General features: G+C 45.3%; 4 protein-coding genes across 11 annotated transcripts in view; 2 read left to right on the top strand and 2 right to left on the bottom strand.

Moving 5' to 3' along the window:
* Positions 1 to 14,935: 14,935 nt before the first annotated feature.
* ST3GAL1 (ST3 beta-galactoside alpha-2,3-sialyltransferase 1) lies at positions 14,936 to 59,870 on the top strand. Its single transcript, XM_081204985.1, has 7 exons — positions 14,936 to 15,129; positions 33,193 to 34,103; positions 37,921 to 38,117; positions 41,559 to 41,738; positions 48,285 to 48,330; positions 52,533 to 52,652; positions 54,694 to 59,870. Exons 2-7 carry the CDS (start codon positions 33,789 to 33,791, stop codon positions 54,865 to 54,867), a joined length of 1,032 nt encoding a protein of 343 aa, XP_081061111.1. The 5' UTR covers positions 14,936 to 15,129; positions 33,193 to 33,788; the 3' UTR covers positions 54,868 to 59,870.
* A 51,416-nt stretch (positions 59,871 to 111,286) lies between these two features.
* On the top strand, positions 111,287 to 198,194 carry NDRG1 (N-myc downstream regulated 1). Of its 7 annotated transcripts, none has more exons than XM_081204872.1 (16): positions 111,287 to 111,385; positions 170,783 to 170,861; positions 173,213 to 173,248; positions 181,885 to 181,990; positions 182,689 to 182,809; positions 184,576 to 184,638; positions 186,467 to 186,527; positions 187,083 to 187,169; positions 187,794 to 187,850; positions 188,455 to 188,558; positions 189,249 to 189,305; positions 190,586 to 190,637; positions 191,450 to 191,497; positions 194,474 to 194,509; positions 195,076 to 195,127; positions 196,543 to 198,194. In XM_081204872.1, the coding sequence occupies exons 1-16, from the start codon at positions 111,363 to 111,365 to the stop codon at positions 196,806 to 196,808; spliced, it is 1,248 nt and encodes a 415-aa protein (XP_081060998.1). In that variant the 5' UTR covers positions 111,287 to 111,362; the 3' UTR covers positions 196,809 to 198,194. The 7 variants fall into 7 exon arrangements, with proteins under 7 accessions (XP_081060998.1, XP_081060999.1, XP_081060996.1 ...); XM_081204873.1 differs by lacking the exon at positions 111,287 to 111,385 and adding an exon at positions 152,680 to 152,909; XM_081204870.1 differs by lacking the exon at positions 111,287 to 111,385 and adding an exon at positions 154,340 to 154,404.
* A 10,109-nt stretch (positions 198,195 to 208,303) lies between these two features.
* Positions 208,304 to 242,721, bottom strand: CCN4 (cellular communication network factor 4). 2 transcript variants are annotated; one of them, XM_081204934.1, is made up of 5 exons: positions 242,473 to 242,721; positions 219,559 to 219,853; positions 213,188 to 213,445; positions 210,213 to 210,406; positions 208,304 to 208,629 (listed from the first exon to the last, which is right to left on the bottom strand). In XM_081204934.1, the coding sequence occupies exons 1-5, from the start codon at positions 242,518 to 242,520 to the stop codon at positions 208,330 to 208,332; spliced, it is 1,095 nt and encodes a 364-aa protein (XP_081061060.1). In that variant the 5' UTR covers positions 242,521 to 242,721; the 3' UTR covers positions 208,304 to 208,329. The 2 variants fall into 2 exon arrangements, with proteins under 2 accessions (XP_081061060.1, XP_081061059.1); XM_081204933.1 differs by having other exon boundaries at positions 219,559 to 219,865; positions 242,473 to 242,716.
* Positions 242,722 to 272,463: 29,742 nt separating this feature from the next.
* Positions 272,464 to 274,440, bottom strand: part of TG (thyroglobulin) — a 178,058-nt gene continuing 176,081 nt past the window's right edge. Inside the window, exon 48 of the mRNA XM_081206080.1 lies at positions 272,464 to 272,832. Coding sequence (XP_081062206.1) covers positions 272,732 to 272,832 — 101 coding nt within the window. The 3' untranslated portion in view covers positions 272,464 to 272,731. The remainder of the gene's footprint in view (positions 272,833 to 274,440) is intronic.

Below are 274,440 nucleotides of genomic sequence, written 5' to 3'. Positions count from 1 at the left end.
TTTCACCACTGCCCACATTGGGTATTGTTTTTGCTTGCTACTATGTTATGTGTTTTTATATCCTGAACCGCCCAGTAAACTTAAAAATGAAACTAAAAAATAAATAAAACGTGCACATACTTGATCAGATGAAAGTAAACATAAATATCACTAGCAAAGCTGGGAAGAAAGTCTCAGCCTAGCCTTTTTGCTAATACACTAATTATCTGCATGCCGGGAGTTTGAAGTCCATATCGTGATATTGGTTTCATAATTTTTGACCTGGCGATATATCTTGAGTCATTGTGTGTGCGTGAGTTCACACTATGCAACAATCACAATGTGGGGAAAACAGTGCCTCTACATAGCTCCACTGTTATTTCAGACATTGTGATATATCATGACATTTAGCTGGTGATATACAGTGGTACCTCTTGTTGCAGACACGATCTGTTCCGGGGTGCAAACAGCACCCCGAAAAATCCGCAACTAGAGCAGTGCTTCTGCACAGAGTGCGATAGAGCGCTTCTGCACATGTGTGAAGCACGCAGAATGCTTCGGCTGAACCCGAAAGTATACAGTTCCGGGTTTGCTGCGTCCGCAGGCCGAAAAGACGCAACATGAACCTAACGCAACACGAGGTATGACTGTATTGTGATGTCTTAAGCTTACTCCCCTTGAATTTATATAAACCCCGTTTAAAGCCCACCTAAGTGACCATGTCTTTTGTAAGCGAATGCCTTTGCTTAATGCCTGATTCTGCCAGTTGTGCAAACAAAATAACCTTTTGAGTTGCGCTGTCTCTTTTTGCTCTGTTCCACTTGGTTCCTGTCCTTACTGTTCCCTCCCCCTTTTTTTGCATTATGCTTTCGCTTGCTGTTTTGATGTCATCGGCAGTTGGGACTGGAAACCTCATACCGGCCTGTACTTAAATAGGATACAGTGCTTAATTAATACCCTGATTAATTTTTGATGATTAATTGTTCTCTAGTCTTCTGCTGGGCTTATTCTTTCCACACACTCTCACTCCGAGCCGAGGTGATGGATCATCTTGTCAAGGTTGAGGTAGCGCCGAATTGATTAAAATCTATTTCACTGTGCATCTCTTTAGCGAGGGCAGAATTTTCCTGCCTGTTGTTTTTTTTTAAAGCGAAACCCAGCTTTTTGTAATGAGGCCGGGTGTTGTCATTTTTAAGCGACTCTGGCAGAGCCTACATCCCTCAGGGATGGTGCATGAAGAGGCAGAAACTGCTGAGCAAGGAAAATGATAAAGAATTGTAGAGTTGGAAGGGAACTCCAAGGGTCATCTATTCCAGCTCCCTGCAATGCAGACACCTCAACTAAAGTATCCAACATCTGCATCAGACCACAGGAAAGATCTCTCTGATTGCAACATTCCATCACGCTCTAGTGCAGGGGTCTGCAACCTTTAAGACAAAAAGAGCCACTTGGACCCGTTTCCGAAGGGGGAAAAAAAACCTGGGAGCCGCAAAACCATTGTGACATTTAAAGCATGCGTGCCGCTGCCCTCTGATCTGACAGCGGGTGGGAAGGTGACGTTGGGACAGTGCGTGACTAACGCACGCACCGCCCCCATGCAACATCACAGCCAGTACAGCGCCCGCCACAGTGGGGAGTGTCGGGGCGCACAATGCGCCTCCTCCCCTCGCTAGTATCCGCCCCGGAGCCGCGGCAAAGGTGTAAAAGAGCCGCATGTGGCTCCGGAGCCGCGGGTTGCAGACCCCTGCTCTAGTGTGACCAACAAGATGCTAAGACATCAGGCACATGCTCCACAGTAACTGGGAGTAGGACTGCCCTTGTTCTGTGTTGAGATGTGTCAGGCACTCTGCACTTTCCGGAAACAAAGACCTTTTCGTTTTGACATGCTTTTTCCAGCTGGATGAAAACATGTTTGTCTTCGGTATTAATTTTGCATTGTTTTCAAACCCATCTTTTACTTGCTTTTCTCGTACTGCCTCAACAACTATTTCCCCTTGCATTTATGGCGCACTTGGAGGGCCACCGTGAGAAATAAGTAAAAAGCTATGCATTCACTGATGATGGTTGATATATTAGGTAAAGGTAAAGGGACCCCTGACCGTTAGGTCCAGTTGTGGTCGACTCTGGGGTTGCGGCGCTCATCTCATTTTATTGGCCAAGGGAGGTCATGTGACCAGCATGACTAAGCCGCTTCTGGCGAACTAGAGCAGCACACAGAAACGCTGTTTACCTTCCCGCCAGAGCGGTACCTATTTATCTACTTGCACTTTGACGTGCTTTCGAACTGCTAGGTTGGCAGGAGCAGGGACCGAGCAACGGGAGCTCACCCCACCGCGGGGATCCAAACCACTGACCTTCTGATCAGCAAGTCCTAGGCTCTGTGGTTTAACCCACAGCGCCACCTGCATCCCTTCTGGTTGATATATTAGCCAGTTTTAATTCTGAATGGTTGGTGTTCACCACCCCGGTTCACCCCTTCACTTCCTTCCTTTAAAGTGGATCCTTGTCACTATGGGTAAAAATGAAACACCAGTTTTCGGTGACATTCCCTGACCTTAAACGTGCTGAACCTCACTAACAAGATCTTAGCATCTAAAGAGGAACTGCGAGGTACATTAGAAGGCATTCATACTACCTGGTTTCAGGTAGCTCAGGTTCGTTCTTTTGCACTTCATTTGGAGTGCGGGGGAGATGGCCTACTCTCACCTACCTTGTTTGAACGCTTATGCAGCAGGTCAGCATATGACCTGAAGGGTGCTGCTTCTCTAATATACAGGAATCTATTAGATCATGAAGCGGGGTGGGTGGGTGAGCTCTAGAGGCCTTTGGATTGTACCAGAATCAGATGTAGCCTCCCAATTGAAGATAACAGATGGGAGGGTATCTGGACCCCACTCAAAACTATATCTGCTCACTTACAGGAGGCCTTCGATCAAGGTCATCCTCCAATGGCACTGGATGCTAGTCAGGCTGGCAAAAATTAATCCCTCCTTTATCCCTTTATGTGGGAAGGGCTAGGGAAAGCTTGGTTCATTTATTCATGTTTGGTGGGAATGCTCTTGCCTTAAAAACGTTTGGAATAGAGCATTCTCAATTATACCCGCAATTCTCCCCCTTTCTCCAAATCCTGCCTTAGCCCTGCTATCTTCGGACATGGACAAGCTCAACCCTGCACCCCAGCAAACTAGTAGGCTTCTTACTGACTGCATCACAATTAGCCATAGCTCAGTGATGGAAGACCGAGGCTGAAATACCCCTGAATATATGGGGAAATAATATATGGGATACAGCAATATCCAGGCATCTCACCAGGCACAAGAGGGCAATTAAAGACATAACAAATAGAGACACCTTCCAAGAAACATGGATCCCTTTCTTTAACTATGTTCATGGCCAAAATCAAAACCACCTTATACCAACCGCTCAATATTCTCAGTCGAGAGGTTACGTTAAGTAATATGTTTGAATGTTGAATGTGTAAGTGTCTGTCTAGAGACAATGGATAAACAAGCACCATTAGATGTACTGCTGGAGAAGTGTTTAAAGGTTATTGTATTTGTATTTGTTTAAAAACCAATGGCTTTTTATTTTTTTAAAATAAATATATTAGCAATATGCAACCCTTTGCTCTGCACACTATCCATCTATCATGGCAAATGTTCTGCCAGTGAAAGTGATAAGTATGGTGTGTGTTTATACATGCACTTTATTCAGTCCTTACCTGTCAGGGAACTGACATCGGAGCGAGAGGCGAAGGGGAGGCTCCCAGATGATGCTGGCGAAGGACCCAGCAGCAGGGGGAGAAACATCTCAGTAGAGGGGGAAGCCAATCAGCGCAACACCAGGGATAAAGGGAGGCAGACGGGGGAAGTGGAGAGAGGGCTCCAGGACTCTTCACTGGACATCAGTGAGGAGAGCCCAGGTCCTCCGCTACCCACGCCTTCCCTGCGCAGAAGACTCCCGCGCAGTGAGAGGAGGAGGAGACTGGGTGTCAAACAACTTTTATGTTGGAAGAGGTTCAAGAAACGCCCACTGACGGATTCTGCCAGTGACTGAGGCAGCCACCATGAGAAGGGGCTGTGCAGTGAGAAAGTTTTAACAAGGCAAATTAACCAAGAAAGGCACCAGTTTACGCACGAGTAACTCATACCCATTACATTACCCTCAGCATGTATAAATACGCCATCAGAAATTAAAAGAGCACTGTGCCTTAGGTGACAGAAAAGTTTTGTCTCAGGTCTGAGCCTTGGGAGACTTTGGGGCTACGAGACCTGCTTCACATTTGTATAAGACGTATGAAGAGTATGTTGGTGCTGCAGAAATTAAACCCAATAAACCCAATAAACCCTGCTGCAAGAGCCCACAAGGCAATCTGGTCATGTGGTTCTTGGCCAGTGGGCCTTCTCCCCGCTAGATGCATAGCTGTCAACCTCCCCTTTTTTTGCGGGAAATTCCCTTATTCTAGCACCGTTTCCCACTGTTTCTCGCTGCTATCCCAGATTGTTAGATATCCTGTAGACTGTCCCCGGGACAGCTGAGGCTGCCGATCCCTTATTTTTCAAGGCTCCCCGGAACAGGTGAGGCTGCTGATCCCTTATTTTCAAATCTGACAGCTATGGCTAGATGCTTTGCAGATGTTATGTGTAGCACTTGGAGGTGAGGGTTGGATATGGGACGAGCACCCAGTGAGTGAAATGACAATGACCCCACTGCTTCTTTTAGGATGCCTGCCAGTCCTGTTATTGGACCACAACTCCCATCATGTGGAAAGGATCTAGGGGTCATAGTGGAACACAAGCTTAACATTGAGCCAACAGTGTGATGCAGCAGCAACAAAAAGCTAATGCTATTCTAGGCTGCACCAACAGAAGTGCAGTCTCCCATTTGTTTGCTGGCTTTTCTAGGCAGAGTGGAAGAAATTGCATTTTTCTTCCTCCTTGGAAATGCAATCAATTACGGACTCTGTGGCATTCAGACATTTGATTGATTGATTGATTGATTGAGTGGGAAATATGGTGGGATAAAAGCCCAGCTGCCACATCTCCTTTTCTGGGGAAAATCTAAAGTGATAATGATGGCTGCCGATTTGGATGGCTTTAAAAGAGGATTAGACAAAGTCATGGAGGAGAGCGCTGTCAGTGGCTGCTAGCCACAATGGCTGTATTCCACCTCCACTATGAGAACAGGACGGTGGTCTAGATGGGTCTTTGTCCTGATTTGGCACGACTTTTTAATGCTCTTACAATAACAGCTTAGACAGGTTGATGTATTTTGGGATTTTTCCCTTTCTGGGTGGTTGAAAGAGGCAGGAAAGGGGATATGAGGTCATCCCATGTTTTTCAAACTCCACTCAGAGATAAGAACCAGCAGAATTTCCCGGACTTGTGTTTCACCACAGCTGCCATTTGATGTGAAGATGAAATTGAGCAAGGAAGAGAGTCGAGAAGCATTTGAAACTCACATTTCCCTTGATTGGCATTATCAAACACTTGCTTCCAGCTTTTAAGAATGTTGACTCAGCTTTTAATTGGGCTCCCGTTCCAAGATCTGAACCAAGCAATGTTGAAGCAGTGAAGAAGTACCCTTACATTACTGGCCACTTAACACATGCCTTGCTTGTGTAATCCTGGCAAAATGCTAATAATTATGATAAATGTGTGTGTGGAGGAAGAGCTTGTCTATTGCAGTGATGTGTCTCAGTCAGAGCAAGGGTGGACCTAGACACAGGAGAAAAAACCCGCTTATCAATTAGTCAGCAATTAGATGGTTATATCAAAAGAAAAAAATCTCTATGGAAAACAGTGTTTTTAAATTTCCTGCTCTCTTGCGCCATCTACTTGCCATTCAGATCGCTGTTTCTTTACTAACGTAGCTGAGTTCCAATACTCTCTTTCCTGAATTGCAAAGAAAGCTGATTCCAGACTTGAGCCTGACCCTACCTGATGTGATTTATTCGACTTGTATGTCGTTTTATACTACATGCAATTTACAATGTGTATAATGCAGTAAAACAACTAGGGATTGCCAATATCTGCTTTCCAACATTGTAATATATTGCCAGCTAAACTTCGTGATATTACAATGTCAGAATTTAGACGGAGAGGAAGAAGCTGCCAGTTAGGGGAAATTTAAAGAATAAACAATAATGATAACAATAATAAACCTCATACGCAAACCGTGCTTTAAAACAAACAGTAGATGGATAGATTTTTTTTCTGTTTCTGGTTCCACCAAAAGCTTTCTGACTCCATCACCAAACCTCTTCTTTCCTCCGCTCCCCGGGCCCTGCCCAGATCCATGTATTTTCGATTTCTAGAGCTGACAAGTCAACCTGGCAAAGAGCCTTGGAAAACACTGCCTGAGAAAACACGGGTGCTTCCGCTTAAACCAGAGCAGGTGGCTCAGTCGTATGCAACTAAAAACACAGCCCAGTGTCGTCAGTTTATAAAGGCTGGAGAGTTTGTTTTTCTGCTAAGTAATTGTTTGCTTTATTGCTACTTACACATTCATTTTAATAGGCCATAAACGACAAACTGCAGTACCCACACTTTCTGGGCCTCTGACATGCATCAAGTTGACAACCTCTCTGGTTTAAGCATTGGCGTACAAGACAGGGCTGTAAATCCAGACTATTATTATAGCCAATCTAAGATTTATTTATAATTAATGCCGGGGACCTTCCATCGTAATGCCAATTACTGATTTTCTTTAAAGGCGACGGAGAGATGGTTTGTTTGTTTGTTTGTTTGTTTGTTTTTGCAGTGATTTCCCCAACAGCACAAAGCCAATTCAAGTGCTGTTAAAAAACTGGAGAGAAAGAAAGAGAGGAGTTTGTTTGTTAAGGACCAATTGGCATTTGCAACAGGAGAAAAGAGGGATCTCCAGTTGCTGCCCAGTAACATTGCTAACAATATCCAATTGCTGCCCAATAATATTGCTAAGGCCGGTGTTGGTTTCTGTTTCGGGGGCGCCTGCTATCAGTAAGCTATTTCTGTGACTTAAGTTGCACACTGAATGTGTGCTAAAGCATTTCATGGACATGCTCTGCTCTGCTAGCTGGCGTAAGCACGATGCTCCAAACAGCTGAAGCCTATCTCGGATGGGTAATTTCTGGATATATTTTGGGTGCTTCCAGACTGCTGCTAGAGAAGCACCCATACAAAGTGCCTTTTCCAGATCTACATCCCCACCGGCATTCGAAATCTGCCAGGTGCAAAATGCAGTCGGCCACGTGTGAATAAGTGAAGATGCCCGGGCGCCAGGATGGCACCTGATGTCATCTGGAGGTGCATGCCTGGAGATCCTTGGATCTGGACTGTGTTCACACACTAGCAACACATCCTGTAGAATTCTTACCCTGTTACATTTTATCTGCACAATCAGAATGAATTTTAGGTACAGTGATGCCCCGCAAGACGAATGCCCCGCAAGATGGAAAACTCGCTAGACGAAAGTGTTTTCCGTTTTGGAGGTGCTTCGCAAGACAAATTTCCTATGGGCTTGCTTCGCAAGACAACAATGTCTTGCGAGTTCCTGCTGGTTTTTCCCCCTCCCCCCTTTTTCTAAGCCGCTAAGCCGCTTATCAGCTGATCCGATCAGCAGATAAGCCGCTAATAGCGCTAATCCGCTAATCCGTCAATGGGCTTGCTTCGCAAGACGAAAAAACCGCTAGACGAAGAGAATCACAGAACGGATTCTTTTCGTCTTGTGAGGCACCACTGTACCCCCAAAGTCATGCTGAAAAATATGACTTTCAAGCCGCCTGGCTCAAAAATGGCAACCAGGCATTCTGATTTGGTGACTGTAACCCTGGTTTAAGGAGCCATTTGGCGCCTAGGTTATATATCTGAGTTTCTAACACTGATCACCAGCACCTGAGGCTCCTATCCTATAGTGGGGTGTGTGGAGAATTACAGTGATATCTCGGGTTACAGACGCTTCAGGTTACAGACTCCGCTAACCCAGAAACAGTACCTCGGGTTAAGAACTTTGCTTCAGGATGAGAACAGAAATCGTGCAGTGGCGATGCGGCGGCAGCGGGAGGCCCCATTAGCTAAAGTGGTGCTTCAGGTTAAGAACAGTTTCAGATTAAGAACAGATCTCCGGAATGAATTAAGTTCTTAACCCGAGGTACCACTGTACAAGCAAACCATTGTCTCTGTAACATGAGCCCTGTAAGACGTGGCCCTTGCTTCTACCTAGCTCATTTCCACGTGGCCTGGGAGGCGGGGCCCTGAATTACTCTGTCTACAAAAGCTGCTCCTGTGTCACCCAGCTTAGTGTGCATGCATGTGTGTGTTGGCATCTTGCTTTCAGGGAAACTTTAGAGAAAGAGGAGTTTCTGCGATGCCCAAGGTGGGAGCAAAGAGGCAAGCTTGTCCACGCGAAAGGCAGCCTGCTTAGCCATTGTTTGTGAGTGTCTGCAAGCTTCATGAGTGGCTCTGCGGATTGAAAATGTGAGCATGTTTTCTGCTGCTCTTAGGCTGATTGAGATCAATAAGCCTCCAGCTCTTTCCGCTGCCTTACTGTAATGCTGCTGCTTTGATAGACTGAATTGTTTGGATCAAACGGTTGCATCTTCCTATCTGTATGTATCTCCCGCTGCTGATACCTTTGCAAGTTAGGGTGGATTTGTGTGTGTGCATGATTGGGACACATGAAGCTGTTTTCTATCTTTGGTTCATCTCACTCAGTGTTGTCTACACTGACTGGCAGAAGCTCCGCTGGGCTTCAGAAGGATGTCGGGGATTGAAACAGGGACTTTCTCTATGCAACACAGATGCTTCACCACTGAGCTACCCTACGGCATTCCTTTCATCACAGTTAGGGATATTTTATAATAATAATAATAATAATTTATTATTTATACCCCGCCCATCTGGCTGGGTTTCCCCAGCCACTCTGGGCGGCTTCCAACAAATTATTAAAATACAACAGTCTACTAAACATTAAAAGCTTCCCTAAACAGGGATGCCTTCAGATGTCTTCTAAAAGTCTGGTAGTTGTTCTTCTCTTTGACATCTGGTGGGAGGGCGTTCCACAGGGAGGGCGCCACTACCCTTGCTTGCAATGTTTTGTCAGCTTGCAAATTCTGTATTGTGTAGTGATAGTTATAGGCATATGTTGTCATTTCCTTTGTATCTCTACGCTGATTATTTGTTTGCTGTTCTTGTGATCCCCTTTCAGCATAATTTGGAAAAGTGGCATGAAAATCGAGTTGGTGATGCTGGTGACACTGGGATGAGAAAGGCTGGTCTAACTTACAAGAACGTTGGGTTGTATTCAATGAAATCTTTCCACAAACACAATGGAACTTTCTCTTCCTCCTCCTTTCCCTGCCACCGCCTAAAAATCCTCTCCAGAGGGTCAGGGGATCCCCCAGAGTGGATTTAGCAGGGCGCAGAAGGAAGCCAAAGCTCCCTTGCACCCGGCAGAAGTCAATCTGTCTGTGTAGTAATTTAGTTGCATGCAACCCATTGTGAAGATAGCTGCGGTAATGACTCTGGAGTCTAAAAATAAGTGCAATGAAATTATATAGGTTCCCATTGACCTGTGTGCCAGTAGAACGAAGTAATGCATACAGAACCTGATCCGAGCTGGCCCCTCTCCTATTTTGCCAACCATCTTGTTCATCGAGTGCCTGGACAATCGTCTATTCAGATCTCGCCACCGCGCTTGCTTTTTAGCAGGTCTCTCCTGCCTGCTTTCATGCCATGCCTGGCGACGGTGCCAAAGGAGACACAAGAGACTTGGCAAAAGGGCAACTCGGCAGCCTTCCCTCCCCCCGTTGCCAGACAAACATCCCACCAACCGCACATGCTGGGGATTCTGTTCCTCTGGCTGCCGAGGCTCAAAACATAAGAGCCTTCCAGCAGTAAATAAAGGAGGGAAGAGAAGCGGCTTATGCATGGGAGACATCTGAGAATGCCATGTTAACGTCTTTGGAAGAAATTGCTGCTGCTGCTGCTGCTTTTTAAATCCCCCAGAGGGGTTGTGAAGGGGAATGATTTTAAGCAGGACCAAAAGGGAGGGGATCAAAAGAGCAAGTCAGATGGGATGGATGGATGGTGTGTGTGTGTGTGTTTCTCTCTGATTAGGAACTGGAGATGGAGCAGCAGGTCAGGGCCACTCAATTATTCCCTAAAGCAATTGCGCGCGCGCACACACACACACACACACACACACACAGTCTCATACCTCATGTTACATTTGCTTCAGGTTGCGCGTTTTCAGGTTGCGTCCCGCGGCGACCCAGAAGTAATGGAACGGGTTACTTCCAGGTTTCGCCACTCGTGCATGTGGAGTCGCGCAAAAGGCTGTCGTGCGCATGTGCAGAAGCGGCGAATCGTGACCCACGCATGCGCAGTCACGGGTTGCGTTCTGTTCAGGTTGTGAACGGGCCTCCGGAATGGATCCAATTCGCAACCAGAAGTACCACTGTATATGTATATATACACAGTATCTATATGTATATGTATATATGTTTGAATTGTATATGTATGTGTGTGTGTGTGTGTAGATAGATAGATATAATCTCCAATACGGATACTGACTGATACACAAATCTCCACTTAAGAAGGCTTCTTTAAAGAGTAATGTCTTCAGCAGATGCTGAAAATACAATGAAGATGGTGTCTATCTGATGGGGAAAGCATACATTTCCTGTAGGGGTGTTTTACTCTGAATACATGAATTTCTGTTTCCTTAAACTCCAGTTCTTTGCATGTCACTGCTGTGTGAGGCAGCCAGTGTGGTGTAGTGGTTAAGAGCTGTAGATTCGTAATCTGGGGAACTGGGTTTGCATTTCCGCTCCTCCACATGCAGCTGCTGGGTGACCTTGGGCCAGTCACACTTCTCTAAAATCTCTCAGCCCCACTCACCTCCCAGAGTGTTTTTTGTGGGGGAGGAAGGGAAAGGAGAATGTTAGCTGCTTTGAGACTCCTTCGGGTAGTGATAAAGCGGGATATCAAATCCAAACTCTTCTTCTTCTTTTAATTAATGATGGCCATTATTATTATTATTATTATTATTATTATTATTATTATTATTATTATTATTATATTTTATTGGTACCCCACCCATCTGACTGGGTTGCCTCAGCCACCCTGAGCACCTCCCCCAGAAATATTAAAAACAAAATAAAACTTAAACCAATAGAAAAACGTCCCTGTACATTGCTGCCTGCAGATGTCTTCTAAAAGTGTGTAGCTATTTATATACTTGACCTCTATTGTGAGTGTTTTTTTTATAAAAAAAGATATTTATTAAAGTTTCCATTTTTTACAAACAAAAATATTAAAAACACATAAATTTCATAACTTATTTTCTCATAACTTATTTCCCCGACCTCCTCATACCTCCCCTTCTTGTATACCCAGTTTAAATTGTTTATACAGCAAATCCTTATCTCAACATCTTAAATAGTTATTGCTTTAAATTCTTGCTTAGAAAAAGAAAGTCATTTTATCATAATTACAGCTTGAAACCACTTAATTTCAATCCAACATCATTCAACATTCCTTAATTTTGCAATATTTTTGTAAGTAGTCCTTAAATTTTTTCCAGTCTTCTTCTGCTGACTCTTCTCTCTGGTCCCGGATTCTGCCAGTCCCATACAGTCAATCAGTTTCATCTGCCATTCTTTATTGTGAGGGTGTTCCACAGGGAGAGCGCCACTACCAAGAAGGCCCTCTGCCTTATTTATTTATTTATCACAGTTGCTTTATCTTCTAAGGATCTCAAGGTAGTGTACACGGCATCCTCCCCATGTCATCCTCCCAACAACCCTGGGAGGTAGGTTAGGCTAAGAGATGCTGACTGGCTCAAGGTCACCCAGAGAGCTCCATGGCTGAGTTGAGAGGGATTCGAACTCTGCTCTCCCTGGCCTTAGTCCAGCACTCCAAGCCATTACGCCACACTTTACGAATTCATGTCCTGCTGGACTTGATGGGCCATTAACCTCATCCATCAGGCTCACCTTATGTTCTTACAGCACTCAGTCATGTCCATTAGTTTCAGTGGGTCTACTCTAAGCAGAATTAGCTTTGGATTCAACCCATTGCCACAGGATGGGCAGTCGGAGGTGATAACCAGGTTAGACAGCATTGTCAAAAAATTAAAAACAGGGCTATTTAAACTTTTTATATGGCTTTTTATGGTACAGTTTTATATTGCAAACTGCTCTCTTTTTCCAAATGCATATCGGTATAATAGAGAACACATTGTGAGTCATGACACCAAGTGGAATGTCTGTGTTCTGCCTTGTTTAGCCTTGCTGGTTAGCCCAGTTGGTTAGAGCATGGTGCTGATAACGCCAAGCTTCACGGGTTTGATCCCCATATGGGTACAAATTCCTGCAGGTGGGACGCGGGTGGAGCTGTGGTCTAAACCACAGAGCCTAGGACTTGTCGATCAGAAGGTCGGCGGTTCGAATCCTGAGACAGGGTGAGCTCCCATTGCTCTGCCCCAGCCCCTCCAACCTAGCAATTCGAAAGCACGCCAGTGTAAGTAGATAAATAGGTACCGCTGCAGCGGGAAGATAAATGGCATTTCTGTGCGCTCTGCTTTCCGTCACGGTGTCCCATTGTGCCTGAAGTGGTTTAGTCCAGCTCCCTCGGCCTGAAAGCGAGATGAGCACCGCAGGCCCATAGTCACCTTTGACTGGACTTCACCTTTACCGTTTTTACCTTGCACATTCCTGCATCGCAGGGGGTTGGACTAGATCAGGGGTGTCCAACTCCCAATAGACTGTGATCTACTCACAGTATAAAAAAAACTGGCAGTGATCTACCCAAAGTTGTGGAGCTCTTTTTTAGGAAGCCAAAGTTGGGGGTTTTTTTTTGCTATTTTGTAAGGAGATTACTGAAGGGCCAGAGATCAACCAGGTGTCGATATGCAGAGGGCCGGGAGGCCAGCTGGCAAGCCCCAGCTGGGCCATTCCCTTCCAGCCATCCCACTGCAAAGACCATCAGCCTCTGCTCTGACGTAAATCAGCAACCCGGGCTTCAGAGCCAGGGCACACTATCAGCAGAGCGAACTGTGCACACAGAATAGGCGTGAGGCTTGTGGAAGCATACTACAACTACAGATTTATTAATCATAAATCAGGACAAATAAACATGTCTCCTGTCTCGTCTTCTCAGAGAGAACGGGAAAAGCAAAAGCTATACACAACGGAAGTTCCCAGCAAACTGTGCAGGAATGTAAACAGACATGTGACACGCAACAGTTCCGCACGTCTGCTCCTTAAGGTGCAGTGGAAATCTCAACACCAGGATCTACCAGGAACACCCCACGATCTACCAGTAGATCGCAATCTACCTGTTGGACATGCCTGGACTAGGTGACCCATGGGGTCCCTTCCAACTGTAGGATTCTATCATTCTAAATGAGAGGGGCAGTGTACCTTAGGATACGAGGTGATGGAGATGAGAACCAGGAGAGAGCTATTGCCTTCTGTGCCCTTCCGCTTGTGGGTCTCCTCAACGTGTTTGGTTCTGCCACTTTGTGAATCAGGATGGTGGGCTAGAGATAAATCTTCAGTCTGCTCTGGGCCTTGTTTGGGTTGGCAGCGCTGTGCCAGCCTCCAGAGATCAGAGTGGAGGCTGTGCCTTTCCCCTCCTCTGGCTTCACGACATAGCAATTGTTACACAACTCAGCTGCACCATCTTGGCTGCAGGCGGAGGGGGGAGTGTGTAGTATTAGGATCAGGTTGCATTGGCGGGCTAGCAGTTGTGACCATCAACCACTGTCAAAACCCCTGAGACAAGTCCCATCGCCTGCCAAGGTTATAAGGTAGCTGGAACTAAGCCAATTCCTTATTAAGGTGCAAGGGAAAGTCCCCAAAACCTGAGCTCTGAAATTCGAGCACCAGGACTGTGAGCAGGCCACGATTCTGTGGCAGCACAGAAAATACATGTACGAGTCTGTGTGCCAAACAGCAGTGCCAAATTCTTTTCCCGATGAAAGATGACCCGTCTAAGTTCTGCTAAACGTGCATGCTAGGGTTTTAACTTCTTGACTTTTTAAAAAATGTTTTCCTGAATCATAAATGGATGAACCTTTGCTTAGAAACACTGAAAAAAAGGAACTAATTCTTCTCAGTTGTGTAAAAGGTCACCCCGAAATGAAAAGTTGCAATCACTGCATATGTGATGCTACTCTTCATGAGTATTAGCACTTTAAAAAACTTTATGGTACTTTTAAGAATTTTTATAGTGCCTGGAGCATCCTAAAGCTGTTTAGAACGTTCTAGTAGAATCCAAAAATTTGTCTATGTAGAAAGCCTTGTGGGCACGCAGCTAAACTTCTTAATTTTTAATACTTCTTTCAGTGGCAATATACAATATTGCACAAGAACCTCAATTTATTCTAAGCAATAAGAAGTGATGTACAATGTTTTGTACATTGTACAAGTATCAGAAAATTTGCAAGCTCCATTTTTCGTGTACATGCTATGCATACTACCAGTGTTTTTGCCAAGGGGTACTCATAGGTACTCAGTACCGGCATCTCTTTTATGGTTTTTAAAAAAATGCGTGGCACTCACTGCAACAACTTCATGGTGAGTACCAGCACCTATTTTTCTAGAAAAAAAGCACTGCATATTACATAATACATTATACAGTTACATATACAAAAATAGATTTATTGATTTCGGGGTGACCTATTTTCAAGTTCATTTCTTTGGTTTTTTTTGGCAAAAGTTCATCTAACTAAGCTACAGGAACATAAGGTTGTAAAAAAGGTGCACACAACCTGTGAATTTACTTTGCTGCTTCTCTCCATAGGAAATCTTATTTAGATCTCCCTTCTACAGGTGCCTTCTGAAATTTCACCAGGCCTATAGATTTCGAAGCTTATTTTCATAGTCAACAGAGACTAGATACTTGCTCCTGATACATGTTTTGATCTTTGCATGCAGTGCTAAATTCCCTACTCTCCACCCCTGCAGATCTACGAAAACCCCCAGTCTGTGCCCACACCACCTGTCTGCTGCAGAACCGCATATTCACCGGAGAATAGAGCAAAATTGGAGAGCGGCTTTGGCAAAAACAAGGGGAAGAAGCGGTGACCTGCCGTGGCAGGAGAAAATCCATCAACAGTGCGGCCAGTGTTCGGAAAAGCAGCCAAGTGAAAGAGGCTGGCAAGGTAAATAGGACCCTTTGTGTTCTCACAATGCCGAGTTGCATGCAGGTTCAGCAAGCGAGCCTCCGTCCTGGAATCTGCCATGTGGAAAGGGAGGGAGGGGCGAAGAGCTCTTGAACGTTAAAGGAGCAGTCCTTCCCCGGGCAGAGATTGCAAAAGGCCAAAAGGAAAGTAGCAAAGAAGAAGCGTTTAGCTTTAGCAAAAGAACCTCTCCAAATCCAGTCCACTTCTGCCGCTTCTACCTCCAGAGCTCAGTCCGCCCCCTTCCTAGGACCCACGGCTTTAAAATTCGGGGCTGGAAGGGGGAACTGATTTGAGGAGGATTCACCATTGATCTACTCAAGTGGTGCCTGCAACAAAATGTTGCAGCATGGAGTCATCCTCCTATTCAGGATTCTAGCTAGCCACGTTGCCCTTTCCCAGAGCCAACAATCTCATTTTTTTTGTCCACACACAAACACAAGTCAGTATCCTGTGACCACTCCAGGCCCCCTGGAGGCCTCTGTAGGGGGAGACAGGATGGTAGACCAGCCTGCTAGCTGGGGCTGGTGGGAGCTGGAGGGCACCAGGTTGGGGAAGCCTGAGCCAGATGGGCCTTTGGGGGCTAAATCCAATGCTAGTTGCACTTAGCATTGAAAGAAGTGGCCATGATTAACTTGGGACCCATTAGTTTGAATGGGTCTACTCGTGAGTAGAACTTAGTTGGATGCAGCCTTTGGTTTGATCCAACAGGGCTCTCCTTACTTTCTTAGATTTCCCTGTAGCCACTAGCATAGTTCCCTATCCCAAGGATCCTTATCTTAAGTCATTTTTCTTCAACATAATACAGTGTGTCTGCTGTCAACTGGCTCCCATATAGGAAGAATTTTCTGTGGCGGCTCCCCGATTGTGGAATGCCCTCCCCAGAGAAGTTCTCCTGGCACCGTCACTGCATTTCTTTAAGTGCCAGGCAAAAGCATTCCTCTTTACCCAGGCCTATAGCTATGAAATAATCTATGGCCTGTGTAAGGACTGTTAGGATGAAGATTTTGCTATTAGGCTGTGTGTCATTATGTTTTTTATTATGTTTTTATCACTGATGTTCTGTAATGTGTTTTTATAATGTTGTACATCACCTTGGGATCTTTTGAGAAAGGTTGGAATACATTTTTTAATTTATTATTATTATTATTATTATTATTATTATTATTATTTATTAATTAATATTAATACACAATGAGACATATAAAATTTAGTACCCAACGAGATTTCCCTTTCTGCTGTGGACATCTCTCACTTGGACTTCAGCTTCCCATTTGGGGGAATGGTATTCCATGCTAGCCCTACTCAGAGCAGAACCATTGAAGTTAATGGACACAGCTAACTTACGGTCATTCATTTTGGCCAGTCTCCTCATGAGTAGGACTCAGTTGCAGGCAGCTTTTTCTCCAGTGCTCCTGCAAACATTCATCAACACATTTTTTTAAATAAAAAAATCCTTGTGTGTGGCATTTCAATTAAAGTCTTTCTCTGCTAATCTGTGCCTGTATGAATACAAGGTCTTTGGAAATCTTTAACTGGGCTGGTGTGTGTGTTTGTCGGGGACTTTTCCTGTCAAAACAGAGATGGCACACTTTACCTTCACGCTTTGAAAGAAAACAAAAATTGGCATCTATCACAGCAGGCAAAAGGACCCATTTTTTATATATTCCTTTTATTTTAATGTCCACACATTTTCCCTTCCCTGAGATCCCTCACCAACAACAAAGTTATCACCATCTACCTAATTCAGCATTAACATTTTTAATATGCTTTGGGATTCGCAGCCAGGAAGCCACACTGTGGGCTTTGTGATGTGCAAATCCCCTTTGAATGTGACTCTCAAATGTATTTCCTCATTTCCGATAATGCCATGCCTACTGCTTCTCTAATGTATGCTAATCTGGTTTCTTTAGAATACCTCCCACGTGGTGAGCAAAAATCGTAGTAGCAGAGGGATCGACAAGTGGTGGCCTTAGGGAAATAATCTTCCCACCCACCCAATAAAATCTTTGCAGAATTAAATCATGAGAGAGCCCCTCCTTCCTATGGTATCCCAAATACACACACCAAATATGTGTGCATACCAAAATGTTATTTATATATATATATATTGATTCAATTATGTGTGCAGTGCAGAAATGGGACAGAGGGTCTTTTGTTCTCCCTCATTCAAAATGCTGAAATTTGGGGCCATTCAAATATCATGTTTCCGTGCGCTGCTCTGGTTCTCCAGAAGCGGCTTAGTCATGCTGGCAACATTACCCGGAAGCTGTCTGCGGACAAACGGGGTTTCCCTTGGCCTATAGAGCGAGATGAGCGCCACAACCCCAGAGTCGTCCGCGACTGGACCTAATGTTCAGGGGTAAAAGTAAAGGGACCCCTGACCATTAGGTCCAGTCGTGGCCGACTCTGGGGTTGTGGCGCTCATCTCGCTCTATAGGCTGAGGGAGCCAGCGTACAGCTTCCAAGTCATGTGGCCAGCATGACTAAGCCGCTTCTGGCGAACCAGAGCAGCACACGGAAACACCGTTTACCTTCCCGCTGGAGCGGTACCTATTTATCTACTTGCACTTTCACGTGCTTTCGAACTGCTAGGTTGGCAGGAGCAGGGATCGAGCAACGGGAGCTCACCCCGTCGCTGGGATTCAAACCACCAACCTTCTGATTGGCAAGTCGTAGGCTCTGTGGTTTAGACCATAGTGCCACCCACGTCTCTAACGGTCAGGGGTACTTTTACCTAAATATCATTGATAGGCTGTCGGTCCAGAACAGGACATCATAATATGTGGTGGGAATAATTTAGAGCTGGTGTGGAGAACCTGTGACGCTTTGGGAGTTGGCAAATGACAACTCGCACCACCATCTCTGGCCAGCCAATGTAGGCATAGCTGAGCTAGATCTTGGGTAGGCAAACTAAGGTCCGTGGGCCGGATCCGGCCCAATCGCCTTCTAAATCCAGCCCGCGGATGGTCTGGGAATCAGTGTGTTTTGACATGAGTAGAATCTGTGCTTTTATTTAAAATGCATCCCTGAGTTATTTGTGGGGCATAGGAATTCGTTCATTCCCCCCCCCCCAAAAAAATATAGTCCGGCACCCCACAAGGTCTGTGGGATAATGGACCGCCCCCCTGCTGAAAAAGTTTGCTGACCCCTGAGCTAGATTGACCAATAAGTGTGATTCAGTATATGGCAGCTTGCTATGTTCCTGTTTTCCGGGGTATTTCGTTTATTGCTTCCCCGCCCCCTCCTAAGGATTAGGTTGTAACTCTTGTCCCAGTTTAGCAGCATAATATTTCGGTTTCCAAGTAGCGAGCTGTTGGAGAGCTTTTCAGTGGAACTTTAGAGCACAAGAGGGCAAGGAAAGGGTAAGAGAACCCAATAAATACGAGGAGAGATCAGATAAGAGTCTCTTGTAACAAAAGGGGAGATGGAGAGGAGTAAAACAAGCTCGCTGGAAGCTTAGATAAGCACTTTCTGTCTCTGATGTTCTGCTTACATAACATCCAGCGCTTCCTTGAGTCTTTGGCCTCTGCTGCACTCAGTTATCTGTCCCGTAACTGATGGGCAACTTGAGTTTGGAAGTTAATAACAAGCTCACTTGGAAGTAGCATGTGTGTCCCTAGATTTGGCCTGCAGAGGTACAGCTCGGGGGATTAAGTACAGCATATCTGGAAAGGGCAGGTTGGAGATGTGGGTTCGGATTGTGACATCTTCTGCACTGCGGTGGTACGTGGGACTGTTTACGAAGAAGGATAGGGGGAAGTGCCTGGTTCTCATGCACAACTTTCCGAGGTCAGTCCCCAGCATCTCCATTTAAAACTGTATTTTTTATTATTCTTAAAAGCAATTTTATTGAAGGTTTTTAACATATTAAGTCCTAAAATCCAAACACGTTTATAAAAAGCAATATATCATGAAAGAATAATAATAAAGGAAAAGAAAATATAAAATAGAATACAGTGGTACCTCGGGTCACATACGCTTCAGGTTACAGATGCTTCAGGTTACAGACTCTGCTAACCCAGAAATAGTACCTCTGGTTAAGAACTTTGCTTCAGGATGAGAACAGAAATTGCGCAGAAGCAGTGGGAGGCCCCATTAGCTAAAGTGGTGTCTCAGGTTTAGAACAGTTTCAGGTTAAGAACGGACCTCCGGAACGAATTAAGTACTTAACCCGAGGTACCACTGTACTGCAAAACACAATTATATATATAAAAAGAAAAAGTATAGATAAGAAATAACTAAAAGAAAAAGAAACCCTTTATCTCATTTACATCATATACAGTGGTACCTTGGTTCTCAAACTTAATCCGTTCCGGAAGTCCGTTCCAAAACCAAAGCATTCCAAAACGAAGGCGCACTTTCCCATAGAAAGTAATGCAAAATGGATTAATCCATTCCAGACTTTTAAAAACAACCCCTAAAACAGCAAATTAACATGATTTTTACTGTCTTACGAGACCATTCATCCATGAAATGAAAGCAATTAACAATGTACTGCAGTCACACAGTCAATCAATCAGTAGCTGAACTGGGTTCTACACAGTCACACAAAAAAGAGTCACAAAAACGCAAAATAAATAGGAAAAAGAGACAGACCTCAGCGTAGCACTCAAAACGGAAGCATAACACTCAAAACGGAGCACGTTTGGCTTCTGAAAAAAGTTCGCAAACCAGAACACTTCCTGATTTGCAGTGTTGGGGTTCCAAGTTGTTTGAGTACCAAGGCGTTTGAGAACCAAGGTACCACTGTAATATAAAAGAATAGAAAAATAGCTGAACATTCTCTGTAATAGCAATTATTCAAGATGTTTAACACACTCCAGAGTAGTTTCTACCCCTCTGCAGGATGTAACTTTCCCCGAATTTCCCTCCAAACCCAACCTTTAATTTTTTGTCAGTCGGAAAGCTGAGTTTTCAAGTAGCAAGGAAATGTCTCTGCCCGGACCTTTGGGAAGGACGGTAGCTCAGTGGTCGAGCATCTCTTGCCTTGAAAGCAGAAGCTCCTGAGTTCAGTCCTCAGCATCTCCCTGCAAGAAATCCTGGAGAGCTTCTGCCGGTCAGTGTAGGCAGCACTAAGCTCAATAAGCAAGTGGTCTGATTATATATAAGGCAGTTTCCTGTGATCCTACGTTTGACCTCCAACAGCCATTCCTGCTGCCAGGCCTAAGCAGACCAGCTTAGTAAGGTGTACATGGCACACACTGAACCAGATTAGTCTCTTTCCCCCCTGCTGTTCCGAATGTGAGAGCATCCAAAGTCCTTTGGCTGCCAAGGCGCCGTGCCCGCCGAATGGGTGTATGCAGCAGGCTGCAAATTTGAGATGCTTCTCCCAGGGGCTTGTGCTAATGCGTTGGCTTTGTCCTTTTATCTCATGGGTGCAAGGGAGACGGAGGAACAGATGACACACAGCATTAGGGCTGGCTTAGTAGATATTGGCAGCCTGGCGTGCAGATGGCCTTCCGTCAAAGTTGGGCCAACACGCCCTGCAGGAAAGTGGTGTTTAAAAAAACAACATTAATGCCCCAAATCGGAGCAAAGACTCAGCTGGCGAGGTTTGCTCTGGAGGTCTTTGGTTAATTGCCAGGTGTTAGTGGGTTTTCTCTCGTGCCAACCCAGGCTGGCACTGCATGAAAATGGAAGTGAAGAGCTGGAAAGGATAAAGGAGTCAAGGTGGGTGACGCCCTGTTCATGGATCAAACAGATGCCAAAGTCACTTCTGCGTGGCTTTTTCGCCCTCTCAGCATAATTGGCTGGTTTCCCGAGGGCTGCTTACAACGAGATTTCCCCCATTGTGTGTTAGGAAGGAGGCGTGTTATTGTGAAAAATACTTGAAGCTGGTGAAAAGAGGCATCATTTAGATATATGAACCAGGATCAGGCCAAAGGCCCATCTGGTCTTGGAGCCTGGTCTCACACTGGCCAGCCGGAAGCCTTTGGGAACCCCATAGGCAAAACCCAGAGTACAGCAACTGTCTCTCCATTTGCGATTCCCAGCACAATACGAGGGCACAATTCCTCCAACACTGAGGTCAAACATAGCCACTGGCATGGAGCCATTTCCCCTGTGTTAAATGCCACATGTGTTTATGTCTCTTGGAAGCCTTAACCTCCAGCCATCTCCATCAAGTGACAGTAGCAGTGTTCGAAATTGGCCAGGAGCCAGGCACATTTTACACCTGGCTGTTGGCTACTCACGGCCAAATGAAGATGCCATCTGGAGGTGCGTGCCTGGGGATCGTTGGATCTTGACTATTTTCACACACTGATACCATATCCTGTAGAATTCTCTCCGTTACATTTTATTTGCACAATCGGATTGAATTTCAGGAACCAAAATGCTCTTTCTATGCAGCTTGATCAGGAGCGGTGAACAACATTATAGTTAATTGATTTAGCTTGTCTTCATTTGCCCTACCCAGCTGCCCTGCTCACAGTCGTGAAGAATATTCCTAAGTTATGAATGGCCCGTGTCACCATTAAGCAAAAGAGGTCGGAATAGGCCATTATATATGTGGACAGACCCTGGATTAAGTGATGTTTCTTCCTGAAGTTTTCAAAGCTCTTCACCTAGCTCAAGGTTGTCCTCTGAACTAGCCAGATGTTTAACTGAGGATCAATCACAGTCAGTCCATCATCTGAAAAATGAGAATTTAGAGCCGTCTTGCCCCAAATGGCAACTAGACATTCCGTTTTGGCAACTGTAACCTTGGTTTAAGGAGCCATTCAGTACCCAGCTTATATATCTAAGTTTATAACTCTGAACTGTAGCCCCAAACATTGAAATGGGCCTGTGGGGGAGGGATATGTCAAACCCTTTCCTTGCAGTTAACGCAAGAAGATGAGGAAGATTCTTCTGGATCAGGCCAAAGGCCCATCTATTCAAGGATCCTGACCAGATGTTCCTAGGAAGATCTCAAGCAGAACCTGAGCACAACAGCCTTCCCGCCGCCTACAATTCCTAGCAGAGTGGAAGTTGAACCTAGGCACCTTGGTTGGTGGTATTGGTGGACTTATCATCCAAGAATGTGTCTAATTCCCCTCTAAAGACATTCCTGGTTGGCAGCCACCACTACTTCCTGAGGAAAGTGAATTCCATAGATACGTGAAGCTGCTTGAGAAAGAGTCGGACAACTGGTCCATTTCGCCTGGTATTGCCTAGATGCCCTGATTGGCAACCCAGAATATAGACAGGCTGAACAGGCTCATGCAGAGTGGCAGATGTTGCTGTATGTATAGGGGGCCCCAAGCCTCGATTCCCCGCTGCAAACTGGTTTCATTTACAGATAAAACTGCGAAAGAGAAGGGGGCGGTTTTGTTGCTGTGTCCTGAGGGTGCAGAATGTCTGCTTTCCATTTAAATTTATCCAGAATCCTTCTCGGAGCGTTAGAGTGAAGAGAGGGTGGCCATTTATTTCATCTGACAGCAACAGACCCACTGAGCTCATGAAGAATAAGGGCATGCCAGCTCTCCCATGTTCGGCTTAAATTACCGGCGGGAAAAGAGCCTTTTATCCAGCTAGCTGGTCTAAGCCTGTTACGAGGAGCCTGTACACTGATAAGATGCGATAACCATTGATTTACTCAAACGGTTAACAACTCGGATGCTCGGCGCATAATTCTAAAAGCCTTTCAAACCTCTTCATTGTGATGAATGAGGCTCTGCCAGTTCCTGGCCCTGATACGTTGTTCCAGGTCAAAACCAACAGCAGAAAAGACTTGCCAGGGAATTTATTTTTATTCTGGAGCAGGAGAAGCAAAACAGAGTTGGCTCTGAGGTACCGCTTTGCACGGCTGTTTTTCACGTTGTTTACCAGGAGACATTGGGGGGGTCCCCTCCATCTGGCAGGCAGCAAACATATAAGTGATAAATCAGTTAGATACACCTGTAAAAAATATTTGGATATATTATTGTTATTATACCACCTTTCATCATAGGGCAGTTTACAGTATAAAAGTACATACAGTGGTGCCTTGCAAGACGAAATTAATTCGTTCCGCGAGTCTCTTCGTCTAGCGGTTTTTTTCATCTTGCGAAGCAACCCTATTAGTGGATTAGCGCTATTAGTGGTTTAGCGGCTATTAAAGGCTTAGCGGCTATTAAAGGATTAGCGGATTAGCGGCTAAAAGGCTATTAGCGGCTTAGAAAAAGGGGGGGGGAGCGGAAAAAAATCGGAACACTTGCAAGACGTTTTCATCTTGCAAAGCAAGCCCATAGGGAAAATTGTCTTGCGAAGCAGCTCAAAAACGGAAAACCCTTTTGTCTAGTGGGTTTTCCGTCTTGCGAGGCATTCGTCTTGCGGGGCACCACTGTAATGTAATATCAAACAAAACAAGAGCTCATCCATCCTACGCACAGTTTAAAAGGCCTTAGATCAGGGGTCTGCAACCTTTAAGACAAAAAGAGCCACTTGGACCTGTTTCCGAAGGAAAAAAAAATGGGAGCCGCAAAACCATTGCGACATTTAAAACAAATATAACTTCATATATTGTTTCTTACCTTAATGTCCGATCTGACAGCGGACGGGAAGGTGACGTCGGGGCGGTGTGTGACTTAACGCATGCACCGCCCCCATGCGACGTCACAGCCAGTACAGCGCCCGCCACAGTGGGGAGTGTTGGGGCGCACAATGCGCTTCCTCCCCTCGCTAGTATCCGCCCCGGAGCCACGGCAAAGGTGTAAAAGAGCCACATGCGGCTCCGGAGCCGCGGGTTGCAGACCCCTGCCTTAGATTGTTTCAACAGCCAAAGGTTTAGGAGAAGAGGAACTTTCTTTTGCTGGCGCATAAAGATATGCAATGAAGGTGCCCGAGAATCTTCTCTGGGGAGAGCATTCCACAAACGTGGAGGCCCGTTCTTGTGCTGTCCCCCTCTGGACCTCTCGTAGAGAAGGCACATGAAGAAGGGCCTAAGATGATGATCCTTGAGGTACTGTGGGGTGTCCTTGATTTTAAAAATCATTTCCTGCCATTTACAGCCCAGCTTTCTTCCAGCAGGGCAGAGTACATGTAGTTCCCAAGTGGTCATGCATCCAGGCTTTGACCAGGCCAAGATGTGCTAAGCCACATTGGGGGGGGGGGAGGTTGCCCACATGTGTCTTAAGAGCATAATCTAGGGCCACAGAAGCTAGTGAATCCCTAGTCTCGTTGTTGTTGTTTAGTCGTTTAGTCGTGTCCGACTCTTCGTGACCCCCTGGACCAGAGCACGCCAGGCACTCCTGTCTTCCACTGCCTCCCGCAGTTGGGTCAAACTCACGCTGGTAGCTTCAAGAACACTGTCCAACCATCTCGTCCTCTGTCGTCCCCTTCTCCTTGCGCTCTCCATCTATCCCAACATCAGGGTCTTTTCCAGGGAGTCTTCCCTTCTCATGAGGTGGCCAAAGTATTGGAGCCTCACCTTCAGGATCTGTCCTTCCAGTGAGCACCCTAGTCTCTTACTGCAGCCTAATTAAAGGAAGGAGTTTCTGAACCAAAGGACAAAAGCGTCCGGTCGGATTTTGTTTTAATAGGAATGAACTTATGGAATGGGATTCATGCCTTGATATGAATCGGCAGTGTTGTGTGTGGCTCCTTTCACGTCAGCGGAAGACCCCTGTGCATCTTACGACACTTAGGTAAGGTGCCACCTGCACCAAACCTTCCAGCCACCAAATCTGGCAAAATTATGGGACTTTTAAAAAGTAGCAGGTTAGACCTCTGGAAGATGATCTGGACCATGCATGGCAATGGGAGAATGGAAGAGATAGGAGAGGAAGCAGACTTACTCCAAGCGCCTTTTCTGCAGGGAGAAAACAAAGGCTGGACCACACAATTGCAGCTGTGTTTTTTAATTGGGGCGATGGGTCTGCCTCTTGTCTTCTCTCCTGTCAAAGGAAAGACTTGGGAGGAAGCAGAGTATCCGGGAGGGGCCAAGGACTCAGCTGTTGCAAACAAAATTCTTCATTGGTTTTAATTAAGCTGTCAACTTGAAAATAACTGCGTTGCCAAGCAACATGGTGACCATTGTCTTCCGTTGAAGCAAAGGCACAGAAAATGAACTGCAGGCGCAGCGTTAAGACTGCGTACTGACAACCCTTTGAGGAAGACACCAAGTTTCGTAACCTGCACACGACTTTTCGTTATTATCTAGGAAATCTTTGAAGCAGGGCCTCAAGATGAACGAAATGTTACTGTTAGGGTCAGATGCCAAAGTTTCTTTCCCCCCTCCTTCTGTTCAATTTTAGATTTTCTTTTTGCAAATATATCTTAAAAATAAAAAAAACCCGCAACCTTAAGACCCTTGCCTAGAGCAGGCCAGAGTTTCATCAAGTCCAGAATCCTGTTCCCACAGCTGCCAGACTAGCTCAGATAGCTGCGCTGGTTATACTGTGGTGCTCACAATGCCAAGGTTGCAGGTTCGATCCCGATAAGAGACAGCTGCATGTTCCTCCATTGCAGGGGGTTGGAGTAGATGATCCTCAGGGTCCCTTCCAACTCCATGTTTCTGTGAGATCCCTATGGGAAGCCTGAAAAACCAGGACCCGAGTGCCGCATCAGCACTCTCCATGCTTGCAATTCCAGAAACTGATATTCAGAGTTATACTGCCTCCAACATAGGCCTGGTAGCCATTGGGAGTTTTATCATCCATGAATCTGTTTCACCCTCTTTCAAAGCCTTTCATGTAGGTGGCAACTATGACCTCTTGTGGGAGCAAATTCCCTCATTTAACTATGCAGTGTGTAACTAAGTACTTTCTTTTTGTCTGTCTTGGATCTTCAAAACTGTTATGTACTGAAGTTCTCACCCTGGGCCATCAGGGGGATACTGTAGATAGTTTTCATTCAGGTCCACATATGCAAATAAGGAACTGAAAGTGACATTCAGTGATTGGATAGTTGCAGAAAGTTGTTACTGTTGCGTTGTAGTTGAGCTCTATATAAGCAGGTTGGCTGAACCCTTCAGCTCAGTTCTGTTCTGGCCTGTGAATAAACAAGAGCTGTCTGAAGAATCGCTGTGTCGTCTGATATGTTCACCCACAACTTAACAAAAATGGTGTTCGAAATTAGCCAGGGATCAAGCACAGTTTGCATCTGACTATTGGCTGCTTGTGACCAAGTGAAGATGCCTAGGCACCAAGATGGCTCCTGACATCTCCACCATCTGGAGATACGTGCCTGGGGATCATTGCATCTTGACTGTTTGTATACACTAATACCACATCCTGTGGAATTCTATCCATTTTATTCTATCTCAGGCAATTATCTTGGCGCATAGGGCTAATTTCGAACACCGTTTTGAAGGTTCAAGGCAGACAAAAGAACGTACTTAGTCACACATTGCCTAGTTAAACAATGGGATTTGCTCTCACAAGAGGTTGTAGTTGCCACCTACACAAAAGGCTCTGAAAGAGGATTGAACAGATTCATGGATATTTGCATGCCTGAGCAGGAGAATGGAACAACGTTCTAGTTCATTGTTGTTGCTTGTCTTCATTTACCCCACCCAGCTGCTCTGCTCACAGTTGTGAAGAATATCCCTACATTATATGTCACCGTTAAGAAAAAGAGATCAGAATAGGCCATTATAAATGTGGACAGTCCCTGGATCAAGTTCTCAAAGTTCATAACCGAGCTCAAGGTTGTCATCTGAACTAGCCAGATGTTTAACTGATAGTCAATCACAGACAGTCAGTCAGTTGATAAATAAGAATTTAGAGCTGTCTAAGGGACGCGGGTGGCACTGTGGGTTAAACCTCAGCGCCTAGGACTTGCCAATCAGAAGGTCGGCGGTTCGAATCCCCACGACAGGGTGAGCTCCCGTTGCTCGGTCCCTGCTCCTGCCAACCTGGCAGTTCGAAAGCACGTCAAAGTGCAAGTAGATAAATAGGTACCACTCCGGCGGGAAGGTAAACGGCGTTTCCGTGATCTGCTCTGGTTCGCCAGAAGCGGCTTAGTCATGCTGGCCACATGACCCGGAAGCTGTACGCTGGCTCCCTCGGCCAATAAAGCGAGATGAGCGTCGCAACCCCAGAATCGGACACGACTAGACCTAATGGTCAGGGGTCTCTTTACCTTTACCTTAACCCCCGAATAGTAACTAGGCATTCTTGTTTTGGCAACTGTAACCTTGGTTTAGGGAGCTATTTGGTGCCTAGCTTATATATCTGAGGTTCTAACACTGCTTCAGACCTTCCACTTCATTGGGTGGCCCCAGGTCCCGGTGGGAAAACTTCCTCTGTGTTCCCCAAAGATGCCTCTAAAATCATTTTTGTAGTACGCAAAAGCATTTGAATTTAGCTGTCTTAAGAATGAATTGATGGGTGAGATGGCATGTTTTTAATTGGCTGGAGGGGGCAGGGACCTTCACGCAAGAAGCTTTTGCACAACTGGTCCAGACAAGGGCACCAGCATTAATACATTCTTAAGAAATGTTGTCCCGATCTTCAGTCAATGGAGTCTCCTGGTCAAGTCCCAAAGCCTGTCACAACCCAAAGACAGATAGGTAGCCGTGTTGGTCTGCCATAGTCAAAATAAAAAAATTCCTTCCAGTAGCACCCTAAAGACCAACTAAGTTAGTTCTCGGTATGAGCTTTTGTGTGCATGTATCTGAAGAAGTGTGCATGCACACGAAAGCTCATACCAAGAACTAACTTAGTTGGTCTTTAAGGTGCTACTGGAAGGAATTTTTTTATTTTGACAACCCAAAGAAGCAGTGGATATCACATCTGATCTTGCAGGACTGCCATTCAGCATTAGCAGGTCTATCAGATGTCCTGTATTTATTTATTTTTTCAGCCTTTGGAGTGACAGCTCACAGCCAAGCTTGCTGGCAGCACTGCCCTGTTACATTTGCCCACAACATGCCTGCTTTAGCTATTAATAATGCTGCGTTGCCTCGCTTTATGCCGTGGGCTGGTTCTTACTCAGATGCTGGGCAGGCGCAGGGCAGTGTTAGAACATGCCTCAGAGACCAGGTTTGGGCATGTTGCATCCCATAAAATGTACACCCTGTACATCTGCCACACACAAAGGTGTGAGCATGCTAGTTGTGGGTCAGTTGGAGCTGACCTTTTGTCTTGCACTGGACCGATCTCCCAGTGTCAATCATAGGTAAAGGTAAAGGGGCCCCTGACCATTAGGTCCAGTCGTGGGCGACTCTGGGGTTGCGGCGCTCATCTCGCTTCACTGGACGAGGGAGCTGGCGTACAGCTTCCGGGTCATGTGGCCAGCATGACTAAGCCGTTTCTGGTGAACCAGAGCAGCGCACGGAAATGCCGTTTACCTCCCCACCGGAGTGGTACCTATTTATCTACTTGTACTTTGACGTGCTTTCGAACTGCTAGGTGGGCAGGAGCTGGGACCGAGCAACGGGAGCTCACCCCGTCGCGGGGATTCGAACTGCCGACCTGATCAGCAGGTCCTAGGCTCTGTGGTTTAACCCACAGCACCACCTGCGTCCAATCATAGACCATGGCAAATTTGGCACAGATGCATCATGCCAGTCTAGGCCAACCCAATGCACTCTAAATGCACGGCTATGTTGCCTGGAGTTAATGGGAGTTGTAGTCCCAAATACCTGCAGTGTGCCAGGTTGGGGAATGCTCATATTCCTTAGAATTATAGAGTTGGAAGGGACCCTGAGATCATCTAGTCCAACCCCCTGAAATGCAGGAATCTCAGCTAAAGCATTTATGTCCATCCAACCAATGCAGCAGCTGACAGCATTGCATGTGGAATTTAGGCAGGAGCAACAGGAAGCTGCTTTCCCCCCCTTCTTTTGCTGTTTCCTCAGTGCTGGCCTCATCTGATATCAGAATGTGCCACAAAACTTTGGGGATAAGGATGCAAAGAGTGTGTGTGTGTGTGTGTGTGTGTGTGCGCGTGCGTGCGCGCAAAGTTTGATTCACGGGACAAGGCAGTGAGGGGCTGTCACCCCAGATAACCAAGCAAAGCCTGTTTGCCAGCCTTTGGTGGCGAAGAAAGGAACATAGCAGAGAATGCAGCTTAAAGGCAAGAGCAATTAATTTGCCTGTTTTAAAATACTCTCTTAAGTTGAAATCACATGCTTGTGACTCACCAAGTCACAATACAGGCAACAATAGTCTTCATGTAAGGAAGTTAAGTTTAGACAGGTCTCATGATACGTAATCTCTTAGGCGGCTTGTGGGCGCAAAATACCGCCGGCATGCAACGCCTTGTTAGTGGGATTTGCGCCGGCACCCAATCTGCGACTGGGCCAAGTTCAAGGTTACGGTACTAATACATAAGGCCTTCTGCAGCTCAGGAGCAGGTTACTTGAGATACGGCCTTATTCACTTCTGTGGGAGAAAGTTAAGCAAAGAAGATGCAATCAGGAATGCCATTGGAGAGGTGTTTCAAATTGCTACTTCCCCCCTCGTGGTCCTCAGTTATCACAGCTATTGAGAATCAACCCTAGGCTGGGCTGCACAGTTCTACCAGTTTTAACCTGCATAGCCCTGCCCTGCTTCTTGGTCACACTCGAGTGTAACGGAATGTTTGCTTACAACAGTCAAGCTTGCATTTTGCAGAGCTTTCCCAGGAAGAAAACCCTGCAGGCAGCCGTCTCCCTCCTTTTCCATGGGAGAGCAATCGGCAGCGTCTGTGTTTCACCTGAGCAAATGTCAAGGGCTGACATTCTTGATTTGGAAGCCCTTTCTTTACCCGGCTGAATGGATTCCAGGGAATTCTGAGCCAAACCCAATTGTGCAGGTTTCAGCTCTGCGTGGAGTAAGAAGAAAAGTGTGGGGAGGGAGAGAAAGACTGGCAGGGCTCTGGCGAGTGTGTGACAGAGGAGAGGGGGGGCGGCGATTTATGGGGTTTTGCGCCACACGCAAATCAGAAGTCTGAGCAGTCAGAGATGGACATGAGGGCACAGAAAGGATGGGAAGCAGAGGAAGGGGCTATGCAGGCAAGGGGCAGGCCAGTCGAACCCTCGGCATCCCCAGCCTCACTGTCTCCAAGAACTAGGAGGGGCAACTTCCATGCAGGAGAAGTCTCAGGTGGTATAGTCATACTTCATCAGATGAGTGTACAGTGGTACCTCGGGTGAAGTACTTAATTCGTTCCGGAGGTCCGTTCTTAACCTGAAACTGTTCTGAAGCACCACTTTAGCTAATGGGGCCTCCCGCTGCTGCCACGCCGCCACTGTGCGATTTCTGTTCTCATCCTGAAGCAAAGTTCTTAACCCGAGGTACTATTTCTGGGTTAGCGGAGTCTGTAACCTGCAGCATATGTAACCTGAAACGTATGTAACCCGAGGTACCACTGTACAGTGGTACCTTGGGTTAAGAACTTAATTCATTCTGGAGGTCCGTTCTTAACCTAAAACTGTTCTTAACCTGAAGCACCACTTTAGCTAATGGGGCCTCCCTCTGCCGCCACACCGCTGGCTGGAGCACAATTTCTGTTCTCATCCTGAAGCAAAGTTCTTAACCCGAGGTACTATTTCTGGGTTAGCGGAGTCTGTAACCTGAAGCGTCTGTAACCCGAGGTATATAAGTCCCACAGATTTATTGACGGCTGTGCTGGGCATGAAACTGGAAAGCAGCCATGTAGATGCCAGAAACCCTGGATAGCTCAGTTGCTAGAGCTTGAGAGACTTGGGTTAAAGTCCCACTTTGGGCAAAAGATTCTTGCATTTCAGGAGGTTAGACTAGATGAGCCCCGCGGTCCCTTCCAACTCTGTTTACAATTCTGTGATTCTGTGTGTGTTCATCTGGTGTACCTTAGGAGCTGCTGTTAAGTGTGTGATTTTGGCAATAAAGAATTAACTGCTGTTTGCCTTCCTTGGCTGGGCATGCGCAGGACCAGGGTGGGGTGGGATTGGGCAGGCAGAACAGGCTGTGCACCTGTGATTTATGGACTGTGGCCACCTCTGGCCCTCTCTCACAAAACACAGTGACACACAGACTCAGAGGAGTGGCCTTCCCACATCTTCCAGATGTTATTTGGCTTGGCCTGGTGAAATTCCTTTCGCAGCCACATTCTTCAAGTTTAGGCTCAAGCCCAGTGGTGATTTGTCTTGCGAGAGCCATTTAAAAGGGATGGGGGTGGGGGAGAGAAAAAAATCTTTGCACACCTGGATTAAATCAAGCTCTTTCTAGCATGTCTGCGAGTTACTAAGGAAATTGGAGAAATGGAAAGTTGCATGGTTTCCAACAGTGCTGCCTGGGAATAGCTTTAGGCACCAGCCTTGGTCATAGAATATGAGTGAAGTTGTGAATTGGGGGAGAAGCATGATTGGACTTGCTGTGCCCCACTGGTCCACATTTTCATCCAAAGTTGTGAGCGGAATCGACTTTGAGAGAGGGCAGAGGGCCGCTGGGCAATATCCAAGTCCCGTATGTGTTGCAGGAACAGGGGAACTGTGGGCAAAGTTTTGACTTCCCCCACCTTACCTGCTGTTGCTGATGGCAGCAGCTGCTGTGTACATCTCTCATTTCAGGTATGGTGAGCGAATGTTGGTTCTTACCGAGTGAAGTGACTTCTCTGTAGGCAGAATTGGGATCCTTGATGTGGCTCAGAGATTGGTGGACTCTCTTGGGATCCAGAATGGCCCTCCATTTTCCTGATTTTTTGGGGACCATAAAGAGAATAGAGTAGCAGCCAAAGCCTTGCTGTGGTTGTGGCACAGGCTCTATTGCGCTGATCTCCAGCTGGATTGATTGAAGCATCAGGTGGTGTTTCTTGAGGTCTCTAGCATTGGATGAGCCCCTGTAGGGACAAAAGGAAGAATAGTTTTCCTTTCTCTGTAATAATAATAATAATAATTCATTATTTATACCCTGCCCATCTGGGCTTCCAACAAAGTATTAAAATACAGTAGTCTGTTAAACATTAAAAGCTTCCTTAAAGAGGGCTGCCTTCAGATGTCTTCTAAAAGTTTGGTAGTTGCTCTTCTCTTTGACATCTGGTGAGAGGGCGTTCCACAGAGCGGGTGCCACCACCGAGAAGGCCCTCTGCCTTGTTCCCTGTATCATGGCTTTTCGCAGTGAGGGAACCACCAGAAGGCCCTTGGTGCTGGTCCTCAGTGTCCGGGCAGAACGATGGGGGTGGAGACGCTCCATCAGGTATCCTGGGCTGAGGCTGTTTAGGGCTTTAAAGGTCAGCACCAACACTTTGAATTGTGCTCGGAAACGTACTGGGAGCCAATGTAGGACTGGTGTTATATGGTCTTGGCGGCCGCTCCCAGTCACCAGTCTAGCTGCCGCATTCTTGATTAGTTGTAGTTTCCGGGTCACCTTCTAAGGTAGCCCCACGTAGAGCTCATTGCAGTGCCTTCTTTTTGTCCCTGGTCTCTTCCAGTGCATCTTCCAAGCCCTCCCTAAACAGCTTGCCCCCCTTGAAGGGGTCGCTGGCAAGGCTGGTCTTGGCTTTGGCTTCCGACTGCCACTGTTTAAGCCAGAGCTGTCTGCGAACTCCTACATCCGCTGCCAGGGCCCTTGCTGCAAGTTGCAAAGCGTCCGATGAGGCCTCAGCCACATGAATCAACCCCCTGCGATGCAGGACTCTTTTGCAGAATGTGGGGCTCAAACCCACAGCCCTGACATTATCATGCTCTACCTACTGAGCTATCCCAGTAGACAGCACAGCCTGAGCTAGATGAACAAACTGCAGCCTCGTATGTCCATCTGTTTTCGTGCGGGAGCCTTGCTGCGGCTACTCCCCTCCATTTATTCCAGACTTCCACTTCTGCTTGTTATGAATACTCTTCTGTTGGTAAGTGCTACCAATTGTGCCTTAATGTAACGGGTAGATTTCACAAAATGCTAGCAAACTATAATTTCAAAAACACAGATTATATCCTGAATATGTTGCAGAACAGCCAGCCGACCGGTGGCTCAGTCTGCAAGAGAGCGCAGGCTTTATTATATTGAAAAGGCCTCTTTGGAAATTTCTCAACACATGAATCCTATGTTGGGAGCAGCAGAAACGTTTAATTTCCATTGATTTGAAGCTGTGGGGGGTTGGGAAATGAAACCCGCGCCCTCCCATTAAATGGAAAGATCCCTGAAACTCACTGTCGAAGTTTCTCCTTGTGTTTTCCAGGTAGAAAAAAAGGAGTTTCAGCATCATAACGTGGACGAGGCTTTTGACTGCCAGCTGCCTGGAACGACAACCTTTGAATGAGCTAATCAGCGGCCCTAATGAAATAATTTCCAGAGGAAAAGTGATTTTTTTTCGCCCTTACTTAAAGCCTTTTTTTCATTTAAGGTCTCTCTTCCCACACAGCAAAGAGGTGGGTGGGGGAGTGTTCCTTGACATTGTTAATAATTTCCTCCCTCAAACTGCCGGGGTGGCAAAAAAAGAAACAGAAAATTGCAGTTGTTTGCTTTCATTAAACCTTTGGAGGAATTAGCAGCTGCTGGAGGAGAGCCGAAGCAAAAAAGAGTTGTGAAGGTGGATGGAGCCTTTTATTTTTCTCATAAAAGGAGATAAGAGATGATCAGGGATTCAGTCCTGTTTCAGTCGCTCCAGGACACAGTAATGTGGGCTGTTCCTTTTGGACAATAAAGGCAATTAAGCTACTGTTTGCAGCCTAAACAGAGCCCTGGAAGGAAACCTCTGCTTCTGCTTGCCTCAGCCGCTGGCGTTTCGCTCAAGCATCCGGGCTAAGGAGGAGGAGGAGGCGGCAGCGGGTCAAGATGCTGGCCATCAGGAAGAGGGGCTTCAAGATGTTTACTCTTGCCTTATTGTTTGTCATTACCATCACGTCGTTCTTGCTGAACTACAGCCACAACACGGTCATGGTCGCCTGGGACCCCAAACAGCTCGTCTACCAGTTTTCGGAGCAGTTTCGGAGACTGATGAAATATTCCCGGAGGCCTTGCAGCTGCCGCACGTGCATTTCTGAAGAGGGGGTCTCGCTGTGGTTCGACGACAGGTTCAACCAAACTATGCAACCCTTCCTGACCACACAGAATGCCTTCATGCCCGAAGACAGCTACAAGTGGTGGCTGGTGAGTAGCTAGCTGTGGAGGAGAGAGACCTGTTTGCCTTGGGGTCTCCCCACTTTCTTGTGTTGTTCCCCCCCCCCAGCCTTCAGTCATCCAAATTGTCCCTAGCCATTTTTAATTGGTGTGTATGTGTGAACCAAGGGATGTGGGTGGCGCTGTGGGTTAAACCACAGAGCCTAGGACTTACTGATCAGAAGGTTGGTGGTTCGAATCCCCGCGACAGGGTGAGCTCCCGTTGCTCGGTCCCTGCTCCTGCCAACCTAGCAGTTCGGAAGCACCCCTAAGTGCAAGTAGATAAATAGGTACCACTCCAGCGGGAAGGTACACGGCGTTCCGTGTGCTGCTCTGGTTCGCCAGAAGTGGCTTAGTCATGCTGGCCACATGACCCAGAAGCTGTGCGCTAGCTCCCTCGGCCAATAAAGCGAGATGAGCGCCGCAGCCCCATAGTCGGCCACGACTGGACCTAATGGTCAGGGGTCCCTTCACCTTTACCTTTACATAGCGGGAGAACTGAGCTGCAAAATTCAGAGAAGCGTGGAGTTCATCCAAATTGTCCCTAGCCATTTTTAATTGGTGTGTATGTGTGAACCAAGGGATGTGGGTGGCGCTGTGGGTTAAACCACAGAGCCTAGGACTTACTGATCAGAAGGTTGGTGGTTCGAATCCCCGCGACAGGGTGAGCTCCCGTTGTTCGGTGCCAGCTCCTGATAACCTAGCAGTTCAAAAGCACGTCAAGTGCAAGTAGATAAATAGGTACCGCTCTGGCGGGAAGGTAAACGGCGTTTTTGTGTGCTGCTCTGGTTCGCCAGAAGCGGCTTAGTCATGATGGCCACATGACCCGGAAGCTGTCTGTGGACAAACGCCGGCTCCCTCGGCCTATAGAGCGAGATGAGCGCCACAACTCCAGAGTCGTCCGCGACTGGACCTAATGGTCAGGGGTACCTTTACCTTTACCTATGTGTGAACCATCATTTTAGTGCAGGATTCTCCACAAACAGGCACATTTCTGTATGTACTTTTGACCAAGACGAAACACCTTTGCAAGCAATTTCCTCCTAATGCAATGTAAGTCTTCTGGTGATGTTTTTCACAAACGTGGGGCATTTTCCTTTCCCCTCGTATGTGCATTGTTGTGCACCTTGGTTGGTTGGAGCCTTGCGTGGCTAAATTTGGAAGGATCGTAAAATCATAGAAAGAGTTTAATTCAAAATTCCCAGCTCTTGGCAAATTGAATCAAAGGATCTTAGAGCTGCATCTAGTCCAACCCTTCAGTGCAGGAATTTCAGCTAAAGCGTCCTTGACAGATAGGCAAACAAACCTCTGCTTAAAAATCTCCAAGGAAGGAAAGCCCACCACCTCCTGAGGGAGACCATTCCACTGTCAAACAGCTTTTACTGCCAGAAAGTTTGTTCGACTATTTAATCTTCCTCTGGTGAGGCTTCCCTAGGGGGTTCTCTGGCTGGAGGCTCCCACGTTTCCGAGCACAATTTAAAGTGTTGGTGCTGACCTTTAAAGCCCTAAACGGCCTCAGTCCAGTATACCTGAAGGAGCGTCTCCACCCCCATTGTTCTGCCCAGACACTGAGGTCCAGCGCCGAGGGCCTTCTGGGGGATCCCTCACTGCGAGAAGCCAAGTTACAGGGAACCAGGCAGAGGGCCTTCTCGGTTGTGGCACCTGCCCTGTGGAACGCCCTCCCACCAGATGTCAAAGAGAAAAACAACTATCAGATTTTTAGAAGACATCTGAAGGCAGCCCTGTTTAGGGAAGCTTTTAATGTTTAATAGGTTATTGTATTTTAATATTCCATTGGAAGCCGCCCAGAGTGCCTGGAGAAACCCAGCCAGATGGGCAGGGTATAAAAATTATGATGATGATAATGATGCCAGTCCCTGACAAGAGAGGAGAAATCTGTGGCCCTCCAGATGTGGTTGGGACTGCAGATCACATCATCCCTGAGCATTGGCCATCAGGGCAGGGCCCGATAGATCCTTGCAAACATCTGGAGGGCCACACTAGATCCTTGAAACATCTGGAGGGCATTGAACATTTGTGTTATTCGTTCATCCCCTCAATGTGTTTCCCAGCCATTTTCGTAACTTATCATTTTGATTGCTTGTTACATTTATATCCCACCCGTTTCTCCAGAGAACTCAAAAGTGACTTGCATGGCTGTCCCTTTCCTCCACATTATCCTCAGAGCAACTCTGCAAGGTAGCCTTGAGAGCAAGTGACTGGCTCAAGGTCAACCAGCGAGCTTCCTGGCTCAGGTGGGGATTCGAACCCTGATCTCTCCCAGGTCCTAGTCCAACACTCTAACCACCAAACCACCGCTGGCTCTCAACAAATCAGCAAAGAAGTTGCCTTTTGTAAGAACACTGCAGTTGCACAAACCTAAATTTCCAGCATGCTCTTGGATCCCTCCTGCAAATGACTGACAGCCTGGAGGCAGCATTAGTGACCAATCTGAGAAACGGTTTGTTCTGCATGGTATCTGGTTTCTGTGGCAAGCTGTCCGTCAGAGGTTTCTGTCGTGGGTGGCTTTCCCGATGTCTGAGAGGCCCGTTAAAACTGTGCTGACAGCAAGGGGGGGGGCACCTGCCAATCCTCCCCAAAATCAATATCATTAGAGGCAATGACCGGATTTCTGTTGCCTCTGGTCTCACCAGCTGGCTCATTTCTTACTTCACATTATAATTGGGTTTGGGCAGGGGTAGGAAACAGCTGTGGAATAGATGTTCACATTTGCTCGTAAGGAAATGAAAGCACCATATTATGGACATTGCAAGTCTAGGTAGGGATACACATGTGGTGTAGTGGTTAGAGTGTTGGACTAGGACCTGGGAGGCCAGGGTTTGAATCCCCATTCTGCCACGAAGCTCACCGGCTGACCTTGGGCCTCTCAGCCTAACCTACCTCAAAGGGTTGTTATGAGGATAAAATAGGGTGCATGGGAATGCAGGGATCTTTTCCCCCCGGTGGGGGACACACACATTCTCCTTCTGGGGTAGTTTGTTCACCTTTGGTCCCCAGCCTGCACTCAGATCTCACTTGTGGCTCTTAGAAGCAGTCAGCATGCAACAACAGCCACACCCTGGGAATGGCTTTAACTGACTGGCTAAACCACTTGAGGGTAGCTGATTGTCTCAAACCCTTGGTGAATTAGGGATTTTCCCTGCATGTGAAGACAGGCTCAGCAGATTGAGAGGAAAGACCATTAGTGGGTCCGACGCTCAAGAAAGCGGTTTCTCCAAGAGCTTTAATCAAGGAAACGAATGTGATATCTACCATGTTTGAATGCCTCTTGTGTCACCTAACCTGCTCCAGCCTATTGATTCCCAAGCCAAGACACTATTGTAACAACAACAACAATTTATTACTTATACTGGGCCCATCTGGCTGGGCGTCCCCAGCCACTCTGGGCAGCTACCAACAAAATATTAAACACATGATAAAACATCAACATAAAAAACTTTCCTAAACAGGGCTGCCTTCAGATGTCTTCTAAAAGTCAGATAGTATTTTTATTTCTTAGACATCTGATGGGAGGGCATTCCACAGGGTGGGTGCCACTACCGAGAAGGCCCTCTGCCTGGTTCCCTGTAACCTCACTTCTTGCAAGGAGGGAACCACCAGAAGGCCCTCGGAGCTGGACCTCAGTGTCCAGACTGAACAATGGGGGTGGAGAAGCTCCTTTGGGTACACTGGACTGAGGCCATTTAGGGGTTCAAAGGTCAGCACCAGCACTTTGAATTGTGCCTGGAATCCTTTTTCCACAGCCCCTCCGAAAGCCGCGCAGTGACTCGTGTGTTCTTCTTTGCAGAAGCTGCAAGGGGAAAAGAACCCCAAGGGGTTAAACGAGACCATCCAGGAGCTGTTTGAGCTCATCCCTGGAGATGCGGACCAGCTCCTGGAGAGAAGCGGTTCGCGATGCAGGCGGTGCGCCGTGGTGGGGAACTCGGGTAACCTCAAGCAGTCGCAGTACGGCCAGGAGATCGACAACCATGACTTTGTGTTCAGGTGAGTCCCTGCTGCAAGGCTTGGCGGTCTTAGCCTGATCGCTCTCTGCCACTGCAAGTAACGAAAAGAAAAGAAAGAAGCCATTGTCTTCATGGTGAGGCTTAAATAGGTGACGTCTGCAGCTGAGCCTCACCACAGATCCCATTTACCAATTTCCAGCCCATTGCTGCTGCAGAATCGTGATTCGCATACACCTCCCCCTCACCTGATAAGTCGATATTTGCAACCAAATGGGGGAACTGACTCCATAGGGGAAAGGATGCAGCTCAGCAGTAGAACACCTAGTTTTTGTGCAGAACGCCGCAACTTCAGTCCCCAGCATCTCCACGTAAGGCTGGGAGCAGTGGTGTAGCATGGGTTGCCAGAACCACATGGAGGGACGTTTGAAACGGACAAAATATGTGTGCACATTCAACTGCCTCACGGCATCCACGTCGCCCAGGAGATTGCAGCCATCGAGATAAGAAAAGGGAAGTCATTCCATTGTCCGGAGAGGTCGCTTCCTGGTTCGCATGGAGAAGCCGTTTCCAACCGGAGCCCAGCGACGGAAGCTGTATTGAGGCATCACCGGGCCAACCGCCCCTGTGCCCCCCTTAAAAAAGCTACACCACTGGCTGATGGGGGAGAGAGAGAGATCGGTCTGAAATGCTGAACAGCAGCTGCTGCTCAGTGCAGACAATACTGACCTTGGTCTGAATATGCACAAGGCAGCTTACTATAAAAGGTAAAGGGACCCCTGACCATTAGGTCCAGTCGCGGATGACTCTGGGGTTGCAGCGCTCATCTCGCTTTACTGGCCGAAGGAGCCGGCGTACAGCTTCCAGGTCATGTGGCCAGCATGACTAAGCCGCTTCTGGCAAACCAGAGCAGTGCACGGAAATGCCGTTTACCTTCCCATCGGAGCGGTACCTATTTATCTACTTGCACTTTGACGTGCTTTCGAACTGCTCGGTTGGCAGAAGCAGGGACTGAGCAACAGGAACTCACCCCATTGCGGGGATTCGAACCACCGACCTTCTGATCGGCAAGCCCTAGGCTTTGGTTTAGACTATTTGGTTTTACTATATTTCTGTACAATAATTGATTCTAGCTCTTGCCAGGTCTTTCACTCTGCCTCTTGTGAATGCTTTGGCTGTTCCACTTAAATTAAAAAAAATTCTCTCATATATATATATATATATATATATATATATATATATATATATATATATGCAGGTTTTGGTGTCTTCGGGTGTCTTCCCGTGTAAGAGTTGGGGTGTCTAGGCGACGTTTCGACGAGGTCTCACTCGTCATCTTCAGGCTGGTGCTTTCGGCTTCTTGTTACTAGAACAGAGCAGGATCTCAGTGTTTGAGTTCCTATAAATACTGTTGAGGGGGTGTGGTGTATATCCTCCAACGTTACACCACACCCCCTCAACAGTATTTATAGGAACTCAAACACTGAGATCCTGCTCTGTTCTAGTAACAAGAAGCCGAAAGCACCAGCCTGAAGATGACGAGTGAGACCTCGTCGAAACGTCGCCTAGACACCCCAACTCTTACACGGGAAGACACCCGAAGACACCAAAACCTGCATTCCTGTACCCGTGAAAATCTACGAAAGCAAATATATATATATATATATATATATATATATATATATATATATATACACACACACACACACACACACACACACATATACACACACACACACTGTTTTCAATATGCTGTCCTTTAAACAAGCAAATAAAATAAAACCCATGGTGATTTATGTTGAAGCAAACAGGCAGATCGTATTGGGAGGTTTTTCATTCCGTTACTGCCCGTCTGCCTGTTCACCTGTAGGGAGCACCCTCTTTTAGCAGCTCTGCTCATCTTCAGAGGCCTCAGGGTGCCATAGCCTTTACCCGAATTCAAGCAACCTTGAGTGAACTCTTTATGGCAGAGTTCCACATGATCCAGGGAACAGTTTAGTTAAATACACGCACACACCCTAACCACAAGAACTGGCAAATATTTTATAGAGGATGAAAGGTCGTGTCAACCACGAACATGGTCCAGCCACTTGCGGGCATCATGGCTTTCTTACCAGCGTGTTATTTAGGTGGCATTCATGCACAGACACCCATATCAGTCTCAGGACCAGGGGAGGCTGCCTTACATAGTGTCAGGCCGCTGGGCCACCCAGCCCAGTGTTGACAGCACTGGCAACAGCTGTCCAGGATTTCACACCTTTCCAGCTGTTCTTGGAGTTGCTAGAGATTGAATCTGGGACCCTCTGTTTTCCAAAAAAGTGGGGGCTCTACTTCTGTGGCCTTTCTCTTTCGCGTACACGATGGTTTGGATTGCCAAATTGTGCCTGTTGGCGTAGCCGCAAGGGTGTTTCTGGCACCCACGAGGCCCCTCTCCTCCCCCTGCTGAATTTAGTTATTTACGTACGATTGTTTCATACAATTTAAATGCTGCTTAACTGTAAAAAGACACAAAAAAGCACCTCAGAGGGCAGGGGGTTGACAAAGCTAATAGTATTATCAGTAAGAAAGAAAAAAACCAGCTCTTTAAAACGTTCAAAAAAATAAAATCTGCAACAAACTAAAAACAGATTAAAACATACTTCGACCTTCTCCAAGTCTGGTTAGACTTTACTAAAGGATAAATGTTTTTAGTAGGCGCCAAAATTGAGTACAGCAAAGGTATCAGTAGGCAGGGAGTTCCAAAGTGTTCTGCCACACTAAAAGATTGATTTCTCATAAATATAGAACAGGTGTTGTATGGAGCCTATAACAGTCCCAGTTCCGCAGATTGAAGCAGTCGAGTGGGGTGGTATTCTTAATTAATTAATTTTGTATACTGCCCTGCATACCGTATACTGTAATTTTTGTATACTGTATACAGGATTCAGGGCAGTTCACAACATCTTGCAGGGAAACTGGTCCCAGGTTGTTAATGGCTTTGTATACTAACAATAATGCCTTGAACTTGACCTGGCAGCAGATCAGAAACCAGCACAGATCTCTGGGCAAGTGTTCTATACTGACAAGGTCTCGCTCCTGTCAGTAACCGTGTTTTAGCGTTTTGCACTAACCTCAGCTTCCTGGTCAAGTACAAGGGAAGCCCCACAAAGGGCACATTGCAGTAATCTAGCCAATGCATGAACTACCATGGTCAGTCTTTCCCAATCCAGGAATGGTTGCAGCTGTTGAACCAATTGCACTTCTGCGCTTGAGAGGAACCCTTCCTTAGCCAACAGAAGAATTTTCTTAAGTCCATTCACAGTGTGGGGGCTGGCTGTGAGACTTACGAGGTGGGAAGGGGAGAGTTTATCCAGCCTGCAAATGCGCCCATCAATAGTGGTCGTTGCCACCTGTGGCAAGATGATGCCAATTCCTACCTGCCCCTTGTACCTCCTCCTGGCGTCGCCTGCTTTTTCCCTCACCCCTCTTCTCTTGGACCACACAGAATGAACAAAGCCCCCACAGCCGGCTATGAGTCTGACGTCGGCAGCAAGACCACCCACCACTTTGTCTACCCCGAGAGCTACAAGGAGCTGGGCGAGAATGTCAGCATGATAGTCATCCCGTTCAAGACCCTGGACCTTCGCTGGGTCGTCAGCGCTCTCACCACAGGGACCATCAACCAGTAAGTGGCCGTGTCTGCTCTGTTCTAGGAGGCCATGAGAAGTTGGGCGAGTTCTATTGGATAAGATCTAGGAGTCTTTGTAGACCACTCATGTTGGTTCATGGGGGACGCGGGTGGCGCTGTGGGTTAAACCACAGAGCCTAGGACTTGCCGATCAGAAGGTTGGCGGTTCGAATCCCCGCGACAGAGTGAGCTCCCGTTGCTCGGTCCCTGCTCCTGCCAACCTAGCAGTTCGAAAGCACGTGAAAGTGCAAGTAGATAAATAGGTACCACTCTGGCGGGAAGGTAAACGGTGTTTCTGTGCACTGCTCTGGTTCGCCAGAAGCGGCTTAGTCATGCTGGCCACATGACCTGGAAGCTGTACACCGGCTCCCTCGGCCAATAAAGCAAGATGAGCGCCACAACCCCAGAGTCGTCTGCGACTGGACCTAATGGTCAGGGGTCCCTTTACCTTTACAATGTTGGGTCAACAGTGTGATGCAGCAGCAAAAAAAGCAAATGCTGTTCTAGGCTGTACCAACAGAAGTATAGTATCTAGATCAAGGGACGTAATAGTGAGCCCACATCTTGATCCAGCAGATCTCTTCATATGATCTCACAGAATAGAAGAACCACAGAACTGTAGTTGGAGGGGACTCCAAGAGTCATCTAGTCTAACCCTGCCCAATGCAGGAATCTCAACTAAAGCACCCATGACAGATAACCGTCCAACCTTTACTTACAAACCTGCAAGGAGAGTCCATCACCTGAGGGAGTCCATTTTACTGTTGAGCAGCTCTTACTTTCAGAAACTTCTTCCTGGTGTTTAGTCTTGTCACTTGAAGCCATGGGTTCGAGTCCTACCCTCCAGAGCAGGAGAAAATAAGCTTGCTTCATCTTCCATGCGACAGCCCTTGAGATATAATAATAATAATAATAATAATAATAATAATAATAATAATAATAATAATAATAATAAATTTATTGATGCCAGAGCCGGGCTCAGGGCGGCTAACACCAATAATATAAAATCACAGTAAAAACATAATAGTGGGGAAAGAGAGGGAGAAAAACAAAACAAAACCCAATTTAAAATACAGGTTAAAATGCAATTTAAAATGCAGCCTCATTTTAAAATAGCTGATAAATCAAGACCATAAGGGGAGAGAAACATAAGGGTCAGACCGAGTCCAAACCAAAGGCCAGGCGGAACAGCTGTCAAGATGTCAAGTACCGCTGGGCCCTTGTGACAGAGCGTTCCACCACGTCGGGGCCAGTGTTGAAAAGGCCCTGGCTGAAACCAATCTAACCTCCTTGAGGCTCGGGACCTCCAAAGTGTTGTTATTTGTGGACCTTAAGGTCCTCCGCGGGGCATACCAGGAGAGGCGGTCCCGTAGGTACGTGGGTGCTAGGCCGCATAGGGCTTTAAAGGTCAAAACCAGCACCTTAAACCTGACCCTGTACTCCACCGGGAGCCAGTGCAGTTGGTAAAGCACTGGATGAATGTGATCCCGCTGTTGTATCTCCTCTCAGTCTCCTGAGGTTTGGTTTGCAGACCCTTGATCCTCTTGGTTGCCCTCATCTGCACACGTTCCAGCTTGTCAACATCCTAAATTGTGGTGCTGAGAACTGGACTCCAGGTGTGGTCTGACCAAGGCAGAATAAGAGTGGGACCATTACTTCCCTTGATCTGAAAACTAGACTTCTGTCGATCCAGCCTAAAGTAGCATTAGCTGTTTTTGCTGCTGCATCACAACGTTGGCTTATGTTAAGCTTGTGGTCAGAGATTCTTCCGTTGCGATTCCTGCATTGCAGCAGGTTGGGCTAACCAACTCTTCAGTTCTTCCCAACTCTACAGTTCTATGATTCTATACCTGGCTGATGCAGGCTATTAGAAGGTGTTCAATCTTGCCCTCCAACACCCACCTGACATTTATTCTTACGTGCCTCCTTCCTGTTCCATTTATTGCGTCTGGAAGTTGCCGCCGATCAGATCAGGCAGGTTCCTGAAGTTAGTGTCTGGATGATGGTTATTATTATAAGCCACGGCAGCCCACCGAGTTCCTGCCAGGAAATTAAAAACACAAGGAGCACACAATGTAGAGAGCAGGCCTTTGGCAAGCAGGAAGAAGATGGGCTCTTGATTAATGGACAGGGACTTTTTTATGAAGTGAGAGCACTTTTTCCCTGCAATGGGCCATAGAGAGCCAAAGCAGGCGCAGCTCAATTTTGAGCCTCAACTGAGACCGACAATATATGGGGGAAGCAAGCGGTCATGACCCCATAGGAAACTGGCTGGCTGTTGGGAGAACGGATTGAATGCGGAATCAGACGGGCCTTTGGCCTCATCCAGCCATTGTCGTTGGCAGTAAGAACGTTTATTTTTATTTATTGCGTTTATATCTCGCCTTTTTCTCCAAAGAGCTCAATGTTGGCATACTGTGTGATCCTCCCCCCATCTCATTTAATCCACACAACAACCCTGCGAGGCAGTGACTGGCTCAAGGTCACCCACGGGGCATCATTACCTGAGTGGGGATTTGAGACCTGTCCCACTGAACATAAGGAGAGCATGCTGGATCAGGCCAATGTCCCATCTTGTCCAGCATCCTGCTCTCACAGTGGCCAGCCAGATCATAGAATCCTAGAGTTGGAAGAGACCACAAGGGCCATCGAGTCCAACCCCCTGCCAAGCAGGAAACACCATCAGAGCACTCCTGACATATGGTTGTCAAGCCTCTGCTTAAAGACCTCCAAAGTAGGAGACTCCACCACACTCCTTGGCAGCAAATTCCACTGTCGAACAGCTCTTACTGTCAGGAAGTTCTTCCTAATGTTTAGGTGGAATCTTCTTTCTTGTAGTTTGGATCCATTGCTCCGTGTCCGCTTCTCTGGAGCAGCAGAAAACAACCTTTCTCCCTCCTCTATGTGACATCCTTTTATATATTTGAACATGGCTATCATATCACCCCTTAACCTCCTCTTCTCCAGGCTAAACATGCCCAGCTCCCTTAGCCGTTCCTCATAAGGCATCATTTCCAGGCCTTTGACCATTTTGGTTGCCCTCCTCTGGACACGTTTCAGTTTGTCAGTGTCCTTCTTGAATTGTGGTGCCTGTTGTCAGGTGTGTGTGCAGGAGCCAGGCCCTGTGACCAATAGGACTTTGCAGGACTGGGGCCTTCCTAAGTTTGTTCTGAAGAGGCAAGGCACGGCCACACAAGTGAGGCCAGTTGGTAACTCACAGCACCTGGTGGCAAGAGCTAGGAAGGGTTATAAGATCAGCATTTCCCTTCAGCTCTTTGCCACAGCAACATGCTTCATGCCTTGCTGCGTTTGGCTTCTTTCTTCCTGATCCTTGAACCTTGGCTTCTTGACTCCCTGCTTCTTGATCCTCGGACCCTTGACTTCGTGACTCCTTGCTTCCTGACCCTTGGACCCTTGGCTTCCTGAATCCTGGCTTCTGGGCCCCCGTTCCTGCTCCCATCCCGCCATCTTGCCCCCGGTCCTGACGTCCCCTGCCGGGACTTTGATTGCCCGTGAACCGGACCGTGACACCTGTGGAAAACCAGTAAGCAGGACCAGAAATGCAGCAGCAAAAAAAGCTTATGCTCTTCTGGAATCTCAGCTAAAGCATCCATGACAGATGGCCACCCAACCTCTGCTTAAAAACCTCCAAGGAAGTAGATTCCACCACCTCTCGTTGGGGTCTATTCCACTGTCGAACTGCCCTTAACTGTCAGAAAGCATTTCTGTGTGTTTAGATGGAATCTCCTTGAAGCCATTGGTTCACGCCCTACCCTCCAGAGCAGGAGAAAACAAGCATGCTCCCTCTTCCACGTGACAGCCCTTGAGATATTTGAAGATGGCTATCATATCTCCACTAACATGAGTTTGACCAAACTGCAGGAGACAGTGGAAGACAGGAGTGCCTGGTGTGCTCTGGTCCATGGGGTCACAAAGAGTCGGACACGACTAAATGACTAAACAACAACAACAACAAATCATAACTCCTCTAAGTCTCCTCTTTTCCAGGTTAAACATACCCAGCTCCTTAAACCGTTCCTCATAAGGCTTGGTTTCCAGACCCTTGATCATCTTGGTCACCCTCCTCTGCACACGTTCCAGCTTGTCAACATCCTTCTTAAATTGTGGCACCCAGAACTGGACAGTTCTGCAGGTGTGGTGTGACCAAGGAAGAATAGAGTGGGACTATCCTTTCCCTACCAGGGACGCGGGTGGCGCTGTGGGTTAAACCACAGAGCCTAGGACTTGCCGATCAGAAGGTCAGCGGTTCGAATCCCCGTGACGGGGTGAGCTCCCGTTGCTCGGTCCCTGCTCCTGCCAACCTAGCAGTTTGAAAGCTCATCGAAGTGCAAGTAGATAAATAGGGACCGCTCTGGCGGGAAGGTAAATGGCATTTCCGTGTGCTGCTCTGGTTTGCCAGAAGCGGCTTAGTCATGCTGGCCACATGACCCGGAAGCTGTACCCCAGCTCCCTCGGCCAGTAAAGCGAAATGAGTGCCGCAACCCCAGAGTCGTCTGCGACTGGACCTAATGGTCAGGGGTCCCTTTACCTTTACTTTATCCTTTCCCTTGATCTGGACGCTAGACTTCTGTTGATACAGCCTAGAATAGCATTCACCTTTTTTTGATGCTGTATCACACTGTTGACTCCTGTTAAACATGTGGTCCACCAAGACCCCTAGATCCTGTTCACATGTACCATTAGTAAGTCGTCCATAGCCTACTAGCCAGGATAAGAATAACGTATCTGATCCCCCTTGCAATATAGATGTTCTCTTTCAATACACACAGATTTCATCATAGTAACGGTGCCTCTTTTTGCTAAACAGAACTAGGAAATGAGAGAGGAAAATCGTTAAATAGAAACGGATATGCAAAGTTGTGGCTTTGCATACTGAGATACAATGTGCTGCGTGGCACTTCCTCTATTTTTCCCTCCCCCTCTCTATTGTGCCTTATTTATTTTTGGGGGGGTGGAGGAGAAGGGGTCAGGGTTCCTTTGATCTCGCTGTCCGTGAAAAGCAAGCAGCAGGAAGCAAGGCAACGTGAATGTCTGCTGTAGTGCGATGGTGCAAAGGCTAAAGAAATTTAGGCAGCTTACAGTGTAACAGAATCAAAGCAAACTTCCTGGACAGGATAAGCACAAACCGAAGCGTTCATCAAAGGTTTCACGTTCCAGGGTTTTATTTGGGAATTGACAAAAGCCTCTGTTCTTATTAGCCGAGTTTAAGGGAATGGATTAGTCTCCCTTTGGTAAAGAAATGGATTTTAGCAACGGCTTCATCCAAACCAGAATGCCACATATATGGCAGGGAATTCTTTTCTGTAAAAACAAAATAAAAAATATGTATGTGTCTTTAAAAAAAAAGTGGGTTTCACAGCAGCTATTTACTTTTTCTGAGGATGAAAGAGCTTTTTCCTTGATCCACAGCAAACCTGAGTGTTCTGTCGTGCAGACGGGACAGACAGAACATTGGTTGGGGAAAGGGAGAGCATTCTGTTGACTGACAGCTGTGAGGAGTAGAGGGAGTGAGTGAACATTCCATGACATCACAGTAGCTTAGCCATTCAGGAACAGGGCATGTGGAGAGACATGGAGCTGCCAGTCTTTGCTCGCCTAAGGTTTAATGCCCTTTCTGTGTTTAACTTTTGGCAAATTGACTATGGGCTGGAGGGAAATAAAACAGTTATGCTAGCAGAAGTCCTGCTAGCACAAGTGGGGCTTTTTCTTGTGTACTGCACCCATGTGCCCCAGATCAGCTCTGGTGGGCAAGGGGTCAAGAGAACCCCAGGACAGCACATGGGGGAGTAGGGTGTGCCGTTTTAGGGAATTAAACTTAACTTTTGCAAATTTATTCAGTGAGGAGTTTTTAAATTTGTGTGTTTTTTGGTGTGAGGAATTCAAATCTGTAATTATTTTTGTGATTGGACAACATTTAGCTTGGTAAGTCTGCATTTGATGAAGAAGCACTGCTTTAGGAAAACCAAAGAATTTTAATTTTGCCTTCTGAAAATGTCAGGTAATGCTAAATAATAATAATAATAATAATAATAATAATAATAATAATAATAATAATAAATATAATAATAAATATAATATTGATATATAATGTAACTACAGGTACTTGGAAATAATTTTTAATGATTTCTATGCCATTTTACACACATTTTACTTACCAGGCCAAACTAAATCATATTAATTGAACCAAAATATCTTTTGAATTCCCAAGTCACACTTTTTAGCATCCCCTCATTTTTTGGAATTTGAAAGTTGACAAATTCAACAGGCCCTAATGGGAGTTTGCTCCATCTTCCAAGCAGAAATGCACTGTGGCGGAATAGCGATCTGAATTCTTCCCTATATTTTGCAAACCTACAACCTTGGCATTTTAATTTAGTGTGTCATTCATAAATGACATAGATGCCAAGACTTTGGATTTAGAAGTAAGGGTGGATGTTTTACTATTTTTTAATTTTTTTTTACTGCGTGCTGCACAGGGTGTACCTTGCTTTTACTGACTCACGTATATCTTTTCTTTGACAGCACATATATTCCAGTGCCACGCAAAATCAAAGTCAACAAAGGCAAGGTGAGTTATTGCTCTGATCTGGCCACAAAGTTCTTCCGTACGTAAGCATGGGCTACATTCAGATGATCCTTCAAACCGTAGAATTGTAGAATCAGAAAAGACCGGCCCTTCAATGCAGGAATTTTTGCCCAGCGTAGGACTCGAACCCACAACCGTGAGATTAAGAGTCTTGTGCTCTACCAGCTGAGCTGTCCAGCTGGCTAACCATAGATGGAACTTCTCTAAGATTTGCAGTGCTCACTTACAAAGTTAGCTCTATTTTGTGTACACTTGAAAATGTTGGCAGCATTAAGATAAATTCAGCAGTATAAATAAGTTTTGATGGATGCAGTAATGGAATGCTGAAGGGTTTGGTTTATATAAAATAGGCAGGGATTTACGTCATGCAAAATGAACCATGGAAGGAGAGGAAGGGAAGTCATTGATATTTTGAGGTTGTTTAAATGAATATTCTAAATTGTAACACAACACAACAAAACACAAAGTTAATTCCATTTATGCATCACTTCCAGGGAAACACCTTGAAGCAACTGAGCAATAAAAGTATCAGCAGTAGAAAACTTATATAGAATAATTTCTTATATCAAAATGATTTCAAATCCAGTATGGATACAAAGTGGGATTAAAAGCCCCGGTTTAAAGGCTTGTTAAAAAAGGAAGCTTTTCAGTAGTGGTGGTGCTTATTTGATATGCAGCAGGAAGAAATTCCACAAGACAGATGACATCCCACCAAAGGTCCGATTTCTACACCACAAAGAACTCATAATCCACCTGCTTTCAGCAGCCAGAAGCATCATAGCCAGACACTGGAGAGAACTGCCAGGAGTAAGCACAGACCAGTAGTACAAAATATTATGGGAAACAGCCTTACTAGAAAAATTAACCAGTAAACTGAAACTGACATGGGGACAAATAGAAGAAGATGCCTTCACCGCCGGTATGGCTCCCTTTTATCACACACACAGCCCCACAAGACAACGACAAAAATCCACCAACGGCATACAAATCAATATGGCTGACCTGATCCAAAACACCCACCCACCCCCACTCAAACATTAAAACAAAGACCACCACAGCCAACCACAAATGAACAACCACACCCTAGGCCAACCCCAACCTCTCTCACCACCAAAGGAACACAAGTGAACAGCACAGAACCTGCACAAGCAACGCTGACACCAAACCCTACATATATTAAGTAAAATAGAAACATCGTCACCCGACCCCACCCTCACCCATCTTCTTCCCCTCTCCACCTCTTTCCCCCTTTTCTTCCTAATGTCTCAACAAATCAAACTGATTTGTAAAAATGTTACATGGGGGGAAACTAGAGAGAAAGACATTGCACACACTTTTGTAAATCAAGAAAATCTTTAATATATAAAAAAAGAAGGAAGATGGGAGCAGATGGTACCTGCAGTGATCAGTAGGGTATACAAGGGGTCAGACGATCTTTTAGGTATCTTATACCCAAAGGCACCCAGAAAATGTGTGTTTTAGTATAAAGTTGATCTGGAAGTGTGTTGCTGGCATCTGTCTGTCTCCCTGGAATGCAGACCTGGTCTCCTCATTCAGCCCTGACACTGAGGTTCAGCTCCAAGGGCCTTCTGGCAGTTCCCTCATTGCGAGAAGTGAGGTTACAGGGAACCAGGCAGAGGGCCTTCTCAGTAGTGGCACCTGCCCTGTGGAACGCCCTCCAAGCAGATGTCAAGGAAATGAACAACTATCTGACTTTTAGAAGACACCTGAAGGCAGCCCTGTTTGCGGAAGTTTTGATGTTTTATCATGTTTTAAATATTCTGTTGGGAGCCGCCCAGAGTGGCTGGGGAAACCCAGCCAGATGGGCAGAGTATAAATAACAAATTATTATTATGGAGGTCCTGGGTTGCTCAGGCGACAAGACACCCCCCCCCCCCGGCAGCATTGCTGATATGGTCCAAAGAAAAGCAGAGCAAGACTTTTGGCAGCAGCTTGGCTGCAGGACTTGCAAGAAGGAGGCATACAAGGTGCCATCCAGCCATCTTAGGGACTCCATTCTGGATTTATGTATGGTTTACCCTAGAGCTTTTTCTTTTTTCCCCCTTTTTTAATAATATTTTATTGAGTTTTAACAAGAGAAAAGATTACAAAAGACATAACAACAAACAATAAAAAATATACACCAGAAAAACCCCAAAACCAAAAATTCCGCATAAAAGCAGAAACAAAAAAGAAAAAGAAGAAAAAATACAGGTAAAAATCCCTCCCTTCAATTTCTATCATTCTTTTACTTATTTTCCTGACTTCCTCTCACCTCCCTCTTTGTATTCCATTCAAAAATTTATTCAGCAAATTCGTACCCTCATATCTTACCCTTAATTATATGTCCTCATATAATATTACTTCATATTTTCATTTATAATCAAACCATTCTTCCAGATTCTAATTTCTCCTTATTACCCTAGAGCTTTCTCTTCTCCCGAAGGCAGCACAGGTTTAGGAGCTTTCCTTCTCCTGGATGGGCTACCTTCCCAGGTGGATGAACCCCACCTGCCCCTCACTTCTCTCTACAGCACATGCAGGAAACCCCTTCTTGACCATTGGACCCACTATTGGTCTCGTCCTCTGTATCCACTGAAGCCTGTCTTCACATGCAGGGGAAGTCCTTAACTCACCGAGGGTTTGAGACCCATCAGGTGCACTCACTGGGTTTAGCCAGTCAGTCAAGTCCATTACCAGGGGTCTGAACATTGACATAAAATACATATTTTGCAATCGCATGTTTAGTTGCCTTATACTGAGTCGAGACTATAATAATAATTTATACCCTGCCCATCTGGCTGGGCTTCCTCAGCCACTCTGGACGGCTTCCAACAAAATATTAAAATACTGTAATACATCAAGCATGGAAAGCTTCCCTAAACAGGGCTGCCTTCAGATGTTTTCTGAAAGTCTGGTAGTGGTTGTTCTCTTTGACATCTGAAGGGAGGGCATTCCACAGGGCGGGCGCCACTACCGAGAAGGCCCTCTGCCTGGTTCCCTGTAACCTCACTTTTTGCAGTGGGGGAACCGCCAGAAGGCCCTCAGCGCTGGACCTCAGTGTCCAGGTGGAACGATGGGAGTGGAGACGCTCCTCCTGGACCGAGGCTGTTTAGGGCTTTAAAGGTCAGCACCAACACTTTGAATTGTAATTGGAAACGTACTGGGAGCCATCTAGCTTAGTATTGTCTACACTGACTGGCAGCTGCTCTCTGTGTTTTTGTTTTGTGTTTCCTTAAAAGGGACATTCCCTGCTCTACGTAGGGATGCTGAGAATTGAGCTCTGGGCATTCTTCAAACAAAGCAGATGCCGTCCTACTGAGCCCCAGCCCCGGTACCTACTTTGCAATGAAACATTTAACAAAATGCATTTTAAAGGAGGATTTTTGCACAGGATTTTTTTTTTTAATATCTCAGGCGACTGTAGAAATTTGGTGAAATTGATTTATGAATGAACACATGTAAAAGGGAGGGAAAAACATAGAACAAAAATTTACAGATCCCTCCATCCTTACTACAAACCCCATATCATGTCAGGGGGAATGAGCCAAAGTTTCAAAGGCGGCTTGCAAAGTGATGTGGCTCACCTGTAACTGTAAGAAGCAGCAGGAACCAAGCTAGCAGTTCAGTGGCGTCGCTGCATCTCCACTTACTGGTGGTGATGGGAACTGCACATCTAGCATTTCCTTGAACTGTTCGTTTATTGCAGAGCTTTCCAAACTGTGTCGTGACACGTTAGTGTGTCGGCTGCAGTGTGTAGGTGTGTCGCACGAACGTTCGTGGAAGGGGGTCAGTTGAACCTCTGGTTTGCTAGTAAAACTGAATTCCTGTGTCACGAAATGATGCATGTCTAAAAAGTGTGTCCCCCAACATGAAAAGTTTGGAAAGCTCTGGTTTATTGCCTGGGGCAAATAGGAGTTGGAGGCAAAGACCAATAGCATTTGGAGGACTGCAGGGGCCACTCATGTTCTAAATGTTCTGACCCATCCTGGTTTTTACAAGATAAGGCAGGTGAATAAATACACAAATTCTGATTTTGAAATCCCACCTTTTACTGCAATTTTGCACTTGGATTCAGCGACTTCTAACCTTATCCAATTTCATATCTGTTCTTAGCGACCTTTTTTGCATCCGTGTTGTATCTGCAACCAAACTAACAAGGCCTGTTGATTCATTCTGTGCAGATTCTGATTTATCACCCCTTCTTCATAAAATACGTTTATGATAACTGGCTACATCATCATGGGAGATACCCCTCAACAGGCTTCCTGTCGGTTATATTTGCTCTTCACATCTGCGATGAGGTACGTGCAATGCTAGGGCTCCCTGTAGACATCATGGGAAACTGTGGTTTGCCACTATGCCTGGTCAAGAGGGAGAACGAAAGCTTCCACTTTCTAAACCAACTACAGATCCCTGGAGAGCTTGTGAGCATTGCAGACACCATAGAAACACCGCTTCTAATAGGGCCACTTTATTCTGCACATAATTCACATCCTCAGTGAGGTGTGAATATGGGCTAATTCTCCAAGTTCAGATGTAACCAAGTTCAGGTAACTGAGCAAAAATGAAAGCGTCTAGCCTCCTCCTCACAGAACAGATGGGAGTGAACAAGGCTCACTAACTTCATTTAAACAAACCACAGTTGCCGGATTCAGAGGTCACAAGGAACTGTGGTTAGTTTTAAATCAAAAGCAGAGGCTTTCAAACTCCTCTTTTGGCATGGAAAAGAAAATGAGAGAGAGGAGGGACCGTATTTTTCCAAATAATAAACTACCGGAGCAGACCTGTCCCTCACAACCCCTGCGGTGAGGGTAAAAATAGATGCTGAGTGTCAGTTCTGGGTTATTCAGGTACACGGGTGGCGCTGTGGTGTAAACCACTGAGCCTCTTGGGCTTGCCGATCAGAAGGTCGGTGGTTCAAATCCCTGCGACGGGGTGAGCTCCCATTGCTCCGTCGCAGCTCCTGCCAACCCATCAGTTTGAAAGCACGCCAGTGCAAGTAGATAAATAGGTACTGCTGTGGTGGGAAGGTAAACGGCATTTCCATGTACTCTGGTTTCCATCACGGTGTCCCGTTGCACCAGAAGCGGTTTAGTCATGCTGGCCACATGACCCGGAAAGCTGTCTGTGGACAAACGCTGGCTCCCTCGGCCGGAAAGCGAGATGAGCGCCGCAACCCCATAATTGCCTTTGACTGGACTTAACCATCCAGGGGTCCTTTAACTTGTTCAGGCACAGTGGTACTTCGGGTTAAGACCTTAATTCGTTCTGGACATCCGTTCTTAACCGGAAACTGTTCTTAACCTGAGGTCCCACTTTAGCTAATGGGGCCTCCTGCTGTCGCCACTGCACGATTTCTGTTCTCATCCTGAAGCAAAGTTCTTAACCCGAGGTACTATTTCTGGGTTAGCAGAGTCTGTAACCTGAAGTGTCTGTAACCCAAGGTACCACTTTACATGACTTCAACCCAATTCATTCATTCTTCTCCCACACGCACAATTATTATTGTGTGGTGAGCAGATTGGAGATATGTTGGGAAGCTCAACCTCTGCAGATGGGCTCCTTCTCTGCTTGGGGAAGGTGATGAAGCTGGGGTTTAGAAGGAGATGGAAGAAGGGTCAAGAATTTCGTTCCTGCTCTCCCCACATCACATGAGCTTGCAGAGGGCTTCCATCTATGGAAATTGGGAAAGAGGTTAAATACTATATAAGATACAGGTGGTCACCAACTTGGATGGCTTGATAAGAGGACAAATTTGTGGAGGACAAAGCTATCAATACCTCTGAAAATTAGTTTCTGGGAAGTGGGGAGGGGCTCCTGTGCTCAGTTCAGCTTGCGAGCTTCCCTTAGACTCAACTGGTAGAACACTTTGAGAACAGGATGCTGGACGTAGATGGGCCTCTGGCCTGAAAATAATAATAATTTATTATTTATACCCCGCCCATCTGGCTGGGTCTCCCCAGCCACCCTGGGTGGCTTCCAAGAAAGTATTAAAATACAGTGGTCTGTTAAACATTAAAAGCTTCCCTGAACAGGGCTGCCTTCAGATGTCTTCTAAAAGTCTAGTAGTTCTTCTCTTTGACATCTGGTGGGAGAGTGTTCCACAGGGCGGGTGCCACCACCGAGAAGGCCCTCTGCCTGGTTCCCTGTAGCTTTGCTTCTCACAGTGAGGGAACCGCCAGAAGGCCCTCAGCACTGGACCTCAGTGTCTGGGCAGAACGATTGGGGTGGAGACGTTCCTTTAGGTATACTGGGCCGAGGCCGTTTAGAGCTTTAAAGCAGCGCACTTGCTACATTGAAGGCCGAGACTTCTTCAGAGCTCTTTTCTCTTTTCCCCCACAGGTGGACCTTTATGGCTTCGGAGCCGACAGCAAAGGGAACTGGCACCACTACTGGGAAAACAACCCATCAGCCGGGGCTTTCCGCCAGACGGGCGTCCACGATGGGGATTTTGAATCCAACGTAACGTTGACTCTTGCCTCGGTCGACAAAGTACGCTTTTTCAAGGGCAGATGACCCCGGTCACGGGGAGCGCTGTGATTTCTGACTTACGGGGAATACAGAGACTTTTGCCGAAATGAAAGGGGTCTCAGAGTTGACTGTATCTCACGCCTTAGCCGAAAAAGCCAGGAACGACCGCCGGGTTGCAGTTTGCAAGTGGCATTGCTGGGTTCCTGAATTTTCTTTACCAATATTTGAAGGATGTGGGAGTATTCCTCTTCCTGCTTCACCACTCTCCCGTTCGTGAGACATTTCCACTCTGTAAATCTTGCCTTGTGCAAGTTAAAGGAAGCAAAAGTTAGATCCCAACCCCTAACCCCTTTTCGTCTTTCTGAGAATGCATATCTTGAGCTTTCATTTTCTCTGGGACCGAAAACACAGCGAAAGAGATGCTGGATTTCATTCCTGACAACAGTGGATGTGAAACAACCTCTCTGTTCACAAATTACCTCAAAAAGGAGCTAATTCTGTTTTTTATCTTCTCCCAAGAGCAGCGTCCTTGCAAGACCTCCGAGCTCCCATACTGCATTATGATCAAGTGTGCATTTGTCACCAGCTGGCAAAAATTGGCACCAGCTTCAGCTGAGATTCCTGCATTTCAGGGGGTTGGACTAGATGGCCCTTGTGGGTCCCTTTCAACTCTAAAATATTATGATTATATTATTCCATTTGCCAAGAGCTGGGAATTTTGAATGAAACACTTTCCAGTTATTACTGTGGATTCCCCCCCCCCCCTGTGTGAAATGTATTTGCTCTTCTTCATAGCCATAATTAAGGAGGGAAAAGATTGGGGGGGGGGTTGAAAATGAAGATATAAGAAGCTGGAGTAAACTAGTCACGATTGTTTACCTTTTAAAAATGTCTTTCTCGCCGCTTCTGAGCTTTCGACTCTGCTACGAATCAGAGAAATGAAGTTATTTTTATATCTATATAAATTTTTGTCATTGACATGTGCCTTTCTGAAATATCAAGAATATAAAAGGGAGAGTCGTTTTGTCTTGTTTGGCTCTCACCGAGACTGAAATCCCTCGATTAAACCTTTTTTACATATATATATAGGGAAATCTGACCAAAGTTCAACGCTACTTACCGTCATCGGTTTTTTTAATCGACAACTTTCTTCAGTCTACTTGAAAGGTTCGCGAGCAACAGTCAGGTTTCAGTTTTGTTTTTGAGAGAGAGAAACGTTTTTGCCTTATTTTAAAAGAATGTGTGTTTTTTTATTTAAAAAAGAAGATTTTTTTTGGCTTCTATTTTTTACTGCTGTGGTAGGCGGCTCCTGTGTGAAATTGTCCTGAAGTGGAAGGAAATTGTCTCCACCTCAGGAGGATATTGTTCAAGGGCTACATCGGAGGAGTGAGCAGAATCAAGATGTGAGATCCATGGCCAGGGAATGAGATTACTTGGGAGTAAGGCCCCAGCGAACTCCATACAGCTTACTTCTGAGCAGGCAAGCCTAGGATCGCACCGTCAGGGACCTTATAAACAATGAAAAGAGGAAGGGATGATCTCCACAGTTAACAAGGCCCTTAAGCGAAGGTGACGGGAAGAGATTAGGCTGGAACGTTGTGGAAAGCATCCTCTTCGGGAGAATGAAGAGAGGGGAAGCCGTCCTTAACGAAGCATTTGGCACAGGAACTAATTGTGAGACTGTTAGGAAGACGGCTGTGTGGCGGTTTCAAGAAAACGGTGGTGGGCAGATCCACGTTAAAGTCGCCTCGTGCCGCTGGTCGTGGGACCTCTTGAGGGGACGTTGGGGGGGTCAGAGTGATTCTTTGTGCTGAAAATCCAGCTGGATATGCTACCTTCTTATTTCCTTTTTTAAAAAATAAAAATAGTGCGTATCTATTTTAATTGTCGCTATAAAAAGGAGAGAGACACCCTTTCTGAAAACCTCTCCGAAAGATCTCGTGCAAGGCTTTTTAGTTCTCACGGGCAACCGACACCTGAGGATAAACACAGTTATTATTTTTAAATAAATAAGAATGCATAAACCAGCTGTATTTCAGCAGGAAGGGGACGACGTGGGGATCAGGATGGTTGCTTTTCCCTCAAAATGAAAGCGGCCAGATTTAAGGATGCCTTTTGAAAACTCGCCATTTGACCCTTAGCCCCAGTGGGTTGCGGTAATTAATTTCGCGGCGCAGGTGTAGTTTGAAACCTGTTCGAAATGAGTGCCGCAGCAAGGATATTATTGTCTGCCCCAGAATTGTTTAGATTCCCTGGTAGGGTTGCCAGTTCCTTTTGCCCACCTCTGCGCCTGTGCCTTTCACAGCAACATGATCCGCAAGCGGCTAATTCTTACCTCCACATTGTGGGAAACGTCGCCTGCAGATCAGGGTCGCTGCTCAAAATGCACAAGAGCAGGCCAGACTGCCCCAATTAATTGGCAACCCATAGACTGGAAATAATGTTGTTTTTTTAACATCGTACTCTGAGCTTATAGGGTCGGAACAACATCTGAATAAATCAATTTGTAGTTAGCACCCAAGGAGGACTGAGCACAGAGGCACTTGATATGCATGTGAAAGATTCTAGTTTCAGTCCCTGGTGTCCCGTCCCACCCACCCCCCTTTAAAAGGAACTCTGGTTCATCATTGCATGAGATCTGGAAAAACCACCTTCCCTGTGAGGACAGAAAGAACTGAGACACATGGCTTGGCTTTGGGTGGTGCACTTACCCTGAGCACAATCTGGGACTGGGTCAGAATTGTGAAATTGGCTTAATTTATTCCGGGTGGTGCTGTGGGTTAAACCACAGAGCCTAGGACTTGCCAATCAGAAGGTCGGCGGTTCGAATCCCCGCAACAGAGCTCCCGTTGCTCGGTCCCTGCTCCTGCCAACCTAGCAGTTCGAAAGCACGTCAAAGTGCAAGTAGATAAATAGGTACCGCTCCGGCAGGAAGGTAAACGGCGTTTCCGTGCGCTGCTCTGGTTCACCAGAAGCGGCTTAGTCCTGCTGGCCACATGACCTGGAAGCTGTACGCCAGCTCCCTCGGCCACTAAAGCGAGATGAGCGCCGCAACCCCAGTGTCGATCACGACTGGACCTAATGGTCAGGGTTCCTTTACCTTTACCTTATTCCTTGTTCCAGTATTTTGAGGGGGGGTTTTCAATCAAGTATGTGAATATATGTATTGCGTTTCTTAAAAAGTAAAGATAAAAAATTCTAGGTTGGTAGGGAGAATGAAAACATATGGAGCAGCGATGGAAGGCAGTTATGAAGGAAGGATAGAAAGTGGAAGTTCGTAGGAAGGAGATTATCTGCTTTGAGCACACAGGTGTCCCAACCACAGAATGTCCCTGTAAATGTCTGAGCAGGCAGAAATGCTTATGGGTTTTCTCACTTAGCCATGAGGGCTGCAGGTTGTGTGTTTGTGTGTGTTAGCAACCCCTGCTCTCTAGACAGGGGCAGAGACTGCGCTGTCCTCAGTCTCGATGAGAGCTCAGATTGATGCCTTTGTTTCCCACAAGCCACGGAGACGTCCAACTGGGAAAGCTTTCCCTAAGCTCCCAGATGATATGAGAAACAGCTTCCCCGATTGGATTTCTGCCTGTCCTAGTATAAGATTCCCTGCCGGAAGAGGGAGACAAACTGGCACCCTTAGCCCAGTCAAACTATTCACCAGCCCATCTCAGCAGAGCTTGGAGCGTAAGAACATAAAGAAAACGTTCTCAAAAGAGCTGCTTATTTGGTTATCCTTCATAATGTTTTCTTCTTCCAGAACCTGTGGTATTATTTTTTTAAGGAAAGAAATCACTCTTAAGAAACTTGTCAGCTTATCATTTTTAAATCAAGGTGTGTTTGTTGGGTGGGTGTAATTTCTCTCCCTTCCCTATTGGGTCGTGTCGCTGCTTTTTGCAGAATTCTCTTCTGCGTTCTGCTTATACTTCTGGTGTCTGATTTGGCAAGGCTGCAAGTTCCCAAGCAACTTAGACACACGTACCCAAAAATCCCTTGCTTCAATATTTGAGCCTTTAAAAAGCAGGCAGGGCTTTGGGCATTGTTTGGAAATGGACTCCCAGTCAAAGACCAGCCCTGCTTTAATGGGTGAGATTCTATGTCCAGTAGCTTTTGTGAGCATTCAGAAAGTTCATCTTCTCCCCTTTGCTGAGAAGGAGGAGACTGTGTCTCTGTTTACCTCTAGGCGGCAAAGCCAGCATTTCTCACTTTTCTGATACCAGGTGATCAGTGATTTATTGATTAAAAATGGAAGCTAACATGACAGTCAAAATGACAAGGGTTTTTTCATTTTCCAGCAAAACTCTAGTAACCAGTAACACTCTATAGCTGTCTTCCTGCTGTGATCACAGCGAGGGTTACCAGCTATACACACACACACACACACACACACACACACACACACACACACACATCAACTTGTGCTGTTGTGCCTTTAACAACAACTTAAACTGGAGGCAATGGGCAGACGCTTTGAACTCAACTGCCTAATTTAAATCCATTTCAACAGGGTCTGCCTGAGTTTTTGGCTGCAACTTTCCATTCTGCGCAGAAGCTTTTACCCACCAATTACTTTGAAGGTGGAGTGGGTGTTAAAGGCGGAGGAGCAGGCCTAGATAGGTTTCCTGATCAGTTGGCGACCTTAATCACAGAAATGTCGGTGGGGGCAAGGGTCAAGTGCCAGCCCCTGCAAGCTCCCCTTTTGAGGAAAGAACTGTAGCTCAAAAGTAGAGCTTTGCATACAGAAATACCTGGTTCAGTTGCTGGTGTTGGCCAATAGGGCTGGAATGTCCCTGCTAAATTATCTTTTAAAAGTATTTATTTGTAGGTGTGGGTGTTTTGAGCAAAGCCAAATTTCTTTGACACTTGTCTCCAGGGTTGTCGTCAAAGTCTTCTTTCTTTCTATCTATCTTTCTTTCTTATACTACTCTTTATATGATCACTTTTCTCTCTGCAAATGAAGGATCACTTTGTTTTATTTGGCGACATCTTATTTATTGTTGACATTTTCAATACGATGCAAATGACTTCGAATAAATTTTTGTATTGTAATCACCCGTTCCTGTCGAAGTCCTCTTTATTAGACTCGGCGTCTGATTAAAGAAATTGTGCTCGCTGACCGCAGGAGCTTGCGGTCAGTTAATTGGTTAAATTGTTCGTTGAGTGTGTGGCAGCTGTGAAGAATCAGATTCCGTGCTATGGGTCGTTAGGAAAGGAATTGAAAATAGAACTGCCCATATAGTGATGCCGTTATACAAATCTACGGTACGACTGTATTTGGGGATTGTGGTGGGGCGATGAACAGGGTTTAGTGAGCTGGGGGTGTATGTGGCAGAGAGAAATCAGAAGCAGGCTGGAGAGGAGGGGGTGTCAAGAGGCAGAGATAAGACAGGCTGCTGCAGAAGCCAGGGGGTCTTCCCATCCTGCAACCAGTTCCCCTCCCTGCTGGTCTCCCAGGACCAGAAGCGGTCTGAAGAGCAAGGAGCAGAAACAGACAAGACTACAAAGTCTCAGATTGCTGGAGAAGGACACAGGGAAGGAGGAGACTTAGAGAATGACCGCTCACCACATTAAATGGGGGGCGCCCTTTGCGTGGACGCGCGCAGCCCCTGGACCCTGTGTGGCTTCATCAGCATAGGCTTGGCTTCGCCTTCCCCCAGGTGGGATACCTGGAGGCCTCCGCCTACCTCAGTTGTCCAATCCCGCCCGGGGAAGCGTTGCCAAGGAGGCCAGGCCAGGTAGGGGAGGGACTACCTGACCACACAATAGAGGGAGGATCTTACCTGGGAATCTTCAGTTGGCTCCAGAGCTTCCCCTTCATTGGCAGCTTTTGCCTTTCCCGTAGCAAAGCGTCACAACTTTGGCAGTATCAGGCCTTGGCCAGAATCCTTTAGTCTATCTTCCTGAATGGGGGGGGGGTGCGGTGACCCACGCCTCCTTCCCCTTTGCGGCGGCGATACCAGGGTTCCCCGTTAAAGGGGTTTTCTGAGGGGAGGCTTTGACCGTATGCCGAGAGGTCGGCATTGCTCTCCCCTGCGACGGCGGCGTAACGGGGGCGGCTATCTCTGCTTGAACATATGTTCTCCAGAGCCAGCCCATTCCCCCCCCCCACTGGATAACCTTGATGTTCCCTAGATCCCCGGCTGGGGACTGGGAGGGATAAACGCCCAATGCCTGAACCAAGGTCTACCCACATCTGAAATACAATAAAGTTGTGGCCAATTTAATCCCATAGCACATTGTCTTGAGTTGTTATTCCACATGGGGGAGGGGCTGCCCAGGGTTTGGGGGACTCCGCCTGTCCACACAATAGGGGCAAGATCCACCAGGACGAGTTGCTGTACCTTCCAGAGCCATCCCTGTTTCCTTGAATAAAAAGTTACCTTCACTGGCACTGTGTGATTTATTGCTAACCTGCTCCTCACAGTTCTATATAGTTCTTAAACGTGCCAGACATTTGCATATACAGATGGCACAAATTGACTATGTGCCTCAATACCTGTGAAAGAAATAAAATCATGCCGTATGTTGTTTTTTAAACTGATTTCTCCCTCAAAGACGCAAGGGGAGAGAGGAAAGAAAAAGGATACTTTGTACCATACATCTCCTCTGAATGGTACAGTTGTATTATCATGGTTTGGATAGGTCTAATCTCCTTTGAGTTTGTCTAATCTTTGCTTAAAGGAGTCTAAACTGGCGTGGAAGAAAATTCCATAAACTAGGAACACATCTTTCTGATTTACTTACATATAAACGGTGCTTTTGATTAATAACAATACACCTAGGCAGTGTGACACACAATGCAACAGAAATGTGGGTTAAAAACGGCAATAGCATATCCATAAAGGTGGTGTTTAAAAATAAAAGCAAATTAAAGAGAAGGCAGCATGTGGTAAACACACACACACGTGTGTATGTGTGTGTGGACACTGGTGGCACTGTGGTCTAAACCACCGAGCCTCAGGCTTGCCGATCAGAAGGTCAGCGGTTCAAATCCCCGTGACGGGGTGCGCTCCCATTGCTCTGTCGCAGCTCCTGCCAACCTAGCAGTTTGAAAGCATGCCAGTGCAAGTAGATAAATAGGTACTGCTGCGGCGGGACGGTAAACAGTGTTTCCATGCACTCTGGTTTCCGTCACTGTCCCGTTGCACCAGAAGCGGTTTAGTCATGCTGGCCACATGACCTGGATAGCTAGCTGTGGACAAACACCGGCTCCCTTGGCCTGAAAGCAAGATGAGCGCCACAACCCCAGCCTTTGACTGGACTCAACCGTCCAGGGGTCCTTTACCTTTACATATATACATGTGTTTGTGTGTGTGTGTGTGTGTGTGTGTGTGTGTGTGTGTGTGTGTGTGTGAGACACACACACCACACACCAAGTAGGTACAATAAAAATTGGCTGAGTGATTTTAAGCATAGGATAAAATGAAGCCCATTACTGTTTTGGGTGAGATGAATATTAAAATAATACTGTTTCTTATTGAATTAACCAAATCCTCGGTAGCGGCGCCCACCCTGTGGAACGCCCTCCCATCAGATGTCAAAGAGATAAACAACTACCTAACATTTAGAAGACATCTGAAGGCAGCCCTGTTCAGGGAAGTTTTTAATGTGTGACATTTTAATGTATTTTTAATCTTTGTTGGAAGCCGCCCAGAGTGGCTGGAGAAACCCAGCCACATGGGTGGGGTACAAATAAATTATTATTATTATTATTATTATTATTATTATTATTATTATTGATAAGGCGGAGGGAGAGGACAAACCAAGTTTTTCCTTATTGACGTCTATTGATTCTGGCTCGAGTGCCGGCCTGTGGAAAAGGCAGGATAGAAATAGACATAATGATGTACTAAAATCAAACTGGTTTGTAAAAACACACTTTCCAAAGGCCTTTCTGAACTGTACAGTTTTTTTTAAAAAAAAGAAGGCAGGAGTGACTCCTACCCAAAATCTGTTGGCACCAAGAATCGTCAGTTTCTTGCTTTATATGAAGAAGGTCCCAAATTCAATCCCCTGTTTCTCTAGGTAGGGCTGAAAACATCCCCTAACTCAAATCCTGAAGGAGCTGCTGTCAGTCAATGCAGATAATAAATGAACAGTATGACTCCATATAAAGCAGCGAACTATATTCCTATGTTCAAAACGCAGAGCATGTTACAGTAACTGTGACTTCATAGAGAAGCTGCTGAATTCATAGAGAATTCATAGAGAAGCTGCTGAATTCATAGAGAAGCTGCTGAATTGCAACTCATTACCAAACTTAAAACCATGGAGAGACCTGGTTTGAACAAAGACATTGGATTCTTATCTCATTATACATGACTTAGCCATTTCTCACCTTCTCACCCCCTGCCTTTTCCTGTAAGACCTATTGCAGTCGTTAAGAGTCGTCAACAGGCTCATCTCAGCTATCTGCCAATCTCCCATTCCCACCACCCTTCTGAGTAATACCCCTCCCCACCTTCTCACTATATAGAAGGATCTGGCAACTTCTGTTTCAGTGTATCTGAAGAAGTGTGCATGCACACGAAAGCTCATACCAAGAACTAACTTATTTGGTCTTTAAGGTGCTACTGGAAGGAATTTTTTTATTGTGACTTCATAGAATGATAGAACGGGAAGGAACTCTTATGAGGGTCATCTTGTCCAAATCCCTGCAGTGCAGGATTCTGCACACGCCGTTGTCACCCATCCAATTTGAAACCATACTGGACCCTGCTTAGCTTTGCAAAGGTGCTAGCAGTTTTATTGCCGCAAACTCCTGGCCTGACTTTCGCAAAGGTTCACAGCTGTTGGTTGAGTTCTTCTTCCCCTTCCTGCTCACAAAGAAACACCCGCACAGCATATGGCCAGATCAAATGCACTAGCCAGGATCAGTTGATAACCACCTTAATGGCTTGCAATTAATTAAGCAAACACTTCACAGCGAGAGTTGTTTTAGGAATGTCGATCCGGTCCAATGCAGAAGTGAGGAGGAAGCCCAAAACAGCTCAACGAGGGCTGAGCATGTTCAAAGGACATGAATTCTGCCTGATGTTTATTTACAGTGGTGCCTCGCAAGATGAAATTAATTCATTCCGCAAGTTTTTTCTTCTTGCGAGTTTTTCGTCTGGCGAAGCACGGTTTCCCATAAGAATGCATTGAAAATCAATCAATGCATTCCTATGGAGACCGTCTGGGGACAGAGGGGAAACGCCGCTCTGTCCCCTCTTTTGAAGCAAGGGGCGGAGAGGAGAAGATTGCTTCTCCCCCTTGCCGCCCCTTGGTTCAAAAGGGGTCCGGGGAGAGAGGGGAAGGCACGCAGGGGATTGCGGGGCTGGCAACGGGGAGAAGCGATCTTCTCCGCGCCGCCCCTTGCTTCAAAAGAGGTCCGGGGACAGCGGGAAGCGCAGCGCTTCTCCCCGCCGCCCCTTGCTTCAAAAGAGGTCCGGGGACAGCGGGGAAGACGCGCTGCGCTTCCCGCTGTCCCCGGAGCTTGCGGGGCCATAGGGAAATTTCTTCTTGCGAAGCAACTCGAAAATGAAAAAACCTTTCGTTTTGCGAGTTTTTCGCCTTGCGAGGCGTTCGTCTTGCGGGGCACCACTGTAGTTTAAGGAATATATATATAAAGGAGTTCAACCAACTTGAGGAACTTGGTCGAGTGATACCAGCTTTCTGAAGTCTTGAGAGTCATTTGCACCCATGGCTGCCCCATACCTCTTACTCCTCACCCCCCCCCCATAAATCCATTTCTTCCCCAGGGGGCAGTACTGTCCACTCTAAATGACAGCTAGTTGTCATATTTTGCTGTGTCCACTAGAGTGCGCTGTGCTCCTTTGATGATGGCTGACTCCTGCCTTGAAAGAAAAGCTGCAAAACTGATGGATGGATTGATTGATTTGTTATGGAAGGGCATTCGCCCATTGGAGTCCTCTTCCGACACACACACACACACACACACACACACACACACACACACACACACTACATTTCTGAAGTGGAGACCCAGGATTTTCACCTGCTTCACTGTTTGTGAGAACTAAACCTAGGATACACCAAACGATTTAACCAATTGCAATCTATTTCTGTCAGAGTTATTGAACTGCACCCAATTCCCTCCCTCCCTCCTCACCCTCACCACCGCTGTCCAACACACACACCCTCAAAAAAAAGTTTATGATCTGAAACATGTTCAAAAACGAGACTGGGGATCTTTCCTTTTCAACCAGAGCTTTGCAAAGAAGACTTCAGGTCACATTTGTGCCTTGCAGTATGATAGCACTTTAAACACCCAAAGAATTCTGGGGGCTGCAGCTTGTTTAGGGTGCTGCGAGATGTTAGGAGAGGCCTATTCCCCTTGCAGAACTACAGTTCCCAGAGTCCCCCCAGTGAAGATGGATGGACTGATAAACCTCTAAAAGGTAAAGGGACTCCTGACCATTAGGTCCAGTTGCGAACGACTCTGGGGTTGCGGAGCTCATCTCACTTTAATGGGCGAGGGATCTGGCATACACCTTCTGGGTCATGTGGCCAGCATGACTAAACCACTTCTGGCGAACCAGAGCAGTGCACAGAAATGCCGTTTACCTTCCCACCAGAGTGGTCCCTATTTATCTACTTGCACTTGACGTGTTTTCGAACTGCTAGGTGGGCAAGAGCTGGGACTTAGCAACGGGAGCTCACCCCGTCGCGGGGATTCGAACCGTCGACCTTCCGATCGGCAAGCCCTAGGCTCAGTGGTTTAGACCACAGCACTACCCACATCCTGATAAACCTCTAGGGGTCTCCTAATGCCTCTTAGCAGATGTCAAGGCAATAAGCAACTACCTTACTTTTAAAAGACATCTGAAGGCAGCGCTGTTTAGGGAAGTTTAAAATGTTTAATGCTGTATTGTGTTTTTAATATTTGGTTGGGAGCCACCCAAAGTGGCTGGGGAAACCCAGCCAGATGGGCAGGGTATAAATAATAAGTTGTTGTTGCTGCTGTTGTTTGGCCTTTCCTCATCCCAGGGAAGAGATCTGGTCTCCCAAACTGCTCAGCGGTGGGATCGGCTGGGAAACTGTTGCCTCTCCTCCTGTAGTTGTCTTTGAGCAGAGGCCACCTGTCAGGAACACTTTAACAGCAAATTTCCTGCTTTGGTTGGGGAAAATCTTTAGGTTAATCTCTTGAGTGAGGAACATTTGTATCTGTTTGCACAACAAGATGAGCATCGCCGTTCATGTAGATGTCCAACTCATGAGAAGAACTGAATCGCTTCTTTCCGACACACCTGCAACAACAGGATGGATTCCAGGACATGCAAATATTTTTCCCTCTCTTCTCTTTCCTGTTTTTGCCTTGATGTCACCGACAATGATGCCAATTAATCACAGGACCTTATTGTAACAGAAGCCCGAGAAGGTCATCCGGGGGGGGAATTGTGGCAGGGTATGTGCGAGTCTTTGCATTCAAATCAATCTTGCCTGCTCATCCGCCAGTTATGAACCATATCAACCAACTTGCATGATGATGATCATGATAATAAGCATTTATAGAACATTTTAAAAAGTGTTTGACGTAGTCCATATACATTTTCTCAGTAACCCTTTTCATTTATTGTTTATTTAAAGCTGGGAATTAGGCAAGGGGCTTTCTCAGGAGTGGTACCCACCCTGTGAATTTCCCCATACTAAGAGATCCTATACCGATATTTGTTGGAACTCAAACTCTGCCAAGAATGTAAGGGCTGACAAATTCCTCCTTTGCCTCTCTTGACAATTTCATTTTCCAAATGGTGGAAGAAACAAGAAGGGGACTGTCTAACACGGACCTGATTCTCAACAACAGGGACGTACTAATCAATGAAGAGGAAGTACTTGAAAACTTGGGAAGTATTGATTGTGTCCTCCTGGGTTTCACAATACAGAGGCAAGGGAAAGCTGAGTGTTGGTGCTGACCTTTAAAGCCCTAAACAGCCTCGGTCCTGTATACCTGAAGGAGCGTCTCCAGCCCATCATTCAACCCAGACACTGAGGTCCAGCACTGAAGGCCTTCTGGCAGATCCCTTGCAAAAAGTGAGGTTACAGGGAACCAGGCAGAGGGCCTTCTCAGTAGTGGTGCCTGCCCTGTGGAACGCCCTCCCAGCAGATGTCAAGGCAATAAACAACTATTTTACTTTTAAAAGACAACTGAAGGCGGCCCTGTTTAGGGACGTTTTTAATGTCTGATGCTGTATTGTTTTTAATATTCAGTTGGAAGCCACCTAGAGTGGCTGGGGAAACCCAGCCAGATGGGCGGGGTATTTTTTATGATGATGATGATGATGTCGTCAGACATGCACTCTGGACTTTAAGAAGGCCAATTTCAAAAATCCAAAGGTGAGATCCCAAGGTCAGAAATACTTGAAGAGAAGGGAGTCCCAAATGGGTGAAAGTTTCTTAAGGGGGAAATATTGAAGGTCCAAATGCAGACAGTTCCAACAAGGAAGAAGAGTGGGAGGCATCTAAGGAAACTGGTGTAGCTGCATTAGGAGCTTACAGAAGATCTGAGCGTTAAGAAGGGCATGTATAAGAAATGGAAGAAAGGGGGAATCACAAAGGAGGATTACAAAAGCATAAAGGACCCTCTGGATGGTTAAGTCCAGTCAAAGGCAATTATGGGGTAGCAGCGCTCATCTCGCTTTCAGGCCAAGGGAGCCTGTGTTTATCCACAATAGCTTTCCAGGTCACGTGGCCAGCAGGACTAAACCACGTCTGGCACAACAGGACACTGTGACAGAAACCAGAGCGCACCGAAACGCTGTTTACCTTCCCGCCACAGCAGTACCTATTTATCTACTTACGCAGGTGTGCTTTCAACTGCTAGGTTGGCAGGAGCTGGGACCGAGCAACATGGGGATTTGAACTGCCAACCTTCTGATTGGCAAGCCCAAGAGGTTGAGTGGTTTAGACCACAGCGCCACCCGCTCCCGACAGGAGCCAACAGTTGCCGGGTGAAGTCCAGGCAGGTTAAAGCTCAGACTTGCAAGGGGGTCCATTCCAACTCGACAATGTGAGCTCTGCCCATCCCATGCCAGAAGGGCGGATCAACTGGCAGCTGTTCTTGGGGCAGATTTCTCACCACGTGCCTGATTTTTACCACTCCACCACATCAGGGTTGAGGAACCCCAGGTTCTCCAGATGTTCCTGGACTCCCTGTTCCATTATCCCTGGCCATTGGCCATACTGGCAGCAATGGGTGGGAGCTGAAGTCCAGGAAGGACTTGGAGAGCTACAGGTCTTTCATCCCTGCTCAAAATATGCTGCCCAACCCTCAGCTCTGCGGTAGCAAATATTAGCCACTGCGAATTTTTGCCCATGGAGGGCAGTGGTGCTGTTCACTTCAATAAGCTACAGTGCTGCACCCTCTGAAGAATCTATGAAACATAACATTGTCTTGTAAACTTTTGAACTCTTTTGGCACAGCCTGATGTTTTGGTCTCCATTTCACATTAATCATCTTAGAGTTTCAGGATCTCGCAAACGAGTTAATCGGTAACTCAGATGCTTATCAGCCTCTCTTGGCCGTTTAGTCCTATCTTGCAGAGCTGGGCAGTTTTTTCTTTATCTTTTTTTAATAAGTAACCACCACCCTAAGAGAATAAATACACCTGTTGTTGCAAAGAACAAGTAACCCTCCATTTTTCATTTGCTGAATCTATTCCGCAGGCAATGAGCTCGTTTTCTCCCAGGTCAGAGGCCCAGATGCTCCAGCTTAGCAAACTCTTTGATTTCCAATCAAATGATTCCACACACAAAAACTGAAGACTTTTAGGCCGCATTGTGTACCACTTCATACTAGAGGCAGAGACTCACATGATGCTCTTCCATACTCCAAAATAAATGAATAAATACCGTATTTTTCGCTCTATAGGACACACTTTTCCCTCTCCAAAAATGAAGGGGAAATGTGTGTGCATCCTATGGAGAGAATGCAGGCTTTCGCTGAAGCCTGAAGAGCGAGAGGGGTCGGTGCGCACTGACCCCTCTCGCTCTCCAGGCTTCAGACAGCTATCCGCAAGCCTTCTGAGTGCGGTGGGAGTTCCCGCCGGGCTCCAAAGGCTTGCGGATAGCAGCCTGAAGCCCAGGGAGCACAGCGCCAACTCCCGCTGCGCTCCCCGGGCTTCAGGCAGCTATCCGCAAGCCTTCGGGCTCTGAAGGCTTGCGGATAGCAGCCTGTTCTGGGGGCTGGGGTCGGGGGAAGCTCAGGCTTCCCCCGCCCCAGCCCCGCGGCTGGGGGGAAAAATAACTCCCCCCCTTTATTTCCTCCCCTAAAAACTATGGTCTGGTGCGCCCTATGGAGCAGAAAATACGGTAAATAACGGAACCCTTAACTAAGAAAATTAGCATGTCAGGGAGAGGATTATACCTAATCCTATCTCCTTGACAGGCTAGCTTTCTACATGCAGTGATTTTTATTTTCCCATATAGAGGGGGACAGTCGGTCCCATGAACCCCACTTGCAGTCTGACGCGCTTCAGCTCAAACACAAGTTTATTGTCTCAGATGTGTGCATTAGTAAAAGGATGGAGAACCCACAACCTTCCAGATGTTATAGGGCTACAAATCCCATCATTCTCGACCACTAGCCAGGCTGGCAGGGGCTGATGGGAGTTCACAAAACTGGAAGAGCACAGTTTGCCCATCCCTGCCTTAGGAAAATACCTTCTGCAGACTGGGAGACTCAGCGCGTACCTGAGCTGAAGGATGCAGATAAAGAACAAAGGAGGTTAAAAAGGCCTTGTAAGGAGCCCAGAGGAACCCTGTTAAGTTGGGGATAACATTCAAGAGGAATCGCTCCATGTAGCTTGTTCTTTTCCTTGGCTTCCTGTCCATTGGCTTGTCAGTGTCTTCAGTTGTCCCTGCTTTGTTGTCACTTTTGTGATGAAGACGGACTGGCATAGAGATCCATATCGCCTGCCTTTCCATCTCCTTTAGAATGAGACTGAGAGGTGGACGCGGGTGGTGCTGTGGGTTAAACCACAGATCCTAGGACTTGCCGATCAGAATGTCGGCGGTTCGAATCCCCGCCACGGGGTGAGCTCCCGTTGCTCGGTCCCTGCTCCTGCCAACCTAGCACTTCGAAAGCACGTCAAAGTGCAAGTAGATAAATAGGTACCACTCCGGTGGGAAGGTAAACGGCGTTTCCGTGCGCTGCTCTGGTTTGCCAGAAGTGGCTTAGTCATGCTGGCCACATGACCCGGAAGCTGTACGCCGGCTCCCTCGGCCAATAAAGCAAGATGAGCGCCGCAACCCCAGAGTCGGCCACGACTGGACCTAATGGTCAGGGGTCCCTTTACCTTTACCTTAATGTTTTCATCTGCTTACAGTGGCCTCCTAAATAAATTATAATTTTTCCCATTCTTTCTTAAAGTTTTTGTTTTCTTGGTTCCTGAGCTTTCTGGTCAGCTTTGCCATGTCAGTGTAGTCCAATAGCTTGGTTTGCCCTTCCTCTCTGGCAGGGACTTTGCCTACTTTCCCCCTTAGTTTACTTCTGCAAATTTTAAGATTCCCCTAAAGCTGTGGAGGGTGCTATTTGGACTGGGCTAGATGACCCTCAGCATCCCTTCTAACTCGGCAATCTCGTGTGTGTGTGTGTAATTTCCATTATTAACATTTCCAAAATCACATTCACTTTCAATATACATTTCCACCCTTAATGTTTTATTGTACTTCCAATTGTTTTATTGTGCTTTTAATATTCTGTTGGGAGCCACCCAGAGTGGCTGGGGAAACCCAGCCAGATGGGCTGGGTATAAATATTATTATTATTATTATTATTATTATTATTATTATTATATCTTTCTTTTAATAAAAACATGCAACGACTTCCCTTATCACCCTTCACTGGTTCTTTTAATTTCTCCACCATTCCTGCATATACCTTATATGTCCATTTAGATCACTTTCTCCCCTTATTCTCCTTTTATGATATATTATACAGTTGAATTCACCTTAATGCTGCTAGCTTTTTTACTTGTTTACAGTTATTTTCCAGATACTCCACCACAAATTTTCCCCCACTCTTCTTTATATTCTTGGTCTTCTTGCTCTCTTATTTTTACTTGTTAGACCTGCTAACTCTGCATATCCTGTCATTCTCCTTTTTAGGGAACCTCACTCACTCGACAATTCTGTGATTCAGTGAGTTGGCTAATATTCCCCGCTGGAGGAAGCGAGGGCCAAATGAGTTCGTGCTGAAAATGCCTCAGACATATTTCTGAGTCAACAGGGTTCGGCAAACCAACATGTGATGGTTTGCAAAAGGAGGGCATTAACAAGAAGGTCCAGAGGGGAGATGAGCTGTAGAAACACACCCACAAACGTACACAGCTGCGTGGGGATCATATGCAATTAAAAGGATTCACTGAAGGTTAAAACTTGTACAAGCAGGAAGAGAGCCGCTGTTTCTGCAGATTGCATCAGATTGCAGAATGATCTTAAGGCATGTGTCATAGGGTCACAGGAGCACGACCCCATCCTTGGCGTCTTACCTGGTGCGCATGCCTCCATGTGCAAGAATACAACACGGGAACGAAAGGTTGTAACCTGGCCTAGGGAGCTGCATCAGCCAGGCATTGGAAAACGGGGCGTTTAAAGGATCAGCTAGATGAGGGGGGCAGGAGGTGGGAGGTGAAAAACACCCGGAAGAGTGTTGGGTATTTTCCTCATATCACACCTATCACATCTCCCTTTTAAACCATCCAATGTCCTTTGGCATGGGGTGGGGGTAGACCGAATGAACCTTTGGTCTGAGCCAGCAGGGTTCCCTTATGTAAAGAGACAGTGTGAGGGAGAGAGGGATTCCCCTCACACCATCCTCATCACAAAGACACCACGGGATGCTGTGCCTTCGTCATTAAGCCAAATCCGAGTAAGGGCAAAAGTGGGATACGTTTAAGAAATATTTAATGAAATACAATAGTGGTGGGGTGTCTAAGACAGCGTTTGAATGATTTCTGTATATATGACAGATACAGTGGTGCCTCGCAAGACGAAAAGAATCCGTTCTGTGATTCTCTTCGTCTAGCGGTTTTTTCGTCTTGCAAAGCAAGCCCATTGACGGATTAGCGGATTAGCGCTTTTAGCGCTTTTAGCGGCTTTTAGCGGCTTATCTGCTGATCGGATCAGCTGATAAGCGGCTTAGCGGCTTAGAAAAAGGGGGGGAGGGGAAAAAACCCGCAGGAACTTGCAAGACATTGTCGTCTTGCGAAGCAAGCCCATAGGAAATTTGTTTTGCGAAGCACCTCCAAAACGGAAAACTCTTTCGTCTAGCGAGTTTTCCGTCTTGCGAGGCATTCGTCTTGCGGGGCACCACTGTATAACTAAAGCAAAAGGTTTCATAAGCAGTAATAAATTTTAAGATTACATAATTAGTTTAAAGTAACAGCCATGTATAAAGGTAAAGGGACCCCTGATCATTAGGTTCAGTCGTGAACGACTCTGGGGTTGTGGCGCTCATCTCGCTTTTTTGGCCGAGGGAGCCGGCATACAGCTTCCGGGTCATGTGGCCAGCCTGATTAAGCCGCTTCTGGCAAACCAGAGCAGCGCACGGAAATGCCGTTTACCTTCCCGCCGGAGCGGTACCTATTTATCTACTTGCACTTTGACGTGCTTTCGAACTGCTAGGTTGGCAGGAGCAGGGACCGAGCAACGGGAGCTCACCCCGTCGCGGGGATTTAAACCGCCGACCTTCTGATTGGCAAGTCCTAGGCTCTGTGTTTAACCCACAGCGCCACCCACATCCCTAACAGCCATGTATACAATTGGAAAATAGAAAAGGTAAATACATTGGGGGTGGCAGGAAGTCTTACGTACATACGAAAGAATGGACGGTGAATTGTATTATATTGAATTATCTTTGATTTGCATTCTTTTTCTTTTCTCATAATACCATATATAACAATGTAATGTTGTCAAGCAAACTTAATAAAATGAATTAAAAATTAAATTAAATTAAAAATGTGACAGATTATTCCATTTTACCACTCTGCTCCATGCACCATTCTTCCTTGTGCCTTATCTAGAACATCCTGCTCCTCTGAGCCAGAGGCTGATAAGAAGCAAAGGTACAGAGTTTCCCAATCAATTGCATTTTTAACCTCAAAATCCTCAGAGGTCATCCAAGGAAGGCTTCTTTTGATGCTGTGGGTGAACCAAGAAGAGGCTATTTACAAATCTCCCATAAAGTGCAATGACTTCAAGCAGGGATGAGCAGGCTTCAGGCAATGGTGGCTGGTGACCTTTGGGCCGGGGCAGGGGGCAGAAGGCAGTGTCACAGACTGGTTGGATGCAGGTTGAAACAGTGTTTGGTGAGCAGGGAAAGTCTGTGGCAGAGAGCAGTCCAGAATCGGAGGCAGAATGAAATATACTCAGAGTCGCAAAGTGATTTCATGCTCTTTATTCAGCTCATAGTGGTGAGGAGGAATGAATGAAAGTCCCCTCACAGTATCTGCTTTATATACATTATTTACACAATGGGCTGCACATGATTGGCTAATTCCGGAATTCTATTGTAAGCCAATCAGGTTGTGGATTCACTTCTATCTGGAGCAGGATTGGGTGGTTCCTGCCAACCAATCATACTGCTGCATTGTTCTAGGACCAATCAGACTGCTGCATTCTGAATCCTATTGTTCTAGGACCAATCAGACTGCTGCCTTTTGGATCCTATTCAACTCAGTACATAACACAGAAGCTGAAGCAGGAGAGGCCAAGAGGCAGAGATGAGTCCGGCTGGTGAAGAGGCAAGGGTGTCTCTCCCTCCTGTTGCAGCAGGTTCCCCTCTCCTCTGGTCTCCCGGAACCAGGAGAGGCATGAAGAGAGCAGTTAGCTTCACTCAGGCGCAGTCTCTGATTGCTTAGGGGAAACCCTGGAGAGGGTTTTTTTAATGCTTCTTGCTGCTGCCAGATTGTCAGTGGCCTCCCATTGGAAGTCCAAATCTACTCCTTCCCGGGAGCGGTGGCTTTCATTGCACTGTCAGAACATCTGACTCATAAATGGAGAGTCTTTAATAGTGAAGACCTCACTTGGAAAAACAATATAACTCAGGTGGTTAGGAAGGCCCAAGAGAGACACTGTTTCCACAGGGTCTCACGAAAGAACAATGTTCAACAACAATTGATGACCTCCTTCTACCGGTCCACAATAGAAAGTGTCCTCTCATATTGTATCACAGTGTGGTACGTTGGCTTGACAGCCATGGACAGAAAGTCTTTACAGAGGGTGGTGAACACAGCGCATGATATCATGGGCTGTCCCCTGAGCCTGCTAGATGACATCGCAAGGGATCGATGCCTTATGAGAGCAGTAAAAATTCTCAGGGACGATTCACACCCCGGCCAGCACCTCTTTAATCTTCTACCCTCAGGCAGGAGATACAGAAGTATAATCAGTTGTACCAACAGGCTAAAAAACAGTTTCTAACAGCTGTTAGGCTGCTGAACGGAAAATAATATAGTACAACTGAATTTGGGGGTTGGTGTGTTGTGCGACAAGCACACAGAGTGCAACGAGATTGAGTGTTTGCGGGAGGGAGGCTCGGTTAATTTCATTGTACACAGGTTGTACATTGACAATAAAGGTATTATTATTATTATTATTATTATTATTATTATTATTATTATTCATTAAACCCTATTTCATAGAATCATAGAATCATAGAATCATAGAATCATAGAATCATAGAGTTGGAAGAGACCACAAGGGCCATCGAGTCCAACCCCCTGCCAAGCAGGAAACACCATCAGAGCACTCCTGACAGATGGTTGTCAAGCCTCTGCTTAAAGACCTCCAAAGTAGGAGACTCCACCACACTCCTTGGCAGCAAATTCCACTGTCGAACAGCTCTTACTGTCAGGAAGTTCTTCCTAATGTTTAGGTGGAATCTTCTTTCTTGTAGTTTGGATCCATTGCTCCGTGTCCTCTGGAGCAGCAGAAAACAACCTTTCTCCCTCCTCTATGTGACATCCTTTTATATATTTGAACATGGCTATCATATCACCCCTTAACCTCCTCTTCTCCAGGCTAAACATGCCCAGCTCCCTTAGCCGTTCCTCATAAGGCATCGTTTCCAGGCCTTTGACCATTTTGGTTGCCCTCCTCTGGACACGTTCCAGTTTGTCAGTGTCCTTCTTGAACTGTGGTGCCCAGAACTGGACACAGTACTCCAGGTGAGGTCTGACCAGAGCAGAATACAGTGGCACTATTACTTCATTTGAGATGGTATAAGTTTTTCTCCCGTTTTAACGTGATCAAACAACCCACTAAACTCCATGTTCTGCAGATAAGCACGCCAAGACGTTTTATTGAGAACTAAATTGACTCACCCCTCCCCCTATATATATATATATATATATATATATATATATATATATATATATCATAGAATTGCAGAGTTGGAAGGGACCACGAGGGTCATCTAGTCCAACCCCCTGGATTTCAGGAACATGGGACTTGAACCCACAACCCTGAGATTAATAGTCTCATGCTCTACCAACTGAGCTACCAAGGCAGGTAATTGAATGTTGTATTGCATTTTTAGTTGCTTTTTGGTTTTCCTCCCCAAGGGTATCTTTGTTTTAATTTTTCTGTTTCTGCATGCATTTGTCTTGGTTGTACATATTACTTTTACTGTATTTTGTGTGTGTTTAGATCCATAATTTTTTATGGAAAAGAAATGTATTTGACTCATAAACCAATAACTTTTTTAATCGGGGCAGGTGGGGGGTAGTAGCCTGAGTGTTTCTTTTTTTAAAAAAAATATTATTTGATTTTTCAACTTAAACTTTTACAGAGATATATCAAACATAAATCATAAAAACAAGATTCCAAGGAATCTCCTGGATTTCCATCCTCCCCTTTGTGGCTCCTATTATTAATCAGTTCCTCTCACAGCTTTTATGAAAATCCAAACCCTTTACTTCTTCCATTATGTCCAGAATCAACCTTAAACTGCAAGTCACATTCCAATCCTACTAACGATTTTCACTATTTACAGTGGTCTTTAAGATAAGTTATAATTCCCCCCCCCCCATTCCTTATTAAAATTTTGGTCTTCCTGATTTCTGACTCTTCCTGTCATTTTAGCCTTTTCAGCATAGTCCAGGCACCCCCAAACTCGGCCCTCCAGCTGTTTTGGGACTACAAGTCCCATCATCCCTGACCACTGGTCCTATTAGGTAGGGATGATGGGAGTTGTAGTCCCAAAACATCTGGAGGGTCCAAGTTTGGGGATGCCTGGCATAGTCCACCAACTTGATCTGCCATTCTTCTCTTTTTTTTAATAAATTTTTTTATTGATTTTCCACAGTTTTTATAGACACAAACAAAACACACTACAAACAAACAAATACACAAACAAACATGTATAATTTCATATCCCTTTTTTCTTAAACCTTACTTCGCCGACTTCCCCATACCTCCCCTTTCTACATCCCAATTTCCAAACTTGTTTCAGCAAATTCTAGCTTTAAATTTTATCAAATTTTTCCCTTATTCTTTCTTTTTACTTAATCGTTTACAGCTGTAAACCCCTTTTCCTAGAACCTCGACATTTTAGCTTTCATTAATTTTACAATGCTTCTTTAGATAGATTTTAAATTTCTTCCAATCTTCTTCTGCCATCTCTTTCCCCTGGTCACGGATTCTGCCCGTCATTTCAGCCAGTCCCATATAGTCTATCACCTTCATCTGCCATTCTTCCATAGTGGGTAGATCTTGAGTCTTCCAATGCTTTGCGATGAGTATTCTTGCTGCTGTGGTAGCATACATAAAAAAAATCTATCTTTCTTTGACACCAATTGGCCGACAATGCCCAAGAGAAAGGCCTCTGGTTTCTTAGGGAAAGTACATTTAAGCACCTTTTTCATTTCATTAATCTGCCATTCTTCTCTGGTAGGGACTTAATCTTCTTTCCGTCTCTGGGCCAGTAACATCCGTGCTGCCGTGGTCTCACACATAAATAGTATTTTCTGCTCCTTTGGGATTTCGGCACCTGGAATTCCTAAAAGGAAGGCTTCACAAACTGAGTGTCTCTTTGCCCTGCGTCCCCATTAAGACCTCTTTTCGAGTCTCATTTGGTAGCAGCAGCTAGACAAGTGGGCTGATGTGCCAAACGGAAGAAGGGGTGGTTTCAAATGTGGCAGATCTGTGGGCTCTTTAAAGGAATATATACAGATCTTTCCCAATCATTTCCGCAGAAAAAAACAGCAACACGCCCCGCAACAACTCTGCAACAAAGCAGATTCAAATCGCCCCGAAGGATAACAAACGCTTGTGTGCTTCTCTGCCTTCACTTGACTTCTATCAAAAGAGGCATTCAAACCACCAGGCAAATGAGCCAAGCTTGTGACTTGGTTTTGCCCACACACACTCCCCAGACCCAACAATAGGTATTGTGTCCTGTTAAAAATAACATGGAGGGAAGTAAAACTTCCTTTTAGCTGAGGCTGGCCTTGCTTTCTCTCTCCCTTCATCCATCACAGGCATCCCCAAACTCGGCCCTCCAGCTGTTTTGGGACTACAAGTCCCATCATCCCTGACCACTGGTCCTGTTAGATAGGGGTGATGGGAGTTGTAGTCCCAAAACAGTTGGAGGGCCGAGTTTGGGGATGCCTGCTTTAGAAAACTCCCACCGCAAGGCATTTCAGAGGGATTTCTAATTACAATTTGTCTGCAGCTACAGAGCTCACGAAGAAAATGAGCACCATTGTTAGGTTATGTTGGGAAAAAAGAAGAAGGCAAACAATGCCCAAATGAACTGGAAAACTGGTCTGGAATTCAAAAGGTTTGGAAGCAGCAGAAGCGCAGTCTGGGCTTGTTTTCTGCTGTCTGAAAGAACGTAAACAGAGCCTCATGGTCACAGTTTCCTTTGGAAAAACATTCTTGGATAATTTGCTTCCGAAGGACAATTGTCTGGAGATATAATGCTGGTTTTGGCACACTTCCGTTCCTTCCTCCCTGATTCCTTTTTCTTCCATGCGTGGAACTCTTCTCTTCTTTACTGTTGTTATGATTGCTTATTGTGATTCAGAAAACGAAAATAAAAGCAATCATGGAAAAGGAGAGCTTTGCTGATCGGGCCAAGGATCCGTCTCATAGAATCATAGAATCATAGAGTTGGAAGAGACCACAAGGGCCATTGAGTCCAACCCCCTGCCAAGCAGGAAACACCATCAGAGCACTCCTGACATATGGTTGTCAAGCCTCTGCTTAAAGACCTCCAAAGTAGGAGACTCCACCACACTCCTTGGCAGCAAATTCCACTGTCGAACAGCTCTTACTGTCAGGAAGTTCTTCCTAATGTTTAGGTGGAATCTTCTTTCTTGTAGTTTGGATCCATTGCTCCGTGTCCGCTTCTCTGGAGCAGCAGAAAACAACCTTTCTCCCTCCTCTATGTGACATCCTTTTATATATTTGAACATGGCTATCATATCACCCCTTAACCTCCTCTTCTCCATTGGTCTAGTAGTTCGGCATCTTGTTTCCGCTCTGGCTAACCAGAGGCCTCTGCAAACAGAGTCAGAGCTCAAGAGCACTCTCCATACTTCTGATTCATAACATCTGGCAGTCAGACTGTCTCTTTTTTATAAAAAAAAATTAAGTTTTTTATTTTTATTGTTATTTTATTGTTTTATTTGTTTTATTTTATTGTTAAAATAATTCAACATTAATACACATATATTACAAATATACAAGCATACAAACATACATTTCATACAACATACCTACACTCAATCCCACAGATAATTCCTTTTAACACCACCATCCACCACCCCTCACCCCACCTTTGTGTTAGACTTCCAATCTACTCAATTGCAATTTCTTTCCACCTCTATTGCTTTCTTTCACACACCTTTAACCTAATTTCATAATTCTTTTTCTATCACACATTGTTATCCATCTTATTTAGAATTTCAGTATTTGAAACGAAACTTGTTTATTCTAATAGGAGTTCTGATTTTCCGATGAATACTGTCTCTGATACTGGAGGCACAACCAGGGCTGTCTTAAGCATATGTGGCACTGGGGTGCAAAGATCCACCCCGCGGCCACCCCCCCGGTTGCCCAGTCCCAGGTGTGCAGGAGGGCAGAGCCGGCTGGTTGCCTCAGCGTCTCGCTGGCTCGGTCACCCCCGAACTCACGGCACAGAAGAGCTTGCCACAGCGCTCCGACCAATGGGCAGGCTCTTCGCCAGACTCAACTCTCGGGTCCCAGATTCTTGGCCTGATGCCCCTGGGAGCGCAGCGCCCAGGTGCCCCGCGCCCCTAGCGCCTATTGGTAAGACGGCCCTGGGCAGAGTGCTCTGATGGTGTTTCCTGCTTGGCAGGGGGTTGGACTCGATGGTCCTTGTGGTCTCTTCCAACTCTAGGATTCTATGATTCTATGATTCTAACCCTTGTGCCCTGTGGAGGAACTGGGGCTGCTTCCAGCCAACTTGTTTATTGAGCATCGCTTCTGATTCGTTTGCCCAAAGCTTGCAGGGAGCTTAGACAGTGTTTTTTATTGAGCATTTGTTCCAGCTCATTTGTGGGGAGGTTAGATGAGCAAACTTTTATTCCACACTTTCCGGTGCATTTCCCCTTTGCATGTGAGGTCAAGCAGCGTGTCGTGTGGGACCTGATAGCATACCCTCTGACGTTTCTCAGATGAAAATAAGGACACTCTATTCTACATCAGCTTCTCCCGCATTTGATCTCACCACACACATAGATGTCATACACACACCAACATCCGGTTACCTTGAGCCAGTTGCAACCTCTCCACCGAACCTACCTCACAGTATTGTTGTAAAGAAAAACATGTACAAACCTTCCACAGATAAATGGAATGAAATACAATTTTAGCTGTAAGCTGCCTTAAGTCCCTGTGGAAAAGACAGGAAATTAATAACAATAATAATGATGATGATGAAATCTGTGAGAATGATCAGTCCTTAAATTCTATTGAACTCAGTGGGACTTACCTCTGAGTAAAAAGGCTTAGAATTGCAGTGTAGGGCTGCACACTCTTTACCCAGTTACCTGGAAGTAGGCTCCATTGAATACAATGGGACTTACTTCTGAGTAGACATGCAAAGGCTTGCAGTGAAAGGCTCAGTTTACAAGAAAGGAATATACCCTCCATGCGTGTCTTAAAAAATTGTTGGCTGCTGAAGCATTGCAATGAAAGAATTTAAAGTGAATTCAAAATTATAGGAAGGGTTTTGTACGTCGGCGTCACCATTTCCTTCATTTGGTGCAGATATTTTATTTTCAGTATAAACAGGTTTTTGCAGCTACACAAACACACAGCAAAGGCTGCTATTTCCAAAAAGCATGGGAGGTTTCTGATCTGATCTCTTCGCCACTTTTAATAGTTTTCTGAGATGTGGAGAGGAGGGAAAAGGAAGACCTGGACATTCCGGGATCAAATCCGAAACAGGAATGGCTTCTGTGTATCTGAAGAAGTGTGCATGCACACGAAAGCTCATACCAAGAACTAACTTAGTTGGTCTTTAAGGTGCTACTGGAAGGAATTTTTTTATTTTGAGGAATGGCTTCTGTAATTCTGGGACCATCCCTGGAAAATCAGGACAGTTGGAGGATATGTGACAGCTCCAGTGTGCTTTGCAATCAAGCCCTAGTCGTTGGCTATAGTTTAATGTTCACCTTTTTCCTAATTCCACCACAGGCTCTTTTGATTAATGAACAAACTAGCATGCGCCTAAAAGAGAATTTAATACTAAAAAGAGGGGGAAATCAAATCTCAGATGGCCACATTTGCCCAACCATATCGTTTCCTCAAGATTCTTCCGATTACAAAATGGGTAGAGAAAACGTTGCCATGCTGAGCACCCTCCCCCCCCCTCTCTCTCTCTCGGTTAGTCATTCGTTGCAAGAATATAATCAGCAATTGGCTTCCCCTTTGCTGCCACCTGAACCTGGGATTGCTCTTTGGTCAGGCTTATGACCAGAATGAAGAGAAAGAAAGGCATGTGACCTGAATCGAAGTGTTGTGCTTGATTTACACACTCAGAAGGATGGAAGGAACAATATTTGGACTTGCAGTGGATCTCTGCACAAGCAGAGCAAAGGAAATGCACACCGTTAGCTGTGTCAGTGATGTACAGCAGAGCAGTTTGGCGACCAACCTAGTCACCCAGCTCTCCAGAAATATGACACATGAACAGGGCAATAAGCTAGCCATAATTCCATGGCAGCAGGGAATGCATAACCACCAACATCTCTCCGGTGAACATAGGGACGCCCTATTCCATACCCCCCAACATTTCTCTGATGAAAATAGGGATATCCTAAGGAAAAGCGGGACATTCTGAGATCAAATCAGAAACCAGGATAGCTTCTGTAAATCTGGGGCTATCCCTGGAAAATAGGGACACTTGGATGATCTGGGAATCTGGAAATTCATATACAGCTTGTCTTCTTTTGGCACCAGATGAACGTTTTGACGTTCATCCAGGCCTTTATATTATTTAGGTAATCTGGACCTTCCTCACATTTTATTGGAAACATACAGATTGTTGTTGTTGTTTTCATTTATTGTTGTTACATTTTGGAGGTGTGGTGAGTTCTGCTTTGCTGAATTTGTGTAAGTTACATACAGGAAAACACTTTATGCCATTTTCCCAATGTTTCCTGGCCTGATATTTTCCATGCTTTACGGGGGGGAAAGCTACCTTTGGATCTAGCAGAAGTTTAGCATTCCGTTCTGTGTTAATTAATTCCGGGGTGGTATGTCTGATCCATTTGCAACCCTTTTAACTTGAAAAATTGCAGGATGAAAATCGAAGTGGCATCCCAGCACACCTATTTATTATATCTGGTGGCATGTCTTCTGAATTACTTACGGTAAACTGTTAATTTTGATCGTATTGTTTATATTCCTTAATTTTGATCCTATTGTTTATATTGTTTTAGATTGTACGCCCGCCCCCCTCCACCAGGTAGAATTTCCTATTTTAATTCTGTACAGAGCCATGTACATAAATGGCACTCTATAAATGAATGAATGGATGAATAATACAGTTAATTGCTGCTGCTTTCATGGGGAAAACATGGAGGAACAGAAGCCCAATGCATGTCAAGGGCAAGGCCGGTTGGCAAGATGTTCAATTATATCCACACCATACCCATTGATGTGCATGAAATTTAATGCAACATGGCAGTAAATCAATCCAAAAGCCATGTTTCCACAATGCAACAGGTAATGTAATGCAAAAGGAATGTTAAAAAATCAGGACAGAAGCTCTTGCTCTATAACCAGGGAAACTAATGCAATCATTCCCGTGTCTGAATGCACTCATCTTCATATTTTTGTCCTGTATATTTTAGATCCAGGACCTTTGCCTGCTATTTTGGACTCGTGTCTTGCAGATAATCTGCTATTTTCGTCCTGTGGATGATAGATCAGGGATGAAGGTTGTTTGACATTGCAGTCGATGCCAGAGTGCCCTCCAGCCCAATCCTGAACATCTGGCAACCCTCGGCCAGCAATTCATTCAGCTCCCAGTCAAACAATCACTCCTTTGCTCGCTATATTAAGATCATCTGGCTCAGCACCAAAGCATTACCTTGCGGGGGATTACGGAGCATTATCCAAGTGTTATTAGTACACGATTGCAGTGTTTATGTTCCGGCGCACATTTGCTCTCTCTGAATACTGGAGGCTGAAGCAGCCCAGTTATTTTAACCTTGAGTTGTGAGCAAAAAGGGGCTCTTTCCTAACCACAGAAGAGCAAAACAATGTGTTTCAGGAATAGAAACAGGCTGCCCCAAACGATAATGTCCCAGAGAAACATCCTGCGCAATGCATGCTCCTTTTAATGTGATTCATGCACTGGTTGACCTTGCGCCTAGACTACCACAGTGCACTCAGCAGGGGGCTTCCCTCAAGACTGAAAACTGCCGCTTGTTGGTGAATGTAGGACATCTCCCGCCATCATGTTGCTGCTTGAAACAGGCCACTGCCGCCTGCTGAATGGGAAGGCCAGCTTTGGCTATCATGCCTTGTGCACCTTGAGATTTTCGAAGCAGCTGACATAGTTCCATCACATCAAAACCTTTCACTTATTGCAGAGAAAGGGCTCCGAGGAGCCACCTATTTAGTTGAACATTCATCTTGATTTGCTTACACAGAGATTAAACTATGGGTGGACCTAGACCAGTGCTGGATTTATGTACAGTGGTGCCCCGCAAGACGAACGCCCCGCAAGACGGAAAACCCGCTAGACGAAAGGGTTTTCCGTTTTGGAGGCGCTTCGCAAAACGAATTTCCCTATGGGCTTCCTTCGCAAGACGAAAGCCCATAGGGAAATCTCCGGGACAGCGGGGAAGCGCAGCGCTTCTTCCCCACTGTCCTCGGACCTCCTCTGAAGGCTGGCGGTGGGGCGGAAAGCCCTTCTCCCCGCGCCAGCCTTCGGAAGGCTGTCCTGAAGACTTGCGTTGGGAGGAGGGTTTTCCTTCCCACCGCCAACATTCAGAATGCTGTTCTGAATGTTGGCGGTGGGGAGGAAAAATCCTCCTCCCACCGCAAGCCCCGGGAACAGAGGAGAAGCGCTGCGCCCCTTCCCCTCTGTTCCCGTACCTGTCCTGAAGGCTTGCGGTGGGGAGAAAAGCCCTTCTCCGCACCGCCAGCCTGGCTAGCGGTTTCCATAGGAACGCATTAATTGATTTTCAATGCATTCCTATGGGAAACCGTGCTTCGCAAGACGAAAAACTCGCAAGAAGAAAAAACTTGCGGAACGAATTAATTTCGTCTTGCGAGGCACCACTGTATAAGCTAAACAAGCTAAAGCTTAGGGCCCTCCCAAAAAAATTAAATGGAAAAAACTGGATGCACATTTCCAAAATATAAGACAAAAACAAATAAAATAAAACCTACATACGGGTATCTGAAGAAGTGTGCATGCACACGAAAGCTTACACCAAGAACAAACTTAGTTGGTCTCTAAGGTGCTACTGGTAATGTTGGTTACCCCTGTGCTCGGACAACAAAGCGCTTTCATCCCCTTTAATTGTGTAAACCGAAATTTTCCATATGCACTTGTTATGCTGCCATTTCTACGGGGATATACGCACGGTATAAAAAACAGAGACATCACCTTGCCAACAAAGGTCCGTATAGTTCAAGCTATGGTTTTCCCAGTAGTGATGTATGGAAGTGAGAGCTGGACTATCAAGAAGGTTGATCGCCAAAGAATTGATGCTTTTGAATTATGGTGCTGGAGGAGACTCTTGAGAGTCCCATGGACTGCAAGAAGATCAAACCTCTCCATTCTGAAGGAAATCAGCCCTGAGTGCTCACTGGAAGGACAGATCCTGAAGCTGAGGCTCCAAGACTTTGGCCACCTCATGAGAAGAGAAGACTCCCTGGAAAAGACCCTGATGTTGGGAAAGATGGAGGGCACAAGGAGAAGGGGATGACAGAGGACGAGATGGTTGGACAGTGTTCTCGAAGCTACCAGCATGAGTTTGACCAAACTGCAGGAGGCAGTGGAAGACAGGAGTGCCTGGCGTGCTCTGGTCCAGGGGGTCACGAAGAGTCGGACACGACTAAACGACTAAACAACAGCATTTATCACTCCTGTTATACAAAATCTCCAAATGGGTCCGAACTTCAATGTCTAAAACTCCTGGTAGAGAACAAGGATCTAGAGATCACACTAAGGGTGGCCAAATTCTGTGCGACTGCCATAAAACTTAGGGAACAAGCTGTAAGCACCTGAATCCCTCCTACAAAATAGTGACAGTCTGGATCAAGCAGCCTGCGTCTTTATATACAGCCTTCAACTTGAAACACAAAAGTGTTGGGGAGGAGCAGGATTTTTGGGGTTATTACAGACAGGTACCTTACAAAGAAGGATAGTCTTTGAGCTCGGAGCAGTGTATACGAAATCAAAGTTCATTTCACTTTGATGTTTTTCAGAGCAAGCACTCTATGATTCCATTTTTTTTCTTTATTTAGGGCACAAGGAGTTTACTAAATGGTACAATGGAAAAAACCTCTCTGCATGCAGTGGAACAAGAGGCCTGTCATTTTCATAAAAATGAATCGCCTCTTCTATCTGTTCTTGTAAGGTTGAACTTAAAACCTACGCTGGCAGGAGCCAAGAATATTCTGACACCCTTAAAGAAAAGGAGGAGAAAAGACTTGAGTTGAGCTGATACCTCGGGTCTTTTTAATCTCCCAGCGAAATGGCGTCTTTATTCTTCGGAAGGAAAATGCTCCACCAATCCTCTCAGCATCGAGGATTTCCGCCTTGGCAGATTCTGTAGCTTTCCCCGCTGTCTTCCTTGATCCTAATATCAAAACAATGCAGAAGGAGAGGGATTGCAAAGGGCAGCTGACTAGGATCGAAATAGGATGGGCATGCCAATTTCAGCTTCTCATTCTACCACGCCTGAGCTCAGTTCTCCACATCAGTTTGCAATTTTATTTTATTTATTTTTTTAAGTCTCCATGAAAATTCACCAGCATTTTAGCGCCAGCTTCCAGATCACCTGTTTATCAAGCATTCCTTCTGGCTCGGTTTGCAAGGAGGTTCGATGGCTTTGGCTATTTATTGAACACCACGTCCCATTGGTTTGTGGGGAGGTTACACAATTCTGCATCAAAAGGATGCTTATTCCTCATTTCCCAATGTTTATTTATTTATTTTTTTATTAAAAAAAATTATTGGTTTTTCACAGTTTTTATAAACACAAACAATACACAATACAAACAAACAAACAAACACACAAACAAGCATGTATAATTTCATATCCTTTTTTCTTAAACCTTACTTCACCGACTTCCCCATACCTCCCCTTTCTACATCCCAATTTCCAAACTTATTTCAGCAAATCCTAACCCATGGTTTTATCAAATTTTTCCCTTAATCATTTCTTTTACTTAATCTTTTACAGCTGTAATCCCCTCATTTCCCAATGTTTATCCCATTTCTCCTGACTGTTACCTTGTTGCAAAAAGTCTTTGGGGGGGGAAAAGTTTTTAAAAGTACTTTTCAAGTTTATACATTTCATTAGTTTTACAATCAATTAACGTTTCAAAATTTGACTTCCTTCCCCCTCTATCTGCGGTTCCTTAAATTATTTTTTTAAATATCTTCTGCATATTCAAATTGATTTAATTTGCTTATTTAATTATCTGCTTCAAATATATACTCTTATGAAACTGCAGGTTGTTACAATAATCCTGCTAATGTTTTTATCTGTTTGCAATTTATCTGTCAATATTCAATAAACTGTTTCCTTTCTTTTATAAAAAGTTTGTTATCTTGATTTCTTATTCTTCCGGTAAGTTTTGCCATTTCTGCATGTTCCATAAGTTTTTGGATCCATTCTACCTATGCTGGGACTTCTGCTTCTTTCCACTTTGGGGCAAATAGCATTCCTGCTGCTGTAGTAGCGTACATAAATTTCTATACAATTTAAGTAGTTCTGCCCATATAATTCCCAAAAGAAAAGCTTCTGGTGTGTGTGTTTTTTTATAAAAAATATTTTGTGCAAAAAGTCTGATTCAGGGAGGAAGCAGGTTTGTTGCGCCAGAACACCAAATCCCCTTCAATTGCACAACCAGAATTTAACAGTATTTTAGATAGACCTTGGGATGTGGGTGGCGCTGTGGGTTAAACCACAGAGCCTAGGGCTTGCCGATCAGAAGGTTGATGGTTCGAATCCCCGCGACGGGGTGAGCTCCCGTTGCTCGGTCCCTGCTCCTGCCAACCTAGCACTTCGAAAGCACATCAAAGTGCAAGTAGATAAATAGGTACCACTCTGGTGGGAAGGTAAATGGCGTTTCCGTGTGGTGCTCTGGTTCGCCAGAAGCGGCTTAGTCATGCTGGCCACATGACCCGGAAGCTGGACGCCGGCTCCTTCGGCCAATAAAGCGAGATGAGTGCCGCAACCCCAGAGTCGGTCACAACTGGACCTAATGGTCAGGGGTCCCTTTACCTTTACCTTTAACTAGACCTCAGAGCTTTACCTTTAACTAGACCTCAGAGCTGGACCATAAAGAAGGCTGATCGCCGAAGAATTGATGCTTTTGAATTCTGGTGCTGGAGGAGACTCTTGAGAGTCCCATGGACAGCAAGAAGATCAAACATATCCATTCTGAAGGAAATCAACCCTGAGTGCTCACTGGAAGGACAGATCGTGAAGCTGAGGCTCCAATACTTTGGCCACCTCATGAGAAGAGAAGACTCCCTGGAAAAGACCCTGATGTTGGGAAAGATGGAGGGCACAAGGAGAAGGGGACGACAGAGGACGAGATGGTTGGACAGTGTTCTCGAAGCTACAAACATGAGTCTGACCAAACTGCGGGAGGCAGTGGAAGACAGGAGTGCCTGGAGTGATCTGGTCCATGGGGTCACGAAGAGTCGGACACGACTAAACAACAACAACAACAGACCTCACCAGAAAATATCTTCACAGTCCGAGGCAGAGTGTTTCTGAATACTTCTTCCTGGAAACCTCGGGAGTTAGGTCCTGCTAGCCGACTTCCTAACCTGGTTGACATCTCTAAAAACAAGGTGCCACTGAGTGAGCCACTGGTCTGATCCAGTAGGTCTTTTTATGATATTTGGTGTCCTGGGATTAGTCTATTTCTCATTCCTACTTTGCCTTTTCTGTTTCTCCTGACTGGCACTCTCGATAAATTACAACAGATAAGTTCCAGGTCTCCCTTTTCTCCCTCTCTACTTCAAAGCAAGCACTTACAGGCCCTCTAAGGGTTCCTATTTTCCAGGGACAGGCCCTGACTTACAAAAGCCATCCCGGTTTCCAATTTGATCCCGGAATGCCCCACTTTTCCCTAGGACATCCTTATTTTCATCAGAGAGATGTTGGAGGGTATGGAGTTGTATGACCCCCCTGAACCAAGGAGATCTTTAGAAGACATCTGAAGGCAGCCCTGTAGAGGGAAGTTTTTAAAAATGTTTTGTTATGTTTTTATATATGTTGGAAGCTGCCCAGAGTGGCAGAGTGGCAACCCAGACAGATTGGTGTTGTATATATAATAAAATTATTATTATTATTATTATTATTATTATTATTATTATTATTATTATTATTATTATTATTGTCATGGAATAGGATGTCCCTATTTTCATCAGAGAAGTGTTGGAGGGTATTCACTTAGGCACACACACAATTGCCAACAGAAGCCTACTGTTTCCATTTCCTGACTGGCAGTGTTGTGCATGCTTTTTCTCTTTTCCTCCTTAAAAACAAAGCAAAACATATTTATTTATTTTTTTTAAAAAAACTTCACTCAGTTCTAAATGGGGAAGAGATTTTTTTTTTTTTTTTTTTGGGAACCATAAAAGGTGCAAACTGCTTCAAGCTGGCAAATTTTGATCTTCCCTGTGATCTACGCAAAGGCCTTTCTAGTGCGTTGCAATCTCCTGTGTGTCTACTTAAGCTTAAGAGCAGGCCGTGCATTTAGAGAGGAGGGTAAACATTTGGGTTCTGTGTATATTACCATCTCGCTTTGGATTTTTCATGGGCTGACAGATGTACCGTACAGTAAAGCCTCTGTGATAAGGAAGCCAAATGCCGCCACACACACACACACACACACACACACACACACACACCCTCCTTCCCCAACATTCACTCGGAAAGTTTCTTGGACGTGCAAAGCAGCCTGAGATGTTTAAACTTCTTCCAGAGCAGGCATTTCAAACTCTCTAGTTTTAAAGGAGTTTTTCTACGCTGACTTGAGGGACTCCTGCATGCCTGCCCCCAAACCTGGCAGTATCTATCATCTATCATCTATCATCTATCATCTATCATCTATCATCTATCATCTATCATCTATCATCTATCATCTATCATCTATCATCATCTATCATCTATCTATCATCTATCTATCTATCTGTCTGTCTATCTGTCTATCTGTCTATCTGTCTGTCTATCTGTTTGACTATCTATCATCTATCAATCAATCAATCAATCAATCAATCTCTATCTATCTATCCATCTAGTGCTTTTTTCTATTAAAAAAAAAGTTTAGGGGTACTCTCATTTTCCTACTCATATTGAAATACTGCCCCTCAATGAGGCCAAACTTAGATTCACAAAATGTTTAGGAGTATGCATACCCCTGCATCCCCCCAGAAAAAAGCACTCTATCATCTATCTATCTATCTATCTATCTATCTATCTATCTATCTATCATCTATCTATCATCATCATCTACCTATATCTATCTATCATCTATCTATCTATCTATCTATCTATCTATCTATCTATCTATCTATCTATATCTATCTATTATCTATCATCTATCCATCTATCATCTATCATCTCTCTCTCTCTCTCTTATCTATCATCTATCTATCTATCATCTATCATCTCTCTCTCTTTCTCATCTATCGATATCTATCTATCTATATCTATCATCTATCTATCATCTATCTATCTCTATCATCTATTTATCATCTATCTATCTATCTATCTATCTATCATCTATATCTATCTATCATCTATCTATCTATCTATCTATCTATCTATCTATCTATCTATCTATCTATCTATCATCTATCTATCTATCTATCTATCTATCATCTATCTATCTATCATCTATCTCTATCTATATCTATCTATTATCTATCTATCTATCTATCATCTCTATCATCTATCATCTATCTATCATCTATCTATCTATCTATCTATCTATCTATCTATCTATCTATCATCTATCTTCTATCATCTATCTGTCTATCTATCTATCTATCATCTATCTATCTATCTATCTATCTATCTATCATCTATCTCTATCTATCTATCATCTATCTATCTATCTATCTATCTATCTATCATCTATCTATCTATCTATCTATCTATCATCTATCTATCTATCTATCTATCTAATCTATCTATCTATCTCTATCATCTATCTATCTATATCTATCTATCTATCTATCTATCTATCTATCTATCATCTATCATCTATCATCTATATCTATCTATCTATCTATCTATCTATCTATCAATCATCTATCTATCTATCATCTATCTATCTATCTATCATCTATCTATCTATCTATCTATCTATCATCTATCTATCTATCTATCTATCTCTATCATCTATCTATCATCTATCTATCATCTATCTAACTATCATCTATCATCTATCTATCTATCTATCTATCTATCTATCTATCTATCTATCTATCATCTATCTATCTATCTATCTATCTATCTATCTATCTATCTATCATCTATCTATCTATCATCTATCTATCTATCATCTATCTATCTATCTATCATCTATCTATCTATCTATCTATCTATCTATCTATCTATCTATCTATCTATCTATATCTATCATCTATCTATCATCATCTATCTAGTGAGGGGCAGATGGGGTTCATCAACCTGAGAAGGTAGCCCATCTAGCAGAAGGAAAACTCTGTTCCTAAACCTCTGCTGCCTTGCAGAATATCTTTGGGAAAAGAAAAGGCTAAGGAGCAAAGATTGCACAAATCCAGAGTGGAGTCCCTAAGACAGTTGGATGGTGCCTTGTACACCTCCTTCCTGCAACTCCTGCATCCAAGCTGGTGCCAAATGCTTTCTTTTGGCCCACATCTGGGCAGCCCTGGACTGACTCTTCTCCAGCCCATGTTGTTCTGCCATGTGATTCTCAGTACTGGAAATGTTGCTAGCCTGTGATATAGAAAAATAGGGGTGTTTGGCTTTTGCTGCCCGACTCCTCAAGGGACTGAGTCCCCTAAGTCCATGACTGGTCAGAGATGAACGGATGGTGGCAGGAGGCAGTGAAAGCAAGGCAGATCTTTATTTTTCTGGTTACAGGTAGGTAGCCATGTTGGTCTGTCATAGTCGAAACAAAATAAAAAAATTCCTTCTAGTAGCACCTTAGAGACCAACTAAGTTTGTTACAGGTATGAGCTTTCGTGTGCATGCACACTTCTTCAGATACACTGAAAGAGAGTTCCCTTCCCTCCTAGCAAGGAGGCACGAGAAACCCGGAACCAAGAAGATACATCTCTTTTAAGGGTTTTCATTTTGACATGGAGAAGAAGGACATCCCCTCTACAAACAGTCAGAAATTACATCACACTTAAGGTGGGGTGACTGTGGCTCAGGTAGGCCAAGGTGGGATATTCCTGAGAATTTAGCAAGTTTTACATAGTCCCCCCGTCAGATTTCCCTTAAGGCAGAGCATCTGGGCAAACAGTGACAAATAATTACAAAGTAGGTTCATAGGAAGGACGCGGGTGGCGCTGTGGGTTAAACCACAGAGCCTAGGACTTGCTGATCAGAAAGTCGGCGGTTCGAATCCCCGCGATGGGGTGAGCTCCCGTTGCTCGGTCCCTGCTCCTGCCAACCAAGCAATTCGAAAGCACATCAAATTGCAAGTAGATAAATACCATATTTTTCGCCCTGTAGGATGCACTTTTCCCCCACCAAAAATGAAGGGGAAATGTGTGTGCATCCTATGGGGCGAATACAGGCTTCAGAAAGCTCTGCACAGCCTTAGGGAGCCCGGCGCGAAGCCGCGCCGGGCTCCCGAAGGTTGCGCAGAGATGCCTGTGCTCCCGGGCTTTGTCCAGCTCCGCGCAACCCTCCGGAGCCTGGCATGAAGCCGTGCCAGGCTCCCGTAGGTTGCGCAAGTTCTGGGGGCTGGGGTTAGGGGAAGTTCGCGCCTGGGTGGGTGGGGAGAATAATTTTTCCCCCTTTATTCCTCCCCCCCCCCAATCTAGGTGCGTCCTATGGGCCGGTGTGTCCTATAGGGCGAAAAATACGGTAGGTGCCACTCCGGCGGGAAGGTAAACGGCATTTCCGTGCGCTGCTATGGTTTGACAGAAGCGGCTTAGTCATGCTGGCCACATGACCTGGAAGCTGTACGCCGGCTCCCTCGGCCAATAAAGCGAGATGAGTGCCGCAACCCCAGAGTCGGTCACGACTGGACCTAATGGTCAGGGGTCCCTTTACCTTCCTAGGTTCATAGATATAGGAGAGGAATCCCTTCAGGAATTGTGTTCTCTGGCAAGGGGGATTAAGGGGGCAGAGGAAATATTTAGAGCCTTTAGGAGAGCCAAGATGGCTTTTGCATTGCTCTTCTGTACTATTTGAGACATGTGGTTTATATACTTATGTACGTGTGTTTACCTTGTGCAATTATCAACATTCATTCTATATTTGGGACCTTACAATTGTTATACTATACTTGGCACCACTAAGCAGCAAGAAAGGGTGGAAATCCAACCTTCCTTATGTGTTTTGCAAGCTCTTTCTAGAAAGGCTTTTTTCCCTCCCTGACTCCATAAATGGTGAATGCACACCCACTCTCGGATGCCACTGTTGGCTCCTGCAGAAGGCATCACATGCTGTGCGGGTGTGTACATTCCTAACTCTTTTTATTGACCTGGAGAGCAGAGCTGCGAATGTGATGGTGAGGTTTGTTTACTAGGAAGATTAATATGTGACACGAAAGCTTTAAAGATAGGGAAACGAGGTCTTTAATCCACAGATTTTTTTTTCTTTTGCATGCTCATGGCGAATTCAGCATCTGCTGTTTTGGTTTCTGAAGTATCTGCACATGATTTCAGGGCTGTGCTTTGTGGTCCCACCTCTCTGAGGCCATCTCCAGACTGGTGGCTTATGGTGTTCATTTTTAAGGGTGTGCTCTGCAAAATGGCATTGACACAAGGATACATTCCCACAGCCGTTTGTTCCATTTCCCTGACATTTCCATTACTTAGAAGAGTAATGAAAGGAATGTCAGAGCTGAAGAAAGATGGATAGCAAGGGATGGCGCCGCTCAGGTGTTGTGAAACGTAGTTCTGGATATATGGGGTAGCAAGGGCGAGAAGGTGAGGGCTCAGAAGAGCTATAGCTGAGAGGTAGAGTATCTGCTTAGCATGCAGAATGTCAAAGGTTTGATTCCTGGTGTTATGTACTGAAGTTCTCACCCTGGACCAGCAGGGGGATACTGTAGATAGTTTTCACTCAGGTCCACATATGCAAATAAGGGACTGAAAGTGACGTTCAGTGATTGGATAGTTACAGAAAGTGGTTGCTGTTGCGTTGTAGTGGAGCTTTATATAAGCAGGTTGGCTGAACCCTTCAGTTCAGTTCTGTTCTGGCCTGTGAATAAACAAGAGCTCTTTGAAGAATCGCTGTGTTGTCTGATATGTTCACCCACAACTTAACACCTAGCACCTGTGGGTGGAGCTCCCTTGCCTGAAATCTCGGAGAGCTTCTGCCACTCAATGTAGACCAGCAATTCCCAAACTCCCACCCTCTCCCCAGACCACTTGAAAAACACTGAGTGTATCGTAGCATCATAGAATAGACCTTGTGGGTCATCTCTTCCAACCCTTTGCAATGCAGGCATCTCAACCACAGCATCCATGATGACTGGCCATTCAGCCTCTGTTAGAAAACCTCCAACCAAGAAGAGTTGACCACCACAGACTTACTTCCTGGTTTTCTTGCTTGTAGTAACTTCAATGCACCATGCTAGATGCTGTGTGGTTTTTAATTGTATTTTTACTGCCACTTCAATTCACTGTGTCTTATTCTTATTCACAGAATTCAGATTGTAGGTGTTCTTCACAGACATGCCATGGACCACCTGCGTGAAGCTCACAGGCCACAGGTTCTCCACAAGCAGCCATTGGGGAACTCCTTGTGGAGACAGTACTGATCCACGTGGACCTGAGGCTGTGTAAGACAGCCTCCTGTCTCCTTATCTCTGAAGGAGAGAGGAGAACCTTTGGATGGTGGATGGTGGAGATGACAGGGGATGGTATCAGGGCATAAAAGCAAGGAGATATGAAGGAAAGGGCATGGAGGACAAGGAACTCGTGCTGGATCTGGCAGCAGAGTGAAGACAGTGTACGCATTCAAGACATTACATGCCATAAAAGGAATCTTCTGGCACAAGTAGATGCCTTTTTTTCTTATGGTTTCTTATCTTGGAATTCACTGGGGGGTGGGAACCGTTGCCTTGAGATCTTGGACAGCTGCCACCAAGACACTGGCCAAGATCTAGCACAGCAGAAGACACACAGCTGGCAGCACAATGTCTTGAGCTGGCCCTGAAACACAGGGTGATTGCTCAAATCCAAGGGGCCCAACATGGTGCCCGTGGGCACCGCAGTGGCCTTCAATCAGTTTATTATTACGGTCATAGACCAGCCATTTAAGAATAGCTAAAATGCAAAATTATGAAAGCCTTAGATGCTCTCCCTGGCAACAGCCAAGATGATTTTAAATTAAGGTATGGGGAGTTGGTTGGTTGGTGGGAATGCCTGCATTTGGAGGGTGCTTCCTACTTTTTTGGGGGAGGGCATTGTTGGTGTTTCCCCTGCTCACATGTGGGTTTCTGAACACTGCCAGTTTTTCTTCTGTGAAACAGGGATTTTGTGGTGCTGTGGGTTAAACCACAGAGCCTAGGACTTGCTGATCAGAAGGTCGGTGGTTCGAATCCCCACGACGGAGTGAACTAAACATTAGGAAGAACTTCCTGACAGTAAGAGCTGTTCGACAGTGGAATTTGCTGCCAAGGAGTGTGGTGGAGTCTCCTTCTTTGGAGGTCTTTAAGCAGAGGCTTGACAACCATATGTCAGGAGTGCTCTGATGGTGTTTCCTGCTTGGCAGGGGGTTGGACTCGATGGCCCTTGTGGTCTCTTCCAACTCTATGATTCTATGATTCTATGATTCTATGATTCTAACTCCCGTTGTTTGGTCGCTGCTCCTGCCAACCTAGAAGTTTGAAAGCACGCCAAAGTGCAAGTAGATAAATAGGTACCGCTCCAGCGGGAAGGTAAACGGTGTTTCCATGCGCCGCTCTGGTTTGCCAGAAGCAACTTAGTCATGTTGGCCACATGACCCGGAAGCTGTACGCTGGCTCCCTCGGCCAATAAAGCGAGATGAGTGTCGCAACCCCAGAGTCGGCCACGACTAGACCTAATGGTCAGGGGTCCCTTTACCTTTAGCTTTAGAGCCATTTCTTAGATTTTCAAATACATCCTTTCTCCCAAAATGGTTGAGCCTGTTTAATCTGAGTCAAGAAGCTTTATATATCACAGTTGTACATCCTTGCTCTGCCATCAATCCCGGCAATAATTACAAAATTCTCTATGAGAGAAAGCTCTGGGGCGTTTTAGTGGCTTTTTGTAATCCTTGGCTCGTTTACAAGTATACCTGTTGAGCGGATGGAAAACAAGCGCTTACAGAGCTATAGAATCATAGAGTTGGAAGGTCCAACCCCTGCAATTCAGGAATCTTCTTGTCAGACATAGAACTCGAAGCCACGACCCTGGATTAAGAGACTCATGCTTTACCAACTGAGCTATCCCACAGCTTTGATTAGTTCGAATGAGTTGTTTCTGCCAGGCGACAAGGAATACTCAGCAACCTTCTCCACCAAAACTCCAGTCTGTTTCTTGGCCTACATTAAGGCCTGTGCACAACGACTTTTCCTGTTCTTCTGTGCTTCAAAGGGGCCTATTTTGGTTAAAATTAGCCCACTATAATGGCTGCACCATATTGATAGAGGTGATTTGAGACCGGGTGGTTAACAACAAGGCTGTTGTGCTCCCCACCCCCCAAGGAACACGGGACAAAAACATCCTCCTCTTCGGCTGTTAATTATTTCCAAGCTAACTAAGAAGGCCATTGAGTGGAAAGTCCAACAGCTGTTTCAAAACAAGCCCTTGGAAACCCTTATTTGTTCTGGGTCAAGACCTCATTCCCTCTCTCTTCGAGAAAAGACCATGTGGGCTCGCTTAGGGTGGCCACAGTGTGGGATGTAAACTTCTATTTTTTGCTTAAGGCTGCATGTCAGTTATATGTAAAAATGCACACGCCAAGCCATCAGGGCGTAATGAGATGTAATAGCTTGTTCCTGCAAAAGCTTGTTTTCCCACTGCTGGAAAGAGGAGAGGGAGCTGGGAGGATATCCTCTAGCTGCCCATCAACTGCAGCTGGAAGTGGAAGCGCTGGGTTTTGTGCTCACAGATCTCCCCCGCAAGCACATTCTTCCCGACTCATCTCTAGGGATGGGTAAATTTGTCAATTTTTGTTTTTTTCATTTTTAACCACCTAAAGCTTAGTTTTAATCATTTCCTCATCCGTCTGCAAATTTCTTTATTTAAAACAGCCTCCTGAAAATTCAGCTGCAAATCTCTCCTAATATGCATATGTTTGTATGCCATTTTCCATGAAACACACAGTTTTGCAAAGCAATTTTTTCCTAATAGACCACATTTTTAATATTATTTTCACATATAGGTGCATTTTGACCCACAGTTTACCCTGGTATATACATTTTCGAACTCATTACCTGGCTTGAGAGCTGCATTGCAAAATTCAGAGAATGCCTGTCTTGTGTTTTAGGGCAGTGTTTCCCAACCGGTGTTCCGCGGCACACTAGTGTGCCGCGAGACGTTGCCTGGTGTGCCATGGGAGGGAGGCGGGCGAGGCGGGCGGCGAGAGGCGGGGCGGCGGCGGCGAGGAGAGGCTGCCCAGCGCGGGGCTCTCGCCGTCTGCCTGCCTGGCTGCCTGCGTGGCGCTGACATCACGGGGCTGTAACGTGCCCCACATAGGCACACGCGGGGCGGCGAGCGAGCTCCCTCCCACATCCCATCGCCGCTCGCTTCGGCCGGCCTACTGGGCTGTCGCAGGCGGAAGGCCTGCGCATGCGTGAGGTTTTCGCGCCTTCGGGATTCCCTTCACGCCTTCCTCCTCCCGGGTCCTTGAGAGCGCGGGAAGCGGCAGCGCGAGACCAGCGTTGAGCCTGGTAGGTATTGCGCTTGCCAAGGCAGTCATTTGGGAAATGAAAACTTGCAAAGCAAGCAACCATTTCAATCTGAAGTACGTGTATGCTTAATATCCTGTATCTGAAACCTCTTCTGCCCCCTCCCCCACACTTGGTGCCATTTTCATCTACACATGCAGCAGAGTAAGTTGACCCAGAATAGTACCAATTCAGATGGCAGATGGGAGAATGACAGTGCTGAATGCTTTCCCATGTAGAACAGTCCCTGCAAATAAAAACCTAGCATATTTGGAAGAGGGATGCTAGCCTAACCATTACCTTCTATGCTGTTACTATTTTTTTATATTTTTTTTACATAAGTAAAAAGTGACCTTTCCCCATCTGGCATGGTGGTGTGCCTCGAGACTTTTTTTCATGAAACAAGTGTGCCTTTGCCCAAAAAAGGTTGGGAAACACTGGTTTAGGGTATTGTTTTGGAAAGTACAAATTTGGGAGGTTAGCCTTTAAATGAGAAGTGAATCAAATATCTCACCTGCTCATCCCATTTTATGCATACCTGCACTCCCGTGCATGCGCAAACACCAGAGATCCTTTACTGCAGAGGTCGTCAACTGGCCCAGACCCAAGTCCCATCTCTGACTCCCAAGCCACAATACAGAACCCATTCACATTTTTGCTTCTGATCTATATTTCCTTTTTAGTCTTGTAATGTTGGAGGAGAAAGGCACGGGCAAGCTATGGTTAGTCCCTTGCCTCTGAGCCACAGATTGCAAACCCATGCTTGGTTCAAAGATGGGGGGGGGGGAGCTCTCCCAATATTGGACCCCAACTCCCTTCAGCACAACATCTAGAGGCCTTCCCGTCTTTCAGCTAAGCATAGTTTGTCCCTTTGCATGCTGTGCTTAAAGAATACCCCTCAACTGTCTGGGGAAAACCAGGACATGCCGTTTCTTTTCATGCAAGACCACGGCAGCCATTTTGGGTACCGCAATCTTGCCCGCCAAGTGCTTTTTTTCAGGGCTGCGATCTTGTGTGCATCATGTGACATGTGTCCCGGTTTTTGGCCTGAACGTGTTGGAGGGCATGGTTTCATATGGTTAGACAGGGCCGTCTTAAGCATATGCAGGGCCGGGATGCAAAAATCCACCCAGCGCCCCTAGGTTGCTCGGAGTTGTCAAACTTTTTCTAAGGAAATAGTTGTTTACCTTTGGAACGGTTGCAGGACGCAGGGACTCACAGCGCCAACCAACGGGGGTGCCAGCACCCTTCGCTCAGGGGTGTATGAAGGTGGGTGTGGGTTCCATGCTGGGGTGGGACAAAATGTCAGGCGGCACAGTCGCCATGCTGTCCACCCACTGCCCCCCCCCCCGCTGCATGGCGGCTAACTGTTTCGGCTGCGCGCGCGGTTCCCAGAGCACCGTGTAATGTTGTGGGTGCTGTGCAATGCATCCTGTTGCATGTGCCACGCTGTGGGTTGCTTTGCTGGCTTTTCCTCTGTCGGTGCATGCACCCAGCACCACCCAATGTGGGGTGTCAGCGCAGAACAATGGGGAACACAAGCGGCAGTGGAGGAAACATCTATGGACGGGATGCGGCGCATGCCGACAATGCCGACGGCAGCAACAAAACCCGACGAATAGGCGCGCACGGATCCCACCTGGAGATCTTTCCTCCACTGCCGCTTGCATTCCCCATCATTCTGCACTGACACCCCACGCTGGGCAGCGCTGGGAGCATGCGCCGACAGCTGAAGAGCCAGCAAAGGTACCCGCAGCTCGGTGTATGCAACAGGATGCATCACACAGCACCCACAACATTATACAGCGCTCCAGGTGTGGTGCCAAAACAGTTAGCTGCCATGCAGCTGAGGCAAGAGCCGACAGCCGAGCGGAGCAGAGCCCATTGGAGCAGCACAGGCTCTTCTGCTGCGGGCAGCTTGGCACAAGTTCAGGGGCAAGCGTTGGAGCCCAGGGACAGGAAAAGAGCCCACGGCACTCTGATGGGCTCTGCTTCACGCGGCTGCCAGCGGCTCTTCCCCGGACTTCAACGCTCGGCCCTGGGTTCTCAGCCTGGTGCCCCTGAGAGCCCGGCGCCTGGCTGCCATGCACCCCAGTGCCAATGGTTAAGATGGCCCTGTGGTTAAGAGAAAAGGAGGAGAGAAGGGAAGGGAAGAGGGAGCTTGTGAGTCCACAGCAATACCCTGAAAATATCTGAGCCGTCATTTAGAGATCGGGAAAAGCAGGGCTGGTCCTGCAGTGCAGCAGAGTGAATGGGGTGTGCATTTGGGCTATGCTTCAAGCAGAAGAAAGGTCTTGGCACAAGGCAAATGCAGAATCAGACTTGAGCCAAAGCCTCTGTCCAAATTCAAACTGTAAACATGCACATCCCAAACATCCCTCTAGCTTTCTTTGTCCCTCTCCCAATCTCTGACGGGTGTCACATTCCAAAGGCTGGAGCCGTTAAAAATGGCTCGTCCCTTTTGTTAGGCCCCTGAGTTTGCCAGCCAAACCCACAGCGACAGGCCCATTCCTTCTGACCAAGGCAGGCAAACACATGCCCATCTCCAGCGCAGAAACAGAACCCTGTGTGGTCTTGATAGATGAAGGGCCTACGATGGCTCTCCTCTCCTTCCAAAATCTTCAGAGGCGCCTGCCAAAGCTTTCTTGGAGGAAAGAATTATGAGTTTGGTGGAAGTCTGAAGGCTGACTCAGCCTGGCAGAATTTTGTGTTTTCGTCTTGCTGGTGAGTCTGTTTCAGCTGCTTATGGGAATGGATAGCGAAGGGGTTTCGCTGGCTGCCATAAACAGGAAAGCATAGCTGTGCTGGATCAAACCAAGGTCCTATTTAACCCAGAAACCTGTTCCCCACAATGGCCTATAAGGAAGCCTTCAGAGAAAACAGGAGGGCAATAATAATAATAATAATAATAATAATAATAATAATAATAATAATTTATTATTTGTACCCTGAACATCTGGCTGGGCCTCCCCAGCCACTCTGGGTGGCTTCTAACAAAGACCAAAAATACACTAAGATGTCACACATTAAAAACTTCACTGAACAGGGCTGCCTTCAGATGTCTTCTGAATGTCAGGTAGGTGTTTATCTCTTTGACATCTGATGGGAGGGCATTCCACAGGGTGGGCGCCACTACCGAGAAGGCCCTCTGCCTGGTTTCCTGTAGTTTGCTTCTTGCATTGACGGAACCGCCAGAAGGCCCTCTGCGCTGGACCTCAGTATCCGGGTAGAATGATGGGGTGGAGACGCTCCTTCAGGTATTCTGAGCCGAGGCCATTTAGGGCTTTAAAGGTCAACACCAACACATTGAATTGTGCTCGGAAACGTACTGGGAGCCAGTGTAGGTCTTTCTGTGCTTTTAACAGACTGGAATTGTGCAGAGAGGGCTTTTCCAGTCCCACATTTCCAAAACAGGGAAAGTGCATCTCACTTAACTTCAGGAGCAGGGCCACTAAAAAAAGTTGGCAACCTTACAAGTCACATGTATTTATTTTTTTTAAAGCTGTGTCCGAAGATCTATGCATCCTGATGGAGACACAGCCCTCCCTGACTCTGGATTTCACATTCCTTCTGCATCATAAGATCTGTAATTTATTACACTCTCCAGGACAGAGTTCCCGTCTGCAAAGTGACTTCGAGAAATAAAGCTGATATGTTGGCAGGAAAGCAGCTTCTTTCACAATAGCAGTTCTGCTGCCTCTGCTTCCTTAAAATCCCTTTTCATTCCATTGGCCATACATATTTCTAACTGCCACAGACATCTATTAAATGAACAGGAGGCTACAGGTGACGCTTTGTCTCTTGGGCAAAGGGTTGGGGGAAAGCCGACAATTTTGGATCCTCCAAGTTTCTCGCATTTATTTATTGCACCACCCCTTTCCTCTAAGGAGCTCCAAGTGAGGTACATGGTCCGCCCCTCATCCATTTTGTCCTCAAAAGAACCCTGTGATGTAGGTTAGGCTGAGAGGCAATGACTGGCCCAAGGTCACCCTGTGGGTATGACCATAGCTGTCAACCGTCCCTTATTTGGAGGGAAAGTCCCTTATCCCAGCTCTGCGTCCCACTGCTGTCCCTTATTGATGATGTCCCTTAAATTTCCCGGGTTTCAAAGGAAGCAGCTCCTTTCCCTCCCTCCCTGCCGGCCAGGGAGGAGAGAGGCTCCCACTGTGTTGCTTGGCTGCGTTGCTCACCCAATAAGGAGTCTAAGAACGACTAGGGGGTGGAGCTTGCATGTCTTGTGCCGATCAAATCGGCTGCATTGCCTGGGGACTTGTCTTTGCTCAGTGCTTCCCAGCAGAGAAGTGACGGTGGTTTTCCTTGCTGCATCCCCTTTGCTGGGTTGCTGCGCTGTGGGAACCACTGCTTGAGGCTTTGTTTGGCTGCTGGCCCGGGCTTTCTGCCTTTGGCTTGGAGGCACTCAGAAGTTGAACATACCTGTGCTCAGAAAATCCCTTATTTTGGCTGCTGATCCCTTATTTTCAAGGCTGCTGGTCCCTTATTTTCAAATCTGTAAGTTGACAGCTATGAATATGACTCAAGTGGGATTCAAACCCTGGTCTCCCAGGTCATAGTCCTACACTCTAACCACTTCTCCACACTGGCTCTCTCCAATTGTAAGCTCAATTCTTTGCCTTTCCACATAACGTTTGCAATTAAAAATAAATAAATCCTCAGGATAATTAATTGTATTTTAGTGCTAATTTCTCCTAAGATACAATATGTTTGCATTCAATTTTGCCAAATGTACACTTTTTTTTTTGCTAAAGAATAATAATAATCCCCAAATATAATACAGTTGTGTATGGTCTTTTCCTCAATATATACCTGTGTAACCTGATATGTGCATTTTTATACATGCTACATAGCTGGAAAAGGGATGTGGGTGGCGCTGTGGGTTAAACCACAGAGCCTAGGAGTTGCCGATCAGAAGGTCAGCGGTTCGAATCCCCACGACGGGGTGAGCTCCCGTTGCTCGGTCCCTGCTCCTGCCAACCTAGCAGTTCAGAAGCACCCCTAAGTGCAAGTAGATAAATAGGTACCACTCCAGCGGGAAGGTACACGGCGTTCCGTGTGCTGCTCTGGTTCGCCAGAAGTGGCTTAGTCATGCTGGCCACATGACCCAGAAGCTGTGCGCTAGCTCCCTCGGCCAATAAAGCGAGATGAGCGCCGCAGCCCCATAGTCGGCCACGACTGGACCTAATGGTCAGGGGTCCCTTCACCTTTACCTTTACATAGCGGGAGAACTGAGCTGCAAAATTCAGAGAAGCGTGGAGTTCAAAGGATGGCTGTGTTTCATTCTGCATACTATTTTGGACAGTGAGACTTGAGAAGGGTCTCTTTTAAATACAAGTGAATTTTAAAAAATAAAATCATAGCTCCTGCGGTGTCGGACAGTGGAGATCTATGACAGGCTGAAATTCAACAGGGAAAGCTTTCTCTGTGACAATATCTGAGGCAGGAGTGACTTCTTTAAAGGCACAGGCACTTGTGCTGGAAAACCCTAAAATTAAACAGGCAATTTTTTTTTCCTTCTGTGACTGTAACTCTGTAACAGGGAAATCTTCAGCTGTTGAGTTTCAGTGACGTTAAAGGCACAGGTGCTTCGGCAGGAGAAAATGTGGCAGCCCTATCAATAACTATCTTGTGTTCTTATATTCATTCATTATCTCCAGACCAGCAGGGAAGGGCAAATGGATAAATAAGCCGCTCCCATTTTCCATAGCCAGTCTGCGTGGTTTTCCCCCAGCCTCCCCCTCAGGAAGGCAAATCAACAAATCCCAAAAGGTGAGTTTTAAGGTGGGGGGTGGGCACATTTGGGGCAAGAGATATCTCCAACTAGCTGAATGCCAAGATTGGCATTATTTGCCTCCTATGAGCAGAATGCTGAAAACCATTTCCCTGGAATTATCCAGTGAGCATTTTCCTCCCACATTCTTTTGTCGTCGTTTTTGTAGCACGGTGGTCAAAATGCACTCGAAACCTGGAGAGACAAAGAGTTAGAGTGGCTGTGTGTGCCCCATTTTACAGAGGGCAGCCCTCTTTTTGAAAGAGCCCTCTATTTTGCAGCCCAGAAACCCAACCCAAGTCTGGTTTCGAGATAACAAAACTCCGGAAAGGGGGATAATGAGGAGCCTTGAAGTTGACCCTCTGCAGTTAACACCAGGATTGAGCAGCCACAAAAGTCATTTGGTCACAGTCTTCCCCACTGTGGTGAGATGTTTTGCATTTCTATTTCCAGAAGAGTCATTATTTTTAAATCTGCACCTCGCCAGAGTGGTGCATGCTCTGGTTATCTCTCGCTTGGATTACTGCAATGCGCTCTACATGGGGATACCTTTAAAGGTGACCCAGAAACTACAACCAATCCAGAATGTGGCAGCTAGACTGGTGACTGGGAGCGGCCGCCAAGACCATATAACACCGGTCTGGAAAGACCTACATTGGCTCCCAGTACGTTTCCGAGCACAATTCAAAGTGTTGGTGCTCACCTTTAAAGCCCTAAACGGCCTCGGTCCAGTATATCTGAAGGAGCGTCTCCACCCCCATCGTTCTGCCCGGACACTGAGGTCCAGCTCCGAGGGCCTTCTGGCGGTTCCCTTGCTGCGAAAAGCCAAGTTACAGGGAACCAGGCAGAGGGCCTTCTCGGTAGTGGCGCCCGCCCTGTGGAACACCCTCCCACCAGATGTCAAAGAGAACAACTACCAGACTTTTAGAAGGCATCTGAAGGCAGCCCTGTTTAGGGAAGCTTTTAATGTTTGATGCATTACGGTATTTTAATATTTTGTTGGAAGCTGCCCAGAGTGGCTGGGGAAGACCAGCCAGATGGGTGGGGTATTAATAATAATAATAATAATAATAATAATAATAATAATAATAATAATAATAACAACAACAACAACATATAAATTGGCACATGTGAATTTTATGCAAATGCCCGCACTTAGTTTTTACGGTGTTTCATTTCCTCTTGGGTGGTGGTGAGAAGAGAAGAGATAGGAAAGCCATCCTCAAAGATCTCAAGAGCTGTGGCAAGGAAGAGGGAATAAGCTGGAACTTGTGAAGAGAAGGGCAACCAAGATGATCAAGAGTCTGGAAACCAAGCCTGATGAGGAACAGTTGAAGGAGCTGGGTAAGAAAGGAGATTCCGACTTAACACCAGGAAGAACTATCCAATGGTAAGAGCTGTTTGACAGTGGAATGGACTCCCACAAGATCTGATGGACTCTCCTTGGAGGTTTGTAAGCAAAGGCTGGATGGCCCTCTGTCATGGATGCTTTAGCTGAGATTCCTGCCTTGAACGGGGTTGGACTAGATGACTCTTGGGATCCCTTCCAACTCTACAGTTCTATGATTTGACTATTCTGTGAGATCATACGAAGAGATCTGCTGAATCAAGATAAGGACTCACCTTGTCCAGCATCCCGTTCTCATAGCGGTAGTGGTACTATTACTTCCCTTGATCTGGATACAGTGGTACCTTGGGTTACAGATGCTTCAGGTTACAGACTCCTCTAGCCCAGAAATATTACCTCGGGTTAAGAACTTTGCTTCAGGATGAGAACAGAAATCATGCAGTGGCAGCGCGGTGGCAGCAGGAGGCCCCATTAGCTAAAGTGGTGCTTCAGGTTAAGAAGAGTTTCAGGTTAAGAACGGACCTCCGGAATGAATTAAGTTCTTAACCCGAGGCCTCTGGATGTGAACGGGATCCATTCCAGAGCCCCATTCGCATCCTAAAGCAAACACAACCCGCGCCTGTGCATCTGCGTATGCCCGGGCCGCGACTCGCCGCTTCCGCGCATGCGCAAGATGTCATTTTGAGCATCTGCAGGAGCGGCAAAACCCGGAAGTAACACGCTCTGTTACTTCCGGGTCACCACGGAGCGCAACCTGAAAATGGGGTTAGACTAGATGACTCTCAGAGTCTCTTCCAACTCTGCAATTCTACGATTCTATGAACCAATAATAATAATAATAATATTTTTTATTTATACCCCGCCCTTCCTTGTTCAAAAACCGGGCTCAGGGCAGCTAACAACAGATTTAAAACACTTAATTATAAAAGCAGCATAAAATACAGTATAAAAACATGAATAACAATAAAAAACAAAAATCAATTTAGGGGAAATAAGCATTAGATAATCCCCAGGGCTAGCTGGCTGAATTGGTCCTACTTGGGCCAGCGAGGAGGCCAGGGGAGAATTAGCTGTGAGGTCTCAGAGCGGCTGATCTTCATAAAAGGGGAGGGGGAGGGAAGAGAAGGGAAATAAAAGATCAGGCTGAATTCAAATTAAAGGCCAGGCGGAATAGCTCTGTCTTACAGGCCCAGCTAAAGGAGGTTAAATCCTGCACTGCCCTGGTCTGCCCAACGGAAGGAAGAGCCCTAGTCTCATGGGACAGAACATTCCACCAGGTCGGAGCCATCACTGAGAAGACCCTGGCCCTGGTGGAGGACAGTCTGACTTCCTTAGGGCCCGGGACCTCTAAACTATGGTTATTCATGGGACTTAAGGTCCTCTGCGTTCCTCTTCCATCATCCCTGACTTTTGCCCCTGCTGGTTGTGTGTTATGTACTAAGTCAAATAGGATCCAGAAGGCAGCAGTCTGATTGGTCCTAGAACAATAGGATTCAGAATGCAGCAGTCTGATTGGTTCTAGAACTATGGGATTCAGAATGCAGCAGTCTGATTGGTCCACAAGAGCCACCCAATCCAGCTCCAGGTGGAAGTGAATCCGCAACCTGATTGGCCTATAGGTGAATCCCGGAATTAGCCAATCACGTGGGGCCCATTGTGTAAATAATGTATATAAAGCAGACATTCTGGGGGAACTTCCATATCTCCTCACTACTATGAGCTGAATAAAGAGCATGAAATCCACTCTCGACTCCGAGTATATTTCATTGTGTCTGATCCCAAACATCTGGCAGCCACCACCTTGCCTACCCCTGAAAATGGAAACATTTTGTATCCGGATGGGATGAGGGAAGGCGCTCTTTGTTTGTTTTTTATAGCTATATTCTGTTGACCACCAATGTGGCCTTTTCATGGCCTCTGAGCAAACGGTAAGCTACTCCACCTTTGCCCTCCCTCATTCCAACCTCCCCTTCTGCTTTGCAACCGCCACAAAGATTCGGTTCCTTCTGTTTGCTTTCTGTATCTTCCCTTTTAAAAGGAAATGCAAACATGAGTCACGGCCCTGCGGTGACTGGGAAGACTGGCTTTTGGGGTGTGTGAGTGTGCGCGCACATAAAATGCTTTGTGTGACCCTCTGCACGTTTCTTGGCAGCCAGGAAAAAGCTCTCCCCCAAAAAACAGCTCACATGCCTTTACTGGCTAATTTTGGCAATTGCATCACAGGCTTAATAATGACTGTTCTCTTCCAACCAAAAGTTCTAACCAAAGCCTGCAGGCTGCTGCCTATCTCCCTCCTCGTCTTGTGCAAAGATGATTGCCACCTCTCTTTCCCAGCCCAGTTGCTGGGTCCAACGTGCTGAAGTTCAACAGGTGAAGCTGTTTCCTCTGCAGAAATGTGAAACTCTCCGCTCAAATGAATTTCTTTGCGCCAGACTGCTTCTTAAAGAAAGACAGAGGAACTGGGCCAGAAGAAGGCAGGTGGCAACCCTAAATGCCGGGGGGAAACCTTTTGAATTGGGTCCAATTGATAGTTGCAATATCCGGGCCAATTCAGAATCAAATGTTCATGTTATATTCTGTAATGGTAAGGGAGATCCTTTGCTTTCTGTCTGCATTGTGTTCCTCTTGCAAAAGCAAAGTTGACGAGGTGCGATGGAATGGCCACAAACACTCCAACCTCTCAGGGTATGAATCAATAATATGCTGATGGGACACCTTCTGTAGAACTAACTAGAAGTAAGTACGTATTGTGTGTATGTTTTAGTCTTTCTGGCTTTCAAGTTATGTTAGTGCTTGTTGTGTTTTTAGTGTTGGTTGGGTCTGTCTTATTTGTATTTTATTTTTTATTGTAGAGCCCACAGGGTTTTATTAAAGGGCAGTATAAAAAGCTCTTGAATGACTGATACAGGCTGGTATTTTGATGCCAACCATGTTGTGTGAGTGCTGCAAAAAAAATATATATGCGTATGTGGAACAGCCACCCCCAAATATACACCTGTCAGATGGTACCTGACTGAGTAAGTTAGCAAAGATGTGCAAATCCAAATCTGGTATACAATGGTACCTCGGATTAAGTACTTAATTCATTCCAGTGGTCCGTTCTTAACCCAAAACTGTTCTTAACCTGAAGCACCACTTTAGCTAATGGGGCCTCCTGCTCAGGGACGCGGACTTATAAAAAATATTGGGGGGGCCCGGGAAAGCTCATGAATAATAAATAAGCTCATGAATATGCAAATAAAGTGGCGCCGCCTCCTCGTGAGCGAATAGGGAAAAATGAAGGAGACGCAGTCTACCCGCTCTACTGCTCCCCGCCGCAATCCTCTCCAATTTATAGCTCTCTTCTTTGCTAGTTTGTCGCTGGTAGTGTTTCCGCAAAGGAAGCGGAGAGCTGAGGATGCGAAATTAGCGGCGGGGCAGAAGGCCATCCTTACAAGTTCGTGCGGCATCGCCACCCACGGGAAGGTGCGCAGAGCGAGCGAGAGGAATCCTCTGCGACAGGGAAGGGAGCTGCGCCCTCAGCCTTGCAAAGGAAGGCGCGCTCCAGGGAGGGAGGAGAGTGGTGTAAATAAACGCAATAAATCCAGGGGAAACCGGAAAAAAACCAGGAGCATTTAGCTGAACTATTCATTGCTGGGGGAAAAGAAGGAATGCGGGAGAAATGTGTGGAGAAAGCAAGAACATAAAACTCCCACTCGATCCTAAGCGCTTTACCTAAACCTCCCTGAGCAGGCGCGGCGCTTACTTCCGAGTAAACGTAGCTAGGCCGGTGGTGCTGCGAAGCAGCGAGGCAAGAGCCCCCGCCCCCGGGGATTCCCTAATCTCGCGGGGGACGGCTGGGGCTCTCCGACTAGGGCGCGCGGCTGGCTGGCTGGCTGGCGAGGGAGCAGGTGGGGAGGAGGCGGGGGACGGCGGCGGCGCTCTGCTGGAAGGGCGCCCGAGATTATTGGGGGGGCTGAGCCCCCCCAAAAAATTTTTTGAGGGGGCTCGAGCCCCCTCAGGCCCCATGGAGTCGGCGCCTATGCTCCTGCTGCTGCCACGCCGCCAGAGCACGATTTCTGTTCTCATCCTGAAGCAAAGTTCTTAACCTGAAGCACTATTTCTGGGTTAGTGGAGTCTGTAACCTGAAGCGTATGTAACCTGAAGCTTATGTAACCCGAGGTACCACTGTATGTTGGAAATGCAGAGAAGTAGAAGGACTGTGGGATATAGCTATTAATGATCAATTAGCATGTGCTATTAAGGTAAGACCGGGAATACGCAGGACAAATGATTTTGAGGCGATATGGGAGGTATTTGTAGAATTTGTGCTGTTAAAACGGAAAGGGGTCAAACCATCGCAAGAGGCGTTGAAATTTTGGGAGGTTGGATAGTTATGATGGAATGGTCTCAGGCAGGCAAAGGCAAACTCGGCCCTCCAGATGTTTTGGGACTGCAATTCCCATCATCCCTGACCACTGGTCCTGTTAGCTAGGGATGATGGGAGTTGTAGTCCCAAAACATCTGGACGGCCGAGTTTGCCTATGCTTGTTCTTGGGGGTGGAGTGCACATTTATTTATTTATTTATTTATTTATTTATTTATTTATTTATTTATTTATTTATTCTTTGTTTAAAAAAATTTAAAATGAAATAAAAAAGAAGGAACGTGTTACTGTATGTGGTAGACATGCAAAGGATTGTTGAGAGATGATTTATAATGAGATGGGGGGGAATTATTTAAAAGAACATTCACCTCCCCCCCCCCAAAAAAAAAATCTGTGGGGGAATTCCTCCAAGGAATAGTGGAGACAGAGGTTCCCAAGGGTCAGAAGTACTTATTTATGTATGCCACTACAGCAGCTCGGATTTTGTTTGCTCAAAAATGGAGAGTGGGAAGTGGTCCAAAGAAGGAAGAATGGGAGCTTAAGATGATGGAGGATGCAGAGTTAGCAGGTCTAATCATCAGAATAAGAGAACAAGGAGGCAGAGTTTATTTTTATATTTTCTGCTATGTAAATAGATTTTTATTGGTCCCCCCCCACAATTAATTTCCATAATTAACTACAAAAAACAAATCCCTCCCCATCCCCATTCACAAAAACATTTCAAAACCTTATCTTTGAGGTTCATTAAACCTCATGACTTCTCTCCATTCCCTCTTGTGGTTCCTTATATTAACAAAATTCTTCTGCATTTCCATACACATCCTTCATCAATTCTTCTTCTTCTAATTTTATCCATATTTTGCTGATTGCAAATGTGCGGTCAAAGCAAAATAGGCAGAGTTTATAAAGAAGAATGGAAAATGTTTGTAGAGTATTTGGGGGGAAAATGTAAACAAATGAAAACAGTAGCAGGATTAGTGTAAATTCAACAGTATAATTTAAGTTGAGGTGATATTGAAAAGGAAGGAGGATTAGATGGTTTGATTAGAATATGCAGTAGTAACTTGTGCTTTCTGCAGTGAACAGCTTACCTTGGTGAGTTTTAAATGCAACAATTGTAGACGCTTTCTCATGAACAGTGGAGAAGGAATATTTGTTGTTGTTGTTGTTTAGTCGTTTAGTCGTGTCCGACTCTTCGTGACCCCCTGGACCAGAGCACGCCAGGCACTCCTGTCTTCCACTGCCTCCCATAGTTTGGTCAAACTCATGCTGGTAGCTTCGAGAACACTGTCCAACCATCTCGTCCTCTGTTGTCCCCTTCTCCTTGTGCCCTCCATCTTTCCCAACATCAGGGTCTTTTCCAGGGGGTCTTCTCTTCTCATGAGGTGGCCAAAGTATTGGAGCCTCAGCTTCAGGATCTGTCCTTCCAGTGAGCACTCAGGGCTGATTTCCCTAAGAATGGAGAGGTTTGATCTTCTTGCAGTCCATGGGACTCACAAGAGTCTCCTCCAGCACCAGAAATCAAAAGCATCAATTCTTCGGCGATCAGACTTCTTTATGGTCCAGTTCTCACTTCCATACTGTGTATCTGAAGAAGTGTGCATGCACACGAAAGCTCATACCAAGAACTAACTTAGTTGGTCTTTAAGGTGCTACTGGAAGGAATTTTTTTATTTTGACTATGGCAGACCAACACGGCTACCTATCTACTCACTTCCATACAGTTACCTAAAGACATAAAGACAAAACAAAACAAATCTGTTTATGTGTGCCACAACAGAGACCAGGGTAGTTTATGCACGGAGATGGAAAGAAGATTCTATACCCACCAAGGAGGAGTGGCAGAATGTGGACTGTGCCAAAATGGCAAAACTAACGGGAGCAATAAGGAACCAAGAGGCGAAAAGCTTTACAAGAAACTTGGAAAAAATTGTGGATTATTTGAAATGTGACTGGGCACATATAAATTCATTGCAGGGCTGTCTTACACATAGGTGCTAGGGGTGTGGGGCACCCGGGCTCCGGGCTCTCAGGGATACCAGGCCGAAAGTTGAGTCTAGTGAAGAGCCTACCCATCAGTCAGAGCGCCGCAAGTTTGGGGGCATGCCTGGGACTGGCAACCAGGGGGGCACCGGGCAGATCTTTGCACCCTGGCGCCTCATATGCTTAAGACAGCCCTGGTTCATTGGCAGGATTAACTTAAACCAAAAAGTTAAAATAGAACTTAAAAGGAAACCAAGGAGTAATGAACAATTGGAATAATGAAGAAAATGCAGTGTTACAAATTAAAATAAAAATTAGAAACCGCAAAAGGGGTGGGAGTCAAGATATGTTTGTTTATTGTAATATCAGATTTGTATTGTTGTCAAAATACTTTTTTAAAAAAACTGAAAAAATGAAATATATTAAAAGAAAGTAAATTCAAATGGCCAAAGCCAAATCTCATGGGATCTTTCCCTGTCAACATTGGAAGGGCGGGGTGAGGTTTCAGAAAGCAGCTATGTCTTTGCAACAGTGAGGACTAGTAGAATCATAGAATCATAGAATCGTAGAGTTGGAAGAGACCACAAGGGCCATCGAGTCCAACCCCCTGCCAAGCAGGAAACACCATCAGAGCACTCCTGACATATGGTTGTCAAGCCATTGTACATGACTGTTTTTTTTTTTATGCAGCCTCTGAATTCTGTGCCCAGCGCAATGTTAGGCAGGTGTTTTTCTGCGCTCCTTCAGAATTATGTGCACAATGTGAATGAGTAGGAAAGGGGGGAATGGTGGAAAGAGAGACAGGGCCTTTGGCCTTGATGTGTCTTACGCACACTTCTCAGAAGCAACTCCGGCCCTCGTGAGGAACGCATCCGTCTTCCCCTGCCGTCGCTTCGCTTCTGTGCGGCGATTTAATTCCCTCCCCAGCGGCTCCCGCCCTGACCCAAATGTCCGCCATTGAACAGATGTTGTCTTGTAAGCCTTTCCTAAGCAGCTCCATTTTCCAATCAGAATTGTGACGGGAATTATGTCCAGGAGATAATTACAGTGTTTATAAAAAGGAAGTCTTGTTGGCTCGGGTGGGGAAAATGGCCTTGGAGCTGGGCGAAATTCAGGTCAGCCTCTGAGCTGCTACAAATGCCTCGACTTGTATGATTTGACTCCCCCCCCCCCCCGAAAAGGGAGCTGTGCTCGATTCGGCTCTCAGGGACTACATGCCATTTTTAACTGAAAACCAAGGACGGAAAGGCAGGATCCTGGTTGGTCCCCAACTTGAGTGAGCGAGCAACACATCAATGCATGCGGTATCGACTACCAGGTAAAAATCCATCTATTAAAGAGCTATTGGAGCTTTGCGGCAAGTTGCTAGAATTGATTTTCTTGCAATTTCCCCTTCCCCTCCTCCCGCCCCAAGCTGTATCTGAACTGAACTGTAAGGTGCTTGGGGCAGAGGACTCGCTTCCTTCTGTCGCTGCATTTAGGAGGTTGGACTAGATTGCACTTTCAACTTTCTTGGCTACTTCTAAGGAAAGCCGCTCTTCCTTCCTCTCTGGCGAGGCTCTTTTCAAAGCTGCACAACAGGCAGAAATCCTACAGCTGCAGCTTTTCCGACAGCATGCCTTGGTGGGGAAGAGCATCACCTGTTGAATTTCTGCCTGCAGCCATACAGTTTGTTTTTAAATTCTACAAGCTTAAAGGTGCTGAGACTAAATATTTAACATGGATTTGAAGTGCGTAAGCCGTCTAGAACTCTAGAGCACTGCTGTCCTTGAGGCAGGTGAAAAACTCAGTTTTGTCCTATGTGCGTTGCATGTCTCCCAAGTCTTGTAATGGAGGGGGTATTTTCTCCTAAAAGTGCAGTCTTAAACACACCTACTTGAGCGTAAGTCACACTGAATGCTTTGGGGATTTGCTTGTGGGTAAGGATGCAAATTCCTGGTGAAATGTGTGAGCCCCTCTCCTCTCGTTCAGCAAAAGAGTCAAACTTCATGTGCTGAAGAAAAGCCGCAATCTGCTTTCCTGATGCCTTAAGAAAAAGCTGGGAAGCAGCTGGACGGATTTGGATTGGAGCTTCATCGATGGAGAAGCGAATGGCTAAGCTCATTTCCTTGCAGAGTTCCCCCAATCAAAACACCCCAGCGGTGCTAATAGCAGCTTCAAAGAGGCTGGAGGGGTTGGGGAGACATTTCAAGAAGGTAAAAGAGTATTTGTTTATTTGTTTGTTTGTTTGAGTGATTGATTGATTTCATTAAATTGATACACCACTTGGGTGTTTAAAAAAACAACCCTCATAGTGGTTTACAAAAATATAAGACTATACAATCAGGAAAAATTCAATAGCCCTACTTTAAAACGTACAGTGGTACCTCAGGTTAAGAACTTAATTCGTTCTGGAGGTCTGTTCTTAACCTGAAACTGTTCTTAACCTGAGGTACCACTTTAGCTAATGGGGCCTCCTGCTGCTCATGTACTGCAGCCATGCAATTTCTGTTCTCATCCTGAAGCAAAGTTCTTAACCCGAGGTACTATTTCTGGGTTAGTAGAGTCTGTAACCTGAAGCGTCTGTAACCTGAAGCGTCTGCAACCCGAGGTAAGGGACCCCTGACCATTAGATCCAGTTGTGGCTGACTCTGGGGTTGCGGCGCTCATCTCGCTTTATTGGCCAAGGGAGCCGGCGTACAGCTTCTGGGTCATGTGGCCAGCATGATTAAGCCGCTTCTGTCGAACCAGAGCAGTGCATGGAAACGCCGTTTACCGTCCTGCCGGAGCGGTACCTATTTATCTACTTGCACTTTGACGTGCTTTCAAACTGCTAGGTTGGCAGGAGCAGGGACCGAGCAATGGGAGCTCACCCTGTTATGGCGATTTGAACCACCGACTTTCTGATCGGCAAGTCCTAGGCTCTGTGGTTTAACCCACAGTGCCACCCGCATCCCGCAACCCGAGGTACCACTGTACAAAAGTTAAAAAACTAAAACAGATTAAAATCACGTCGACTACCAAAGCGTCTGGGTAGCATTGTCAAAATGAGAATCTCTTTGGCAGGTGCCAAAGAGAGTAAAGTGAAGATTTCTGCTTGATTTCAATAGGCGGGGAGTTCCAAAGTATAACTGGGACCCCACACCAAACGGTTCCTACAGTCGCAAAGGGAACAGGTATAGGAAGAAGAAAGTTTTAAAGCAGAGGTTGGATGGTCATCTGTCATGGATGCTTTAGCTGAGAATCCTTCATTGCAGAGGGTTGGACTAGATGGCCCCGGGGTCCCTTCCAACTCTACATTTGTAAGAGTTAAACACCCTGCTCTCCGGCAATGCAGGGCCCTAAGTGAGAAGGTGGTGGGGCAGACACAGGTGGAAGTTTGGAAAGGAAGGCTGAGCTGTTCTAGAAAAGCTGAAGAAAGACTCAGGATGACTGCCTCTTAGGGGCTGTGCATTTCCCACCTGGAATAATAATAATAATAATAATAATAATAATAATAATAATAATAATAATAATAATTTTATACCCCGCCCTCCCCGGCCAGAGCTGGGCTCAGGGCGGCTAACACCAGTAAAATTACAGTAAAAACATGTGTATCTGAAGAAGTGTGCATGCACACGAAAGCTCATACCAAGAACTAACTTAGTTGGTCTTTAAGGTGCTACTGGAAGGAATTTTTTTATTTTTATAGTAAAAACATAATAGGGGGTGGGGTGGGGAAACCAATTTAAAATACAGGTTAAAATGCAATTTAAAATTCAACCTCATTTTAATAGTAGCCCATAGATCAAGACCATAAGGGGAGGGAAACATAAGGGTCAGACTGAGTCCAAACCAAAAGCCAGGAGGAACAGCTCTGTCTTGCATGCCCTGCGGAAAGATGTCAAGTCCCACAGGGCCCTAGTCTCTTGTGACAGAGCGTTCCACCAAGTTGGGGCCAGTACTGAAAAGGCCCTGGCCCTAGTTGAGACCAATCTAACCACCTTGTGGCTTGGGACCTCCAAAATGTTGTCATCTGTGGACTTTAAGGTCCTCCGCGGGGCATACCAGGAGAGGCCGTCTCATAGGTAAGTGGGACCTAGGCTTGGCTATTATTCTTTAAGACCTTTGAGATGGTCCCTTTTTATTTGTTTTAATTTTATATTGCGAGTCTATCCCAGCTCCACTCCATTTGCGCAAGGTGAAGTATGCAGGGTTCTCCCCTTCCCCCAAACTATTCTCACAACAACTTGTGAGGTAGGCTGCAGACTTAACATGAAATTAACAAGAGATGCAACTCTCTTTTTCTGGCCCAAGTAAAAGGGGAAAGTTTCACTGGCCGAATGCATGCGACTTGCAGCAACTGTTAAAGAGCAGAAAACCTGAATTTGGCAACCTTACTCAGAGCCTAGGGCAAGCAGAACTTACTGTGCCCTTTACAATCCTTTTCACTCTCAACATGGTTTCCTTAGGATTTATTTTTTTGTCGAGATCTAAGTTCATTGATGCCCAGCAAGAGCTTCGACCAGAGAGCTCTGCTGCTCTGGCTGAGCAATCATTTCCAATTAACTCCTAATTAGTCCATTAATTAGCTCCTTCCACAGCAAACGATGCAGTCGTCTAGACTGAATTCATTCTGCTCTGTTTGCAAATTTAATCTGCCTTAAGAATGGCTAGGAGTGCCAAGTTTTTCAGGCAGCTGTACATCCTTGCGGCAGGCAGAAATTCGGCAGGTTTTCGGTGTTTTCTTTCGGGGAATCCTCCCCGGTTGAATTTCTGCCTCAACCGTGCAGCGACTGAAAGGCACGAGATCCCTAAAAAGGAGGGAGGAAATGTGGTAACTGTGAGCATAGCCAAACAGCGCGTGGTATTTCTCTCTCCATAAGACGCACCTGACCATAAGACGCACCAATTTTTAGAGGAGGAAAACAAGAAAAAAAATATTCTGAACGAAACAGTGGATGTATGATTTTTGTGGTTCATGCTGTGGCCACAGACATGTGATTTGACGGTGAGTTTGGGGTAGCCCAATGCAAAAATCCTAGAATCCATGTGGATCCGTGCTTTGTAACTACGTTTTTGTGCCATTGCGCCCCACGCAACAGTGTTTGTGTGGGTGTGGTTTTTTGGGTGCAGGCTGTAGCCATGGACATGCTGTGTGATCTGATGGTGAATCTGGGGGTGACCCAATGCAAAAATCCTGAGGATCCATGGGCTTTTACCTCCCCCCTCCCAGGCAGCCTCCTTCATCGCTAGCGTCCCTTATCTCCCTCCTGATCACTTACCGATCAGCTGCTTCCTTTCAACACTCCCTTCCCTCTTGTTTGCCTTAGTGTCTTTTCCTTAGCTGGAGCAGTTTTTTGCTCCTCCTTTTCTTCTAATTTCTCTCCTTATTGCTTTAGCCTTCCTGTCTCCTCTCCTTGCAAATTCACTGTCTTTACCTCCCCCCTCCCAGGCAGCCTCCTTTATCTCTAGCATCCCTTATCCTCCCTCCCAATCGCTTGCCGATCAGCGGCTTTGTTTCAACACCCACTTCCCTCTTTAAAAAAAAAAAAAAAAGCATGATCTGGCTTTCGCCCCTGGGCAATTCAGCTCCAGGGATCATGCATTCACTCCATAAGACGCACAGACATTTCCCCTTACTTTTTAGGAAGAAAAAAGTGCATCTTACGGAGCGAGAAATACGGTAATTCTTCTCAACAGGTAGAGCATGAAGCTCTTAATCTCAGGCTTGTGGGTTCGATCCCCACATTGGGCAACAGATTCCTGCATTTCAGGGGGTTGGACTAGATGACCCTAATGGTCCCTTCCAACGCTACAATTCTATGACTATATGATTCTCTTAGCTCAGATTTCTAGCCACTCTTTCTTACTAGCTTTGCTCCTCTCTCTGCACCAGATGAGTAAAAATTCAACCCAAGAGGCATTATGTGGCAGCTCATTTGGAAGGAACTTTGCAAGAAAAAAAGCAAGCAATAAGCAATTCCGTGTCTTGCTATCTTCCAAATCCCGTTTGAAGATACATCTTGGTTTAATCATTCCTGTTTTTACTATTTATTTTATGCTTCCCACGTGATCCGCTTCTGTAGCAATCTTGCAGACGTTTCTGTCATAAGTGCTTGAGCAAATAACTTTTGTTGGATACAGTCACTGCCGGCCCAAGGTCTTCTGCAAGGCTGAGAACAGTGTGGCAATTTTCACCGGGCTCAGTGCCTTGGGGAGGGTAAAGATTTGCAACTGACCTCTTAGATAGAGGCTTTGAGTTTAGATGTTGTGACGGTGAAAGTTCATCTTTTCCTTACTATGAAAATGAAACACGCATGACACAAAACAGACATTGACACCAAGTGAGATCTTAATGATATTTGTCGTGCCTGATCAAAGGCAGGCACCAATACAAAAGGAGGAGGAGATAAGGAAGAAAAACAAGTAACCCAATAAAGGCCAAATGACTTTGATAAGCTACAAAACATGTTAGGCAAACTATCACTAGGGATATTTTATTTTATTTTTTGGAATAGATATAGAATGTGTTGCGGAAATGCAAAGGAAACGCATAAGGGAAACATTGAGCAGTTTTCACGTTACAAAATTAGTTCAAATGAGGATTCAGTCATGTGCCTATGTAATTGGACTTTGCACAAACTGTGAAATTGCAGGATGAGGAGAGATGCCAAGAGCGGTTCACTCTGCAAGGGCTCGAGTATCACAGTGTTTTTATTATTGCAAATCACGACGAGGATACAAATATTGCTAATGGTCCTTTGGTTCTTTTCATTAAACTGTTTTAATGCTTTGTCTGCTAATATTATTATTATTATTATTATTATTATTATTATTATTATTATTATTATTATTATTAATTTATTTATTTATACCCCACCCATCTGGCTGGGTTTTCCCAGCCACTCTGGGCGGCTCCCAACAGAATATTAATAATGACAATAAAAAAGCAATAAAATATCAAACATTCAAAACTTCCCTAGACTTGCCTTACTCTTATTGATAACCTTGTTTTCGGTCACATTGTACTGTGTGTTTTGATTTTTGAAAAGTGCCTTTGCGTTCCTTTGGAGAGAAGAATGTAGCAAAACAATAACAAGTTGGAAATTAATATATGAGACTCAGGACAGATTTCTCCTGAAATTTGACTTCTACGTATAGCTGTGTGATTTAAACCGTTTACTTAAATGCAAGATACTTTACACCAGGGGCTCCAATTTGCCCCCCCACACACACACACAATGAGGGGGGTGTTGTCATGTGACCCATAGGGGTCAGTACTTGCCCAGGGGCAGTGGGGGATGGAGGCCCCCTCAAAATTTGGGGGGGGGGGCTTGGCATCCAGTCCAGGAATATTGAGGGGGCTGAAGCCCCTTCTGCCCCCTATAGTTGGTACCCCTGATTTATGCAAATTGCTAAAGATTTTGATCCAGAAGGCTTTAATCCTGTTGTTGTTGTTTAGTCGTTTAGTCGTGTCCGACTCTTCGTGACCCCATGGACCAGAGCACGCCAGGCACTCCTGTCTTCCACTGCCTCCCGCAGTTTGGTCAGGCTCATGTTTGTAGCTTCGAGAACACTCTTCACCCATCTCGTCCTCTGTCCTCCCCTTCTTCTTGTGCCCTCCATCTTTCCCAACATCAGGGTCTTTTCCAGGGAGTCTTCTCTTCTCATGAGGTGGCCAAAGTCTTGGAGCCTCAGCTTCAGGATCTGTCCTTCAGTGAGCACTCAGGGCTGATTTCCTTCAGAATGGATAGGTTTGATCTTCTTGCAATCCATGGGACTCTCAAGAGTCTCCTCCAGCACCATAATTCAAAAGCATCAATTCTTCGGCGATCAGCCTTCTTGATGGTCCAGCTCTCACTTCCATACATCAGTACTGGGAAAACCATAGCTTTAACTGTACGGACCTTTGTTGGCAAGGTGATGTCTCTACTTTTTAAGATGCTGTCTAGGTTTGCCATCGCCTTTCTCCCAAGGAGCAGGTGTCTTTTAATTTTGTGACTGCTGTCACCATCTAGAGTGATCAGGGAGCCCAAGAAAGTAAAATCTCTCACTGCCTCCATTTATTCCCCTTCTATTTGCCAGGAGGTGATGGGACCAGTGGCCATGATCTTCGTTTTTTTGATGTTGAGTTTCAGACCATATTTTGCGCTCTCCTCTTTCACCCTCATTAAAAGGTTCTTTAATTCCTCCTCACTTTCTGCCATCAAGGTTGTGTCATCTGCATATCTGAGGTTGTGGATATTTCTTCCGGCGATCTTAATTCTGGCTTGGGATTCATCCAATCTGGCCTTTCGCATGATGAATTCTGCATACAAGTTAAATAACCAAGGAGACAATATACAGCCTTGCCGTACTCCTTTCCCAATTTTGAACCAATCAGTTGTTCCATATCCAGTTCTAACTGTAGCTTCTTGTCCCACATAGAGATTTCTCAGGAGACAGATGAGATGATCAGGCACTCCCATTTCTTTAAGAACTTGCCATAGTTTGCTGTGGTTGACACAGTCAAAGGCTTTTGCATAGTCAATGAAGCAGAAGTAGATGTCTTTCTGGAACTTTCTAGCTTTCTCCATAATCCAGCGCATGTTTGCAATTTGGTCTCTGGTTCCTCTGCCTCTTCGAAATCCAGCTTGCACTTCTGGGAGTTCTCGGTCCACATACTGCTTAAGCCTGCCTTGTAGAATTTTAAGCATAAACTTGCTAGCGTGTGAAATGAGTGCAATTGTGCGGTAGTTGGAGCATTCTTTGGCACTGCCCTTCTTTGGGATTGGGATGTAGACTGATCTTCTCCAATCCTCTGGCCACTGCTGAGTTTTCCAAATTTGCTGGCATATTGAGTGTAGCACCTTGACAGCATCATCGTTTAAAATTTTAAATAGTTCAGCTGGAATATCATCACTTCCACTGGCCTTGTTATTAGCAGTGCTTTCTAAGGCCCATTTGACTTCACTCTCCAGGATGTCTGGCTCAAGATCAGCAACCACACTACCTGGGGTGTACGAGACATCCATTTCTTTCTGGTATAATTCCTCTGTGTATTCTTGCCACCTCTTCTTGATGTCTTCTGCTTCTGTTAGGTCCTTTCCACTTTTGTCTTTTATTATGGTAATCTTTGTACGAATCCTGTACCCCTTTGCTATTCTCTCAATTCAAATTAAATCAAATCAAACTCAAATCAGCTCCGCAATTTTCACAGGGAAAAAGCTCCCATTTAATGGATGGTAGTCCCCCCCCCCTTTGGAAATTGCTTGTAATGCTGCGTGTTTGCGATCAAATCATAGCCATAGCGGGAGGCAAAGGATTAGGCCTTCTGAACCCCCACACTAGGCCTCCAATGCGGCAATTTTTGTAGATATCACCAACAGCATCCCGGTGTCCTGAGGACACAGAGACAAAACTAATACATCTCCTAGTTTGGGTTCTGAAATATACTCTGAGTCGAGTGTGAATTTCATGCTCTTTATTCAGCTCCTAGTAGCAATGAATGAAATTTTCCCCCAAACATCTAGCTAAAGGTAAAGGGACCCCTGGACCATCAGGTCCAGTTGTGGCCGACTCTGGGGTTGCGGCGCTCATCTCGCTTTATTGGACGAGGAAGCTGGCATACAGCTTCCGGGTCATGTGGCCGGGATGACTAAGCCGCTTCTGATGAACCAGAGCAGCGCACGGAAACGCCGTTTACCTTCCCGCCAGAAGGTACCTATTTATCTACTTGCACTTTGATGTGCTTTCGAACTGCTAGGTTGGCAGGAGCAGGGACCGAGCAACGGGAGCTCACTCTGTCGCAAGGATTCGAACCACTGACCTTCTGATCGGCAAGCCCTTGGCTCTGTGGTTTTATCCACAGCGCCAGCCGCGTCCCAAATGTCTAGCTACATATACATTATTTACACAATGGGCCCCGCGTGATTGGCTAATTCCGGGCTGCTCCTGTAGGCCAATCAGGTCACCGATTCACTTCCACCTGGAGCTGGATTGGGTGGCTCCAGCAGACCAATCAGTCTGCTGTATTCTGGATCCTATTGTTCCAAGATTCAGCTCAGTACATAACAGGTTCAAGTTTCGCTGCCTTCAATGGGGCTTTGCTAAGATGCTGTAGGGCTGGAGCCAAATTTCCCTTTTTGCCCATCGAAACTGGTGCCACTCCTAGCTGGAGAGGTCACATAAATCAGGTGTGCAATTGTACAAAACCTCCTTTTGTGGGTTTCCAAATGGGCAAGTCATTTGAACCTCATAATTAATCTTTGGCACCCATAAACAACAGAGTCGTGTTTGGCTGCCATGATGCTCTGGAACGGCAGCAGCTGAGGTCCTTGACCTTTTCAGACAAACGCCTTTCTTGGGGCAGGAGACAATTCCTTTGGTAAAAACTAAAGGACAGGGAGGGAGGGAGAGAGCTGAGAGGTGCCCTTTAGGACGTCATGCCCATCTTGAGTCCTCACATCCATCTCAGGCCCTGTTCAGGCCAAGCCAGGGGAAGGTTTTGTTTGAACTGTCTCATGGGCAACTCAGTGGGTTCGCCAAGACACAGAGCGCCTGGTGCAACATTAACAGCAAGGCCTGCACAATGTTGCCTGCTGAACTTCATCCATGTTGCAGTCTAATACATCTTCCTCCTGTTGTAAACAAAATCTGCCCTTTTTCCCTTATGGGGTATCCAAGAGCCTGTGTAGAGTCCTTAAGTGGGTTCTCTATCGGTAGGAGAAAATAACAGAGGCCAACCAGAGAATACTGAGAAGCAAAGCAGCTAGTAAGCCTGATCTTTATTAAACTGTTGCAACAGGGTGCTCCCCTCACACGCAGGAAAGGAGGAGGACCTCAAACAATGGCACGCAAGGCCTTATATAGACATTTTAAATTCTCTGCCCTGGAGCTCAAGACCACCCCTCCGTACATCATACATACATCACAGAAGGAGTGTAACCCAAGACCACCTCCCACAAACATCATACCTAATTCACAGAAAAGGCGGTCTACAACAGAAATTTGAGTGTTGTTGTTTTTCATGTCTGGCAGGTTTTGTGATAATGCCTTATCTGATTGCCTTTCCTGGTGGTCTGCCCAGTCCTTTGAAATGGTAATTACTTAAATCCTATAACAAGGAAGGTTTTTTCCACCTCCTCCTCCCTCCTTGCAGAGAAAACATTTGGTCAGTTTGGCAGTCAAAATGGTTTCAAGGAGTCAAAATGGTTTCAGGAAGGTCTTCCTGTGTTGCTCCAGACATTGGTACATTTATGAACATTTATTATATATATAATAAATTTTTATTACAATGACAACCACAAATAAAGACGGTCAATATTTGTGGCTCCAGGATTATTATTATTTTTCAGTTAATCTATTGCATTCACATCCCACCTTTTTCTCCAAGGAGCTCCAAGTGGCGTCCATGGTTCTCCTCATTTAATCCAACAACCAGTGCTGGATTTACGTATAAGCTAAACAAGCTATAGTTTAGGGCCCCACTATCTTGGGGGCACCCCGAAAATATACTTCTCCTTAATTGTATTTCAGTTCAACAATTACTTTGATAAAATACATATTTTGTAATGTGCAAATGGTTTTAGATATCTATTAGGTCCATAAATTACCACATAGCATATATTTAACAGAAAAAAACAGCGACAATTTGTTGTTGACAAAGGACTGCTGGACATATAAAGGGCCCCATTACCTTCAGTAGCTTAGGGCCTCATCCGTTCTAAATCTGGCCCTGCCCACAACCCTGTGAGGTTGGCTAGGCTGATATGAAGGACTGGCTCTAGGTCACCCAGATTCCTGGCCCAGTGGGGATTCGAACCCTGGTCTCCCAGGTCCTAGTCTGACACTCTAAACACCGGTGAGAAGATTTTATTTGTGCTTCGAGCCTAAAGGCACAATGCGCCGTTGGTGTTTGTGTGTGCTGCAGGATCAAGATAATACTTCTTATTCTAAGGCGTCAGCTACCTATCTGCAACTTGGCTTTTCTCAATCTGTGTCCAGCAGTCCTTTGAGGAATGGGGTTGTTAATGGAGAAATCTGAGGGCTCCCTTGGACAAAAAACAAGGACACCAGCCAGGAATACCAGAGCAAAACAGCAGCCAGCAGGCTTGGTCTTTATTGAAGACTGTTGCGACAGGACTCCCACTTGCCACAAGGTGGAACAAGATGGAAGCCCCAAACAAAAGAGCCCCCAAACTTTTATTAGCTGTGAATCCCCATGTTACACCCCCCCAAACTACATCACTAATACATCATGGTTACATCATGAAAGGGGAGGTCTGGTGGCAGTAATCTGAGCATCCTAGACCCTGCCCCATGGTTCTCCTTGCCCTCCACCAAACACCCATCAAGTATAACAAAAGAGATATTTACATTTCCCTGTTTCCCAGCCAAGTTAACCACACCCTTTTGTCTTCATCTGGGTTTGTTATTTCTGGAATGGCTACCTGTCTGGCACTCAGGTATCAGGATGCCAGGGATTATCACTCAGGCAGAGGGGCTGCTGAGTAGCTGAGCTCACATGTCTATATGAATTTCTTAAGTTTTCCCAGTGAGCCAGTACATAGATACATTGATCAGTGAATTGTTACATTTGGTATCGTGCAGCAAAGGTCCTTTGAATAGATAGGAAGAAACTGTGATGAAGTGTTTTGTGGGGACAAATCACAAAAGTGATTGTGCCGATTTTGGTAGTGGGCTGCATGTGCATGATACCTGCTAGAGGGGCAACCCCCCCCAACCTATACATAAATTCCTGCAACAGGGTCTTCATTAGAGGAAAGGAGCCACATGGGCCAAACCAGAGCAGCGTTGGAGCATTTAGGGTTTTAGATGGAGGTTTGGGTGCCCATGTTGGGTAGATCCAACGCCAACTGCCTGCGCTGATAGGAGAGCTGCCATGTGGGGTCCCTTGGCACTTTTGAAGTGGATGGATCACACACACACACACACACACACACACACACACACGTGCAGTCCAAAGTTTTCAGTCTTAACTGATGGATCATGTGGCTTGTTTTCCTACTGAAGCTCGAAGGTTTGGCAGCCCTCGCAGGCTGACCCTACAATCATGCAAGCTTGCAAGTCCTGGGGGTGAGTTTTTGACCCACCGGAATCAATAACCCAACTAAGGTTGACTTAAAGAGGGTCAGAATTCCACCTCCGCCATGAAAGTAGTTGAAATCTTTACCAGATAAGCCTGAGACAAAGTAAACAAGCTCGGCAAATGATTAGCTCGCTCCGACCCATTCCCCCACTGCCACCCCGCTACAACAATGTCTTATTTGGAAACGTTTCAAACGCCCATGAACATTCGAGTGTGTGACTGCAATTAACGTTTATGGTGGGGCACTTTGATCTCTGCTGCCTCCCCTTTCGTCGTCCTCCTTTTTTTTCTTCCAATTTAATGAAAAGGGTGGTTATAAAATGTAGTCGCTGTTTAAACTTTTCGACTTCGTTCTGCTGCCAGGCAAGTTGCGCTCAGAGGGCGCAAACCAGGATATGGGTGAGTTGTTTGTTGCACATGAAGGACATGATCCAGCCAGTGATAAGCACTGTTAAAAGTCCTATTTATAGGAGAGAGGGTTTCACATTTATTTATTTAGCAGATGGTTTTTGGACTTCAGCAAACTTAAATAGACTGGTCTTCCTGGAGAGGAGAGGAGGTTAAATTAGGATTTTGTTTTTGTAGGTTTTTTCTTTAATTTTCTTTTTCTTTTGTAATTGTTGTTATATAATGGAAATCAATAACACCATATTTACAAGAAGAAGAAGAAGAGTTTGGATTTGATATCCCGCTTTATCACTACCCTAAGGAGTCTCAAAGCGGCTAACAATCTCCTCTCCCTTCCTCCCCCACAACAAACACTCTGTGAGGTGAGTGAGGATAAAAAGGCACACTTGTAACGCACCTATTCTCAGCAGCCAGAAACTTCTTGACCAGACACTGGAGAGACCTGTCAGGAGTAAGCATGGACCAATGGTACCAAACATAATTCTGCGTAGTCCATTAATTTCATTTGCCACTCTTCTTTCGTCGGTAGTTCTTCTTGCTTCCATTTCTGTGCCAATAATATTCTTGCTGCCATTGTTGCATATAAAAACAATTTGCTATCCTATCTATTAATATCCTGCCTTGTTCCAAGTCAGGCAACTGGTCCATCCACCTCAGTATTGTCTGCACTGACTGGAAGAAGCTCTATTCCTCAGCCCTAACTGGAGATCCCAGTGATTGAATTTGAGATCTTCTGCATGCAAAGCGGATGCTCTACAGCTGAGCCATGGCCCTCCTAAAGTTTGTGTTTCAGCAACATAAAAATCACCAGTCATCCATCATGCTTAGGAGCATCATCATAATCATCATCCAGACTTTTAGTACTTCCAATATTTCCTAATATGGCTGCACATTGCCTTGTGTTTTACTATTCCATAATATAATAAAACATATTCCATCTTCCCACTAAACAGTTGCCTGTCTGCCTTCTTGTAATCCATTCAGGGCTCACTAAGTGGATCATCAATGTCATGTCCCATACTGTTAACAGCCACTCTGATATTGTAGCAGGACGGAACAGGACACTTCCCTCTAAAAGCAGTTGCCAGCTGCTGCTGTTGTTCAGGGATCGACCGTCATCTCCGGCCCATAACTCCCAGTAAGACTTTGGATTTCAGATTGCGACTCACAGGTTCTAACGGCAATGTAAGGGATACAAGGAGCGGCTCTGCTTCCATCAGTGAAATACTGGAAGCAGTGGAGACTGGTCCATTAGGATGAGTGGGCCGCTGCCCTACCAACTTTACTCTGAGCTCAGCAAGCCTCCACCTTCCCGCCTTCTTTCTTACAACCAGGAGGCGGGATAGCTTTGCCCATCATGGGCTCTAGCGCCACCTACTGTTGGCCTCCCTGCCTTCCACCCTACCAGACTCAATGAGCGCCAGCGATGACTTACGTGAGGCTTTGTGTTGTGGGTGTGTTCAGAGCTGTTTTCAGTTATCATGTGTGCTTAAAAGTCCTGGGAGCCAGTGTGGTGTAGTGGTTAAGAGCGGTGGACTCGTAATCTGGGGAGCCGGGTTCACGTCTCCGCTCCTCCACCTGCAGCTGCTGGGTGACCTTGGGCTAGTCACACTTCTTTGAAGTCTCTCAGCCCCACTCACCTCACAGAGTGTTTGTTGTGGAGGAGGAAGGGAAAGGAGAATGTTAGCCGCTTTGAAACTCCTTCGGGTAGTGATAAAGCGGGATATCAAATCCAAACTCTTCCTCTTCTTACAGTTTTTCTGACCTGGCTTCTACCCATCGGAAATGCCTATCCTATGAAGATATTTGGGTTTCTTAAGGAGCGCTGCTATCTCAAAAGCTTTGTTCCAGCTACATTTCCTGTTCTTCCTGTCCTGCAGAACTTGAAGCCTTGCTCCATACGCTAGTGCAAATAACACATGCCTTTGTCAAATGGAATATATGCCTCCTTAACTGCTTTTTTATTTATTTTTAGCAATATTAGGCACAAAAGGAAAACGCATTGACACATTTGAATTGAGGAGTTCTTTGATGGAATTTCTGATTTACAAAAAAGCTTATGCCAGAAAAACTTTGTTAGTCTTCCGGATACCACATGACTCTTCCTCTTTCCTTCAATATTTTGTGAGCCTGCAGTCACAACAAGGAAAGAGGCAGGGCTGTGGTGATAACAAAATGAAACATTTCCATTTTTTATAGGCTGATTAGCACCTGAGACTTCTGTGCAATGTTCATATATATTGCCATTTACAAATTTATTTCCCCGTACATCATGACTTCTAGTCTAATTTCAGGGGTAGGCAATGTGGGTCCTGCCAGATGTTTGGGACTGCAACTCCTATTAGCCACAGCATGCAAATGTCAGGGATGATGGAAGTTCATAGAATTGTAGAGTTGGAAAGGACTTCGAGGGTCATCTAGTCGAACCCTTCAGAAATCTGAGCTGAAGCATCCCTGACAGATGGACATCCAACCTCTGCTTAAAAACCTCCAAGGAAGGAGAGTCCACAATCTCGCAAGGGAGTCTGTTCCACTGTTGGACAGCTCTTATGGCCAGGAAGTTATTCCTAATATTTAGACTATTCACTCTCATCCACTGCATCCAGACTCTAGTCAAGGGTCTACATCAGGGGTCAGCAAGGTTAATCTTGCCTGGGCCGGATCGGTCCCATGAAGATCCCTTCGTGGGCTGGTGCCATGGAAGTGAGTCCCCACGCCGTGCTGCGCCGCTTTAGCGCAGTGCGCGAGCGGGCAACTCAGTTTGTGGGCGGGTCATGGGCCAGTCCAACGACCTCCGCAGGCTGCTTCCAGCCCCTGGACCTTAGGTTGCTGACCCCTGGTCTACATGATCTCACCTGATTCAGATGTTGTGGAGAAATAGAGCTGAGTGTCATCTCACATCTATGGACCACTCCCTTTATAGAGATCTTGAATAGCACTGGGGATAAAACCCTTCAGCAACCCATAGAATTAATACCAGGGGAACAAATACCAAAAAAATAATAATCGCAACCTTCCCTAATGCTGACAAAGCCACCCCTTTTTAAAGGTTTAATGCTTCCCCGAATATATATAATTTGTGGAATTGTGGACGAAGCCTTAAATAAGTATTGTTGGACTCTAAAGTAAGCACCGTTGGTTAACCTTTCGAAAAGGCTATTTCCCCTCACCCCACTTCAAAGGCAAATCAAGACTTTTATCTTTGCAAGGAATGAGCCTAGAAGAGAACTACTAGATGTTTGAGCCAAAGTCTGTTCCAAAGCTCAGAACTGGCCAGAACAAACTCCACCACCGCTACTCTTGAAAGAACCAGATCATTTCTGCAAAGCCGGGAATTTGCTGACATGTTTGGTCCAAGTCAAGCAAGACATTGTCGAAAGAAAGAAAGAAAGAAAGGAAGGAAGAAAGAAAGAAAGAAAGAAAGAAAGAAAGAAAGAAAGAAAGAAAGAAAGAAAGAAAGAAAGAAAGAAAGAAAGAAAGATGCCATTGTAGCGTTTTCCTCCTGCATGTGCAGGGTCCACTCGCTCATAGGTTAGTAAGAACTCTCATAACATTTATTCTGAATCATTGGGCAAGCAGCCTTTTAAGTGTATCAGCAAAGGAGCATTTGAGAGGTGAGCCTCCGTAGCACTGCAAAGGAACGGGATGCATCTCTTGGTGCATACAGCAGAACTCCTGGGTGACGCAACATGCCATTAAAAGGTAAAGGACCCCTGGATGATTAAGTCCAATCAAAGGCGACTATGGGGTTGCAGTGCTCATCCCACTTTCAGCCAGTGTTTGTCCACAGACAGTTTTCTGGGTCTTGTGGCCAACATGACTAAACTGCTTCTGGTACAAGGGAACACCATGACAAACCAGTGTGCACGGAAATGCTGTTTACCTTCCCGCCCTAGCGGTACCTATTTATCTACTTGCACTGGCGTGCTTTCGAACTGATAGGTTGGCAGGAGCTGAGACAGAGCAACGGGAGCTCACCCTGTCACGGTGATTTGAACAGCTGACCTTCTGACCAGCAAGCCCAAGAGGCTCAGTGATTTAGACCACAGCGCCACCCGTGTCCAATCTTCATTAAGTGGTGAACACATGACCCTGGATTCTTGTTTTGTAATATTTCACCCACTGTTGTAAAGTGTAGCAATAGTAACTGGGTGGGTTCATAATTGTAGAAACAGCATCTGTCTTCCAGATGGCAGAGAACCCATTGATGGTGCTACTCTTAACATGGTTGCCGATAGTTAGAGGCTCTGGGCCTCAATTGTCTTTTATACTAAACAAGTAAACAGCCGTAAGTCATTTGTGGAATGGATTCCCTTAGAAGTTGGTAATAATAATAATAATAATAATAATAATAATAATAATAATAATAATAATTTGATTTTGAATTGATTTTAGAATACTGATTTTAGAATGCTGTGTTACTTTTATTGCTGTTAGCCGCTCTGAGCCTGGCTTCAGCTGGGGAGGGCGGGATATAAATAAATTATTATTATTATTATTATTATTATTATTATTATTATTATTACCTTTATTGTTAATGTACAACCTGTGTACAATGAAATTAAACGAGTCTCCGCCCCCCCAAACACTCAATCTCATTGCACTCTGTGTGCTTGTCGCGCAACACACCAACCCCAAAAGTCAGTTGCACTATATTATTTTTCGTTCAGCAGCCTAACAGCCCACGGATAGAAACTGTTTTTTAGCCTGTTGGTAGAACTAATTATACTTCTATATCTCCTGCCCAAGGGTAGAAGATTAAAGAGGTGCTGGCCGGGGTGTGAATCATCCCTGAGAATTTTTCTCGCTCTCATAAGGCAACGATCCCTTGCGACATCATCTAGAAGGCTCAGGGGACAGCCCATGATATCATGCGCTGTGTTCACCACCCTCTGTAGAGACTTTCCCTCCTTGGAGGTTTTTAAACAGAGGTCGGGTGGCCATCTTTCATGGATGCTCTGTGAGTGAGTGTTTCCTGTGTCACAGAAACAGGCCAGTGGGTTGCACTCCCTCTGGAAGGACCAGGTACAGCTAGGGTCAACTCCGGGATCCATCCTTAGAGGAGAGCCAGTGTGGTGTAGTGGTTAAGAGCGGTAGACTCGTAATCTGGTGAACCGGGTTCGCTTCCCCGCTCCTCCACATGCAGCTGTTGGGTGACCTTGGGCCAGTCACACTTCTTTGAAGTCTCTCAGCCCCACTCACCTCACAGAGTGTTTGTTGTGGGGGAGGAAGGGAAAGGAGAATGTTAGCCGCTTTGAGACTCCTTAAGGCAGTGTTTCCCAACCTTTTTTGGGCAAAGGCACACTTGTTTCATGAAAAAAATCTCGAGGCACACCACCATTACAGCCCCGTGACGTCAGCGCACAGCGTCACGCCGGGAGGGACATGAATTGCTAGCAAATTACATAATCACATCCTTGAGGGCTGGCTCATCTTCTCCGAAGGCAGAACCCCATTAATTAACAGCACAGACTCACACCATAGCCAAGACGAGGGGGGAAAACCTCAGTCATGCACAGTCATGCACATGTGGGGGCTAAATGAGGACGAAGACCGGGCAGAGAGCAGGGTTCAAATCACCCCACCTGGCCAGGACAATCCCTGGGTGCTCCCTTGGGCCACTCGCCTGACCCACCTCGCAGGGCTGTTGTTGCGAGGATAACACGGGGAGAACCACGCGCCCCCCCGGGAGCTCCTTGGAGGAGAAAGCAGGCGATGAATGCAATGCACGAAATATATGTGAGGCGACCAGGTTTTGCAGGTGAGGGGCCCCTGCCAGCCTCCGCTTCCAACACCCGGCGCAACGACGCCGAAGTTTCCCCCCCCGGGCTCGGCTCGGGGAGCAGCGCTGCTCCCCCCCCGGCTCCCCTTCGCCCTCCCGGCTCTCTCTGCTGCCCACTGGGGACCCCCCTCACCTGCCAAGTCCGGAGCGCCGGTGGAAGTTGCATGCATGCATGCAGGGCGCCGCGTTGCCATTGCATTGCACTGCACTCCATGCAACGCCTGCACGCATGCATTGCCTTGCACGCCCGCCAAGGGGTCTCCCCGCGGTCCGATGCGTCCCCTCCGGCGCGGATGCAGCATTGCAAAAATAAACACACACACCCCGACGCAGCCCTACCTGGGGGGCAGCCTCCGCCTCCGCCGCTCCGCCTCCGCGGGGATCCCCGGGCTCCATCCTGCCGCCCGATCTCCGCGGGGGCGCAGGCAGGCTGCGCGGGGTCTGCGCGGAAGAGCCCCTGCCCGCCCGGCCGCCGCCGCTGCGCTCATTCCATGGCCGGGAGAAGAGCGCTTCAAACAAAACGCCCGGCCCGCCAGGCCACGCTGGGAAACGTAGTTTGCGCACCCCGCGCGGGTGCGGAGCCCAAGGGCGAGGGGACTACGGATCCCGGCAGCCCCCGCGCCGGGGACAGAGGGGGAGAGGCCGGGTGCAGGGATGGAGGGACGGGTGGGCGAGCGAGTGAGTGAGTGGCAGCCGCCAAGCCTTGGCCAAGAGCCAGGAAGGGCCTCCCCGGAGGAGGAGGAGGGAGGCGCAGAGCGGGAGGGAGGGAGGGAACCCCAGGGGTCATCTAGTGACGGCCCCCCAATCAAAAATTTGACTTTAAAAAAAATATCGAATTTTTTAATTTTTCCCGCGGCACACCAGGCAACATCTCGCGGCACACTAGTGTGCCGCGGAACAGTGGTTGGGAAACACTGCCTTAAGGGAAGTGATAAAGCAGGATATCAAATCCAAACTCTTCTTCACCTTCTTACCAGCTTCGGATGCTGCAACCACTTTCACTGGGCAGCTGGTCCAGACACTGGATGACTGCAAGGCATTCATGTGTGGGGCTTCCCCCTGGTTGTTCTGCGATCTGCAGCTAGCGCTGAATGCTGCAGCACAATTGCTGACAGGTGTGAGATCCTGCTTGCTTCTTACGCCTCTGCTCAATGTTCTGCACTGGTTTCCAATCCCCCCCCCCCCCGGCAAGTTCAAAATGTCACACTTAAGAGGCTGAGGACTTGTTTACTTAAGGGATCAACTTGCCCCACTCTGTGCCTATTTGATCTCATCAAACTGCAGCACTTTCACCAGGCCATATAATGCCAGTTCCACCTTTGCAAGGAGCTGTTCCCTTATCACCTGAGCTCTGAAACACCCTTTTGACACCAGGGACGCGGTTGGCGCTGTGGGTTAAACCACAGAGCCTAGGACTTCCAATCAGAAGGTTGGCGGTTCGAATCCCCGCGACGGGGTGAGCTCCCTTTACTCGGTCCCTGCTCCTGCCAACTTAGCAGTTCAAAAGCACATCAAAGTGCAAGTAGATAAATAGGTACCACTCTGGCGGGAAGGTAAACGGCATTTCCACATGACCCGGAAGCTGTACGCCGGCTCCCTCGGCCAATAAAGTGAGATGAGCGCTGCAACCCCAGAGTCGGCCACGACTGGGCCTTGTCGTGGTGCTATTTGAGAGACTTAATTTAAAAAATAAATGTAAACAGGTTACATATGTCTGTTCCTTTCACATGAATAGTGGCTTTCAATTTATTTATGCCCGCTGCTAAGGGCATGGATTATTATAGATTTTTTCTAAGTGAAACAAAAATGAAAGGGTTAGGAAGACATCAACACAAACAAATGACAGAGAGAATGTTATTGCCAACCCAAGAAACAATGCTCCCATTTAGAAAACTCCAGCGAATAGGGAAAATGCTATAGTTGCTTTTTTTGAAACAAACCCGACAAGGAGCTGATGTGCAGTGTTCACTAGTCTATAGGCTTGCTGCACAGAGGGAGGATGTGTTTTCTGGTGCAGAATACTTCCACCCATCCAAACCTTTATTTATGTTTTAACTCTACAGACTGATGGGTTGAGAATATGGAGGCAGTATCTGGCTACAGCTCATTCCAGGTTTTGTTTTGTTTTGTGTATGTCATGCTCTATTAATACCCATTCCACTTGCCTTTATACCCTACCCTTTCTGCAAGGAGCTCAAAGTGTTGTGACTGGTTCTCCGCTTCCTCATTCCATCCCAACTACAACCCTTTGAGGTAGGTTAGGCTGAGAGTTGGTGGCTGGCTCAAGGCCGCCCAGTGAGTTTCATGGAGTTGTAGGGATTTGAACCCTGGTCTCTCAGGTCCTAGGGACGTGGGTGGTGCTGTGGGTTAAGCCACAGAGACTAGGACTTGCCAAACAGAAGGTCGGCGGTTCGAATCCCTGCGACGGGGTGAGCTCCCATTGTTCCGTCCCTGCTCCTGCCAACCTGAAGCCTTATTTACCTAGGGATCCATTAGCCACGCCATCCCCTGGACCTCGGAGGGAACAAAAGTACCAGGAAAGCAAAATCTTCTTTGGAGAAAAAGAGTTTATTAAGATCTGAGCACAGAGTCAAGGTCTGTACTCAGAGACAGCCAACTCGATAGTTCCTAAAAATGTACTGGCTGTAAAGCAAGACATTTCAGCAGACTTTCTTATACCCGCAGACTTGCTTGCTAAACACATTTTTATTGCTTGCTAGACATTCCTGTCTTTCTGCTAAGCCAAGCACTCCCTCCCACCTCCTTGTACACGTGTCTTCTTTTGCTAGCTAAGCTTTTCCTTCGTATCTCTTCCTATTCTTGCATTACTTAAAAGCAGAAGTAAAGCAGGAAACATCTTGCTAGTGGTTTTTCGGTTAACAGCAGTTTCTGGCTGGGCAGGAAGCGACCTTCTGACCTGTAGCTAGCATCAGCAGTTCCAAATAGCTGATTAGGCAGGAAGCGGCCTCATGACCTGTCTGTTTTAGACTTTTGCAAATAACTGCATTTTTTTAGCTGTGTAGCAGAGTGCAGGAATTTACTATGTGTAGACAATATTAATGATTAACCTTCTTAGGTATAGAATACAAAGCACAGAAAATATTGAGAGAAACCTGTCCCATCTCCCTTTACTCCGTCCTCTTCTTTTGAACAATCTATTACTTAGATTCGTTCTGGGGTAGGGGTCTATACTCTCTCATTACAGCAATCACGCGAGGTCTCATCATGCGAGACATCATCTTTCCCATCATATGTTGCAGGCATTGCATTAAGCAGGGTATACAGAAGCAGAAAAGCAATAGAAGCATTATTAGGCCTATTCTTCCCACAAATACGATACCGTTCATGCCAACAGAAATACGAGAGCATCCATATGACAAGGGCGGTACATATCACTCCTACCCACCAAACCCAATATCTCCATGGTTCCTCCCACCAGTATTCAGGGGGTGTGCTCATTGTTGAAGAGCCCACTGATATTTGTGCCCGACTACCTGTTGAGCCTCAAGGATGAGAGCCCACCGGTGAGCTGATGCTCCCACTATGTGGGTCAATTTTTCTACTAACCCTGTTGGGTGGATTGAACTCTCGTGCTGCCTCCCTAGTGACCAGAGCATATGGAAGCTGAAATCCTGGGGTGGCAATTCTCACTGGCACTTGTTGAGCAATTTCAATGCACACCTGGCTAAGGCTCCCACCCCCGCAATACTTGCATTAAGATAGGTTCTGTCCCATCTATGACCTGGGTTAAGAGTAGGACCTGGTCTATCAAATGAGGTTGGTACAGTGCTCTACCTTCCAGATAACAGTTGACTACCCTCCCACAACAGCAAGGGCAGTCCAGAACTAGATAGATTTCGATCGTCTCTGCAGCTTCCCGTAAGAGCACTGTCCACTCGTGCTGGTCAGTGGTGTGGGAGAGGAGCCACAACGGGGTAGTGGGGTGTCTCAATACGGTAATCTCATCAAACCCCAGTTTCCAATAGCCAAGGAGCACGCCATCTCTTACCACCGGCAAGACGAACCAGTCGTAGCAGAGGCCAGCAGGCCAATAGGGTTGGTATGGTTCGGTAGGGTCAGGGCAATAAGACATAGAGCAAGTCAATAAAGAAAATAAGAGAGAAAAGAGAAAGTCTTTGTAACTGTCCTTGTGATGATTAGTCGCAGGATCGCGTTGCCCGTGGCCTAACGCTTTTTCCTGGTAGCGTCAGACACAAGGTGATGATCAACTTCAGAGGGTCAGCAGGATTTCTCTTGCAAGTCCAGACACCCTTCTTCAGATGCGTGTGATGTACCCAGGGGATCACCTCGACTACTTTCACTGCAGTTGGGGATGAAGGGGTCGCCAGACGCTGTCACTCAGAGGAACTGGTGAACCGGCTCAGCGAGACTGCCGCGGGACTGCAGGTGTACGCTCGAGGGAATACCTGGAAAGAAAGCAAACACACACAACAAACACAGGGATTGCACTTGTTCTTGGGTGATGTGATCTCCCATCTGCCCCAAACTGGCGGGGATGCCTCGGACGAAAGGGATTGGCCTGCCATATAGAAGTTCAAAGGGTGATAGTTCTCAGTCTCTTGGTTGGCGCACAGGGCACATTTTGGGATATAGCAGCAGTTAGATATAGCAGCAGTTAGTTGAGGTAGAATATTCTCCCAAGATGTGCTTTAGCAGCTGGGCCTCCCAAATGGGTGGACTTGCGGTAATTCTTTACAATTGTGCTGGCCAGACGTTGGGGTACAAAAACACGGCTGTCTGGTCCTTCCTGGAGCGTTGCTCCTTCTTGGCTGGTCCACTGCTGTTCATCAAGGGTGTAGCGTGGTTCCACATTGTCTGGAGTGAGTACTGGTACCAATATCAAAAGTCCTGGTGGTGCCTTTAAATTGGCTGGAGAACAAATGTCTACGTTGGGGGCGCTGCCTGCGGGCGCCCCTCCCATCCAATTCTTCACCGTGCGTAGAGATATCAGCCTCTGGAGTGATATCAGCAAGGCAGTCGTCACTGGAGGGGATCTTCAGGATGCTGAGACACAGTCCAATCTGAAGCAGCTTTCTTATGTAGTGGACCCAAGGGGTGGTGCCAGCGATCTTCACAGCTGTGGGTGTGGAGAGCAGATGGGCCCTTCCAGCACGGTTGCAGTGGTGCCTGGGACCAGTCTTATCCACACCTCGTCACCTGGCTCAAACTGGTCACGCAAGGAGTTCGGGCCTGGGTTGAGAGAGAAAATCTCGAGAGAGACACTGTACATAATTGTTCAATTCCACATCTTGAGCAGGGATAGGTGAAAGCATGCACACATAAGGAATCGGTCTCCCAAACATCACTCAATGGGAGGCTACAAAATCTAAGCAAAGCCAAGGGCAACATGAACACCCAATTAGACCCTGTTTCTTGGGTCAATGGTTTTTCAAAGTCCTGTTCATCCTTTCCTATTTTCCAGAACTTTTGGGGCCTATATGCAGTACCCACCATCTTCCTTCTTCACTGGCAACAGTGGGGTGTTTCACTGTGATTGGCATTGTTTCAAGATTCCATGTTGAAGCAATCGCTTCAAATGCACCCACACTCCTTCAGCTGCCTGTCGTGGGATGGGGTATTGGTTTTTATCTTCCGCCCATAGTCTAGGGTCAACATCATGAAGCAGGCTAACAGGGAGGATTCCCTCCTCTTCTTTTACCATCATCTAGCATCAATGGTCTCTCAGGGGTATTTCTAAAGAAAACTCTCCTGCTGGTCCAGTTGTCATCATTACTTCCCCCATTGGTTGGAAGGAAATCTGGGCTTGTAATTTTGTTAACAAGTCTCGGCCCAATAAGGAATGGGACATTCTGGTATATACAAAAATTTGTCTAGGCAGCAGGTAACAGACTGCAAAAACGGGGCCTTTTGTGATTTACCTGTGGCTCTAATTATATTAACCACTTGGTTTGTGGGTTTTGTTACAGGCACAGGTAAGACTGAGTGGGCAGCTCCCTTGTTCACCTTCTCCTACCTGTAATAAGGTAGCTAGGTTAAGGGCTGTGGTAACCTGAAACTTCAGGCGTGAATGTAATAACAGCATCTGGCACTTCCTCTTGGAGTTACACAGCTGGTGTCCTGTCCAAACGTGAATTTATCTGCCTTTGTGAGTAGGGTGGCCACTGCCACAATCGCTCTCATACAAGGGGGGGGGGCAACCTCTGTTCTGTTGGGGTTAGCTTCTCTGACAAGTATTCGACGGGTTGCTGCCAATTTTTCAGTTTCTGGCATAAGACTCCCTTGGCTAACCCCCTGGTCTTCATCTGTGAACAGGGTAAAAGGCTTCTCGGGGTTTGGATGCCAAGCACTGGGGGCTTGTTGTAATGTCACTTTGAGATCCTGAAAAGCCTGCTGCTGTTCCCTGCCCCATATAAAAGGATCCTTCTCTATTCCCCTAGTTGACTCATGCAGGGGCCAAGCAATGCTTCTGTAGTTAGTAGTGAGTCCAGGGGATATTGTTCATCATCATAAGTGGGATTATAGGTTTAAAAAAAAATCCCTTCAAACAATTTTACAATCTTTGCTGGATTCTCCTCAAAAGAGGGGTTCTGATTTCTTCAATTACAAACATCAACTTCTTCCTCAAATGGCTTTACAAACTCCTTTAGTCTCTTTTTCTGTCTTTCTGTCCACATTTTCTTTCCTTGATTCATATCATCTAGCGTCTTCCTAAACTCTTCCTCTTCTTTCGTCTCACTATCCTCCTTCGCAGGTCCTCCTCCCCCTACACCAGCACTTCCCTGTGCTTCTTGATCTTGGCCTGGGGGGGGGTTGGAGGGGCTGTTGGTGGAGTGTAAGGTGGTGGCTTAATCACTCCCCCTCCTCATCTTCTGGGTCTTCTAACACCAGAGGCTTCACTGTACAAATCCTGTTCTGTGTGTTGCTGTCACAGCAAGACTTTAGCCATGGTAGATTCTTTTTTTTACATTGGTCTTCCATGTAAAGATATAGGGGATCTGGTCTGGGTGGACATTTAATATATTTTGCCACAGGGGGTTGATTTGCCACAGGGGGTTGATTAATTGCAAATCAAAGCCACGCAGTTCCCTGGGTTGGCAAGTCCACCTCACATAAAGTTTTGAGTCTCTGTTTTTCAATTTGAATCATCACTCTTCGTGGCTGTTTTCCAGTTATTTAAAAAGCATTCCAGAGGAATACATTGGCTTGCTCCAGACCCTATTTTTTCAGATACTACCGCTCCTAACTGGGTTTTCAAAATTCTCTCACACTCCACATGCTACAGTTTGTCAGAAAATGCACAACCCTACAATCGCTCGGCCAAGGGGACACTAAGCCTTGGCCCTCATTCAACAATTCATCCACTGGAGTATCTGACACACAACAAAACACTTAATTCCCTCTGCCCCATTCCCTTTCCCAAACCTTTACCAATTCCTTTCCTGGTGGCATTCTTACTGCCGGGCACTGTATTGCCAACTACCAGGTGAGGCTGATCAGGCCTCTGGCCCTTCCCCTCGGGCCCCTAGCCCTTTCCTTCGGGCCCCTAGCCCTTTCCTTCGGGCTTACCTTTTCCGCTGCGGACCTGTCCCCTCGGCGCCGTTCTGTCCTCTTATTCTCCCTCAACTAGATGTCTCTGCTCCAGGACGGTGTGGCAATCTCCCCCTACAAACTGGCAGGGTGTGCACCGGAAATGCGAACGCCGATCGGAGCTGTTCACCTTGGTTGAGCCTGGCCCTCCGGTCCGTATTTGGAGAGGGGGCTAATCCCGAGCGAGCCCCCAGAGAGATGAAGCCTTATTTACCTAGGGATCCATTAGCCACGCCATCCCCTGGACCTCGGAGGGAACAAAAGTACCAGGAAAGCAAAATCTTCTTTGGAGAAAAAGAGTTTATTAAGATCTGAGCACAGAGTCAAGGTCTGTACTCAGAGACAGCCAACTCGATAGTTCCTAAAAATGTACTGGCTGTAAAGCAAGACATTTCAGCAGACTTTCTTATACCCGCAGACTTGCTTGCTAAACACATTTTTATTGCTTGCTAGACATTCCTGTCTTTCTGCTAAGCCAAGCACTCCCTCCCACCTCCTTGTACACGTGTCTTCTTTTGCTAGCTAAGCTTTTCCTTCGTATCTCTTCCTATTCTTGCATTACTTAAAAGCAGAAGTAAAGCAGGAAACATCTTGCTAGTGGTTTTTCGGTTAACAGCAGTTTCTGGCTGGGCAGGAAGCGACCTTCTGACCTGTAGCTAGCATCAGCAGTTCCAAATAGCTGATTAGGCAGGAAGCGGCCTCATGACCTGTCTGTTTTAGACTTTTGCAAATAACTGCATTTTTTAGCTGTGTAGCAGAGTGCAGGAATTTACTATGTGTAGACAATATTAATGATTAACCTTCTTAGGTATAGAATACAAAGCACAGAAAATATTGAGAGAAACCTGTCCCATCTCCCTTTAAACCTAGCAGTTCGAAAGCACATAAAAGTAGATAAATAGGTACCACTCCGGCAGGAAGGTAAACGGCGTTTCCGTGCGCTGCTCTGGTTACGCCAGAAGCAGCTTAGTCCTGCTGGCCACCTGACCTGGAAGCTATATGCCGGCTCCCTCGGCCAGTAAAGCGAGATGAGCGCCGCAACCCCGGAGTCAGTCACGACTGGACCTAATGGTCAGGGGTCCCTTTACCTTTACTCTAGGGTACGCAGCTCCTGCCAACCTAACAGTTCGAAAGCACGTCAAAGTGCAAGTAGATAAATAGGTACCGCTCCAGCAGGAAGGTAAACGGCGTTTCCGTGCGCTGCTCTGGTTTCGCCAGAAGCAGCTTAGTCCTGCTGGCCTCCTGACCTGGAAGCTGTACGCTGGCTCCCTCGGCCAGTAAAGCAAGATGAGCGCCGCAACCCCGGAGTCGGTCACGACTGGACCTAATGGTCAGGGGTCCCTTTACCTTTACCTCTCAGGTCCTAATTCAATCCTAACCACCCTGCCACAGCGAATCTTTTGGTTTTCCTGCCATTAAGCAATGGGGGTTGACAAGATGGATTTGCAAGGCTCTTTCCAACTCTTAAGACACTATTTAAAGAAATGATAGGAGCAGGAGGCACAAACTACAAGCATTTTTCTCTGGGGCTACACTTGCAGAGGGGAGTAACAAGAGGCAAAGAAACAGAGTCTGTGGTTTTCCAGGCAAAATAAACAGAAGATTCCACGTTTTCAGAACCAAAATGCTGGCCACATGACCCGGAAGCTGTACGCTGGCTCCCTCAGCCAGTAAAGCGAGATGAGCGCTGCAACCCCGGAGTCAGTCATGACTGGACCTAATGGTCAGGGGTCCCTTTACCTTTACCTCTCAGGTCCTAATTCAATCCTAACCACCCTGCCACAGCAGCTATTTGGGTTTTCCTGCCTTTAAGCAACGGAGGTTGACAAGATAGATTTGCAATTTTTTCTCTGGGGCAACACTTGCAGGGGGGAGTAACAAGAGGCAAAGAAAGAGAGTCTGTGGTTTTCCAGGCAAAATAAACAGAAGATTCCACGTTTTCAGAACCAGAATCATGTCCGCTGCCTTTCGATAGGGGGCTCTTGGATGCTTGACCTTGAAAACCTTTCTGGTTGTCATCATTTCTTCAGGAAGTGCAAGTGGGGGCAGGGAGGAAACACATGCTTTTGTTTTGCAAACATCTTTCCCTTGAAAGTTAGATCTTTCCAGCTCACTTTCCCTGTAACCAGTAGGCCTACTCTTTGGGGGACAGTTTCTGTGAAACGCTTTTGTCTCAAAGCACTTTGGGTTGAAAACCAACCGCTGCTTATTTCCTCTGAGGTCTCTCCCAGGTCTTGATTTTTGAACCGGATGCATTGCAAATTACGCACTTTCTCTACCGTGGACTGGCTTCCAATGCAGCACGGATGAGTCAGCCTTGCTTCCTTACTTTCAGAGGAATGTGTCTGTCATCCGGTATGTTCATTCTAGATTGTTTGTTGCTCATTAAGAAGCATGTGCAACACAACCTGAACACAACGATCAGCGTTCTTTATGGTCCAGCTCTCACTTCCATACATGACGGCTGGGAAAACCATAGCTTTAACTATATGGACTTTGTTGGCAAGGTGATGTGATAGATCTGGACTATTGCCCGGGAGACCAGGTTTCAAATCCTCTATCAGTCATGAAGCTCACTGCGTGACCTTGGATCAGTGGCGATCCCTCAGCCAATCTACCTCACAGGGTTGTTGGGAGGATAAAATTGGAGCAGTGAACCAGTTACAGCACCTTAAGCTCTTTGGAGAGGTGGTATATAAATGTGATAGATAGATAGACGGAATAGAATAGAATAGAATAGAATAGAATAGAATAGAATAGAATAGAATAGAATAGAATAGAATAGAATAGAATACATAGATAGATAGACAGACAGACAGTTAGTTTGGCTCTCATACTGAGTCAGACAATTTGTTTCTCCTGCCCCAGATGGTCTTCTTTGCCAGAGGCTCTCCATATGTACCGTATTTACAGGACTGCCTCTCCTGGTCTGCCCTGCAGAGGACCTTAAGGTCCATGAATAATCACAGTTTAGAGGTCCCGAGCCCTAAGGAAGTCAGATTATCCTGCACCAGGGCCAGGGCCTTCTCAGTGATGGCTCCAACCTGGTGGAATGCTCTGTCCCATGAGACCAGGGCCCTGCAGGATGTAACTTCCTTCTGCAGGGCCTGTAAGACAGAGCTATTCTGCCTGGCCTTTAATTTGAATTCAGCCTGATCTTTTATTCCCCTTCCTTCCCTCCCCCTCCCCCTTTTATGAAGATTACCCACTCTGGGATCCCACAGCTAATTCTCCCCTGGTCTCCTCGCTGGCCCAAGTGGGACTAATTTAGCCAGCTAGCCCTGGTGATTATCTAATGTTTATTGGATGGATTTCCCCCCTAAACTGATTTCTGAATTCTGAATTTATTGTTATTCACGTTTTATACTGTATTTTATGCTGTTTTTTGTTGCATCAATTAAGTGTTTTAAATTTGTTGTTAGCCATCCTGAGCCCAGTTTTATTTATTTATTTATTATTATTATTATTATTATTATTATTATTATTATTATTATTATTATCGTACCCTTGAGGGTAGGGGACCGTTGTCCATCACTGGAATGAATGAAGAAACCCAGATGCACTCTGTGTTGTGGAAACTGTGTGAAACACTTTGATACTCAACTGGGATCTTTTCATTTGATTGCAAAACTACAGTACCCAGAAGATCTTGGAAGCAAGAATCTAGGCTGTTGCAACCTAAAATAACCCAACAGTTGGCTTGTTTTTCAGCCTAGTCCTTGTGGCGATGACATGGCAACTCTACTCCTGCCTGGGAAATGCCGTGGTTATATAAATTGAGTGCAAGTGTTGCGGACAAGCTTGAATTGGGTGGTGCTGAATGCTATGCAATAAAGCACTGCTGCTGAAAAATGCTGCAAATACACTGCAGTAAGGAGACTAGGCTGGAGAGCATAAAATGACCCTCGCAGCTTTGCAAAAGCAAAGTCCTGTAAACTTGCAAGTCCCCATTCCTTTCCAATCAGGAAACAGTGAATAGGAAAGTACCAGCTATGGAGATGAACATGATTTGGACTGCAGACTTGTGCTAGTCAGTGGCGTAGCGTGGGGGGTGCAGGGGGGGCCGGCCACACCGGGCGCAACATCTGGGGGTTAGGGTTAGGGGGCGCAAATCCACGGGTTAGGGGGCACAAATCCACGGGTTAGGGGGCACAAATCCACGGGTTAGGGGGCGCAAATTACTTGCCCTGCCCCGGGTGCTGACAACCCACGCTACGCCACTGGTGCTAGTAAATCACCCTGATTTACTAACACAGGTATTCGGACTCTGTGCCCCGTACGTTCTGAAATGGTCCTCTCTGAGAGGGCTGGGCCATGTGCTTTTCCTAAATGCATGGACGGGCTCCTGTAGCAGCCTTCAAACTGGCCTCAAACTGGTAATAGTGAAGCAAGAAAACTCCTGCCCTCCCATTACTACTAGGAAACAGCTTCAAACAGCTGTGGAAGTCCGGAAGTCTGCACAGCCACTTCTGGCCAAAGCCTATTTTTATTCTTGGCTTGGGCTTTTTCGGATACAGTCGGCTCTGCATTTAACTTCCTCTCCAGCATAATGAACCAACGCCATTGCTGAACTGCGGCCCCTAGCCTCATTGAACCTAAACAGTGGCAATTCCAGATCAATTCCCCAAGTCAGTAGCTGGGAATCAATGCCACACCCTTGCCTAAAGGGCTTACAACGTAATGCAAAGTCTGGGGAGTAAGAAGCCATTAGTTTCCATTCTGCTCTGCGTTTCTCATCTGCAGCGCTATTTCCATTCCGCTGCAATCCAACTTCCTCCCAAAACTATGTTAAGTGGCTCACTGTGCACCGTGGCAAAATTATGCAACTTGTGTAAATAATGTTGTCATTATATTATTTCACCCATTCCATCCATTTGAATGTAAAGGAAATACATATGTGGGGTTCCCTCGCTGGAAGAAGCCAAGTTACAGGGAACCAGGCAGAGGGCCTTCTCGGTAGTGGCGCCCACCCTGTGAAACGCCCTCCCATAGTTGTCATAGAGAAAAACAACTACCAGACTTTTAGAAGACATCTGAAGGCAGACCTGTTTAGGGAAGCTTTTAATGTTTAATAGACTATTGTATTTTAATATTCTGTTGAAAGCTGCCCAGAGTGGCTGGGGAAACCCAGCCAGATGGGTGGGATATTAATAATAATAATAATAATAATAATAATAATAATAATAATAATAATAATAATAATAATAATAATAATAATAATATACCACCTTTATCTTCCCATGGACTGATTGCATGGCAACATATGCAAATGGCTTTAGATACCTATTAGGTCCACAAATTACCATATAGCAAATATTCAACACACAAAAACCGCAACAATTTGTTGTTGACAAAGGACAGCTGGACATATAAAGGGCCCCATTACCTTCAGTACCTTAGGGCCTCATCAAACCTAAATCCGGCCCTGATCCAGAGACATGAGGGTCTTAGGACTTTCTGCATGCAAGGCAGATGTGAACTATGGATCTTCTAGTTAAACCTGGCTCAGCCTTCATCAAAAGGCACATGGAAAAGTGTCTCTGGGGCTCCAGCTCGCATGCTGAGCCTAAGCGCATTGACTTGGAAGCAAGTCCCACAGAGATGGATGGGACTTACTTTTGAGCAAGTGTGCGTAGATCATGTCCACAGATGGCAGGATCCCCAAGGATGTGATGGCTTCTGGCACCAGGCCCGTTTGCAGACCACCTCTGTGTTTCGAAAATGCCTGCAAACATGAACCGAAGGCTGGCAACATCAACCCCACCATATGGGAATCCCTTGCAGATGACCACAGTGCCTGGAGACAGACAGGCAGGTCATGCATCCATAGCAGTGACCAGAAGAGGAATTAAAGCTGGGAGGACCACAGAGAGAAGCAGTGGCGTAGCGTGGGGGGTGCAGGGGGGCCAGCTGCACCGGGCGCAACATCTGGGGGTTAGGGTGCGCAAATCCACGTGTTAGGGGGCGCAAATCCACGTGTTAGGGGGCGCAAATTACTTGCCTTGCCCTGGGTGCTGACAACCCATGCTACGCCACTGGAGAGAAGAAACGTCCTGGTGCATCTTCATCAGCACAACCGATTGCCTTCCTCTGTCCCACCTGCAACAAAACATGTCTCTCCTATGTCAGTCTCTACAGCCACAGCAGGCGCTGTAACTCTCCAATGGTTTGACTTCACACCCAAAGGTGCAATCCTCCATTGTTGCATTCTCCCATGCCATTTTGGAGAGGCAAGCCAAGTGAACCACATTGCTAAGGTTCATCGATGTGTAAGTTTCTTGCTTTTTTTCAGCTGCTCATTTCCCAAGTCCCCTCTCTGCCCTGTCCACTATGCCACAGGGACTCTTATCAAATGTCCTGACTTTGGCCCAATTCATAGCGATTTCTGCCTGTATTTAAGTGTGCAGAAGAGGAACTCCCTTCCTGTTCTATTTAGAGACCAAATGCATTCCGTGCAGAAGAGGTGATTTTATGTGAGTTTTTAAAAATAAAAGAACAAAGAAGTATGTGTTTGATTTGCTTATCAGGTTAGTTCAGGAACTGCTCTCGCTAAGGAAACCTAAATTAAGGACCCTTTGCATTATGGGCTGTGATGGTCCTCGGTTTGACAAGCTTTGTCTAGCAGGGGTGTGTGTTTGTGTGTGTGTGTGTGTGTGTGTGTGTGTGTGTGTGTGTGTGTGTTCTGGAAATAATCAGGGTGACTCATCCTTACTTGAAAGCCTTGACTTCTTGCCTGCAACCCAGACACTCCTTCAAAGCTGAGGCAACGTGCTGCAAGGCAATCCTAACGTCTTGCACACTGTGGTGATTCAAAGCCCCATGACTGCCTTTGAAAGCCTTGGATAGAGTTCCTGGGGCCGTTCCCATGAACCAAACTGATTCTTCACACTCGCTGACCTGCAGTGTGCTCAATTATGTCTTTAAAAGAATGGGGGTTCATGGCAGGCTAACTCTCTGCTTGATGCAGGGAATCTAGAGCTACAGCACCCTCAAGATCAGGCATAGGCAAACTCCAGCCCTCCAGATGTTTGGGACTACAATTCCCATCATCCCTGACCACTGTTCCTGTTAGCTAGGGATGATGGGAATTGTAGTCCCAAACATCTGGAGGGCCGGAGTTTGCCTATGCCTGCTCAAGATGATGATGACGATGATATTTCTAACCCACCCATCTGGCTGGGTTTCCCCAGCCACTCTGGGTTGCTTACAGCATATATAAAACATGGAATCATAGAACATAATAAAATATCAAACATTAAAAACTTCCTGATAAAAGGGCTGACTTCAGATGTCTTCTAAAAGTTAGGTAGTTAGGTAGTTGGGTTTTTTTTCCAATTTTCCTCCCAGTTTTTTCATATATCATTTACATTCAAATAAAATCTATTTTGTACATATATAGGATTCCCTGAAGCCTTAGACCTCCCCCTGCCCCATCATGGTTTCCGTTGCAAATCTTTTCCTACTGCATCTTATAATATTTATCCAGATTTTGTTTATATCCCATTTTAACCATAAAATTCATACATTACAAGTGTTATATCAGTCCTGCTAATGTTTTTAGATGTTTACAGTGCTCTTTAAGGTAGTCTATAAACTTTTCCCCATTCTCTATTAAATTTCTTGTCTTCTTGGTTCCTGATTCTGCTGGTCAATTTTGCAATTTCAGCATAGTTCATCATCTTGATTATCCATTCGTCTCTGGATGGGACCTTATAAAAGTAATGTTCAGTGGTACCTCGGGTTAAGAACTTAATTCGTTCTGGAGGTCCGTTCTTAACCTGAAACTGTTCTTAACCAGAGGTACCACTTTAGCTAATGGGGCCTTGCGCTGTTGCCGCACCGCCGCTGCACAATTTCTGTTCTCATCCTGAAGCAAAGTTCTTAACCCGAGGTACTATTTCTGGGTTGGCAGAGTCTGTAACCTGAAGCGTCTGTAACCCGAAGTACCACTGTAGTTCTTTATCTCCTTGACATCTGCTGGGAGGGTGTTCCACAGGGTGGGTGCCACTACCAAGAAGGCCCACTGCCTGGTTCCCTGTAACCTCACTTCTCGCAGTGAGGGAACTGCCAGAAGGCCCTCGGCGCTCGACCTCAGTGTCTGGGCTGAACGATGGAGGTGGAGACGCTCCTTCAGGTATACTGGGACAAGTCTGTTTAGGTCTTTAAAGCCAACCAAAACTTTGAATTGTGCTTGGAAACATACTGGGAGCTGGTGAAGATCCTTTAGGACTGGTGTTATATGATCTTGCAACCATGATGATGCTTGCAACCATGGGCAATGACCAGGCACGATGGGAGCTGTTTGTTCAGCAACTTTTGGAGGGCCAAAGGTCCCCCACATCCGATTTAACTGAAAAGGAAGCTTGGTGCAATTGACTACCCTACCCTGAAAGTTCTGTGCTTGCAATTTAATATAATATGCTAGCACTTCAGGGCAGAACAGCAGAGGAGAGCAAGCCATACACAGAGGGAACAGAAAGTTTGATTTAATACAGGAAGGACGGAGAGCATCACATGCAGAGTCTTCATCATGTGTGGGCAATCATTGGCCCTTTAGATGGGGCTGAACTTCAATTCCCATCATCCCTGGGAGTGCTGGGACTGATGGGAGTTGTAGTTCAGAGGCAGTGAGAGATTTAACTTTCTTGGGCTCCATGACCACTGCAGATGGTGACAGCAGCCCCAAAATTAAAAGATGCCTGCTTCTTGGAAGAAAGGCAATTACAAACCTAGACAGCATCTTAAAAAGCAGAGACATCATCTTGCCAACAAAGGTCCGTATAGGAAAAGCTATGGTTTTCCCAGTAGTGATGTATGGAAGTGAGAGCTGGACCATAAAGAAGGCTGATTGCCAAAGAATTGATGCTTTTGAATTATGGTGCTGGAGGAGACTCTTGAGAGTCCCATGGACTGCAAGAAGATCAAACCTCTCCATTCTTAAGGAAATCAGCCCGGAGTGCTCACTGGAAGGACAGATCCTGAAGCTGAGGCTCCAATACTTTGGCCACCTCATGAGAAGAGAAGACCCCCTGGAAAAGACCCTGATGTTGGGAAAGATGGAGGGCACAAAGAGAAGGGGACGACAGAGGACGAGATGGTTGGATAGTGTTATTGAAGCTACCAGCATGAGTTTGTCCAAACTGCGGGAGGCAGGGGAAGACAGAAGTGCCTGGCGTGCTCTGGTCCATGGGGTCTCGAAGAGTCGGACACGACTAAACGACTAAACAACAACAACAACATCTAGGAAACCAAAGATTCCTCACCCCTTCATTGGATGCCCTCATTGGGGTTTATATACTATTATGAGAGAGTGAGAGAAAAGGCTCTCTCTCTCTATTCCAGGCTCTCCTGCGTATTTTTACTCCAGAAAAGGAGCGTGTAAATTGGATTGATTGAGGACATGAGATATAGCACCCCCTTTTTGAGGATCCAGGCAGAGGTTGACATAGTCCATTGTTTTGTGAATGTGGCACAGGCAGCCAATGAAATTGTGGGCTCAGCATTCCCAGAATGCAAGCTGTTCATCAGGCTAAAGGGCTGCGTGTGAGTTTTTTGGCATAGGTGCCCCTGATGCAAAGAGCTACAGCGTAGCTTACAAAGAGATGCACAGACAGCACTCCTGAACCATCTGGTAGATATTAGAAGACCTTTTTTTTTCTCCTGGTCCTCCTCTGTATCAGCCAGCAATGGAAGCAGCAGACACGTCCTCCTGCAAATTCTTTCTAAAACTAGTCAGGAGAACCTGCCGGAAGCGGTTTGGCTTCAAAACTTGAGGTAGGAACTTCTTCGGCAGGGACGTGAGCAACTGCAGGTGAGTCTCTGACTCAAGAGCAGAACAGGGCTTTTGCATGCCATGACAGCCCTTGAGGGAGTGTTGTTGTTGTTGTTTTCCTGGCAGGTTTTGATTCCATAGTGAAATTATTTCAATGCTAGTAATTGAGGTCATCCTCCCCTCTACGGATCAGCAATGGGTGTTTGTTAAAAGGGCAATTGATCTGATGTGTAGATGTCAGCTCCCCCCAGGCTATGGTGACAGACTAGGCTCAAACTAGATGGTTTGAGAGGAAATCGTGCATTGTTGTTTTTTAAAAAATAGCAGCTTTAGGAAGGAGTAGGATTTACTTCATTCTCGTGGCACTGGAGAGGGGTTTAATTTTCCCCGCTGCAAACATTTTTACGATGAAATCAGGACACCTGTCTTTCTTATTAGATTCACATTCCATCTTTCCTCCCATAGGAGCCCAGAATGTCAGACAACAAGTTGTTGCAAGTACAATTCTACCACACCTTTCTCCCAAACTGAGGTCCAAGGCAGCCCTGTATAGGGAAGTTTTTTAAATGTTTTATTATGTTTTTATATATGCTGGAAGCCGCCCAGAGTGGCTGGGGTTTCCAGTCAGATGGGCGGGGGACAAATAATAAAATTATGATGATTAAATATTGTATAGCAACATGAATGGACCCAAACAGCAATGAGAATTCCCTCTTCCATTCATGGTGCTGGAAATTTAAAATGTGGTTGGCATGTGGAAACCCCTTGAATTTGCTTTCACGTGAGTGGAGTGAATCCATGGAGTGAATCTTCAGCGTTTTATATTGTCTCCCTGTGGCAAGAGAAGCCATGCTGAGTCATAAACGGTGGCATGTTCTGTAAACAGTATGGTCCCCATAACAGACTCGTGCTTAACCGAGACATGGCTGAACAAACATCTCATTCAACTTGCAATATGCTGTCTAGTTAAACACTCGACAACCGCAGCATCATTATGAATCAATGGAAAACTCCAGAGTTGTGCAGAGAAGCTAATTGTGTTGGGTGTGAACGGTGCAACTTTTTTTTTTTTTAAAAAAAGCAAAATATCCTAATAGGTAATAGTTTCTGTGTTCATCTATTTTTTCTGCAATCTGACTTGCCACTTTGCAGCTCGTGATAGCCACAGAGCAGAAATCTCTGTTGCTGAATGCTTTTGGAGACTTGTTATTTGCAAGGGGAGGTTTCATGAAATGGGAAACTCACCTTTTCCCACTGCTGCCACTGCCTAGAAAGGAATTGCACTCAAGGATGGGCAACCTGCGGCCCTCCAGATGTGGTTAGACTACATCTCCCATGATCCCTGACCGTTGACCAGGCATGCTGAGGCTGATGGGAGTTGTAGTTCAGGAACATCCAGAGAGACACACGTTTCCCATCCTTGCATTAGATGTTTGCCTGCTGTAGTGGCCCAGCCCAGCAGAAGGGCTGACTGTTCAGCAAGAATCCACAGCCAATGAATGAAAACAGCTGAGCCTTGCCCCTTGATTTTCTGGTGAGTGATCTACACACAGAGAAACCCAGTTCAGGCATTTGTCTCTGTTCGGTTGACAACCCTCAGAAATTTGCTGTTGCTTATAAGCACATAAGCACATAGGGACGCGGGTGGCGCTGTGGGTTAAACCACAGAGCCTAGGACTTGCCGATCAGAAGGTTGGCGGTTTGAATCCCTGCAACGGGGTGAGCTCCCGTTGCTCGGTCCCTGCTCCTGCCAACCTAGCAGTTCAAAAGCATGTCAAAGTGCAAGTAGATAAATAGGTACCGCTCTGGCGGGAAGGTAAACGGTGTTTCTGTGTGCTGCTCTGGTTCGCCAGAAGCAGCTTAGTCATGCTGTCTACATGACCCAGAAGCTGTGTGCCGGCTCCCTCGGCCAATAAAGCGAGATGAGTGCCAGAACCCCAGAGTCGTCCGCAACTGAACCTAATGGTCAGGGGTCCCTTTACCTTTATGTGCTGTCAAGGGGACAACACAAGCTGTCAAGGGGACATGCATGCACACAAAAGCTCATACCAATAACAAACTTAGTTGGTCTCTAAGGTGCTACTGGAAGGAATTTTTAAATTTTGTTTCGACTATGGCAGACCAGCATGGCTACCTACCTGTAACCACATCTAGCTGTTACCCAGGAGTAAGAGAAGATTTACGGTAACAGATCTCGGAACAAGTTTCAAGCAAGGTCATCTTCTTCCCATCCCAACTCAAAAGGAACTCTCACTGACCTGGATTAGTAATAACACCCGAAACCAAGACAATATTATTTTTTGTTTTCACTGCGGAAACTTTTATTCCAGTTGTGGTTTCCAAAGAGGAAATTTTTCCAGCCACGGATGAAGTCTGAATCTGGAGGAATCCAAATCCTTTTCTATTTCTCATATACCGTATATAAAAAAAATTCAGGTATACATTTTCCACAACAGTACATCCAGCAACTTCCCTTCTTCTCCTTCCATGGTTCTTTGCATCTTCAAAATTAGCTGCATATTTTATTTCCTCTACTCCTTTTGTTCTCTTACCCTGCTAGCTCTGCATATTCCTTCATTTTCAGCTGCCATTACTCCCCCAGATCTGTTTCTAATTCTCATGCCAGAGTGTGCCTTGACCCCCACCTATGTCGTTGTTCATATAATTCAGAGAGCTTTAGGACTGGGGAAGGAGGTGAGGGCACGTAGCTTGCTTTGGGCGAAAAGGTCTGTTTCTTCACTCAGGGAAATGAACACATGGCATCTTACGCTCTTCTGCCATGTGATCCTGCCCCTCTGTTAAGTCCATCAGCAGAGGCCTTGCTTTGTGTCCTGCCATCATCAGAGGCCCAACTGACAGTGAGAGCAAACGTGGCCTTTTTGACAGTGGCCCCCGAAGCTGTGGAATTTCCTCTCTCTGGGAGCAGATAGCCGCAGGCTGGGAGGTGGCGGCGATCTTTTCTGCTACATTGGCAGAAGAGCTGTGCATTGGAGGAGTCAGAAAACTCAGCCAGCTAGCCCAGCCAGCAATGGCTACTTTCCTGGGTTGTGTGTGTGTGTGTGTGTGTGTGTGTGTGTGTGTGTGTGTGGAGGAGCCTATTTGTTTTGAGACTGACAGTGGGACACTGGCCCTGATGGGGAATCTAGATTCCATGGACTGACTGGATGCTGAGGAGTAGTGAGGGGCACCAGCCGGGGAACCCCAAAGGAAATCCCCAGGGGAAGTAGGCTCAGAGCCAGTGGTTTGATGATGGGATGATGATTTGTGGTCAGTGGGAGCAGATTGGGAAGAGAAGATGTTGGAAGCTGAAGGTAACAGGGTTTAGTGAGCGGGAAGAGGCTGTGGCAGAGAGCAGTCCAGAATTGGAGGCAGAAGTGGAGGCTGGAGAGGGGAAGGTCAAGAGGCAGAGATTAGGCCTTCTGAAGAAGCCAGGGAGTCTTCCCCTCCTGCAGCAACCAGCTACCCTCTCCACATGGTCTCTCAGAACCCAAAGAGGTATGAAGAGGGCAGGGCAAAGACAGACAAGATGGAGGAGCCTCAGGATGAGGAGGAGGAGACTTAGAGAACGTGGGAAGGTGGGATCCTTCAGTCCTCTCAACTGCCTCATTGGGGCAAGTCCCACTGGGAAGAGTGGCTGTGATCACTAGGCCTGTGCTATTTGGGTTTCTTTGAATAAGGAGTTAACTTCACTGACATCGGCTGTTTTATTGCTGAGCTGCTCCTGAGACTACGGGGAGGGATGTGAGTTAACGTGGCTTCCAAGTGAGGTGTAGGATGTTGGGGACCTGTGTCTGCCGTGAGACCACAAAACACGGTTCACACATGCAATGAGTGGGCACTTCCTGATTTTGCTGTTTTATATTGATCAATTGCTTTCTGTTTATTTTACTTCTCATTTTGTACCAATATGTTGCTCACTGCTTTAGGGGCCTTTCGGAGCAAAAAAGTGGAATACAAATGTCATTGTCAGACACCGACGCATAGCCCATACATTGCAGCCGTTCTGATTTAATCTGTAAAAAATGCTTTGCTTAGCTGGGACTCTGGTGATTCTGGACAGAATTCAACTAACTTGTTGCATGAACAGAATGAGCTCTGTTTATGCAATAGGATTTGATACTTATCCTCTGTGAATTTGCCTAACCTTCCAAGTTGGTGGCCATCCCTCTTGCGAAAGGATTCTTAAAGATTTGTGCTATCAGAAGTGATAAAATGCTTCCAGAAAAATTGGTTTTCCTGCCTATCAGATGTGTGTGTGTGTATACATCTTTATCACATTTGATGCTGGTGTTGCTGGTATCTTGCTGGGAACATTTAATTCCAAGGAACTCTGCAGGGCCACTTGGGCACGATTTGCACAAATAACTCTATTTAAAATCAGAGCAAACACGTAGTGACGGCTGCTTCCCTTCTTGCTACCCTGGGGAAAAACTCTCAGCTGGCCAATAGCAGGATATATAAACAGTCCGTACAGTCCCCAAAGTAGGAATACTGAAAGGAAAGTATAATATTGTGTTGTCCAGCAAGGAATTGTGTATTTTCATAGTCCCCACCACCACCACCCATACACTTTAATTTTGTCCTGGCACCCACTGCTGGTTTTTTGACATGCTTTTGAGCCAGATATCATCAGTTCCTTTTTACTTATAGCTGGCCTGGGCGGTGGGAGGTGTGTGTGTGTGTGGGGGGGGTGTTAGTTGCCTGCTGCCTCCCATCTTAGCCTCACTTTTGCCCTTGTAAACCTCAGCAGGGAGGATGGGGAAATAACTAGCCTCTTCCTGTGATTGGCAGGTCGCTGTGTGATCCACTGCCTCTCAGCCAAACCTACCTCGCAGCGTGGTTATGAGCATAAAATGGAGAGAGCGGAGAACCAGCTACACAGTTTGGATAGCTCAGTTGGTTAGGGCTCAGTGCTAATGCCAGGGTTGCAGGTTCAGTCCCCGAAAGGAACACCTGCATTTCAGGGGGTTGGACTAGATGACCCTCAGGGTCCCTTCCAACTCTAAAATTCTATGATTCTATGCTTTTAGACCACGATGCACTCCTTGGAGCAAAACACGGTATACAGTGCAACAGATGAATAAATTAAAATGCCTGTGCTAAAATCCACCATTCACCTGCCACACATGCGGTATCAAAGGAAGAGGTTGAGCGGGGAACTTTAAAATCCTGGAAAGTTTGACGCACACACCGCTTCACACGAGTGCTTTCTGTTTTTCTGTTGCCTTGCCCGATCCTTGGGCGCCTTTACTCGTAGGCAAGTCCCACTTGAATGCTACGGTGGGCATCTTCCAATAACCTGAATGATAACAATGCGCAGCCCCGATCCTCCTCGCTTTCGGTTCTACTACTCGAGAGCTAAATCTCCCCCATAGAAGAACTGCAGGTGATCTCTTAAAATAAGCGCGCGCAGGCGCTGAATTCCAATTCGCAATCCTCTCTGCACGCCCAGTTGCTGTCGTTATGCTTTTGTCTTGTTTGCACTTTCGCAATACCCACTCTGCCCGGTTTAATTCAACGGAAAGGGGTAAACCGAGTAACTCCCGGTTTAATTCAACGGAAAGGGGTAAACTTTTCCAAACAATCGCGCGCAAGCAGGCATCGCCTTTCAAAGTTGGCAAGCCTCTCTCTGCAACGCTTTAGCTGTTGCTTATTTTGCAATCTCTTATTTTGCAAGAAGAGGAGGATTCCTCCAGGGCTGCTGTGAACAGGCAAAGCAAGCGAAAACTGCATTTATGCAGATGTCCGCGGGGGAAAAATGCCGCGCAAAGGGTCCGCGGAAGAGGCGCCGCGCAGCAACAGGTTGAGCGGTGCGGAGAGAGATTGGGGCGGGGGCGGAGCTAGAACGATAGGCGTGGCTAGGAGGAGGAGCCGCGGGGGAGAGAAAGAGAGACGTGCGTGTGGTCCAGCCTTCCCTCCAGTGGGCGGGAGGAGGGCGTGGCCACGCCCGAGGCGTTGCATTCAAAGGTGGGCGCGAGCGAGGGGGCGTGGCCCTCGGCCGGGAGTTAGGCTATAAAAGCTCGCGCGGCGCCCCTCGCGCGCGCCGATATCCAGAAAGCTCGTGAGGCGGTTGGTTGTTAGTCTTTCTCTCGAAGCCTCCGTTTCCTGAGAGACCCCCGTCGACGTTTCTCTCTCTCTTTTTATTCGTTTAAACTTTGTGGTACTTCTCCCCCCTCACATCCTCGCCTTATTGGGAGGGGTCCGGTTTCTGGCGCGGATTTCTTGTGAGGAGGCAGCCCCGCCCAACACCCCCTACCCAGGTAAGAGGTGAGGCTACGGCGGTTTGCGCGTGCGCGTTTGTGGCGTTAACGGTTCCGATGGCAGGGTCGCGAGTTCGAATCCCACCCTGGGCGGAGCCGTTGATTTACTTTTTTTTTTTAATGGGGGTGGGGGGAGAGACGGGACACCCACCTGTCACCATCCTCTGTCGGATCCTGTCTAGCTAGATTCAGAGCGAAATGTCCCAACGACAGCTGTTTCAAATCGGTTTTCCTTTTTTCCTGGTCATCATTTTTATTAAATTTTCCAGTTTTACATTTCCAAATACCCAACTTTGAAATGATCCAATGGCTTCTTCTTCTCTTTCCATTTTACATGTACCTATGTGTTTTTACCATAACCATTCAAATCAGTTTTCCACTTTTACAGCCATCAAAGATCAAATTTATCTCAATGCTGTCAACGTTTTCAGCTGTGTACAGTTGGTTTTCACGTATTCAATAAATGTTTCCCAGTCTTCTTTAAATGGATGTTAAATGGCTTTCTTTTGATGCCAAGTGCTCAGAAAAATCTCAGAATTTCTACTTTTAGTTAAGTATTTTTATTTATTTACTTGATTTTTTTTGGGGGGGGGAGCTAAACTCCCCCCGCCCCCTGGCTACACCCATGAATCCCACCCCAAGAATTTGACCGCTGTTGTTGTTGTTATACATTTATTTATACCCTGCCTTTGCCCCCCAACAGAGACTCCAGGCGGTTTACTAAGAACTTTTGCTTCTCAATATTCTCTGGTTGGCCTCTGTTATTTTCTCCTATGGATAGAAAACCTACATAAGGACTCTATACGGGCACTTGGATACCCATAAGGGATAAAGGAGCATTTTTTTTCCTTATAACAAACTATAAAACATAGCGTCAGTTCTAGGTTAGTTCTAGGAACGCTTAATAGCTATAAAGCACAGAAATTGTCACTTTAAACAATTAAACATTAATAGAAATAAAGCTGTCTGTCCGTGATCTGTGAAAAACATGCGGCCACAACAAAAACAACACACCTCACCTTCAGCCTGGCCCTACTCCACAGGGTTGTCGTAAGGACAATGCGATGGGTAGAAGTGGTGGTGGGAAGGGATGCATGCAGCTTTGCGAGGAAAGGTGGGGTGTAAGGATAAGTGAATATTTCACCCCAAGATGGTGGTTCTCCAAAGGGGAAAGGCGAGATCTTTAGTTAGCTTTCCCTTTGAGGGTGCCTTAAAAGTCCTCCTTTCCCCACCTGTGATTTCCTCCTTTCCACTTCATGTATTTTCTGCCCTACCTGCATCCCCCCCCCCCCCAGCTCTCATCCTACTGCTCAAAAGTTGGTCCTGTTTTCTGCTGTTCTGGATCTTCTCTCTTTTCTTCCTTTGCTTCTCCCCTGGCCCAAACCATCCCAGTGTGAAGATGACGGGTTTGATGTCTCTTTCAAGTCTTATTGTCACCTCAAATAATGGGCCTTTCATTGTTGCTGGGTTTTAAAAACAAACAAGTCACAAACAGGTAGGAAAAGTCACATAAGTATCAAATAGATGATGGTAGCCCAGCATGATTACTATTTTTTAAGAAAATACACAAGGTTACAGTCATTACTGTGCAAAGGCTTCATAATAAACAATAAAGAATAGCTGATTGTCAACAAGAACAAGGCTATTTGGATGACCTGAGAGAGTCTCTGTAACAGCAAACTGAATTCAGCTTCACAAAATCTTCTCTGATGTTGCCTCAAATAACGGAACTTGCTTCTCTTTGGATGGTGGCAAAAGGGGACCCCTTCCCCGACTTCAGGTATTTTTGTTTGGAGGAGAATAGATCTGTTCCTGTCTTGTTGTCTCATTCTCTTCCACTATCCCCCAACTTTATTCATTTTAAAATGGTTTACTTTAATTGTTCATGACAGAAGAAACAGCCTGTTGAATTAGACCAATATTTCATCATATTTTAACTCCCTACAGCACCCTGTATCCAACAAATGGTCATTTAATTGTCTCCGGAGAGCTCATAATGTGGGGCAGAAAGGCAACAGGCCTCCTTTGTTGTTGTTTTCCCTACATCTGGTATTGAGTTACTGTATTATCCTGCCTTTGCACATGAAGGTCCTGCCTGGTCCTTGTGGTTAATGGATCTTTTTCTGAAAAGGCTATTTAGGTTTGGCAGTTTTCAGGAGTATGAGGGTTAAGAAGGAATTGAACCATCTTTTTTTCCTTGATTAGCAGAGGAGGAAAGAGAAAAGAAGATGGGGAAAGCTAAAATGATGAAGCATTCACAAATCCCTTGTGTTTAGGGGCAATATAGACTAGTTCAATATTCTGGGCATGGATGAGGTGTACTATTTCTTATTTCTAGGAAGGGAGCAGAATGCTCTACTAGAGTGGTCTGAAGAGCAAAACAAGTTTGTCACGACCTATGCAGGGGTTAAACACGAACTTTCCCATGAAAGTTTTTTGGGAAGAGTTGGATTCAAAGTGGATGGGTGGCATCTTCATGGCTCTATTCCATCCACAAAAATATATTGGTTGCAGTATCATACATCCATTAATAGATAGCACCTATTAATGGATGTATGGTACTGCAACCAATATATCCACTTTGAATCCAACTTGTTCTTTTTGTGGGTAAGATGAAATTTTAAAAAATACACTCCAGATCTTCAATTCCAGAGGTGTAGCTGTTAGTCTGCCACAGCACACATAAAAACAACATGTGGCATACGTTTTCATGGACTTGAGCTCACTTTCTCAGTTGAAGTCAGCTCTAGTCCACAAAAATGTGTGCATCTGGTAGTCTTTAACATCTGGTAGTCTTTAAAGTGCCATGGGATTTTTAAAATCACAATTTTGAATAGTTCTAATGCCATTCCCTTATAATTATTTGTTAGATTCTTATTATTTTTATTAAATGAGACTCTGCTTTCCCGCTGCAACATGGCTACCTCTCTAGAAATTTACTAGTGCATGTGGTTTGATTGTTTTTAATTGACGTGGTGAGGAAAGTGGTTACTGCCTGAAGTAGAGTAACATATTTGTTGATGAAAGCATACATAGACTCTCAAGTGCTAGAAATGGCTGCTTGCCTGATGAATGTTGGCAAGTTTTCATAAAATGGGATGTTAGGGTGACTGGGGCTACCATGCAAAGCACATTAAGTTGGAATCAACAAGTATTTTCAAGTCTAAACATGTTCTTTTCTGGGAAAGTGTATAACAACCAAATATATATACAACTACCCATGAGTTTCCAAGGGCAGCAGCTTGGAAAACAGTGATGCCTGCTCTTATTCCTGGCACTGTAGGCATACAGTAGGCTGACTAGGCAGATGTTCTTTGTTGTAAAATGGAATGGTGTTTTTTTAGAATGGAATCTTATCAGTTAGTGGTGTGGAGGTGGATAGGAAGAGAGGAAGTGTTTCCCTTTAGAGAAAAGGGTAAAGAAAATGTCTTGCATCCTGGAGCTCTCCTCCTAGTGGCACTCCAGTTTTATGGAGATCCTTGGTGTAGGGCTCCTAACATTTGCATGTAAAGAGAACAAAGACCTGGTATTCTACTGGTTTGGAAAGGACCTCTACAGGAAAGGAAATTCTAGCAGTTTGCGTTTTGACATCAAATGTTCTTCCTTGGAAAACAGTAGAAACAGCTGGAAACCTCTAGAAGTTAGCCAGTTGGGCTGGACTTGGAAGAGGGAAACAAGTTGTCACTCTGTAGGGAGGTGGAGGCAGACACTGCAATTAGAACTGGCAGTTGCAAACCTTTATAAGCAGAACTGCAAAAAGTTGCAGCAGACTGTTATTTCTTCAATTTCATTGGCTCCTTGGCTGCTGTTGTAGTTTACTAGTGACTGCTTGCTTTAGGAGTTATGCTCAGATCGTCAAATCAAAGAAAAACACAAAAATGAATGCATAATTATAGCACCCCTTAAACTCTGCCAGTTTTACCCTGTCTTCCTGTTTCCCTTTTCTATAAAAAGCCGTGTAAAGAAATGCTCCTGTTTCTACTAGACGATGGGGTGGCATTCTTTTTTTTTTTATAAATAATTCCAAAATGAGGTCCTCCAGTTGCAGTCAGATGCAGAATGGAGTGCAGTCAGATGCACAATGGAGTGTGTGTGGTTAGCATAGAATCAAAGAATACAGGGATCCATTTCTGGCAGCAAAACTGAGCCCACAGTCTGTCACAGAATTCCGCTTCTGGTTTTCCCCACCTCCCAGTCTTCCGTAATCTCAGCAGCTGTTGCTTGGCCCTGTACTAGACTTCAATGAGGAAAAGAAATTAAAGCCTGTACTTTTAAACTGCTTTTGTGATTTGAAAGCTTATTGCGTGTTTTTATATTGGTTAACAAGAGTTTGCATATATGACTCATAGGCAGGTTTCTACTGATCATGATCACAGGAGTTTTGCTATAAATAGCAACCAACTCCGATAAAAATCATCCCATATATTAAGAACTTCTTCTGAGGCCTTCATGTGACACCACCTTTAGATCAAATGGAAGACCAGAATCTGGCTTCATTCTCAAAAATATACATTATTAGGTTTTGCGGGGGCAGTAAAAAACCTTCATTTTTGCTAAGGTGATCTTGATTTGATTAACTAACTGGCTGCTCCTTTTGTATGTTAGTGTTGATATGCATTTATCTTTAACCATTTTAATAGAACAGTTTTTAATAGTGCCAGCCATCATGGAGATCTTCCTTGGGTAAAACAGTGGGGTACAAATATTTTAAAGGTAGTGCCTTGGGATATCTATGCAGGAGCAGTAACCATCCCGATCAAGCTGTCCCATCTGCAAGGCTGACATGGGGATCACAGCCTGATTGATCCTTTAGGAGGCAAAGGGGGTCTGAAGCAGCCAGCAGTGGGTGTTGGGGGGGGACACGTCTGGGTCCTTACCTTGAAGAATTTTTCTGGTACTGAGGAAGTGCCTTGGGGATCTCTCCAGCAGCAGTGCAAGTGCAGCCATAAGTGCACACTTGAGAACTGAGTAATGGGTGATGTGGAAAAATCAATACAGTACTCAGGAGGACTGCATCCATAAGCTTTAGGAGGTTTGCTAACTTGATTGGTGGAAAAGCGAATTTCTGCTCCCTCTGCTGGTAGCTCTTATATAGTTATATGTATAGGAAGAGTGAATGCTGAAGCAAGGTCTTGTATTTAAAGGTGAACAAAAGAAAAAGCTTGTGGACAATGATTAATTACAGTGAGTAAAGATACTTTGTGTGAGCACAATTCTTCCGTAGTCAAATGAAGTGTCTATATGGTATGCATCTTTTCTACCCAGTTGGGGAAAAAGCATTACAACTATTTCTAATTGGTGCTGCTCAACTGAAACTTCTACTTACTACTCACTGACATAATTGATTTTACTGCTGTTGAACTCACTGATAATTACTATATCTGTTAAATTTATTATAACAAACTATTCTTTTCAATGTTATGACTACTAATCAACAATAATATTTTTTTCTGCAATTGAATTTATTGTTATTATTGACTTCACTATTGACCTTACTACTGCAGAATTTACCACTACTATTGATGCAGATTTTTATGACTGCTGACTGATTTATATATTTAACAATTTATTTATTTATTTAGCAATTTATATACTGCTTGGTTGTAAGAAAACCTCTAAGCAGTTTCTAACTTGGCTGTTATGGACCCATTCAGTGTATTAATGCTTAATCAGTATTATTATTCATTTTGTGGGCATCTCATTGGCAAAAGCAGTTATTTAGGCACAATGTACTAATAATTGAATCTTTTTAAAAAATATTTCTCCAGTTTGGTTCATGATCAGTTATGTAGTTTTACTTAACATAACTATAGCAGATAAACCTAGACTATTCAGCAGGTAAAATAAATTACAATATCAAAATGGTTTGGGGAAGCTGGAACCATTACTGTATAAAGACATTGCAGGAGTATAGGGTTGAATTCAGACACAGTGAAATCAACAGAACTTAGATATGGCTAACGTAAGTCCCACTGATTTCAGTGGGTCTTCTCAAAGTACGACTTAAGCCACTTCCAGACATGTTATTTTTCAGGTATAGACTTTTGCAGTAAGGAAATTGATAGGGAAATGCACTGATAACTGTGAGGTAACAATTGCTGCATGTGACATCATGTGACCTCACCACAAACAAACCAGAATGAATGGTGAATAAACAACAGGTGTTGTATAACCTTACCACAAACTTTGTGCAAACAGATTGGGATTACTGATCAATAAATGCGGCATTTGGGAACAGCCTAGCTCTGGATTCAACTCAGAGCTTCTAATTATTGAGGATTTGCTGCTGAAGATGTTTCAAATTAATGTTTGCAGGGGAAAATAAAGGTAAAGGAAAGGGAAAATTATGAGAAGTGTGTCAGAAGAAAAGTTAAAACAAAATGAGGAAAACAGCAGAAAATGCAGGGAGAAAAATAAGAAATGAGGGAAGATAATCTGTTTAGTTAAAATGGTTAAAGGGTTTGAGTCAAAGGTGGTGAATTACAAACTAAGCTATAGGATTATGAGAAAGTGAGGTGCTGTGAAGGATTTTGGACAAAAATGAAAGTTGCATTACAGTAAAGTTAGGGCTGAGCCACAGTTACAAAGAGATGATGTAGTGAGAAGACAAGAGTAAATAATGTCATTTTGTAGTTAGAAAAGCAAGTAGAAAGTTGAGAGGTCTCCTGAAAGTCAAGATTTTTATAGAGCATTTTTAGACAGCTTTTTTCCCCTTGGTGTGCTGTTGAAACTGAAAAAGTATTAGGATTCCACAAGTATTCACAGTGAAAGAAAATGCCTAGAGATACCATTGACATTTTTCAGCGCTAGGGCAGCAGCCTTCCCTGACAGATGTCATCCAGATGTTTTGGACTACAGCTCCCATCAGCCCTGACCATCAGCTATGTTGGCCGAGCCTGATGGAGTTGTAGATAAGAACATCTGGAGGGTGCCAGGTTATGAGAGGCTGCGTCAAGGTGAAAGGTCCTTTTAATGGATTGTTTTTAATTAGCCACTGGGGAGATCTGCCTCGACTAGAAAAGCAAAATATAAATACAGAATTGCTAATTGACAAGGAAATATATTTCTTTTGAATGCCATGCTTGTGGCCAGCAGCTGTTAGACACGGAATGTTGTACTAAATGGACTATTGTCTAATCCACAAAGGTAGTTCTTGAGCTATGTCTAATCATAATTTATAGGGGAAAAAGAGTGGGTGCTTTTATTTTTCAAGCTTTTGTGCTTGCAAATCTTATAGCAGCAGCATGTTAGCAGAACTGACAGCTGCAGTGTTTTGCACAATGCTTATAGTTTTACCTGAAACTGAACAGGGGCTGATTAAAGGAGACAAGCAAGAACCTTTTAATGGAACCTGTTAGGGGGCAGTCCTAAAGATCCACCAGGATGAGCAAGTTAGGATGTAGCACCTTTCTGGCTGAGTCCCCAGCTGTGGCTCAGCTGAAGATACACCAGAGCAACTTAGCCAGGGGTGTTGAAGCTGTTTGAACTGAGACGTGTGTAAATCTTAAAAAGCAGACATGGTGAGGACAGGACTTGGCAGGGGGAACTTAAAGTGGATCCTAGTTCTGTTCACTTGTCTTGGCAAACTGGCAGAATATGCACCATCAAAAAGGGTAATGCAAGTCAAACTATATTTTAAAGTCTTGTTCTCCCTCTGCTAGGCTTGGGGTGGCTCAGCTGGCAGTAGCGTTGCTCAGGAGTTTGAATCTGGTTTAACTTTATATAAATTATTTGGATGGTGATAATAAATTTAAGAGTTCCAGAAGCAAATTTGAAACCAGTTACAAACTCATTGGGCAGCCCTAGGCAAGTCGTTTCTTCTCAATCTCTGGCCCATAGGTACATATGGCTACAATATTACTGGTTTAACCGCCATGCTGAGGTGTCATAATGTGGTATTTCTGCCACTGTAGATGTCATAAACAGCAATTGTGAAGTGCAGTGGTCATGATTAGCATAGACTCCAATTCTGGGATATACGTGTTTGAGGTTAGAACCTTTGCTATCAAAGCGCAATGCAGTCTAGTTTCTAGAGAAGAAAAGTGATTTCTGTCGCTGACCTTGGAGATGTGAAAGGCCATTGTGGCCAGACCTCATTAACATATAAATTATTACTGTCTAGCAGCCCTAATCTTAGTATATTTATATACTGCGTGCAGTAAGCCAAACTTGCTGATAAGCGTATTGTGACATTTCTGAGACCCCCCATAAGAAGCGCTTGTCTCGCAGTGGTTACCAAGGTTAGTCTCTCTGCAGCTATGCTGAGTCCAGCCAGCTGGCACTACCTTCTGACTTGTAGAGAGCAGTGAGATTCTCCATTTATATTCTTACTCAAGTACATCTGTACAAGACACATGGGTGAGATAAATTTATCACAAAATCCTACCAGAACACAACACAATACAGTACAATTTTAAAACATTAGCTTATATTTACTTAGGAACATAATGTTCAGAAGTGGTCATTTTATTCAGAAGTCTTGAGTTCTGATTTACTGACCTTTCATAATTGCTATTCCAACTCTTACATATGATTTCATTATAATTCCCGTTTCATCCCCCCTTTCCCTCTCTTTCCTTTGCAACTACAACTCTGCCATTTTCCAAGCAACATTCCTTACCAGTTGTTTGCTCTAACTGTCCAATATTCCACCCCACTCCCCTACTGTCAATCATTCTTCCACTTGCGCTTCTGTCACAGTTTGTAATAGGATGAATTGTTTGGTGGACTGGCTAAGTTTAGGTATGCTAAATGCTGCTGTGTACATCTAGGTCATGTTTACAAAAGTGGGGTATTGAGAAGAGGAGTGATGGGGCTGGGCTTGTAATAGATAAAGTAAACTCCTGATGTAATATTGCTGCTAAGAGGATTTTGATGTTTCAGCAGGCAAATGCAAATCTTCTAAAATGGTTGAATTGGAGAGAAAACATTCAGACTGCCAAGTGTATTCCTCTGGATTATTTCAGAATGTTTGTCACACAAGATGATTCCTGAACATTTCAGAGCTTGCCAGCTCCATGCGGAAGCATTGACCAGTTGAGAAGCACACTGTTTTGCACAGTTGCTATCATGCTGAAGGTGCAAAATGGATCTTGATAACTGCCAGGATGGGTTCATTGTTTAATAAATAAGTAGGATAACAAGTAGCATTTTCTGGAAAGGTTTGCATAAGCTAAGAAGTGCTTAGTATGTTAACTTTTGGTTTGTTGGAAATTTACTTATTCAGGCAGAAAATCAATATATAAATCTAAATATATAAATTAGGGGCAAGAAGATGTCTCAATAGCCTTGCTTTCTTCAGCTGGATTTCCCCCCCCCCCCCAGTTAACTCCAGTTGGACTTGCATGTTTTGGAGGGTGAAATGAGAAGTTACGAAAAGCCACATGACTGCCACCAAAAACAGTGCATTTCTGCCACTCATGTCTGGCTTTCTTTCTGCTCCTCCATGACATAATCTAATGAAATGTGTGGTGGGATATGATAGCATGGGTTCCCCTGCTCCACATCACTGGTAGACATGGAGAAAGAAATGTGATTTGTTTTTTGGCAGCTTGGAAGGGTATTGGATACAGGGAGAGTGTTGTTCAACATCTAAGTTACACTCCCTGAGTTCATTCCAAGCACAATTTCTTTAAGCCAGCATTTCTACAGCAGTTCTTGCACTAATTTGTGACTACAGAATTTAAAGGTAAGGTAGGAAGCACAAGCCCAGTTGTTCCTTGAAAACTTTGTTTAGCCTAGGCTCACTTGAATGAAGTGCAGTATAAAATCAGTTATAGAAGGCATATGATAATGTGAAGACTGAACTGGATTTTTGGGGGGTTGTGGTTAATGCTTTCACACGTTGGATGTATAATGTTTGTCATGCATATTTCTGCCAGGTTTAGCTGTGCCTGCAAACTGAGGCTTCTGAGGCAAACTGAGGGAATCAAGCTGAGCACATTATTTTCCAGGTTACAGGGATTAAATTGAATTTTAATACTTGAACTTTATTTGCTTATACCCGAAGAAGCATCTCCACCCCCTTCGTTCAGCCCGGACACTGAAGTCCAATACCGAGGGCCTTCTGGTGGTTCCCCCACTGCGAGAAGCAAAGTTACAGGGAACCAGACAGAGGGCCTTCTCAGTAGTGGCACCCGCCCTGTCGAACGCCCTCCCATCAGGTGTCAAAGAAATAAACAACTGTGTGACATTTAGAAGACATCTGAAGGCAGCCCTGTTTAGAGAAGTTTTTAATGGCTGATGTTTTAATGTATTTTTACTCTTTTGTTGGAAGCCGCCCGTAGTGGCAGAAATAATAGGTCTCTAATAGGCAGAAATAATGAGTGGCAGAAATATTATTATTATTATTATTATTATTATTATTATTATTATTATTATTAATTAATTAATTGCTTGTAAGATGGAGGAAACCTAAAAAGCTTTCAGATATTTTTGCAATTATTCTTGAAGGGATAGCTCACAAAGCAAAGGGAAACCGAGTTAAATCACCTTAGTTCTTGGATACCTTGAAGGTGTTCATTATAGAAGGCCTAAACTGTTGCCAGAGAATATGTTGGTCGTAACAAAACTTGTTCCCGCCAGCTATTGAGAAGCAGCTGATACACTTAAAATGATAGATATGACCATTGAGACCAAATGGTGAATCAGACAAAAGGCCTATCTTGTTTACCCACAACCAGATGTCTAAGGGGAAGCTCAGGGACATGATATGAGGCAATAACATTATTGTGCTGTTCCCCAGCAACTGGTACTTAGAAACATTCTGTGTCTGATCCTAGAGGTAGCATATAGTGACCATGAATTGTATTCATTGCTAGTCTTATCCTCCATAAATTAGTCTAATCCTCTTAGAGCTATCAAATTAATTGGTGAAAGTTATAGATGTAGGTAGTGAAAGGTGGGTAGATGAATGAACATAGAAATTGATATGGGAACAAGAGTGACTTCTTACAGAAATGGCATGGGTTTTTTTGTTCATTGGAATATTCATCAAGAAAAAGAGACTGGGTTTACCTTCTTATGTGATTCTATAGATTTGGCATACTTTTCAACTGTATAGGTAAATTATTTCTTGTCTTTATGGATGCACATTTGCTTGTTTTTATGTTCTGTTTTCTTTCTTTTCCCTCAGTGTATTTTTTTTTAAAAAAAAACAACCAATGATGTACAACCTTGAAATAATTGCAGTACTGGGAAAAATAGCTTTATAACTTGTTGGGTAGAAATTTATTTGGAGACATTTTTTAAAGAGATGAAAGTGATTTGAGATATTTTGCTTCTCACAGTGTGCCTCTGCTCAGAGATGGTTTTTATTCTTTCAGAGGTGAAAGTGGATGTGTACACATTTCAAGCAGCAATTTTGTTTTCACACCATATTCAACTCTCTTTAAAAAAAACCTAGCCCTTCTTCTTTCTTTCATTAGGACTACTACCTTTGGGGATGGAAATAATACAGTGGTACCTTGGGTTAAGTACTTAATTCGTTCCAGAGGTCCGTTCTTAACCTGAAACTGTTCTTTACCTGAAGCACCACTTTAGCTAATGGGGCCTCCTGCTGCCGCTGCGCTGCCGGAGCACGATTTCTGCTCTCATCCTGAAGCAAAGTTCTTAACCCGAGGTAATATTTCTGGGTTAGCGGAGTCTGTAACCTGAAGCGTATGTAACTTGAAGCGTATGTAACCTGAGGTACCACTGTACTCCCTGGGATGCTGAAAAGCAGAAAAAGCAACTCTTTGCGTGGGTGGATGGTCCCTTGCAAGCAACCTAAAGAAATACGATGGTACCTCTAGTTGTGGACACAATCCATTCTGGGTGCTGTTCGCACCCTGAAAAGTTGCAACGAGAGCGGCACTTCTGCGCAAGTGTGCAGAATGCTTCTGCACGTGGGCACATGGCAAAACCCAGAAATATACACTTCCGGGTTTGCCGTGTTCGCAAGCCAAAAAGATGCAAGATGAACCTAACGCAACACGAGGTATGACTGTATTTCTAAGAATTCTGGCCAGTAATAATGTAGAAAGTAGTGAAGGCAAGCACAAACCAAAGTAAAATAAGATGTCCCCTGATATTAGCAGTAACAAAGTCCCAAAGAGCATAGTTGAACAATAAACTGAAAGGGAAGAGGTGAAGGGGGTTGGCTCACAAGAACTGTGACAAAGTTCAAGGTTCTTGGAGATAGTAAAGGTATTTACTCTGGCAAAGCAAAGTTAGCAATGTGGTATGTGAGTTTTCAGGTTAGGGAATTCTTGGGCATAGTTGTTTTTTTAAAAAAATACTGAACAGAGAACTTGTTTTTAGACTTGGGTATGATAATCAAAAGTTTTAAAAATAAATTTGCAGGTAGAGGATATTTCTCCAAGAGATACCTGTTGGTAACTGGATTATGACTTTTGTGGTGGTGGTCCCAGATAACTACAGTTTTAACTGTTTTAGCTTAGCTGATTTCCTTATGATTATGGTGGTTTTGTTGCTTTAGATTGATCCATACATACACAAATGTACACATGTTTTTCATGGTGTGCATGTGCAGTTTCTAATGCGGTCCACAAACCAATTTAATATATGCAAGGATAAAAATGCAGATAGTGCGTAAAGGTAGCTTACATATACTGAAATAGTCTGCTTTGAGGAAGAATTGTTCTTGGGAATTTTGTTGCAAGAAAAGGGGGGGTCAAGTCATCAGTATTACAAGTCAATCTGTATCAGTGATTGGTAACAGTGACTTTTTTAATATGGAAAACATATACAAAGCGCTAACTAACTATCCAGATAATCAAAAAGACAAAGTAAAAAATACAAAAACTCTAGATATTTCACAAAGGTAAATGAAGCATCAGTAGTACCTATACAGTCTGCAAAAATTAGCTGATTCTGAGCTGTTGATGGCCCTCCCTTCTTGAAGTCAGAGTTAGAAATCAAAATTTCTGATTTCTTTGTATTAATATTTCTAACATATTTCCAATACATAATTAGAGAAAGATTTTAACATGCCTCACAAAATATTTCTCAAATGTTCTGTTTAAAATGTGAGAAGGCAATAGAGCAAAGCTACTCGCCTTTTACTTTGGGATATAATAAAGGATTAATCCAGTTACAATTTGGAAAACAGATTAGTGCTTGCGGATGAGAGATGTTGAAGTTCTGATTCTAAGGCTTTATTGTTACATAAACTTGGGAATAAGGTCTGTTGAATTCACTGGTATTTGTTTTTCCACATAAGCTAGGGAGAATTTGAGTTGGAATTGAGTTTTGTTTGGGTTAGGTTGATAACTTTTCAGTTACCCTATAAATTTTCATATCAAAATAGCATTTTTTCCTTTGCATATTTTATTTACTTCTCTTTCAAGCCCTCTGATGAAATACTTTTCCATGTCAAGTGTTGTAACTGTTTAGTAGCCTGTGGCTTCAACTAATCAGTAGTGGCAATGGATGAAAGTTAACAGTCTGATTAAAGACATATCGATGCCACACTGTGGCTCCTTGAAGAAAAGGTTCCCCACATTTGAGTGTCTTATTAAAAATCCCTTGCATGCAGAAAACTATCATCTTAAAGAGAGAGAGAGTGTGTAGTCTTGCCTTCTTCTGTTGCCTCTTGCAGCCCTGGGCTAGAATGTTGAAAAGGGGAAAACATTGACTTACCTAGCGTTCATCTCCACTGAAATCATTTTGGTGGTAGAATCAAGGAATTACTTCCCATAGCATTCGATTTGACTTCTGTGTAAAGATAAGCACCTTTGGAAGAAACATGTTAAATTACTGAGAAAAATGCTGTGTGTGTGTGTGTTTGTGTGTGTGTGTGTGTGTGTGGTCTATTTCAATAAGTAATTATGACAATGCCAATAAGAATCAGAAGGGAAGCAGTTTTCTTATTTTGCCAAAAGATTATCTTTGTTTGCAGTAGCTATGGTCTGTCCAGCTGTCCAGCTTTCAGTGGGAAATGTCATTTGTATGGTTGCATATCAAAATGCACATACCCTTCCCTCAGTGTGATTGCACACATTTGGAAAAATATAGATGTTCTGATGCAGTTTTTAATAGAAGTATTTTGAAATTCTGTAAAATGTGCATAAAATGTGGCTCTTTTGATAAATGGTGGCATATGAATCTAACTAACTAAATAAATAGATGAACTTCTGTTTGAGGGCAGTGAATCTGGATTAGCAGATTTTTGACACTTCCTGATTTGTTCATCCAGGCATTTTCTGGTTACTAGTACCAAGCTTTTAGCACAATTGTTTGGCTGTTGTGGATTTATTTTATTTCGTGGATGATGTTGTATGTGTTGTATTTTAAACTACTGTCTTGACTAAGGCACCATAGACTCTTCTGTGTAGGGGTGGTATAGAGTTCTTGAAAAAAATAAAATGAATTTGGTTTCTGTTTGTCTAGAACAGTTAGATAACAGCCTCTGGAAAAATTGTAGAATATGGGTATAATAAAGATACAGTTGAGAGACTAGAACAAGTAGAGTAGAAGTAGTAAGGGTTACCCATTGTCCCTTATAATTGCTGGAATATGAAGAACCATGTTCCAAAATATATTTATTAAAAATTGTTTCCTGCTATTCCTCCCAGAGGAACCCAAGGTGGCAAACAGCTAAATGTTAAAACGGTAAAATTTAAAATCAAATATAAACCCATTTAAAACCATTTGAAATCAGTGTTTTTAATTCACTGTTGCCACAGCCAGTATCTCTCAGCCAGCAGGGCTTTAATGTGGCTGCCCCCATTTTGTGGAATATCATTCCTGTCCTACCTTGACAGACACCTGCACTGTCCAGAAACAATTGAAAACATCAGCCACAGATTTTCCCAACTGGATAAATAGGTCTTTATCACAAATGTTTACTTTGTATGGTTTCAGTTTTGTTTTAAATGTATTTGCTGTTTTTGTTCTTCGAGCTGTTTCTGATTATCTTCAATGTACATTGCCAAGGCAGTTTCTTTGAAGGTGATTGATAGATCAGTGACAGGAATAATATGCTTGGGTTAACAGGATGTTGTTAAATTTCAACTGAAGTTCAGTAATGAAGGGGACGGGCTCACCTCACTAAGGAGGGCATTCCACAAAAAACGTCATCAATACGTTAAATACTTTTCTATATATCCCCTCTCCAATATGAACTGTTAAACAAGATGTGGCTTGTAAGATTATAGCTCCTAATTCTAATTTATATACATTGTGGAAACAATGAAACAAATAACTTAATTTGGAAATTACTTGCGTAACCCAAACATAAGCCAGAAAAAGGTTGATTTGATTGGGTCACTTTCAACTGTTGAAACTCTGCTGTACATAATTATAAAATGAACTCTACTAGGTTCACTAAGTCTAAGCCACTAAATTGATAAAGGGTTAAAATGTAATTCATAATAGGTCTTAGAAGTCAACTATTATTAAATGTTCATAACAAAAACCAAAATGGCAAATGTATACTCCTGATCTTTCAGGTTTTAATTGTAATACTCCTGATCTTTCAGGTTTTAATTGTAATATGTCTATCAATCGTAATTTCGTAGACACACGTGATATAGCATCTGAGAACAAGCTTGAAAGCAAGAAACTTTCAGAGAGTTTGGGGACTGAAGGTGAGGGTGTGTGTTGGCTGCCTTAAGTACCAGAGCTCAAGGTCCTACAAATGCTGGGAAGAATTATATTCACAGATGGCAACCTCTGCTCTTGTCTCTGTTGTTAAGCCATGAGAGGAGGGAGGCTCTACAGTTGGAGATGAGAACTACACCAGTGGCATAGTTGGCTCTTGGAAGACCCAGGCTGTGGAGTCACGGTGCCAAGTCATGCTTTTTGAGGTCGCACGGTGACTTTGTTTTCTCCTTCCCAGTTTGGCATAAGTACGTGATCCATTTGAAGGGGGAATTTGCTACGCAATTAAGGGTCATTAATTCTAACAAGAGTGACAGTGTTGAGCTTTAATCCTTAACTAGATTGGCCACAATTGCATTAATGAGACTGAGGTTGATGGGAACCTATTATGACTGCATAAAGCAGGCTATTCTATTTAGAAGACCTTATGACCTATAAAGTAGCAAAAGGTGGAGAGGGGCCCCAGTAGAGAACCTTGTTAAAATCCATCTGTAAATTTGCTAGCATGAATAACTACAGATATAAAGCAAGTTTTGTATTTTGGCCTGCTGAACATAGGAATTTTTCTCAAAGTACATTTAATGCAAGTATTCTAATTATGCAGTTACATTTCTCCCAGCACCTCATTCTTCTAGCTGTATCTGTGTGCAGTGGATAGATAAAATAATACGTTTTCCACTGTGGCATCCATTAGAAGAGACAAGATCTAATGATTAATTGACGTTGACATATCTTAATGGGCAGGGATCCTACTTTGGAGCTGAAGTTTTCAAATTCATCCTTGAATGACCTCCAACCATTTAAGAATAAAACCACCTTGAGCTTCCTATGCAGTTGTACTCGTATTGACTCCATGGAAATGTAACATTTCCTTGTCAACTTGCTCAGGAGAGCAAAACTTTTTGTTTGCAGTGCATCAGTGGTGGCTGGTGCCCATTACGATTGGAATGGCAGAAAGCAGGGAGACCAAAATTGGGTGGAGCCAGAGCAAACAAACTTTAGTTCTGTCTCCAGCCTCCTACCTGCTGAGTTCTACAAGGGCAACACAGAATAAAAAGGATGGTACTGACAGCTAAATCCACCGCCTGGACTGGTTGCAAGTAAGAAGGCAGGCAGGTGGGGGCTGGCTGAGCTTGGTGAGAACCAGTGCCCATTTGCCCTAATGAACCAGCTTCCACTGGCGGTGCCTTGTAGAAAGACACACAGCCTTCCCATGTCATAGGCTGTTAAGCCTGATTCACTCACTCACTCCAACAAACCCATCAGTGGCTATGGCATTGTATAAATCCTCCCCTATTTTATCATGAGATGAACTTGAAGAAGCATTCCTTTGACTTGCATTTATGAGATAAGAAGTAGTTTGTCCATGTGCTCTTAACTCCCTCTAGAGGTTGAATCTTGATAGGGAGCCTTTGATGTTCGACAGAACACAAAGTGCCATTTTCCTCATTATAAGTGGCACTTGATGCTAAACCAATTTTTGCAACTGACTTTCCCTTTGTGGCACATCCTTCACAGTTTCTTTAAATAATCAACAACCAAATATTTAATCTATTTTTCTTTTGCAAGTTAACACTCCTTAGTTAAGATTGTGTAGAAATATGTAATCCTTTTTCAAAAGAAACCAGAAGCCATATAAAAAGTGTAACTGTTAAAAGCCAGTTCTTAATGCTTCAGTTCTTAATCATATGTTGGAAAATTGCATTCCTGTTTAAAGGACATCCAGGACTTTGTAGCTGACGCAAAGCTACTGTGTCTAAACTTTGTTGTGTGTTACACTGGCTGCAGGCTTGTTCCTTTAGCCAGCTCCTGCTGGAAAACTGCAGGAACTTATTATTCAGCTTCCCCTCCTGTGGTTTCCTTCATTATTTTATGCACTTTACTTGAAACAAATAGACTGGCATGTTCCTTTTGGTGTACTAATAAAAAAACTAATAGTCCATAGTGTTCCTAATACTTTCTCTTAATCTAGTTTCTGTTAATTCAAGCAATCTGGGTTCAAGATGCCACGTAAGATTGATTCCTAGTATGAGTATATTCCTGGGTATTAAAATACAGAACTTCCGTGTAATCTTGTAACTCCAGATGAAAGAAACAATGATAAATTTTCATTGCCTCATATAGTCTATGTGCCATACTTTTCATCTTTGCAGTGTTCTGTATGCCTTTACATTTTTCACTCTTGAGAAATTTCATAAAATTTTAGAAATCTATTTTCGTATGTAGTAAATATTAGTTGTAATCAGGACTATTGTTCTTGACATTTTTAGGTACCAGCTACTGACAATGTCGGCAGACGGCCCTGACGCTCACATTACGGAGGTGAAACCATTAGTGGAGAGAGAAGAGGTAAGCTAAACCTGCTGATGATGGACCACTGACTCCCACATGAATTTGTCCTAAGGCAGAGGCTATCTTTTGAAGCCCTTCTTCAGATGCCCCTGCCTTCTGAGGTTAGGTGCATGGCCACCAGAAAAAGGTCCATCATAGCCCACATGACCCTGAATCTTATGTCTTCTGCCACCAGATAAAGAATGTATTATTTGCTCAAGAATTTTATAACATAAGGTAGGCCTGTTTTTAATGTTTGTTTTACCCTGCCTTTTAAAAATTGCTTCACTTTCTGTTCTTATGCCACCCTGGGAATAAGAGAACCAAAGGACTCTGTTTACATAAGTGAAGCAGAATAATAAAGCATCACTTCAAATGACTTAACCTTTGCTTTGGAAATGCTAGCAGCTGAATTTTCATGTTGGCACGCTTGCCAGGAGCGTTGACTGGGAGTAACTAGGAGTTCATGTGTCAGTCCATGTGCTCCCCAGGCCACTTCTCCACTGCTCTGGACTGCCAACATCTCCTTGCCAATGACACAAGGGACAGGGGTTCACCAGTACAACTTCTTACCAAGGGTGCAAGGGAGCCTAGGTACCCTACTGGTGATAGTAGCGTTGGTATTGGGAGAGCACAAGTTCACACTGGATCATCCAATTGTCCTTTTCCTGTAAAGCATAATGCTCTAAAGCAGCCTTTCCCAACTTGTTGCCCCTAGATTTTGGGCAAACGAGACCACACCATTTCAAATTTAATGTTAATATGACCTCTGTGAGTTGTGTCCCCACTGGGAGCAAGGAAGGAGCAAAGCAGAAATCCTCCGACTGTGTGCACTAACCATGGCTCATAACTAATGTTACACTGAATACTACTATTCTCTTGGAGTTCCAAGTTTCACAAACCCTAGTTCTAAAAAGTAGAAATTCTGTTACGACAAAATTAAACAGCAGTAGGGAACATGCAGCCTGTGGGTTTAATTAGTCCTGGCACTGGTTCCAGTTTGGCCCAAATGGATGTTTTGCACAAACCACAGCCACCTGCCCTTCAGCTGACATTCTATATGACTTCAGGTATGGGGCCTGTACAGACATGGATGCAAATGAATGATTAGGAACTTAATGTGAACTTCCAGTTATTCCTTTGCAAGTTGAGCTTTCTGTCATCGCTGATCAGTGCTGAGAGGAAGCCTCCCTGGGATCAGCTGCACACAGGGAGTTCCCCAGTAGGGCTTGTTTGCTCCATGTTGAAACAGTTTGCATTCAAACTGCTTCCTAAAACGGAGCTGTCCCCCCACTCTGCAGAGCAAATGGAGCAAGCTTCTCAGAAGGTATGTTCCAAGCGCCAGTTGGCAGAAGAGTGTGCCTTCAAAGTAGCTTGTCCACTTTCAAGCCACTTCCCAAATCAAAGCTCCATTTTGAGAAGCAGATTGAAATAGGGGGGGAAACCCTTTGAAAAAGGCACGCTTTGAAGTGCACCTTCAAAGGAGGTCACTGTAACTGTTGATCGGTTGATCAGCAGTCACAGTGAGCCCTTTTGAATTTTGGCAGGTGCCATTTGTCCGACATCTTAATCTCGTTTCCAATGACTGACATGTGGGTTGTACACCCACCTGTTAAAGTTGACACAGGAAGAGTGGGGGAATTAGGGATCCATCCCACCAGCCAGATACAGTTCCCCATTCCTGATCTTCTAGCACCATCATAAACAGTGGTACCTCGGGTTAGGCACTTCAGGTTACATACTTCAGGTTACAGACTCCGCTAACCCAGAAATAGTACCTCGGGTTAAAAACTTTGCTTCAGGATGAGAACAGAAATCGCTCCAGCAGCCCGGCGGCAGCAGGAGGCCCCATTAAGCTAAAGTGGTGCTTCCGGTTAAGAACAGTTTCAGGTTAAGAACAGACCTCTGGAATGAATTAAGTACTTAACCCGAGGTACCACTGTACTAATAATGATCTCTGTACTCTTGAGTGCTGGTCCTTATGCACCATCAACACAGAAGAGGAATGTTATCAGCAGGATTGTGGGGGGTGGGGAAGCCTCAAGATTTGCAATATGTATATATATAGAGAAAGTAACAACATTTGCTGCATGGGGATTTGAACAGAAAGCAGCCCAATGAGGACTGAGCATGCCCAGTGGTAATGGAATGCTGGATGACTGATGGAGGGGAGGGGGTGGAATACCAAAAAGGGGGAGAATGGAATGGAGTGTCCTGGAAAAGGGGAGTGTAGAGAACCAGCCAGCCATGAGCAGGAGAATTCACAATGAAATATTGTGTTGCTGCTGCTGTTTGTTTGCATTTTGAAATTGAAATCAAACCACCTGGATTCTTTTCCTCTGACCTCCTTCTGTATGATGCTTTTCTAGGCAATCACACATCTCCTACCTGACTTTGATGTTCAGGTAAGTGAAGCTTCCAATTTAGTAAAAACTTATTTTAGAACTCTTAAATTATGGACATACTTATAATCAACTTGTAGATTCTTAACTATACTTTTTATTTATGCCCTGCTTAGCAAAACCAAAACTACTCAATGATTATTTTAATAAATCTTCGTAAATCTTGTCGAAACCATGTTATACTGTTCTGCTCCTTTCAGAACAGTTTTATGTTTTATAATTGTAATGGTTTTGTTTGTTTTCATAATTGTATATTTTATTGTTGTAACCTGCTCTGGGTTCTTATGGTGAAGGCCAGACAGAAAATCAAATGAAAATATCAATTTATGTAAAAATGCTGTTGCAGCAGCATGAGTAAATAAATTGCTTCAGGTTCCCTAGTAGTTACTTTTCTAGGATGCTGTCTCTGTTTCATCTTATGTTTTTTCTGCCACACACATTTCTCATACTGGTTTCTAAAAACTTACAAATAGAAACAGCAAAGGGTGGTGGCTTGAGAACCAGTTGGCTGAATTGTTGATTGATTTGTATTAAATGTGTCAATGTTTGTACTGAAGAAAATAAATGTTTGCCAGATCTTTACTGGGTCAGCTTTAGGTTAAAGATTTGCTAGGCTTCAAATTACCCTAGAGTTAGGTAAACTACCGATTCCAAGCAGAAACAAATAAAACATGGTTATACATGTTGTCAAAGCCTCAGAGCAGTCATGTATATTTGTACATTACTGATCTGGGAGTAACTCTAGATGTGATATAATGCAATATGATATGAGACAAGCCCATAGCAGGGAATCATCCAGAGATTCAGGAGCCTCTGAATGCTTGCATGAAGCTCACAGGAGTCTATACAGAAGTTATTTCTTGCACTGTAGTAGTGTAGTCCAGCCTGCAATCTGAGACTTGTGCCTCCGCTACCACACCACTGCAAGTGGTGAAGAGGAGTCAAGCAATCAGTTAAAGTGGCATAGCTCTTGGTCATTCTTTAATGACCAGCGGTTGAACTCTTCATCATGTGTGTTTAGTGAACCAAACCTTTCTTGTACTGTAACAAGATGAGTGTGTTCTGTTCTATTGAAATAGCTGTATTGATCTATCCACATGGCGACAGTGCAGTGGGAGGAAGAGAAATTCCTGTAGTTAAATACCTAGAAAAAATTTGCACAACATTCCCATAGTTTCAAATCAGCATGCAAGCAGGGCATATAAATGGGCATCTAATGTTTACCCTGTGTTATGCCCTAAGCATAGAAAAATATTAAAATTGTTAGATAAAGGAACTTGGAGAACTGTGTGCTCATTACATGCTAATCAAGCTTGTGATGTACTTTTTTTCCTGCCCAAACTAGGCTTGTTTGACCATTTCCATAACAAGGCCTATCTGTGTCTATACAATAAAAGGCTTGCAGGACTGATTTCTATCTGTATGAAAGCATTCCCTCCGTCTTTAAAACAGAAAAAAGAAGCATATTTGGAGGGAAAGGATTCTAGACTAGCCTTCTCACTAACACCTAGTGTCTTCTTGGAAGGTTTCTCTTCCATCTTTTTTTGAAGGAAATACCATTTTTCCCCCTGTAGGGAGCATTCAGTTATTCAGTACAGCCTAGAGGTAGACTACGTTCATTGACAAGTAGACTTGAGTTGTGGTAAATTTGTATCAGATGTGTAACTATAGAAAGTGGTTATTATAAATGGGGTGTCTTTGAAGCGTTAAGATCTACTTTGGTTGGAATGGGCTGGAGTTGCTGCTTGGTTGCAGGAGGAGGACTGGCTGTGTAACTTTTGAAACAGCAAATCTACACTTTTTTTGTACCCATGATGCAAAAATTTCAGTTAACATAACAGTAAATAGGTGAGAATTTTCCTGTACCTTGTTAGAACAGTATTTGTTCCACAGAATATGTGGGTGCTTCTGTTAAAACATATATGGCTACTAAATTAAAAATAGATCCTTCTGTAGCCCTATCCACACCAAGGCTGTGTGCTTTATGAGACAGACCTGACTGTTTTGATTATAGGATTATATCTGAAACTCCCTGGTTGTAGCATGGTGTGTTGTTTGGATTCTTGGCTTTGTGCCACACATGCACAACACTGACAAATCTTAAAGGAGCGTGCTACAAACAGAGTGGGTATGTGGCATCACATTTCAAACAAATATAGGTAATAACTGTTTGCAGGCTAGCTTAGGCATCTTCTTTGAGTCTCTTGCTATTGTTGGTTCTTTCTTCTGCTGACTCCTGCTGAATTTAATTGGTTCCTTGTTGTGAAGTGCTGCATGCCTAAATTGACAGCTGCCTACTTTGTTGAGCCAGTTTTGGCTCAAAAGGTTGACTGTTACAATACTTTATTTCAAACAAAATGAGGAATGTGCAGAGCCCCCTTGGGAAACATGGCTAGTCTTAAATGCTTGATGCTTCCTTAAAGCTTCCTCAGACATGGAGTATGCAAGTACAGCATGCTACCTACAAGGTGGGAGCCCCCCCCCCCTTAGTGGCACAGTTTCTATCTCTTTGCCAGATCTGAAAGGCCTTCCTTTTCTTGTCAATCATGCATTCAATCTCACTGTCATTCTCATCCAATCAGTCCTGGTGTTTCTTGGATTGGTATCCAATAGCTTTAGTGGCTATCTGATTTCTTGCCAAATAAAAGTAGTTACCCTCCACAAGTGCCACAGCTCTTTGTGTATTCCTGCCGTTAATGTGGTTGTTCATTTGGAATTGACATGCAAATGTTTCCTGTAATGAAGACAGTTGCCAAAGTGTAACTGCTCCAGTCCAGTTCAAGCTGTGATGGCACCTCTCGGATGTGTTTGACTAATGCTCACGTGCAATTGTTTAGTCTAGTGAGCAGGAAACTGCCTCTTTAAAAGCAAGAGATAACGTGACCAGATGGCACATTTGTTTTTATCCTTCTATCGGATTAGTGTACCTTGGTTTCCCCCCACCCCACCCGCCCCCAAGATAGTGTTTTAATACAGATCGGTCAGTAAAGAGCCTCTTACTACAACACTGACGTTGATTAGGGGATGATGCCATCTGTTTTCAGTATGCTACATCTTTATTGAAAAAAATCTTCCCTGAAATCAGACAAACAGGTCAGTTGTGATATGAAGCTTGGAGCTTTGTTGTTGGGAAGAAGGCTTTGATTTGGCTGTACTTTGTGCTTGTCATGAATTCTTTTTGCAAATGTGCTCCTGCATGGGAAAGTTTTCAATCCAATTAACAATCTGGGGACATGGCCTTAAAATAAGCTGGAATTATGGTATTTGTGAGGAGGCAGGAGTTACAATCTATAACTATGGGAGCCACGTGTTCTACAACAGAAATATATATAAAAGTGTCTATGACCGCACCCAAAACAAACAAAAAGCCGCTTTACACAACAATGTATGTTGTACTATTTTTTATGCATTGATTTAGTTTGTTTATAGATGACTTCATTTTTCTTTCTTTTTAACAAATCCCAACAAGAATTCTGTATAAGAAGCACAGTACAAATTCCATATTCAAAACCAATGTTTGTAACATTATTTTACATACTTTAAACTAAGTACCATAAAACAAATTGTATACAGACATCAAGAAACATAAAATGCAACATGATTACAGTTCCAACATAAAGATCTCATAAATAGTTCAAGAAATCCATAGTCACTTAGCTCATTCCACTTGCACAAAACCAAAGCACACAGCCCCCATCTATTCATGTCAATAAAACACTCAAAACAGTCAACTGACCATTAACCACATACAGAAAAATAGATCCACTAAATAAAAACAATCCAAAAGCAGCAGAAAAAGCAAACACTTTACCATCTCTCACCTGGAACTATAATAGAGACATCCTCACAGCTAGGGAGATTGAGTCCTTTCCAACCAGCAGGCAAATCACCTTGTGGGGAGTTGGGTTAAAGCAGCAGTGCACCTGATGCTCATCACCTCATAGGAGCAGTTGAGTCTCAGAAGAATACAGTGGTGCCTCGCAAGACGAAATTAATTCGTTCCGCAAGTTCTTTCTTCTTGCGAGTTTTTCGTCTTGCGAAGCACGGTTTCCCATAGGAATGCATTGAAAATCAATTAATGCGTTCCTAGGGAAACCGCTTGCCAGGCTGGCGGTGCGGAGAAGGGCTTTTCTCCGCACCGCAAGCCTTCAGGACAGGTACGGGAACAGAGGGGAAGGCGCGCAGCGCTTTTCCTCTGTTCCCGGGGCTTGCGGTGGGAGGAGGGTTTTTCCTCCCCACCGCCAACATTCAGAACAGCATTCTGAATGTTGGCGGTGGGAAGGAAAACCCTCCTCCCACCCCAAGTCTTCAGGACAGCCATCCGATGCCGGGCTGCGGGAGGAGGCGTCCCCCCCCCCCCCGCCCGGCATTGGAGCTTCGTTCCGATGTCCGGGGGCGGGAGGAGACGTTCCCCCCCCCCGCCGGACATCGGAGCTTCGTTCCGATGTCCGGCGGCGGGAGGAGACGTTCCCCCCCCGCCGGACATCGGAGCTTCGTTCCGATGTCCGGCGGCGGGAGGAGACGTCCCCCCCCGCCGGACATCGGAGCTTCGTTCCGATGTCCGTTGGAGGGAGGAGACGTTCCCCCCCCCCGCCGGACATCGGAGCTTCGTTCCGATGTCCGTTGGAGGGAGGAGACGTTCCCCCCCCGCCGGACATCGGAGCTTCGTTCCGATGTCCGTTGGAGGGAGGAGACGTTTCCCCCCCCCCGCCAGACATCGGAGCTTCGTTCCGATCTCCGTTGGAGGGAGGAGACGTTCCCCCCCCCCGCCGGACATCGGAGCTTCGTTCCAATGTCCGTTGGAGGGAGGAGACGTTCCCCCCCCCCCCCGCCGGACATCGGAGCTTCGTTCCGATGTCCGTTGGAGGGAGGAGACGTTCCCCCCCGCCGGACATCGGAGCTTCGTTCCGATGTCCGTTGGAGGGAGGAGACGTTCCCCCCCCGCCGGACATCGGAGCTTCGTTCCGATGTCCGTTGGAGGGAGGAGACGTTCCCCCCCCCCCGCCGGACATCGGAGCTTCGTTCCGATGTCCGTTGGAGGGAGGAGACGTTCCCCCCCCCGCCGGACATCGGAGCTTCGTTCCGATGTCCGTTGGAGGGAGGAGACGTTCCCCCCCCCCCGCCGGACATCGGAGCTTCGTTCCGATGTCCGTTGGAGGGAGGAGACGTTCCCCCCCCCGCCGGACATCGGAGCTTCGTTCCGATGTCCGTTGGAGGGAGGAGACGTTCCCCCCACCCGCCGGACATCGGAGCTTCGTTCCGATGTCCGGCGGCGGGAGGAGGTCCGAGGACAGTGGGGAAGACGCGCTGCGCTTCCCCGCTGTCCCGGAGATTTCCCTATGGGCTGTCGTCTTGCGAAGCAAGCCCATAGGGAAATTCGTTTTGCGAAGCGCCTCCAAAACGGAAAACCCTTTCGTCTAGCGGGTTTTCCGTCTTGCGAGGCGTTCGTCTTGCGGGGTACCACTGTAATCAGTTTATGTTAAAGAACAATGCCCAAGATCAAACAAGTCAAAAGGGGTGGATGTGCCTGCATGGTGGCCCTGAAGGAGAAAGCCCCTACCCTGTATGAAAGGGAGGTGTATATATCCACATCCTTTGAGAAATTCACTGGAGCACAAATTGGTTTTGGCTCTATGACACATGTCTGCTATGTGTTTTTTAAAAGATGTATAGCTTCCTTTTTTTACTTCACTCTTGCATCACAGCAGACACTGTAGCATATACTTCTAATTACTATGGATTGCATTACATGATATGGCTCTCCTGCAGAGGACACTTGAACATTTCTTCAGGGCTGCTCATCCACGTTGCTCTTGTGTAGCAGCTTTGTGTGATTCTCTGCACACCACTGCATTACTTGATGGTGTTGTAAAAATGTGAATGATGCAGCTCTTTGGAAGTTGTTCTTAACTTTGGACCTTCATTAAAAGGCTCCGTCATGCACCTAAAGCGCCAATTGCATGCATCTTTCCTGCCTAATAGTTGTAGTATTTGTTTATGTCTCAGTGGAGTAGGGTAGCAGTCACTGCTTCCCTGTTCCTCAGCTGAGCAAGCCCCCATGCCGCGCAGGCTCCTGTGAGCTTGGGGGGAGGGGGAGGGACTTTGTTAAGCAGCAGGGCTTGCTGATGCGCTGGAAAGCAGCGACTGCTGCTGCGCTACCTCACAAATCAGCTATTAGGCAGTGAGGCTGAGTAGCTCAGCAAAGCCACGCTGCCCCTTCAGTTCACAAAGAGATCCTCTGTGGAGCCCGAACAGGTCCTCTTCGTGCTGTGGGATGAGTCTCCTCATGAGCCACTAGGACTCTCCAGAGTGCTCCCCATTTTATGCGATTTCACATATGCACGTGGGAGACCTGGATTGGAACCCCTGTGTATGTAGAGAGTCACCAGTATATAAAATATCTCAAAGTGGTAACAGTAGTGGTACATTTCCCCCGAACAATCCAGTTTACACCTGGGGTTTAAGAGAGTGTTGCAGCAATTTGTGATCTTCAGTAATTCCAGAGATTAATTTTTAAAAAGCAACTTCCAAGTGAAATTTGCATCAGATCATTCTACCATAAGAACTGTATTTATGAGAGGCAGGTCTTTCACACTGATTTCACCACAAGGGTCAGATAGTGTTCTATACTGCACTCTCCTCCCATATGACCCAAGTGATTTTCAGCTTACTTTTTGACACTTCTAAACACTTATTCATTTGCATTCTTGACTGCGTGCTCTTCCCTGTACCCTCGGAGCACTAAACCAGTGTGAGTTTTAAGACCTCAATCTTCCGCCGTGCCCCACCTAGGCTTTTCATGAAACTGGGTGACATTGACAGAACAGAAGGCTTTCATAAGTAGGATCTTTCAGCTGGGTCAAAAATAATCTGGCACATTGTGCTCACCCAGTGGCAAGGCTCTCCATGCAGATGGATTTCCTCCTCGAGATACTGTATGGCATTAGCACGACTCTACTGCTACACATAAACCAAGGGCTATTCCAGACAGTAAAACCCAGTATTGCCTTGCCCCTTCCCTGCCCCCACTGTGGATGTCTGACCTGTATGGTATGGGCACTTGCGGTTAAACCGGTCTTAAATCCTACTTAAGAATGACGTCCTTCTGAACTAGTTTGTGTTAGTTTTTCTGATGGAGCATTATGGGAGTTGTGGGCTTAGGCAGAGCAACAGCTTGGCTATATAACCCAGCTTACCATAGGGTCCAAGTAAAATCTGATCCTTATTTCTCTCTGGACTCCTTGAGATTAATATCAAACTGCACTGTCTAAAAATGGTGCTGGATGTGGAAGATACTGCCTATTTATTACATAATGCTGTAAGTACTTCCAGTGGGAAAAAGTAAAGTAAAAACTAAAATGTATAGTTCTTCTTTAAAGACTGATATGGGTGTTCAGTATTTGTATACTGTAGTGCTTTATATGTGATAAAACTTTGGAGTAAGATGAAGCATCCTTTTATGGTCTGTCAGTTTCTTAAGGTTATGGAATCCTAGATGCAGAGAGGTACACTCTTGAGTTATGTGACCTTGAGTGAGCGTTCTGTTTCTAAGGTTTATGTGCAGCAAGGAAAAGATGCTTGGTAAACAAATTGTATCCTACAGTTTGTAATGTCAGCCTTTCAGAATTCTAAATTGTGAGAGGTTTTGATTGTCAAACAATTGCATAATGGGCACTTTTCTGTCTACATATAAGAGCATGTTGTGGAGTGGAAGGTATTTGTAGATGTCTGTTTTAAATTTTCATAGCAAGTAAAATTACTAAATTGCTGTAATTTGTAGGGTGAGGTCAGACCTACTTCTAAGCAGTTCTTACACTAATACTAGACAGTAATGGTAGCAAATAGATTACTAGAGAGTAGCAGTAGATTTGTCAGGGGTGATTATTCTTGTATGAAGAAATCTGTCCTATATACATATACAGTTTTACCACAGGAAGGTAGAAGTCAACAGTGTAGGTAGCAGCTTTCTAAATGTGTACATAATAATTTCAGACAACCGTTTGAAAAACTATTATTGGTTGCAGGACTGGCAGTGGACAAGAATACTTGTTTATTTTTTTGTAGATCCTACAAGAAGTCCTATGTATCCTAAAGCCAATACTTCTAATGGACAAATATTTTTATTTTCAACCTTTCTACCAGGTCCACTTTGCTTCAGCAGGATTGCTATATCATATGCCTTTAGACCCATTCCCTTGCTAGAATAAGCAATGTAATTGCTGAATATTTTCAGCATAACAAGGTCCTGATAGTGTTCCACTGTGATTGTGTTCACAGGCTTCATTTTCCTAGTTTAGATTGCAGAATTAAGTACTCAAATCACGGTATCAGTTTTGAGTTGCTAGCACACAGTAGTCTTTTTAGCATATGTATGTAGCGAACTGCGGGCAATTGATGTCTAAACAAAATTGTTATAGTCCTGTGAAGGAATTCTGCACCATTTGAAAGTGCAAGTTGGTAGCCAATCAGTGAAAAGTGAAGGATTTACTACTGGAAATTCTGGTAGTAGTAAATAGATCCATTCAACACCAGTCAAAAGTGGTGCTAGGTAACTATCTGATGGTTAATTAAGGTACCATTTTGTTGAATGTAAAATCCTTATTTTTGCTGCCTACTAATGGTCCCCCTCTCCCCTACAGGAACAAGATATTGAGACAGTACATGGCTCTGTCCATGTTACCATGTGTGGGACTCCCCGAGGAAATAGGCCTGCCATTCTAACATACCATGATATTGGACTCAATCGTAAGTGTGATAATGTATCAGCAAGGTGGAGCACGCCTTCGCTGCTCTCATAACAAGTGTGCACAAAGAGCTGCTTCTCTTGTGACAAAGTGCATTAATTCTAGCTTAGTTCTTCTTATCCATACTGATCCATGGGACTGCATTTGCTGATTTATATACATTGCCTGCACAGTAATTAAGCACTCTTTTAAGCAGGTCCAACTTCTACATGCACCAAAGCATTTTCCAGACATACCCAGAATACTACAGTGGGCAGCAGTGTCTGGGCGACACGTCCAGGAAAATCCAGACGTATGGCAGCTCATGGCAGCAGTGCTGTGTTTCCTACTGTATATTTGTTTAATCTGGTCCTTAGCACTTTGCTTAGGACCATATAAAACAAATATAAATGAGGCATGAACTGAAATAGACAATGGTAAAACCTTTATGAAAACCTGCTCTTAGAACTTGTGCTACAAAAACACATAGAACTAGAGCAGTGGCATTGATTTGAAAGGCCTCTTTTTACTTGGTACCTATCAAGCAAACTTACTTTTTCCTCTCTTTTTTAAAAAAAAGAATAACTTGTCTAAGTGAACTCCTTGTTTCGAGATTTGGGGGATGAAGGTCTCAATTTGCAAAGTGTCAAGGACTGACAACTGCTGTTCTCTCATTGATGTTTCTACCTTCTCTTCTTGCTCTACCCTTCTTCCTTAAAGACAAAACTTGCTTCAACCCCCTCTTCAATTTTGAAGACATGCAAGAAATCACACAACATTTTGCAGTCTGCCACGTGGATGCACCTGGACAGCAAGATGGGGCAGCCTCTTTTCCACCTGGGTAAGTTCTGCAAACTTACTGCACAGTAATATGAAATCCAGTTTAAAAGAGAAAAGGAAACAAAATTCAATCTTCCGTTAAAGCCCACTAAATGAAACCCTCTTTAACACAGTAGAAAATAATAATAATGGAGTTGGCCCCGGCTGGACATTTCCAGAGAAGGGAATTTCATCACTGGGGCTTCACTACAGAGATAGCTTTGTCTCCAGTAGCCACATGCCTAAACTCTGAATATGGGAGGTACCCTGAGCAGACCCTTGGAGGATGATTTTAAAGAGCGGACAGATTTCATAAATCATTCTTAGGGATAAACTTTAGGTGACATGAATACTTCATTGAATATTGACAGCATGAACACATGAGACTGTAGGTATGTTTGGAGGGTGAGGGGGGGAAGGGCACAGAGGAATTAAAAACTGTTGGTAGTGGAGATACATCTTTGTCCAAAATTGCTCCTTATGGTGCCGAAAGTATATGGTCTTGCATCCCTTCTTCTTGCAAATGCCAGCCTTTTCTTTCTTTTCTTCCTGGAGTAACATGCTTCATGGTGAGAGTTGCCATATGAATAATTTGGGAGTTTTGAACCAGTCCAGAATAACAGGCTTTTCAGGGCTGCTTCACATATTAAGTGGTAGCAAGCAAACATATTCCATCCCAGCTCCCTGCCACCGGTGAAATGTATCTGCCTAGAAACATAACTTGCTGTGTGCATGCTGCAGTTTTATGAATGAATAATGTTCTGTCCACAAAGTTCTTGCATGTGTGCGTCCCATCTGCTGTTCTTGGCCACCTGCCTATATATGTAATGTCACAATGGCAATTATCTATTGTCAAGGTTAATCCTAGCTATTCTAGAATGAGGGAATGGAACTATTGCTGTAGAGTCAACCTCAGTTCCAAAACATGGAAATAATACTAATATTAATGAAGTGACCTGGCACACAGTATGTATGAATTGAGCTAATTAAACCTGACATTTTGCTTCTGAAGAACATTTGCATAGCTGTCAACTTACAGATTTGAAAATAAGGGACCAGCAGCCTTGAAAATAAGGGATCAGCAGCCAAAATAAGGGACCTGCAGCCTCACCTGTTCCAGGCACTCCAGTCTTCCTGTCCTCCTGCAGTCTGGTCAAACTCATGCTGGTAGCTTCGAGAACACTGTCCAACCAACTTTGTAACCAGAGGTTCAACTGAATAGAATCTGAATCACATGCACCACAAGGCCTATGCAGCCTCAACTTAAGATGGCTCCCCGGCCTGGCTTTGCACTGCAAAGTTTGCAGCAGCACGTGCAACAAAATGGCATCCAGAATTCAAAAACCCCTCAGCTTGCATTAACTAGCCACACACAAGGCATGTAAACTCCACCCCCCAGTCATTCTTAGACTTCTTATTGGGTGAGCAACACAGCCAAGCAACACAGTTGGAGCCTCCCTCCTCCCTGGCCGGCAGGGAGGGAGGGAGAGGAGCTGCTTCCTTTGAAATTTAAGGGACATCCTTTAAGGGACATTTAAGGGACATCCATCAATAAGGGACAGCAGCGGGACATGGCGCTGGAATAAGGGACTGTCCCTTCAAATAAGGGACACTTGACAGCTATGCATTTGTCTTGCAGATTATAGCCCCAGTGGAGGTAAACGGGTATAGTTTGTTCTCTAGCACCAAACTTGTGTTGAATGAGTTCCGGTGCTTTGTTCGTACATTGCCTTTTTAGAAGGCAACTGAACCTTGGCTAAATTGTGTCTTCAATCCTCACTGTTGCAGATACATGTACCCTTCAATGGATCAACTGGCTGAAATGCTTCCTGGAATTCTGAAACAGTTTGGGTAAGTAGCATCACTCAGGGTTTTCAGTGCAGATTGAAAAAAGTAACTTTCCCATTGCATGACAGTATTCCATGGCTGCCTGAGTTTACCACTTAGTGGACTCTGTCATGCTTATTTCTACCTTGCTGAGTTCTGTAGGGCTTATTTGAAGTGTAGTGGCTCTGGAATCCATTGTATGTCGAATCTTTCTGTAGTCTGGCTGTACAGGGAACCCACATCACTGTGGCTACAGCAGGAGCACCAACTTGGCTCCATGACCGTGGGTGCCAGGGTCTGTGAGTGCCATGCAACGTGCAAGGCCCTGGCACTGAAATTTGTGGGTGCCCAGCCCCTTCAAGGGGAATTTTGTGGGTGCTTGGGCACCTATGGCCCCACCTATGGGCTACAGAAGTTACTGGCAATGGAGAAAATGTGATTGTCTAAATAAAGATGGTGATCGGCTTGTAGTAAATAAGAGTTCATTTTGTTTATCTACTGTTTTTCCCCCCCACTGACATTGTTTGGCACACTGCCATTGTGAAATGTTTTGCTTCTCCTTTACTCTTGGATTCTATCTGGTCTAGTCAAGAGACACTACAGATTCTGAAGATTGCCTTGTGAACATTTTTAGTAATTTAGTAGTTAAATTGAATTATGCATTGCTGGAAACTGGTACTTGGTTTTGGCATAGCTTATTATCACTTAAATATTGAAAAACAAATGGTCATTGAGTGCCTCATGTCTCTATGGTTAGTTACCAAGACAAATACAAACCAAATACAACTTTCCATACTTCTAATTGCCCTCATGTGAAACTGGCTATGTCCTGTAGGGCAGAATTGTGAAGCACAGGCAATGGATTAACCCAATCTGAATTACTTATGCTAACACGTGTAGGCAACTTCTTTCCAACCCTGTGTATATTTAGTAGTGTGCACCATGCCTATTTGGGTGCGTGGCATAAGGGTTATACAGTATTGAAGTTGTATCCTGTTCTTTAGTCCCAGAGATGGAGAGATGGCCTGTTCTGGGCAGGATTGCACTCTCCCAGAACGAGCTTGTTTGTAGCTTGGGGAAAACTCGTGAATCCAACTTTCTACTGGAGGGTCAGTATGCTAGAAGTGCCCTTTCTGAGCTACAGATGGTTCACCAGCTACATCCCCTTTTACACAGAGATGACTTTGCCACTGCACTCTTGTGCTCTGGTAGCTTCCACATTGGATTATTACTTGGAAATGTCAAGTGCAGCAGCAATTCATTGACCTGGGTTCCATTTAGAACTTGCACAACCTCTGTTTTAACCCAGCTGCAATGGTTGCTGGGCCAGTTCAAGGTTCTCACATAGGCCCCACCTCCTTCCCTTTGGGTCACCTTAGAAGTACAGGGGGTGGCAGCCCAGGAGAGCACATTGTTTGGCAGCCCCTAAACTCTGGAATTACCTCCCCAAAGGGTTGTATCTGGGCACCTTCATTATGTAGTTTATGTTGGATGTTGAAGATGCAACTCTTCTTGGGACCATTGATACACAATATGTATTAGGAGCCACCTTATTCTCCTGACTGTAATCTGTTTTATCTGGTTTTAATATTGTGTATTCAGTTGTTGAAACCGTACCTGGGACCTCATGGCAAACTCTGAGTAAGAATAGTAATTAGTAACAGTAATACTGTGGCTGATACGCTGCATGAGGACAGGCCAGTGCTATTTGTTTTAACATGTCTGAACAGACATGGAGCTGCTATTCAGTGTAGCTTAATGTAAAATGGGTATGTTTGGAAATTGGGGGGGGGGGGTTGCTGTTAGAAATCAGACCTTTTTAAAAACCATTATTCATAATTTCTTTATGTAGGTTGAAAAGTGTGATTGGAATGGGAACTGGAGCTGGTGCCTACATCTTAACCAGATTTGCTGTAAGTTGTTTGCTTGTTTCTATGGTGGGTAAGGGTTTAAAATCTCGATGCTATTGCCTGCCAATTTCCAGAGTCTATGCTTTCAGTGGTTTTACAGCTTCTGTCATGCTGAATGAAAACTGGCTAGTGCATGGCTTGTTTTAAAAATCAAAGTCCATAACTTCCTTGCATTTTTGGTATGTTAACATCTGGGTAACAAAAGCACAGGGAACAAATTTATCCAAACCACACGCTAAACTACTGTTCAAATTTTGCACATGGCCCCACTGAAAATTTTGCTCTGATTCCTGCTAGTCCAGGATTAATTGGCAGATGATCTGCCTTAGTTTGCCCTAGTTATTTACATTAAATTTAGTTCTCTCCACTTGAACACAGTGACTGAAAACAGATAGGTTAAGGTACCTTTACAAAGAGAAATTTCACCTTTCACAGGCCTTCAAATTGAAAAGGGCTCTGTGTTTTCCCCCAAATTGATTTCCTAAAAGCAAAATATTCCCTGTTGTTTGCTACTTCAGTGCATCTGCATGTTTGTTCACATGACTCTTCAATTTGCAGCTTAATCATCCTGATATGGTGGAAGGACTCGTTCTTATTAATGTCAACCCATGTGCTGAAGGATGGATGGACTGGGCAGCAACTAAGGTAAGATACTGCATCTTTTAAATTTAATTTTAAAACATGTTAATTCTTTTTCATAAAATACCAAATGCTTGTCATTGGAAAGATTTTGCACCGGCACCCAAGCATACCCCTGAGACCTATACGAATTTGTAATCTCCCCTTCATTGACTGATTGGAAAAATCCATGTTGATAGGCATCCTTTTTGAAGTCGCTTTGATACAACTGTACATTAGTTCCAGATTGGCTTTGAAACACAAGTGCATTGCATGATGGAGTTAAATTTACATTGAACACCACGATTTTTATACATTGAATTGCATCAGCAAATGGTTAAACTGGTGCAATTTCTGTTGTGGTAGATTCTGAGCAAATCATTATGTTCTTAAAGTTGATTGATCCTACAAACTCATGGCAATATGGGAGCCATAGTGACACACAAAACACATACCCTTAAAAGGTCTAATGAATGAATGGTTAACACAGTACTCAAAGTAATTTCTCTAGCATGGCATGAATTGGATATGTAATTTGACTATGACTTGTTTTTGTGTGTGGTGAGGTTGACTGTCAACCACTGGAGTATGAAAGACCGCTGTGCAAGACAGTGTGAACTGTCCTAATGCATATTTTTCTGAATTCTGTAGATTTCTGGATGGGCTCATGCACTGCCAGATATGGTCATCTCACATCTTTTTAGCAAGGTAAGTGTGTTTTATAACATTCAGATTTTGAGGACTCCTCCTGTTGCCTTTCTTATGTAGGGAAAAGGTACTAGCAACTGACATGCAGCAGTATCTTAGCAGTGTTTTGAATTCTGATACTTAAGGAAATGGGCAGGTATATCTGTTTACATTTTAGTAGGCTTTATTATGCTAATCCCTTGGACAGAATTCCTCGCCCCTCACCTCATAAAGACTTCTGCTTTTAAATGGTGACAGGCTTTAGCTTGTGCACTTTGCTCCTTGTGGGTTCTGATGTTGAAATTTAAGAGCGCTACATTAAACCTGGAAGATTTAGACACCAGGCAGTTTGTGTAACTGAAATGTGGCAATACTGGCAGGAGTTCAACTGCTATTTTAATGTTACTGTTCTAAAACGTCTATTGAAAAATAGCCCACTGTAGCATGTTGCTGTTTAGCTTTCGGAGACAGGGCTCCATGTTGCATACTTTACTGTCAAGTATTTTACTGTCTGGAGGGGATGGGGATTACGGATGTATAGGGAGCACTTGGAAAAGAACATTTAGCTGTTATAAAAAGCCGGTATTGATCTACCAAATATAATGAGAGCTTTTTTTGAATTTAGGAAGAGATTCACAACCATCAGGATTTGATGCATACTTACCGCCAGCACATCATCAATGATATGAATCAAAACAATCTGCATCTCTTTGTCAACTCATACAACAGGTAATCTGCTATTGGGGATCATCTGGATTACTTGGGATAACAAGCTGCACCCATTTGAGTCCAATCAGCCACAGAATGCCTTGAAGTCTTCCAGAATCCGCAATGAAGAACCTTGGGCCCTCCAGATTTTGTTAAAGGGGCCATAGCTCAGTAGTAGAGCATATGCTTTGCATGGAAAAGGTTCCAGATTCAATCCCACCATCTCCAGGTTAGGCTGGGAGAGACCCCTTTCTGAAACTCTGGAGAGCCACTGACAGTCAGTGTAGACAATGCTGAGCTAAATGGACCAATGGTCTGATTGTGTATAAGGCAGCTTCCTATGTCCCTGGATCAGTGGCATGCTAATGGGGTCAGACTGGAATCATAGGTCAGCAGTGTCTGGAGGGCCAAAGATCCCTCTTGAAGACCGCTGCTAGCACAATCTTCGTTCTAAACATGAGCTTTGTCAGATGGACTTGCTGTGGTGGTATCCGACATATTTAGGTCTTTTCGAAGAACTGAAAGCTGAAATAGAGCCCAACTCTGACAGGCATCCATGGACCACATGCCTTAGGGACTCCATGTGGCCCTCAAATTGCATGTTATCAACTCTGAGTTATGGCTTCTCCTTGCCTTTTTATAGGAACAGTGCTTAGAAGTTAAATGGAAGACTTCTGCTTACTTGTCTCCTGTTCATTTTTTTTTCTTCAGCCGAAGAGATCTAGACATTGAGCGGCCTATACCTGGAACAACTGTTGTAACTCTACAGTAAGGATTTTTCATATTCCATTTTAATTCTGTTGTAGTCATCTGGTTGTGGCTAATTTCTGAAACAAATCTATAGATAAAACTGGTATGTCAAACTGATTGTATAATTCTCATGGTTGCCATTTTTTTTGCCACTAAATTGATAGCAAGAATTTCAGTGGCAGAATCAAGAGGCACAATGCCCTAGACATACCAGCTATAATTGTAGTATCATCTTCAAAGGGCTCTTTATGACTGTGTCTTGTCCTCCTTTTCATACCCAATCAAGCTCCTCCTTCCTCAGCTATTTCTTCTATACCATTTCAAGTATTAATTTGAACAAACAGAAGGAAGGGAATACTTTGCACTTTAATCTCATTTATGAAGAACGTGCCATGGGCATGTCTTAATCTCCTACCTTGTTGATGTCTCAACAAACCGAAGCTTACAGGACTTAACCGCTTAGAGATGTATGTGGTTTATTCCTGGACTGTCCCAGTTACTGAGGTACACAGCAGTGAGCTGTGACTTGAGAAACAAGTGTCATGGTATGGCAAGTTGTGCAAAACATTATCATGAAAGCTTAGCTGTAAATGGGTAAGAAACTAAACATTTGCTTAAGGCTTGAGAAGCAAAATAGAATCTTTAACTACTGTGATTTAGTGACAGCTACCATTAAGGGTAACATCAGGTGCCCACAAGCCACCTTGTTGGAATGTAGACCAGGCATAGGCAAACTCAGCCCTCCAGATGTTTTGGGACTACAACTCCCATCATCCCTAGCTAACAGGACCAGTGGTCAGGGATGATGGGAGTTGTAGTCCCAAAACATCTGGAGGGCCGAGTTTGCCTATGCCTGGTGTAGACAGTTTCATCACATCTGCCTTACTGTTTTCTGCTTTGATACACAACTCGCTAAGGGATGTTTGTCTAGTTATTTTTCACCCTTCTCATAGTTCCATGTCCTCTCTTCCTGCTCGTTGTTACTTTGGGGCTGAGGTTCATTTGTTTGTTTGGATTATGTATTTTTGCTATTGCAAAGTAATTCGGTACTGCAAGAAATTGGGTCCAGAGTGTTGGGGATTATTTCTTTGAGCTATATGCTGGCTCCAGCTTCAAATAGTTCTGTGCATTCCTCTTAGTGACAGTTAACTCACCAACAAATATCTTGAGATTCTGTGGTTTATACAGAAGCTGTCTGTTTCTTCAGTAATTTGTTACAAAAACTTTTGTTTTAGAAATCTTGTATATTGAGAGTGAATTATATAGCAATGACTGCAATTTCAGTTATTTCCTTTCAGGTGCCCTTCACTGTTGGTGGTTGGAGACAGCTCTCCTGCAGTTGATGCTGTGGTACGTACAGATTAGCTTTAGAGGTGTGTAACAATAATCCATTGCTGGGAATCCATTACATTGATTGCACTGTAATCCAGTGGTACCTCGGGTTACAGACGCTTCAGGTTACAGGCTCCGCTAACCCAGAAATAGTACCTTGGGTTAAGAACTTTGCTTCAGGATGAGAACAGAAATCACGCAGCAGCAGTGGGAGGCCCCATTAGCTAAAGTGATGTCTCAGGTTAAGAACAGTTTCAGGTTAAGAACAGAACTCCGGAACAAATTAAGTACGTAACCAGAGGTACCACTGTACCAATCAATTTTTTAATTATTGAATCTTTTTTATCTCCTAAGTTCAAAGTGATTTATAGTGCTGTTCTAAGCAAATCTGTAAGGTGGCCCGTACTTCCAATTTGCAGATGGGACAATAAAGTCTGGAAAATGACAGCTTATCCAGGGTTCCTTTTAGCACGCTAGCACACACACGCGTGCGCACACACGCACACATACAGGGTTAAACCCCAAGCACCGTAGTCCCAATTGGTGTTGGTGTGTCCCTGCTCCTAATGTTTCTGGTTTTAATACAGCTACCAGTGATACAACTAGCATCACGTGTAGCTTGGTCCTTAATTCTATGGTTTGCAGGCTTAACCACATTGTGGAGGCTCCCTTCTATCTGCAGTATCACTGCTTGGAGGTTGCGGGATGCCTTTGCGGGTCTTTGCTTCCTGAGGCATTTTGCAGTCAGAGCCATAAGGGCTGTGTTGCAAACATTTTTGTGTTAAGCGTAAAAATAAAGCTCACTCTTCTCCCCTCCCTTTTCCAAACAGGTTGACTGCAATGCTAAACTTGACCCAACAAAGACCACACTCTTAAAGGTAATAAACATAAGCACTTTTCTCCAGAATCAGAGGAGTTCGTGTTTTCTAGAGTATTTAAACACAGTGACTGCTGCTTGTTGGGAAGTGTCTTGCTTAGACAGGGAATGTTGTAGATAACAGCTGTAAAAAAGCACTTTCTGTAGGGGAGAAAGTTGCAGCGGCATTAAGGCCCCCACCCCTTTGCTCTACTATAGACATAATGGCTGTCCTATGTTTTTGTACATGCATTAGGACTGTAAGCATTGTTAGACAGCAAACGATGATAATGCTACCAGTACTACATCCAGAAACTCATTCCATAATGGATTTTAATCCTGCCAGTAGTTAGTTTCAGAAGGTCATATAATGAACTCCAGCAGTTCATCTCCTCCCATTGTTGCCCCCTGGCTGGTGAGAAGATATATCTGTACCATGCCAAAGATGGTGAAAATAGCTTAAGTCCTTGGCCTTTGATGGAGTTTTCCCAGTGTTTGACAGTTTGGTTATTTGAATGTCCTGTATCCTATAGTAATGCTGTTGTATAATTCAAACCATTTAATCAACAGCAGGGGTGGGGTGCCTGTGGCCCTCCAGAAGTTGTTGGACTTGAAACTCCCATCAGTTGCAACCCGCGTGACCAATGGGTCAGGTGATGGGAGTTGTAGCTGAACATCTAAGAGATCAGATATTAGAGAACCCTGTTTTAAAGCCTTTCTGCATCTAAAGACTGCCCAGTGTGAGAGCTGTCTATATCAATATTGTCAAATCAAAGTCTGAACTGGTAATCCTGGTAATCAGTAATCCTGGCTGCCTCTTTCATCATATGTAAGATCATTAGTTTACCCGAATATACTGATTTTTATTTGCAAGCAAACCAGCTTTTACCCTCATTGGCATTTCCTTGTTGGACTTGTGGTGAGGAACTGAGAAATAGTGGTCTCCACTAGATGCTTCCATCCTCTTTTTATGAGAATGGATAAGTGTGCTGAATTTCAGTTACCCCAGGATTGGACACGTTGTAAATTTAATCTGTCTCCAATTTATGTCTGCATTCTGGTTACTATTAGGGAAAGTAGCACGTGACACTGCCTTGCGTGAGGTAGTTTAGTTGCATGAGGTCATTTTGTGTCTAGCTGCTCACTGAGGAATTTGTTATCATTTAATGTTCATATCCTTCACTTTCAGCACACTCCCATCCCATGTTCCCATCCAGTCCAGAAATAAATAAAAACAACATGTACACTCTAAAACAGTCTGTTAAGCAGTAATGTGCAGAATCTGCTTCTGGACAAGGTGAATTACTTCCTCCCCAGAAGCAAAGTGGCCTTGTGTATGATGAGCCCCGACCTCTTGCTTTCTGTGGGATTGCACCGCTGAGTTGCAGTGCCCTTGTTAGTAAAAGCTGAGCATCTCATTCTTGATGAAGAGCAAGTTTATTGGTCAACAACATTCAGGGGATGATCCCCTCCCTGAGGTTACAGATTAATGTTATGCTCCCAGAACAGCCAAGGGATTTAACATGCTTGTCACTAATCTACAAAAGGACACTGTGACATCTGTACCACAGTGAAACACTGTTCTAATTGTAAAGGCCTTTAAAAAAAAAGTCTGCCCGATTCTAATTTGGTATGTCTTTGCAAAAAGCCTAAATTCTTCCTGTGTACACGCTCTGGCATCTGCACATCTCCTGCCCTTTCCATCGACATCTTGCACAAGCATTATCCCAAGAAGGCTATTGCATCCTCCTCAAAACAGAAGCACTTTGCCCTCAAATGAAATCTGAAGTTGTGCTTTTCTTATGTGAAACTCCTTTTCACACATGTCAATACAAAAGTATGAGTCTTAAGCAGGGTGGATTTGATTTAAAATACTAGTCAGTAAGATTTGATTTAAATCATTTGTTTACAGAAAGGTTCAACCTTGCTGGCATCCTCTTAATATTTACAACCAGAGGAAGGTTTCGTTTTTGGAATAATAAATTTCCAGAGTAGTTTTTACAGTTACATCAAAAATGACTGATTTGGTTATACTATCAGAAATACATAGACAGATAATTATGAAATTATTGTTTATATTTGGATAACTTTTCTGCTGTGCTTTATTGGAAGGAGAAAAATAATCATTTCCTTAATAATAAACAATTTAACTAAAACAATAGCATTATAGCATATGTATCCATGTTTGTTAACCAATGTGGTTAAACAAAAAAAAAAAATTAGACTGAGTGTTAGCACACATGAAAAACTTCAAACAAATTGTTATTTCCTGATGAATAGCCTTTGGACTATAATGTCACTTAAATAGAAAACTATCTTTAGAAAGATTTTGCCTCCTAAAGCATTTTATTTTAAAAATCCACTTTAAATTTTTAAAAATCAATTTTTTAAAAAAACACATTGATTTTTATCCACCCTAGTCTTAGGCGCTACTGGGGGGTTGGAGGGAATTTGTGAGTAGATTGTAGATCTGGCATAACAAAATAGGATTCTTTAATAAGTAACTCCTCAACACAAAAAGAACCCGCATTTAGACATATATTTTAATCTCACTCTTAGGTGAAAGATATATAAATGTTCTAAGGCATTTAAGACATTGTATTTGTAGGGTTGGTGAAGTAGGAAGATCTCCCTCATCATATACTCCATTCTCAGCTCTATCAAAATCCCCAAGAGATTATTGGAACAGATGCTGGCACCGCTACTGGGACAGAACCCTGAAGTGAAAATACATTGGCTATTATCTGACTGTGATCTGCTTGTCACACAAAACAGCCCTATTTGCTAAAGCTGTTAAAAGTATTTGTGCTAGCTATATAAAAGACAATGCTGTAGACTTTAAAAGTGATAAATTAATTTGACTTATTGTAAATGGATGTATATCTCTGGATTTCTTTTAAAAGGTTTTAATTGACTTGCTGGATCTGTAACTGAATTTGTAATGGCTTTTAGTCAAACACAATAAATGATTGATTGATGCTTTTATTAATTTTTGCAGATGGCTGACTGTGGTGGTCTTCCTCAGGTTTCTCAGGTAAGATCTTACTAAAGAGAATGCATGCTGGGGTGGGGAAGTCCCGAATGTTTGAAAGTGTGGGTAACACGGTGACAAGAGTGAAATCACCCTCTGCTACGAATTAAAACCTAGTATTACTGGTTTGGCCTTGAGTACTATAGCTTTGCAGTGATGGGTTTCTTAGAGACCCTGTTACAGAATGCCAAACTCTGTTTGCAACCGCTTTCTAAAATATACATCCTTTCTAAAATGCTTCCATGGTAGCCCTGCCCTCCAAATGGTGGTCCCTACCCTCTCTATAAAAAGTCACCATAGATGCATTGCACTTCTCTCTACAATGATGCAACGCACATCAAAACCTCCAGTCTTCTTGCTCAGTTATGTGTACCCACTAGCAGGAGTTTTAACAAGGACACACTTTTTAAAGAAAATTGGCTTCTGGCCTAGCAGTGATAACATGCCATAGTAGCATTTTCAAATTTCCATGGTTTACTGTTACTGGAAGATTAGAGTCCAAAACAGAAAACAGTTTGCCATTGGTAACTTGCAACTTTGTAAAAAAATGTGCTATTTTCTTTTAACAGCCTGCAAAGCTCGCTGAAGCTTTCAAGTACTTCATACAGGGCATGGGATACAGTAAGTACACGTTTGTTTCAAAATAAATGTGCAGTGTCCTCTTAAGCTGCCATGCTAAACAGATCTCTCTTGTTGGCGAAAGTTATGTTCCAGAATTGTTGGGTTTTTAAATGTACAAGTTTGGGTGCATCGGTATTGGACTCCCTTAAAGGGATATCAGCTTTGTCCCAAACTGGAGCAGCACATTAGCCATGTTCAGGTGTTTATGGTGAACATTACTGTATTTTAATATTTTGTTGGAAGCCGCCCAGAGTGGCTGGGGAAGCCCAGCCATATGGGCGGGGGAATAAATATTATTATTATATACATTTGGGGAGATGGAATGTACACAAGCTGCACCACTCACATCTCTACATGTGCCTGCTTGGCTTAGACCTTCCGATATCAAGCGGAAAGGTCTGAAGGGGAGTTCTAAGTACGTTGTGGTCAACACACTTTGAATCCGCCTCATGATTGTGCTATTCAGAACTCCCAGTCTTGCTTCTTGATTTAGATTTACTTTTTGATTTACTCTGTGAAGTAGGTGAGACTGAGAGACAGTGACTGGCTCCAGGTCACCCAGCAAGCTTCATGGCTGAGTTGTACTCAGTAGTCCAGCACCCTAACTACTACACCACAGTGCCTCACATATGCATCACACACACACAAATACATCCCAGTGCCACTTTTGACCTCAGCACTGTGGTTTACTGTCCTTAGGCTTTCAAACCTCCCTTCTTAATCCACTTCCTGCTGCAATCCATTTTTGTTCCTAGGCACTTGGGCCAATTTCCCCTCAAATCTTCCTTCAGGGTCTTGTTCCTTGACTTGGCTGTGTGCTTTCCTTAAACTCTTTCATGCAAGCACATCTTCCTTCCCTGATGTATCTTATTAATAGTCTATAAATATTCTGTATCTTTCTCCCTTATGGAACGCTGGTGGCACTGTGGGATAAACCACAGAGCCTAGGACTTGCTGATCAGAAGGTCAGCAGTTCGAATCCCCGCGATGGGGTGAGCTCCCGTTGTTCGGTCCCAGCTCCTGCCAACCTAGCAGTTCGAAAGCATGTCAAAGTGCAAGTAGATAAATAGGTACCGCTCCGGCAGGAAGGTAAACAGCGTTTCCATGTGCTGCTCTGGTTCGACAGAAGCGGCTTAGTCATGCTGGCCACATGACCTGGAAGCTGTACGCCGGCTCCCTCGGCCAATAAAGCGAGATGAGTGCCGCAACCCCAGAGTCGGTCACGACTGGACATAATGGTCAGGGGTCCCTTTACCTTATCTTTCTCCCACCCCTTGGATTACATGCACTTCCATATCTAATTTTATGTCTTGTGTGTTGCCTATTCTGGTCACTGATCCTCATAATTTGCATTAACCAATACAGGAGGACTTAAAAAAAAAAATCTTCACCCGTCACTTGCACTTCCTTTGCAGTGCCTTCTGCAAGCATGACCAGACTGATGAGATCCCGCACGGCATCTGGTTCCAGTGTCTCCTCCCTCGAAGGGGGCAGGAGCAGGTCCCACACTGGCGAAGGAAACCGCAGCAGAGCCCACACTGGCGAGGGTGCCAGGAGCAGGTCCCACACTGGCGATAACGTCCGGAGTCGTGCTCACACTGACACTCACATTGAGCTCACTCCCAACTCTGCAAACAACACTGAGCAGCCCAGCCCCAAGTCGATGGAAGTTTCTTGTTAAATGAAAGGGGCTTGAATTGGAAGTGAGACCTAACCACCACCTACTGTGTATCTTGATACTTAACCTAAAGTGTTTTCTGTAACACATGACTCTGTCCCCCACCTAGAGTTCAGCAGGGACCAATAAAGCAGACATCTCAAGTTTCTCTGTTCCCTTAACAGAGGTTGCTGCTATTCTGTTCTCCAACTAATTCTAGATTGCTTTAAAACTTGTCCAGTGGTGAAGCTAACAGCATTTGATCACCAAGGTTGAAACCTAAGCTACCTAGGATCTTGTTCAGAAACAAAGCCTTTGAAGATGATCCATCTCTTGCCCCCCCCCCTTTTTTACACTATTAAAAAAAAGCCCTTTCCCAATGTGATTTTAAATAATTTGCTTTGGGGAAAACAATGCATGACTGGAGACTTTTAGAAAAAGTCTGAAAGTCAGGTTGAAGGTGGATTTACTCAAATCTGTACATATTAATCGAATGCGATTTTGTGTCTGGCCTTGTGAGTAGTGTTCAAGGCCTGTTTTCCTACATGATTATATATATATATATATATAATTAAAATAGGGAATGTATTGCAATTTCAGGCAAACAAAATCTTAAGCCTTCATGCTATTTAGTGGCAGTCTTTCTCCTTTTAGAACTAAAACTGTTTGAGCAAGTAAAGGCCAAGGTTCAAATTATTGTCAAACGCATGCCAGCACTTGGTCTTATGTTTTGGACTTCAAATGGATGTTTGGAGATGGCAAAATCAGTTGGCCTTGTGGCCACTTAGGGTAATGCGTGTGGTGGTTGGGGGACCAGCAGTAAATTGTCTTAGAAGGTGGAAAAGTTGTGTAATGATTATAAAGTGCTCTATAGTCAGCTGCCAGGTTGGTCAGCCCCTTACCATTTCAGGATTAAGACCTAGTGCTGGATGAATACTTTCCACACTATTCATGAGCGAGAAGTGCATGACTGCAATGGAGATTTTGATGACTGTGAATGTAGAGGTGTATTGATTCTGCAGCCTGTCCTGTTGTCTGCAGAGCTGTATTTTGGGGAGCAGTGGGCATCGCAACAGATTTCCAGCATAGAATGGTGGTTGTTTTTTGCAGATTATTTTTCACTGGCTTTCTATTTTCTACTTCACAATTTGTAATATGGCTCATGATTTTGGGGTATCAAGCATTTAAAACATCAAGCATCTCTACACCGGAATATCTTTGGTATTTCAAAGAGAACTAAGCTGTAGTGTAGGCAAATCACCTATTTTTAAAATGACCACTGCAGAGTTTCTTAGGTGGTTCACGGAGAGGATGAACAGATGGTAATTGAGAGGTGAAACTTGTCTATTTCAGAAAAGTTTATTAATGAATTATTTGTATTTATTTCAAAAATAAATTTGTAACTTTGCAGTGGTTTTGCATCTGTTTTGTGTCCTGAAAATGATGGTGATCTTTGAGATAAGGATTTAAAAACCAATGAGTTTGACTCTCCCACTTCAGTTGGCCCTGCACTTCAGTTGACCCTACACAACAGAAAGTCCATCTCTGGTGGTTGAAAATGCACCTCACTACTTATATGGAATGGGACGTGGGTGGCGCTATGGGTAAAAAGCCTCAGTGCCTAGGACTTCCCGATCGAAAGGTCGGCGGTTCGAATCCCCGTGGCGGGGTGCGCTCCCGTTGCTCGGTCCCAGCGCCTGCCAACCTAGCAGTTCGAAAGCACCCCCAGGTGCAAGTAGATAAATAGGGACCGCTTACTGGCGGGAAGGTAAACGGCGTTTCCGTGTGCTGCGCTGGCTCGCCAGATGCAGCTTTGTCACGCTGGCCACGTGACCCGGAAGTGTCTCCGGACAGCGCTGGCCCCCGGCCTCTTAAGTGAGATGGGCGCACAACCCTAGAGTCGGACCCGTATGGGCAGGGGTACCTTTACCTTTACCTTTTTACTTATATGGATCACTTAAACTGCCTTGAGTGCATTCTCTTATGGATCATCAATGGGTTAAACATCAGGAAGCAGAAGATGAGGATAAATGGACCATTTTCACATTGGGGAGAAATTAGTTCTGTACTGGAGCTTGGTAGTACTTTTACTATTAAAATGACCTGGATTGGGTGAGCCATGCCATAGGTAAGTTTGCCGATACCAACAAATTTTTCAAGATCCAGACTAGTCAGAACCATCCAAACTGGGAAACAAAATTGTGTTGCCTGGTTAATATAAGCAAGTGTAAAGCATGTTGATGTTGAGAATTTCATATTTTAATGCTGATGGTGTGAGATTTGCTGTTTCTGGCCAGGAAAGGTAAAATGGCTGTTTGATGGACAGCTTGCTGTAAATGTCAACTTAGTTGGCAGCAGTGTAAAAGAAGAGAAAAAGCATGACCCTAATTTCCTTCATAAAAAATGGCTGCAGTTCTGGTTAACCCATCTCAAAGAGTCTAGAACACCGGAAAGGTTATAGAAAAGACCAATAAAATGATTTGTGAAATGCAAAGCCTAACGCATTTGGACTAGTTAGCTTTTTTAAAAAATGCTTATGAAAGCAGGTAATATAACATGAATTGTACAGGCTGAGCAAATAGATTTCTCTGTCCCCAGCCCATGTTACTATAATGCTGGTTTACTCAATGAAGGAAATTGGTGGTAGTTTCAAAACAGAAAAGTGGAAGTACTAGTTGACAGCACATTTTTAGAATTTACTGCATACCCTGAGAAGTGATGATGGCCACTAGTTGGGCAGATTGATAAAACTATACCTATGGCTGTTGGCCACAATGCTAAATAGAATGCCCATATTCAGAGTCAGACACTGATGGTCAGTTGTTGGAAATAAGTTTGGGTTCTGGATCCAGAAGTATCCAGCTGACGGGTTGGAGACAAGATACTGAATGATATTCAGTCTGCATCGACAGACGCTGGTTCTCCAAGGTGTCGGGTAGGAGTTGTTCCCACCTACCTGCTGATGGGACCTTTCCCAAGCATAGCATGTACAGTGGTACCTCGCAAGATGAAAAGAATCAGTTCCGTGATTCTCTTCGCCTAGCGGTTTTTTTGTCTTGCGAAGCAAGCCCATTGACGGATTAGAGGATTAGCGCTATTAGCGGCTTTTAGCGGCTTATCAGCTTATCGGATCAGCTGATTAGCGGCTTAGAAAAAGGGGGGGGGAGGAAAAAACCCCCGCAGGAACTCGCAAGACATTTTCGTCTTGCGAAGCAAGCCCATAGGAAATTCGTTTTGCGAAGCACCTCCAAAACGGAAAACTCTTTCGTCTAGCTAGTTTTCCGTCTTGCGAGGCATTCGTCTTGCGGGGCACCACTGTATTCTGCTCTGGAAGACTTTCCCCACAACCACATTTATATTTACTCTTCACCTCCTGTAGGTTAGGATGACCAGGCCCAAGGCAACCTCCAAACTCGCCAGGCCTTACATGAACACTGGGATATGCACCTTTTTCAGTGACACAGGAAAATCAGGGATGTGCCTAATTTGGGTGGGTCTGGCTATGTTGAAGGCAGCATGTGCAACCATTAACTTCAACTGGGAAGAAGACAACCTTGAGAATCGCGACTGATTTCCTAGGTGACATCTTAAAGTGATTTGCAATAGGGTTGGTCGTAGGAAGCTGTCCTGTATCGAGTCAGGTCACGGGTGGATCTAGCTCAGATTTGTCTACAGCATCCTTTCTCAGACATTGCACTGCAGTAGCCATCATTCCTAGCCAGCATGGTGAGTGGTCAGGGATGATGAGAGTTGTAGTTCAAGAACATCTGGGAACCCAAAGTTGAGAACCTACGGCCTTCTAGCTGTTGGATTCCCAACTAGCAACAGTCCCAGCCAGCGTGACCATAGAATCATAGAGTTGGAAGAGACCACAAGGGCCATCGAGTCCAACCCCCTGCCAAGCAGGAAACACCATCAGAGCACTCCTGACATATGGTTGTCAAGCCTCTGCTTAAAGATTTCCAAAGAAGGAGACTCCACCACACTCCTTGGCAGCAAATTCCACTGTCGAACAGCTCTCACTGTCAGGGTGGAATCTTCTTTCTTGTAGTTTGAATCCATTGCTCCGTGTCCGCTTCTCTGGAGCAGCAGAAAACAACCTTTCTCCCTCCTCTATGTGACATCCTTTTATATATTTGAACATGGCTATCATATCACCCCTTAACCTCCTCTTCTCCAGGCTAAACATGCCCAGCTCCCTTAGCCGTTCCTCATAAGGCATCGTTTCCAGGCCTTTGACCATTTTGGTTGCCCTCCTCTGGACACGTTCCAGTTTGTCAGTGTCCTTCTTGAACTGTGGTGCCCAGAACTGGACACAGTACTCCAGGTGAGGTCTGACCAGAGCAGAATACAGTGGCACTATTACTTCCCTTGATCTAGATGCTATACTCCTATTGATGCAGCCCAGAATTGCATTGGCTTTTTTAGCTGCCGCGTCACACTGTTGGCTCATGTCAAGTTTGTGGTCAACCAAGACTCCTAGATCCTTTTCACATGTACTGCTCTCAAGCCAGGTGTCCCCCATCTTGTATTTGTGCCTCTCATTTTTTTTGCCCAAGTGCAATACTTTACATTTCTCCCTGTTAAAATTCATCTTGTTTGTTTTTGCCCAGTTCTCTAATCTGTCAAGGTCGTTTTGAAGTGTGATCCTGTCCTCTGGGGTGTTAGCCACCCCTCCCAGTTTGGTGTCAATTCAATGGTCCGTGAATATAGGAATGGGAGTCCAGCAGTAGCTGGAGGGGTTCAGGTCCCCCAACCCTAGTCTACACTGAGAAAAGTCCTTATCAGGCCAATCTGGGAGAGCCAGAGAATAAATATGGGACAATCCACATGCAAATCGTCTTATCTAGCACTGTTGCTGGTACCTGACTGTCTCAAGAAACAATGGAGTGCGCATGCAAGCCTGGGCATCATCATAATTTTATTTATACCTAGCCCATCTGGCTGGCTTTCCCCACTCTGGGTGGCTTGCAGCATATATAAAAACATCAAAAACCTCCCAATACAGGGCTGCCTTCAGATGTCTTCTAAAAGTTGTGTAGTCCTTTTATCTCCTTGACATCTAAGGGAGGGTGTTCCACAGGGAGGGTGCCACTACCAAGAAGGTCCTTAGCCTTTAACTTCACTTCTCGCAGTGAGGGAACCAGCAAAAGACCCTTAGAGGTGGACTTCAGTGGGCTGAGCAATAGAGGTGGAGACGTTCCTTCAGGTATACGGAGGTCCTGAGCTGCCCTGACGACAAGACCCCCATCTCAACCTCCCTGACTTGGTCCAGAGGAAAGCAGAGCAATGCGTTTGGCACCAGCTCAGCTGCAGCAGTTGCCAGAATGAGACCTACAAGATGCCATGCAACCATCTTAGGAATCGACTCTGGATTTGTGTAGGGTTTACTCCTTGTTCTTTTCTTCCCCTGAAGGTATTCTGCAAGGCAGCAGAGGGTTAGGGTCAAGGAGAAGGATATTTTCTTTCTCCTAGATGGGCTACCTTCCTAGGTTGGCGAGTCCCATCTGTCTCACTTCCCTCTACTGTACGTGCAGAAACTGCCTGCCTTCTTGACCATAGGACCCACTATTGGTCTCGTCCACACAATCTGCTGGAGCCTGTCTTTGCATGCAGGGGAAGTCCCTAACTCACAGAGGGTTTGAGACCAATCAGGTGTCCTCAATAGAAAAAAGACAGTCACGGAACTGAGAAATTGCACAAAACAAATGAAATACTGTGAAAATCCCTGAAACAAGAAGTAATTGACTATAAATATTATCTTGTGGAAATCATCTAAATAATAAAAATCAAAAAGCTTAAGGAAAAAATTAGAAAAACCTAAAATAGAACAAAGACTTAACGGGATGTCGCCTACAAACCTTATTTCAAGGAAATAGAAAAATCATAAACTTTAAATGACCAAAATTCAAACAAGGGGGTAGAACCCCCAAAATTCTGATATATTATAATCCCAGCTCGACTTAGGTAAAGCAAAGCACAGTAATAAAGGATTGAGGACTCAAAAGTACAGTTTCTAATACTGAATTTACAAAAAAGGTTTGAAAACCTAAATAGCAAGTTTTTAACAAAGCTCAGCTTGAAGAAAGCAAAGCACAATAATAAAGGGTTAAGGACTCAACTGAAAATTCTAGTGCTGCTTTTACAAAAAGGTTTACAAACCTAAGTGGCACAAATTCAAAGAAATGAATACAAGATAAAGCTGTTTTAGATTTGAACAAAGTCAAGAACAGGGCTGAAACGCTCCCGTGGTCTAGATGTTACTGCTGATGTTAATGACTAGTTGATTTCCACAAGATAATATTTATAGTCGATTACTTCTCGTTTCAGGGATTTTCACGGTATTTCATTTGTGCAATCAATCAGGTGTCCTCAGCTGCTTTAGCCATCCAGTCAAAGCCATTTCCTGGGGTGTGGCCAGTGTTGCATGCTGACAGATCAACCCACATTCGGCTTATGCATGGATACATTAATTTATAAAGGCCTGGAGCTTTCAAGAACCTTAATTTTGAATTTATTCTGGAGAGGGCAGGAGAGTTTTCCTTTCTCCATCAGTTTCGTTCCTAAAAATCTACCTGTTTGACGAAGCCCACCTCTTCGTGACAGAACTCTACTGCTGTGGGGGCAGCTCAGGTACAGAAGAGGAGAAACACGTTCACATGTGCCGTCTCTGCTTAAAACAAGCCGCCACGACGTGACGCTTTCGCCAAGCGTACATTATGCTATTTCTGAGCCTTGTCCCAGATACAGATAATTGTCCCGTCTACGGGGGACATGGGCCCGGCTCGTTCTGTAAGCAGCTTAGCTTTAAGATGGGGCAGGATGCAATCAAATCCTCCTTGAGATAACTGGGCACACACCTGCTGCTGTGAAAAGCCCTTGGCAAGGCAGCGTGACATGAACACCGAAACCTTGTTGGCAGACCCACATTTGACACAGACCAAATCCTATTCCTGCCCAGGCAAAGGAGGACAGTCTGTGTGGCTCGTGCCTAGAAGCGCCCAGCAGGAGGTTACGATTGCGGTCAGCCTCTTGTGATGGTCTTACGGAAGCTACATTTGCCGTGCTGAAGGGCACCTTTGCATTCAATGATAAATGAATCGACCTGCTGTGTTTGGGGCAGAAAGCTGTGGGGAGCCACAGGAGGTACTGCCTTAGTTGCTTAGTTGCTGGATCAGTCAGAGCAGGGCGAGTGGGGGAGATCCAGAGTTTATACAGCCATACCTTGGGTCCAAAATGCCTTGCGAGTCGAACGTTTTTGTTCCCTAATGTAGCAAACCCAGAAGTGAGTGTTCGGGTTTGCGAACGTTCTTTGGAACCCGAACGTTCCACGCAACTTCCACAGCTTCCAATTAGTGTTCCCTAAATAGAATGCCTTTTGTGTTATTTTCACTATAATATGCATCATTACATGCACTATCCTGATATAGACATTTCTGTACACACTATTTGGATGGAGAACCGCACCTTAGAATTTGCAGGAGTCTAGCACTTGTTGTTTCTGGAAGTGTGACTTAGGAAGATTTGCCTTTAAGGGTGACCTTAAATCCAATTTCAGTAGCTGCCTGTCCCATTCATTTCCAAAAACCCGTTTAGCTTGAGACACAAGGAAAGCACGAAAGAGCTCTGTGCAACATGGGAATAAGTGACCCTTCTCAACAACCACTTTGAGCCCTATCGCAAACTGTTGTCTGTCTCCAACCTCCTTATGAGGGAGGCATTTCCTACTTAACCCAATCCTGGCCTCCTCAACATTTTTCCTTTTTCTGTACCATCTCACCTTGGGAGCATTGTTTGCAGCACAGATTTCTGAAGAGGCGCTTTGTTCTTCTGGGCTGCTCGTAGCTGCCCATTGCACAATGTGACCGTCATGCGCCGTCTCACAATAGGGACTTTCAGAACTCAATGAATAGGGAATGCGCCCTGCCTGGGCAACGCTTTGTTGAGAAGTCTGTGTAGCATGAGATAATTGTGGTGCCTCTTCTGCTGCCAGACTCTCGTCAGATCACAGACTGTTCCATCTCTTAAATGCAATTCTCCAGCTGCTGGAATATTCCCGCATCATCTCTTGATCATATAGTTTGGTTTCCTTACACCTGACCGCAGCACCTTGGGCTGAATCTGTTCACTAAGAGAAGGCCAAGCCCACAGAGGTTTTGCACATTGTTTATGCACTGGTGTCTCCAGTTTAAAGGCTCTTGGGTAAAAACATGACCTGATTCTGCTGGATCAAGCCAATAATAATAATAATAATAATAATAATAATAATAATAATAATAATAATTTATTATTTATACCCCGCCCATCTGGCTGGGTTTCCCCAGCCACTCTGGGCGGCTTCCAAAAGAATATTAAAATACTGTGATACATCAAACATTAAAAGCTTCCCTAAACAGGGCTGCCTTCAGATGTCTTCTAAAAGCCTAGTAGTTGTTGTTCTCTTTGACATCTGGTGGGAGGGCGTTCCACAGGGCGGGCACCACTACCGAGAAGGCCCTCTGCCTGGTTCCCTGTAACTTGGCTTCTCGCAGGGAGGGAACTGCCAGAAGGCCCTCGGCGCTGGACCTCAGTGTCTGGGCAGAACGATGGGGGTGGAGACGCTCCTTCAGGTATACAGGACCGAGGCCGTTTAGGGCTTCAAAGGTCAACACCAACACTTTGAATTGTGCTCGGAAACGTACTGGGAGCCAATGTAGGTCTTTCAAGACCGGTGTTATATGGTCTTGGCGGCCGCTCCCAGTCACCAGTCTGGCTGCTGCATTCTGGGTTAGTTTAGTTTCCGGGTCACCTTCAAAGGTAGCCCCACGTAGAGCGCATTGCAGTAGTCCAAGCAGGAGATAACTAGAGCATGCACCACTCTGGCGAGGCAGTCTGCGGGCAGGTAGGGTCGCAGCCTGCGTACCAGATGAAGCTGGTACAAAGCTGCCCTGGACACAGATTTAGACTGTGCCTCCATGGACAGCTGTGAGTCCAAAATGATTGCCAGGCTGCGCACCTGGTCCTTCAGGGGCACAGTTACCCCATTCAGGACCAGGGAGTCTTCCACACCTGCCCGCCTCCTGTCCCCCAAATAAGATGAAATAAGACGCTTCATAAACCCATCTTTGAAATAAGATGGGTTTATGAAGCAATTCTATATCCTCCCACCACACTGACGAAGAATTTTACGAAACAGTAGTCAATATCTGGAATCACTGTTCAGTGTTGGACATCATATTTGCTGAATACACAAAGCTTCACAGCTTGTCTTTCATCGTACGAAGTCTGGTACCTCGCTTCAGTTAAAGATTTTCAGAGACTTTGAGACTATTTCATTTTGTACTTGTTATGGTTTGAAGGAATTCTATAAAGATTGCCTATTGCATATGTACATGGTCATCGTGTTGACTAGACATTGCTGACGTTCTCTTTGCAACACAGGGGTTTGTTTGGTTACTTATTGCTGTACCTGGGATTCTCAGCAAAGGCATGATGCAGAGGAAGAGGATGGGGTAAGGCCAGGTACACACAAGTAGGACCATCTCTCCCAAATAAATGACTGTGCATTGGCTGCACTATGAAGGAACCTACTTTAGGAATGGGACGCAGGTGGTGCTGTGATTAAACCACAGAGCCTAGGACTTGCCGATCAGAAGGTCGGCGGTTCGAATCCCCGCGACAGGATTAGCTGCCATTTCTCGGTCCCTGCTCCTGCCAACCTAGCAGTTCGAAAGCACGTCAAAGTGCAAGTAGATAAATAGGTACCGCTCCGGCGGGAAGGTAAACGGCGTTTCCGTGCGCTGCTCTGGTTCACTTAGTCATGCTGGCCACATGACCCGGAAGCTGTACGCCGGCTCCCTCAGCCAATAAAGCGAGATGAGCACTGCAACTCCAGAGTCGGTCACAGCTGTACAGTTGTACCTTGATTGTCGATCGCCCTGGAACACAGACGTTTTGGCTCCCGGAAGTGACCGTTCTGGTTTCTGAACATTCTTTTGGAAGCCAAACATCCGACGGGGCTTCTGATTGGCTGCAGGAGCTTCCTGCAGCCAATCGGAAGCTGCAATTTGGAAGTCGAATGCTTTGGAAGTCAATCGGACTTCCGGAATGGATTCCATTTGACTTCCAAGGTATGACTGTACTTCCCAGTGGTGCAATTGCATGACATTTGGAGCGCAAGTGGCTTAAAGCAGCCACACGTGGCAAATCATTCTTCCTTAACAGGATAGGAAAAACCGGCGCACAGCCCCACCCACTCCAACATCCCGCTGTGCGTGGGAACCAGAGCTAAAGTGTAGGTCCAAGGATGTTGCAACAGCCCCGTTGAACAGATGTAGAAAGCCTTCCCAATCCAATGGTGATTTGGACTTGCTTCTACTGAGCTGAGCGGGTGTTTCAGAAGAGCAGCATGCCCTGTAAGCTCACAAAGAGAGTAGGCCCAAGTCACCAGGGAAGTGCTACCCAACTTGTGCTAGGTGCAAGGAATCAATCCTTCACTGTGGTTGCAAGTACACTCTGGAACTCCCTGCCCATTGATACTAGCTGGGTGTCTTTGCTGTACTGGTTTCAGCACCTGCTAAAAACGTTGTTTAGGCGAGCCTACACACACATGCAAATTTGGCATGCAGTTTAAAATTATTATTTTTTAAGTGTGTGTGTGTATGTGTGTGCGCACGTGCAAAATGGCTGATCTTATTTATATTTATAAGCCAACTTGTTTTTAACATCTGATTTAACTGGTACATTTTAATGTCTATTTAATGTGAAGCATTTAAAGGTTTTGAGGATTAAGCGCTATAGAAATCCTGTTTAAAGAAAATACAGTGGTACCTTGGTTTGCATACGTTTTGGTTTGCATACGTTTTGGATTACAAACACATCAAACCTGGAAGTGTGTGTCCTGGTTTGCAACCTTTTTTTGGATTACAACCCATTTTTTTTGGATTACGAACAAAAACATTTTGGATGCCCCATTGGCGAAAGCGCGCCTTGGGTTACAACCTGTTTTGGTTTACAAATGGACCTCCGGAATGGATTATGGTTGTAAACCAAGGTACGACTGTAAACAGGCAAGAAGTGTTTTATGTAGATGAAGCCCTGCACTTTAAAAAGAGTAATGGAATCTTAGAGTTGGAAGGGACCCCAAGGGTCATCTAGTCCAACCCCCTGCAATGCAGGAATCTCAGCTAAAGCATCCATGACAGAGGGACATCCAACCTCTGCTTCAAAACCTCAAAGGGAAATAATAATTCAAAAGGTCTACACTGCAGCCAGCATAACAGAAAATATTTGAGTACTAGGGCATTCTGCAGAAAATCCTGTTGTTAAAAAAGCATTTAAAATGACAGGATGAATCAACGCAGACTTAGCCCAGGATGAGTAAAAAAAAAAAAGGGGGATTTAAATCAACAAATGGTTTTGCTTTCACATACAGCAGACGGAAGATTCTCTTTTATTTTAGACCCTCTGTAAAATCAGAGCAATAAAACGTAGGAGTCCCCTCTCGCGAGCCTCCCTCCCTCCCTCCCTCCCTCCCTCCCCGCACATGCCATCATACCCAGCCAACTTAATTAGCAACTTCGGAGTAATCGTGGTAATGAGCTAAGTCAGCAAAAATGTCATTGGGGCTCTTGCAGCTCAGGTTGCAAAAGCAGGCGTTGATCCACATTACTTTCTTGGAGAACCCAGTCCCATCCGGGCACTCAAAGCTCACGTCGATGGTCTTCGACTTGTATGGAGTACAGCAGCGATTGTCCACACAGACACCGCAGTATTTCGGCCGGTAAGCTGCCTTGCTCACGCATCCAGACAGAGTATAGTTCATCAGCTCCTGCCTCCTGTACACAGCTAAGCATTTCTTTCCAGGCTAGAAACAACATGAGAGAGAGATGATAGCAATCAACTTGACCGATTAAACATTTTTATTTACGCTTCCAGTAATAATAATACTCATAATAATTTATTAGTTCTACCCCGCCCATCTGGCTGGGTTTCCCCAGCCACTCTGGGCGGCTTTCAACAGAACATTAAAAACAGAACAAAACTTTGAAAACAGAATAAAACTTCTCCAAGAACTACGAGGAGGTTGGAAAGTGCTAGAAACTCTCAGCTCTCTTCATGGCTGACCATTGGCCATGCTGGCTGGGACTTATGGGAGCTAAAGTCCAACAACATCTAGAGGTTTACAGGTAGACTATCCCTGGGTTATGCAGTCTTCCTTCCCAGTTGCAAAACCCCTTGATTAAAACCACAAGTCCCAGAATCCTCTGTGCCCCCATGTCAGGGACTGTGCTGAGGAGGGCTGCACTGAGGAGGACTGGTGGGAGCCTCCCCCTCCTCCTGCTCTGGATCCTGAATCTTCCCACAGTATAGATTTAGAATAGCGGTTTGCAGAGGGACATAGTTCAGAAGGCAGAAGCTGGGAAGTACTGGATGGGGAACAGCTAGGAGGAGAAGCACTGGGAGAGAGAGAGTTAACAGACTCACTGTCGCTGAAAAGCATTCATCTGCTCAGCCCAAGGTCAAGAAGAGCAGATAAGGTGGCAGCACAGAAAGCACAGTGGTTGTGAGATCAGGTTACAAGACGCAGTAGTGATGTGGGTGACTAGGGAGGAAGTGGGTGAAACCCTTAATTAGGAGCACCGTCATTCCTAGCAATGGATTCTTCGTTCTCTCTCTGTGATCATCAAAGTTTCTAACTGGTAAGAGACTCCTTTCTCTTTGTTCTGCTTATCTACTTCCAAGGGGGCTGGGAGGAAGCTGATTTCCTGAAGCCTGATACCCCATCATGTTGTCCATCTCTTTGGACAGGACAGAGCTGCAATTGGATAGCCTAAGTAAATAAGAGATGCGGGTGGTGCTGTGGGTTAAACCACAGAGCCTAGGACTTGCCGATCAGAAGGCCGGCGGTTCGAATCCCCGCGACGGGGTGAGCTCCCATTGTTCTGTCCCAGCTCCTGCCAACCTAGCAGTTCGAAAGCACGTCAAAGTGCAAGTAGATAAATAGGTACTGCTCTGGTGGGAAGGTAAACGCCGTTTCCGTGCGCTGCTCTGGTTCGCCAGAAGCAGCTTAGTCATGCTGGCCACATGACCCAGAAGCTGTACACCGGCTCCCTCGGCCAATAAAGCAAGATGAGTGCAGCAACCCCAGAGTCAGCCATGACTGGACCTAATGGTCAGAGGTCCCTTTACATTTAAGTAAATAAGTAAGTGACCACTCAGGTCTCAAACACCCGGGAAGGGAATGCGGAAAAACACTAGAAGCCAAGGACTTAGAAATGGCATCATCTTGGAGATGCCATAAAAAGTGAGTGGCCGTTCCGGAGAAATTGTGGGAGCTTCTTGTGGGTGGATGGGGAAACAAGAGCAATCCTACAAGCAGTACCTTAATGTGCTTAATGTGGTGAAGCAAGAGCAACAAGGAGGATTTCTGCCTGTATCATCCCATACCTTAATGTGCTTGGCGATGTCCTCTTCGCATGGGCGCATGTTACAGAGCCGGCTCTCTCTTGTCAGACGGCACTGGTCATTCTCGTTCGAGATTCTTTGGGACGTGCCCATCCCGCAGGTCTTTGAGCAGGGACTCCAGGAAGAGGTGTGGAGGATGCAGTTTTTCTGCCATGACTCAATTTCCCCTTCGTAAACTGTAAAAGAAGAGGAACACGTGGCATTAGGTGAGCTTATGCACCAGCCTCAGGAATGGCCCAGAGTTCCCTGTGAAGAGGAATTGGCTGTTAAACCGCTCTAATTGAAAAAAAAACCACATAAATGTAATAGGCCGTATAGTAACAATTGCAAAGCTATTTACTAGAAACTATTTCTCAAAAGGGGACGCGGGTGGCGCTGTGGGTTAAACCACAGAGCCTAGGACTTGCTGATCAGAAGCTCAGCGGTTCGAATCCCCGCAACGGGGTGAGTTCCGTTGCTCAGTCCCTGCTCCTGCCAACCTAACAGTTTGAAAGCATGTCAAAGTGCAAGTAGATAAATAGGTACCACTCCGGCGGGAAGGTAAACGCCGTTTCCGTGCGCTGCTCTGGTTCGCCAGAAGTGGCTTAGTCATGCTGGCCACATGACCCAGAAGCTGTACGCCGGCTCCCTTGGCCAATAAAGCGAGATGAGCGCCGCAACCCCAGAGTCGGTCACGACTGGATCTCACGGTTAGGGGTCCCTTTAGCTTTACCTTTGCTTCTCAAAAATTAGATGCAGCTTCTTATAATGTCAAAATCAACATCGTGACATAATATATTAGAATGTAGCTTTCCAGTTGACCACCAAGTCGAGTATGTACAAAATACAAGTCCTATATTGTCAGTGCCGTAGTACATTCTTTTCTAATTTCTTCGTCTTCACTTGTATTTTTCTGTCTGTCGTATTACTTAGAAGAGTGGCATGAAATAATCTTCTAAGTGTCTAATGAAGATGATTGGGTTGGCAGACAAAAGAACCTGGCACTAATGGATGCTGGCACAGGCAGACGAGACAAGGATTCCTGGATATTCCCCTGTTTCGCCCGAAGGGGGCTTCATCAGCTGTGCATAGTTCTAAATCATATTAACATAGATGCTTTGTAATATAAATAGCTACACAAATTCCAAAGTAACATACAAAGATATTAAAAATGTGCATACCGGTACTATATATATACCGGCCACGTACATTGCCCGGCCACGTACATTGGACAAACAAACAGACGAATAAATGCACGTATCGCAGAACACAAGAATGCCGTCAAAAAAGAAGAAAAAACTTCCTCTCTTTACCAACACATGAAAGAAACAGGACACGAAATTAATTTTGCAGATTCCAAATTGCTCTTTAACATGGAACATCACCACAAGAGAATAATCATGGAAGCCATCGAGATAGAGAAACACCCTCACAACATGAACAAGCGTGACGACACGTCCCGCCTGCCAGACATCTGGAAATTAGCCCTCCCCACAAAAACCGACACCAGAACCAGAGGCACACAGAACGCCATCTCCAATCAACCACACCAGACCCAAACCCAGACCCTCTCCACAGATAAATTACAGACACCATCCAGTAGCCAAACCATAGTGGCACCTCCGGATGCTGCACCCCCCTGCAATCCCAACACAGATCTGGCTGGCACAGGGCACAAAACCACAGCTCGCCCCTATACACGAAGCCAAGCCAGAGCACAACTAAGTGCAGTACAGCCATCTTCTCAGAAAAACTCTTTACAAGCTCAAGAGGTCAAGACACGAAAGCTTTAGCAACTAATCCACACCTAATGACCCTCCTAAGTGGTACTCAGAATATCACTCAAGAAATCACTCAAGATATCCCTCAAGTAATTAATGAACAAAAGAAGAAAAGGCACAATAACCTGGGAACTTCCTCTCTGCCCAGAACGTTGGAGGCTATACACCACACCCCCTCAACAGTATTTATAGGAACTCAAACACTGAGATCCTGCTCTGTTCTAGTAACAAGAAGCCGAAAGCACCAGCCTGAAGATGACGAGTGAGACCTCGTCGAAACGTCGCCTAGACACCCCAACTCTTACACGGGAAGATACCCGAAGACACCAAAACCTGCATTCCTGTACCCGTGAAAATCTACGAAAGCATATATATATATATATATATATAGGCATTCTGGTGGTTTTGGGTTTTTCTTTTTTCTTTCTGTTAAACCACTCTGGCAATTGTGGCTCTGTGAGGGGACTCGGGGTCTCCTAACAGCTCACAGCACCCTTAAAAACTACAGTTCCTAGGATTCTTTGGAGGGGTAGCCATGTCTGCTTAAAGTGGTATGATGCTTGTTTAAATCTACAGTGGATGCTCGGGTTGTGAACGTGATCTATATGGGATGCATGTTCGCAACCCCCAGCTTTTGCAACCCGCACCTGCACGTCTGCGCATGCATGGGTTGCGATTCGGCGCTTCTGCGCATGCGCAAAGCATGATTCAGCACCTCTGCGCATGCACGACCACCGAAACCTGGAAGCAATCCGTTCCAGTACTTCTAGGTTTTGGTGGTCCGTAACCCGAAAAAACGCAACCTGAAGTGTCTGTAACCCAAGGTATGACTGTATAGTGCAAATGTGGCATTAAATGTGAGCTAGATGAATCAGTGGTCTGCCCTTGTATAATACAGCGTTTCTACCTTTTTCCCTGATGGAGGAAAACCACCTTGGAAGGGCAAATGTTGAGCTGGAAAAGGGCCAGCAGGTAAAAAATTAAGCACCTCTTCTCAATTCCCTCCAAGCCCAGCCCTCAAGTGGCTGTTGGTTTTGATTTGTTGTGTTTTCGTTGCAGAGAAAGGGTGGAACAAGCTATACCTGGAACTCCATGCTGCAGGGAGTTTGCCCCTAAAAGCTGTGGGGAGCTTCCTTCGAAGTCTTAGAAAGTTGCCCCTCCTCACGTGCTCCACACACACACACACACCACCAATACCTGCAGAGGAGATGTGCCGTGGGGAGGTCTTTCTGATTTTCTTGGAGTCGTCGCAGACCCACTGTTCGCAGCATTGCCCCTTCAGCTTAATCAGTTTGGGGTTGGGGCACCAAACGAGGGGTGGCTTGGAGTCTCTGCAGGTGGGGACGCAGCCCACCGCTCCTCCGATACAGGTGCAATTGTACTTGCAATTGGGCTGGAAGGACTGTCCGTTCTTGTACCTCACCCCATCGAGGATGCAGTCGAGGCCGACAATTTCTACAAAAGGAAGAGGGGAAATGCAGAGAGAGAGAGAGAGAGTTTCAAAAGCCCAGGCTCACATGACATCTGATATCACAGCAGCAATCAGGTTTTTAATACACAGATCTTCCTTCCTTCCTTCCTTCCTTCCTTCCTTCCTTCCTTCCTTCCTTCCTTCCTTCCTTCCTTCCTTTCTTTCTTTCTTTCTTTCTTCCGACACAGCAACAGGCAAGGGCAGCATATCTATTTACTTATAAGGGACACGGGTGGCGCTGTGGTCTAAACCACAGAGCCTAGGGCTTGCCAGTCAGAAGGTCGACAGTTCGAATCCCTGCGACGGGGTTGTTCGGTCCCTGCTCCTGCCAACCTAGCAGTTCGAAAGCACGTCAAAGTGCAAGTAGGTAAATAGGTACTGCTCCGGCGGGAAGGTAAATGGCGTTTCCATGCGCTGCTCTGGTTTGCCAGAAGCGGCTTAGTCATGCTGGCCACATGACCCGGAAGCTGTACACCGGCTCCCTCGGCCAGTAAAGCGAGATGAACGCCACAACCCCAGAGTTGGCTGCGACTGGACCTAATGGTCAGGGGTCCCTCTACCTTTACCTTTACTTTTGTAAACTGCCCACTCCTTAAATTATCAAGGCATTGTACAATAAATTAAAACACTGCAATGTAAAATTGTAAAAATGCATAAATAACATAAATTAGTCAAATTTTATGTTGTGAAGTGCCCTGAGACCTACAGGTATAGGGCCTAGCAACAACAACAACAACAACAACGACACAGTCAAACCTTGGTTGTCAAACGCAATCCGTTCGGCTTCTGAAACATTCGACAACTGAGTTGCGGCTTCCGTAGAAGTTGCATCAGACTTTCAGCTTCCGAAAAATATTCAAAAACCAGAACACTTGCAGTGGGGGGGGGGGAGTATTTGATCCTAATGTTTGCCCTCTGATGAAGAAATGACCAGTCCATAATTTTAATGGTAGGTTTGTTGTAGCTGTGAGAGACAGAATAACAACAGGAATAACAACAGAATAACAACTGGTCATTTCTTCGTTAGAGGGCAAACAGGCAAATTTAGCAGGGGATCAAATACTTTCACCCCTCACTGTACTTCCAGGTTTTTGATATTCGGGAGCCAAAAAGTATGATAACGGAAGCGTTCAGGAACCGAGGTTTGACTGTAATAATAATAATAATAATAATAATAATAATAATAATAATAATAATAGCCAGTTTAATTTTCTAATTAAACTTGGTGAAACAATGACGTTTTCAGAAGGCAGTGAGATATATAGATTGTAATATTAGAATTCCTGCTCCATGGTTGCAGTCATGGGATTATTGTCTATCACATGACGGTATGTGTTTTGATTCCACATAGTGGGAAGTGATGGAGACAGGATGTTTGTGTTACTGAGTTCCATGAAGTGGGACTATTGTCCTTTGTTCTTTTTTCCTTTGCTGTCTGATGCTAGAGAGAGAGGGAGCCATGTTGTAGTGCTCCGTGTGTGTTTATATGTAAATAAAGTAGATTAGCCAAAATGCTGAGTTGCTGAGGTCTGTCACGCAAGCTGCAAAGACTCTGCGGATCCCTAAGTGTGCCGGTGTCGGTTGGCATCGGTTGCTGTGATGTTCGGGCTGAAGAAAGCTTTTGAAACTCCTGAACGATTGACCAGGAGGGAGGGAACATGCCAGTCGGGCATGTGTCTCTACCAGGGTCCTACTCGAGTGCAGGCTGAGCTCCTGACATGTAAGTACCCATCTGATTTACACAGATTTCTTTCTTCCCTGGAGAAAAGGAACTTCTTTACATAAGAACTGCTAGATTAAACCAAAACCCTATGTGGTCCATCACCTTCCTTCCTTCCTTCCTCAGCAGCCAACCAGATGCCTATGGGAATAATAATAATTATAACAGGCAGAGCACGAGGGCAGTAGTTCTTTCTCTCTGTTGTTTCCCAGTTTGAAACTGGTATCCAGAGGCATGCTACCCCTGATCATGTAAGGAGCATCTAATCATTGTGACTAGGAGCCAACGGCATTATCCTCTAGGAATGTTAAAGCCAGCTCCATTGGCACCTATAATAATAATAATAATAATAATAATAATAATAATAATAATAATAATAATACATTATTTATACCCCGCCACTCTGGGCAGCTCCCAACAGAGTTAAAAACACAACAGAACATCAAACATTAAAAACTTCCCTAAACAGGGCTGCCTTCAGATGTCTTCTAAAAGTCAGATAGTTGTTAATTTCCTTGACATCTGGTGGGAGGGTGTTCCACAGGGTGGGCACCCCTACCAAGAAGGCCCTCTGTCTGGTTCCCTGTAATCTCACTTCCTGCAGTGGAGGAACCACCAGAAGGCCCTCAGAGCTGGACCTCAGTGTCTGGGCTGAATGATGCTACAATGGTACATCTCCCACCTTTCAATTTCATAGTTGGACCCCAGCTTCCAATATTATGAGGAAGGGAGAAATCCACTTCTGGGTCACGTGGCCACTTCCGGGTCACGTGGCCAGCATGACGAAGCTGCTCTGGCGAGCCAGCACCAGCGCAGCACACGGAAACGCCGTTTACCTCCCCGCTATAAAGTGGTACCCATTTATCTACTTGCACTTAAGGGTGCTTTCGAACTGCTAGGTGGGCAGGAGCTGGGACCGAAAGACGGGAGCTCACCCCGCCGCGGGGATTCGAACCGCCAACCATGTGATTGGCAAGCCCTAGGCACTGAGGTTTTACCCACAGCGCCACCCGCGTCCCCAAATTATTGGTACAGGAATACAATAATGGCTTGTGAAGGCCATGCAGTCTGAGCTTGGAGCAACCAGCCCAGACCTCTTTACATGCAGGAGTTCACATGGTAGACCGAAGGAACAATATATTGGCTTCCTTTCTCCCAAGGTGAGGGGAAGTGATCTAGCTAAGCCTGGCAGGACAGCTTACTCTATGGCATTAACCCCTTCATGGATTAATTAGACTTAAGTATGTTGGTTATCCCACACTTTTTAGCAACTCATTCAGAGCAAATGGCAATCTATTGGAAACCCAAATTTCCCTTTGTTTCGATTTGGCATTAAAGAGTGGGTTTTCCTGGGGTAAGGGGTGGGGGGTGGGGAACATCCAAAAAGTGCTCAGATGCAGAGCTTTAAAAGTGAGCACGGTGCCTATAAAGTGTGGGACAAAAGGTAACTGTGGAAGAGCCCTTATACTGAGCCAAAGAATCAATCCCTCTAGCTCAGTATGGTCTACACTGAAGGACAGTGGTTCTCTTCAGAAAGGGGATATTTTCAATCCTACCTGGAGAGGCTAGAGATCGCTTGAAGCAGGGACAGTTCATAAGCGAACGAGATGTTCCAAAGGTGAACTACAGCCCTTTTTAAGGTAATGCGAAATCCAGGGTGCTGGTTACGGCTTGTGCCACTGTAGCCTTTCAAGATCAACCCCTTTTGTCTCGAGTTCACAGGTGTTTGTACAAATGCTTACAGTAGTTTGTTTTGCTTTATTTCTCTCCCACAGGAACACGCACAGCTCCTGCAGTTTTAATAGAATATCCTGTTTCAACTGCAGACAGAAAATGGGACTGAGCCATTGAGTCTCTGTTTTCCCACTTTTACAACAATGATCCTGCCCATTTGGGAGTGTGGGTGTGTGATGCAGGTGCTGTGCTTGTACGATTTTATTTTAAATAGAGGGGGAAATTCCCAAATTTGAGATCAAGTTGTAAGCAGATCTGCATGTTTTGCCCCACTCCTGGGTTTGCCAATGTTTTGCACGGCTTCAAAGCCAAACCAGGTTTTCAATACCCCGGCGATCCTATTTCGACACTTGGAGTGTTTACTGTGTAACCTCAAACCTTACAAATTGGTTGGGAACTTGAATTTTCTGGAACAGCGTGCAATAAATGTTTTGATCTGAATTTAACCATGAGCTGGACCACCCAAAGCAGCAAAGAAATGATGGTAAGAAGAAAAAGAAGAAGTGTGAAAAGATGAAAATACAGAAGAACAATGGTTGTACAAATTGATGGAGCTCACAGAATTAGCAAACATGACAGCCAAAATAAGGAACTGGGATGAAAGGAAGACAAGGGCAGGGGGGAGAGTGGGAATACCTTACAGAATTTCTAAAAAGAAATGACATTGCAGTAACCCTGCAAGTAGGGGTAATTCTTTGAACAACAGTAAGAAAGGACGGGAATAAAAAAAGGGTGGAGAAATTAACGGAGATGCAGCAAATTAAGGCTTTGTTAGAATGCCACTGAAGGTCAGGTTGGAAAATCTGCGCAGAAACAATGTCAGATGAAATATGTATGGTGTACAATGAAAATTGGAAAAGGCATAAATTAGTGGTTTTCAACCAGTGTGCCATGGCACCCTGGGGAGCCTTGAATGATAGTCAGGGGTGCTGTAGGCAACACTGGCTTCTGTCCCTCTTTCCTTCCCTCCCTTCTTCTGATGCCCTCTTGCATCTCTGCCTCCCAAAGGCTTGCACAGCTGTTTGTTGCAGCAGCCCTGGCTACAAGGTCCCCAGGCGATTGGTGCCTCTTGGACTGGCTAAGGGGTGCTTCCCAGGGCCCCGTGGGGCATTGTAATGACGCACCTCTCTTTGGGGTGGGGTGGGCAGCTGAGAGACAAGGGTCGGCAGTTGCAGCTGCCTAGAAGACTCCCGCCTAGGACTTGCCGATCAGAAGGCCAGCAGTTTGAATCCCCGCAATGGGGTGAGCTCCCATTGCTCGGTCCCTGCTCCTACCAACCTAGCAGTTTGAAAGCATGTCAAAGTGCAAGTAGATAAATAGGTACCGCTCCAGCGGGAAGGTAAACAGCGTTTCCGTGCACTGCTCTGGTTCACCAGAAGAGGCTTAGTCATGCTGGCCACATGACCTGGAAGCTGTACGCCAGCTCCCTCGGCCAATAAAGCGAGATGAGCGCCGCAACCCCAGAGTTGGCCACGACTGGACCTAATGGTCAGGGGCTCCTTTACCTTTACCTTTAGAAGACTCCCAAGGATAGGGGGCTGAGGGAACACTCCACAAGGGAGGGTGTTCAAAAAAGGATGAGAGGCTACTGGCTTTGCAGGCAAGAGATGACATAACTGGGTTCCTGGGCCCCACAGGGGTGCCGCAGGAAGAATGTAGCTGGTGAAGGGAGTCGTGGACTCAGAAAGGTTTAAAACCTCTGGCATAAAGAAAAAGGAAAAGAAGCAACGTCGGCAGATGTTGCTAGAGTGGAACAAGCCAAATCCAGAAGCAAAGGATGACAAAGTGGTGGCCCAGCTAACTGAAGCCTGACAATGCTTCACAACATCATTGTTGTAGTTATTATTATTTTATTTAATGCATTTGCAGTGGCACCTTGGTTTTCAAACGCAATCCGTTCCGGAAGACCAAGTTCTGAAACATTTGCAAACTGAAAACTCAATAGCCAACAGCTAGGCCTCAGGATCCTGCACTCAGCAGTAGTCGCGTGGCATGTTCTACTTCTGAGGCGTGTTTGAAAACCGAAGCATTTACTTCCGGGTTTATGGCGTTCGAAAACTGAAATGTTCATCAACGGAGACGTTCAAAAACCGAGGTATACTACTACTACTACTACTAATAATAATAATAATAATAATTTATTTATACCCCTCCCATCTGGCTGGGTTTCCCTGGCTACTCTGGGCAGCTTCCAACACAATATTAAAATACAGTAATGCATCAAACATTAAAAGCTTCCCTAAACAGGGCTGGTGGGAGGGCGTTCCACAGGCGGGTGCCACCACCGAGAAGGCCCTCTGCCTGGTTCCCTGTAACTTGGCTTCTCACAGTGAGGGAACCAGCAGAAGGCCCTCTGCGCTGGACCTCAGTGTCCGGGCAGAATGATGGGGGTGGAGACGCTCCTTCAGGTATACTGGACTGAGGCCGTTTAGGGCTTTAAAGGTCAGCACCAACACTTTGAATTGTGCTCAGAAACGTACTGGGAGCCAATATAGGTCTTGACCGGTAGCCAAGACCGGTACCACTGAATATCCTGCCTTTCTCAGTATACTTTAAGAGAAGAAACCAGCTGGGACACGTTCAGACCGACAGGAAGCACCATGACCCGTATCTCTGGCAAAAAGAAAGAGGTACATCACTTACGTGAACACACTCCTATTTCGTACCTAGGTCTGTCTCTGCTGTAGTCACAGTACAGCCCCCTGTGGACGTCGCAAGTGTCCGCCTCTGTGCAGTTCTGCCCCAACTGCTTGGCACACGTCTTGCAGCACTCACAGCCATCGGTCATCAGGCTGACGCCCGCCGGGCAGACGGGCGGCGTCTTCGGACATTCGCACGGCCACTTACAGTACTGCGTCCGCACGTAAGCCTCGGTCGCAGTGGAGGTGGCAGGGGGTGACATGGTAGTCGTGGTCATGGTCGTGGTCGTGGTGATGTTCTGGGCAAAGACCTGGGTAAGAAAAGAAGAAAAAGCTCAGCAGGGAAACTCAGGAATCCAGTGACAGCTCACTGATGTCTCCTGCTTCACAGATCTAACTGGTGCTGGTACTGAATGGTATGGAGAACATAGAAACCTAGGACTTGTACAGAGTCGGACCATTGGCCTATCTTGCTCTGTATTGGCCAAACTGACTGACAGCAGCTCTCCACGGTTTCGGGCAGGAGTCTCTCTCAGCCGTACCTGGTGATGCCAGGACTTGAACTCAGGACCTTCTGCTTGCAATGCAGATGATCTGCCACTGAGCTATGGTTCTTCTCTGCCATGTCTTTTCCCCACTGCCCACGACAGCCATTTTGTGTTGGCACCCATGGCACTATTATCAAGGTATTTCAACAAGGGCAGGGAAGGGGAATATTGCAGATACAGTCGTACCTTGGATCCCGAATGCCTTGGTACTCAGACATTTTGGTTCCCAAACGCCGCAAACCCGGAAGTGTGTGTTCCGGTGTGTGAACGTTCTTTGGAACCCGAACGTCCGACGGGGCTTCCATGGCTTCTGATTGGCTGCAGGAGCTTCCTGCTGCCAATCAGAAGCTGCACTTTGGTTTCTGAATGCTTTGGAAGTTGGACAAACTTCTGGAACAGATTCCATTCGACTTCCAAGGTACAACTGTATTAATATTGCACAGCTTGAAGTAGCTGAAACGGCTAAAAACTAGCTCTTATTGCCTTAAATACTGACTCTTTATATGCCTAAAAACTGACTCTTATTGGAATAAAAATTATCCAGACCCATAATTCAAAAGTTTCACTCGCACAACTTTATTCAAAGCAGATACAAAATCAAATAACGATGCATCCAAATAGTTGCATACAGTCATATGTTTGTCCAGGCATAGGCTCAACTTCTTAGAAATATTAGATTACTCCCAACAGACCTAGAATCAGAGGTCTGTCTCTCTCCACACAGACTCCATTAGCCTGTTTTCTCTTCAGGAGAGAGACCTCATAAGCACATCCTCTGTTCTCTGCAACTCCCAGCGAAAGACTCAAGGACCAATTCCCCAAGATGGCAATTTGCAACTGAACACCTCTCTCACAAGACCTAAGGTTAAACACCACATGAGAGCTAACAGAACACCAACAGTTTATTATCAACCCATCTAGGTGCTTAGAGAGCCCTTCTTAGCTTTAGGATATATATACCCCAATGAAATTTTCCAGTTAAACTTTCAACAATACACATTCAAACACAGAGAGAGTTATTTCCATTTCAAGGTCAACTAAACAATTACGCTTAACAGGAAAGCACTGCTTCTATCCAATATTATGATGCTGAGCAGGACAGATCAATAGCCTGACCCAGTTTAAGGATGCTTCCTATGTTCCAGCCTGAAATTTGGTAGTATTCATCAATTCGGTAGCAACATCAGGATGCAATGCATTGCAATTCATACTTCTGTTTGTTTTCCATGATGGTCTGGAAATTTAATCACTTCGAGATGGGGAAGGGGTGCAATGCCACAATTGTTTGCCGTTGGGTAGATTGCACTGAGCACATGTTCCCCAGGTCATTGGGCGGTTCTGGAGGGATCAGTCCAAGGCCAGACCTATTTCCTCTGCTTATTCCTGTGAGAAGATTACGCCTGACCTGTGAGTTTGGACGGCTCCCAAGAGGAATAGCTTCTTGCACCTGTCAGGGACCGCAGTGCCTTTCTGCTGAACAATTACCCCAGGAGTGAGTTCTTAGGAGACAGAACTGGAATGGACGTCATCGTAGGAATTGAATATAGCCTGGCATTCTCACAGGCAATTTTCAATCCCTTCCCCCTATTCATTGGTCTGTCTTGCATGCTAGCTATGGGTTTTGTTCACTGTCCTGGGATCTAAAGTTACTAAAGTGTTCTGCTTTTGCCTTTTCACCCTTAAAAGGTCCGTCCTTTAATGCCAAAATTAAAGCTTCAATTGCAAAGTTAATTATGTCATTTTCATAGGGACTAGAAAGGACATTTCATTCCCATTGCTTAAGAGACAGGAGTTCCCGCAACCACAGCAATGGAATTTGTTGGTTCCCTTTGTTGATAGCATTTAGTTAATAGTTTTCAGGTTCTCTTGAAGCTTTTCATCCAGCCTTCTGAAGACCATAAGTGAATCCAAGGTCACGTAAAACATGCAATTCATTTTGAGCCCCATTGATCACTGAATAATGCTTTCAAATAATAGTTCTCCGCTTTTTCTTACTTAAACAAAAGCAAAGTATTCTATCCTTCCTCCAAGGAGCTCATGTGAAGTAAGAATGTAACAGGTTATATCCACCTACAACAACCCTGCATGGTAATAATTTACAAATAATTTATAATTCACAAATAATTTATAATTTACTCAGTGTTAAACCACAGAGCATAGGACTTGCTGATCAGAAGCCCCGCGACGGGGTGAGCTCCCGTTGCTCGGTCCCTGCTCCTGCCAACCTAGCAGTTCGGAAGCACATCAAAGTGCAAGTAGATAAACAGGTACCGCTCCAGTGGGAAGGTAAACGGTGTTTCCGTGCGCTGCTCTGGTTTTCCAGAAGCAGCTTAGTCATGCCGGCCACATGACCCAGAAGCTGTCTGAGGACAAACGCCAGCTCCCTTGGTCAGTAAAGCGAGATGAGCACGCAACCCCAGAGTCGGCCACGACTGGACCTAATGGTCAGGGGTTCCTTTACCTTTAAGTATATAGAGGGACCTTAATTAAGAAGAAGCCTGCAACAGAATCATTCCTCAACCACCCCATACGCAGACAAGTAACACTGGGGATGTTGATAACTAGCTATGAGGAAACTGTGTGTAGATCTTAATTAATAATAATAACCAGCATCCGATCTTGCTCAAGGTATTTTGCTGCCCGAGGTCAGAGGCAGCCCAAGATATTTTGCTGTCTGATGCAAAGGACAAGATGGCAGCCTCTAATTCCTCATAGAAAACCCAACTGGGTTGACAAGGATTCATCCTCCACAAAACCTGAGACTATTAGACTGTGATAGGGGTTGCAGGGCAGGTGAATTTAGGGGAATAGTAGGGGGAAGCCCCCTATCTCTCAGTATCTGCCAATGATGGTGGCTGCCCCAACCTGCCTAATGGTAGAGCTGGCAGTGCTTGAGATAACAGAAAAGATGGCGCCCTCCCCAATTCCCTCAACCGTTCCTCATCAGGCTTGGTTTCCAGACCCTTGATAATCTTGCTTGCCTTCTTCTGCGCACGTTCCAGCTTGTCAATATCCTTCTTAAATTGTGGCACCCAGAGTTGGACACAGTATTCCAGGTGTGCTTTCATCAAAGCATGAATAGAGCAGTACTATTACTTCCTTTGATGTGAACACTATATTTCAGTTGATTAGAAGGAAAGCACAGTTGCCATCTTTTAAAACTGACTCCCTTTTTGTGCCACTGGAAAGGAAGCTGCATTTAGCAAATGACCCATTTTTGTTGCAAAGGGACAAAGCAAAGGGAAAACTTATTTTGTTGTTCACTATTGTGCAACGCATTGGAATGGGCCAGTTGAAAATAATTGGCAATGATTACCCCTGTAGTAGGATGACAAAGAGATACAGTACTTGCTGCAGGCTCCGTTGCCTTTCCTTGCGGCTCCACCTAGTGGTGCAAATATTTTCTGAGCCTGCAATTGCAAGTTTCACTAGCGGTGATGTGTGCAACCCTCCTTTCAGCAATCAAAATTATAATAGAAAAATATGACCACCACCCAACAGCAGCAGCTGCAACCCAAAACAAACAAACAAAAAAAAGCATGAACCAGCCAAGCTAAAATCAGAATTACAAAATGTTATGCTTCTGGAGGAATAAGACACTGTTCATTGTATCAGGGATGGGGAACCAACAGATCTCCTGATCTTGTATTCCCAGCTCCCATCACCTTTGCTATAGGCTTGCTCACACATTACACTGAACACAGGAACAAGCTGTCTGGATAAATGCACATGTGTTTGTAACACGGAGCGGACACTTGTTGATTTGTACAACTCTGTACAATTTCAAATGCCCGAGAAACAAGTCTAGATCCAGTCCAGAGACCAACTGGTATAAAAGCAGTGCTTTTTTGCAGCCAGAACTCAGTTTCAGCACCTCTCAGGTGGGTGCCATTGCCATTATAAGAGAATAAGGGAGGCATTCGTGGTGAGTTCCGGCACCTCTTTTTCTAGAAAAAAATTGCACTGGATAAAAGAAGGCTTGCAGGGAGAGAAAGGTCTTCAACAGGCACCGAAAAGGCAATAGGTAAAGGTAAAGGGACCCCTGACAGTTAGGTCCAGTCACGGACGACTATGGGGTTGCGGCGCTCATCTCGCTCTATAGGCCGAGGGAGCCGGCGTACAGCTTCTGGGTCATGTGGCCAGCATGACTAAGCCGCTTCTGGCGAACCAGAGCAGCGCACGGAAACACTGTTTACCTTCCCACCGGAGTGGTATCTATTTATCTACTTGCACTAGCATGCTTTCGAACTGCTAGGTTGTCAGGAGCTGGGACCGAGTAACGGGAGTTCACTCCATCGTGGGGATTCGAACCGCCGACTTTCTGATTGGCAAGCCCTAGGCTCTGTGGTTAAGACCACAGCACCACCCACATCCTGAAAAGGCAAGAAACTTCCTCATATGTAGTGGCAAGGAGTTCCAAAGTATAGTTGTCACCTAGTGGCTTCCCAGATCCAGCCACCATTGCTGGTTAAGCATAAAGCTGGAGAGATGTTCTGGCAGAAGGGCCCAACCGGATGTCAACATCAGCGCTAGGGAGCTGTGCCAGCTGCTTGGTGCCTGAAGGTGGCAGATGCTGGCACCAGCGTGGGATATTTAAAGCCCAGTCAAATCAACAATTCATGTTTTGCTAGATAGGCACGCGATAGGAGCCAAATCTCACAGAGTTTTCCTGTAAATTTCTAGAGAGAACTCTGCGAGAGACACTCCCACTGTCCCCTGACAAGGGTGGGCATAGCTTTTCTCCTATCTTCCTGGGCATGTTCTCTTCCTCTTTCAATCTCTTTCCGCTCTGCCAGCAAGTCTATCTTAAGTTAGACTTCAACGTGTACACTGGTACCTCAGGTTAAGAACTTAATTCGTTCCGAGGTCTGTTCTTAACCTGAAACTGTTCTTCACCTGAGATACCACTTTAGCTAACGGGGCCTCCTGCTGCTACCGTGCGATTTCTGTTCTCATCCTGAAGCAAAGTTCTTAACCCAAGGTACTATTTCTGAGTTAGCGGAGTCTGTAACCTGAAGCGTCTGTAACCTGAGGTACCACTGTATTTGGAATTGATTTACCATTTTAAGCCTACTTGAACGAAGCTGCTGTATCTGTTACTCTTCAGCAAGCATTCTGAGTGAGTAAATGTTATTTCCCCCTTTTACAAGACTATCTGTGCAATGATTGTTTTAAGGGGGAGAAGAGGGGAAAATACCAGAAGTATCCAGTCTGCCTCAAAGCATCCTGGGACTCAGGATTTGAAAGCACTATAAACATGCAACACCAGATGGCGCCAGTGAGCAGGAAATTTTTATACACCTTTTTCCATAGGGGTTTTTGTTATTATTGTTATAACAATCTAATGTCTGACTTATGTATAGAGTTCTCCCCGTGTGTAGATCCATCCCTGGATTACTTAAACTAAACGGCTAAAACTATCCTATCTAAGCTTCCCTTTCAAGCTGCAAAGGGATGTATCCTGCTGAACTCACAAACGTGGGGAAGAAAGGATAATACCTAATAAATATATCATCTCCGAGCATCTATTCACATCCCAACAGCCAGCCTAGTTGGTCCAGATTAATAATCTGGAGGATTGTAGGATCCTCAGGAGCAATTTTTGGGACCACCCAGAGAGGCTGTAAGGAGGACAAGTGAAATGAGAGAGAGAGAGGTTTTAATTTTTTAAAAAAGCTACATTTGTTGATGCAATATATAGACTGGCCTATAGAGACTTATGGCTGGACTAGCCCAAGTTGCTATTTTTAACTGAGATGCAAGATGGATTTCTAGTTGCATTGTGCGGTAAAGATGTCTGTGGGAAGCATGTGGGAAAGTCTTTTTTGAGTTCCAGATTCCCACATACATCTAATTAAAATGAAGGACCACATACATTCTTCTTGGTCGAAAAGTTGCTTGGGTTGGCAGCATCGCTTAGTGCTCAGCATTCTTGTACGTTTTCCCAGAAGAGTCACCAAACTTATTTTCTTCTTTCTCTGTTTGGTCAGGCAGAAGGAATTCAGCGTTACAGGCAGGGGGAGACGGGAAGAATTTGCTGTTGATTCTCCTTCCATTTGGGGTTTCTTTGCCAACAATATTTGATTTATGTAGGAACTGGTTTACTTTGCCATGTTGACAATTTGCAGCCCTCATACCACACAAGGAAAAAAACGGGACATCCATTTCCTCCCAATGAGAGCACAGCGGCCATTTTGGTTACCATGATCTCTCTCCCCCCCCCCCCAAAAAAAAACACTTTGGGGGGACATGGTATTGTGTGCCACCCCAAAATGTGCATTTTGGGGCAACATGAGAGCACAACACTGAAAAAATGTGTATCTTTTGGGCTCCATGATCTTGTGTGGATGATTCGCATGGGAAGACGTGCATCCCAGTTTTGGAACTCAACAGATTGGCCCTCCGACCTCTGCATAAAAACCTCCAAGGCAGTAGAGTCCACAATCTCCCGAGGGAGGCCATTCCACTGTCAAACAGCTCGACTGTCAAAAAGTTTTCCCTGATGTTTAGTCGGAATCTCCTTCCTTGTAACTTGAAGCCATGGGTTCGAGTGCTACCCTCTAGGGCAGGAGAAAGTGAAGTGTCGGTGGGTCCCCACGAGGCAAGACACAGTGGTAACAGCAAGAGCCTTTATTGAACTACCTAACTGGGAAACAGGGGCAAAGCAACCGCTTATATACATTCCTGAAAGCCTGGGCCACTCCCACTCCCAATGTGATTGGCTGTCTAAACTTCCAAGCTGCGAATCGCGACTCAGAGTTCAAGTGCCAATGGCAGTGGCCACAAATCCTGAAATGTTCTGTGATTGGACATCTTGTATCGAATCAGGAGCTCAGAATCCTTAGTCCAGGCTCAAGCTCAGGCAAACACAGACCACTGAATACATAACAGAAGGCAAGTTTATTCCCTCTTCCATAGGACAGCCCTTGAGATATTTGAAGATGGCTAGCATATCTCCTCTCAGTCTCCTCTTTTACAGGCTAAATGTCGGAGGGTATGGGTCAATAATAATAATTAATAATAATTAATAATAATTCCCATGAATTCCCATGATTCCTCTTGCTTCCCTGGTTTGAGAGCACAGAAGGCTGTTTGAGCATGTGCAAGAATTACCCTAATGTAGAAAAGCAAGCTTTACGTCCATTGCTCCTTTCCTCCTCCTCCTCCTTTTTTGACAGATATTCTCTTGCATGCAATAAACATGACCCTATACAGCCATTTCCCCTACCTGCTTAGATTTTTCTTCTGTTGAATTTCCCTGAAGATATGTGACTGGGGTGAGTGTTTCCTAAACTTAAGTGTCCTCTCAAAGCTCAACGACTTGATTACATGGTTGTCTGCAAAAAGTCAGGGATTGCAAGGAACGAAGGATGTTGCCAGGGTTTCAGAGTTGACTTTTGTGATGCCGTTCCTGTTAGCCCATTACCAACTATTTTTACTATTTATTTTGCGGTTTCTGTATTGTGGTTTTATGTTGTGAACTGTCCTGAGATCTATGGATGAGAGGCAGTATCCAAATAATGATGGGGCTGCTGATATAATAATAATAATAATAATAATAATAATAATAATAATAATAATAATAATAATAATAATGCCCTCTCAAAGTTGTCCAGAAGGAAATGTAGCTCTCCGGCTGAGAAAGGTCACCTACCCTTTGTACAAGGCTTAAATATCTACCAACTCAAAATCAATGGGAAGGGGGGCACAATTAATTTCGACTGCATCTCACCCAGCATGAATTCAGCATGGAAAACAAACGGAGGGCATAAAGTTTAAAAAACATTATACACTTTTAATGCCCTGTTTCTAGTCAAGCTGATTATCTAGGTGGAACACATGCAGCTGTATCAACAAGAAAGTGCAACCTGAAAGCAAACAGTACATTTTTATTTATATTTTTATTTTTTTTGTAATTCTCCTTTTCTTCACCTTGTAAAGAGCACAGGGATCTGTGCAGAAATAGCCCCGGTTGGAAATTTAGTCCACAAGGCTGCCTTGGCTGAGGTTGCACTTGGCGGACTCTGGAAAAGGGCTCAGAATTGTGGCTTTTGGATTCTGCTTATTAGTTCTGGACTCCGTGTTTGAAAGAGAAACAGTGGGTAGAATTCTGGCACACCCAGACAGCTGTGGAGTAGCTTGGTTTTCATTGCATCTCAGTTCCTTTTGCAAATGGAACATTGCACTGGTTGTGGGGAACATGCAGTTTCTCTTTCGCTCCCACTCAGGAAGTGAGAGGCTGGGAGAAGAGAGGGACAAAACTTAAGATGTATCTGTGAGAGAGATTTCTGTACTTATCCATCTCTTCTATCTTTTCTCTATTCTTCCCCCCCCCTTCATTTTTACTTTTTCTTTTTTTTGTGTAATTAGTTTGCCTTTTAATGAGGGTGAAAGAGGAGAGCGCAAAATATGGTCGGAAGCTCAACATCAAAAAAACCAAGGTCATGGCCACAGGCCCCGTCACCTCCTGGCAAACAGAAGGGGAAGAAATGGAGGCAGTGAGAGATTTTACTTTCTTGGGCTCCGTGATCACTGCAGATGGTGACAGCAGTCACAAAATTAAAAGACGCCTGCTTCTTGGGAGAAAAGCAATGACAAACCTAGACAGCATCTTAAAAAGTAGAGACATCACCTTGCCAACAAAGGTCCGTATAGTTAAAGCTATGGTTTTCCCAGTAGTGATGTATGGAAGTGAGAGCTGGACCATCAAGAATGCTGATCGCTAAAGAACTGATGCTTTTGAATTATGGTGCTGGAGGAGACTTTTGAGAGTCCCATGGACTGCAAGAAGATCAAACCTCTCCATTCTTAAGGAGATCAGCCCTGAGTGCTCACTGGAAGGACAGATCCTGAAGCTGAGGCTCCAATACTTTGGCCACCTCATGAGAAGAGAAGATTCCCTGGAAAAGACCCTGATGTTGGGAAAGATGGAGGGCACAAGGAGAAGGGGACGGCAGAGGATGAGATGGCTGGACAGTGTTCTTGAAGTTACCAGCATGAGATTGACCAAAGTGTGGGAGGCAGTGGAAGACAGGAGCGCCTGGCGTGCTCTGGTCCAGGGGGTCACGAAGAGTCGGACACGGCTAAACAACTAAACAACAAAGTTTGCCTTTTATTGTGGTGCAAAAAGTGTTAACAAAACTTTATCATAAAAAGCATTGGTAGGCAAACTAAGGCCCGAGGGCCGGATCTGGTCCAATCACCTTCTAAATTCAGCCCAGGACGGTCTGGGAATCAGCGTGTTTTTACATGAGTAGAATGTGTGCTTTTATTTAAAATGCATCTCTGGGTTATTTGTGGGACATAGGAATTCGTTCATTCCCCCCCCCCCCAAATATAATCCTGCCCCTCCAAGGTCTGAGGGACAGTGGACCGGCCCCCTGATGAAGAAGTTTGCTGACCCCTGATAAAAAGAAAGAAAGAAAAAAGAAACATTTAAACATAAGGGGGCAGCATTGAGGCAGAATTGAGGCCACGCTTTGCTTGAAAGACGAGACTGAGAATGAAGGAGGGCAGGGTGGCAGGTGAAAACATTTTGCTGGGGTATTTAGTTGCTTTGGTTCTCCTTTAGAAATAAAAATTCAAAGACCACATCTTTCTTGAGTTTCAGTTGAGAGCATAGCAGGATATGGTGCTGCTAATGTATTCTGGTCCAAAATCGGCAAGATGCTAGCTCGATATTTGTGCCCTAAAGTGCAGGAGTTATTTTGGCACACAGGTTGCAAGCTCAGATATGGATCAGGATAGTAGCAAGAACAGGAGAGTTCCAATCTGCATAGTAAATAGAAGCAAATAGGGGCCTTGATCCATTTGTTGTTGTTTAGTCGTTTAGTCGTGTCCGACTCTTCGTGACCTCATGGACCAGAGCACGCCAGGCACTCCTGTCTTCCACTGCCTCCCGCAGTTTGGTCAAACTCATGTTCGTAGCTTCGAGAACACTGTCCAACCATCTCGTCCTCTGTTGTCCCCTTCTCCTTGTGCCCTCCATCTTTCCCAGCATCAGGGTCTTTTCCAGGGAGTCTTCTCTTCTCAGGAGGTGGCCAAAGTATTGGAGCCTCAGCTTCAGGATCTGTCCTTCCAGTGAGCACTCAGGGCTGATTTCCTTCAGAATGGAGAGGTTTGATCTTCTTGCAGTCCATGGGACTCTCAAGAGTCTCCTCCAGCACCATAATTCAAAAGCATCAATTCTTCGGCGATCAGCCTTTTTTATGGTCCAGCTCTCACTTCCATACATCACTACTGGGAAAACCATGGCTTTAACTTGATCCATAGTGAGAGACAAAGCATTATATCCTCCTATCCCTTTTCTCCCTACATAATATATTCTGCCTTTCCCCCAGAATCAGGACTCAAAGTATCTCACAATTTAAGGAGGGGGATTCAAACTCCCCTACTAGCTACAAGCATATAAAAAGTTGCAGGTTTTTTAATAAACAAATTGCTTGTGCAATTAAAAAGCCCATATATACTTGGCTCTCAGTCCAGATCAGTCCCAATTGCACTGGTGCTCTTGAGGTAAGAGGACAACGATTAAGGCTATAGATACAGAAATTACAGAATCACAGAGTTGTAGAGTTGGACTGGTCTCTATTGAGTGAAGTGGGAGTTCCTCCAGAGCAGCAGGGGGCGCCACAGCAATGCTGCAGAATGGAGAGCGAGAGCTGTGGGGGGGGGGTGACCATGTTTTAGCATCGCACAGGGCGCCACTGAAATTTGAGAGCTCCAGAATCCCCCACTGCTTTACCTAACTGTAGGGCAAGCGGTGGATACTTGTCACTGTGTCCCATTGTAGCTGAAGCGGTTTAGTCATGCTGGCCACATGACCTGGAAAGCTGTCTGTGGACAAACGTTGGCTCCCTTGGTCTGAAAAGCAAGATGAGCGCCGCATCCCATAGTCGCCTTTGTCCGGACTTCACCATCCAGAGGCCCTTTACTTTTTTTACCTTTACACTAGACAGAATCTTGGTTATAGACTACCGCTGGGCAATATTTTGTTTTCAGCATCGTAATATATCAGCAGCCGATGCCTGATTCTTGTCTTCCAAAGCAACTACTCTATTCTGAATTTAAAAATAGAAAGCGTAATTCCGGTGGTCAACCAAAGAGGTTTAAAGACTGTCTCAAGGCAAATCTAAAAAAAATGTAGTATAAACACCAGCAACTGGGAAACACTGACCTGCAAGCGCTCCAATTGGAGAACAGCCTTTACTAAAGGTGTCATGGGCTTTGAAGACTCTCGAACTCAGGACACAAGGGAGAAACATACTAAGAGGAGGGCACACTTGGCAAACCCTCACCATGATTAACTCCCGCCTGGAAACCAATGTCCCCACTGTGGAAGGACGTGTGGATTGAGAATTGGCCTCCACAGTCACTTACGGACTCACTTTTAAAACCATGTTTATGGAAGACAATCTGACTCGGCTATGAGTGATTGCCAAAGAAGATATCAGCAGCTAATTATCACAATATGCTGATAAATCATGTCTGGAATGCACCCCAGCTGCTCCTGATATAATTTATCAATATATCACCCAACTCTAGTATACACCAGCGGATCCGAGTTCAGATTCTACACTCAAATTCCACACGCTGCTCAAGACACTATCAACCCTTTCAGAATGGTTGTGTGGATAATGAAACAACTCCCCATTTCTTCTCTTTGAAGGAAGGACTGGATCCAACTCCGGTTAACAGCAAGTGACCTTTCCCGCTGTTTGAATGTGGGATGTTTCAGCAAAGCCGAGGTTACGTACGGGGGAAATTTGGCACAAAACGAAAGGAGATTAGCAAGCGTGTTTGAAGTCCACGGAGTGGGAGGTGCTGCCTTACGCTTGGGTAAAAATAAAAATAATGCCACATATTTACTTCGTCCCCCCTCCCACTCGCCGGCAGGATGTCTAGAGTATTTTCTGCTGAAATTGTTTAGTCTGCTAGATCGCAGACGTCCCGGAAGCGAGACAGAAGCTATGCCGGGGGATGTTTCGTTGCAAGAGTCAGCATGCTCCTCTGCCTCATTGGGCAAATCATCTATAAAAGAGAATAAACATTGTGTACCCAATAGCTGCATGTGTGTACAGTGGAGCCCAGCTGAATTCCTAAGTCCACTCCCCTTATTAGGTTAGCAGGGCATATCATTCTTTTCGCTGCTTGGTTTCCATTTAATACATTGGGTACAGTGGTGCCCCGCAAGACGAATGCCTCGCAAGACGGAAAACTCGCTAGACGAAAGAGTTTTCCGTTTTGGAGGTGCTTCGCAAAACGAATTTCCTATGGGCTTGCTTCGCAAGACGAAAATGTCTTGCGAGTTCCTGCGTTTTTTTCCCCTTTCCCCCCTTTTTCTAAGCCGCTAAGCCGCTTATCAGCTGATCCGATAAGCCGATAAGCCGCTAAAAGCCGCTAATAGCGCTAATAGCGCTAATCCGCTAATCCGTCAATGGGCTTGCTTCGCAAGACGAAAAACCGCTAGACGAAGAGAATCACAGAACGGATTCTTTTCGTCTTGCGAGGCACCACTGTACAATCAAATGCATGTCTGCTCAGAAATAACCCCTGTTTAATTCCCCTGCATTTATTTCATGATAAGCATGTATAGCAGAAACAGCCAGTGTGGGGTTCTCCAGATCACTGGCCATCATCCCTAACCATTGGCCATACTGGCTAGACTCATGGGAATTGTAGTCCCTTGACATCTATTGGCTACTTCTGAGACTGCAGCTCGCGAATGTGTTTTATGTCTATATATTTTTACATAGAAAGCTGATTTGGATGCTTTAAGTGAGTCACATACTCAAGTCATGCCACACACTTCTAGCCTATGGTTAAGGAATTAAGTATATTTTGAGGGGAGGGGAAGTACCCATTTTACAGGTGGGGAGGTTTGTACTTGAATTAGTCTCCAGGGCCTCCAACATTTCCCCAATGAAAGTAAGGACATTCTATTCCATACCCTCCAACATTTCTACATTGAAAATTGGGGTGTCCTAAGGAAAAGTGGGACATTCCGGGATCAAATCAGCTTCTGTAAATCTGGGACTGTCCCTGGAAAATAGGGACAGTTGTAGGGTCTGTAGTCTCTGCATCAGCCTGTGATATCCATGGCAGAGAACGCAACAGCATATGCAAAACTCAAGGAAGTGAGCCAAGCCCAAGGCCGTGGGTCTTGCTTTGCTACTGCTCCCCTCTGAAGAGAGAGGAAATACGCTGGACCACCCCTGGGGTGACAGTGGACCCCCCACTCACCCACCCACTGAGGTGCAACAGCTGGCCTTGACATCAGACTTCTGGGTGAGGAAGTTAAAGGGGGGGGGGGAGATTGTTGGCTTGAGGTGAACGATTTTTGGACTAAGGGGAGGATGAGGTTTTGTTTATGTTTGTTTATTTGTGAATTAGTGGTTCTCAGTATTGTAGTAGTAGTAGTAGTAGTAATAATAATAATAATAATAATAATAATAATAATAATAATAATAATAATAATAAAACTTATATCCCACCCTCCCCAGCTGAAGCCGGGCTCAGAGTGGCTAACAACAGTAAAAGTAACAGTTTACATAAAATCACAATCAATTAATTGAAATACATTCTAGAATCAATTCATTGTAAAATCAATTCAGAATCAAATTAATGGCACCCATTGGGCTAGAGTTCTATGAGTATTATCAAAGGAGGGGGTCAGACTGTGACTTGGCCAAAGGCCTGGTGGAACAGCTCTGTCTTGCAGGCCATGCGGAAAGATATCAAGTCCCGCAGGGCCCTAGTCCCTTGTGAGAGAGCTTTCCACTAGATTGGGGCCACAGCCGAAAAAGCCCTGGCTCTGACTGAGGCCAGCCTAACCTCCCTGTGGCCCAGGACCTCCAAGAAGTTTTTGTTTGAAGACTGTAAGGTCCTCCGTTGGACATACCAGGAGAGGTGATCCCATAGGTACGAGGGTCCTAGGCTGTATAGGGCTTTAAAGGTTAAAACCAGCACCTTAAACCTGATCCTGTACTCCACCGGGAGCCAGTGCAACTGGTATAGTCCCCATGAGTCCAGCCAGCATGGCCAATGGTTAGGGATGGTGGCCAGTGATTTGGAGGACCCCACCCTGGCTGTTTCGCTATACATGCTTATCATGCAGGGGAATTAAACAGGGGTTATTTCTTTGTTATTTGAGTTTTATGGTTGTTATATTATATGAACTACTAATGTATTCCCTCTGTTTTCCTCCTCTATGGTAATATATATTGAATACCCCCCCCCCTTTTCTTTTTTTGATGTAAGTCACTTGGGAGATAGGCGACGAATAAGTCTAATCAATGAAGTGAAATGGAAAATGAGGAAGGGTGAAGTTGAGTCTGTAAAAATAGCTTCGAGTCAGGACTTGTCCCAGCTTTGGGATTCTCAATCTATAAAGATGGTAATTTGTGAATCTGCAGACATCTTGAACACAGAGTAATGCCTCTCTCTCTCTCTCTCTCTCTCTCTCTCTCTCTCTCTCTCTCTCTCTCTCTCACACACACACACACACACACACACACACACACATGATGAGCCACAGCAGTGGAAGAACACTTGCTTCTATGCAAAACCAGGGTTGTAAAGACGGCAGAGAGAATAATTCGGTGCACTCTTCCCACTTTGGATCAAATCTATGCTTCCAGGTGCCATAAGAAAGCTGCAGAGATAGTGCAGGATAGTGCACACCCTGGAAATGATCTCTTTCAGCTTCTACCTTCTGGAAGAAGGTACAGGGTTATAAAGACTAGGACTAGCTGCCTGAGAAACAGTTTCTACCCAAATGCGATTTTAGTTTTAAATGCAGTGTAAGAAGTCTCTATGGGAGTATATTGTATTTAATTATCAGAGTTTTTAGGGGGCTAACCAGGCTGGGATAGCTGGGATAGCAGGCTTGTTTTCAATTTCGTTGCTCTGTATGGGACAATGACAGTAAAGATTATCGTATCGTAACCCTGGAGAGCCACACCCATTCAGGGCAGGAGTGGCAAACATTCTCAGCCCGAGATCCACATTCCATCCTGGGCAACTTTCCAAGGGCCACATGCCTGTGGTATGGGGGCCAGGGGTGAAAGAGGGCAGAGAAATGGATGCAACTCTCCCTTTCTTACACCAGGCTGCATTCCAGCCATGCAAAAGCCAGAGGTTTCTACTCTCCATCCATCCCAGGAAGAGACGTGATCACAATTCAAGGACACAGCCCAGTCAGGCAAAGGAGCCAGCGGAGGATGCAGAACAGAGCCTATGGAGGGCTAAGGATTGGGTGGGGTGGCAGAGAGAGAGAGGCCCTGGGGCCAAACACACCCAAAGGGCCACATTTGGCCCACTGGTCTGAGGTTCTCCATCCTTGGGGTGGATGATGCAGAGCAAGAAGGACCATTGGTCTGACTGCACAAGGTAACGTCCTAGGTTGCCTTGCAAGAAACAAGGGAGAAATGTAAAGTGTTGCACTTGGGCAAAAAAAATGAGAGGCACAAATACAAGATGGGTGACACCTGGCTTGAGAGCAGTACATGTGAAAAGGATCTAGGAGTCTTGGTTGACCACAAACTTGACATGAGCCAACAGTGTGACGCGGCAGCTAAAAAAGCCAATGCAATTCTGGGCTGCATCAATAGGAGTATAGCATCTAGATCAAGGGAAGTAATAGTGCCACTGTATTCTGCTCTGGTCAGACCTCACCTGGAGTACTGTGTCCAGTTCTGGGCACCACAGTTCAAGAAGGACACTGACAAACTGGAACGTGTCCAGAGGAGGGCAACCAAAATGGTCAAAGGCCTGGAAACGATGCCTTATGAGGAACGGCTAAGGGAGCTGGGCATGTTTAGCCTGGAGAAGAGGAGGTTAAGGGGTGATATGATAGCCATGTTCAAATATATAAAAGGATGTTACATAGAGGAGGGAGAAAGGTTGTTTTCTGCTGCTCCAGAGAAGCGGACACGGAGCAATGGATCCAAACTACAAGAAAGAAGATTCCACCTAAACATTAGGAAGAACTTCCTGACAGTAAGAGCTGTTCGACAGTGGAATTTGCTGCCAAGGAGTGTGGTGGAGTCTCCTACTTTGGAGGTCTTTAAGCAGAGGCTTGACAACCATATGTCAGGAGTGCTCTGATGGTGTTTCCTGCTTGGCAGGGGGTTGGACTCGATGGCCCTTGTGGTCTATTCCAACTCTATGATTCTATGATTCTATGATTCTACGAAACTTCGTTCTAAGAAAGCACTGGCAGGTCGCATGCCACTTCTCCAACCTCAAAGCACTGAGCCCAGAGCAGCTTGCCAAGGCATTAAAAACAGGCAAGCCACAATTCCATCAATAGAGAATCCTGTCAAAAATCACAATGGCATGAAAGCAAATACTGAGAATTCAATAGCAAGTGATGCAGTTCTATACGTAATTGCATGGGACGCGGGTGGCACTGTGGTCTAAACCACTAAGCCTCTTGGGCTTGCCGATCCGAAGATCAGCGGTTCGAATCCCCGCGACAGAGTACACTCCCGTTGCTCAGTCACAGCTCCTGCCTACCTAGCAGTTCGAAAGCACAACAGTGCAAGTAGATAAATAGGTACCACTGCAGTGGGAAGATAAATGGTGTTTCCATGCGCTCTGGCTTCTGTCACGGTGTTCCGTTGCACCAGAAGCGGTTTAGTCCTGCTGGCCACATGACCCGGAAAGCTGTCTGTGGACAAACACCAGCTCCCTTGGCCTGAAAGCGAGATGAGTGCCACAACCCCATAGTCGCCTTTGACTGGACTTAACCGTCCAGGGGTCATTTACCTTTACAGTGGTAGCTCGGGTTACATACGCTTCAGGTTACAGACTCTGCTAACCCAGAAATAGTACCTTGGGTTAAGAACTTTGCTTCAGGACGAGAACAGAAATTGTGCTCTGGCAGCACGGCGGCAGTGGGGAGGCCCCATTAGCTAAAGTGGTGCTTCAGGTTAAGAACAGTTTCAGGTTAAGAACGGACCTCCTGAACAAATTAAGTACTTAACCCAAGGTATCACTGTACCTCTATAGGTACTCGTCTTGATTCAAAAGTAATTGATCGACAAGCACCAGGTAGACTTAATAACTCTGAGAGAAGCTTTCTAGAAACCATAGAAGTGTAGAGTTGGAAGGGACCTTTGAGGAATGCTGGAATCTTAGCTAGATCTTACATGGCAGGGGACCACGCAACCTCTGCTGAAAAACTTCCAAGGAGGGTCTTCACCCAGTGCTCGGCCTCGGTCCAGTATACCTGAAGGAGCGTCTCCATCCCCATCGTTCTGCCTGGACACTGAGGTCCAGCTCCGAGGGCCTTCTGGCGGTTCCCTGTCTGCAAGAAGTGAAGTTACAGGGAACCAGGCAGAGGGCCTTCTCGGTGGTGGCACCCGCCCTGTGAAACGCCCTCCCGTAAGATGTCAAAGAGAAAAACAACTACCAGACTTTTAGAAGACATCTGAAGGCAGCCCTGTTTAGGGAAGCTTTTAATGTTCAATAGGTTATTGGATTTTAATATTCTGTTGGAAGCCGCCCAGAGTGGCTGGGGAAACCCAGCCAGATGGGCAGAGTATAAATAATAAATTATTATTATTATTAGTGCAGCAGGACAATCTCAGGGGATCACAGCTCCAGCCACAAGGGAGGGAGGTCTGGTCTCAGCCCCGGATGAAACACAGGCTCCCTTGCAAATATTCCAAGCCCCATTTAGAATAACAGAGTCATAGAAATGTAGAATTGGAAGGGACCCTGAGGATCATCTAGTCCAACCCCTTGAAAGGCAGGAATATGCAGCTGTCCCATATGGGGATTGAACCTGCGACCTTGGTATTATCAGCACCACACTCTAACCAACTGAGTTATGCAAGGATACACCATAATAAGCACTATAAATAAGCTTAACTACACAAAAACCTCGGTTGTCAGAGTGGACTGCCAAGCACTTGAAGACATCTCTAGAGTATTTCCCTTAATGGGAATTCAGGTTATTCTAAAACCGGACTGCCTTCCATTCGGAATTTTTGTGTTTGTTTCAGAATGAACTCTTAAGTTTTGGTAAGAAACTTAGTGGGGCTGAATTGATGGCCAGGCTAGAAGCACCTCTTGAATGGCACAGAAGAGAGGTGATGGGAACAGCAATCCCTGAATATAGATATAGTTTACCTATGAGGTGGCCTTACCCCACATGTGCCCACTCGACCTCTTCAGCTGGAGGAATTGGGTCTACTACTGTTACCACATAATATCTGCTCTGCATTTGTAAGAACTCAATTGTTTGCTGCTGCAGCACCTGAACTTTGGAACTCCCTGCCTCTTGATCTCAAGCAAGCATCTTCACTGTGGTTTTTTGGGCACCTGCTAAAAGCATGCTTGTTTAGGCAACCACTGAGCCTAGGGCTTGCCGATCGGAAGGTCGGTGGTTCGAATCCCCACGACAGGGTGAGCTCCCGTTGTTCGGTCCCAGCTTCTGCCAACCTAGCAGTTCGAAAGCACGCCGGTGTAAGTAGATAAATAGGTACTACTGTGGCGGGAAGGTAAATGGCCTTTCCGGGCACTCTGGTTTGTCACGGTGTTCTGTTGCGCCAGAAGCGGTTTACTCATACTGGCAACATGACCCAGAAAGCTGTCGGTGGACAAACGCTGGCTCACTCAGCCTGAAAGTGAGATGAGCACTGCCACAACCCCATAGTTGCCTTTGACTGGACTTAACGGTCCAAGGGTCCTTTACTTTTACCCTTACCCAGGTACAGTGGTACCTTGGGTTAAGAATTTAATTCGTTCTGGAGGTCCGTTCTTAACCTGAAACTATTCTTAACCTGAAGCTAATGGGGCCTCCTGCTGCTGCTGCGCCGCCGGAGCACGATTTCTGTTCTCATCCTGAAGCAAAGTTCTTAACCTGAGGTACTATTTCTGGGTTAGCGGAGTCTGTAACCTGAAGCGTATGTAACCTGAAGCGTATGTAACCCGAGGTACCACTGTATTTAGAAATGCTGATGCAATTTTTAATCTGTGTTAGTCTTTTATTTTATTGTATTGTTTTAAATCAGAGGTTTTCAACCTTTCTCAGGTCTAAGGCTTCCTTGACTAACTGCATGCTTTCTGCAGCACTCCTGTGGGGCTCAGGAGCCCAGTTACATCACACCTTGCCTGCAGACCCAACAGCCCCTCATCCTTTTTCAAACACCTTCCCTTGTGGAGGGTTCCCTCAGCCTCCTTTCCTCTCCCTTATCCTTGGGCAGCCGCAGTTGCCGCTCCTTGTGTCTCAGCTGCCCCTCCCCACCCCAAAGAGAGGTGCCTCATTACAATGCCCCACGGGGCCCTGGGAAGCACCCCTTGGCCACTCCAAGAGGCACCATTCGCCTGGGGACCTTGTAGCCAGTGCTGCTACAACAAACAGCTGTGCAAGCTTTTGGGAGGCAGAGTTGCAAGAGGGCATCAGAGGAAGGGATGGAAGGAAAGAGAGACAGAGGCCAGTGTTGCCCGCAGCAACCCTGACCACCATTCAAGGCACCCCAGGGTGCCACAGCACACTGGTTGAAAACCACTGTTTTGTCATTTTTCTTGGTTTTATTGTTCTATCTTTCTGCAAACAGGGACGCGGGAGGCGCTGTGGGTTAAACCACAGAGCCTAGGACTTGCCGATCAGAAGGTCAGCGGTTCGAATCCCAGTGATGGGGTGAGTTCCCGTTTCTCGGTCCCTGCTCCTGCCAACCTAGCAGTTAGAAAGCACGTCAAAAGTACAAGTAGATAAATAGGTATCGCTCCGGCGGGAAGGTAAACAGCGTTTCCGTGTGCTGCTCTGGTTCGCCAGAAGCGGCTTAGTCATGCTGGCCACATGACCTGGAAGCTGTACACCGGCTCCCTCGGCCAATAAAGCCAGATGAGTGCTGCAACCCCAGAGTCGGTCACGACTGGACCTAATGGTCAGGGTTCCCTTTACGTTTACCTTTATCTTTCTGCAAACAGCTTTGAGGGTGTTTTGGGTGTGTGTGTTTTTAACACTCAAGCAAAGTATACATTTAATGAAATAAATTTTATACACGGACACAACTGTTTTTGCCATTTAAAGGGATATTTCTAGAAATAAACAACGGCAGAAGCAGCGAGGGAGAAAAGCAGAGAGGCTCGCGATGACTCCGCCCACAGAGCCAGCTCAACCATAGAGAACAAGTGGAGGGGCAGCTGTAGGGGAAGGACCATAGCTCAGTGGTAGAACATCTGCTTTGAGTGCAGACGGTCCCGGGTCTGACCCCTAGTGGTAGGACTGGGGAAAAACAGCTTCCTGGTAAACCTGGAGGACTAAGCTGGATGGACTGAGTATAAGGTATTGTCCCAGGTTGATGCTCATTTTGATCAGTGCCCAGGAGGGAGAAGAAGAGAGGCTGAGCCATTGATAGAGGAGCTGCAAAGGCAGCTTTGCAGAGGCTGCTTTCATTGGGTCAGTGTTGCCTACGTCCCTCAAAGCACAATTGAGAGCCTTTTCGGTTTCTGCAGGCTGCAGGTGGGAATTGGGAATCCCTGATGCTTAGGGAGAAAAGCTTGCACTGGGGATTTTCATCAAGACCGTGGCTGGGGTGAAGTGTTAAACCTCCCCTGTCCATGCACTGCAGTCTCAGTGCACATGGCGCTCTCCCATGCCTGCATAGCTGTCAACTTTTCCCTTTTCTTGCAAGGAATCCTATTCAGAATAAGGGAATTTCCCTTTAAAAAGGGGGAAAGTTGACAGCTATGCATGCCTATCATTAAACAAGGTAGCAACGACAGCCTGTTTGCAAGTACAGTCGTACCTTGGAAGTCGAACAGAATCTGTTCCGGAAGTCTGTTCAACTTCCAAAACGTTTGGAAACCAAAGTGTGGCTTCTGATTGGCTGCAGGGAGCTCCTGCAGCCAATCGGAAGCCACAAAAGCGCCGTTGAATGTTCGGCTTCCAAAAGAATGCTCAAAAACCAGAACACTCAGTTCCAGGTTTCGATCGTTCAGGAGCCGATTTGTTCAGGAGCCAAGGTGTTTGAGATCCAAGGTACGACTGTAATGCAATTAGGGTGATGGATAGGATTCAAAAAGGACCTTAGTTCCATTGTTCCTGGGATTGTGCCATCATTCATCCTCATTCCTATGATTTTGAAAGCTCCAATTTCTTTTCTTTTCTTTTTAAATCTCTCGGAGCTATTCCTGGACTGGCCCTTGTAAAGAGTTTCTGTTTTTCTCCCTCCTAAGATAGACTCTTCCTGCTGCTTGCTGCTCCACAATGGGTCACTTTAGGAAGAGCGGTAGAAAGAACTTACTGGTGGCTGCTGTTCCTGTTCCTTAAGTAAAATCTGCCTAGTAGTACACATCCCTAGCCCTCTCTTGCTCGCCAATGATGGACAACGACTGAATGTGCGTTGCTGTGTTAGGCTGCAATCACAGAGCCTCAGAGGACCTGCAAGGCTGCAATTCCGCCTTGCCAGCTGGCCTGCCCAAGCATCCCAGGAAATTGATATATCACCTCCCACTGCAAAAGCATGTATATTCCAAGCATAAAAGAAAGCTGCACATTACTCAACATTATTTTAAGTAACACGTTGCATGCCCAGTGTCCAGACTGCATATTTTTCCTATTTCCCTACCTGGTTTTGACACTACCCTGGGATGGGCATCTGAAAAAGCAGGGTTCCTACTTGCTGTCCGGTATAAATCTTCACGATGAACAAAAACACCGTCTGCTTCTTTGAACCGCTTCACTCTCTCCTGCAAGCTCTTTGGCCAGATCTTTTTTGCACCGCTTTTTTCCAGCGCTCCCACCCGATGCAAAACATTTGCAGTTTTGCTGACCCTTCTTTGCTTTCCTTTCCCGGCGCTGCATCATCCCCACAGCTGCTGCCACGTGTGGTGTGTCTGGGGGCTCACTCACCCCCTCGCTCAGCAGCCAAACAATATTCTCCATCTCCTCCTTTAGGCTCTGCTGAGCTTTCCCCTGAATATCACTTCTTGCATCTCCTGTTCTTTTTCTCAATTTTTTTAGGACACCGGGGCACTCTCAAAACTCACCCTGGCATCTCAAGACCACCCCAGTGGCACAGGGTGAGATCTGCACAGAAATTAGATCTGTCCCTGAAGCACCATCCGAGTTCTTCCTTCCCACATCACTCAATCATCATTTGAGCTGTCAAGAAAACCTCAACATATTCCCTCTGGGGCACAATGCATTTTGAAGAGGGCTTTGCTTCCTCGCCAGACCAGACCTCTCCCCCTCTTTTCATCTGCTTCTTTCCCCAAACTCTATTGCTAGTAAGATACGCAGGGTTTTTGTTCTTGCATTCTCCACCACCCATCCTGTAGAAAACAGCCTTTTGCATTCCTTTCATCCAGGTTGCAAAAAACAAATATTTGAGAGGAAAAAGGAGAAGACCCACCTGCAGAATGCCGTTGGTTGCTAGAATCCAGGGCAAAAGCCACCTCATCACTGGAAGCCAGGATGAAAGACATTGATTGAACCCAGATCTTTTAAAAAGGAGAAAAATAAAACTCCTTTTGGAACAAATTAGGCACCTCTTTGAGGGAATGCAGAGCGCAGCTGAGGTTGACAGTGGGTCTGACTTTTCCCTTTGGGCTCCAAGAGAGGTTTTATTGAAGACAGATCTGACGTCAGGGTAAAGGACGAGCCCTGCGTTTTTCTCTGGGAGTAACTTTTCCTGCCTTTTATTTTTTTTTCTTTTCCCTTCCCCTTCCTTTGAGTGATTCGTCCCACACCTCCTCCTTCGCACTGTATTGCCTTCAGCCAGAAGATCCTTAAAGGAAAACTCTCTGCACATCGGCGCGAGAAGCTGTAATTTCCACACCATGCTCAAATGCTCAGAGTTCACCCGTAATTATGGTTATTTATGGCAGCCCCTGGCAGCCAAGGCAGGTTTGGCTGTGTGGGAATAAATAATTTTTTGGGGGGAGAAGAGAGCTCTGTAGCTCTATCTGCACGGTATATTTACAGCACTTTTATACCACTTTATTTTATTTTTTTCAAAAATTTTTTTATTGGTTTTCACAAAATTATAAACAGACAAACAAATAAGCAAAGTAGCAGGACTTGCTTTCAGCATCGGAATTAAAGCATGCTAAAAGCAAGCCCTGCTGCAAATGAATGATCTGGAGCACACTTTAAGCTGTGAGCTCCCAGTTTCTCTTTGCAATGGGGCCTACATTTAATGGCACTGCTAAAATTTGGTGCAGAAAGCAATTGACACTGCTTTCGGCAGGGCTCAGATCTGCTCATGAGCTCTGGCTAAGCGGCAACGATCCTGCCTTTTGAAAGGGAGGCTTGCATTCAACAAATTCCCTGTACTATTAATGACCGCCACTTTCATCGGGTCTGGGAAGGTTCCCTCACAGAGGTAAGCATTCACCACCCCACAGAGCCCATCGCCCAGCCCTCCCCGGCTCGCTTTTATGAGCCAGGATGGGCAAGGATCAAGGAGACAGGTGGCTGGTTTCACTCGTCCAAGCAGCCTGTCCACATCCTCAGAGGTAACAGATTGGAATTGATCCCACGCAACTTAACTAGGCAGGACTCTAGCACTCTCCCGCCCCAGCCCTGCTCCCATGGTGGAGTCCGAATCTGAGCGTCTTTATCTGCAAAAAACTTGGAAAAATTGTTGCAGGAGATCTTGGGCTCTTTACCAGGCCCCGATGGCAAAGGTGGTTCCATTAAATTGCAGACCACCTGAAAGAGTCTCCTGCTGCTATTTTCTGCAGATGCAATAGAGGCGGTGAAGAAAGTCCTCTTTGCCATTGTTCGGTTCGATTCAAAATGAGTTTTCCACCACTGGCGCTCTAGCTGTCTCAGTGATTGTTTCATTGCCCTCAGCTCCAGGGAAAACCACGGGGCTGTCCAGGCTCCATGCAATTGGAGAGGGCACTTCAGAGCCAGACAGTTGATGTTGTTGTTGTTGTTTAGTCGTTTATTCCTGTCTTCCACGGCCTCCCGCAGTTTGGTCAAACTCATGCTGGTAGCTTCAATAACACTGTCCAACCATCTCATCCTCTGTCGTCCCCTTCTCCTTGTGCCCTCCATCTTTCCCAACATCAGGGTCTTTTCCAGGGAGTCTTCTCTTCTCATGAGGTGGCCAAAGTCTTGGAGCCTCAGCTTCAGGATCTGTCCTTCCAGTAAGCACTCAGGGCTGATTTCCTTCAGAATGGAGAGGTTTGATCTTCTTGCAGTCCATGGGACTCTCAAGAGTCTCCTCCAGCACCATAATTCAGAAGCATCCATTCTTCTGCCATCAGCCTTCTTTATGGTCCAGCTCTCACTTCCATACATCACTACTGGGAAAACCATAGTTTTAGCTATACGGACCTTTGTTGGCAAGGTGATGTTGATAACCCTGCTTAACTCCGCATTCCAGCGGGCCACCACATTCCAAATGGCACAGCTGTTTGAGAGGCAGCTTTACCTGCTCAGTGAAAATGAGGCCTTAATCCTGAGAGATGGTGTGAAGTTGTGGTGTAAGATGGGACCTAAGCTGCCATGTGCTTTATTTATCTGTCTGAAATGAAAGCTCAGTGCTGTGCGACAAATGGAAAACTTTGACAATGCCAGAAAACTTGAAACCAGCATGGCCTGAGCCAGGCGGGGAATGCCAAACCATGGTGGAGTCACCCTGTCCTCTCCTCAGGAAATGGGATCTTAATCAAGGTTCTGTTCAAATATGACTTCACACACATTAAGTAATGCATCCTCCTTGGTTTCGGCAAACTCCAAGAACGTACATTTGCTCCGCCAGTAACCACAGGAGTCAATAATCAGTTTCCCTCCTCAACTTGCAGTATGATGAAACTGTTTACTTAAACTAAGTGTAGAGAAGTGTTTTTAACTGAAAGAGTTCATGTACCAAGATGCCAATATTAATCTTAAATATCACCGCAGAAGCTTACGAAAAGCTTGGCCTATCGCTCAACATCCAAAAAACCAAAGTGCTGCACCAACAAGCGCAAAATAACCTCTTTGCAGTGCCACAAATCCAACTCAATGGTGTAACGTTGGAAAATGTCGGTCACTTCTCCTACCTGGGCAGTCATCTTTCCACAAGGGATGCCAAAATCCAGCATCGCCTGAGTTCTGCAAGTGCTGCTTTCTCCTGATTGAAGTGCAGAGTGTTTGAGGACCGGGACATTCACAGGAAAATCAAAATGCTTGTTTACAAAGCTATTGTACTACCAACCTTACTGTATGCTTGTGAAACATGGACCACTTATAAATGCCATCTCCAACTCCTCGAAATATTCCATTAACAGTGTCTCCGAAAATGTTTACACATCGCTTGGGAAGACAGGCAAACTAAAACCAGTGTCCTGGAAGAAGCAAAGATCATCAGTGTCGAAGCAATGGTTCTTCAACATCAACTTTGCTGGATTGGTCATGTTGTGTGGATGCCTGATTATTGTCTTCCAAAGCAACTACTCTATTCCGAACTTAAAAATGGAAAGCGTAAAGCTGGTGGTCAGCAAAAGAGGTTTAAGGACTGTCTCCAGGCAAATCTAAAAAAAATGTAGTATAAACAACTACAACTGGGAAACATTTGCCTGCGAGCACTCCAGTTGGAGAACAGCCTTTACCAAAGGTGTCATGGGCTTTGAAGAAGAAGAGTTTGGATTTGATATCCCACTTTATCACTACCCGAAGGAGTCTCATAGCGGCTAACATTCTCCTTTCCCTTCCTCCCCCACAACAAACACTCTGTGAGGTGAGTGGGGCTGAGAGACTTCAGAGACGTGTGACTAGCCCAAGGTCACCCAGCAGCTGAGAGCCAGTGTGGTGTAGTGGTTAAGAGTGGTAGTCTCGTAATCTGGGGAACCGGCTTCGCGTCTCCGCTCCTCCACATGCAGCTGCTGGGTGACCTTGGGCCAGTCACACTTCTTTGAAGTCTCTCAGCCCCTCTCACCTCAAAGAGTGTTTGTTGTGGAGAGGAATGGAAAGGAGAATGTTAGCCGCTTCGAGACTCCTTCGGGTAGTGATAAAGCAGGATATCAAATCCAAACTCCTCCTCCTCCTCCTCCTCTTCTTCTACTGGCATTGAAAAACCTTATTTTTCAAAGTTGCACCCTACTAGATCATCTAGAACCACAGTTCCCATCATCACTGTCTCTTGGCTAAGTTAGTTGGGGATTAAAGGTCCGTATAGTTAAAGCTATGGTTTTCCCAGTAGTGATGTATGGAAGTGAGAGCTGGACCATAAAGAAGGCTGATGGCAGAAGAATGGATGCTTTTGAATTATGGTGCTGGAGGAGACTCTTGAGAGTCCCATGGACTGCAAGAAGATCAAACCTCTCCATTCTGAAGGAAATCAGCCCTGAGTGCTCACTGGAAGGACAGATCCTGAAGCTGAGGCTCCAAGACTTTGGCCACCTCATGAGAAGAGAAGACTCCCTGGAAAAGGCCCTGATGTTGGGAAAGATGGAGGGCACAAGGAGAAGGGGACGACAGAGGAGGAGATGGTTGGACAGTGGTAGCTCGAAGCTATCAGCATGAGTTTGACCAAACTGCGGGAGGCAGTGGAAGACAAGAGTGCCTGGCGTGCTCTGGTCCATGGGGTCACGAAGAATCGGACACGACTAAACGACTAAACAACAAAGTTCAATAATATCTGGGGATCCAAGGTCCATTACCCTGAACCTTGGTCACCCAATGAGAAAGCCAAATTTAAGCTACAAAGTATGAACAGTGCTTGCCCTCAAGCACAGCTGTTTTCTCTGAACGTACTCTGTATGTGAAAACACTCCCTGTTCTGCGGATCCTCTCGTCAGAAGCAGCCTAAGGAACATTTCCCTTCCAAAGCCACTCCCGACCTAAAGAGGGGGGGTTGCGGGCGCACGCCCCCGTCTACATTCTCGTGGGGCTGGCGCCAGCCCCGTGGTACTCAGGGATTCTCCAGTCTCATCATTATTCATCACCCTCAGCACCAGTCAATCGGCTGGCGGTAGGGGTGGGCTTACTAGGTGCTTTTAAGGTCGGGGCAGCCCTGGCTCGCCCCTTTTCTTTCTCTACAGCAGCTGCGGTTTCCCACCCACCCGCCCTCTAGGTTTGCATTCGGACTTTGCTATGGGCTTCGGCTGGTCACCGCAAAGGGCCTGGTAGGAGTTTTTCCATTTGGCTAATTGGCTGTATTTTAGAAGCCACTTGGTTTTTTCGCCTACCTCGTAGCAAAACGTCACAACTCCTTGGTTTTGGCAGTTAGGCATTGGCAGGGGTATTGTTATGCAAATGAAGTTGGGGGGGAGGAACGCCATCACCTCCCCCAAATCTTGAAGAGTAGTTCGTTAAAGGACTCCGGGGGGCGTCGCCTCATCCGAAACCTACGGAGGCAAGGGCCTAAAGCGCGCTCCTGAGCGGTAACCCCTTGGGGAGCGCCTAGGGATGTGCATCTTGGGGGCTCCCCCTGTTGGTGCTTAACCCTTCCCGGTTAGACCGGATAGTCTGTTAGGGCCAATACCGCTCTTACCTGTAATCAATAAAGTTGTGGCCATTTTTCGCCCATTAACCTAAATTCTGGTGTCCGGTGTCTTTATTTACTCCATCTGTGGGACGGGGGCGGGAATCGCCACGCAAGTAATTATTCTCTTCAGTAAATTTGTCCCTGGTATGCGAAGTAAATAACACGGTAACAAAGGAGCCTCTTTTCATGCTCTGACTATGTAGGGAAATAATTTTTAACAGGCTAAAATGCACCCTACCAACACAAACAACTCTCCAAGCAGAATATAACTTGGCAACGCAGGAATAGCCTCCAGTGCTGGTTTGTCCTTAAAAGACTGTTTTCTTAGTACACTCTGTTTGCAGAGTGAGACCACGGCTGCTTAATGCCCTGACTTTATAATTCCAGGGCTGTCTGATAACAGATTCTCATCGACTGTTGCAAGTGACATATCTATGAATGTGAATGTATGGGGGATCAGGGTTGCATCTATTTACCTGCCCTGACACCTACTCATTGATCTAAAGCCTGTGTAGGCTGTGATCACAGTTTGGGAGAAACATGGAGAAATCAATGGCAGGATCCAGACACAATCCCAATGTCCACACATTCCACACATATAGAAATCAAATAAATATAAACGTGTAAGGTAGGGGTTATTGTTTTCGTTTGTTTCTAGGTTATGCATTTTTGTGTTTTTTATATTGTGAGCTGCCTTGTGATCCTTGGATAGAGGGCTGTATTGAAAATTAATAAAGAACTAATAATAATAATAATTAATAATACAGTGGTACCTCTGGTTGCGAACGGGATCCATTCTGGAGGCCCATTCGCAACATGAAAAGAGCGCAACCTGAAGCACCATATCTGCACAGGTGTGTGGTGTGATTTGGCGCTTGTGCGCATGCTTGAGTGGCGAAACCTGGAAGTAACCCTTTCCAGTACTTCCGGGTCACAGCAGGACGTAACCTGAAAGAACGTAACATGAAGCAAACATAACATGAGATATGACTGTAATAATAATATTAATAATAATAATATTAATATAAACAAACATATAAGCATCCATATCCATGGTTCTCCTACTGAGTTATAGTCCTTTACTCAGAAATAAGTGTCACATGTTTGGTTAAAAGCCTTTGCAGTCATTTTGAAGAGGAGCCACAATGAATATTTTGCAAATTTCATGGCCTGGCTTGCACATAACACAAAGCCATGGTTTGTTTTGCCACTTTGGTTTGCTGGAGCATTTGAAGCCTGTCCACTGAGCTTGCATTTCTTTACCTTTACCTAGAAATGAAGGATGTGTGTGTGGGGGAGAGATTTAGTTTGGTTTGCATTTTAGTTCAAACCTATCTCATTTGCACTTCCTGATAACGATAAGTGAACTAAAGCACAGCTGTCCTTCAAAATCCCCACACTTCTGAATTTTATGATGCAGTTCTGTGAACAAAGATGTGAATAAAACAGGTGTGTATTAGGTGTAAGTGTACATTAAAAATGTGAAATAACATCAGTTTAGACACAATTGCACACAGAAATGCGTGTGTATATTTGTGTGCATGTGAAGAGAGAGAGAGAAATGCACAGTAAATGATCACTGAATTTTTGTGAGGACTTCTTTTTTAAAAAAATTCACAAACTGATGGGAGCTATAGTATGAAACATCTGGAGGGTCCCAGCTCTTGTACCCAAAGTAGCACCAAGTCTTTTGCTCTGCTGGCGCAAAGGGCTCCATTATTGCATGTGTATATGTCAGTACAGTGGTGCCTCGCAAGACGAAATTAATTCGTTCCACGAGCCTCTTCGTCTAGCGGTTTTTTCGTCTTGCGAAGCAACCCTATTAGTGGCTTAGCGGATTAGCGCTATTAGCGGTTTAGCGGCTATTAAAGGCTTAGCAGCTATTAAAGGCTTAGCGGATTAGCGGCTAAAAGGCTATTAGCAGCTTAGCGGCTTAGAAAAAGGGGGGGGAGCGGAAAAAACCCGGAACACTTGCAAGACGTTTTCGTCTTGCAAAGCAAGCCCATAGGGAAAATCGTCTTGCGAAGCAGCTCAAAAACGGAAAACCCTTCCGTCTAGAGGGTTTTCCGTCTTGCGAGGCATTCGTCTTGCGGGGCACCACTGTAGCATAGTTTCTGCTAGGCTTCTCTCCTCCTTGCAAGACATTTTCTTTTTCATTCATCCTCCTCCCCAGTGCTGGATGGAGAAAGGTGGCCTTTTGCAGAAGTAGCTCTCTGACGAAGACCCATGAAAATGCTCATCAAAACTCACTCTAAGGATAGCTCTCTCTCTCTGTGTGTGTGTGTGTGTGTGTGCACGCGCGCAATCTTGACCCTGAAAGCCAAGCTAAACATTTTTGATTGTCCTGGATCCAGGTCAGCTTGGCTGGCCCTGTTTCTTCTCAGTCCTCTCCTTCTCTTCCCCCTTTTAAGCCTCTAATGTGTTTCCCTGGCATCGTAGCCTCTCCTTGGTCCTTGAAGTTGGACTCCAAAGAAGATGCTGGCTGCACTCCCAGCCTCTCCCGGCTCCTTCGTTAAAGAAGAAAGTAATTGACACAGCAGCGTTATTCGCAGAGAGAGGAGGAACTGCAGATCCACAGAAGTGATACCAAGCCACCCTAAGACTGTGCGAGACTTTCATTCCTGGCATTGGGTTACTTCTTGATAACACTCAGCTATCTTGATGGGCATAAGACGTATGGAGGCTGATGGAGAACCCAATCTCCATCTGACTAGACCAGCAACCCTCACCAGCTCCAGCTAGATCATTAGTCTGGGGTGCTGTTGAGTTATACTCCGAAATATCTGAAGGTCACCATGGGAAGAAGGCCTGGTCACGCTTCCCCTTCTCCAGTCCTGAGCAAGAGGAACAAAAGAACTTGGGGTTGACTCGAACATTGTCATTGTGTGAGTGGAACAATTTCTGCTCGGAATATTCAAGGATGGTGTGCGCTCCAATCCAATAACAGGCAGAGGGTTCCCATCTCTTCTATAAATGGTCCACACAATAATGTTTACGGCAGCCTTCTGGATCAGGCCAGGCCAGCATCAAGTGGGAAGCCCATAGGCAGGACCTGAGCATCATCATCATCATCATCAATTTTATTTATACCCCGCCCTCCTCAGCCAAGACCGGGCTCAGGGCAGCTAACACCAAATATAAAAACAATTGATTAAATTGATTAAAATACGGGGATAAAAACATCAAGTCTTCACCAAGGCTAACTATCCAGACTGGTCCTACATGGGGCAGAAAAAAGCCAGGGAAGTCCCCAAGTAGGAGTTCCAACAGAGAAGTAGAAAGGAAAAAAGAAAGAGGGGAGGGAATCAAATTGATTCCAAGCCAAAGGCCAGGTGGAACAACTCTGTCTTACAGACCCTGTGGAAAGAAATCCGATCCTGCAGGGCCCTGGTCTCATGAGACAGAGCGTTCCACCAGGCTGGAGCCAGTGTTGAAAAGGCCCTGGCTCTGGTTGAAGCTAATTTGACTTCCTTAGGGCCTGGGAACTCTAGGGTGTTGCTATTTATGGACCTTAAGGTCCTCTGTGGGGCATATCGGGAGAGGCGGTCCCGTAGGTAAGAGGGTCCTAACACCACTCTCTCCTCCTGTGGTTTCCAGAAACTGGTATTCGGAAGCATTACTATCTACAACAGTGGAGGCAGAACATATCTCTCAGGGTCCGAAGCCATTGCAACCTTATCCCCCATGAACAGACGTAGGGCAACATAAATAGATGGAGCCTTTGTCCCCAAAACTCTTTTTATGTGGACTGTTAAGTTGGCGCTTATAAGGATGAGCCTACCATGAGCTTCTCCCTGAATGTCCCCAGACACACAGCCTTTCCCCCCCCCCCCAGACTAAACGGCTTGCGTAGGTGAGTCATAGATCATCTCCTTCTGGCTAATGTCCTTCATAGCACATAAGGCGTTTGTTGCTCACCTTGCAGACCAAACGGTGCCACATTTCAGTCTCGGCTCTTAACAGCTTGTCCAAGAGGACCTCAACATACCATTGCTAATGGTTTGAGGACAACCCTGGCTCCCTGCCCACCCCTTCCTCTCCTCAATTTTTTAGCCTCCTGCTGCTGTTCCCCAAAAGCCAGCCAAGGTCACATGCCCTCTGTGCTTTCTCCATCTCTCCGCTAATGGAAAACACCTGCTCATTTCTCCGCACACAGCAAGGAGCACTGCACTGGAGGCCTTGCCAACAGGTCCTGGCTGGATTGGAACAACAATATTTCTTTTCTTTTTTTGCAGGCAAGTGATACAAATCGCTTGTCAAGATGGGGGCTGTGCAGCCCAAGGCTCCCAGAAAGAGGGGCGGCGGAAGGAACGAGTCCACGAGAACAGCATGACAATGATCACATCAGGAGAGGTCAACCAGAGCTCCTCATGATGCGACATTTGCGCACTGGTCAGCCCGGGTCAACTTCTCGCCAGGCCAAGCCATGTCAAGGTGACATCCCACCAGGCCTCCTCTGCCCCCTCATGGTTGGGGGAGGCTGAGTCCTCTCCCAGTGGACATTGGAAGGGCTGTAGAGGCCTCAGCCCCATAGAGTTGGCACGCCAGGCTTCCCCCAAAGAATTCTGGGAGCTGTGGCTTGTTAAGGGTGCTGAGAGTTGTTAGCAGGTCTCCTTTCCCCCTCACTAGAGCTGCGATTCCCAGAGTGGTTAAACAATCAGTCGCTCTTCCCAGGGAACTCTAGGAATTGTGGTTCTGTGAGGGAAATACCCCAAGACTATCGTTGCTGCAAAAAATAAAGGAAGTGAAAAAGCAAATTCTGAAATGGAAGTATTAAATTATGGACATAGTTAGACGCATCTCAGAAACCTGTAAGCAGGACATCAGGGCAATAGCTGCTCCTCTGTCTGGTTCCCTGGCAACTGGAATTCAGAGATATACCAGTTCTGAATATTCTCAACATCAGTTATCATTACTAATCCTGATGGATATATTCTCCGTGAATTTGCCTAGCCCTTAATAAAGCCATCAATGACCATCACCACACCCTGTGGCAGAAGATTCTCTAAATTGTGTATTTTATGAGAAATTTGGACCAAAATGGTGGCACATTTTTATGAGGACTTTTTTCAAAGAACTCACGAACTGGTGTGGAAATGGATGGAACTGGACGTAAGATTTCAAAAAAAGAGAAACAAAGGGAAACCAAAATTGACAGATTCATCCATCTCTAAGTGAGCTCCATTTTGTCTTTCACCTCAGTCAGCAAAAGGGGAAAGGCGGCCTGTAGCTCATTGGCAGAATAGCCACACTGTATCAGAAGGTCCCAGGTTTTGGTACAAGGATAAAATAGGTATAAAAAGATAATTCCTTGGATGCCAAGATCCAGGTTTGGGACAAGTACTCTTTGGTAAGAGAACCCTTGCGAATTCCAAAATGCCCCCCCCCCCAGTATAGGGGGGAAAGTCCACACGTTTGGTGGGTTAAAAATTGGTTTACTTACAAACTCTTCAGAGGTCGGGTTCATGTGGTTTTCCATACATCAGCCAGAAAAGTTGCAAAGGTAGTAAAATTTGGCTTCATTGCAAAGTAGTGAAAATTCCTAGCACAAGAGTGGCTTGTGAGAGCCATGCGGTTTGAGTTTGGAGCAACCAGCTGAGACCTCCTCACATGCTGAGCTTCTCAGGTAGACTAGAAGCGCTTTACTCTTCCTCCCAAGATGAGGGGGAATGACCTAGGTTAAGCCTAACAAGACAGCTTACTCTATGGTCTTAACCCTTTCATGTATCAGTTAGACTTAAGCATCTTGGTTATATGAGGTTGGTTATCTCACACCATGTTCAGTCCCCAGCATCTCCAGGTAGGGCTGCGAAAATCTCCTGTCTGAAATCCTGGACAGCTGCTACCAGTCAGTGTAGACATTACTGTGCCAAATGGGTCAACAGTCTGGCATCAGTGGACAGCAGCTTTGGGCCAGCCCTGGTTGTTAATACAGAAAAGAAAGTGGTGAGTTGGCCTTGGTGATGGAAGTGAGCATTCTGGCCCCTGTAGATCTGACAGCCAGACTGAAGAGAAGGACTGGTGTGAAGCCTTGTGTGAGAAACACCCAAGGAATCAACAACAACAAACAGTAGAGTTTCACTTGGACCAGCAAGTAAAATAATTATTTGTTTTAGAGTCAGGCAAGCATCCCGTTTGGAGAGAGTACAGCTTGGCCATTCTGAAACCACCCCAAAATAATTCCTCTAAATCAATCTCTACTTGATAGTTGGAGAGCTAAATACTGGAACATTCTTTAGGAAACTGTTAGAAAGAGAGGGCTTTTTTTAGCACTTTGTGTTCAGCTGGCTTGCTTCAAAGGTGCATAGTATGAATGTAAACAGGGATCACACACAAACACACACACACAAACACACACTCCACAGCCCCGAAATGAAATATGCACCGTGGATGCTGTCCAGTAGCTTCGGCCAATAAGTCATCTGCTTACAATCTCTTGGCCTTATTTCTGATTTACAAACAGGTCGCTTCATTCTTTATATGCTGTGACACACTTGAGTATCTCTTGGGAACATGCCCAGGACCACGTTGAGGAAGAACTAGGCTGCCACGTGGCTTCTGAACATTCACTGCAAATCTGTGTGCAGCAGCAATTCCTCTTTTGCAAAAGTCACCCGCTGTTCTTTGAACAACGGCAAGTCATTTTTTTGTTCCCTAACTGACTTAGTGGTCTAATGTACAGTGGTAAAGGTAAAGGGACCCCTGACCATTAGGTCCAGTTGTGACCGACTCTGGGGTTGCGGCGCTCATCTCGCTTTATTGGCTGAGGGAGCCGGCGTACAGCTTCCGGGTCATGTGGCCAGCATGACTAAGCCGCTTCTGGCGAACCAGAGCAGCACACGGAAACGCCGTTTACCTTCCTGCTGGAGCGGTACCTATTGATCTACTTGCACTTTGACGTGCTTTCGAACTGCTAGGTTGGCAGGAGCAGGGACCGAGCAACGGGAGCTCACCCCGTTGCAGGGATTCGAACTGCCGACCTTCTGATCGGCAAAGTCCTAGGTTCTGTGGTTTAACCCACACCGCCACCCACGTCCCAGTACTGTACAGTGGTACCTTGGGTTAAGTACTTAATTTGTTCCGGAGATCTGTACTTAACCTGAAGCACCACTTTAGCTAATGAGGCCTCCCGCTGCCACCGCGCCACTGGAGCACGATTTCTGTTCTCATCCTGAAGCAAAGTTCTTAACCTGAAGCACTATTTCTGGGTTAGTGGAGTCTGTAACCTGAAGTGTATGTAACCTGAAGCGTATGTAACCTGAGGTACCACTGTATTTTGCATTTTTGATCTCCCTCTCTCCTCTCTGTTTCTCTCCTTACTGCCTTCTCTGTCCACCCTTCAGACTCCTGCTTGTTCCTGACAGCTGTGTATCAACAGCAAATGGCTTTCCCCCAAAGCATCCTGGGACTTGCATTTTCTTACAGGTGCTTAGGAACCTTAGCTCTGTGAGGGGCAAACTACATTTCCCAAGATTCTTTGGGGCAAAGCCATGTGCTGTAAATGCGTGGCGTGTACACATCCAAAGACAAATTGCAAAGAGTATCTGGTCTGCCTCGCTGATGTCTTTGCCTGGTTTTCGCCTGTCAATGGAGACCGGGAAGCAAATAGATTAAGAGGCTCTCGCAACCTCTGCTTTTCCAGTCACACAATGTTTTGAAGTCAGGCTTCCAGCTATTCTCAAATCTCCTGAATGCCAAGAGCCTGCTGTTTCTCTGGACTCTACGAGGCTCCAACGAAGTCTCGACCTCTGCCTTCTAAGTAAATTAGTTCAGTGGCCTCTGCTCGCAACATAAATAGGTTCTGTGATTCTGTGGTTCTGTGATTAAGCCTCTGATTAACCGTTTTGACCTCTTATGGAGGAAGGAGAGAGAGATTTCTCCAGGATGTTAGATTAAGGTTACCAGATTTTTTTCCAATGAATCCGGGGACACTTTTCAACTTCAATGGATTTTGTATGGGGACTGATTTGTAAATCCGCTGACTGTCCCCAGGAAACGAGGACGTCTGGTAACCTTATGTTAGAGCACCCATGTGAGGGAATCCTTTTCATAATGGGACTTCCCTCCATGATCTTGCCCCACAAGATACCCTGGCAGATATAAAAATGGTTGTTACTGCCAGACCGGGGTTTGTTTGTTTTTCTATTGTTTATTCCGAAACATGTGTTTAGTAAATTAATTCACTGAAATTGTAAATGCTTGTAGGCATTACTACGTATTTAAATTTGGTTGGTAGGTAAATGAATTCTAGAGAGTTCTCTAGTAGTTCTCATGGGATTGGCTAACGTTAGTCACATGGGAGGTATCTAGTGTTGGAGCGGCTCCATTTTATCTGAAGCAAGATGGCTGCATTTTATAATCCACTGTGAACACTGCGGAGTAGAGTGTTGGGAGTTCTTCTTCTCGACTTGAAAGAAGAAAAAGAGAGAAAAACTGCAGGAGAAGGTAGAAGTGGGCATCTTTCATAGAAGTTGCAAGGCATGTCCTAATTGAGATACAAAAGGCTGAGTACTGAGCTCTGGAAAGAGAGGAAAATAGAAAATACAGTTGTTTGGGAATTAGAAGAGGAGACAGCAAGTCCATGCTTGAAAAAGCATATGACTGCAAATATTCTGTTTCAATTTGTCTATAGCTATAAGTTTCTGCAAGTACAGTTTTTTTGAATGTTAAAGTCTGGACCTTGGTTTAATTTCCAAAGAAGAGTGTCTCTCATATATATGATTTCAGCTTCTTAGCTCCAGTTTCGTTTCTCTTGACTTCAACAACATGCCATTGGGGCAATTAGTGGTGAATTTCTGCTGGACTGTCCACACATAACGCCATTCCACACACACACCTGACCTAGAACATTAGTGGTATGACAAGTTACAGGGTTTCAGCAAGGAAGCTATGGAGTGCGCATCAACTGGAGAGCATTGTGCATAATTACCCCAATATCATCATGAGTCCATATAATCATGGTTATACAATAAAAAAGGTATTTGAAGGTGGTCCACAAAAGATTCTTGGATATTTGTATAATAACCATAGAACTGTAAAGTTGCAAGGGGGAACTGGGGCAGAGTACTAGTTTGCCTTCAAGTTTAGAGAGTGAAAGAGGAACTAGGGAAATAAAATCTGTGTGGATAAGCACGGCATCAAGATTTTTAAAAAGAAAATTCCATCCTTAGACCTGGCAGTTTATGGGATCTTTGCATATGTGAAGCACAAACAATGCAAAAGGTGCCTAAAGGATCCGGGATCGAATTTTGCTGAGGAAAATTCATGCCCAGAATTAGGAAAGCGTATTTTGAATTTGAAATGCCTCATTCAAAAACAAAATCTGCCAAATCTGCCTGAATGCTCAATGTCAACTTGGGAGACCTAGCGTCAGCCAGAGCTGTAAACAGTTTTTGGTGTGTGCTCTTTTTTTTGCATCCAAATATCAAATTCCTCTGCTACTGCAAACAATTTTTCCTGGAAACACACTTACATAATATTGATCTCTGGTTTCTGGTTTGGAAGAGAAATGCTTTTAATGAATTTATTTCTTTTGTAACAAACAAGCATTGGAATGGTTGGCAAAGCAATGGAACTGGTTTGCAAACTATTCCAGTAATCTACTCAAAGAACACACAGTCTTTTTTATTATTGTTATGATTACTATTAGAAGAGGGAGTGTAAAGGAAAGCAGATATTTCTCCGTTTTGCACATGGCATGTCAGAATGCAATTCTCGAATCTCGAACATTTTGCAATTGCCTGATGGAGTTTTACACCCACTCTATAGCAAAAGCGGTCTTCATGGCTTCAAAGGCAATGATGGGAAGGTAATTTTTCTTGCAAAAAGCAGGCAGATGCCTCTGTGCAATTGCTGACCAGGGTTGCTTCCACTGGAAGCCAGTTCTCATAATAACGGATGGAATCTGATTTTTGCTAGCTGAGTTACGAGCTGAGGAAGACAGCTGGAAATGAACTGCCCCTGCACATCCCTGATTTTGAACTGCCCTGAACCACATATTTCTGTTTATACTTTACACTCGGGCTTTTTAAAGGAATTTTTATAGCAATTCCAGGAAATGTGCAAGGAGGAACGCGCAGCCTTGTCAAATTTACAGCTAATTGATCATGCCTCTCCTGTGCCTCCTGTGCCAGCATGGTGTAGTGGTTAAGAGCGGTAGTCTCGTAATCTGGGGAACCGGGTTCGCGTCTCCGCTCCTCCACATGCAGCTGCTGGGTGACCTTGGGCCAGTCACACTTCTTTGAAGTCTCTCAGCCTCACTCACCTCACAGAGTGTTTGTTGTGGGGGAGGAAGGGAAAAGAGAATGTTAGCTGCTTTGAGACTCCTTCGGGTAGTGATAAAGTGGGATATCAAATCCAAACTCCTTCTTCTTCTTATATCTCGTTTGTCTATAGCAAAATTGGCTGTTGGGAGACATGTGCCCAGACCTCCATGGGTAGCATTTGAAATTATGTACTGTGTTTCTTCATTGTTGTTGTTTAGTCGTTTAGTCGTGTACGACTTTTCGTGACCCCCCTGGACCACAGCACGCCAGGCACTCCTGTCTTCCACTGCCTCCCGCAGTTTGGTCAAACTCATGCTGGTAGCTTCGAGAACACTGTCCCACCATCTCGTCCTCTGTCGTCCCCTTCTCCTTGTGCCCTCCATCTTTCCCAACATCAGGGTCTTTTCCAGGGAGTCTTCTCTTCTCATGAGGTGGCCAAAGTCTTGGAGCCTCAGCTTCAGGATCTGTCCTTCCAGTGAGCACTCAGGGCTGATTTCCTTCAGAATGGATAGGTTTGATCTTCTTGCAGTCCATGGGACTCTCAAGAGTCTCCTCCAGCACCATAATTCAAAAGCATCAATTCTTTGTGTTTCTTCATACAGATGCCCAATACATACTGTATCTCGACTGTGCAGAATAAAACAGAAAGACAACTACAGTGTAACCTTGAGTTGCAGACATAATCCATCCTAGACCCATGTCTGCAACTCGAAGCGTTCACATCCAGAAGCGCCACATCTGCGCACATGCGCGGTGTGAAACCCGGAAGTAACACAACTTGAAAAGATGTAACCTGAAGCAGACGCAACATGAGGTATGACTGTACTCTCTCAACACTGTTGGTAGCTCTGATCTGATATTCCAAAAAACTTCAGAGTTAAATCAAAAACGATTTGCTAGAAGCAGATGTGCTGTTCTATGATTGTTCTGTAGCATTTTAAGACACCCCACAAATGTATATTTACATTTTTTTTCATTCACAAGACTAAACCTCAGCGTAATTACAGAGTATCTTTTCCTTCCTTGATCATTTTAAAAAAGAATAGAGAAGATGCACTAGAGGCTATTTAGAGTAAGATGCTCCTTGGAGTGAAGAACGAGGAAAGTGTCCATTTTGCAAGAGTTGCTTGGTGGAATATAAGTGATAACTGCTGCATTGCAGCACTGCACAGCTGTTTTCCTGTTTGATGCAATTTCCCTATTTTTTAATGTTTACAATGCATCATGAACCTGTATGTAAAACGATGGTTTCCAATTAAAGACATGCTCTTAAAAGTTTTCAACATCTGCATTGTGAAAAACAAAACAGACCAGTGGGAACTGCAACAAAATGTTGCAGCATATCCACCTCTTCCAGCAGGAATTCTCTTGTCCAGGCTTTCAGCCAGCAAGCCAGCCAGCCTTGCTCTACTCGAAGATACTCTCAGTTATGACAGGTCAAGAAAAATCTTCCACCCCCAACTCATCTTCTGTTTTGCCTTTCCCCCCCTAAATGCGAGGGCTCGGCCACACTTAGAAAGCACCTAGAAAACCCTGGTCCAAGCAGTTTCCCTTTTGCCCCACTGCTTTCCCAGGGAAAACCTGCTCTTTAATGCTAAATAGGAGCAAACATCAGCCTGGAGAAAACCTGAATGGCCATTTACTCCGACTGAGCGCTAAAGAGCAGTTTTCCCAAGGGGCAAAGCAATAGGACATGGGAAATTGTGAATAAGCTCACAGTCAACATTCTGTGGCTACTGAGCATGCCCAGTCATCATCAGGACTGGACATGCTCCTTAGGTTTCATTTTCATTTTAAATTGCATTTCTGCAAATCCCATTGTTCTCCTCCCCTCCCCTTGTTTTTTAGTGGGCAATCAATTCCTGTCGGCACTCAATGCCTGCGTTTGCTGTCAGAGCGCCATCAAAACAAAACAAACCAATCAAACTAGAAGAGCCCTCCTGAATTGCATCACACATGCACATATATATATGGTGTGCTCCTAAACTGCATCAGACAATTGGCCCAGTGGGGTCTGTTATGGTTGGAAGCAGTCCAAAGTCTCAGGCAGACGGCCTTCTTGGAACAGCTGCACGAGTTCCTATTCCACTGAAACCTGAATGTGGGAACTTCTGCATGTCGTGCAGCGAAAGATGTGTGCTAACTCAGAACTTCCTCAAAAGTGCATCTAACCTTTTGTTATGTTTCCAGCAGAGGACAGGCACACATTAAGTGAAAACAAAGAATTAAGGCATCCTTGGGCCAATCCAAGAGTAGCCAGTGCCTTCCAGATGTTGCTGGATCAAAGCCACCACAAGCCCTTACCACTGGGCATGCTGGGGCTGATGGGAGTTGGAATCCAGCAACAATCAGGAGCTTGCTAGTTTGGGAAAAGCTGAATTAACCTCTTTGTCCTTGGCAAGTACTTTTCTTCTTTAATAGTTCCAGTCGTTGATTGTGCTGCGATTAAGACATTTTGCCTGGCAAGAAAGGCTCACATTTTTTTTCTTTTTCTTTTTGCTAATCAACCTGATCAAATAGCATCATTCTGAACCCCGTGTCTGATTTCTTTTGTTGGAACCTGAATACAGTTTTCTTTTGTTTTCCATCCAACTGTATATATTTTTTTTGCAAGAGCAAAAAGAGCATGAGGAGGAATGGCGGGGAAGGAAAGAAGAGCCAAGCAGCTCAGGAAACTTACAAGCAAGAAGGCGATAGCCCTCTAATAATAATAATAATAATAGTAATAATAATAATAATAATAATAATAATAATAATAATAATAATAATAATAATAATAATAATAATAATTTATTATTTATACCCCGCCCATCTCGCTGGGTTTCCCCAGCCACTCTGGATGCCTTCCAACAAAAGATTAAAAATACATTAAATCACCAGTCATTCCCTTCCCTAAACAGGGCTGCCTTCAGATGTCTTCTAAATGTCAGATAGTTGTTTATTTATTTGACATCTGACGGGAGGGCATTCCACAGGGCAGGCGCCACTACCAAGAAGGCCTTCTGCCTGGTTCCCTGTAACCTCACTTCTCACAGGGATGGAACTGCCAGAAGGCCCTTGGCGCTGGAACTCAGTGTCCGGGTTGCAAGATGGGGGTGGAGACGCTGCTGCCCAGTGACTGATAAATAGAGGTACATTGCCTCTGGACAAGGCCATATAAGGATGGTCAAATCTGTCAATTTCAGTTTCTCTCAATTTCTCATTTTCCCAGACTTAAGTTTAGTTCTGTCTTTCTGCACGGGTTTGCAAACTTTTGAAAGCAGGGGACTTGTGAAAATTCGTCATAATCTCTGTACAGATTTTGGCTAAAACAGATAGGTTCATATGCGACATATACATTTTCTCAATGTCATTTCCCCCAATATGCATCTTTGTATATTATTTTCACCAATATATATACACTTTGTCCTGGTATGTGCATTTTTGTACACATCACTTGGCTGGAGAACTGCGTTGCAAAATTCAGAGCAGCACAAATTTCAAAGGACAGATTGTTCCTGAACTGTTCCGGAAAGTGAGAATCAGGAAGGTTTGCCTTTAAATGGGAACTGAATCTAATTTCTTAGTTCCCTAAAATCAGCAGCATCTATTAGCCAATGGCAGGCCTATTCTATATGAATTGGTCTATTTCTCTGTCATAGTTCATAGAATCATAGAATTGTAGAGTTGGAAGGGATCCAAGGGGTCTGTCGGCATCCGGGGGTCGTAAGGCCAGTTGGCTAGGCCCCAGCTGGATCATCTCCCTCTCAGCCTTCACGCTGTGGAGATTCATTGATCTCTGGCTCCGACGTAAATCAGCGACTCAAGCTTGCTGCCTTGAGCACAATATATGTAGCAGAGTAAACTGCACAACAGAAGAGGCTGGAGGCTGTGTGGATACATGCTAAAACTATGGATTTATTATACATAAATCAGGACAAAGAAACATGTCGCCTCTCCAAGGCATCTTTTTTGAGAGAGACTCAAAAACAAAAGCAATACACAGAGCGGAAGTTTCGCTCACAAGACCCAGCAGTCTGTGCTGGAATGTAAACAGACATGTGACACGCAACAATCCCGTGTCTGCAACAAAAGGTGGAAAGGAATTTCCAACAGCGTCCTCTAGTCACATGCGATCGTCACCTCCAGGCTTGACTATTGTAATTCGCTCTACGCGGGGCTGCCCTTGAATCTGTCCCAGAAACTCCAGCGGGTGCAGAATGCTGCAGCAAGGCTCCTCACAGGGTCTCTGCCATGGGAGCATATTCACCCAGTGCTTTTCCAGCTGCACTGGCTCCCGGTGGAGTACAGGGTCAGATTTAAGGTGCTGCTTTTGACATTTAAAGCCCTTCATGGCCTAGGACCCTCGTACCTATGGGACCGCCTCTCCTGGTATGCCCCACAGAGGACCTTAAGGTCCATATATAGTAACACCCTAGAGGTCCTGGGCCCTAAGGAAGTTAGATTAGCCTCAACCAGAGCCAGGGCCTTCTCAACACTGGCTCCGGCCTGGTGGAACGCTCTGTTTCATGAGACCAGGGCCCTGCGGGATCTGATTTCTTTCCATAGGGCCTGTAAGACAGAGCTGTTCCGCCTGGCCTTTGGCTTGGAGCCAATTTGATTCCCTCCCACTCTTTCTTTTTCCTTTCACCTCCTGTGAAGAGGCTGCATCCTAATGTTTTAATGTTGTATCTTAATCTTTTAAATTGTATTTTAATCAACTTGTTTTTATTATTGGTTGTTAGCTGCCCTGAGCCCGGTATTGGCTAGGGAGGGCGTGGTATAAATTAATAATAATAATAATAATAATAATAATAATAATTATTATTATTATTATTATTATTATTATTATCAGTCCAACCACCTGCAATGCAGGAATCTCAGCTAAAGCATCCATGACAGATGGCCATCAAACCTCTGCTTAAAAACTTCCAAGGAAGGAGAGTCCACAACCTCCTGAGGGAGTCTGTTTCATTGTCAAACATCTCTTGGTGTCAGAAAGTTCTTCCTGATGTTTAGTCGGAATCTCCTTTCTTGTCACTTGAAGCCATGGGTTCGAGTCCTACCCTCCAGAGCAGGAGAAAACAACCTTGTTTCCTCTTTCATGAGACAGCCCTTGAGATATTTGAAGTATCTCCTTCAAATCTCCTTGAGATATCGTATCTCCTCTCTTTTCCAGGCTAAACATACCCAGCTCTTTCAAATTCTTGGTTTCCAGGTCATCAAGGCCAGGGAAGGCTGAGAAAAACTCTTGCGTGAAAAGCCCTGGAGAGCAGTGTAGAGAAGAAGAGTTTGCATTTGATATCCCACTTTATCACTACCCTAGGGAGTCTCAAAGCGGCTAACAATCTCCTTTCCCTTCCTCCCCCACAACAAACACTCTGTGAGGTGAGTGGGGCTGAGAGACTTCAAAGAAGTGTGACTGGCCCAAGGTCACCCAGCAGCTGCATGTGGAGGAGCGGGGACGCGAACCCGGTTCCCCAGATTACAAGACTACCGCTCTTAACCACTACACCACACTGGCTGTAGACAATAATGAGGCAGATGGACCAACAGCCTGACTCGGGATAAGGCAGCCTCATGCGCTGATCTCCTTAGCCAGACTAGGCAGCCAGTTTTTTGCTCTTCTGGCTCCATAACAAAAATGCGAAGTCTGCTTTGCCATAATGGAAAGTCCAGTGCACTCACCCCATTCAGGAAACAGAAACACCAGCGCTTACCTTCAGCGAGCTGGCTTGCTTTTCGATCATGAGCACAGGATGCCAACAATTTATTCTGGACCATCAACAAGCCCCAAGGCTTTGGGGTGTTACCTAAGGAGTATTCATTAAAAGCAAAACTGTTCCAGTGTGTACAACGTTACCTGGAAACCTGGAACCTGCAGCGTTTCTCCGGTCCAAAATTATCGGGCCAACTTTGTCTTTCGTGTATATTTCCTTCTCTGAGACTGAATCCATGGCTTCTTGCATGTGTTTGGCCTGGTAGAATAAACCATCTGAAAAAGCAATAGAACAGCAGGGAGATTCTTCAGTTTCTGCCCAATACCTCAGATTAAAGGGGCAGCCACAAGATAGTAAAGGTAAAGGGACCCCTGACCATTAGGTCCAGTCGTGGCCAACTCTGGAGTTGCGGCACTCATCTCACTTTATTGGCCGAGGGAGCCAGTGTACAGCTTCCAGGTCATGTGGCCAGCATGACTAACCAGAGCAGTGCACGGAAACGCTGTTTACCTTCCCGCCAGAGCGGTACCTATTTATCTACTTGCACCTTGACGTGCTTTCGAACTGCTAGGTTGGCAGGAGCAGGGACCGAGCAACAGGAGCTCACCCTGTCGCAGGGATTCGAACCGCCGACCTTCTGATCGGCAAGCCCTAGGCTCTGTGGTTTAACCCACAATGCCACCCGTGTCCCTAATCATTATAGTATAGACAGATAAATCCAGAACATAATCTCTATGGACAATCAACCATGTGCGTTAGAGTGCCCATTCGCTCTCATTGAAACGGTTGGGTTGCATTTCAAAATCACCCACGATCACCCGGTTAGCTCCCATTATCAGTCTATGCCAAATATTCAAACTATGTAAAACACCACATCTCCGTTATCTAAATGAGCTTTGGAAAACATACTTCTACATTGAATGTGTGAGAGGCCATAGTGGATCAGATTATAGGGCAATGGTGGTGTCATGAACCGGTTGGATGTAGAGGAATGGTGGGAGGAACCAGCTGGGGAACCAGCAACGGAAGAAGGCTTAGAGCCCAGGGATTGGTGGTGGGACAATAATGAGTGGTCAGAAGGAGAAGAGGGAGAACACTGGGAAGAGGAGGTGTTGGAAGCCGAAGAGCTAACAGGGCTTAGTGAGAAGGAAGAGTCCATGGCAGAGAGAAGTCCAGAACCAGAGGCAGAAACTGAAGCAGGAGAGGAGGGAAGTGAAGAGTCAGGCTGGTGAAGAATCACAGGTATCTCTCTCTCCTCCTGCAAGACGCTCGTCCCCATCTCCTAGAACCAGGAGAGGGGTGAAATGGGCAGAGGAGAGGTTGGCTTTACACAGGCATAGTCTCTGATTGCTTGGGGGAAAACTCTGGAGAGGAGGGGACTTAGACAGCTGTGGGGAGGTGGGAAGTTTCACTGTCAGCAACTGATTCATGGGGCAAGACCTACTGGGGATGAGATGCTGTGCTCATTAGGCCTGATACTCCTATTGCCCCGCTCCTTGAGAAATGGCCCAAGGGTTCAGAGATTAGGCTTCTCTGGCATAGAGGAGGTCATGTGGCTACAACATCCACAGCCCAGTTTTTTTTTTGTACTTTGCTTCTAATTTTCACTCTTCTCCCACCCAAAGAACTCAAAAGCTGGCTGCATTTTGGTTGGCTTTGGCAAACGTATCGCCCACTGTTGGTATTTGGAGTTGTTTTTCTTTACTTACGGTCCATTTGCTTTTTCTGTTCCTGGAAGTACTATTTGCAGGCCTCTCTGTAGAATGGTGTATTGTTCCTGCATGCAATGGGGAAGAAGAAGAAGAAGAAGAAGAAGAAGAAGAAGAAGAAGAAGAAGAAGAAGAAGAGGAGGAGGAGGAGGAGGAGGAGGAGGAGGAGGAGGAGGAGGAGGAGGAGGAGGAGTTTGGATTTGATATCCCGCTTTATCACTACCCAAAGGAGTCTCAAAGCGGCCAACAATCTCCTTTCCCTTCCTCCCCCACAACAAACACTCTGTGAGGTGAGTGGGGCTGAGAGACTTCAAAGAAGTGTGACTGGCCCAAGGTCACCCAGCAGCTGCATGTGGAAGAGCGGAGACGCGAACCAGGTTCCCCAGATTACGAGTCTACTGCTCTTAACCACTACACCACACTGGCTCTGGGTAAGTGCTGAGATGGGAGATAACGGTCTACATGCTTGATGCCACACGACGTCAGGTGACCAACAGGTAGGTGTGGTTTGCCCCAAATGGCCTCATGGTCCAAAGTCAAGGGACTGGCAAACGTAAATCCCTGCAGAAGTGTGTCTGGCATCTTCATTATACAGCTTCCAAGGAACCTCCTTCCCTGGAGGTTTCTAAGCAGAGGTTGGGTGGCCATCTGTCATGGATGCTTTAGCTGATATTCCTGCATTTCAGGGGGTTGGACTAGATTGCTCTTGGTGTCCCTTCCAACTCTACACTTCTATGATTCTATGCCTCATTACCCAGGCTTTTGATGCTTAAAGTGTATATTTTTAGGATCTGCCTTATTTTTACGATTCTAAGTTGCTTCAGACTGTGAATAATACTGTGTTTTGATGTTGTAAATTGCCCTGGGACCTTAGGGTGAAGGGCAGGTAAATAATGGACTATGCAGAATTGGACAAAAGGACAGGAAGGATTCGAAACCTGCAGGACCAGAGATTTACAGAAGATTGGAAGAAGTATATGAACTATTTGAAGAGCAATGGTAACCAACAAATTAGGCTAGTAGGACTACAAAAAGTTTTGTAAGGAGGAATATACGAAGTGTTACAAAGTAGAAGGGATGCGGGGGGGGGGTGTGTGCTGTGGGTTAAACAACAGAGCATAGGGCTTGCCGATCAGAAGGTCGGCGGTTCGAATCCCCGCGACGGGGTGAGCTCCCGTTGCTCGGTCCCTGCTCCTGCCAACCTAGGAGTTTGAAAGCACATCAAAGTGCAAGTAGATAAATAGGTACTGCTCCGGCAGGAAGGTAAACGGCTTTTCCGTGCACTGCTCTGGTTCGCTAGAAGCGGCTTAGTCATGCTGGTCACATGACCCAGAAGCTGTACGCCGGCTCCCTCGGCCAGTAAAGCAAGATGAGCGCCGCAACCTCAGAGTCGTCCGCAACTGGACCTAATGGTCAGGGGTCCCTTTAACTTTACTTTATTAAGTTTCAGGTGTAGGGAGACTTTGGCCAGTGTGCAGTAGATTCGTAATCTGGGGAACCGGGTTCACATCTCCACTCCTCCACATGCAGCTGCTGGGTGACCTTGGGCTAGTCCATTTACTTTTTATGACTCTCTAGACTTGCATGGTCCCTATGGAACGTATCATTCACAATTTGCAACACAGCCTCCCAGTGGGTCTGAAATCATTCACAAATTTCTGCCTAGAGCTGGTGATCAACACAGCAGCCAAAATCCAGCTCTACAAACTCTCCCACCCCCTCCATTCCAAATGTATGAAACTTAAGAGAGAGAACTTAAAACTTTCCTGATTCTGGTCCAGTAATTGGTGACTCAGAGCCTTTAAATGAGGACCTGGTCATAAGAGTCGTCCTCTGGTTGTTGTGTCCCCCCCCCCTCTCCTCTCCATAAAAAATCCAGACATCTCAGTGTCTGAAAATGCTGGGGCTCTTTCATTGGAGTCATTCCTCATTAATGTCATGCCCATCGAAGAGCAGAACAGCAAGGTGATAAATAAGGCAGGGAAGGAAATCAAAGCCTGAGGGCATGTCTAGCCAAAGAGAAGCACACTCTGAGTGCATGCTCAACAATACCACAAGTATGTGAGGAGAGCTTTGCTGGATCAGCCCAAAGACCCGTCCGACCCAACATTCTGTTTTCACACTGGCCCACCAGATGCCTATGGAAAGCCTGCAAGCAGAACATGAATGCAACAGCCCTCTGCCTGCTTGCAAATCCCAGCAACTGAGACACATACTCTGTTGATAGCTTCCCCTCCATGAATTTGCCTAATCCTTTTAAAAAACCAGTAGGGTGGTGGTATTATAATATATATATATATAAATTTTATTAATATATATATATATATAATAATTTATAATTTATAATTTATAATTTATATAAATAAATAAATTATAATTTATTTATAATTTATAAATTATATATATAATTTATATATAATTATAAATTATATTATATATTATAAATTTTATATATATATATATAAATTTTATTAGTTTTTAACATACCATTTTCAACAGTAATTAAACATTTACATCTTATTCAGTTTTTTGACTTCCATCAGTCCTGTCCGAAAATTTTCCAATCTAGTCTCTTAGCACGCATTTCTTACTTTCCCTGTTACATTTAAGACTCATAACCAATATCTCTATCTTTTTCTACTTTGTAAAAGTAAAGGGACCCTTGACCATTAGGTCCAGTCGTGACCTTCTGATCGGCAAGTCCTAGGCTCTGTGATTTAACCCACAGCGCCACCCGCGTCCCTAGAGAGTCATAGCTCTGCTCATTTGGAAGGAGCATTCAAAGACACAAGACCGGCTTTCCCTTTTCACATGCAGAGGTGGAAATTAAATTTGATGGAGCTTGCATTTTTAAAGGTGGACCTACCCAATTTCCAAAAGAGTTCCATTCTCCAGCTATATAATCTGTGCATAAAGATAAATGTATTAGTGAAACTAACCTACAGCAATGCATCATATTAGAGAAAATTGCTTCGCAAAGATGTATATTTTGGAAGATTGCATACGAAGATATGCAGATTACAGTGGTACCTTGGGTTAAGAACTTAATTTGTTTCGGAGGTCCGTTCTTAACCTGAAACTGTTCTTAACCTGAGGTACCACTTTAGCTAATGGGGCCTCCCGCTGCCGCCGCACCATTTCTGTTCTCATCCTGAAGCAAAGTTCTTAACCTGAGGTACTATTTCTGGGTTAGCGGAGTCTGTAACCTGAAGTGTCTGTAACCCGAGGTACCACTAGTAGAAAAAAATTCAATGTGCTCCTTGAATTCTCCTCTTTTTTAAACCTCTTGCCTATTACTGTATTTTTCGCTCTATAAGATGCACCAGACCACAAGACGCACCTAGTTTTTGGAGGAGCAAAACAAGGAAAAAAATATTCTGACTCCCAGAAGCCAGAACAGCAAGAGGGATCGCTGCGCAGTGAAAGCAGCAATCCCTCTTGCTGTTCTGGCTTCTGGGATAGCTGTGCAGCCTGCATTCACTCCATAGGACGCACACACATTTCCCCTTACTTTCTAGGAGGGGAAAAGTGAGTCTTATAGAGCAAAAAATACGGTAATTGAATATTTTCAATTACATGCTGGTGGTGGGCAGGACTGAAGCCAGTGTGTGGAGCAGCAGGAACCCAAATGGGTAGGGTCACCCTTCTTGCATTGCAGGGGGGTCAGACTAGATGACCCCCGGCATCCCTTCAAACTCTAAGATTCTGCAATTCTATTATTCTTTCTCCCTCTTTCTGACACTCCCTCTTTCTCTCTGTTTCTCAAGAAGTAGGTTAATTCTACTGGATCTTTTAATATGATTCTTCAGAAAAGGGAAGTTTGTCTGTATACACCGTCTCTTTGTCTCAGGGGGTGGAGTGGGGTTGATTCAGAAGAGACAGAACTGATCTGAGGGGACGCTGCCCTTGGCACTTCAGTGGCAGACTTGGGTAGACTTGGTGTCACCCCCCAGCTTTTGCAGTGCCATCCTATGGATCAGTGGTGTCCAACAGGTCAATCCCCGGGAGGCTCCGGTTGATCACTGCTGATCATGTGCTCCTTTTCCTTCGCTTTTGCCTAAAAGCAGCCGGCCCCGCCCTCTCCCCGCCCTCCATTTTTGCATGATTCCTGGAATGGAAGACAGAGTGCGGCATTCCTCCCTAAAACTATTCCGCCTGCCTTTCAATTTGAATTTAGCCTGATCTTTTATTTCCCCTTCCTTCCCTCCCCCTCCCCTTTTTATGAAGATTACCCCCTCTGGGATCCCACAGCTAATTCTCCCCTGGTCTCCTCACTGGCCCAAATAGGACTAATTTAGCCAGCTAGCCCTGGTGATCGTCTAATGTTTATTGGATGGATTTCCCCCCTAAATTGATTTTTGATTTTATTGTTATTCACGTTTTGTACCGTATTTTATGCTGTTTTTTGTAGCATCAATTAAGGGTTTTAAATTTGTTGTTAGCCACCATGAGCCCGGTTTTCTGAACCGGGAAGGGCAGGGTATAAATAAAAAAATATTATTATTATAAAAAAGCTCATCAACTTTGGCCCGAAACCCCCCCCCCAAAAAAAGGGGTAGATCACTGCCAGTTTTCCCCCCTGTGAGTAGATCTCACTCTCTTGGGAGTTGGACGTCCCTGCTATAGGTGGATAAGGAGGCCCCAGCTTTGGCAAGGAGGTGCAAGGGCTCTGGCAGGGTCCTAGTGCTAACTATGTTTCGGGAAAGAGGCGGAAAAACTCTAGGGGGAACCATTTCAGAGCTTCATGCCTCTGATGCTCACTTCCTGGGCTTTGAGGTGGCACCCCCTCGGTTCAGTCCCCAGTGTGTGCTCACACATAGCCCTAAATCCGTCCCTCAGTAATCCAAATGCGATCATAACCTTTAAAAACCTGGTGATCACTGCCTTAAGTGACCTGAAAACTCATGTGCTTTGTAGGTGCAAGTGTAAAAGTTCTTGCATATTAACTTCCTCCTCTCCCTGGAATTGCTGTGGACTACTTGACCAAACCACAAAGCCAAGCAGATGTTTGCGCCCTTCCAGGTTTGGTCATTCAGTTATCTTAGGTCACATCCGCACCAAAGATGGAACGTATGCAGAGGAGGGTGACCAAGATGATCAAGAGTCTGGAAACCAAGCCTGATGATGAATGGTTGAAGGAGCTGGGCATGTTTAGCCTGGAAAAGAGGAGATAGGAAAACCATCTTCAGATATCTCAAGGGCTGTCACATGGAAGAGGGAACAAGCTTGTTTTCTCCTGGTCTGAAGGGCAGGACTTGGAACCAATGGCTTCAAGAGACAAGAAAGGAGATTACAACTAAACATCAGGAAGAACTTCCTGGCAGTAACAGCGGAATGGTCTTCTTCAGGAAGTTCTGGACTCTCCTTCCTTGGAGGTTTTTAAGCTGAGGTTGGATGGCCATCTGTCAGGGATGAGATTCTTGCATTGCAGGGGGTTGGACCAGATGTCCCTTTCAACACTACAATTCTGTGATTGTATGATCCGACTTAAGTGTCCTGTCAGCACAAGAATTTCCGCTTCTGCAGCTGAACTTTCCCCAGGAAGCATCATCCCATGCATGCCCTGTACTGTCCCCAAATTTGCTCTGAAGGGTTGGGGAGCCCCCAGAACAGATGTAGGGATGTCCAGGGAGGATGCAGGGAGTCCCATTGCCACAGTGGACATCCTTGCATTGAGAGCAGGCTGGCTTAGCACTATATTGGATACAACTCCATACATTTAAAGCATTTTACTTCCTCCAAATAATCCTGGAAACTGTAGTATCTCTCTCAAAGCGCTACACTTCTCAGCACCCTTCACAAACTACAGTTCCTAGGATTCCTTAGGAGAAGCCATGCATTTTAAATGTATGATGTGGGTGTTGGGAGATTCCATTCCACCTTTTGTTGCAGACATGGGATTGTTGTGTGTCACATGTCTGTTTACATTCCAGCACAGATTGCTGGGTCCTGTGAGCGGAACTTCCGCTCTGTGAATTGCTCTTGTTTTGATTGTCTCTCCGAGAAGACGGCAAGGAGAGACGACATGTTTCTTTGTCCTGATTTATGTATAATAAATCCATAGTTTTAGTATGTATCCACACAGCCTCCAGCCTCTTCTGTTGTGCAGTTTACTCTGCTACGTATAGTGTACTCAAGGCAGCAAGCCTGAGTCGCTGATTTACGTCAGAGCCGATGAATCTCCACAGCGTAAAGGCTGAGAGGGAGATGATCCAGCTGGGGCCTAGTCAACTGGCCTTTTGACCCCCGGATGCTGACAGTGGGTGTGACCTTACTTTTTCCACAACTGTTTTATGTTGTTCTTGTTCTCCATTAGGATCTAAACCCTCTCTTGGTTCCTTAGTGTACGCCTAGTTGAGTAGTTGAGCAGTTGAATTTCTCTCTCTCTCTCTCTCTCTCTCTCTCTCTCTCTCTCATCCCCACTGTTCTGGATTGGGCACAGGTGAGCAAAACCAAACTACCATTCACAGGGAGCAATATCACGACACTCATGTGTGGTATCCTCAGTGTGCACGCATCAACTTTAGGAGCTGGGGAAAACCTCTCAGATAAACTAATGGGCTTTCCCCCCTCCCAAACAGTTCCTAAGGAAGACTGTAAACATAGAGCCAATTCCAAGTCAGCTGGGATAGCTCAATTGGTAGGGCATGGGATTCTTAATCTCATGTTCATGAGTTTGAGCCTCATGTTCGGCAAAAGATTGCTGCATTGCAGAAGAGGTAAAAGGTAAAGAACCCCTGGATGGTTAGGTCCAGTCAAAGGTGACTATGGGGTGCGGCACTCATCTCACTTTCAGGCCGAGGAAGCCAGCGTTTGTCCACAGACAGCTTTCTGGGTCATGAGGCCAGTAGGACTAAACCGCTTCTGGAACAACAGAACACCCTGACGGAAGCCAGAGCACACGGAAACGCTGTTTACCTTCCCGCCACAGTGGTACCTATTTATCTACTTGCACTGGCATGCTTTCGAAGTGCTAGATTGGCAGAAGCTGGGGCAGAGCAATGGGAGCTCACCCCATCGTGGGGATTCGAACTGCCGACCTTCTGATCGGCAAGCCCAACAGGCTCAGAGCTTTAGACCACAGCGCCACCTGTGTCCTATAGTGCATTGCAGAGGGTTGGATTGTAGGATCCTTGTGGTCCCTTCCAGCTCCATGATTCTATGCTTCTATGATTAACCAATCACCCGACACCGCAGGTCACAAGTTGAGTTTGTGGGTATGCCACTTTGAGAACAGTAAGAAGCCAATTCTCTTTTAAAGGTTTTTGAAGCTTTATTGAGTGCTACGATTTCAATTTGATGCACCGATACCCAGCACATGTGATTCATTGAATGCTGCAGTGCCTGTATGCTTTTGGGGCCTGCCCATCTTGTGTCGACGGCAACCATACTTGAAATTTCAGTAATCTATTGCAGACACGCTTTTGTGATTTAGCGAGATGATTTCCAACGCCCCGCAGATCTGTAGTAATTTGATTTCATCCAGCCGATCCAAAATCAATAGAAGTGTTTGGTTCTATTTCTTGTAGGCCACCTTGTCTCCAAGTGGCTTCTTCTGGGTGGTTTTGGAAAGAAATCCACTGCTAGGCTTGCTTGTGCTGGGCGGCTCTCGTCTGCCTGCAACCACAACGCAAACAAGATGCATCACTCCGTGAAAAACTCGTGCAAATCATTATTTCTCATTGAATCCAATGTGGTACACTAATTATTGTGTCACATTAGTCTGCTGGGCAGCTGTCTGGGAACAATGCAGCAAGCTAATAATTATTGAACAGGCTGCCAGCAAATTCCACGGTAGAACTTATAAATCATTTATTTAATGCTAATTCAATTATCTGTGAGTTTTCTGGCAGCAAAGGCCAAGCAAAACATTCCAGTGCAACAATACCACACGGACAAAGCACAGTGATTTAGGGTCTCAGAAGTGTTGCATCAAAATAGACCAGAAAAATACAGTGCCTGAAGGAATATTTGGGGTTCCAAAGATTGTAAGTTCTTTTTCTGAAGCGCTGTTAACTTTCTGAATTTAAAAAACAAACAAATGAGCATTATTTATAAGTGGGATCTGCCACAAAATGTTGCAGTGGAGAATGTACCTGACTCCAGCTATCCCATTTCACTCCATTTCCCCTCTTCTGTGGTTTTCTGAGTAATATGTACCAATTTTTTTGTGGCTCAGTCCTCTTTGGGCTATTTTGGCTCCTGCCCTTAGTATTTTTCTTTTTCTGCTTTTGCAAAGTATTCTTCTATGGCGAGAAAGCCACTTTTGAATTCAAGAGGAGGTGGTCTTGCGGGCTTCACACCCTCTCCACATGCGCGGGGGCTGATCTCAGCCCCTGCGCCGATTGAGGGAATCCCCCGGTCGCGTCATCCCCTAACCAGCCAATCACCTGGTCGGGGGGGGGGGCATGGTTTGCCCTATATTACACTGAGGCGGCCGGGGATCTCCCTCTTTTTGTCGCCTCTGCTTCACCAGTTTCCCACCCTGCCACCCTTCAAGGTTTCTCTTCTGACCTTGCTATGGACCTTGGTTGGTCGCCGTTATGGGGCCTGGTAGGAATTTTTTCCACTTGGCAAATTGGCACCAGCCACTTAGTTTTTCACCTACCTCGTAGCAAATCGTCACAACTTCCTTGGCATTGGGGGTTAGGCATTGGTACTGGTATTGTTATGTAGATGAGGGGGGGGGAGGAAGTGCCATCACCTCCCCCACAGGTCAAAGGGTAGTCCGGTAAAGGATTCCAGGGGGTGTGGCCCTGTCTGAAGCCTATGGAGGTTAGGGCCTAAGGCATGCCCCCGAGCGGTGACCTCGGGGGACTTCCTAGTTGATGTGCATCAGCAGGACTCCCCCGATTGGTGTTAACCCTTCCCAGACTTCAAGCAATCAGGCTGAAATCAGATAGTCGATAGGACCAATGCCTAAGCCAATACCGCTCTTACCTGTAACCAATAAAGTTGTGGCCATTTATTGCCCATTAACCTAATTAACGGTGCCTTGTGTCTTTATTTCCATTGGGGGGAGGCGGGAACTTGCCATGCAAACCATAGAAAAGGACCTGTCTCCTGTTGCTACCACAGACCTCAACAGGAAATGTTAAGAAGAGCAGGGTAGAACTTTGAACAATTTGCAATTCATCTTCAAGGTCATTGTCATACATGTGTTGTTCTTTTTAATGCTTTAGACACTTTGGGCCCTTAAGCTTAAATATCACAATTGTTGGGGAG

This window comes from Podarcis bocagei (genome assembly GCF_964188305.1).
Source record: "Podarcis bocagei genome assembly, chromosome: 8".
Classification (NCBI taxonomy): domain Eukaryota; kingdom Metazoa; phylum Chordata; class Lepidosauria; order Squamata; family Lacertidae; genus Podarcis; species Podarcis bocagei.
Note: the sequence above shows the minus strand (reverse complement) of the source record. Positions and strands in the feature narration are given on the sequence as shown.

Excerpts from the sequence above, each read along its gene's own strand:
- ST3GAL1 (XM_081204985.1), top strand. The coding sequence starts at position 33,789 with ATGCTGGCCATCAGGAAGAGGGGCTTCAAGATGTTTACTCTTGCCTTA. Across the intron at positions 38,118-41,558 it reads AACCATGACTTTGTGTTCAG|AATGAACAAAGCCCCCACAG; the intron begins GTGAGTCCCTGC and ends TGGACCACACAG. Across the intron at positions 41,739-48,284 it reads ACCACAGGGACCATCAACCA|CACATATATTCCAGTGCCAC; the intron begins GTAAGTGGCCGT and ends TTTCTTTGACAG.
- NDRG1 (XM_081204869.1), top strand. The coding sequence starts at position 154,619 with ATGTTGCCTCAAATAACGGAACTTGCTTCTCTTTGGATGGTGGCAAAA. Across the intron at positions 170,862-173,212 it reads CATTAGTGGAGAGAGAAGAG|GCAATCACACATCTCCTACC; the intron begins GTAAGCTAAACC and ends ATGCTTTTCTAG. Across the intron at positions 186,528-187,082 it reads ACATCTTAACCAGATTTGCT|CTTAATCATCCTGATATGGT; the intron begins GTAAGTTGTTTG and ends TTCAATTTGCAG.
- CCN4 (XM_081204933.1), bottom strand. The coding sequence starts at position 242,520 with ATGAGGTGGCTTTTGCCCTGGATTCTAGCAACCAACGGCATTCTGCAG. Across the intron at positions 213,446-219,558 it reads CGAAATAGGAGTGTGTTCAC|AAATTGTCGGCCTCGACTGC; the intron begins GTAAGTGATGTA and ends TTCCTTTTGTAG. Across the intron at positions 210,407-213,187 it reads ACGGCACATCTCCTCTGCAG|TTTACGAAGGGGAAATTGAG; the intron begins GTATTGGTGGTG and ends CTTCTTTTACAG.